Here is a 288358-nt window from a genome sequence, read left to right on the forward strand (position 1 = left end):
TCTTTTTCTTTTTTTTTTCCTGTACATGTCATATATCAGGTTAGAGATCGAGCCAGGAAAACAACTCAAGTCTCCCCATAGCTTGCTCTGGGTTCTTTCTGCTCTAACATTATGACAGTCTTTAGAATGGCTGTAAAATGGATTGCATAAGGAGCCCCAGTGGGCAGGTTTTCACTAAGTTCCTTGTGCATTCACAAAATGGTACTGTGTTTTTATAGTGTCAAAACTTGTGATGTGTAGACAGGCAGGAAAGCTTTCAGCCAAATATTAATATTATCCCTGAGGATACCAAAGGGGAAAGAAGACCCTGGTCAGAGACTGGAAAGGGCGGAGGCAGATAACCAAAGTCCCAGTTGGCTGAAATAAGCATGGGGCCAGTGTCAGAAGAGGACCCAGACGAGAAGCAGTATTTCAGAAAAAGTAAGTAAAAGTAACATAATCTAAGTGCATTTTGTGGACATGGTTGATGAAGACGCAGTAAGAAAAATAAGGAAGACTGTTCTAAAGATGTAGAAATAAAATTGCTCAAGATGCTCTTCCCAAGGCAGAGAGCCTCTTTAGAAGGTTCATTCTCTCAGACCTGGAATATTATTGTCTGTACTCATCAGAAAGGAACAGTGCTTTGAACACAGCCTTTGGTACTCCATTAGTTACGACTCTATGCATTTCAACAGAGGAAATTCAATACAATGAGTTAGTTTCCCATTAATAAAAGAGTTAAGAAGCCACACAGGGGATGAAGAGGCAACCCAAGGAATAATAACTACAAAAAGACTGGTCCCTGCAGTTGGGGACACAACAGGAGGGGTGGCATCGCCAGAATGCAGAAGCGCAAGCCACCCAGCAAGGGCTAGAGCCATAATGCAGTTGCCCAGAAGCTGAGACCATGGAAGAAGGGGCTGACTTATAGGAACTGGAGCCCCAGAAAAGATGTAGCTGTGACTAGAGACACTACCTGAGGTAGAGTATGAGGGAAAGAAATAGCCTCACTCCCCTCTCCCATTTCCCTCCAGTGTCTCCCATTGGCCAAAGCCAGCCAGAAACCAGAATACCCAGGACACAAGAAAACACAGCCTGCCCAGGTCCTCCCACGGCAATCCAGAGCCTACAAGGGGAGATCGAGGGATAAATGGGAGCACTGACCAGCATGGATAACCATGCTGAAATCTTCTGTACTCAGTGTTCTCTCTTCTCAACTATTTGGCTAATAAGACCAAAACACGTTTGTATTTCTATGTCAATACTGTCAAAGACGTAAGTATTCCCTACTTTGTGCCTCTATAAAAATGTTCTGTTGAAATACATCATCCCATTATATTTATCCCATTACATTATCCCATTGTGTAATCATTTGACTTGTTTTTCTTGTACTCAGTTTAAAGCAATTGGCAAAAATCATCTCCGTCTTACCTTTGTACACTGAGGGTCTAGCACAGTGCCTGCCACTTAGCATGTCTGGATGAGTGGATGAGTGGACTTAAGGAGGTAAGCTACTGTAACTTTTGTTCAAGTTACTATGAGTAAATTCAGGAATTTCGCTCAGAGCACCTCTAAGGAAACTTAGAGTAGAAATTATGAATAAGGTGAGGTCATCCAAAGATGAGAGATCCAGGAAAATCTCAACATTGAAATTAAAATTCAAAGTACATTTTAAAGACAGAAAAATAAGAAAAAATCAAATTTATCTAATTTCCCAAAAGTACCAAGTATCTTAGATTTTGCTTCCATTCCGGCTTTGTTCTTAACTGTCTTTTCCTCCCATTTCTGCTCCTTCAAATGTATCAGCGTTGAGCTGGGAGCAGAGGTGGGGAGTGAGAATAAAAAATAATTAGCTCAGTTAGAAGGACTATGAATATCCCCTTAGCACACAGGTCAACACTGGAAAGAGAAGCACTCTTTCTACTAATCCTTACTCTCTTCAGGGCAGCATGGCCACCAGCCATCCTTAATTAAGCAAGCCATTCAGGAGATAAGCAAGAGGAGACGATTGGAGAACATGACAAACATTCCACACCATACAATCTCTGAGACCTGCACACTATAACTTTCCTGAGGTGTGTGTGGAGAAGAGGAAGAGGATCCAGTCCATGAAATGTTTTTACAACACTGGTAAAATTAATGCATTGGGGTCCCTGGAGGTTTCTCCCTCTCTTCCAGATTCCTGTCTGTCTAATTATGGTCCCTGGTCCTTGGTACATATCCATTCTATACATACTAGCTAGCTTACTCTCTCAATCTTTATCATATGTGATACATTTGTCTTCTCCTACTACAATGTAAACTCCGTGAGAGCAAGGACATGATGTTTTGTTCACCTTGCAAATATGTGCTTAGGAACTATTGTTAAATAAATAAATGCATTAAAGAACAGTATACTACACTTTCAAGGTGAACCTACAGTTTTCCCTTTTTAGAAACTGGCAAAAATGTTTTGGTCTATCAACTACCTGCTCATCTAGTCTAGATTTCTCTTACGAGCCAACATCCCATAATATTCTTACCCCCTACTCTTCTGTACTAAAATATTGCTTTGTCCATCTAGGGTGCTTCTTTCTTTTTGTACAAAATCATTAATTTTTGTACCTGCAAATGTTTACATTTATTTTAAATACGGAAATAAACTGGGTTTTATGGACGCATCAGTATGCTTTGAAATACTCTGGCTGCCTGCTTGGCTGGCTGGCCGCAGGCAGCGCATATCCCTGGTTTAATCCCCCTGCAGTCTCATTGTTCAGGGTACTCATTGTGCACGTGTGTGTTCTCCGAGGACACCATTTTCTGCATGGTACTTTCTCTCTGTGCTTCTCAGAAGAGGATTCTGTCGAGTTTTCTATCAACCTCTCTTCCCCAAGCCGTGGTAAAACATGGAGCCATGACATTTCCTTGCGATTGAACATCCCTCCAAATTCATTGATAAAGACAGGGGCTCCAGTTTGAATATTTCACACTGAACGTCAGCAAGTCTTATACAGATTATGAAAGTATGCCATAGTAAATTAGTTTTAATATTCAGAATGACGTTTTGATGCAAACATAAGCCTATAGAACTTACACTGATTTGTTTAATACCACAATTAGTGACTCTAAATAGGTCTTTATTGCATTCAAAATTATCTATAAATAATTATTAAACATTTACAAAATGGGTAATTTTTAAACAAATTAAGTTATCCATTTAACTTCTTTTTGTAATAAACAACAAATAAGAAGATGACTTCCAAAAAAGCATGTACATATTCATGAAATTGAATTTTCTTATCATATTATGTAGAGGACTGTCACACATTATTGAATACTTAAAGGGTTCTCAGAGTTCAATACTGAAAAAAGGAAAAAATTAAATCTGTTTAAAGCAAGAGTTAAATAGTATAGGCAGTGTTAAACAGATATTCCAATGAGAACATCCACAAATATAAGCTAATTAGTTTTGATCCTTTAATTGGATGTTATTCACTCTGATGCATGAATAATCTGCAAACCATACTGAATAAGTAACATGAGCATTTTCCCCTCTTTGGTCTACAAGTGAAAAAGTTTGGAAGTCCGCCCCAAAATTTCTCCACACACAATCTAGAAAACACATCATCCAGCTGAAGTACTCGCTGCTAAGTACCAATGACTTTTGCTATTTGAGTCCTGTCTTCTCTTAATGCCAGCCTTGAAGAACTGACTGTTGCACCAGCAATGGCCCATGCTGCATTTGTGTTGCTAGAGCATTTGAAAGAGGACTGTCCGGTCGCGGGCAAGGTCAAAGAAAGCATGTGCATGTGGTGTCACCCCCAGGTTTCTGTTAGGCATGGACTTGCTGTTGCCTCCAAGTTAAGCACCAGGTTCACTTCAATTTGGAAGACAGCAGACAGGAAGCAGGAACCTGCATGTTTCATTTTTGTTGAGGATGACAGCAGAGGCATCTGGATTCAGGGGTATCAGAGACAGTAATTCTGGCTTTTGGAGCCCACCCTCAGTGTGTGGGCCCAGCCCCAAAAGCAAGCAGCAGAGGACTTCGCTACAGAAGCTCCTCAGTGTGGAAGGCCATTCCTTGGAGGAACAGTCTCCAAGCCTGACTCTGTCTCTCCTAGGGATTCTGGGAGGTCCTTAATGCCTAGTAAGCAAGTCCTTTTCTGCCTGATCCAGTAGGAGTAGGCTCTTCTAAAACAGGGGCACCTGGGTGATATACTTATCTTCTCAACTTTGCTTCTTAGCATGCCCTCTCTCCTGCTTCATAAAACACTACTTCTCCATTCAATCATTCCCAATAGCATACAAATTTCCTATAATACCTCTGTACTACAAAAAGAATAAAGAAAAAAAACACTTTCTTGACTTCAAACCTCTCCCAGCTAACAACCCTTCTCTGTTCCCCTTCAAGTAAAATTCTTGAAAGAAGTACTCTCACTTCTGAATATATTTTCAACCCACTCCCGCCTGGCTGCCATCTCCCCACATCACTGAAAGCCTTCTGTGCAAGGTTGCTTATGGACTCCATGCTGCTGAATTAAGTGGAGGCCCCTGTCATTCGACCTCTCACAGTTGGATTCAATTGGACATTTCTTTCTTTAAACTCTCTGCCCTCTGGGCTTCTGTGACCACCTCCTCCTGACTTCCTTCATCTTTTCTTTCCCTTGCCTTCTCACCCTATGTGATCTCATCCATTGCCATGGCATTAGATTCCATCTTTATGTAGACAATGTCCAGGTTCCCATATCCAGATCACAAAAACAATAGCGAGGCAATGCAAAATTGTTGTACCTAAAATAGTCTTAACTTTACCTCTCAGATTGTAAGTTACCTATCAAACCATTTAGACCAAGTTGCTCCTCTGCTTAAAAACACCCACTGAAGATAGAATAAAATCCAAACCTCTTGTATGACCCAGCACCTGCCTTCCTCTGATTTACCTGGTGCCTCTCCATACCACCGTTCCCAACCACAGCGAGCTCCTTTCAGCTCTCAGGGCACATTGAGATTTTTCCTACTTCCAACCTTTGCACAGACTGTTGTCTCTGCCTGATACACACTTTTCCTTCTCTTTAAATGGGTTCTTCTCTTTAAATGGCTTCTTCTCTTCTTTCTGGGCAGAATGGAAATATCACCTCTTCAGAAAGGTCATCCCTGATCACATACAATATTGTTTCACTGGAAACTGGGTTCCAAACAGCTCACTTCACTGCTTTGGTCCCCAGCCTCTTGGGAGTTGGAGACTATTCCTTAGTATACACAGCCCCACAAATAAACAAATGGGCTCTTTGCACCTCCTCCATTTCTTCTTCTCTCTTCCTTGGTCCTTTCCTCCCCCTGCCCACCTGAATTTTTCTTGCCGTCAAAATCTGCTCACAGAGCAAAACTTTATACTCAGTATTATGCCTTGCTTCTTCTTTAAGAAAAAAACTTTCTCTCTAATTGTATTATCAAATACGCCCTCCCACGTAAGAGGAAAACATTTGTATGAAGTGGAAGGAGTACCATTTGATCCCCAAGCTTTCCCAACACCCAGGAAATCATTCTGTTGGGATTCTAATTACTTCACTTCCCACTGTGCCACATGAAGTGTCAAGAGAAGATTTTTATAAAATACGTCATATCATTTTCACCATGTTACCATAGTTTTCCTGAACTGCTCAATGGAAATATCATATTTCTCAGACATACTTTCTAAATCCATCTGAGGGATGCAACAGGCTAGTGGATGTACCAAAAAAAAATATCTGCTCACAAACATGAGAACCAACATGCTCTTCCCTGCCCATACCCAAGGCCAGAGTACGGTCTAACAGTTGAGTGACATCTCACATTAGAAGCAGACAAGCAGTTTGCATAAACCAAAATAGCACTAAGGCGAGAGCAATACATCAGTGATGACATATGAAGAGATTTCACTGGTCTGACATTTGGATTTGTCATAAAAAGAACCATCAAAAAGTAGTAGGCAACAATATATTTCTAAGTTTGATTACATTTTTAATTGTAAATTTTATTAAATGCTGGAACCAATAATATTACTTGAAGACCAAGTACCCAAGCAATAACCCAAGATCATAAAACAAATCAATGTGGAAAAGATTTAATTTATATAAATTGAAGCAACTGCCAACTTTTCAGACACATGAATATGGGATGCCTGTTCTTAGCTATAGTGATATCTAAATAATTCCCATTGCCCTTAAAATGTGGGTTTTATACATAGCCCAAAAACCTGAAACTTCCATCTGAATCAATCAAAAGCTGCTGTTGTACGAATTCTTTCATATCACATGTTATTCCTGCATCCTCACAAGCAATTTGCACTGCCAGTTAGAACAAAGCAACAGTTCTACAATGCACTGGCATTGCATATTACATTAGCTTTAATTAAGCCAGAATTTACTTCAGGGCTACTTATATGCCATTTCTTGAGACCAGCTTTGCAGAGAAAATCTCATTGGCAAGTACAATTATTCTTTTGCTGAAAGAATGCAGAATTTTGTTTCCAAAGAGACACACTGGACAATCAGTCGTGTAATGGGCTTAGCCACTTGTCTACCCAGCTATTCTGAAGAAATTTCGTTCCTCCCCACCCCTATCTCCTCAAGGAGCCCATTTAAGGCTTGCTTACTACCACAGCGTAGCCACATGGCCATGATGGCAGCAGCCTGCCACAAGGGACTGCACACAGTAGGCACTAAGTCACATGGCTTCTGCCACCAAATTAAAGTAAACACTAGGAGTCACACAGCAGCAGAGATACAATTTTAGAGATGTCATTCCAACCAGAGCCATGTTAAGCTGTTGGATTCCAGGATGCTTGCAGTGAAATTGGTTGTCCCCTAAATTGTTTCTTCTAAAAATGTAATTGCTTTGTTCTGGGTTCAGAAAGGCACGGAAGGGAGAGCATGATTTCTATCCCCTACTGCTGCCACCAACTCTAACTGCAAGTATAAGGTCTGGTGAAACAATGCTGTCGTCGTCTTTTATCTCAATGCCAGACAGATTTTCTTTCCTTGGTTTCCAGACAAAATTCACTTATTATAATTATCTTCTGAGCTGCCAGTGGCCACTATCTAAAAGTTTATAAATGTTCCAGTGAAACCCTGTTGAGCTGCCGCTCATGTCAAGCTGGGCAGGTGACTCTCCCCTCGCCACCGCAGTGCCATTTCACTCACGCAGAGGCAAGTACACATGTGATGCATAAGCACAGTGGGAAAAGAACGGCAGTGGAAACTAGCATATTGCAAAGCGCACATGAAATTCCCTGTTGGTACATTTCACAAAATGCAAGTTGATATTTAAAACCAAAAGAAAGAGAGTTCTGTACTAAACCCTGTGTGAAGAAGAATGCTGGGTAGCTATCCACATGAGTGCTATTTGCAACGTGTAATTTAATTATTCTAAAGTATTATTAGCCACGTGAAATTCATGTAAACTTAAATATTTATTTTGAGAACCCTTTCAAAGTCTATAGTGCCATCTGTAACGATTTTATTGATGTTTTTGATAACATCTATTTCCTCCATGTTTCCTTCTTTAGTCTCTTTTAAAATCTTATTAAAGAAGTGGAATTTAATCATATGCCTAGACATATTGAAAACTATAGTTTTCAACATGATAATTTGATGACAAAATTTTAGGTGGAGAATATGGGAAAGATGAATTCATTTATACACACAATTTTTGAGTTCAGGCTATTAAAAATGGGCAAATTTTACACACATCTTTCAAACTGTGGAGTTTCTCTGTGTATACACTGCCTTGAGGAACTCTGGAAACCCACACTTTAAATGCTTTTGTTTTAATTTATGTTTCCCTACACACAATAGCTTTAAATTAAACAGGAAAAAGATCTTAAATATCACAGATTTACAGTTCACAAATCGATATCAAGTACATCTTTTAATTGTCCAAAGTCAAACAACCAGTAACTGGAGGATCCTGGACTTGTCTCAACGTCTCCTAGATGCAGTTAGTAATATGTTTTTTCCCCGCCAAGTGTCCTGCATTAGCACTGGTTCACCAACTGTTTTCCAGATACATTAGGAAAGGTAAACGAGTTTAACACCCTTCACACACACAATCTTCTGGATTTTCTAACTGATGAGCCAGGAGCTGAAATTGATGTAAAGATGGCTATGCTATGGAGTGATGGGCACAGGTAAAGAGATGGAGGAGAATGAAAAAGCATCTCTGTGACTGTATTCCTGAGGTCAGAACTCTCCAGTCCTCAGGTGGAGGTTATAAAGGCAGGAGCCAAACGCCCATCAGCTGCAACACACACAGCAACCCAACTATGCAGGCTAGGAAATAGCAGTGCCAGAATAGACACTGTGGTGAGCCACGGTCATGCAGAGCACAGCCAACCAGATCAGCGCCTACGAGATCTCTGAGTAGCATGGAAAAGTATCCAGATTTTCTACACTGATGAAAGATCACAGAAGTTAGCAGAAAGAGAGAGAGGCTTACAAACAAGCTGGCAGACCCACTGGGTCTTGTGGTTACAACGAGGGGATGCCATAGTAGGAAGCAGATAACAGTCTGTGTGAGTCAGAAACAGTGGAAACCATGACGTTTCCGTAGATGCGAGAGCATGGAAGGCTGGTGATGCCCCAGGCCCAAAAAGATAAATGTCCATGTTAAAAATACAACATGCACATATTCCAGGAACCAGATATCCTCCCTGATGCCATTTTTACACCGCAAAACTAATTCCAGTAAGGAGGGGAGAGAAAATTCTGAACTGATAGAATATGCCGGTAAGGGACATGGTTTTTTGTCATCAGGTAAAATAGAGGCACAAAATAGAGAATAAAATCATTACAGATGAATAAAGTTGCAAGAAGTAGCTCTAAGTACATGAAATTTTGTAACCTCTACACAAAGGAAAAAGTAGTTCGTTTCCAAAAAAAATAAATGAAAGGGCATTTTCTCCTCTGAATTTTAAATCAAAGGCATTCCATCTCAAATGTGAAGGATTAAAATGTTTAATTCTTAAAGGAACAATAACTCTTCTAGAGCATTTTGTAAAACAGATGATTTCCACATTCCTTGACCCAAGTCCTAATTTCTCACTGTTCGAAGAAACATCCAGGTTTCTAACTGAATTTCTTCTACGTACCAAGTTTCAGGTAGTAACTCATTTCAGACTTCTAAGGCATGTGAAACTCGTTCTTGTTCTTCAAGCTTTCCATGAAGAAGATCAATGTTCCAGTGTTGGCATGTGAAAGCAGAAAAGGATACGCCACCCCACTATTGCCACATGACTCCCTCAGCCTTACAAAATAATGTGTTTAAAAAACCCCATACATGGAGATGGAGGTTTGGGGAAATACAACTCAACCATAGATAATATAATACAAAATATGACAGTGAAACATAAGTCACGGTTCTTTATTTTTTCCTGCCAAAGTGTAAACTTTATAGATATTTTTATCAAGAGAAAACAAAAATTGGAATCAACCCAGCATTGCCATCTTGTGGAGAGATCCGACACTCTCATGCCAGAAATTTTGTCCCTCAGGTGTTTGAATAAAAATGCCTCTGGAGGTTCCTCAGGCACTCCTTCCATTATTTAATAATCTTTGCTGCAAATAAGTTCTGCCTCATAGCTGACCTAAATCCCCGGGGTTATCTCCCGCAGATTCAGCGAGGAGCTGCCACCATTCATCGGGCTGTAATGCTTTACATACTCAGTCAAGATATTAAATCATGCCTGTGACTTTACTTTTCCAAGTTAAAAAGTTACACATTTATCTGACATTTTCACCAAATTCCTAGTTCCATCTCTTATTAAGTTTCCAAACTTTTTAAAACTTGGTCTGTGTTCTTTGTCTCATCTATATTTGTTTACACTTTCCTATGCAGTTTTTAAAGCATTTGAAAGGCCCATCTCTGTCTTCTTTGGGGAACACCCCCGACACTTCCTGCAGGGATGGTACTGGGTCTGAGGGTTCTACAGCTTCAATTATTCCTGAAGGAATGCTCAGAGTTCTAGAAGAGCCCTTATCCTCCAGCACCTCAGGCCTCTTGTCAAAGAAACCGAATCGTAGCATGGACACTCCAGAAGCATGTGCACACAGACACACAGTTAAATCCACCAAATTCATCCACCATAAATGTATTATAAAATAATTTTTAAACTTCCAAATTATTGGGCAATTTCTCCTTTCTTGATCACCACATTCTATAATCTTGAGTTTCTGTTTTATGACAAGCGTTGTGAAAGATTCTCTCCCTTACGTACATCCTCCACAAATGGTCAGCCAGAAAGTCCTGTCAGCTCCACTTTCAGAATAAATCAAATATGGCCATTTCTCACCACTCCTACTACCCAGAACTAAGTCCAAGCCAACATCATCTCGCTTGGATTGTTGAGGTAGCCTTCTAGCCAATATCCTTGGTTCTACCCATTCCTCCTTGCAGTCTCTTCTCAACACAGAAGCCAGAGTGACCCAGCTAATACACAAGTCAGATTGCGGCACTCCTCCCTTGTTCAAAACCCCCTCACGACTCCTGACACACACAATCAACCAAGGCCTTTGCTATGACCTACATGGCTCTCAGAAAATGGCCCCCATTCTCTCTACCTCATCTCCATCACTGTTTCCTAAGTTCACTCTGCCTCAGCTATACTGGCGTCCCTGCCACTCCTCACACAGTCAAACCTGCTCCTGCCTCAGGGCCTTTGCTCTTACTGTTCCCTCTGCATGGAATGCTCTTCCCCCCAATATCCTCATGGCTCACTCCCTCAAGACCTTCAAGTCTTTTCTCAAAAGTCACCTTCTCAGTGAGGCCTTCCCTGGAAATCATCTATCATACACCACCCCTTCTCCCATTTAATATCTTCCTTTCTTGTGTTATTTTTACTCCTTAGCATTTATAACCTACTAGCAAATATTTTGCTTGTTTTTCCTGTCTATTGTTTGTACTAGTTTTCTTTTGCTGTTGTAACAAATTATCACCAATTTAGCAGCTTAAAACAACATAAATTTATCTCACGCTTCTGTAGATCACCAGTCCAGTGGGCTTCGTTGCTCCAGGTCTCACAAGCCTGAAATCAAGCTGTTGCCACTGGGTTCTTAGCAGTAGACTCTAGGAAAAACGACTGCTTCCAAAGTCGTTCAAGTTGTTGGTTGAATTCAGTTCCATGTGGTTGCAGAACTGAAGCCACAATTCCTTTTGGGTTGTCAGCTGGAGTCTTTCTCAGCTTCTGAAGGCCCCCTCCCTTCACATTCAAAGCTATCGGGGGAAGGTCCAGCCCTTCTCTTGATTCAAATCTCTTTAACTACCCCTTTGGCCTCCTCATCCTGCTGTCCTCCTCCACCATCTCTCTTTGAATCCAGCTGAAGATAATTCTCGGCTTCTCAATGCTCAAGTGATTAGATTGGACCCACCTGTATAATCCAGGCTAGTCTCCCTATTTGAAGATCCTTACCCTTAATTACATTGGCAAAATCCCTCCACAGCAGTGTCTAGATTAGGATTGATTGCATAACCAGGTGATGAGAATCTTGGGGGACGTTTTTGGAATTCTGCCTACCATGTTGTCAGAGTACTCTAGTAGAATATAAATCCCAGAAGGGCAGTTTTTTAGTTTTGTGCAGTGCTGTATCTCCAGCATCTAAAAACAGTACTTGGGACAAAGTGGACAAACAGCAAGTAAATGTTGGATGAATGCATCTGGTCCGAGGATTCTTAAAATAAAGATGGGAAATCTGCAAAGTAATGAATAACAAACATGTAGGGCCAGCCCGGTGGTGCAGTGGTTAAGTGCACATATTCCGCTTCCGCAGCCCAGGGTTCACAGGTTCAGATCCCGGGTACGGATATGGCACCGCGTGGCAAGCCGTGCTGTGGTAGGTGTCCCACATATAAAGTAGAGGAAGATGGGCACAGATGTTAGCTCAGGGCCAGTCTTCCTCAGCAAAAAGAGGAGGATTGGCAGATGTTAGCTCAGGGCTAATCTTCCTTGGGAAAAAAAAAAAACATGTAGTGTGCCTGCATGAACGCTTCTTTTTCTGAGAAATGGGTCCAGACTTTTCATCAAATTCTTAAAGTGGCTACACCTCCCAGTTCGCCTGGGATAATCCTCACTTAGGCACCTTCTCTCAGAATAAATATTTATTGGACCCCAGTAATCCTCTCAAAATGTTCAGATTTCTATGATAAATTTTATGATTTATAGGTTCTCAAAGGTGTGTATGATCCAACAAAAGTTGAAACTCTTCTGATCTCTTCAAGCTTTATATAAGACTGTATTTAAACTTAAACAGAAGTCTGTCTTTTTTCCTCATAAAATAAACATCTTGTCCCTTGAAAACACATGTGAAGGACTTTTTTACAATTAAGACAAAGACCAAGAAGTAGATCCCGACTCTAAAGACCCACCAGTTAACTATCTCACCAAAATACCATGCCACCCTGAGCTAACATCTGTGCCCGTCTTCCTCTAGTTTGTATGTGAGCTGCCTCCACAGCATGGCTGATGAGTGGAGTAGGTCCGCACCCAGGATCCAAACCAGTGAACCCTGGGCTGCCGAAATGGAGGGCACAGAACTTTAACCACTAGGCCACAGAGCTGGCCCCTAGAAGGTGTTTATAACAATAAGACCTCAATCATTTTAACTGTGTTCATACCTTGGTTATAGATGACTGATAAAAATATGGAATATTTAATAACTATAGTTTAACTGAACACATGGCAAATTACTTCAGTGGTCCCCAAGTCTTTCCTTTATTTCTAATACAGTTGTGTATTGGGGAAGATTAACTTTAGGATATCTGATGGCTATTTCTTTTTTACTCGTTTTTCTTGTCTCATTTTCTGCTTTTATAAAAATTTGGGGTTTTATCCACTTTCTCTTGGAGAAATTTGATTATGGCTTTACTGCCTGATTACCAACTCCATCTGCAAATTGAAGGGCAAAAGATGGCCTCTGTTGAGAAAATTGACTCTCTGTCTAAATGATTAAGGAGACTTTGTATGGCTTTATAAATCTTCCTTCCCTGCACCCTTGAAAAAAATATGCTTCATTTAGAGATTTTTTTTAAACTTCTGTTAAATGCAAATAGTTGCTAATCAGCCACTCAAAGCAAGGAATCTGTGTGTGTATTATGGTTTAGCTATAAAAAATTCATCTGCTGAGATTATAAATTCTATTTCAAGTTACATTAACAGAGCAAGATACCTCAGAAAGAATTCGGAATGAAATAAACATATGATGTCTCACTTCAAGCACATGATTCCTACAAGAGCCTCTTTACTTCTCGCTCTTCTTGCCCCTGTAATATAGTTTTTTTACCCCCTGTGCCTATAGACACCTTTTTTCCCTTCATGGTCAAAATCAATCCACATTCTATCTTAGGGACCCCAGATGAGCACTTACCCGTTTTTAGTGTCTAAGGACACAGCCCTGAATGCCTCTAGCTGTAACTGATCAATCCCTGGGATTAAGAAGATGAACCATTTTTGAGTAGGAAAAACAAAACAAAAAAAAAACGAAAACCTCTTCACAGTGTGAATCCCAAGATGTAGGATTCTGAACGGGTTAAGCCCACACGTGGCCAAGACAGCTCTGCAGTCCTCTGATACGTGGTAGTTAGTACCAGGTCTAGAGGTCTCTGAAGGCGACCTGAAGCAGCTTTAAAACGCAAAGAAACTAACAGAATAAGTCCGAAGGTTTTCATCTGTGCCTCAATACATCTTCTTCAAAAGCAACTGCTAAATGAATAATAACATCACAGGCAGAGGCAAATGCTGTCAGTCTCATAAACTATGGGTGGTGGCTCTGCTCCAAGATGAATTGCTGACCAAGAAGCTCATCAGGAATGCGTAACCCAATCCTGGACCAACCCAGTCTTTCTCTTCTTTTCTTTTCTCTTCCCCACATCTACCTTTTTTGATAATTGTGGTTAAATACACATAACATAAAATTTACCATTTTAACCTTTTTTTTTTTGAGGAAGATTAGCCCTGAGATAACTGCTGCCAATCCTCCTCTTTTTGCTGAGGAAGACTGGCCCTGAGCTAACATCCGTGCCCATCTTCCTCTACTTTATATGTGGGACTCCTTCCACAGCATGGCTTGCCAAGTGGTGCCATGTCCCCACCCGGGATCCATACTGGTGAACCCCGGGCCACTGAAGTGGAACATGCGAACTTAACTGCTGTGCCACAGGGCCGGCCCCATCTTAACCATTTTTAAGTGAGGCATTAAGTACATTCCCATTGTTGTGCTACCGTCACCACCATCCATCCACAGAACTCTTTTCATCTTGCAAAACTGAAACTCAGTACCCCTTAAACAATTGTTCCCCATTCCACCCCATCCACCCAAATTTACCTTCTTTATTAAATTAACTTCTTTATTCAAAACCTCTGCTTCTAAAATTGGGGGAAGTTTTGGTGGATAGAAAATATCTCTAGCATGTATGTCTTTTCCTATTGAAAATGCCCTTTTAAAATAAGTTTCATCTACCACAGTCTATTACCATATCAGTCAGGACTATTTGGTTTGCCAATGGCAGAACCTCAACTCAAATTTTTAGGGAGTAAAAATAGAAAATAAAATAAAATAAATTATGCCACTGCTTCATGTAGCTGTGGAAAGGGCAAGAATACAACTGAAGGTTAAAAAAAAATTCAAATATCTTTAAGACAATGTCTGTAAGACACTCTCTGCCATTTCTAATTTCTGCTTCTCTCCATGCATTGCCTTTGTGTTCCTCTGCTGTAATGGATGTCAATGGCGCGGGGGTGGGGGGAAGATCGTATTTCTCCCGAGGGAAAATGGCATGTCTGGAGACATTTTTGATTGTCACAACTGGGGAATGCTACTGGAATCTAATGGATAGATGCCAAGGAAGCTGCTAAATATCCTAGAATGCACAGGACAGTCCCCACAACAAAGAATTTTCTGGCCCCAAGTAACCATACTGCCAAAGTTGAGAAACCCTGATCTACTTCACACCTACTCCTTTCTTTTACTCAGTAACATGCTATCTTCTATCCCTAAGTCACCTGTCTAGTGGTCTCACCATCAAAGGAGGTCTGAAATTTCTCCCCAGTTTAAATTTTTAAGACTCTCCAGGCAGGACTCTAATTAGACTTATTTGCCAATCAACTACAACAAGGAAGGATGGGGTCATGGGGACAGGGCCCAGGATGGCCTCTCGAAGCCCCCTTCCTTGTATGGGCACTGTTCTCAGAGAGGGAACACCACAACAAGCTGGGTAGACATTCCACATAGTGTGTACCACAAAATAGAACTTTCATGGCGTAACTGTACTTTTTAAAAAAGGTCTTAGTGTTTACTCTTTCTGTAGCAAATTTTCCAAGATGGCAAAATCCATAACTGGAATAGTTACCATACTTAGGTGCTTTTTTGTAACCAGCTAAAGCATTTAATCATCTACTTTTAAGCAGAAATCATTTGCCTAAAACATAAATTAATTCAAGTAATGAGATATGCAAAACAGAGGAGAAAAGCGTAGATATTTATAAGGTTCACTTTTAAAATTGGCAAAAATAATGAATCTTTATGTCTGCAGTGATAAAGTTGGACTCCTCTCCTCTTAGTATCTCCATCTTCTGTTAGATTGCTTGCAGATCCACTGAAATTAGATGTCAGTGTAAATTATGGTGCAGGCTGACTTACTAGCCAAGGCTATGAAGGGTAGACGCATAAAAACAAGGTGCTATTGAGTGTAATTGCTTCTGATCTTAAAATTCGTAAGTGACAAAATTGATGCTGATGTGATATTTGCATCAGGTAGTCCCTTTAATTGACACTGACTCACTTGGAGACCTTTTTTTTCTGAGTGGTTTTATTTTTTTTCTTCCTAATTCTTAAGTTCCTGAACAGGAAAGTCAGCAACTTATAACTTGGATAGATCAGAGACGGAATGACAATATGTGACCGCAGATAGAAAAAAAACGGAGATCTCCAAACTCCTTCTACGGCCTGTGGCCCTGGAAAGTCTGAAGTGAGAAAATGAATCTGTGCAAAGAGCACTTGGAGATAATCCTTGAGAAGGAGTGAGCACTCTCTTGAACCTTGCTAAATTAGGAAGAAAGACCCATTTGCAAACATTTCCATTTTTGTCTACTTCAATAAGGAGAACGATGAAAAAGCACGACGCACAGGGCTCCCCGATGAAGGAGATGCATGGCTCTGTCTGCTCATTTAAATACTTAACAAGCCACAGGGAAAAAAGAAGACATCCCATTCCACTGCCCATAACATATGTCAGTAAGTCATAAAAATAAATCATACCGAGGACGGCTTGTGAACATCGCTCGGCCTCCTGCGAGACATTAGCGCTTGTTCTTGAGCCAAAAAAGCAAACAGTCCAACTGTCTATCTAATATTTGTTCTTCCCCTGCCATGAGAAACAGTTTCCAGAAAACAGAGAGGACAATTAGTTCGTTCTTCCCCTGCCTTTATGGCAAAGTTATAATGTTCCCTCCAAGTAATAACTTTGTTATCTTATAGAACTTCTTTGAATTAAAGGAGGATATGTCAGTAATATTTTTAGGTTTAGCAAAACTCTAACTTCGGAAGGAAACGATAAGACACTGCCTTTATACTTTGTACGTATCAAATTAATAAATATTGCCTAAGAGGAAGCTCTCTGGAATGTAATATTAAGTAGTAGGCCATTTGTTGGATGAAAACATAGTGAATGAGGGTTTTTTTCTGCTCTGTCATGGTTAAATTTGACTAAAACTGCAGAGCAATGTGTTTTCAAATAGTTCCTAAAATCTGTCTAACTGGCTACTTGGGGAAATATTTGTTTAGACTGGAGTTTAGTCCCAGAGGCAGAAAATGAGTCCTTTGTGAGAAATTGGAAACTTTGAAGCAGGGGTTTTGCTCCTGAATCTTCCAGAGGCTGTGGCTCAACTGCAAGGAATTTTGTGCCTGTTCCCACCCAAAATATGAGAAGTGCCTGCTCATCGATGTTGCACAGAATATATTTCTCTGGTTCTCTCCAGTCTGATGAAGGATAAGAGGGGCAGAAAGGAGATAGCCAGGGGTAAAATCAAGTTACATTAGGGGCCAGCCCAGTGGCATAGTGGTTAAGTTCTCGCAGCTCACTTTGCGCAGCCCGGGGTTCATGGTTCAGATTCTGGGTGCAGACCTACACACCCCTCATCAAGCAATGCTGCGGCAGCGTCCCACATACTAAATAGAGCAAGAGTGGCACAGATATTAGCTCAGGGCCAATCTTCCTCACACACACAAAAAAGAAAAAGAAATCAAGTTACACTAAAACAATACGATATTGTTTGGCTCTAGGACTCAGGCATTACTGTCTGCCAAGTAGCCCTCTAACCTCCATCTCACTCCACCCCACCCCCAATTATTGCTAGCACTCCTGAGGAAAGGTCCCATATATTTGGAAATAAGCCCTCTGGACCACCAAGGGGCGTTTGACCTTTCCTCCTCCCCTGCTCCCACTCTCTTGAGAATATGTTTAAGGTCTGTGTAGCCCCGTCTGCTGCCTAAGGTTTCTGACACGGAAGGCACTGAACAGCGTCCGAGCCCCACAAGGGACTAAGCCAACAACTTGACAGAATCTCTGAGGCATTGCTTTGCCCCGAGCCTTGTCTCAACTGCTGCTACCTCATGTAACTGCCATAGACAATGAGGGCTCTGAGTTCTGTGCAGGGGTGATGCTTTGTGCAACTTCCAGAGGTACCAGCAGCATCTCTTAAAGATGGTAGTGACTTTAGTGCTTGTTCTGCTGGGCCTAGAAACTGGCTGCTACTGTGGCCTGGTCATGCCAATATGGGACTGCATCACTTCCAGGAGGCTGGACTATTAATGTGCTGCAGCCATGCTGTGTTCTCAGGAGTGCCTGAATACACAGAACCGTGCTGGGTCTGCCCACCAGTGCAATGACGTCCTCTACCCCTACGTTGGTGCTGTGTTATGTCTCTACCAAAACAGAGTTGTTTCGTGTTTCCAATATTTTACTTGCCGAGAAGTGGTCAGGGAAGGCACAGAGCTAACATCTCATTACCCCTCACCACCAACCCCCGAGCATTGTTATTACAGCAAGCTCTGAGACACTGACACTCCACTGAGAAACAGGTTTTTCTGTTGAAAGTCCTTTATCCCCCATAGGACAAATGCAGGCTGACTCCTTTTGGTTCCTGTGCCAGAATACCATATCGGAAACCCCATGGGAAATGTAGCTTAGGCTTCATCCACAGACCTGAAGAAAATGCTCCATGATCCACTTTAAATTCAGTATTTTAAAATTTAAAAAAAAAGAATCCATATCCTCTTACTGTACACGTGCAGAAAAACACAAACAATGAAGGGCTCATAAGAAACTAACTAAAAAGAAAAAAACCTAGTTAAACAAAAAGGAAATCTGAAGAGCAAAGTTTCAACGCAGGAAGAATGGAATCCTGGGCTTCTTCAAACAAGTGTGTATAAACCAACAATATCCTCATAATCTCTCTCTATTACACACTATCACTCTCTCTATTACACACACACAAACATTTGGCTAAATTCACCCAAAACCATTTCTAAGCATGCCTGATATTTATTTCCGTGTTTTTTTCTTTTCCATTCAAGCCATTCCTTTTTTGTACTTCCAACAACAAGAAAAATCAACTACGGCTGTTTCTCATTTCCCACCCTCTCCCTTTTCCCATTCAAAATAACACCTTTTACTTCATTCGTCTGCTTGTAAGGTACAGATACTCTATTAAACGATCAGGAAGTAAAAGATAAAATGCTTCAAAGTAAGCTTCAAAGCGCTAAAAACATCACAACAAAGAAATGAAAATGTTAAACATCAAAGAATTCCATATGGTCACTAAAACTGAGGAAAGGGGCTGATTATATTGACATCTTTTGGGAGGGGAGGAGGCCTGGCAATGTGAAAATTGTTCTGCTTCAGGAATAACTGAAAATTAAGTAATTATGTTTTGAAAGACAGAGTTGTAAATAGGATGTGTTGTTCGCATTTGCTTCTTCGGGCTAGCTGGTTTTTTCCCATCATATATATGCATAACTAAAGTCTTAAGAGCTTGTGCACACCTCCGCTTGCTTTCTCTAAAAATGCCTGCCTCCATCTTAGTCATTTAAGTCAGGCATGCGTTTTGCCACACAGGATGGTTGAAGCACGAGTGAAAGACTGGGCATTCAGTGACCTGAGATGGGTGCCCTCTTTCTGCAGGGTATAATACAGTTTCTTCAAACTGATAATTGTTGCCAGAAGGAATCACACTAAAAACATAATCTTGCTCCAAAATTCTCTCGGTAAAAGCCTATAATTTGTGCAACCTGATGTATCCAACTGTCAGGAACAGATATATTAGCCTCACCTGCTCCTGTCACAGAGGACACTGGCCTATTCCATCGTTTTTGTCTCTTGCTTTAATGATTAGGACGATTTCCATCATCTCCTTCCACTCTTTGCTTCAAACATCCTACTGCTGTCATTTATCTAAAAGCTGAATACTAACAAAGAAATGTGATTCATGCTGAATTTGAGTTTCCTTTGGGATTTTGACCACCACAACTGAATCTTTCTGTCTTTCTCCCCTCCCTGTTTTCAATCTTACCACCTCGGTTATATTAAATTTTCCAGCAGAGCTTAGTGATCACAGTTATAAAACTGATACCAAAAGATAAATAGGCAGACAAAGCATTCCCAGGAGATCCCATGGCAGAGGACCCCCAAGCTCAATGCCAGTTTAATTCCAGTTGGAACAGTTGGAACAGTGGCCCCACTTTGGAAATTAGGAACAAGTCCATGGGGTCAAATCCACTCCCAGTTACCAACCAGTGACTAAACTAACATTTTTCATGGAGCAATTTATTGTCTGTCATGGACCTTTGCCAAAGGCCAGACTAAAAAGACCAAAAAAAAAAGGAAAACCTGAAAACATTCCCAGTGTTGTTTATATTCAAGTCGGTTTAGCCATCAGCAATGGATGTAATGTTGCAGAGGAACCGAGGAATACAGCTTCGAGAAGGGGAAGAGGAAAGAAAGGAGAAAGGCAGGTAAAGAAAGAAAAATTGCCCATTTAACCAGCACACTGGTTGTGCCACCGCGTGAAGAAGGAAGGAAGTCAGAGAAGTCCACGACAAAAAGGAAAGAAAAAAAGAGAAGAGATTCCTTGAGACAGGACTGAAAATAAAACTAAACCTAATAAAATCAGTATTTCAAGAGAATCAACCTGAGTTACTTAATTCTTTTAGAAGTTTTAATTCAATGTAAAAGCTACAATTCCATGTTCACAAATATGTTCTAGTGTATTTTTCTTTCGTTTACAGCTGCAAAAATTTTAGATCACTTACTCACTATCACATTCAATCCTTTCATAACCTTAGGAAGCAAGCAAGATAAATTTCTAATGAAAATTGACAATAAAAACGTATATTTGTTAAGTATCTGTTACAAAATATGACACAAAAGTGGCTCAACAAACACATTATTACACTGAACTTCAATAAAACTTTTCTATATTTAAGATTTAAAACACTATTGACGGCCGTGCTTTTTCTGGCAGCAAACGTAACTGGAAACGTTCGGTGACAAAATCAGCTGTAGAGAAGACTGAGTCTCCTCCTTGAAGAGATTAATTCTCCTCACATGGAAATACCTACAATATCTAAATGTCACTCAATGGTATATAAGCTTCAGTGGCCCATAAAAATATCACTTTCCTATGAAGGAAAAACAGGATTAAGATCAAAGAATAAAGGCCATATTTTTAGAACTTAGAGATAAATTATTTAAAAATATGTGAGTTGAATAAGCCAAGTGAAAAAAAGAAAGTTACTCATCTATTCTTGGCTTGGAATATGTATATGTTGTATTGTGCACTATATATTTGCTATTACATTTTTAAATATCAACTCAATTTCTACACTTTTAGCTATTTAGAATTTAATGACAATTAGATACTTTGATATAATCTCATTTTGTTGCTGATTCCCTAGGCTAGCAACCACATTTCTAAGAAGTAAAGTTAGGGCTTTAATAAATAATCTTTGGACTTCTGGTAAATGAATGAAGTAAAAAGGAATTTCAATTATGTAAGACATTCTCTGATAATGTGATCATAGATCATGAAGAAGTACAGCACTGCCTGACGAAAAGCAAAGCTTCTGAAGTCAGACCGGGTTCAGGTTCTCTGTGTGCCACTCACTAACTGCGTGGCAGGACCAAGTCAGGTCTCCTCTCTGAGACTGGTTTCCCTCATCTGTAAAACTGGAATAATAATTCCTACTTTGCAGGATATTTTAAGGATAAGGGATAATATGCCAAGTGGCCAACACTATGCCTGGCACTGAGGTAGATTCTTAAAGGATAAGAAAGAATATCCCTGATTATCACCATCGTCTTTTAAGATTATGTTCTACAAAAGTAAAGCCAAATTCTGATTGCTTGACTTGGTTGGTTAAATGCGAAATTAAACAGAAGGATGTTGCTTTTATTAACTCTTAGAAGAACAAAGCAATGTTTGGAACATTGTCATCACCACATCATCAATTCAGAACCATTAAAAATCAGCATTTTTCAGCACTTCAAACACAGGGGTAACACCCCCCAAATCTGTTTAATAGAGAAAGCCTCAAATAAGTCATAAAACTTGATAAGTCTCAAGATGCACCAGTTAATATTGCCATATGCTGGGCAAAAAGTAGACTTCATTAAATCTAGGAATTGTGAATTGTTTAGCTATATCCTCAGAATTTTGTACACTTTCCATCACATAGGAGGTGCTCAATAACAGTGTCTTGTTGAATTAACTAGGAGCAGGAATTCAAAACTACAGAATATCAGAAATATGTACGTCACTGGTTTAATAACTTCGTGTTAAACAATGATTTTATTTTTAGTATTTCATGGATTCAACAATCAACAAATATTTGCTGAAAGCCTGCTATGTGTAAGGCACTGCCCCAGGCACTGGGGATACAGAAGTGAACAAGAAAGACAAGGTCTTATATGAGACAACGACAGAGAAATAACACAGTGTCTAATACATAGTAAGCTCCCCGGAAATGAGAGAGCAGAGGAAGTCACAAAACAGGCATGGAGAGGACCATGGCAGCCTCTCTCTCTGTCTCTCTCTCTCTATATATATGGCACATATATACACATGGCACGTGTATAAATGGCGCACACACACCTAGAAATCTTTAATGTCTAACTCTATTACCCAGAAATTCACATGAAAAACATGAACATTTGTCAAAGTATCTTTTGTTGTATTTTTTCCTCAAACAATTGGCTATTCATAAAATAGCCTTTCAAATTAATTTTAAAAAAAGTAGTTGCTGCCATCAAAGAATCTCCAAGAATCTTCAAACTTTCTGTAAATTGACAGCATTCTGCTCAAGCTGTTTATTCTCACAGAAGCGAGTCTTCGACGTTGACAACATGTTCGTGGACAAAGCAATAGTTTGCTAAAAAAAACCATTACTTTTGTTTTACTCAAGACCGAGGTAAGCCTGATTTGGAAAGAACAAAGCTTCAGTTTCCAAAAACGTTGCCAGGTCACTGCAAGACAGGCTCCTCCCCACTGCATGACCTCCAGAGGCTCCCCACGCAGCTGCTGAAAGATACAGATCTCTGCCACTCTGTCCTGTCTTGGGTCGTTGAGGATAAGGCAAAGCTACTCTGTTGAAATATCACGAGCCAAGACAATGAACACACACTCCCCTCCCATGAGCATGCCTTGGGAAGCAATGCAAAGTTAAGTGTGTGAGCTCAGGAGGCATCAGACTTCAAGACTCCAAGACTGGGCATCAACTTTATATTGATAACAATATTAATAGCTACCATTTATTGTGTGCTTCTAAGTGCCAGACATTGTACCAAGTGCTTTATATTCATTATCTTACTGACATACTAGACAGAATGCCAGTGTATACCAATGACTGGATCTGCTTCACCGCTTAGCAGCTTGTCAGGGAAAACATTTGTTCTTGCCGTTTCCTTCCACCTGGAGGGATTTAATTAGCTTTATCCTCCGCGCTTCTCTCCATTGCCTCACTCAACCCTGGGAATGGATGGCATATCTGGTTGGTGAATTCAGTAGGGGAAAGTGAGATTTCAAGGCCAAACTCTTGCTCTTTTTCTCTTTCAGGAAGGGCCCGCCAACAGAGAGCACATCTTCTCTGCTCCATCATGCCCTACCTCTTACAGAACACCACCCCCATTTAGAGAGGCCTGCTTAGGCTAGCAAGGCTATGCCTGAGGTTTGTTCTTAGCAAGTTCTACTGCCCACAGAAATAAGCCACATTCCAATATGTTAGTCATAAACATGGTGGGGTTTTGATTTTCCAATAGCTGACATCTTGGCTTCCTTTTCAACTGGTTCAGAATTTGAGAAAGGAGAATCAGTGACACCTCAGAAGACATTCTCTGAAGTTATATAACCTTTCAGTGCCTTAATTTTCTTGTCTGTAAAATGAGAATAATAGTACGTATCTCATAGACTCATTGTGACAAATAATGAGATAATACCTATAGAGTACATAAAAGGCACATATGGTAAGCACATAATAAATATTAGCAATTATAATTACTGATATTGTTGTCATTATTATTTTTATTATTTGACTAAATGGTCTGCCAGATCTATTCCTCTTCTGATAATCTACAGATTTCTGTTAATATCACAGTTACTTTATGTTTAAGCAGGTCACTTTCTAAGACTCAAAAATAATAATAATAGTATCCGGATCACAGAGGGTACATGAGAATTATATATAAGAAAATACATGTTTTGTGCTTAGCACAGTGTCTGGTATATAAGTGCTCAATAAATTATTAGTATTATTACTATTGGTATTATTTTATTTTTATTATAGATCATCTCATTCTTCTCCCTCTCATTGCTGCTGTGTCTATTGTGTAACAGTATTTAATTAATCTGGTTTCTCATAAGTTACACGTGTATTTTTTCTTATACTGGTATGGTTATTATTTTCATTTAAATCCCCAAAATTTACTCTCCATTTGCCTAATTTTATTTTTTTGAGAAAGATTAGCCCTGAGCTAACATCTACTGCCAATCTTCCTCTTTTTGCTGAGGAAGTCTGGCCCTGAGCTAACATCTGTGGCCATCTTCCTCTATTTTATATGTAGGACACCTGCCACAGCATGGCTTGACAAGCGGTGCATAGGTCTGCACCTGGGATCCGAACCGGCGAACCCCAGGCCACCGAAGCAGAATGTGTGAACTTAACCGCCGCACCATGGGACCAGCCCCACCATATGTCTAATTTTAATAAAGCATAGCATTGCCCTTTTTTTCAGTAAAGAAATGTAGAATGTTTGCTTCAAAGAAAAGAAGACAATAACGAATTACATATACTTTACATTGACAGCATAGCTTCACATGCCAAGCAGATACTTTCTATTAGATTATGGCCACCAACACCCAACAGATAATAAAGAAAGAAAGAAAAAATATGTATGGACATCAAGTACGTAAAAGACAAAGTAATTCAGAAAGCCAAGTTTCCTCTCTCATTTCATCAGAATAATTTGTCTGAGGTCTTGACATTTTAAGCCTTTTTAAAGACATTTAAGCCTTTTCTAGCTTTCTAGTTTTGACTCAGTGCGAAAGGCAGCACAGCTTTTTATTTCTTGCTGATAAATAAAAAGGATGATGAATATTTTTGACACTCAGTATAGTCATTATGAGATATAGCACATACACAAATATACAGAAAAGGAAAGCATGTTCTCTTTGAATTGAATCAAACCAAAGGACATGTATATGTAGCAATTCTGTAGAAAGTACACTAAATCTTCAAAACACAGAAGAGGAGATAAATATCCTATCAATTCTGACTGAAAAAAGTTTGAACTCAAGCTAAAGGTTTTATTACGATTTCAACACTATAAACTCATGTTGGTCTTCAACGATACATGTTCAAATGGAAATCATAATCATCCAAGTTGACTTTTCCACTTTAAAAGAACAAAAATTTTAGGTAAATTGGAAAAACGTTATATTTTCAGTGTAAAAATATTTCCATGGCTAATCACAAACTAATCACAGTTTCCATTACTATGAATACTTTGTGAGGGTTTGCTTCAAAGAAGAGTTATTTTAAATATAGACTATTAACACATTTAACAAACTCAAACTCTGTGACAATATATATGTGAGGAATTCCCTCATCAGTGACTGGTAAATTGTGCCAGACTGTAATCACAGGATTAATTCATGTAATTCATGTAATTCATGCTATTCTAACGATAAGAAAGTCTTTCGAGACAAAGTAAAAAGTAACATAACACAAAACTTAATACCTCCATGTTCAGTCATTTTGAAAATAGATTGGTTAGCCACGTCACCTTTATGTGTTTACTCTTCCCAGTCATTGCTGTTCCCTCAAAGAAAACAACAGACACATCTCTATCAGTCTACAGACATAACTTTAGTTAAGAGACCCTTTTTGTAGACCAGAGGAAAACTATTTGGAAGTAAGCCAGGAATTTTTTCTTTTCCCTCAAATTGATTCTATCCATGAAATGATATGACAAAAGAAATTTTCTCCATATTAATTTAAAGAATAACCAATATTCCCTAAATATCTGGCTGGGATTTTTCTTTAATGTTACAAAATAATTCTAAAGTTTATCTGGGAGAATAAATAGATCATAAATATAGCTAAGAGATTTTACAATTTGAGTAATAATGACACACACGGCTTAACAGACATCAAATCTCTTACAGAGCTACAATAATTAAGACCATTAGATACAAGAGCAAAAAGGAGAATGATAATACAACATATTATATATTCCTCAAAACATATTATAGTATGTAAAAAGTTAAATACACAGTAAGTTAAACAGCAAAAATCAGTAAGAATATTGATATTTTTGTTTCGATAAATAAAGGAAGAAACGTTTAGATACCAGTCACAAAATAAATTGCACATGACAGAAATTCAACCACATAAAACTGAGCCAGCAAAAAAAATAAAAAGGAAACAAGGAGCAAAATGGATGTAAAGTTTTCTATGCCAGCTTCCACCCCTGGCTATGACAGAGTGATCAGTCTCAGACATGCTCTCCTACCATAAAGCGCTTAAAACTTGGCAAAATAGATGAGGTAAAGGTTTCTAGGCATTGGACAACAAGTAATACAAACCTACGATTCTGGAAGAAAGGGAACATATGGTCTGAGCCTCATAGTCGCCTCTGCTTTCCGCCTCGGGGCAGAATATGGAGGTGGAGTGAAGGCAGAAGGCAGCAGATCCTTTGAGAGAAGGAAGCAGAGATGACAGTTTGCAGATTCTGAAGAAGATATGATTCACAGGGCACATTACCAGAAGGGTAGTAGGTAGGCAAAGATGTCTCCCAAAATTCTGTTCAGGGTTCTTCAGAGATCCTTAGCTGAGGGCTGAGCTATAAAGGCCAGGGGCTCTGCAAAGCCTACACGTTGTGTGGGACTGAGAGCTGAGTGGGTACACCAGAGGCTACACGATCCTGGTAGTTATGGGAGGTCTGGCCCAGCCAGGTTGGAGAGGCCTTCCTGAGAAATCACAAATTCCTTGAGACTCCAGAAAGGCCATTTCTTGGAATAAGAATCATTTATAGAAAAAGGGAAATGTCACAGGATTTAGGACAAAACCAAACAACCCACTCTAACAAAGAAAAACTAAAATCTGACCAAATAGAAGGGATTCAACAGAGATTTCACTCCAAGCCAGAAGAAAATTGGGTACTCTTTAAAGGAAGACAACATAATTCCAGCTTCCCACAACTATCACCAAAAATGTCTAGCATATGATCCAAATTGACTAGATCTGCAGAGAAGCAGGAAAATGTGATCCCTAATCAAGGAAAACAAAAACACTCAATGGAGACAAAAAGAAGGAAGCCAAGATTGCCCAGGCGTTAGAATTAGCAACGAAGACTTTAAAACAACTCTTATTAATGTGTTCAAATATGTAAGATTGGCATAAAAAGTGAATAGATAAATAATCTCAAAAAAAATTTTTAAAGAACTAAATAAAAATTCTAGAACTGTAAAATACAATCTCTGAAATGAAAAATGCAATGGATGGGCCAAAAATTAGGTTGAAGGTTGTACAATAAGTGCTAGTGACCATGAAGAGTGATCTATAGAAATTACTCAATCTAAAAAAGAGAAGGAAAAATAGTGAAAAAAATAAAGAGCATAAGTGACCTGTTCATTATGCATCCTAACTCATATACCCAATTTTGACAGGTATGTGGTGATATTCATGGTTTTAATTTGTGTTTCTCTAATGGCTAATTATGGTGAAATCTTTTCATGTGGTTTTTTGGTATCTATATGTCATCTTTGATCACTTCATGTCTTTCACCTATTTTTTAATTAGATTGGTGTTTCACTGTTGACTATTGCGAGTTCTTGATATAGTCTAGATACTAGTCCTTTGTCAGATATGTGATTTGCAGACATTTTCTCCTAGTATACAGGTTGTCTTTTTATCATCTTACCAGAATCTTTTGCAGATCATAATATTTTTCATTGTGATGAAGCTCAATTTACCAATTTTGCCTTTTATGAATTGTTCTTTTAGCGTCAAGTCTAAGAACTCTTTGCTTGCCCCCAAATACTCATTTTCTCCTATGTTGTCTCTAAAAGTTTTATAACTTTACATTTTACATTTAAGCCCATGATCCATTTGAGATAATATTTGTATAAGGTGTGAGACTTAGGTCAGCTTTCACTTTTCTGCCTGTGGATATCCAATTGCTCCAGCAGCGTGTGTTCAAATGGCTATCTTTTCTTCATTGAATTGGTTAAGCATCTACATCAAACGGAAGTTGGGTATTTTTTGTGGATTGATTTCTGAGTTCTCTATTCTTTTCTCTTGATCTATCCCTTACCAATGTCACAGAGTCTTGATTACTATAACTACATAATGAGTCTTGAAGTCAGGCAGGGATTTTGATAAGAATTGCATTGAACCGGTACATCAATTTGGGAAGAATTGACTTCGTTACTATGTCGAGTCTTCCAATCAATCGATGAACAGTTTTCTTTCTATTTATTTAGGTCTTCCTTGATTTCCTACATCAGCATTTCATAATTTTCAGCATCTACGTCTTGTACATATTTTGCTAGATTAACACCTATTTCATTTTCTGTGGCATTTTGATGAAATAGAGCTATCATTGTTTAAAAATTTTCTGTCTTGATCAGCTGCCCTTTTCCTGGTCTTTCAGCTAGAGAGTGAGGTTTTGTTGTTTTTATTGTCTGTGCCCATGGGACTTTCTGGGTTTCTCATTTCTTCAGTTCCAAGTGTTGAACATATGTGGCCAAAATAAAATGCCTATGGACATCACCACAGTGTCATTCCTTGGCCTTGAGGTCCCTGGTTGGTATGCCTTCTTTTCTCCTCCTTTCAGAATCTTCTTGTATTTGTTTTTTTATTAAATGTTCAGGGTTGTTAGTTGTACTTAGTGGGAGGACTAGGGCAAATGGTATCAAGTCCATCTTCTCAGAAATGGAGTTCTCCAAAAATAATCTTTTAAAATGAGAGCAAAATTAGATGACACGCTACCCGATATCAGGACTTACTATAAAACTATAGTAATCAAGATGGTGTGGTATTGACAGAAAGGTATATAATGTATCAATGGAACAAATTAGGGAGTCTAGAAATAGACCCACACATACACCAAAAAATTGACTTTTGACAAAGACATCATGGGAATTCAGTGGAGAAAGAAAACTTTTTAACAATGGTGATGGAACACCCAGATACACACACGAAATATAATGAAACCTGATCCCTGCCTCAGGGCTTGCACAAGATTAATTTAAGATGGATCACAGATCTAAATGTGAAAGGTAAAACTAAAAAGCTTGTAGAAGAAAACATAAGAGAAAATTTTAATCACGTTGTGGAAGACAAAGATTTCCTTGAGACAGAAATAGCATAAATCCTTAAAGAAAAAAATAAATTGAACTTAATAAAAATTAAGAACTCCTCCTTTTCAAAAGTCACAATTAGGAAAATGAAAGGCAAGCCAGAGACAAAGAGATGCCGTTCACAAAACATATATCTGACAAATGACTCGAGTTCAGAATATTTTAATGTTTCCCATAAATTAAGAATAAACAACCCAATAAAAAGTGTGCAGGATATTTAAACATACACCTAACAAAACAAGGTAACTGGCGAATAACACATGAAAAGGTATTTAATGCCATTACACACCATGGAAATGCAAATTAATACTACAGTCGGAAGCCATTTTTCCTGCACTAGAATGACTATCATGGGGGAAAGAAAAGAAATCTAGTGTTCCAGGGTTGAGGCAAACAGAGCATTATATCTATCTCTTGAAAAGTCGTAAGTTATGAAAAATTCTGCTACAACAGAAACCCGTTTAATGTTGCCTAACCCACCTTAGCCCAAACTCAATTGACACAAAGAACACACAATAGGAAATAGTAGTATATTACATAAATATTAAGTTATTTTACAAAATTTTTTAATATGGAAAATGTGTTATAAAATACACACAAAATTGGAATTTAAAAGGCATCAGATAAAAATGTAAATAGAACTTCTAACATTTCTGTTCCAAGCCCCAGATTATTAATTTTCATATGCCCTGGAGTTTCCCCATTTCACCATGGAAACCATGGCTTTCCTGAAAAATGACCATTTAAAGTATGTAACCCCCACCACCACCATCAGTATAATGTAAACTTCATGAGAAAGGGCCATTGTCTATCTTATTTACAGCTGTATCTCTAATGCCTAGAAAAGTTCTTAGCTAATATTAAATACATTGTTGAACAAATGAGTGAACTTATGTATGAAAGATTAAATGAATGAACGAATGAGTTGCTAATATAATAGAGGTTTTGTTATTTCATAGGAAAGGTATATAACGGGGCAGTGAAATCTGCTTTGGGGAGATGTTTCTGGGCTAAGATTGAATAGTAAACAACCAGTAAATAGACAAAGGAGAAAACAGGTAGCTTCGAGGAAGGGGGAGCAGCCTGGGAGAGATTTGGAGTAATTGTGAGTTAAAGAGAAATCAATGTGAATAGAGAATGGGCTACTTGGTGAGGTCAGCAATAGCGAAATTGAAAGGACAAAGTTTAGATGAGAAAAGATCATACGTGCCATGATAAGGAGTTGAGATTTTTCAATTTAGAAAAATTCTCTTGGCAGCAAGGTCTAAAGTGAGAAACAAAACTGGAGGCAGGAAGGCCAATAATTTCACTGAACCATGTGAGAAATAAACGGAGAATGACTTAAGGCATTGGCTGTATGAATAGAAAGGAGGAGGTGCTTACAGATAGAATAAGGCAAAAATGAGGGACTTTCATCACATGTTGAATATAAAAGATTAAGAAAGGAAAGAAAATGTTATGTCCTAAAAATCTCAGTAGACGTTGGTGTTATACAATAAGAAGGGAATAATAACTACCACAAGTGAACATATGAATCTTGGCCTCTATTCCTTGAGTGCCTGTCACAGAAGCAAGTATGAGGCACGAGGACTGCCTCTTCCTCTTCTCATGCCCAGCTTGGACATCAAGACCAATCACAAATCCCTTTCCTGATAAGCTGGGACAGTGCTTCATAATCCTTCCCAGCAGAGCACTCCAATAATCACATCCATCAGAGTCAACCCGCCTTAGTCCATTATATTTCCAACACCCAAATGAAATCTTTGCATATATAACCTTTAGTAATCCTTGCAACATGGTTTATAAGTACTATTGGGTTCATTTTCAAATGATGAAACTGACGTTTAGTGTAGTAAGTATAGAAGCAAAGTATAACCTCAGGTCTCTCAGACTCTATTGCTTACACACACACACTCCTCCCCTTAAAATCCACTCTGTACAGTCGCACACCTGCTCTTGGAAAGCAGCAGGTGACAGTCTATATAATGAAGCTTTCCCAATATCTAGTACCTCTGGGACATCCGGTAAAGATTTCTCGTGGGCAGTTTCACACATATGGCTGTGGTTCAGGAATACTACAGGAACTCCAAAGGTAGACTTGAGAGTCATGAGCATGCAGGTGGTAGTTGAAGTTATAGGTCAGATGTGATCACCAAGGGTCAGCTATAGAGAGAGAAGACAGGACAGGAGAGCAGAAGAAAGCAGAGTGAGGAGTATGATGTGCACATGACCATTTAACTGGAGTTCAAGGACTTGTCTGGGAGCTTCTGGGAAGAGAGGCTCTTTTCCACTGAGTTTGGACCAGACGTCGGCATGTGGAGCCTGGGCTTGAGGCCACTGCCCTGGAAAGCAGGCCCAAGATATGAAGAGATCCAGTGCTGCATCCAGACCTACCCCTGGATTTTTCAAGTATGTGAGCCCATAACTTTTGCTTTTTTATCTAAGTCAACGAGAGTGGGGATTTCTGATACTTACGCCTGAAGATCCTGACCCTTTCTCACCAAGATGTTGAAAGTATCAGATGATAAAACCAATGAGAAAGAAACTATATGAATTTCTGTCATATGGGTTTTCCATCATCTTTAGTTAACACTTCTTCAATGACCCTTCAAGTTGTGAATTGCAGGCTTTCTGCCCACTGTAACACCATCTTAAACTGGCTATGCAAGAACCATTTGGGTACTATTTTTCTTTCCTATACAGATCATGTCCTGTGCAGCTGGAGGATGTTGAAGATTATCTTATGTTATCAGACCATAAACAGCTTGAGGGAAGGGCCCACAGTTTAAGCATTTTATTCATGTTATCACAGACTGAGTCTATTACTGACAGTATCCAGCACATTGCAGGAGCACCATACATGCTTGTAGAGTGAACATGACATCAGAAGTTGTTCCTTATGTGCTGCACACATTGTCTGTTTAAGATTAGATTTCCAGGCCCCAAAGGAAAGCCCTGATACTTTTGCAGACAGACTTCCTAGTGCTTCACATGGCTTGGACTGATGCCAATGTTTTCATACATTATACTTAGATTGTTTGACATAACTGCATAAATAAGCCATTATAGAAGCTAGAATTGAGGATTTGAAACATCCCTCAGATCTCAATGTCTTAAATGAAACTGTGATTCATCTTGCTTGGAAAGAAAGGGAAATTTTTTCTGAAAAATTTGTTTCACTATCCGTGATAGATGCCGTGGAGTTTCAATTTTCCAATCTCACCAAGCCTGGTGATTTCCTTTTGCTCTTTTACGTTGCTGCCAATATGTGTGCTAAAGTCTTTTATGATATACTGCTTGCCAGGTGCAGCTGAGTTAATTTTGTAAAAATTTCAGAATTGTTCTTTCTCTCATTGGCATTCATTATAATGAACACCTACAATCTGTGTTAATTTTCAGTTCCCTAGGTAGAATTTTTCACTGTTATAAGGTGAACCTAATTCCATAGGTGGCCATTAAACACCTGTGCTTAAATCATAGGCTCCTTCCCTCTTCCCTCTCCCAAATAAATTCTGGATTAGTGTTACCTTCTGAATATCCTGAATTTTATGTGATATCTAACCTCATGATCTCAACATTTACTAACCAAACAAGCAGCCTTTGGCATTAAGATTGAATGAAGCTGAGTGATAAGTAACAATGTCAACAGATTTCTTTCTTTTGGGCGACACAAAACTAAATGCATCCATGCTCACTAAGACGTACTGTTTGATCAGGAAGAAGGCAAAAAGCACTCTAATCTTTCATCACAATGCCCTTCAGAAACATCAGCGTGTGTGAATGCATATGCTGTTATCTTTTGAAACTAATAAAAATCAGTCAGTGAGGAAATGTAGTAACATCCATTAAAGGCAGAGCTGTGCACAGTCTGTGATGCTCCATGAGCAGAGATGCACCCGGAGGAAAAACTTACCAGGTGGAACCCATGGACTATAGAATCTGCTTCACGAAAGCTGAAAAAACCAGTTTTTGGACAATGTGACATTTCATAGAACACATTCAAGTTAGTACTCTCATGAGAGGAAAAGCCCATAAACCAAAAGTTGCAAGCAGAGCGTGACTGTGCAAAGAAGAGGGAATAGTAAACTTCATTCTATGGGATGCAGTAATGTCTCTTCCAACACGAAATTATAGGTCATATCGCTAAATGAACATCAATACAAGGGAGAGAGAAATTTTATTAGATTAAGAAAATGGAAATGACTTTGTACTTTTCCCAATAAAATATGAATTATTAAAAATCCTATGAATTTATTAATGTCTTTATCTGAATTTCAGATACTAAGAAAATTCAGAAGCAATATTTTAAAATTAAATTTCACACTTTCCTGGAAAATTCACTTGGTGCAAATGAAGTCTGGGTCTGTATCTTCTTGTGTGGGTTTCCTACGCTGACTAGCACACAATGGGCTGCATGTAGTAAATGTTACATACAGATGCAATGATAATTGATTGATTAAAAGACCCATTCCAAATGTCAACTCTGCCATGAAGTCCTCCCTCATTCCACTTTCTTCACTTCAAAGATTCTATAGCACAACCCTGGCTTCTCTCATTGGTCATGTTCTAGAACTGTGCTTGGACCAAGATTCTACCTTCTTCATCTTTGCATTAGCACAGCTACACGCCAGAGGTACAGACTCAGTACATGAAGGCAGAAATCACTGAATAAAAAACCATAATCCTCACCTATTTATATTTAAATTTTAATTTCCATTTTCTCATAAGTTGATACTCCCAATGCTTCTGAAAGTTATCTCTGGAAGAGGGAAATAGGAGGAAAAGGAACATACTAAAGAGAACACTAGAGGAAGGCTCTACCGCAGGCATCATTGCTAACCACTACCCAGCAGTATTATTTTACAGATAAATAAACTGAGGGCCAGAAAATTTAAGTAGCTTATCCCAAGCTACTCAACAGCAGCTCCAGAATGGGACCCAGTGCTCTGACTGCTATGTGGGGGCACTTTTCACTCTACTCTGCTGATGCTGAAAAATGTCAATCTTATTAGGACTTGGAATGTGTATTTTCTTTTATTTATTTTGTATCATTTGCTTGCCACCCGTATTTGGTTCCTTGGTATGTGACCGTTTCCCAAACTCTATACACAGAGCAACACATACACTGGAAACAGAAAAAAGTAAAACAAGAAAAGAATGAAAAAATGAGTGACATGGAAATGAATGCTGTTTTGTAAGTAAGTTCTTCTTGGTATTCCTTTAAAATGTTCTCTTATTTTTAAGCTTTTCACAAGACTGTATACACCTTGTCTCTCCAACTAGTGGAAAACGGGGGCAATGTCATATACTCGTTTCTATCACTGTATCAGCTGGCACTAACATGTCTCCAGGACTGTTCTAGGCACTGAGGGTCATAAATGAATTTCATAGAAGGCGAATTAATCACATATTGAATACATTAGCTAAGGGGGGAATTAAAAATAAGTAAACTTCAACTTTGAGGAAATTACTTATATTTTGGCCATCAGAAAAATCGGAAAACTAAAAAAAAGGAAACAATGAATTTCAGTATTTATGAAAGTTTTATGCCTTTGAGCTTAATTTACCCTTCTTCTTTAAAAAAAAAATGAATTACATATATTAAAGAGTAGGAGATGAAACACTGTAAACTTTCTCAGTGCCAAGGGCCTCTGGAGATTTTAATCCTGCTACGCGGAGGCATAAAAGAACAATGGTCAAGAAGACCACACAAGACATTACATGAATGTGCTGTGAATAACGTCTGGCACAAAGCAGTCTTTCAATACATGTTAACCATTATGAGAGACCAAGGGTGAACAAGACAAGCACAATCTTAGACCTCACAGAGCTCAAATGTTTCTGCATGTTTAACTAATTTTAACTTGGAAATTCAAGGTTAAATCAAATGTAGTATTACTCTTTACTTTATGTTTAAAACTAAAAGGCATAGAAAGGAAATAAATAAGAAAAACAAGGTAGGTGGATTATAATTTCATTTAAAAAGAAAAGAAACATATTTGGCATTATCATTTTCTGATCTCTGAGTAAATTTCCACTTTTTAAAAAATAGATTCAAAACTTTAACAACCTCTAAATTTCATCTAGGGGGAAAAATCAATCTTCTCACCAATGCAAAGCATAATATATTTTAAAATGTGAAATTCTTGCAATTATATACACCTAAGTTTTACCACACAGACACAAACACAATCACAAACACACACACACACACACACACGGGAATATGTAGATGATTCTGACTCAAGCTGTTTCTGTAAGATGTTGAAACAGTTAGTGATTTTGGTATGTTCATTGGCAAATATATAGTGAAGAAAGAGACTTATTTACTATAAAAGACTTTTAATTATAGAAACTGCTTTAAATTATAGAAAGTGTAGAAATTCCTTGTAAGCATTTGCTATCATAATTGGTTTTTTTCAAAATTGCATTCAACTTTCTTAAAACTTGTTATGGGCTAAGATAACGAAGAAATATGGGAAAATTGCACAGGTTTGGTGGTGCTCTGTGTGATTTTCTCTCTTTTCTTTATAAGACAGTTCTGCAATAACCAAAAGTGAGCAAATAAAAATGCCCCATGTGTCTTAACTCAGTTTGCAAATTCACTTTTTGAAAAACCAGAATTTGTAGCCAACTTTTTCTAAATCAGATCACTCATCTTTCAAAGCAAACCACTTCTCTAAACAATTTAAACCTAGCAATTTTGCCACTTTCACTGTCAGCAAATGCTTCTACAGAAATGCTGTGAACGTTTGTTGGGTGTGGGATTTTTTTTCCTTAAGTTTATGAAGTTGTTTAAACGACAAAGTATTCCAATTTATGCGTGAGTGTCCCATAGGGTTTAGCGTGTATAACCACAGCCAGAGATGTCCCTATTTAGTATTCTAAACCGCAACTTCCTCTTCCAGCACAAATGGACACGTTTTCCTCCCACATGAATGAATTTATAGGGTAGCAGTGTGGCCACTCCAGGTGGTGTGGTTGTCTGCAGATCACCACCCTCGGAGAATGCCTCCACCTCTCAGAGGGGATGATCACCAGATCTGTCATGCCTCCTGCTTCCGTACACGCTGATGGCAGCCACCAGAAACATTTGTGAAGCTTGAGCAGCATACAGAATTTACGTGCATTGCCCATTTGTTAATTACAAAAGCCACTAACACTATTGGCAAGGCTGTGTACACTTCTATACTGTCATCATAATTACAAAGTTTTAGTATGAGGTTTTGTGCTGTGACACCATCGATCAAAGTCCATTTCCTGACATGTGTAGCAGGGGCAATATGTTTCACATAGGTCGTTTCTGTACTTGTATTACTTACTGTATTAGAGTCCTGTCATATAGCACTATTGCACACACTTTACCAAGCCTGCTGCAGCTGCCTGGGCTGCGTCCACTTTTATACCCTCTCAAGCATGCGCAAAATAGGGCGATGGGGTGCAGAAGAGAATATTTTTTAGCAATTCTATTTTATTGACCAACAGGTACAAATCTAAATTTGGTTCCCTGGATAGAGTTTAAATATTAACACCTCAATCTTCTAAACCTCTTCATTCATTTAGAACACATGCCTGACATAACCAGCCTTCAGAAGACCAAAATAGTTTGTGCATTTCCTTTCATGATTTACTTCACAACAAAAAAAACCTCTGGGCAATATAAATTGTTTACTTTTTAAGAGAGATGCAATGTCTATTGTTCACTGCTCCTCAAAACATGCTTTGGGCAGGAGACAGTCCTCGTGGAAGCAGAAAAACGTCTTTAAAAAAGAAAGGACAGAAAGATGAAACGATTTCTTTTCTGCATTTAATTCCATATTGAATTTGGACAAGTATTTCAAAGTCAGAATGGGGGTTGAAACGGAAACTGATAAAAGGATAAAATAAGTTGGTTAGAATTTAACAAAAATTAGAGTACCCTTAAGTGATGCTAAAGAAAGCAATGTGTATTTTGCACATGAAGCATAACAAGGAGAGTTTTCTCTAATTGCAAGGAGAAAGAAATCCCAACTATTGCCAAATTTAATTTCTTTCCCAGAATTTAACTAGCTGTGTGAGATTTGACATGCTACATCAGTGCATTAGGAAAATCAGCTACAATTACTGTCAAATGCACAATGTTCTGCTCTAAAACGCTTTTGAATTAGACCTATTTCAAAATATAGCAAGGAAACTGACCTGGCACATATTTATATCATGGGATATGTTGTTTGAAAAAAATCTTTTGCTATCATAGTCTTCATATTTGGAAAGCTGAGGAATTGAATGTGTAAATTCATTCATTTCTAATCAGCTTCAACACAAAGGGAAATCCCAAAATTAGCAGAAAAGAGGCAGAGACAACAGGAATAACTTTAACGTGTACTTTCACCTTTTGTAAGATGGTTAAATTTATTATAGTTGTTATCCAACAGAAATGCAATAGAATATTGTCCTTTTAAGTGTTTTTAATATTAATTTTAACATAAGCTAATGGTGCATATATGTGTATAAATAGATTCAAAATTATCTATAAAAGAGGATAGACAGATTAGATAGATAGAGATGATAGATGATAGATAGATAGACAGACAGACAGACAGACTAACTATGTTTCTCAAGGCAAAAAGGCCCACAACATAATTGCAAATGACGGAATATGAGATCAAGTCAGCAGGCCAACTATTTATGTCGATGCATAAACTGTAGTTAAGTTTACACAGCATTTTATTCTAAAACTAAGTCAAATTTTCACTGATGTGTGTTCTTTTTCTAAGGTCTAACTGAAGCTATATAACTTTATTACATATATTCCCACTCTATTAACCCAAATTTTCTATCTTTAATTAAAAATTTCTAAAGATACTTGTTACTTCCTTGGGAAATAGGCCAGAGGTCCATTCTCTAACTACAATGTTTCATCTGTCAGGAGGAGAAGTGTGGAAAGATATAATCACTAAAAATATTATAACTAGAAATTAGAATACCTGTTATTCATCTTAATAGAATCACCAGCTCATAGATGACTTTCAGGTCCATTATCGTGGCATCTGAAGAGTTCATGATTCCGGAGAGGAAGCCAAATCGTAAAAATATGCATCCTAGAGAGTGCTTGACAGTACGACCTTTGTGAAATAACGGGAGAAAGAATTATAATCACTTTTGCAGAATGTCATGGCTCAAAAGAAAGATGTGACAGTGGGATAGATTGCTCCAGAGACTTGGAAGGTGACGTTAACTCTCTCACATGCATATCAGTTCATCAGAGAGCAAAAGGTATTCCTATCTGAAAGTAGCTGCACAGATCTTTGTGTAAATTAATGGTTTTAAACCATTTTCAGTGGTCTCCATCACATCATAACAATTTGCATTAATTAGGACCTTTATTTGTAGACTGGTCAGAGAACCTAAGGAATAAACAGACACACATACACACACACACATATCCCACACACCCAGAACTATCTACCTTCTATAGACACAACTCTCTGAGCCAAGTGCTACTGCCATAAACATATCTTACTTACACTTCATTTTAAGTCAGTATGTTTATGTTAATTTATGAGGACTTAGAGGACCAGAATCCCTTCTATATATGCCTGTCGGTAAAGCATCAACATAACGTCACAAATGTTAGGTATTTTGTAAGTGAATTTTTATGGTGGTGGTGATGGTGGTTCTTTTAAGATCTTCCCTAACCCACTCAGTTTGGTTGAGCTGCTCCTTCTCTGTGCTCCCACAATGGCCAGTGAATATATGAGTCACTGCTCTTACAAAAGTCTTTTATATTAATGTATCTGCCTCTTTTTCTGGATTCGGACCTCCTTGAAGACACAAATTATGTCTTACTCATTTCTGGATATCCAACATCTAGTGTGTAGCCACCATTTGTACTTAATGCATGTGGTTAATTGGTTGTTCACTCCATCGGCCCCTCCACGATGTTGCCTCCCATAATGCCCATCTACCTTCAGCCTTTACAAAGTGAAGTTAAGATGAATACACTTAAATGCTTGGCTTTTGTCAATCATTCTTTGTATTAGAAATATAACTTCAAATAGGGCTCTCTTGCAAGGCCAGGAGCAGTTGAAAGAAGCAATGGAAGGAGAAAGTCTTTGGATCACTCTCAAGGCATTAACTGTGTGGCTAAACCAGGAAGCTAGCACACGATTCAGAAAGGCCACACTTCAAATGTAAGCTCCTCAGCCAGCCACTATGACACACACAGAGTTACAGTGTCAAGCTCATTCTTCTTCTACCTCCTATTTTCCTTATCTTGAACTTTGGTCCATCTTCTGATCCCCTTATATTGACGGAATAGTAGGGCTGACGGTTACATCTGTATTTCAGATTCACTGCAGCTTTCTCCAGAGAACACAGATAAGGACTACTGGTAAGAGGAGAAGGAATAGCCACATATAATTTTGTACAGTCACTCACAAGGTTAGTGGCCTTGTTGCCTCTTTTCATTAAGGATCTTGGAAGAAAGGATTGTGGAGTAGATAGGAGTCTTATTTATAGTAAGGTACACAAATGTGCCCTGCATACACGGCTGAAGTTCTTCATTCTCCACCTGATTGGAATATAAAAATTATAGCCTCATAGAGTAAGACTAATTTTTTTGTCTTTATAATTTCCGGTACTCCTAATACACTACCTTATCTGCCATGTATCCTGAGTCCTGAATGTCTGTGCCAATAAACACTTCCAGATGTATTTATCATTACCTCACATCCCGCTGAGGCAGACACAGCAGTGTTGTTTGGAGTTTCGAAAACTTGGCATAGAAGTCTAAAAGGACGTCTCCCAGTTTAGGTGACCCCCATTTTTATGCTACCTAACTGCAAACCATAAAATACGTGGATGCTTGGAACGGAAAGTTTCTTTACCTAGATTGGCTTCAGGGGCTCCAGAAATGCACTGAAGTTTGTACAAAACCCTGCCCCTATGTGTAGTTCTCTTTTTTCTGGCTAAAAATCCTCATCAGATTTTGAAAAGGAACTATGCCCAAAAAGTTCAGAACCAAGAGAACCGATACATCATAAAGGAGATTTTTCATTCATTCCTCTAGTCAAATATTTTCTAAGCGTTGCTGTCGTAAAAATATCTCTCCTATGCCAAGGGGAATACATGGCAAATGTGACAGCTAAGACTCCCCCAGAGGTTTACAGCCTAGTAGGAAGAAAAGGAACATACAAAAATGGCCACAAACAAGGCAATAAATAGTTTTTATGTGAGTGGTCCAAAGGCCCTGTGAAATTTCAGAAAAGGGACATCCCTTTTGTTTGGGCACTTAAAGTGCAAAGTGGCAGTCAAGCCCAGCCTTGGTGCTATATAAGATTTCTATGGACATGGATAGGAGCGAGGAAGAGGGAGATGCATGGCATTCACACCCTAAGAAAGAAATAATCAAAGCAGGAAGGTGAGACAGAAATAACTTTGAACGTTGAAAAGACGTTGGAAGAAATTAATTTGACTCCAGCTTTTGTGGCATGGCAGTAGAAAATAAGTTTGGAAATATTGTGGTAGATTTGAAAATGAGGGAAAAAAATTGGACTATAATACACAAAACAAAAGAAGTCACGTAAAGTTCTCAGGGCCAGAAAGTTCATTATCAAAGCAATATTTTAGGAAGAATAACCCTGAATAAGTACGCGTACTGTATTGTTGAGGGGAGGAAGGTAGGTCTGGAGGAAAGATGACCAGTTCAAGATTGGGGTAATACCCATATAAACTACCACTGCTAATAGCATTGACAGAAGGGATGGATAAGGGCGAGTTTGTGACCAAGAAATCAAAGGACTGCATGATTGATTGGGTCTCTAACCATAAAGTGGGGATAACAATGAATAGCTACGTCACAGTTTAAGTATTTAAATGAGATAATTCATGTAAAAACTTAGAACACTTTCGGATATATAGTAATAGTAGAATAAGCATTAATTATCATTGTTATTCAATATATGAAAGATAGGGAGAAATCAAATTCTACTGAAATTGGAGCCCAGTTATCTGATATACTTGTAAGAGCATTAAAAAAATAGGAGGGTTAAAAGGAGGAGGAGATTTAGGCAAAGACAGGGATATATATGTGCAGACCATAAGATTGGCTACAGAAATATAGGGTTGAGGTGGAAACAATCAGCTGACAAATAAAAGCAAGGCACTGCATGATAGGTTCTGGGAGAGAGCCCAGATTCCAGAATCATCCAGCCAACAATCACAAACTATGGGAGTGGGTGGGATTTCTAAAGAGTGAGAGCGGGAAGTGAAGAGATACAATGAAAGGTTCAGGACCTTTCCGAGTACCAGAGTTTAGCAGACAAAAGGAGGAGGAGCCTGCAGACAGATAAAAAGAGAACTCAGAGAGAAAGGAAAAGAACCAGAAAAATGCTGCTCTCAGAAGGCCACAGAAATGGAATTCATTCGATCAAAGGTTAAGGTCCAAGCCTTCCAGGCAAATGAAGGAAAAAATCAATGAATATGATGATGCAGAGATGACTTAACATAATGCTTCTTCAGGATACGGGCATACAGGGCACCCCCAGAAGAAAGTGGAGGTCAGATTGGATCTGCAGGTGGTGTAAGGACTAGAAAATGTGAAGCCAAGTTTGAAATGAGACAGTGCTCAGGGGCAAAACAGAAAGTCATACAGACAGACCAGCCGGGACAGCAAGCCCAAGAGGGTCGTCAAAGGCAGAATCCAAAGAGATATTGTGTAGAAAAACTGAAGCGAAATGGAAGCAGTGCTGTTAGTGGTTTGATCACTTGTAACTAGAGTCAGACTGGATGCCTTATACTTGAGCTCTGCAGCCTCGAGGAAGTTCCATGCATCTGTGGGTCTAACGCTCATCGTGGGGAAAATAATAAGACCCACTGCAGTGTTATTGTGATGAGATAAACGAGATAAAGGAGATAATGATGGAAAGCGGCAAGTGCAATGACAGGCACATTATAAATGCTCAAAAACTGTTAGCAATTATTATTAACAATGGATAAGAGGTTCTCTGACAGGCTAGACACCGTAATTGCAGGTGCATTTTAGTAGAAACCCAAAGCTAAGACCAGGAGAGTCCACCTAGGGAATTAGATTCACCAGCCTGTTTGAGAAAGACCTTGCATATCAGTGTGACATGTAGCCATTGTTCTTTAGGAAATGGAAGGCCATTTATGTTGTTTTATCAATATAGCAACATGATTAAAATATACTTAAGAGTTAATCTTGAAGTTGTTTTCAGGAGGGTTTGGACAGAAGAACATCTTGTAAAATTCATTTCCCATTGCTAATTTTTAAAAAAGAGAGCAGTTTGGTTGTTTTAGTTGTCTGACATTTGCCCCTGAGTATTCACTCCCCATGGACAATCCCTCTGTTGTTATGTGTCATTGTGACCCCTTCCACTGGGTATATATCGAAGGGTTTTAAAAAATTATTTATCTTCATCTATATCTTCATTTGTTCTTTATCTTTTTCTATTTATTATTTATCTTAAACTCTACTAAGGGTTAAGATTTAAAATGGCTAAATTGTTGAATCATAGAAAAATGAGAGAATAACTGTACATGTTGCAATTGTCTCAGACACATCCGCTTTAACTCCATCATACTTAAAGCCAGTTTACTGTGCATAAACTGTTAGAACAGGACACATATAAAACATTAATGGTTTCCAGAAATGACAAGTATATTCTGCAAGTGAAAACTCAGTCTGTGACCCCCCTTTCCCTTCCCTGTGTGTCTAGAGGCTCACCACATGCCAGGAATACAGCAAGCAAGTCTCACATTTGCTAAAAAATAATTGCTATTCTTCTCTGTCTGTTCAGGCATGATGTTCTGAAATAAAGTACAACGCACAGCAGCTTCAATTAACAAATACAACTACAATATTCTTCAATTCTATGTAGATTCATTTTACCCCAAGGATATTAGAACACATCACAAAGTTGAATATTATTCCTATAACATCTGTCATCAAAACCAAAATCATATAGTTAGATCCACATGAATCAGAGCAAACGCGCCATCCCGCAGCAAGAGTCAAACATCGCCCTATGCTACAGCCTTCAAAATATTGAGATAATTGATGGCTAGTCTTCTTTTCTTGTCTCATCACCAAGGTTTCACTTCAGAACAATACCACATGATGAGTCCACTTTTTTGATGCTAACATGTGAATATTGTTTTCATAATTTAGTATGCAGCGTGCTGGTCTGAATCGACATATTTGTAAGGGATTCCATCACGTCAAACAGAGAAGGGAAAATCTGACAGCAGGCATTTGTCAGATATGGGCAAATCTCTGTTGGATCCTGCCTTCACTGCACAGTCCCTGAAGCATGTAAAACTTATTCCACTTTTATAAAGCCAGGCAGGCATGAACTGAGGGTGGAATTTCAAGCAGAAATTCATGACTTAGTAAAAATGTGTATAATTTCCCCATATAAAAGAGAAATGGAAGGCACACCAAGAAAACATTGTTCCTGTGCAAGGTGATTAAAAATTCAAGAGCCCTTTTTGAAGTCAAAACCTCACAGAGCTCATCAAATTTGTTTAAAGGTAGACATCTTCAATAAGGAAAATTGCACACGAGAATTAAGTGGCGGCATTTTGGAGGTGCTGTGGTTCTTCTGTTTGTCTGCATTTAATACAGGAAAAAAACACTAAAACAGAGTGGAAACAGGTAGATTTACTTGGTAGATTAGCAAATACGTGTGCTTTTCAAAGAAGGGCAATAGTTGCAACAATTTTATATGGAAATGCTGTCTTTAGAGACAAAGTCTTGGTTTTTTTATACCCCAAATTCAATGGCTGGATAACTAGATCTTCTGTGTTTTTGAAGTCACATTTCTTAATAAGCTGTTACTGGGACCCTGGAAAAATACTGATGTATTTATAACTGAACCTAGTGGAGAAAAATTTCAAACAAAGGAAATAAGATCAAATTACAATGGGATGAAGGCTCTTCATGATTTCACTAAAGAAAGTGGCTCACGTTAAGTATGATTTTAACTAGCTCAATAATTGAGTTACTTGTCAGTTCATACAATTTCATTGCTCTGAAATTGTGCTGTGTGGTTAAGAGCAAGGGCTGCGGAGTCAGTCTGCCTGGGCTCAAATCCCAGCTTTACCCCCTAGTAACTGTGCATGTCACTTATCAACCTGAGTCATGATTTCTTCATTTGTAAAATGCAGTCAATAACAGTGCCTACATCACATGGTTCTGATGAGGATTAAGTGACTTAATACATAAGGAAGGCTGGGTACATGGGAAGCATTACGTAACTTCAAATATAATACACCCTCAGTAAAACCCATATACTTGAAGGTTCTTGTCACCATCTCTGTCTCTCCTTTATCCATCTGTCTTTCCTGTGATTCTACATTCATTCCTACTCTTTTGATCAGACCTTATCTCCATTATCATAACCAGTTCTGTATTTTTAGAGAGCCACCCCTAATGGTGACTCATCTTGGAGCAAAGTGAGAGAAATAATTATTTTTATCCTAATATATCCTAAAGAAATGTCTTATAATTATGTATTTTTGCTTTCTCAGGTTAGTGTGTGGGAAAATATTTCATGAAACTGATACTGTGTATCATATTGATAAAGAACACCACTCTGGAGCAGACCATTGGAGACGGAGAGATGAATCGCAGCCCTTGTTCTCAAAATATTTATGGTATAATGGGAAAGGCAGACTAGCAAACCATTTCCACCCAAGCTGATTTGTGCCTATGATGTGGGGGAATTCTGAGTGGCAGCACCCATCAAAGACTGAGGCAGGGTTGGGGGAGGAAAAACTTCTTAGAGGAGCAAGAGAAAAACAGAATGATGACTTTCAAAGAAGGATGAACTTAGGGATAAGAAAAGTGGAGGAGGATGGGGACTTTGCAGAGAAAACTTAGAGATGTGACATAAGGACATTGGAGAACTGTGAGTTTTCTGGAATGGCTGAAACTTGGGTATCTGGGAGCATTAAAACTCAAAACTACTAGAGAGGAAAAGCCATAATAAGAGAAACAGGAGCGAAAGGATACTAGAGGAATAAGGTTCTCAAATAAATGAATGTAACTCAAAAATGAAATTACCCTTTCCCTAAGTCCATGGAAGGAAGGGTATTGGAGATTAATCTGGATGTAGCAACACTGGATGCATGTTTCAATGCAAGGTGACACACAGACAGTTCCTGCCTGATGATCTCTATTTTCTTGGTGAAGAAGGAATTGATGAGACCATCTATGAGAATAGGAGTGGGGATGGCAGACTGGGGATTGAAGAGAAAAGTGAGAGTTTGACACAGCTGTGGAGGAGAATGAAGGAGAGAGCTTCCTTGGTACATAAGAAGGATCAACTGGTAGTATTAGAGCCTAGAAGTAGTTGGAGAATATTTTTATGTGATGTGCACGTGGTGAAGTGATGTTTTTTCTGGTAGTATTCTATAGCCAAGATGCTTGAACCAGATGAAGTAGATGTTTGGCTTTCTCCAGTTTTAGGGTTTTTCTAGGTACAAGTAAGAGAAGCTGAAAGGGCCAATAAAGGAGGTAAGACAAGAGCAATTTATGTCATAAATAACGTGAGAATAATAAATAATCCAAGTGATTAAAAATATAAGTAAAGCCAAGAAAAGATGATTGAAAGAAAAAATGGTGTAGGTGTCAGGAGGAACAGTCAGGAGAAGAAAATAAAGAAATACTTCTGAATGCCTGCTATTTTCTTTTCTTTTCTTTTCTTTTTTTTATTGTGGTAAGAACACTTAACTTGAGAGGTACCCTTTTAACAAATTTGTAAGTGCACAATACACTATCGTTAACTATAGTACAATGTTGTACAACAGATCTCTACAACTTATTCATCTTGTATGACTGAAACTTTATTCCCATTGAATAGCATGTCATTTTCCTTTTTTTTAAATTGAGGTATAATCGGCATACAACATTATATTAGTTTCAGGTGTACAACATAATGATTTGATATTTGTGTATATTGCAAAATTATCACCACAATAAGTCTAGTTAACATCTATCACCATACATAGTTACAGAATTTTTTTTCCTTGTGGTGAGAACTTTTAAGATTTACTTTCTTAACAACTTCCAGTAAGCAATACAGTATTACTAGCAATAGTCACCATGCTGTACATTACATCCCCATGGCTTATTTATTTTATAACTGGAAGTTGGTACATTTTGACCACCTTCTCTGTTTCACCCGCCCTCCACTCCCCAGCCTCTGGCAACCACCAATCTGTTCTCTGTATCTATAAGCTTGTTTTTTTATTTTTTCAGGTTCCACATATAGTGAGATCATACTGCATTTGTCACTCTCTGACTGACTTAATTTCACTTAGCATAATGTCTTCAATATCCATCCATGTTATCACAAATGGCAAGATTTCATTCTTTCTTATGGTTGAGTAATATTCCATTGTATATATATATATATACATATATACCACATTTTCTTTATCCATTCATCCATCCATGGACACTTGGGTTGCCTCTATATCTTGGCTATTGTAAATAATGCTGCAGTCAACACGGGGATGCATATGTCTTTTTGAGTTAGTGTTTTCATTTTCTTCAGTTAAATACTGAGAAGTGGAATTGCCGGATCATCTGGCAGATCTATTTTTTATTTTTTGAGGAACCTCCATATTGTTTTCCATAGCAGCTGCATCAATTTACATTCCCACCAACAGTGCACAAGGGTTCCCTTTTCTCCACATCCTTGCCAGCATTTGTTATCTCTTGTCTTTTTGATAATAGCCATTCTAACAGGCATGGGGCTATATCTCATTGTGGTTTTTATTTGCATTTCCCTGATGATTAGTAACGTTGAGCATCTTTTCATGTGTCTGTTGCCCATCTGTATGTCTTCCTTGGAAAAATGTCTATTCAGATCTTCTGCCCATTTTTTAATCAGTTTATTTCTCTTTTTGCTACTGAGTTGTATGAGCTCTTTAAATCCATTTTCTTTTAAAAGCAAAAAGATGGCAGAAAATTCAGTAATTTGCCAATCACTTGATCATCTCAACTTTGGCTAATGGTAGAAGTTTCTATCAAGGCTAATAAAAACATTTAAGTAAGGTGGCCATAAACTAAGAGTGAAGGGAGCTGCTATTAGTAATTACAGCAGTATAATAGTCATAAACCCAAAGTGCTAGGTGGTTAGAGGGGTAGGGTCACTCTACTCTTAGTGGCTTACAAAAAACATTTTGAGGGGCAAGGGCAGGAGGACGTAATAGAGGGTCAGAAAGACAAGATAGAAAACTCCAGCATAACTTTAGCCTACTTCACAAGTTTGTTTCCAACCAATTCTATGAGCAATTGTCCCTCATTGCAATAACTTTTAACAAGTTAATATCTCTTGTGAATAAAAATATTTCACAATTACGTGAAAATTAAGTTTCTTAATTAGCCCTATTTTATACCTTCGTTAGGTATAGAATAGGTCGAACCAATTTGGATTCTTTGTTTTCAAGAAAAAGAAACAGACTCCACTTATCTTAAGAAAATTCTAAAAGGGTAAAAGACTGTTTCTCCTGTTTCAAGAAGGGGACGGGACGTATCAGGTTGCAGCTCCTGGGGCTTCTGTGGCAGGAATTCAGGGATATGTTACCATTAGTTGGTTTCCACCACCTTCCATCCTTTCTTACCATTCTGGAGCTCAATTCCTGTGTGAGCGAGATTCTGGTCATCTCAATTTGGATCAGCCATCTCCTGCTGTGGTCATGGGAGTGGGATCATGCATTGAAAGCCTACCAGAGCGAATGCTGAGCAAATGAACCCCTGAGGTCCATTACATATGATTTAAATAGTCCTTGTTAAATGAGTAACTCCTGTAAATGGAATGCTAATTTGAATTCCCATCCTACAACCACTGGCCAATACTATGTCTCTGATTCAACTTCTTGTGCTCCAAACCTCAAAATGGCTACACTTCAGTCAGGACCTCTTTAGTAGACAAGAATTTCATCAAAATACCACTAATACATTTGGAGATTTCTACTGTTAGCAACCAAAGAAGCCAGGATCAGAAAATCTTCATGTGCAACACAGGTGCTCTGGAAAGTATATTTCCAAATGATCTTTCAGATTGACATACTCCTCTTCGGATAAAAGATCCAACAGTTTTTAATGTCACCTAAATGAACTACAACTACCAGATGAATACAAGAAAGAAATGCTCGTGGCAGGAGCCAATGGGAGAACTTGATTCACCAGTTTTACATGAGTAAAACTCATCAGCTATTCATTGTTACAGTTAATATACAAATGCCTACTCTATTCCTGTGGTCAGTTGGAGATGACAGTCAAACACATCTTTTTCAATGCCTGAGAAGACCACTCAAGCTGTTCCTATACCATAAAGATTTCCATAAATCCATTTTTACTCTAAAATGATGATGTCTTGCCAGTAATTAAAAGTAAAATCTTCAAAATATGAAATTGCACCTCCACTTTAGTTATTAAATACATTTGAAACTCAATTATCCATAGCATCAATTTGTAATCAGCCATTTGCATCTTTAACAAATTAAGATAAGGTCTCTGCACCATTTATTTCAAAGTATGTGTATACACCTAATTCTTCTTGACTTATGACTTGCTTCTTGTAATATACTTTTACATGGAAAAGAAAAAGAATTCATACTCAGAGCATAAGTCAGTTGGAGGCCTGTTCAGGAAAGTGAAATAGTTTTAAAATGTACAATGCCCAGAAGCAGGGTTAAATAAGATTGGGCTGTGTGCTGGGAGATGTTAGTGTTATGACCCGAGGATTTCAGACTCCAGAGAAATACCCAGGTCCAATTTCTAGCTGGCTAAAGAGCAACATTAGCATTGATTGTAGCACTGGCCGCAAGCCTTCAGTCTTGCCTTGTGGCTAAAACTGGGTCCTTGGTGGTAACACCAACTATAAAGCAAAAAAAGAAATGCAGAAATAATACAGAATGTTGATTTAACCTTTTGAACAACTAAAAACACATCAAAGGCTTGAACATTTGTTTAGATGTGGAGCTTGAATAATTTTTAGAGCCTGCAAATCTGTCCTAAAAAAATGTCTTATAAGAACAGTATTTCTTATGTGATTTCTGGTGCTCAATTTACTGTTGTTCTAAAAATCACCAGAGTAGCTATCTTCCAGTAACAGGTTTTTCTGTTTGATAAAATAAGAAAATTGAGAAAAGCAAATTGGAAAAAAAAGAAAAAACAGGGTGAGGAAATTTTAGAACTCTGATAATTTTCAGTTAAAGACAATTTTGTGTTTGCAATTCAAACTTGAACACACGCATCCCTTAATATCCAAAATAATTCCCTTTGACTGACTGTCCTTTTTTTCTCTCATCTGTTCTCTTCTTCCTTCTCCCATCATCCTTTAAATGAAAACATCATTGTATAAAAGCATTCTCAGTTTCCCTTCTGTCCTTATACTCTGAGGTAGTACAGGCTTTTTCTCTGGAATGTTTTTCTCTAGACAACTAAGCAGTGTATAAAGCAAAGAGTTAGAGTTTTTCAACACCATAAAGAAAATAACTAAAATGCAGAGATCCAGAGATACCTGCAAGACACTTAACAAAGACCCAAAAGAACTGGGTTCAAATTCCTCGTTCATTACGTCCCATGTGTGTGACCTTGGCCAAGTCATTTTTCCTCTCTATTTCTCAGTGCTCTCATTTGTAGAAATGTGATCATAATATCTTCAAAAGTTTTGTTTGTTTGAGTGGAGTTGAATTTAAAAATGTATTGCTGGGGCTGGCCCCGTGGCCGAGTGGTTAAGTTCGCACGCTCCGCTGTAGGCGGCCCAGTGTTTTGTCGGTTCGAATCCTGGGCGCGGACATGGCACTGCTCGTCAGACCACGCTGAGGCAGCGTCCCACATGCCACAACTAGAGGAACCCACAACGAAGAATACACAACTATGTACCGGGGGGCTTTGGGGAGAAAAAGGAAAAAATAAAATCTTAAAAAAAAAAAATACTTTTATAAAAAAAAAATGTATTGCTAAGTATTATATAAAATTTCAGTGCTATAAAAATGGCAACTATAATTGGATTAGAATAATTATAATCAAAACCCCAGGGAAGCCCTATGAGTGGGCTAGACCAAAGCTAAGGCAAGTCAGAGGTGACATGGCAAGCTTTCACAGTCATGATCATCAAATATGCTGAGTGACAGTACACATATAAGATGCTGTACTTGAGATCTCTAGTTTAGTCCTTTGTGCAGTCAACATTTATGTGCCAGATATACTTCTAAACGCTGAATAAACAAGAGATATGGATGCAGCCCATCGAGCCAGGGTCTTAATATATAGTGGAAGAGTTCAATAGGTAACCTGACAACTACTGAACAGTTCAGTGGTGCTGTTATGGATGTCTGGACAAGCACAACAAGGACACCAAAGAGCGCCCCAAACTCAGTCTGGGGGAGAAGAGGCAGATCACAGAGACTCGTCGGGAGAGACAGCTCCTAGCTTGCCAGAAGGAGGGGTGGACCAAGCGGTCAAGCAAAATCCAAGAGGCGGTAAGAGTGCAGGGCATAGCTGGACACCTGCAAGTTTCAGCACTGCTGGAGACCAGAAAAGATGGGAAAAGCCAAAATCCTGTACTACCTCAGGGTATAAAGGTTAGCAGAAGTCAAATCAGAAAGGGTATTTTGTGTCATATTAAGACTTCAAGATGTCATTCTTGGAAGCAATAGGGAATTGTTAAGGAATTCTAAGCAAGGGAGAGGCATAACAAGATTTGCTTTTTGAAAAGATGTGGCAATAATGTAGAACACTAGAGGAAGGTATGCTAGATAAAGATTTAATGCAATCATCAAACGAAGAGACACAAGAAACTGATTCAGGGAACGTGGTGTTTGGGTTGGGAAAAAAGAGAAATTGGAGAGAGATTTATGAGCAAGGAGCATCCCAATCTGGCAAGGATTCAACATGGTAGAAGGGCAAGAAGAAAGATTCAAGAGTGATTCCCACAGAGCTGCTTTACCAACTTAATTGGTGGTGGCACCATCCATGGACCACGAAATGCAGGAGGAAGAATAGGATTGTTAGAGGGAGGGGTGGTTGAAGTAGGGATCCTAGTAAAGAGAGGCAGGAGATGATGAGGTTCAGTTTGGAATATCTTCAAGTTGCATTGGACATCTGAGCACAAATGACTATAAGGCAAGTCTGGAGCTCAGAAGGAAGATCTGGATTCAAGATACAGATTCAGAAGTCTCTATAAAAATAGTAGAAGAAATAGTAACAGATAGAGTAGCACAGTAGAGTGAGAAAGGGAAATGGGTTAGAGACACTGGATATAGTAAATCAGATAAAAGTAGAGGAAAGAAAGATGGTTATTGCTAGCAAGACAAAGTCTGAGATAATCTAAAGATCATATATTTATTGTACATTACATTCTTCTCAATTCAATGAAAATTTATATTAATAAGTTTGAACCAAGTTATAGAGGCCTCAATAAAATTATACTATCAGTAGCCAAAAAAATAGTCCAAAGCCTAGCAAGATGTATAGAAAGAATACTAGAATGAGACCCTCAGGCCCCTATAAATTAGAACTATCTCTGCTTCTAGCCGTATAATCTTGGACTAGTTTCCTAAACTTCCTGAGTTTTAAGTTCTCAATATTCAAAGTAAAGAAATTCAACTTGACCATTGAAGTTTGCTTTCAGCTGCAACAGTCTGTGATTCCACTACACCATGCTCTGCTTTCTCAGTAATTCACAATCCCTTGCCCCATCAACCATATAGTCATCCAATGCTATGTTTGTTCATTCATTCTTTAAACAAATATTTACTGAGCACCTATTATGTGATAAGCACTCTTCAAAGTGCACAGGATAGAGCAATGAACAAAACAGCAGAGGCATGCTTGGCGTCCTCAAAGCGTCTCAAGAGATCTGCTGTGGCTTGGGCAGGTGGAGAATGCGGGAGATTGGAGAGGTTGCATAAGTAGTAGGAAGTCAGGAACCCCCTTGAAGATGTCAAATAGGTGGCAGTTAAATACGTGAGTATGGACTAGATATATACATGTGGTTGCTGTTATGTACTGAAGGTTGATGTCTCCCCAAAATTCAAATGCTGAGGCCCTAACTTCCAATGTGAAGGTATTTGGAGATGGGGTCTTCCGGAGGTAATCAGGTTTAGATGAGGTCATGATTAGGAGCCACTGGTATGAGATTAGTGTCCTTACAAGAGTAATAAGAGAGATCAGAGCTTGCTCTCTCAGCCATGTGAGCACACAGCAAGAAGGCCGCCATCTCAAGCCAAGAAGAGGGCTTTCACCAAGAACCAAATATGCAAGCACCTTGATCTTGGGTTTCTCAGCCGCTATGACTGTGAGAAATAAATACCTGTTGTTCAAGCCACCCAGTCTATGGTATTTCCTTATAGCAGCCCAGGCAGACTAAGAGAGGAAGCATCAATCTGAATAAGGCACTAAGGGAGTGAGCATTGCTAGAAAAGACAAGAGGTCCAAGGACACAGCCTGAAGTGCTCTCACCAAGGTTGAGGAGAAAGTGACCCAGCATAGGAGATTGAGTAGGAGCAGTCATTCAGGACAGAGGAGGGCAGGAGAGAGCTGAATCCCAAAAATCTAGTGCTGAGAGTGTTTCAAGGAGGAAGGATGATCAATCGTGGAAAGTGCAGCTGGTAGACTGCATTAATGAGAATGCTACTTAGCAGTTAGCAGTAACCTTGACATGAGCTCTTTCAGGGGTGTGGTGTGGACAGAAACCTTATCTAAACACAAGAGAAATGAAATGGAGGCAGTGAGAGGAGACAGTGCTTTCTAGGAGTAAGGGTTTTGCTATTAATGGGGACAGAGATATGATTCAGTGGCTTGAGGAGAATGTGGAGAAAAAGGTCTTTCTTAATGGAAGATATTATATTTGTATTGATAAAGCTTCATACAGAGAGTAATATTGATGATACAAAGAGATAAATCATCTTTGGGGTAGAACCCTTGACACAAGGGGATGATCCAGTGCTCAAAATAGGTTAGAGCCTCAGACAGTCCATTGGTTACATAAAAAAGGAAATGCACAGTATATGGATACGGGCAATTTGGCATATTTTGTGAGGGGTATGTGGAAGTTTTCTTCTATGCTTCTATTTTCTCAGTGAAATAAAAAACTCATCAGCTGAGAGTGAAAGATAGTGGGGATATTAGAGGTTAAGAAAAGAAGTATAAAATCCTTTATTCAGTGAATTGCTGGGGAAAGGTGGTAGGATCCTTGAGCAAAACTAAAAACGTCCCTGAGATTTGCGGCCATAAACTGAATCCAATCATTATGGTTGTGTGTTTTTCTTCAGCTCTGTCCAGCTGCTTGGAGGCAGCCTTGGGGTAGGGTGAGATTAGGTACATATTGAGCACCCACTATATTAAAGGCCCAGGATTAGGGATAAAAAGTAAGTAGGACATCAAGGAATTCACAGTCTTTTGGAAACTGGAGTAAAATACATAATCAAAAAAAAAAGGCATTACAAAATACAGAATAATGATTAGAGAACATACAGAGAGAGGTGACTACATTCATGGCAGGGCAGCGTCAAAGAAGGCTGCCTGGAGAAGGCTGCCATAACCTCTCTCTCTAATTCGTGCACCAGGTGATTGCTCACCTTCTTGGGCTTTGTAACTAACTGAGAGAATGATTTGGTCATAGTAGTGACTTGTCGCAATGGCTATAATCCCAATTCAATCCACAAAGGTTGCCAACTGAGTGAACTCCTCTCTCTCCCAGTCCTAGACTACGTGCTTGTGGACATCCTGAGATAAAAGGAAGTGAAGCAACATGAATCTACTGATGTTTCTTCTTTTACACTGACCATCAGCAAATGAGAGGGAGAAATACCAGGTCTGCCACTTCCCAGATATGGTATATCCTGTTTAGGTATAAAAAATTAAGTAAATACCTTTTTCTTTGTTCCCTTTTTCAGCTCTACTGAGGTTTCGACTAAGAACCTCAATCTGGGATGGTCAGTGACAACTGCACACATCCCAGATTGCAGCCTACTGCACTCAGAGTGGGCAGGCACATCCATCTTAGTGGATTGCCACATCATTATAGTATGAGGAGTTTTTGATGTCCTGTGCTACCTCATTTTGAGTTTGTGAATTCCTCTATCAAAAACCTTGATGCTATTGATTTCCTCCCAAGGAAGTACAAATATTATGTTTTAGTGACCTAGATTCCTCAAGGAACCAGGATATTTGCTTCCCATCATATCTCCTTGACATTAGCTGATGTTCAATGACTCGTTTTTTCATTTCTCTCATACTCTTACCTGTGTTTGTATTGCAAGAATTTGTTTTTCAGATGGCAAAGACTATTTTTAAAACATTATTTAAACTTGAGTGTACCAACTTACGTCATTTTATTTCTCATCATTATGATCCCTTCGAAAGTAACATACAAAATGTGTATTGAAAGATGAAAAAATATTTTCCTAGCAAAAAATTGAGAATGGAATTTTCAGGCCAGAAGAGAAGCATATACAGAAGCAGTAGAGTAAGAGACGAGTAAATCCCACAAGAAAAGACACCATTCTCCACAAGATATGTGCAGCAAGAAAGGAGGGCTCTAGCCCCAGCTCCAGAGGAGGCGGTGTTTTCTGACTAGCCCAATCCAGTCATGATGATTTCCTTTTCCTTGCCAGTGATTAACTAGGCATGAACATGTGAAACAATTCTGGCCAATGACACATGAGGAGAACTCTGGAGGGGGAGGCCGTGCTATTGGTTTTCTTACTCATACGAAGAGACATACTGTCTCTCTTCTTTTGCTGGCCATAGTCATGTTTTCATATTTCCATGGAACTGTCACAGCTATCTTGCAAATAGAAGGGGCGCTAACCAAAAACAAGTCAATATGCTGAGGAAAGGAGAGTGAAAATTTGACAAGAATGTGAGTTCCAAATGATGTCATCATTGAATGGCTGAATCAACCAACCCAGAAGCTGCTCTCTCGGGACTTCTTTTTCTGTGATTTATTAAACCTAATTTTTAGAAGGGGAGGGAAGGAAAGAGGGAGGCAGCGGAGTAGGGAAGGAAGGAAGGAGAAGGAATAACTAAAATAACTATAGAATTTTGAAACTTTAAAAAACATTTTTAAGTGACAGGCAAGAGTGAGCTTTTAACAACAATCGTTAATATGTTTTTCTTATTCAGGTTATCCATTTCTCCTTGAATTAGTTTGTTCATATTTTTCCTAAAGATTTTTACATTTCTTCTGAGTTTTGAAATATATAGGCATAAAGTTTCTTAATGGACATTCTTATGATTATTGAATCTCTACTTACATCTTATAGTTGGGCTTATCCCCTTTTCTGCAGACAATATTTGGGCCTGTGCTGTTTATCTTTTTATATCAAATTTGACAGATGTTTATTTATTTCATTGTTCTTTTAAGGAAACTCTTTAATTTTGTTAATGATTTTTATTTTGTGGTCTTTTGTCTATTTCATTAACTTCTGTTTCCATCTCTTTAATTTGCTTCCATCTAAATTATTCCGTTTCTCTTTTTTTCATTTTATCCTGATTTTGACAATGACTTTATATTTTCAAATATTTATGTTGTCCTAATACAGAAATTTAGAATATCAATTGCTCCCTAGGATCCACATTAACTGTATCTTCTAAGTTTTGATACACAGTGCTTTAATATTTATTCCGTTCTAAATATTTTCTGATTTCTAATTAATTTCCTCTTTAACCCACAAATTGTTTGTAAGTATAATCTCCCCTTAAATCATCATGCAGGATAGGCAGGAAGAAAAGATTTTAAAATTTTTCCAATTTCTAAAATATGATTACACTGTGGTTGAGAATGTTGTTTTCATGATGTTGAGATTTTTTAAATTGGTTGTTTCCACTATAGCCTTCCACAAGTAAATTTTTTAAAATAATCTGTGTGTACTTGAAATAGTGTTCATTTCCTGTGTTGGCTACAAGCTTGTATAGATATTTAATCAATTGAGCTTTCAATGGGTTATTTAAATTTCCAATTCTTACTCTCTGCAGTTCTACTGGCTGTTTGTTCTGTGCTTCAGGAAGAAGTATATCAAACCTCTTTCTATGTTTGTAGGTGTGCCAGTCTCTCTTTGTTGATCTTCTTTACGTCTTTCTTTCAATCCTTTGTGGTTAGGAGCTTTGACCTGGGGAGATTAAAACATGAATCAGGAGTTCATGGACCAGCAGGAGAGACCAATGGGGATGCTTAGAACAGTGAAACCCAAGGCCTCATGCAAGTGATATAAGAGAAAGAAACAAAGTTCTATAAGTCTGACAAGAAATGGGCCCATTTATTTTTATGAATCATCTCTATCTAATTTTTAAACACCTCTGAAGGATGTGAACTCTCTTCTTTTAAATCTGTAAAATATTTTCAGGGGAAGCTGTGGAGAGAGAATCTTAGACTCCCTTTATTTGTGTTTCCTTTCCTCCCTTCCCTTACTAGCTCTGTCTCTTCATGGTCAAAGACTTCCTCTGTCTCTCTAACACTCCCTTTCAGATTAGCTTCTCATTTTCTCTATTGCCCTTTCTATCTTTTCCCTTAAATATTTCCATTTTTATTTTCTCTTTTCTGTCTCTGTTAATTGATCAGAAAGTGAAACTCTAGGATTCTTATTTGTTTCATTTATTGAATAATGCTATGTTTATGCTATTAAAAATAATATTCATTCCATTCAAACATACATAAATTTTTGAAGAAAAAAAGAAGTGTCAGGTTTTTCTCCTTAACTTTTAAGATAATCATTACAATGTTTTTTACATTTATAGTTTTACAATGGATTTTCCCCGCTTTGGTTCAGCAACTAATGGTGGTTGGTTTTTTTTTTTATTCTTTTTACAACCTCATATTCCTATTCCACCCATTTTTTAATGAGCAGCAGAATTTGCAATATCATCTCCTTTTACTAAAAGATTCTGTGAAATACGTATGATTTTTTGACCTTTGAGATTATGTTGTAATTGTAGAATAGTTAAAGGAGAGCATGTGTGGCTAAGTTTTTTCAAAGATTATAAAAAGTGTTTTCAATGACAACAGAAGATTGCGTCTGGAAAGGCAACTGGCCTAATTGGTGCAAGACCAGGCTGCTAAAATGCAACACTTAATTATCACAGAGCCACGATACAAAAGAAGGTTATCACTGAAATGTAAAATAGCATATTAAATTCAAATAGTATGAGCATCTCCGAGGTTGCCTTGTCTTTGTAGTAGCATGGCAATGATGGATGCTTTGTTAAAGCTATAAATAACTTTGGCATTTACAGCTTTATCAAAGAGTAATTATGACATAAATAAAAAGGAATATACCTGCCTCTAGAATTTCCATACTCTTCTTATGGAATTTTCAAGTTATATTGAGCATACATACACATTCACACACATACATATTGTCATTTTTTTCCCCACGATCAAGAGATTACATGAAAAGACTATAGTTGGACATCATAGTAATCCCTACAAGGCTGCTTAAGGGATAGTTTATACATTTTGTGCAGTTTTCTGTCAAGGTGATTTCTATGGTAACCTCTATTTACATTCATTCAAATGATGGTAAAATCTGACACATCCCATTAAATATTGATAGCAATGTTTCATCCCCTCTATCCACTCTTAAGCCCACTTGGGAATTCTCCATTTTATCTACTGACTGAAACCATTCTCCTATGTTATCAAGGCATCAAGCTTTTTACTGTTAAAATGTTAATTAGATTTTTATAACCATTTTTATAGTTCTGCTCTTCATCTCGATTGCTACAAACATATTTATTTACAATTCCATAATGTTCTCATTAATATGCTATGGAAATCTGCCACAGTGCACAGAAGTTAGCTTAATAACAAGCTGCAGAAATATATCCTTAAAGACATCTGTGAAACATCTGTAGAATTATAATGATGCAAAATAACTTTTCAGCAAATGAGATAATAAGCAGATAATACTTAAGGTCAGCATTTTTTATGACCATAGCCTGACTGCTAGTATGACTATTTCACGCATTTAATAGCACCGATACCACTACCTATTAATGGTTATTTGCTAAATTCCATGCCCATTAAAAGTGATACACATATAGCCCAGGAAATCCTGATGTCTAAAGTAATAGACACAATCATAGCATTTATTTGTAAACATTTTCCTCCAAGACATGACATGGAGTGTTACCCCTGTCTTGCTCATCCTTGGACTATCCACTTAAACATTTATTTCTCATTTCACAGAAAACATAGATGCTAAATGGCTTGCTTATATTCATATAACAGATAGGAAATGACAATGGAATTTCAAGTTACATCCGAACAGATATCCAACTGAATGTAATATGCCATCTTCTAAGAGTTTCTAGTGGAAATAGCCCTGAGTTTGTAGTGAGAAGATTATTTGTGTTACCTTGGGCAAGTCATTTATTTTATCAGAATATCACTACTTTTTTATTTGGAAATGGGAATAAAAGTAACCACCTCAAAGTGTCCAGTAAGGAATACATATTATTTTATGAACCTAATTTCCCCAAAGCCTAGAAAAGATCATAGTAAGCACGATTAAACAACATGTGGCTGAATGAATGTAGGTGGATGGATATATATGACCTCCTCCACACCAGCCCTATCGGATTAGGGCCCCACCTTATCTTTATCACCTCCTCACAAGCCCTTTCTCCAATATAGTCACATTGGGGCTTAAGGCCTCAATATATGAATTTGAGGGGATGCAAACATTCCGTCCATAACATCCAAAGTACTCACATAAAGACAGACATATAGACCAATGGAACAGAATAGAGAACTCAAAAATAAACCCACATGCATACAGTCAAGTGACCTCCAACAAGAGTGCCAAGTCTACACAATGGGGAAAGGAAAGGCTTTTCAATTAATTTTGGGAAAACTAGATATCCACATGCAAAAGAATGAAGTTGTACCCTTACCTTCCACTATATACAAAAATTAACTCAAAATGAATTAAAGGCAAAACATAAGACCTGAAACTGTAAAACTCCTAGAAGAAAACATAGGAGAAAACTTTATGACATAGAACTTTGCAATATTTTCTTGGATATGACCCCTAAAGCACAGGCAACAAAAAGCAAAAGTTGATAAAAGGGACTACATAAAACTTAAAAACTTATATGCAGCAAAAGAAACAATCAACAGAGTGAAAAGCAACCTATGGAATGGGAGAAAATATTTGCAAGCCATATCACTGCCCATGGGTCCTGTCCCCATGCCTACAGCTCTCACTGCCCATGGGTCCTGTCCCCGTGCTGCAGCTCTTCACTGGCCATGGGTCCTGTCCCCATGCCTACAGCACTTCGCTGCCCATGGGTCCTGTCCCCATGCTATTCTCTGAATAAAGGAGCACTACTACCAGACCTTAAGAGTCCAAGAAATCTTTCTTTCCACTCCTCGGCTTTCCGAGCCCACATCAATACTAGCAGCATTTCAAGAATTCAACAGTCACATACCTGTGACTGGTTGACTACTCTTATGGACAGCACAGATGTAGAATACTTTTGTCATCGCAGAAAGTTTTGTTGGTCTAAAGTAAAAAGCACATGGCACATATTATATGTATAACACGTATGTAAACACCATGCAAATTTATACTAATTACTTTATGTAATTACATTTAGTTCTTTGGTTCTCCTATTTTTTACATGCCACATTTCTCATGTTTAAATAGTATATTATATCTATTTATTCAGCTCATTTCAGGACTGTTTAATTTATCCATGATTGTGAACAGAAACAGGGATTAAGTCAAACTGTTGAGATATGGCAAATCAATTGACAGCATTTCTTTTGTTCTTTAAAAACTGAAAGGTAAAAAGTCTCTAGACGTGGTGATAATAGGAAATGAGGATAGCTCAGGGAGTTTTCAACACTTAGTTCCTTCACAAGAATTTTAAGATAGGCAACATAGCTATATCACCCACCAAGCTTCGAGAGACAATTTGACCCCATAAAAGGGTGGGAAAATCTTGGCTCTCCAGAATCTTGCCAAGAGGACAAGATAGAAACCAGGTATCTTGGGACCCTGCAGTCTGAATCGAAGTTGCTAAAATTAGGTTGGGAACTCACATACCTTCTTAGCAGCTCCAGATAGTCCTGGGAATAAGACAATTAATATTCCCTTCCTTCCATGTTCTGACCTTTCTTCACATACTTCTTCCTCTACTCAAGGGGATGATGCTTATATGGACAAGGACTCAATGGACCCATCAGGAGCATGTGATGGGGCCAACAGGGCAGTGCTTCTGTTTTCATATTCCACTTTTAATTTCTCCATTCTTCTATCTTAATCAGAGATTAAATTTCCAGTTACATAATATAGTATTTGATTTTCCTAGCTGATGAGTAGAATGCTATTGGAGTATTTACAGATAAACTCCATGCTCACTTCATGCAGTTCAGGCAGCATTTCTTTTATCAAAAGATATTGGTTCATTTTCAGTTCCCTTCTACTACAAAGGCTTCTGAATATTCCCTGAGGAGCTTGTCTGTCATCATTGGAAAGAAGAGAAAGAATAGAGATTATGCCAAAAGGAGTAAAATAGCATTACTTACATAATTCACCTTTATGTCATGTAACCACACTAGCACAAAAGAAGATACAGAGAACAAAGACCCGGATGACACTTCCACTAGTTGGTGAGAATTTAATCTCAGATTTCCGTAAAAGCCTTTTATCTTCTCCCACCCCTACCTTTTTTCCCCTAACTGACCCAATTTAATGCTACACAATCAGGTTAACTCAGCTGGAGATCCAGAAGGCAGAAAAACAGATTACTGTTCTTTCAAAAGGAGAGAGAAAGCCAGGAACCTAAGAGCTAAAGTTGAAAACTTGGGAGAAATGATTTTAAAGGTAGGGGAAAAAAATAAAGAATGCTAGAAATAAATTAAAGTCAGAATACTCATTTTTCTTTTGGGATCAAAGAAAAAAACATTTCTGTTATATTTTTTGTGGTATCTACATGCACAGCACTTGAATTAATTACAAGTTACCCTTGCCACATTAATAATAGCTAACATAAATTGAGGGCTTAGTATTTGCCAGCACCATATTTAGCATTTTCAATAAATTAAGGAACTAAATCCGCACGAAAATCCCTTATCCCCACCCTTCCTTGTAGAAATTAGAAAACTGAGTGTAAGCAACATGCCCACAGCTAGAGGACTTAGGATCACCAGCCCAGACTACTCAATTTCTCAGCCTATGCCCTTAACAGCTTTACCATCCTTCTTCCCATTGCTACAAACCATTGTTTTCAAAAAATCATCCATGGACCATGTCCATCAGAATTACTTAGAACTGTTGTTAAAAATAGCTTCCTGATACCCATCCCAGGCCAACCGAATCAGAACTCTTAGGAATGGGAACCAGAAATCCACATTATTACAAACTCTCCAAGTGTTTCTGAAACACTCATAAGTATATATTTAAAAGTTTAGAGCTCTTAACAGACAGTATTTAGTAGATTCAAAAGCAGAGGCACCTGGTTAAAAGCCAGGATACCTGGGTTCAAATCTCCCCTCTGCCATTCACTAGTTGTGTGACTTGAACAAGTTACTTACTCTCTCTGTGGCTCAGTTTCCACAGAGGCATTATCTAATGGGTTTAAGAGGCACCTGTCTCTTTACAGTGATAGTATTATTCAATGAATTCATTTTTCACATTTATAGGAGAAGCCAAAGGATGAATGTTCTAAAGGATACAGACAATACTAAAATAATTAATGTTACACTTTGGATGTACTACATTTGAATACTAATTTGATATTCTATTAACTTAGTCAAACAAACAATAACCAAAACAACAAATGGTGCCACATTGTGAAAAACTTGATTTTGAAAATGCAAGGAAATTATCTGGTTTCTTTTCCTTGATTCTATCTGATACATATTTCTTCCCCTGTCTTACCGCTCAGCTATTTCTCATAAAATACAATATGCTGGTATACTCTCCTCTCTCACACTGACACTCTTTAACTCTATCCCATTTCTGCTATAGAACTTCTGGGGAGATTGAGATGAAAGGTAGAGGAAGAGAAGGGAAAAAAGAGACAGATAAGAATTCAAAAGAAATATTTGGGTAGCAAATTACTTCAATGTATACAAAGAAGATCAAGTTTAAAGAGTCTATTAAACCAATGCTTATCTGAAATAGGTTTAGCTATAATACAATGGAAGGTAAGATTTGCCGCAAAATACGGATAATCAGCCCAGAGATAGGGTGGAATTTTGATTGTCAAATAACTCTGAATCTGATCCTTCTTAGTACTAGAAAACTCAGCCCGTTTGAGGCCCTGAATTGTGAAGGTTGTTGGGGGAAAAAAGCAAAGAGGATATTCAGTGCTTGAAAAATAATATTTACTATAAAATGCTAAAGAAGTATTTTCCCCAAATAACTTTTATCCTTGAAAAGAAAAGTCAAGTGTGGGCCGAAATTCAGTAGATGCACAAAGACCACACCTGGACACTTTCAAGAATCTTCCGATTGTCCGACAATACTATGTAGCTCTTCAATAGAGCTGCTCATTTCATAATAATCAAAAGAAAACAGCAAAGTCTTATAAGGATAGGAGGCCAAGCAATGAGCTCCGCTTCTGTATCTGCTAAATGAATCCCTCCACACAAGAGTCTTGCAAAGAGCTTAACTCAAATTCCTGCTTCATCGGAATGATGTGTCATTACTACGATGTTAAATTCCACAAGAACAGGAACCTCTTCTATTTTATTTACTCTTATATCCCCATCTTCCAGGGCAGCGGCTGGTGCAGAAAAGGAATTCAATAATTGTTAAATTGCTTGTTAAGTTGCTGAATTAATACCGTAGGTAGGTCATGGACTTCTGCAGTTGTCCTTAAATAGTCAAAGTTGCAAATGCTAACTCTTTAGGTGTCAGTATAAATAAATAACGTCTCCTCCTTTAACCAACTTCACACCTGCAAGCTTGTGAGGGAAATTAGAAATGATTAAGATTGAATTTATCACTTTCTCCAAAGAAGACATACAAGTAGCCAAGAGATATGCGTAAGGGTGATCGACAGCACTAATCATCAGGGAAATGAAAATCACCTCACACCTGTTAGGATGGCCACTATCCAAAAAAAAAAAAAACAAGTGTTGGCAAGGAGGTGGAGAAAAGGAAACCCTGGCATGCTGTTGAAGAGGATGTAAGTAGGTACAGCCGTTATGGAAAACAGTATGAAGGTTCCTCAAAAAGTTAAAAACAGAACTACTATATGATCCAGCAATTCTACTTCTGGGTATTGATACAAAGGAATTGCAAACAGGATCTCGAAGAGATATTTCCACTCTCATATCCATTGCAGCATTATTAACAATAACCAAGATATGGAAACAACCTAAATGCCCATTGACAGATGAATGGATAAAGAAAATGTGGTATATACTCACAATGGAATATTATTCAGCCTTAAAAAAAGAAAAAGAAAAAGAGATCTTGCCATTTGTGACAACATGGATGGACCTGGAGGATTTATGCTAAGTGAAATAAGTCAGAGACAGAAAGACAAATATTACATGATCTCACTTACATGTGGAATCTAAAATAGTCAAACTCATAGAAGCAGAGAGTAGAATGGTGGTTGCCAGGGGCTGGGAGGAAGGGGAAATGGATGGGTGATGGCCAAAGGGTACAAATTTTCAGTTATGCAAGCTAAATTAGATCTACTACAGAGCATAGTGCCTATAGCTAAGGATATTATATTATATTCTTAAAATTTGCTAAGAGGGTAGATCTTATGTTAAGTGTTCATACCACAAGTACATACACAGACACACACACAAATCATCATCATCATCATCATCATCATCATCATCATTATCAATGGGGCAGCAGGAATATTTGGGAGATAATGGATATGTCTATAGCCTTGATGGTGATGATGGTTTTATGGGTGTATACTTATCCCCAAACTCATCAAGTTATATACACTAAATATGTACAGCTTTTTATGTGTCGGTCATACTTCAATAAAGTCATTTTAAAAAAATGATTTTAATTAGTTTGATCACAAGTAAACATCCAAGTCTGTACTTCAATGTGCTAAGGAAGTAACTCAAAATTTCTCAAAACAGGAAAAAGACAGCTGTGGCTTTGCAATCAGTGGGCAAGCGGCAATCATTTGGGACCCCATTGCCTTTGGGGATAGTTCATTGCTCTCTGACTGTCTCCTTGCCCATCTGCAAACATTCTAAGTTTCCCTTTGAGCTATGTGACTAAGGCCTGTATGTCACTTTATTTTCTCTCATTTTGCCCACCCTGATTTTTTCTCAGCCCTTGGTTAATTTTTAACTCACTCTGAACAGGAAGGTCATCAAACAAGTGACCAAAGGAGCCTGAGGAATTGTACCCCTCAGACCCCTTCAGCCAGAGGTCCCTAAGACAAGATAAGCGATCCTTTGCAAGGAGCAACCTGAAATTGCAGACGTGCCTCTGGACCAGTTTCACCTCAGGACTGGATGCGACACTTCGCAGAGCACGTCTGTTTTATTATGCAGAAGCCACTTTCCCCTCCATTTACTCAGCGCTCCATCTAAACGGAATCACAAAACCAAACCGCATTGGGCCATCAGGAAGCGCTACATTTTTCCAGCGGAACATTAACAGTCTCAGGGAGCACATCTTTAACAAAGCACTATTATTATTTGCCTAAATTGCACGCTGATAATAAAGCACTTTGCGTCTGTGCTGAAAGATTTCATTTACGGTTTATTTATACCCGTGGACAGATAGAACCACTGTGTAGCATCCTTGTCAGACGGCTCAGGAATATAAATGAGAGCTGGTGGGGAAAGGGGAGCCTGCCTGAGCGTTCTTCCCTGGCCAGGGGCGCTGCTGACTTCTCCTCCTGGCGCTGAGCAAGAGCACAGCCTAAATCAATCAAGGAAGGGCCGCGAGGCATGGTGCGGAGCTAAACCTTATATTCTGATTTAATCCAAACAAAGTAATGCCAAAGCAAAGCTGAACCTGTGGAATTAGGAGACCACACGGTTTATGTGAGGCTGAAGCGCTGGGTTAGTCTCTTGAAAATTCCCTCCTGAAAGAGAACAAAGTAGAGGAAAGGGGGCTGGTCTTTACAACTACAGCAGGTACCTGTGCTCCACACCAAAAGCCCTCGGCTCCCTGAGGTCAGTTTCTAAACGATATTGTGGCTAAACTATGACTCCTGAGTTTGCCTATAGACATGTCTGATGGATATGTGAGAGGATTCAATGCTTGCAAATTTTTTTAAGAATAAAAAGCCACAGCAATCTAGGTTTTGTTAAAAACTACAAGCTGTTCTGTTTGGCCATTGGAGCACCTCCTGCTCAGGGTTTATCATCGCTGCTGAACAGGTACACAGACTGCAGCTGAATGAAGGCGAGTCTGAAGCTCGACCATTCACGACTGTGTTAGAAAGCTTTGCGATAGGACCCGGCCAGGAGCCGTTATCTTTATTGTGCAGAATGACTGAGTTCGACTTCTGGATCACTGGGTTTGGGTGATACTTTTGCAAAGAAGCAAACGGTGCTATTGGAAGTCCCAGCAGCTTAGGTGTTAGATTTGAAACAATAGAGGGGTTGGGGAAAGAGATGCTTGTCAAGTGATGCAGATAATGGAGAAAGGTAAGGCTAGATCATAAATCAGCTTGCAGCTACCACCTATGGCTTTGAAAGGGCACCATTGTTTCTTACTGTATCACCAGCTCATTAATAGGAGTCGGCAGTCATTACAGATGGTACAAGAGAGAGCTAAATTTACATTTTAAGTAGTTCATCGTGGATTCCTCAGCATTCCGATTTCAAGTGCATGCCTTTCTAAAACACTTCAAGGGCACAGTTCAGGTTCATGTCGATACATTAAAGTTTTCCTTCTGTCTATAAAAAGGATGCTTGTTAAAAGTTGTGATTTCAGTACAATTGCTCAGGCTGTTTCACTAAGTGAACCTGTGACCCTTTGTCTGAAAGTGGAGATGGGAACATTTCCAACAGGAATGATTATTCCCACTGACATTTGATGAAGTTAATGGACACAATTTACATGAAGGGCTGTATCTGAGAGTTCTCAGTAGGGGTGGCTGTGAATATTAAATTTGTAATGCAAAACCATAAGAATCAATTAAATTTATTATCACCATAAATAAAATTATATTAATAAAATCCTCTTATTTTGAAAATTTTATGGCTACCAGGATGGTTGGATGACTTTTCAAGGTCCACATCTTTCTACTCTTGATTGTCACGAATAACTGCACTGCCAGCAGGGTAAAAGGAGGACAGGTTCGGGGAAGAGTTTGTTGATAAACCAGAACAGGGCCTGTGGTTGCACAGTTGTAATTACGGTAGAGGTAGTTAGATCTGGTCTGTTAATAAATTCTTTCCTAAAAAAGCAAGTTCCAATAATAAACTTCTTGGCACATGGCAGAGCAGAATGATTGTGGAATAGCTAGTGGTTCTCTGCGGGAGGAACCAGTTCAACAGGTCCTCTCCTTTTCCAAAAACAGATTTATCCCACCATCTGTAAGACACTCAGTGGACTTCCCCATGGAGCAGAATGTATAGCTGAGAAAAATATGCCGTAAGAGTGACATTCAGGAGCCTTGATTAGGACGATACTAGAGGATTTTTAAATACATTTATTTTTCTCGTTATTAAAGTAACATTATTTTAAAGCAGTACATTATTCAGGATTGTGAAAATAGGAAAAATCCATATGAAACTAACACACAGCCACTGTTAACCTTTTGGTGCTTGCTTTAGAGGACTTTTTCCTACTTATCTTAGAATTATCTCTAACAGTTGTTTATTCTTTCAGGAACATTGAGGAAATGATGTATGCTATAGTACTCCATTTTTAATGGAAAATGTGGAGGATGGAACAATAGGTTTGTTTTAATAAACAACATCAAAGGATTTTGGGGTGTTTGGAGAATTCTTCATGTGTGTAACCAATATGTGTTAATCGCTATGATCACAAGATTAATGAATGCTAGATGATTATTTAGAGGTCATTAACTGCAAGCCCTGCATGAGGGAGAATTCTGCAAATATTTTCAACTAGGATCTGGAATCTTACCAGAGTCTATTTTTTTCCACACCCCTGAAAACATATACTTGCTTATTAGCCCAACATCAAAGTCTCCGTTTCTGCACCATTTGCAAAAGAAAAGCTGCCTATTCCTCTCTCGTGCTCTCCCTGTTTGCTGATGTTGGTATACTCCTACCCACACTGTTTCTGTTCTGTCTCCACATCCATTCGTTTAAACCACTGTGTACTGAAAGCTCAGTCAAGCCCTGTGCTAGGCACCAAGACTATCAACCTCAATAAGAATCAACAACTCCTTGCCTTTCCCTACATTTCAGAAGAGCTTCCAATTTGAATACGGTTGAAGAAACAAGATCTTAGGCTAGTTTTAAGGACTTCTTCATTTGATTTCAGGACTTTTTCTCAATTTTAATTGACTTGGTACATTGCTGAGGAGATGTGAAAAGCAAGTAACTCACACCTATAATCACAGTGTCCTTAGGATTTGAAAAAGTAATTTGAACTCTGAGATACTTGTGTGACCTGTAGGACACCCAGAAAGGAACTCGCCCTATTGCGGTTTGGTTTTGTGATGGAGGCTACTTATCTAGTCAGCTCTCTTGGAAGTCAAAGCTGATGGCATTCCCATTTGGGACCACCTAGACCAAACATCTATGTCAACACCTGGAGGAATGCTTCTACTTAAGACATTGCAAAGGAAACAGAGGGACTGATTTAGATTAGTTGGATCCATATGTAATGAAAGTTCTGCCTAATTAACTGTAAAATTGACTTCAGCTTTAAAATAAATATGTGACTGTAAAGTCCAACATCTCTTCTCTTGGGGGTCAAGGCCTTCCCGGCCACTTGGATGCTTCAGATGAGTAAAGTATTGGTTAACAATTTATTTATATTCTTAGTCCAATAAAAGAACTAAGGAGAAAATTAAATTCATGCCTAGGGACTTCTTAAACCCCATTCCCAAATATAAAGGAATATAGTATATACACTTATATGAAAGAATATGTGTATATATACTCGGCCCAGTAAAAAATCCTTGACAAAATAGCAATACTCTAAATTTTTTTTTCAGAAATTGGCAAGCCTCTTCAAAGTGATGGGAAAGACATTAATATTTGGTGAGGAATTCTACATAGTAGGGATAGTTAACGTGACCTTTATAAGGCTTACAGAGTTTAAAGCATTTTTCTGAAGTCACATGGCTGGTAATGGGTCCAAGTGAGTTTCAAAACCAGGTCTGGGGCCAGCCCAGGGGCACAGCGGTTATGTTCGCACGTTCCGCTTCTCGGAAGCCCGGGGTTCGCCGGTTCAGATCCCAGGTGCTGACATGGCACCACTTGTCAAGCCATGCTGTGGCAGGTGTCCCACGTATAAAGTAGAGGAAGATGGGCACGGATGTTAGCTCAGGGTCAGTCTTCCTCAGCAAAAAGAGGAGGATTGGCAGCAGATGTTATCTCATGGCTAATCTTCCTCAAAAAAAATAAAAAATAAATTAAAAAAAAAAAAAACAGGTCTGCATGACACTGAAATCCTTGCTCTTTCTACACATCAAACCGCCTTAGAAAAGGCAGTTCCCTGGCCTGAATCCCACACCATTCCCATCCTATGAAGATCTTTTTTTCTTCATTCACATCACAAACTTTTATTTAGCGCCTGTCACCCAAATGTTGTGATAAGTGTTGAAACCATTGTTTAACAATAATTGTAGGTAATTATCTTTATGGTGACCATTATTCAAAATTAAGATTTTAATAGTATTTTTATTTATGAAATATTCTGTCGTAATGAATTACATTAGCTAATTTAATAGACAATCTTATCATCCAGATTTAGCATGCAGAAATATCGTGCCACATCAATTTTCTCTTATTCGTTAAGAACTAGAATCTTGCGGCTCCCCCAACTTCCATCCCTTTTCCTTCCTCTTTCCTTAGAGTTAGCCACTACCTAGAAGTTGGTGTGTATGATTTGCATGCAGCATGTTTTTATACCTTTATTACATATGTATCTCTAAAGCTCCAGTTTTTTCTGTTCTTCGTAGTATAGACCTATGGAGGTCTAAGCCTTTCTAACCCTCTAACCCTTCATGCAAAACATTGGTCACCAGCTCCATTTTTGTGATGGAATAATGAGTGTCTGTTTAGCTGGTTCTACAGACACCATTGTCTCTCTATAGTGAGCACTGTGAAATCAGAGATTGCTATGAGACTGGATTTATACACTTGGTGCCTAGGGAGTAGGGAGAAAAGATTATAGAAGACTAACAGGCCCCTGGTTTGTTTTTTATGTTTTGTGATGCCATTGACTGAGACAGAATTGCTAAAATAGGACAGGTTTTGAGGGAGAGGAACCAGGCTTTGGTGACAAAGAGACTTGTAGATAGAAATAGTTGAATTGTGAAATATATTACAGAAGAGAAGTGTACAGTGTATCTGTGTATGTGTGTGTGTAAGAACCATAGATTTAATTCATATTCATATTACAACCTGAATGAACATATAAAATGCAGTTTCCTTATTTAGTCTAAATTTCAATAGGCCTTATTCACAAGTCCTATTTACTAAGGGGAGAGTGTGGGAGTAACTAAATGGCACCTCTGGTTTCGAGTTTTCTGATCACTAAACACTCCTTTAAAATTAATTCTCTAGGCTCTCTTATTTCCAGCTACCTCTCCCATAACCCCTTCACTATGTATCATGGGTGTGGGAGTGGAGTGTTCACCTGACTTCATGGCAGGAGAGTGAAGGGAGTCCTCAGATCCATATGGTATTCTCTGGACCTTAGTGGTCCTGATAGCAAAAGACCAGTTGGCTGTCCTCTGAAGTACAGTTGGTTAAGTTATGCACATTTATACCTTCTGTTGACATCTGTAATTTATAGAATCCATTTCTTGTCTGGTCCCTCTCTTGCTTTAGTCACAGCCTGACGGCCCCCTCTCTGCTGGCATCGTCTCTCCTTGTTACTTTATAGCTGTAGATGCCTTGGAGTCATGTTACTGTTCTCCACTTGGCCCTTCATGTCCAGAGTCATCCACTTCCAGTCTCTGCTATGAACCTACAACAGCATGCCCCAGGGCAGGTCCCAGCTCCAAACTCAGAGTCTGCACCAAGGTAGCTTTAGCAGAGCAAAGAAGTCTCTTCTCCCACTTGATCACGGGGCTCTGCCTGCCTATATTGAGACCACTAACATGTTGGTGAAGGGCCACCTTACGTAGCAGTCTTCTCCTAAAGTTTCCAACAGGGATGGGGTAAGCCTGTCTGCCCTGGTTGATCTCTTTCATTCGAGACCTGGGTGGGGAAACTAGAATACACATATGACAATCTTGCTTACTTCCTCTCTTTTGCTTTTCTTTGCTTAACAAGCTCTGAGGAGCAGAAGACATATTTAAAAAAAAAAAAAAGAGTCCTGTCTATTATCCTCCTTCCCGGCTCAGCCTCCTGCCTAAGCCTTAGGAATAGATGAGGTATGTTTGCAATACCAGAGGGAAAACTCAATGATTTGAATCCTTTAGGTTTAACCATTTATGTATTTAATGGAGAACTAAAGAAATTTAGCAAATCTACCCTTTCTACCTATATCTTGGCTTTTAAATCCATTTGCATGCAAATACGTCAAGTACCAGCCCCCTTTTTCCAATGGGCCACAGGAAAATAAGCTGCCACTCCATTCACAACTGGAAGTGTTTGAAAAAGATTGCTATATAAGAATGACTCTCCCTCATTATCAAAATGGCTTTGGCATCATCAGAATGGCAGAGCAAAGTTCATGACTGAATGGTGAAAATCAAAATGCCTTCGTTCAGTGTTGCAAAATAATATCTTTACTCCATGCAGATTTGGAATCCTGACTGAATAAGCAACAACTGATGGAATCTCTAAGAAAAGAGAGATGCAAGAGTTTAGAGGCAGAGAAAACCAAATAGTGAGGAACATCAACATTTGAGCCACAAATGGTAGAAGAGAGGCCAAATAAAAAGCAAAAGCTTTAGGGAAAAGAAAGAAGGAAAAGAATGAGAAGTGAATGATACCATGGAAAGTTTCTAAAAGTCAGCAGTGCTACATGCTACACAAGGTCAAGTAAGGTAATAAAATAAGTCCACTGCGTCTGAAAATTAAGTGGTCACTGGCAGGTTTAGCAAGAATGGTTCTGATGAAGTTGTGGGGTCAGAAAATATTTAATAGGGCTAAGGAATCAAAGAGAAGTGAAAAAGTTAAAGTAAATTACTTTCAAGAAAATTAGTTGTTATGCGAAGAATAAATGTAGTATAAGAGAATGTAAGCACAGTCTCAGAAAGGATACTTTTAAGAAGGAAATTGTGTCTGTCAGGATAGGTTAGGTACTACTGCAGTAATAAACAATCTCAAAACTTTGAAGCTATATTTCCTCTGCATGTGACATGCCCAATGCATGTCATCAAGGGCCTGCTATGTCCATCAGAGTCATTCGGGAGCCCAGAAGAGAAGAGGACTTATCACTTGTACTCTTCGGAGCTTCCAGCCATCAGTGAAGCTCATCACTTGTCATTAGCCAAAGCAAGTCACACGACCATATTTAACTTCAAGGAGAAGAGAGAAATGTAACCATATAGGGTGAATGGATAGAAAATAGCATTCTTTGTGAATAGACTTATTGGCTACTGTGGGCAAGAGTGACTTGCCCACACCAAAGCAAGTTAGTCAGCAGAGAGGGAGAAGGAGAGGTTGAAAACAGACCAGAAGCAGAGAATTATTGAAAGAACATGGTCCTAGAGAGAAGAGGGAGAGGAGAATGTAGAGCGTGAGTTGATGGGAGAGCTTGTGTGGAAGGGCTACTTGTTCTTAGAGACAGGCAGGAAGGAAGTGAGGATGGTCATGGATGAAGATGGGTCTGTCCAGTTCATTTTTGGTAGCATCTGGTTTTTTACATGAATTAGGAGGCAACATCAATGACTGGGTATGAGAATGTCAGGGTTAGAGTGAGAGCAGAGAAATTTGATGCAAGTTTAGAATTATTACTCTAGCAAATGGGAGACGAAGCTGCTCAAGAACTGCATGAGTAATTTCTGGTTCACAGCGTGAGTTCACATGTTTTCAGTAGGAATGTTTAAATTGCACCAATTTGAATGGTTGTCTAATTTTCTCCAGCAGTGAGAGGAAAGGAAGGTGATCTGAGATGGGTGGATCATTCAGTGTTTGGCACTTTGCAGGCCATGTGCAACAGACGGTTGAGAGAATGAGGATGTTAAGGGCATTGGCAAAAGAAGCTGAGGGCAAAAAACAGGAAAGTAGCTTATCAACTTGGAGGAAGAAGTGTTGACCAAGTTCTTTTTCCTAATGAAAATTATGACTTTTTAGACTCCCTGATAAAGCAAATCCCTTGGAAATATAATGGCAGCTGTTTATAGGAGTCCAATTAAATCAAGTAAGATTTGCGTGGTCTCCATGGTAAACTTCTCAGAAGAGATTTCTAACAGAACTACTCTGTCACTGGGAGTTACTGCTATGCAGGTGGCTAATAAATCTACCCCTTTTGATGAACACATGAATGTGTCATGGGAGCCTAATATATTTTATCCAGCAAGAAAAGATGGATTCTAGTAAACTTGGTTTGCAATTCTGAAGACATAAATCACCTTAAGAACGATCATTAGGACTAAAGACATCAACATAATAGAAAGCCTGGAACCACTTAAGGAAAACTTTTATTAGAACGAAGGAAGAAATATAAATTCAGAATTTATCTTTTTAGAATATACTTCTTTGAGATAAATACTAAACTGGGGGACATTACCTTTAGGAATATTTACTTCCCTAGTTTAAAATTTCCAGATAGAGCTAGCTATTGAAAAGCTATCAAATCTAGCATGCTGACATCCCACTGCTTTACATTTACATATCCAAGAATGTGAGGATTATTTCTGTCGGGAAAGTTGGAAAGCTGAAATGACTTTATGCTCTTCTTCCCATCATTTTTTTTTCCTTGGGTCACAGGTTATTTTCTTTGCTGCTTCAATTCCGAACTCAACTTGAATTAGACACACTTTTTATTATCTTGTATCTCTTAAATTAGGAGAAGCAGTATTATCTGGTGATAAAAATAGACCAGAAAAGGCATTATATAAAAAGGCCAGGTTGGTCTGATTCTGAAAACGTCAACCAAAAATGTAACCTGTGCTTTAGTTATTAGCAGTAAAGACTGGATCAAGTCCAGAAGAAGATAGTTTTAATCAATTGTTTTTAGGAGGAGAGTCTATAACCTACTGGCTCAAAAATCTTTGAACACTAAGTCTTGTAGAGATATAGCAGACTTGCCAAAATTGCATTACCGCTTCAAACCATCACAAATTACACTGCACTTTAAGTTTTATTACCAAGTAAGACAGCACACAAATTCATTTCCATGTCTGTTACCAATTTAAATGAATGGCTGGCTCCTGCCAGCTCAGGAAGACACCAGAGGAAATGTTGCACAGATCATCGGTGCATGGAATAAATGATAGAAGGCCCCTTGGTCATTTAATTTCACAGCAAAATTTATATTTTAAGTAGGCTTTAAAAATATAATGTGAATTATGCTCTATGAGGGTAATAACTCAAAAAAGCAACCATATTAAATGCCTACTATGTACTCAGAACCATTCTAGAAATGTGGATGATACGGAATTAAAAGATAAAAGCTCTCTTCTCAGAACTTCCTCCGTGATTAGCCAAAGTAAACTAACATACGGGAAGACACTTAAGACTCTACGTAATTAGGGTTAAATTGCTAGGTGCGTCCAATGCTGTGAGAAGTCAAAGAAATGGAAGATTGGTAGAAAACTAGAATAGTCATAGGAGACAAGTTCTTGAAGCTCTGAAAGAGAAAAGAAAAATGAATGTCCCAAGCAAAGAAACAATACGGACAACAGCAAGAACTTAGGAATTGGGTTTGCAAATGTATGGGAGTCATGGGATTCATTTGACTAAAGGAGGTTTGATTAATGGAGGACTGTTGGAGGTGTTGAACATGGCCAAAGCAGGGAAGAACTTAAAAACCCAGCAGAGGCACTAAATATTGAGCAGTGAGCAGTTGTAGTGTATTATTGTTGTTTCTTCCCCCAAGTCAGACCCCAAACAGTCCTGTTAACGTGGAGGGGTCATATATTCATTTGTGATCTACGTAGGCTAGGAGTACTATTTTCCAGATTGAGTTGGGTTAGAAATAAAACCATTCTGGAGGCTAAAAAGCAGCTCAAAAGAGAATGACTGGGAAATGGCCAAAAGAATTGGAAAGTAGTCCCAAAGTCCCTTGGGAAAGAGGAGGGATAAGACCAAGACAGAAGCTAAAATGTGGACGAGAGCAAAGGGAGGAAGACATTAACTTTTAAAAAAGATAAAATTAATGGTCATAGGATAAAGGCTAAAAGGATTAGGAAGCTTGTGAAATAAGAAATGAAGTCTATAAACTGATAAAAACCAAAAAGGGAAACACAGAGAAAGTGGAAGAGAAAATAAAATCAACTTTAGGGAGAAGGCAAAGGAATAAAGTGTGGAAATAATAAGAGAAGGAAAAAACAGCAGGAGCCTAAGGCAAATATATCATGAAGTGACAAGGAGAAATGACAGCAGGTGAAAGGGAAGAGGCTGTGAAAAAAAGAGAGAGGGGGTGAAAAGTAGATAAACGTGCTGAGAGAATATTAAGACATCATGGGTAAATATACTGGAGAAGATAGGGTGGGGGGAGAAGACAGAAAAATAACATCTGGGAAACAGAAGACATTCAACATTGCTTTTCCTGCCGTCTCCTTCCCCTGAACCAGCACTGCCGGTCGCAAAGCTCAAGTGAACGCCACCAGTACGACAGACTCCTGCCTAGCTCCCGCCCTCCTCCAGACTTCCTAGGGGTGTTAGATAATGTTAAGGCTTCACATTTAGACTCCAGAACCTCCCTTACAAGAGCTTGCCACTCAGTATTTTTTATTCATTTTTAACTTTCTATGAGCTTTCCCACAGTCCAACTCCTAAAATTTCTCTCCCCACAAGCCCTCAAAACTACCCCTTCTGCGGATCCTCTGACCTCCCTGCGCCTGTTTCCTCCACTTCTCTTCTCATGACTGTAAGATCTCACTGCATCTTCACTCAGTTTCTCAATTTCTTCTCTTACCCAGCCTTCTTTTGAGAAAAAGAAAGAGAGGACAGAAAGGAGACAAAGTAAGAAAAAAGGAAAGAAAGATTTCCCATTCTCTCTCGAAGGTTACTCCTTCCACGCACGCTCCCTTGCACCTCCTCACAGACCTTGTTTGATCTAGTACCCTGCCTCCCTAAATGTTCAAATTTTCTTTAGGTCTCTCTCCCACAAACTTCAGTCTTACTCAAAGTCTCTTTGCTTCAAAACATTTTGCTCTTCAAAACTTGGTTATCTGGCTTCTGCCTCCATAACAGTATGAACACTATTATCCATCGTGAACAAAAACTCAGAGGACTGCACCTCCTTCCTGAAACTCTCCCCTCTCTCTTCTACATCAGGATTCCTAGCTGCAAGCATTGAAAGTTAACTCTGGAGAATAAAGTAAAAAAGGGGTTTATTAAAAGGTTAGTGAGTGGCTGACAGAATCTTTGGAAGGGCTCAAAAATCAGGCTTGTGGGCAGAGCTTCCAGAAATAGGGCCCCAGACTAGCCTTTAAGAACAGCCTAAGACTGCTGCTCCTGCCATTGCCTCTACTGAGCAGTGTGCACTCCAGTTTAGATTCCTGCCAAGAACTCAACTCTCCTATGAGGACATTACTGCCAATGCCAACGCCATTTCTGACAAGAGACAAAGTCTTGCAGCCACTGCTGTCTGCAAAACCCCACTGTCTTTTTTCCCTCCTTTGCCACAAAAATGGATGCACACAAACTTCTTCCTCCATATTGCTCACTTCAGAACTGAAATCTCACACATGTGCAACTGATGAGCAGAGCCCAATGGTACTCAGTGCATATTAGTGTGTGAAAGAAGGAAAAATACAAATAATGGGAGATATAAATTAGAATCACAATCATTAACCCTTGACCAAAGAGTAAGTTACTCTGTCTTTGTCTCCATTTGAATTACAGACACACCCAGGGACCAACATGTCTGTGGCTCCATTACTGCTGTGCACTTCCAGGATGAGCAAAGAAAATTCTATCAGCTATCAACTGGCACACATCGATTAGAATTTTTTTTTTAAACTGATGCCCAAGTCAGCTTGCTCCATGCTACACCCATATGTTACCCCAGATGTTGTGCCTGTTTCGTTTGAGAGGCTATTATGCCTGCGTCATCTTTGCTTCTAGAACATCTACGCCTACACAGTAATAATTCCTGCAGTCAGAGACATTTGAAAAGTTCTATAACTGTGAAAGGATGGTTTTTAAAATTTTCATAAGTCATATCCATTCATGGCTGATGTTTTCCTTAAGAAACTTTCTACATTAGCATCAAACCAATGCAATAAAAACTCATTAATCCAAGCCCCACTCATTTTAAACTCAGTCCCCACTGATGACTCCTTGTTTCTGCTTCTGTTTCTTTCCTTTCACCTAGAATGCCTTTTTCATTCAACTCTTTTACGTCTATCAACTCCTTCCAAACTGAATTCAAGATTACCTACCTCAAAAGCCTTCTTCCATTAAATGCACCTGATTCGGATCTCTCCAGGGTGCTGCACCCTATCAGAACTTATGAACTCTGTTCTTCACTTTTGCAGTTGTGAAAAAGATAATTTTATTGGTTTTATGTCAATTTCCATGTATATATTCTCTTCCCAGCTAAGGGGATAGCTCCCAGGGAGAAGGGGCCACATCTTCTGCTTCCTGTATGTACCCCCCATCTCAGAGCCTACCTCTGAACTACCCCTGAAGCAGGTGTCTAGGGCATTCCCCCAGAGGAAAGGGATAGACTCAGGGTAAAGGCAGAAAGTACAAAATGTAATCCATTCACTTGATAATCATTTCAAACCTTAATCTCACCAACAGAAGTCTGCCATGAGGAGCTACCAATATCTCACAATGTCATCTTTAAAGATGATGAGAAATAATGGAGCCACATAGGCAGCAGGCAACAGCTGAATTATTTAAACAGAAAGAAACTGTGTGGAGGGATTTTGGCACCGAATCTCTGTTGTGATCTATGACAGGAAACGTACTGCACATCTTGATGAACTGTCATAACCCAAGTTACTAAGAGAATAAGATACAGAATATTTCATCCCACAAACACAAAGAAATAATGTGTTCACTTTGTGGGGCTGAAATTTTAAAAGAGCTAAGGATTTTGTAAATTATCTGTTTGGCAACTTTTCATTATATATAATTTGTAACTTCTTTTCAAAACAAACTGTAAAAATGACATTTTTAAGAGGCAATATGAAATTTGAACTCTGAGAAGATATTTGATGATTTTAAGAGCTTTTTGTGAATTTGGAGGACTGTAATAATGGTATTACAGCTGTATTTGAGTAAGAGTTCTTATCTTTTAGAAATATATACTGAAATACTTATGAATGAAATAATATCTGTGATTTATTTCAAGATCATAAAACAATACTTTACATACATTAGTTTAATTATCACAACACCTTGTAAAGTAGATGCTGTTCTGCTCATTTTACAGATGAGGAAATTTCCGCCTAATGTCACATAGTTAATAATTGACAAAGTCAGAATCCAAACTGAGAACTATTTGATACCAAATACCATGTTCATAAGCACAAAAACATGCTGCCTGTCTTAACACAACCCAAAAATAAGATATTCCTTTGTTGCAAAAGGAAATTTTTATTAAACAATCCACAGTTACAATTTGATGTCATGGCCCTTGCATTAAAGGCTATTCAAGGAAATGGAATTTATTTAAGAAGACAAAATATTCAGAAAATATACCAATCATCTGTGACTAATAAGATATTGCAAAAGGGAAAAAAGTTTATATTTATATCATTCATTACTAGTCATATCATATTATATGAAAGATTTCTGGCTAGGGTTCATCATCTCACTATTTCCCAGAACCATTCAGCTGGTGAATATACACTGCTTAGAAAAATGGTTAAAAAATCAATTTAATTAAGCAAATATTTATTTAATAACTTTTACATTTCCAGCCCTGTATGTGAATCTAAAAGTCTAGTATATGAGTTAGATATTGCCTTTTCCTACCTCTCATACCTCCTAAAGAGCTTAGTTACTTAGAAAGGCTATAAAAATGACCAGAAAACAAAGTGTAATAAGTGCTGTGAGAAAAGAGCAAATTTCTATTGGAGTTCAAAAGATAGAGATTACTTTGAGTTGGGAGAATGACAAAAGTTTCATGGACAAGATAATATTAGATATTAATAAGACCTCAGCATTGTATTAGTCAGGGTATAGACTGAGCTTCTATAACATAGAGCTCTCAAAATACAGGAGCTTAAACAAAATTGTTTATTTCTCCCTCCTAAGAGTCCATAGGTGAGGGTCCATGACTAACAGGGCAACTCCATCACCTTCATTCATGGATTCATGGTTGCTCCAGTCTTTGTCATTTTTCAGCCAGTGGGAAGGAGGAAGAAGAAGTCCACAGTAAAAAATTCTTTTCAAGTGGTAACCTTAAAGTTGTACTATCACTTCCACTCACATCCCATTGCCCAGAACTCAGTCACATGGCTGCCTCTAGCTGCAAGGGAGGCTAGGAAAAGTAGTCTCTCATTCTGTGCAACCACGTGCCCAGCAAAAACACAGTTGTTGAGAAAAGGAAAAAGTAGAGAATCAACACTGAGTGCTCTCAGTAGCCCCCTGGCCAACCAAGTATCCATGTTCACCATTCTTCTTACATATAGAATGCACTCACCCCCTGCTCAAAGGAGGCAACCCAAAGCCCATTCTGACATTGCAGGCAGATCAGAGTCAGGATCTTGGAGGACATGCTGTCCTTCTTGTAATATCTAGATATGGCTCCACAAAACCCAGTGACCTATGAAACAATTAACAGGTTATCTGCTCCTCAACAGGTAATAAGCAAATGGAAAGCAGAAATAGGATCACCACAATAGTCACTCCCACCTGGGAAGAGGAAGAATGTAGGGAATCACCAATCATGGCAACCATCAAATCCTCCTGGACAGGAACCACAAATACTCTCAGCAACAGCAGTGGAGCAGGTTCCTTGATTAGTTCATCTCAGTGCCCTTGTTTGCTCTTTAGGAGTAACTTGGTCATTTTCAAAGGGCTTTGCCCTCTGGGAGACAGGGTGTCAAAGATTTTTCTTAATAGGGCCATAAAACAACTTTTTGTGGTCTACATATGATATCTGTTGCATATTTTTCTTTTCTGTTATTGTTGGTGTTTTCTATTTTACAATTCCTTATAAATGTAAAACAGGTGGAAATGTAAACTGGTACAGCCATTATGGAAAACAGTATGGCATTTCCTCAAAAAATTAAAAATACAACTACCACATGATCCAGCAATTCCACTTCTGGGTATTTATACAAAGGAAATCAAATGACTATCTCAAAGTGGTATCAGCACTCCCATGTTTATTGCAGCATTATTCACAATAGCCAAGATATGAAAACAAACTAGGTGTCCATCAATGGGTGAATGGATAAAGAAAATGTGATTGAGAAACACACACACACACACACACACACACACTGGAATATTATTCAGCCTTTAAAAAGAAGAAAATCCTGCCATTTGTAGCAACATGGATGAATCTGGAGAGCATTATGCTGAGTGAAATAAGTCAGACATACCAAGACAAATACTGTCTGGTATCACTTATATGCAGAATCTTTAAAAAAAGAGTCAAACTCATAGAAACAGAGAGTAGAATGGTGGTTGCCAGAGGCTGTTGGGGTGGGGAGAATGAATGAGGAGATGTTGGTCAAAGGATAGAAGCTTTCAGTTACAAGATGAATAAGTTCTAAGGATCTAATATCCATCACGGTGACTATAGTTAATAATTCTGTATTGTATACCTGAAATCTGCTAAGAGAACAGATCTTAAGCCTTCTCATGCAAAAAAAGGTAATTATGTTGTGAAGTGATAGATAGTAAATTACCTTGACTGTGGTAATCATTTCACAGTGTATACATACATGAAATCATCATGTTGTACATTTTAAATATATTACAATTTGATTTATCAATTATACTTCAATAGAGCTGGAAAAATAAATTTGATTTAAAAAATAAAACTAAAAAAAAGAAAGCAGGACATGTAAAAAGTAATATTCTGTAAAACACAATTTAATTTTTTATTAAATAAATAAATAATAAAAATATAAAACAATTCTTAGCTCCTAGGCCATAGAAAATAGGTTATAGACTGAATTTAGCCTGAGCGTTGCAGTTGGCCAACCTCTGCTCTAGGAATTTTTGTTGGTCCATTTCCATCCATGTCTCCATCTGAATAGGGTGTTGGAGCATAAGCTCTGCTTGGGAGCCAGCCGCACAGCTCCTGCTGGTGTAGTTTAGGAAAGCCATGAGTCACGTTAGGTATTGAAACATTAAAGCATGTCCAGGCCCATCACTGGTTGCTTTGGCAACACAATTTCCCCGCAAATGTACTAGCTTTCTTATCTATTTGCCTCCAGTCAGTTCTATGTAAAAGTAACCACAGCCAGAGCTCTCTTCTGGTTATGAGTTTTCAGCTTGCCACTCTCCTCTGTTAGCCACTGGCTTCTGTGTTCATCTTCCTCAACTTCATGACAGCTGCCTCACTGTCATCTGACACGACATGCTGGGTGCACTCTTAACCTGATCTTCAGTGCTCGAAATCCCTGGGCAACGGTCTGCTTTCTTGCTGTTTGGTGGACAGAAGAAGTTGGTTTGTTCAGTCTCATGAGGCCCAAAACTGAGCTCCAACTCATTTTAGATTGTGGGCCATAGGCAAAGAGAGCCTCCCTTAGCAAACTTCTCTACCTCCCATGTCTACTTGCAAACTGGCCAATCCCTGCCTGAACTTGGCTTTCTCATGCAGTAATTTTTAAAAGGACCAAGGGAAGATTTTCAGTATAGGAGAAAGGTGTCCCATACTAGAAGACAAAGAAAACAGTCTTGAAGACTAAAGAAATGGGAAATGTAGATAAAGGAAGAGTTAATTAATGGATAAATTTGAAACAAAGGAAAAAGGAAACAAGATTAAGAGATTGGAGAGAAAGACTTGCCCATGAAAGAGGAAGAACATGTGTTAAGAAGAGATGAAAGTGAAGACAGATAGAGATCAAGCTCTTCAGGTAAACAGGAGGAAAGCTGAAAGAGCTCATATCAAATGGTCTCAATGATCTTATCAGAAGAAGCAAGGTCTTCCATTAAAAATAAGGAAGTGTGTCTGAGCAAGGGTCTGAAAGGAGTGGAGAAGAATGGAAACACTTGGTATAGGGATTTCCGTCAGAAATGATTCTCCAATTTCAATGTGCACACAAATCACCTTGGGTTCTTGTTAAAATGCAGATTGTGATTCAGTACTGGGCCTAACCTTCTACATTTCTATCAAGCTCCCTGGGAAAGCTGATAACCACACTTTGGTTAGCAAGGCCAAAGGAAACCTGTTAGCAATGAGCAAAAGAATTGTGGCATGGGAGTAGGGGTCCAGAGTTGGAGTAGTCACACAAATATATAGTAATCTCCCCACTACATGATAAACATCAAGAGTGCAGAAACTATTTGCTGCTATGTTCTGGCATCTGACACCATGATCAGCACATAGAAGGAACTGAATAAATATGTACTGGATGAACGAAAGAATAAGGAGTTCTCTCTCAGGGAAAGTGGGCAATGGCAATTAACCAGTGTTGGAGAATCAAAGGCAGAAACGACAGAAGAACAGAGGAAGGGAGGGATGTAAGAGTGAATGCATGGGAAATGGCTGCCCATGGAGTCCAGGTAGAGAGGAGAGGCAAGTGATGGCAATATAGGGAATCAACTGGGAGAAGTGAAAGAAGATGAAGCATTACAATAAAAGTAAAATGCTGAGTGAGGGGAAATGAAATAGACAAATATTTAGAAGATAGAATTTGTAGTCAGAAAGAGCTATATTTCTACATAAAAAGACCTTGACAACAAAGAAGTTTCAATTGAAGGCAATGTTACAGTTTCACTGAAAGATAGCTTACCATGAACGGATGAGATTGAGGAAAGTTTTAATAAATCTACTTATTTCACCATGTCAAAAAGTACATGAAGTTTCAGCATAGCAGTCAGTATCTTTAGTAACTAAACTCTTAGCCACAAATAATTGTTTCCACTCAACATAATTACAATGCAGAAATAGAATAATCTTATACCACCAGTATAAGCATTGAGTTGACTTAACTTGGGTAATATGTTCCCAGGTATAAACAAAACCAATATCTACTTAGGTAATAAGGACTTGTATAGAAAAAGATCTAATCATATTTCATGTCATCTTGAGGCAAATTTATATAGCGCCATTAAAAATCTTCAAGGTTAAAAATCAGAATGCATAATGAAAATGCTAAGATGAAGAATGGCTTATTGGCAAGAGCATTATGACAACGTGTCCTGTAAGAAAGGTCTATGTGGGGCAAATATTGAAAGAATTTAGATTTTCAAAATAATTTTTGATGGCCAAAAAAAACCATTTTGCATCCCAAACTGGTCTAAAAATTATTGATCTTTCCAAGAAGTTAGTTTAAATCATCTTCTAAATGTTATTGAAAGGATTCAAGATAGAAATAATCCCTATAACTGAGTATATGGAAAAAGGTCTCTCTATATAGATGTGTGTGTGCACATGCCCACAGGCAAGCACAGCAGACATGCACCTGCTCCTTATCCTTGCACAGAAACACTGATAAAAAAACATACAACCTCAAGGCCTTCTGAGGTTGGGAAGGGAGAGAGAAGGAAAGAGAAGTAAATGTCCAGTCAATGCTGGGAAATCCAGTGTTTCCCATCTGTTCTATCATTTCATTTCTACATTTCATTCCCATAATTTAAGTGTGCAGCAATTATTATCCTCATTTTGAATACATGGAAACTGACGCTCAGAGAAATCAAATGACTTCCCAGGTCACACAGCGACCAACATACGCAGCCAGTCTGTCTCATCCTTTCAAGGTTCTTTCTGCTCTGCCACATTGCCTCCCTATGGGATTATAATTATTCTCACCCATTCCATAAATATGCATACCTTTATTCAGACTAAAGGCACTGGAAATATAAATGTCTGCATTTGAATAACACATTCTCTGCTAATAACACATGGTTCACGCCCAAGGTCTTGTATGTAAATAATGACAGCACTGAGTGGAGAGGGCAGGTGGAAAGTGCTGTGGGAGCATGTGGGAGGAGTGCCCAGCTCCAGGCAGATGGGTTCCGGAAGCCTCCAGACAATATCAGGTATTTAAGTATACTTATAAAGAATTAGTTCACCTTGTGGGCAGTAGGAGGAAAAGACTGACAGGCAGAGGTAGCAGGCTGGGTCCATGTTCTGGAAGATGCACACAGTTGAGATAGGAAAGAGGGCCAGGAGACAATGAATATGTTGTGAGCACAAGGTGATTGCCAATATCCACTTCCCCGGGCCTGAAGTGTCCCAGGGTACATCTATTTCCCTAGATATGCCACCCATGAAGTTTTTTGACTTCTGGAATCTTTTACACAATAATGTGTATTATTCCAATGCTTGATTTTCAGAATTCACAACAGGATTCAGCACTGAGAGCTCTTGTTTCACAAGGTTTCTTGGTGGATGGCAAATTATGGTATCTCGTTAAACAGTATCTGAACCCAGTAACTCAGGAGAAACTGGCCATCTATTCCTCAACTTTTGGATTTCTGAAAGATCATAGAAATCTCACAACTGTAATGAAATATAAAATAAAACTGATATTTTATAACAGAAAAATTTAAAACTCAGGTATAAAACTAAGAAATAAAATTGGACACAAAATTTTAAGAAATGGTACATGATCTCCAGGAGTTTAGTTGTAAACTACAATGTACCTAGTGTACTTTGTTTCAAAAAGGTTTCTAAATTCTTTAAAACATGGGAGATGTAAAAATATTGCCTTTTTAAGATAATCCCTCTCTCAATTGTCTCTATTAATCTTTCAAATAAAAATTATCTTGCTCTAATTTGAAGTACTTTCATTTTTAGTGACTTTGAACATCTTTTTCATCTGTTTACTAATCACTGAATTCCCTCTTTTGTGGGATTTCATTTTCTGCCCTTTACCAATTTCAGCTTGGGAGTATTAATACATTTCTTATCAGTTTTTATTACCTATCTGTACTTAAATTGTATAATGTCTTTCTCAGATCATTTGGGGATATTTTGTGATATGTCTTTTCATTTTGCCATTGAAACTTTTTTGTAGGGTTTGGGGGATGGTGTAACAGGGAGGAATTAAGCAAGAAAAGGGAAAGTTGATATTAGCCTACCTAAGACCAACTAATTCATTTCACATCAGTTTAAACACTATGACTTTAGAGGCATCTTTTTCCCCCCTCCTTTTCTTGATTGAGGTAGAATATACATACAGTGAGGTACACAAACATTAAGTGAATTTTTAGATATGCACACATCATGTAGCCACCACTTGGATCAAGACACAGACCATTTCCAGCATCCCAGAAGGTTCGCCTGTGCCTCCTCCCAGTCCATTCCTTCTCCCAAAGAAAGGCACTATTCTGACCTCAACATCACAGTTTAGTTTTGCCATTATAAGGAAAACTTTAATAAGACCTCCTTTCAAAGTATAAACAGATTAATAAAAACTTTCAAGGCACGTAGTCCTCTTATCATTTTAAAATTAATTGGGGTATGTTAATAGATAATCACTTGTGGTCTAGTGGTTGAGATTCGGTGCTCTCACCACCCATGGCCCAGGTTCATTTCTCAGTCAGGGAACCACACCACCCACCTGTCTGTTATCATACTGTGGCGGCTGCGTGTTGCTGTGATGCTGAAAGCTGTGCTACTGGGAATTCAGATACCAAGAGTCACCCATGGTGGACAGGTGCTTCTAGACTAAGAATAGGAAGAAGGACTGGCCACCCACTTCCAAAAGAATTGGCCATGAAAACCCTATGAAGAGCAGCAGAGCATCATCTGACGTAGCACCAGAAGGTGAGAGGGTAGCGCGAAAACACTGGCAGGGTTCCACTCTACTGTACATAGGGTCGCAAGGAGTCAGAATCAGTTCAATGGCACTAAAAACAAAAAACAGATATCATAATAAAGTTTTTAAATAACCTGAAAACCTATATCTTGTTAACAAGTGGAAATTATGGAATGGCAAAGTTTTTATCTCATATGTCAAGATGAATATTTCTAAATACAAATCTTCTAAAATACTTACCTGTGAACAATACAGAATATCAGAATCACGTGTTATACACAAATCTAATCTTAAGATAATAATTGCTATCTGTTATTCCTATGACTCTTTTTTCTAATTGAATTCAAATTTCCCTTTTTATATTAAACTCTTACTCCTGTTATGGATGAGATGTGATTTTTCTGTTTCAGATAAAAAAATTATAAAGCAAATAATTGACTAAACCAAAGTTAAAACCAGGTTTTTTTTCCCCCAAATAGAAGTACTGTAACATATCCAAGAAAACAGTGGTTTTCATATACTAATCCATTACTCCTAAGAGTCCAGAAATAGATAAAAACTAAGGTTTTTCCCACCAGTTACTAAGAATCTTATATACTAAATCTCCATTTAGAAAATGTGTTTGTTCTTTGTTTGTTTCTCACCTCAATGGGGCTAACTTCCTTTGATAACATGTTTGGGGAAATAGAGGATACACATGTTGGGAGCGAGCATTATGTCCTAATATTTCAATTTGTAGCTATTAGCACTTAAAAATATTTAAACTTCATCTAACTTTCCCTTTTTTTCATTTTAGAATATTCTAGCAAGCAAGTGGCCCAGAAGGCCAAGTCCAATGCAGAGAATGAGAGAGAAAGAGAAAGCACAAAAGCAAGCAAATGAGCCAGTGCATTTACCAGAGGCCCAAACTGGCAGGAAATGAGGGTTCTGGAAGAGTGCATACTCGCCTGATCCTGAGAACAAACAAAAAACAACACATAGAATAAAACGTAGCGAGGCATAGAAAGGCATCTGACTACAAGGAGTTAGCTGTAAAAAATACCTATTGCTTTTTTATCTTACTGATTATTTCTAAAAAGCGTATTTCTCTAAACTCTTTAAAATGTGTGGAATATAAATGACATTGTCTTGTTCACATTAAAACGTAGACAATCCTGGTACTATGAGAGTTTCGATCTAAGGGTTAGCAGAAGGAGGTAGCAACTACGAATATGCTTTCTAGTCCAAGCCAGCCTCGGACCAGGGTGCTACATTCTTCCTGGCAGGGTGGAGAGAGAGGCAGGCCCAGCGAGGAGACAGGCTCCAGCCCAGGATGGCAGCACCTCCAGGAGACAGACGACCCCTGTGAGACACACCAACACTCTCAATGCTCCCCTAAAAAAATTGTCTACTGGTTTTCACCAGATTTAAGTTAGACTGTCAACTAAGCAGAGTAAACACAATAAAAATAATCTACAGATCTGAATAACTTGTAAAAGTTAGAGCCAGTAGAAAATCTAGGAAAAAGAGACCTGCCTTGGGCATAAGGAGACATTGCATCCTCAACAAGGTAATGATTTCCTACAGCACGATAGCTACTGATCTTTGCCTTTTATTATCTTTGCAAATATTGTTTTTACATAGTTTGCAATTTTAGTCAATCCACACGAGCTTCATTTTTATCAATGTCATCCTTTAGACACTCTAGACATTGTGGAAAACATTCTATGTTCCAGGGTCCACAAGGACTCTGGAAGACGTGATCGTTCCTCCACCCCAGCAAGGAGCCAGAGTTCCTCCCAGCCCTGTAAGATGCGGTCCAGATGTGGGAGTCCCTCAGATATCAACCCAGATGCAGGGAGGGAGGGATTTTGAATTCTCTTAGAGGAGACTTGAGAATTTAACCTAACATAACCTAATTTAAGTTGTGAGAATTAATTTTTGGAACAAGAGGGATATATACATATAAAATAACTTTTATTGGGCAGTTTTATTGCTTTGTGGAATGAATGCATTCCAGGAAGTTTGGCTCAAAAGAGATAACAGAACACAGTGGGAAATGCATGGAATTTAGTTTCCACTTTCTCCACTTCAGGGGTAAATAAATTAACCTCTCTGAGGCTTAACGTCTTCATTTGTGAGTGGAGGTACATATTTCTGTCACAAAGGAACGTTATCAGAATAAAATGAAGCTTACTTATATACGTAATGATGATGTATAAATTGAAAAGCATTGAATGGTAGTTATTGTTCTTATTTCTAAAAAGCACATCCCCTTCTTCATATTTTCCCTGCTGTGTCATGGGCATCTGAGCCATTCCCTTTTCTTCTGTAGCTCTTGTCTGGTTTCTGGATATCCTCTCAGTCATGGCCGACTTTTACTTCCACACTCTCCCCGCGGAGCTCAGGAATTTATTCTGTTCATGGTTTTCCCAACTGCATATGAGCAGAGCATATAACTTTGCTCCTGCTGCTTCTCCTTGGCTCCGAGGTTTGTACTATCTCCTAAAGTTGTGTTGCACATCACATTTCCCTAAAATAATCATCTAAAATATTGTGCACTGCCCCATAATCTCCTTAACTCCCAGCCTGCAAATTGTACCTTATTTTGTCATCTCTATAAGTTCTTTCCTACTTTTGGATTTACTCAGAATGAACACTGCTGCAACTTCGAAGAAGATAAATCCCTTTACCAGAATTTGAGAAAAGTTATACATAAAGAAACAGAGGCAAAGTTGCAGAATCCTCCTGCCACCCTCCCCCTCATCATCAGCATCATTCCAACCCTGCAAAGACCCCTAACCCATCAGCGGATGTAAATGAACTGAAAGCCAAAAATCAAAAACCCAGCTGTTAGATCTGAGAAGGAATTTAGAAATCATCAGCTCTACCTTCTTCAACTGGAAGATAAGGGAACAGGCCCCAGGTTGGGCAGGATACCACTGAGGGTCCTGAATGATGCCTATTTTCACTCTGTGCTCTGACCCAGATGCAGCAAGCTCCCTAGTTGCATGAAGCTTCTCCTACCTGCAAGTATCAAATGAGACCAGGCCAAATATTCCATTTTTTTAAAGCCATCATGCCTATTTTTGACATGGAATGGAAAAATAAATGTTTGAGGAGAGGAGGAAAGTACCTCTGTGTGCTGTCTTGCAGTCCCCAAAACACATCACATCATGATTTCATTTGATCCTCACACCTTCCAAATGGAGGGAAGAGCAGAGCATGTGTCACGTCCACTTTCAAATGAGGAACCTGGAGCTGCAAGATTTTCTCAGGGTCAAACAGGCAGTAAATAGAAGATGAATTTAAATCTGATGGTAAAGTTCATGCCCTCCATCATTTAATTTCTTTTTAAAAAGTTTTTACGTTACTATCCAATATTTTATAATAGAGTGGAGATTAACGACACAGGTTTTAAAGGTAAGCAACCAAAGTCTGATTCAGCCTTTACCATATTATTAACTGTGTGACCTCATGAAGTTATGTAATCATTGCTTTACACTTTGGTTTACTATCTATAATGGAAATAATAACTTAGATCTCTCACCAAGAACATGAGGAGGCAGCCCTGTGGCATACTGGTTGAGTTTGCCACGCTCCATTTTGGCGGCCCAGGTTCACAGGTTTGGGTCCTGTGTGTGGACCTACACCACTCATTGGCCATGCTGTGGTGGCGATCCACATAAAAGTGGAGGAAGATTGGCACAGATGTTAGATCAGGGCTAATCTTCCTCAGCAAAAAAAAAAAAGAATGTGAGAACTAAGTAACAAACTACACGTAAAGTCCTTAGCACAGTGCCTAGCATGAACTAAGTCATGAATTGTAGATGTTATTATTCATATAAAATATATATGTATAAATTATATAAAAATACTCAGTCGAGGGGCCGGCTCCATGGCCGAGTGGTTAAGTTCGCACGCTCCACTGCGGCAGCCCAGGGTTCAGATCCTGGGCACGGACATGGCACCGCTTGTCAGGCCACTTTGAGGCGGCGTCCCACATCCCACAACTAGAAGGACATGCAACTAAGATATACAACTGTGTACCAGGGGGGTTTGGGGAGATAAAGCAGAAAAATAAAAAAAAAGATTGGCAACAGTTGTTAGCCCAGGTGCCAATCTTTAAAAAAAAAAATACTCAGTCGATAAGTATTTCTATTTATATATTTATATAAAAATACTTAGGGGGCTGGCCCGGTGGCTTAGTGGTTAAGTTCATGCGCTCTGCTTCGGTGGCCCAGGGTTCACAGGTTCAGATCCCAGGCATGGACCCAGCTCTGCTTGTCAAGCCACACTGTGGCAGCATCTCATATAAACTAGAGGAAGATTGGCACACATGTTAGCTCATCTTCCTCACAAAAAAAAAGGGGGGGTAAACCTTCAATCAAAAAAGAATTAACCTAAATGCATCTCTTTATATGGGTATAGTACAGGTAAACGCATGCCACATTTTCCTTAAAAACATGTCGAGTCCTTACAAAGATATTTCAGGGACCAAAATTTCTACAGCCTTGCTACTCAAAAGGCGGACGTAGGGCTCAGCAGCATCAGCATTACTGGGAGCTCATTAGAAATACACAATCTCAAGTCCCACCTCAGCTTGATGAATCACATGTGCGTTTGAACAGGAATCCCAGGGGACTTGAATGCACATAAAAGTTGAGAAGAGCTGGTCTACAGCAGATGCTGGAGAGCTGAGTGAAGCTGTGGTGCACAGACACTGAGATCAGTCAACTTCAGAGCAAAAGGCGTGCATTTCATCAGCAACAGCCTCTGACATCATTCCCTTCAAACCTGGGAAGTCCTCCGTAGCTAGGATACTTTTTATGGTGCTTGGTCTTATTGATCTATCATTGATTTGTTACTCTTCCTCAACCCCACCATTCCACCCCCAACGCAGAAAAATACATTTATATATACTTATCAGATCTACACAGTCTGAAAGTGAAAGTTAAACCTTTTTTTCATATCTCTCCTTTTTCCTTCCCTACCCCAGCTCAGCCCAAAAGGGCAGCAGCTGCTGAGAGTAAATGTGGAGGCTTCTAAAATTAAATCAGGAAAAAAATTTATATTTATTACTGAGGTTGGAAGGGAAGTGACATTTTTAAAGGTTAAATTGGGTAAATTAATTGAAAACAAAACAAGTAAAAATCAATCCTCCTTGCTGAGAGTAAAAACAGGCTATTTTCCAGTTGTTTGATTTTTGTGTGTCCTTCTGTGGCTCTCCCCAGTTACAAGATCCCTTTGTGACTTATGGAGACAGGGACTTCATTCTTCTTTAATTCCCTCCAGCTCCATGACATGGGCAGAGCTCTAACGGTTAGAATAGACTGGAACAGTGAGAAGAAGAGTTAACTCAGGCAACCACCACACTTGAGCCAAAAGGACTTCAATATGGAGGACTTCGGACTAAGCAGCAAGCCTTCCAAAGCAAGAAAAGCCCATTTCTCGGCAACAATGAGAATGTTGTTATGAAAAAGGGATTTAAACATTTACAGGGTAGAATCATTCCTGGATTTCACTCGTGGGCTTTGGAAGCATAACTATCATGTTCGATACCCGGCTCCGCCATGTTCCAGGTGTGTGACCGTGAGCAAGTTCTTCCCTCCCTGAACTTCAATTTCCTCTACTTCGGAAATGGAGCTAATACTCATCCACTAGACCGATGCGAGGCTAACCTGAACTAAGATATGTGTAAAACACGTGGCTGTGTGCTACCGTTTAGCAGAAGCTTAATAACTCTAAGTACCTTTTACTACATGACATTTTATCCAGGGACAAAGATTTGATTATCACTAAACATGCTAGAAGAAAAGGTTTTGCTTGTAGATGCGGATTTCAGGGGACTGATGTCTGATTTCTGTGCACTGTGGTTAAAGCCAGAGGGAGAGGTCAGGAGTCAGTCAGCAGAGCTTCCTTATTCCAACACCCTCCTGGGGGAAAAATGGTTCTCTACCTCTGATCACTTCACCTGAGAGGCTCCTCTGATTAAATTATATACAAAGTTGCTCTATTTTCCTGAAATTTTGCTACAATAATTAGTTATCGTAAAAATACACAATCTTATGGGAAGGTGATACAAAATAGAAAATTCTACTACCACAATATACAATAATAATTTCCCTCTATTCGTTTCCCCAGCAGTAGCCAATGTGTCAGAGACCACGTGCAGCTCCACTACCACAAATGGCTGAGAAGTTTGAGCTGTTACACTTCCGATGTGAGGTGATAAAAGGCACAGATTTTCTTTTTTTTACTCCTGACCAAAAAGAGTTAAATTCCATTTGGGTAGTAGACACAAACATGTTTATCTTTTTGTCTCAAACACACATGCACACACATTCATGCACACACACACACACACACATAGAGTCCTGGAACAATGAGAGCGATATCTATATGCAAAAAATAAATCTCAGTCCATACTTCACATTTTATATAAAATATTAATTCAAAATATATCCTAGATCTAAATAGAAAATGTGTAACTACAGAGCATTTAGAAGAAAACATAGAAGAAACTCTTTGTGACAATGAGTTAGGCAAAGATTCCTTAGATTTGGCCCCAAAAGCATGAAGCAAAAGAGAAAATACAATAGCTTGAACTTTATAAAAATTTTAAATACTTTTCTCTGCAAAAGACACTGTTGAGAAACAAAAGGCTTGAACTGGGAGAAAATATTCGCAAATTACATACCTGACAAGAGACTTCTACCCAGAATATGTTAAACTCTCAGAACTCAAGAATAAGAAAATAAATTTTAAAACTGAGAACACCAAGTGCTAACGAAGAGGGAACATAACTGGAACTCTGGTGAGAATGCGAATGGTACAGACACTTTGGAAAAGACCTTGGTTGTTTCTTATAAAGTTAAACATACACTCATAGGCATTTTTCTAAGAGAAAGATAATTTGTATTCACATACATTGAGGTTCCATCTGTGTAACATTCTAGAAAAGGCAAAACTTAGGTATAAAGAACAGATCCATGGTTTCCAGTGTTTGTGGGAGAAGAAAGGAAATGACTACAGATCCTTGGCAAGGAGAAATTTTGAGAAGTGATGAAACTGTTCTTTATTTTGATTGTAATGATAAAGAGATGATTTTATGCATTTGCTCAAAGTCATTGAACTATGTACCACAAAGAGTAAATTTTATCATATGTAATTGAAAAATTGATTTAAAAGAAAAACATAAGCACCGAAGAGGAAGAAATAAAATTCTTATTCTTACAAGTTGTATGATCACATACATAAAATACCCAATAGACTCTGCAGAAAAAATATTAGAAATAATGAGTTTAACAAGTTAGATAGATAGAAGATCCATACACAAAAGTCTGTTGCATTTGTCTACACCAAGAGATGTTACTGCTAGAAAATGTAAATTTACAAACAGACTTGAATAGAGAAAATTAGTTTATGAAAAGGCATTAAATATGGAAAAATAAATATAAGGGAGATTATTCAAAATAATCTGTGTGGACCTGATTCAAACAATTGAAAGGCCTTTAGAGCAAAGCCAAGACTTTCCTGAAGAAGAAGAAATTCCATCTGTGGACAGCAGCTTCAGTGTGTCCCAAGGGTTCCTGTGTGCCCATCCTCACAGCCCGCCCTATGGATGTGGACTTGCCTATAGCCAGCCCCACAATGGTCTAAGTCTATTCTTTGCAATAAATCTCTCAAAAGATATTTCCTGCTGGTTCTGTTTCTCTGATTGAATCCTGACTGGTACAAAGAAGGCTGAATTTTACAAAGCATCAATTTTCCCCAAAGTTATTTTCGAATTGAGTACAGTGTTAATCAAATTCCAATCTTTTTTCAAGTTACTTGAAAAACTGATCCTAAAAATTTTACAGAGGAACGAAAGCTCCAGAATTGCCAAGATACTCCTGAGGAGTAGCAAAATGGGAGCTTTGCCCTACACGATATCAGCACTTATTATAAAGGACAATGACAACAATGTGGTATTGGAATAGGGAATTTCAAAAGAAAATTTGACCCAATGGAACAGAAGAGAGAGCCCGGAAACAGACTGGTAGAAACAGACTCCTAGATGCATGGAAATGTGATTTATGAAGTGGCATTGCAAAGAACTCTTGAGAAGAATGAGCTACTTCGCAGAACCCTAACAGTGAATCTTAGAAGTAGGACACTGAGTGAAAATAGCAAGTCACAGACAAATGTATATAGTATTATACTATTTTTATAAAACTCAGAGCAAGAAAACTAAATAATTCTTTAGAGATATATACATATTCATAAAAACTTTTTTAAATAGCAAAGAAATGATATACACACAACTCATGAGACTAGTTACCTCTGAACAGGAAATAAGACAGTTGGAATAAGAAGGGAACAAAAATATAGATTCAATGGTATTGATAACTCCTTTGTTAAAAGTTGGGTGGTGATAGTGGAGATATCCAAAATGCTTACCAAGTGGTAGGACATAATTCCAAATCAATTAGAATAGAAACAGCTAGAAGTGACCTGAACAGCCCCAAGGGTGCACACCCATTGACCATTAGCCCTAGTGTGTGTGTTCACAGTTCACTATGCTTCCTAATGTACATAACTGTTACATATTTTTATAGATCTTAGATAGTATACAATAAAAATTATGATGACCACCAGGTACATGAAAAGGTGCTCAAAAATCACTAATCATCAGGGAAATGCAAATCAAAACCACAATGAGATATCACCTCACACCTGTTAGAATGGCTATCATCAAGAAGACAAGAGATAAATGTTGGCAAAGATATGGAGAAAAGTGGAAATGTAAATTGGTACCACTATGGAAAAGAGTATGGACATCCCTCAGCAAATTAAAAATAGACCTACCCTATGATCCAGCAATTCCTCTTCTGGGTATATATCCCAAGGAAGTGAAAACAGGATATCGAAGAGATATCTGCACTCCTGTGTTCACTGCAGACTTATTCTCAATAGCCAAGATATGGAAACAACTTAAGTGTCTATAACAGATGAATGGATAAAGAAAATGTGACAGAGCTACATATATATATATATATACACACACACACACACACACACACACACACACACACATATACAATGGAATACTATTCAGCCATGGGAAAGAAGGAAATCCTGCCGTTTGAGACAACACGGATAGAACTTGAGGGCAATATATGAAGTGAAATGTCAGAGAAAGACAAGTACTGTATGATATCACTTATATATGGAATCTAAAAAAGCAGAGCTGTAGAAACAGAGTTGAATGGTAGTTACTGGAAGCAGGGGGTGGGGAGGGCAGGGGCTGTAGGTGGAGGAAATGAGGAAATGTTAGTCACAGAGTATAAACTTCCAGTTAGAGGATGAATAAGTTCTGGAGATCTAATACACAGCATTGTGATTATAGTTTATAACACTATATTTATTCTATACTTGAAAGTTGCTATGAAAGTAGATCTTAAATGTTCTCACCCCAAAAAGAAATGGTAATTATATGACACAATGGAGGTGTTAGCTAATGTTACAATGGTACACATACTGCAATCTATGTGTATCAAATTAACAGGTTGTACACCTTAAACTTTCATAATTGTGTATGGCAATTCTATCTCAATAAAGCTGAAAAAAATTATAAGTAGATAAATATATTAGTAAATGCACAGAGGAAAACTTTAAAAATCATTAAAATATGACGTTATAGTGGATTCTAAGTGCATCAAAAAATTCAAGGAAACGGTTTCTCTTTATCCACTGCCAGAAAACTTTTGTCATCATTGTTTGCAAACTTGCATGGCAATTAAAAATAATTTCTTCTCCCTAAAATAGAACAGAATAGAACAGAAATAATCTCCTATGTGATCCATATAACATACTAAAATTTCAAACTTCAGTATTTTTGGAAGTTCAGGATTCTGTGATTGAGTATGTGATCAAACAAGAAAAGAAAATGTATATTCATTCCCAAAATTGTGGGAATGGATAAAATATACTAAATGGGTATTTCCAGGACCTGTCAGAGTTTTGAATAAAAATGACCTCCTGCAATTAATTTTCCCATCATCTCCCTAACCCCCACGACCTACACCCAAAGGAACAAGAATAAGGATAGTCCTGTCAGATTGTAACCATGCCTCTCTTTTCATCACTGTATTCCTAGCACCTTGAACAGCGATTTATTTATAGTAAGTCTAACAATAAATATTTTTACGTTAATAAACAAATAGAAGAGGGGCCGGCCCAGTGGCGCAGCGGTTAAGTTTGCACGTTTCGCTTGTTGGTGGTCTGGGGTTCACCAGTTTGGATCCCGGGTGCTGACATGGCACCGCTTGGCAAAAGCCATGCTGTGGTAGGCGTCCCCGTATAAAGTAGAGGAAGATGGGCATGGATGTTAACTCAGGGCCAGTCTTCCTCAGCAAAAAGAGGAGGATTGGCAGTAGTTAGCTCAGGGCTAATCTTCCTCAAAAAAAAAGAAAAAAAAAATAGAAGAATACATGAAAGACTGTCCCCATAGCAGCTCTTCACAAATAAAAATACTAAGCTTAGTGAGGACAGCCACAAAGTTAGCAAAGAGCTGACATGTGGATAAATCTCTAATTTCCCTGTTGCTCCTTCCTGCCTCTCCTGCATGGGTCAGACAATAAACTCATCTCTAATTCCATTACAGAATAGATTGAAGACCAAGTCTAAATGAGGGGGATAGGCAATAAGTACTGAGTTTGCACCATAAGCAGAGTCACTGTGACTATTGACCATGAGTTACAAAAGAGCCAGAACCTCTAGATTTGCCTCTGACCTCTAGACCTTCCAGAATATCATAATTTCACTTTACTAAAAATCAGTTCTGTTCTTTGACCTCTAAAATGCATTTTGTTAAACCCATAATGTCTAATATAATTTTGAGATATTCAAATTCACCAAAACATAACCCCCTTGCCCAACTATATCTACACTCTTTAGTTGGATTTAATGGATATCCACAAAAGAAGTCCAAAGGCATAGCATATAATGATACCTTAAAGACAAAATTTTAAGATAAAACACGCCAATGTCAGTCAAAAGAGATTAAAAATCATCCTTAAGGTTCCTGATGACTATCCTTACTGATAAAGACGGCAAAGATCTACTAAGCAGTAGGATGTTTATAGAGAATGAATCCTCATAGCTTCAAAAGGTAAAAATAATGCAAGAGATAGGCGGCAAAGTGGATGAAAGGGAGTAAGAGGAAGAAAATATGGACATTGCAAAGAAGCATTATTACAGTGTGATCTTGGAATTGTGAGGGAAAAAGAATGATTAGAAATATATTCTGAACCTGAATCTAATTCAGACACATGTAATACCAATGAATTAAATGTATACATTTTAAATTTTAAAAACTTTTCCATGTATACTACTTTATCTTTATAGTGACTCTTTTCTGTTCCTACTCTACAAAGAGGAAACTTTAGGTATTGGAAATTTAGCCAAGCTCTCCCAGAAAACTAAAGAATGTGTCAGGAGCAGAACCCAAACGTTCAGCTTGATATTTCTTCCACTCTAGACCATTCTGACTCTTTCTAAAGAGACCCAGAAATTGAATAAAAATGATCCCAAATCAATCACTTCAAAAAATAACCATTGAATAGTCATTTAATCAGTAATTTGTACATGACCTCATCTCATCTATTTAACGGGTTTTTTTTTTTTTTTTACTGAATCAAATGATGGCTATTATTGTACCACCAGAGAATACAAAGCAGCCAAGTGATTCAGTCAATTGAAGTGAATTAAATAAAAAATAGCAATTCTTGGGGCTGGCCCAGTGGCACAGTAGTTAAGTTCACACATTCTGCTTTGGCAGCCCAGGGTTTGCCAGTTTAGATCCTGGGTGCAGACCTACAAACCACTTGTCAAGTCATGCTGTCGCAGGCGTCCCACATATAAAGTAGAAGAAGACAAGCAAGGACATTAGCTCAGGGCCAGTCTTCCTCAGCAAAATGAGGAGGATTGGTGGAAGATGTTAGCTCAGGACTAATCTTCCTTAAAAAAACAAAAAAGCAATTCTTTAAGTTGTTTAGTAGTAAAAGATTTCAGACTACTTAATCTCATTAAAAAGAAAAGAACATCAGGGCCAGCCCCATGGCCTAGTGATTAAGTTTGGCACACTCCACTTCGGCCACCCAGGTTTGGTTCCTAGGTGCAGACCTACACAACTCATCAGTGCCCACGCTGTGGTGGTTACCCACACACAAAACAGAGAAAGATTGGCATAGATGTTGGCTCAGGGTGAATCTTGTCAGCAAAAAAAAAAACATCTTGTAGATATTTTAAAAATATGACTGCTCTGATCCCTTAACATTTTAAAATATTTTAAAAATTATTCCACAGGGCCAGCCCCATGGCCGAGTGGTTAAGTTCACGTGCTCCGCTTCAGCAGCCCAGGGTTTCACCAGTTTGGACCCCGGGTGCAGACATGGCACCACTCATCAGGCCATGCTGAGGTGTCGGCCCACCTAGCACAACCAGAGGCATTCATATCTAGAATATACAACTATGTACTGGGGGGCTTTGGGGAGAAGAAGAAAGAAAGAAAAAAAAAAGATTGGCAATAGATGCTAGCTCAGTTGCCAATCTTTAAAAGAAAATTAAAAAAGTAGAAATTATTCCCGAATCCATTCACTCTATCTTCTCATAATAATGACCTTTCATTTTTATCCCTTTTAATATAACATACTTAATGCCCTAGGTGGCCTATAGTATCAATTAAGGATATGGTGTATGTTGTGGGAAGAACAATTCTCTCCCTCATGTATATAAAATTAAAGTTGTTTGTTAGTCACTTTAAATGAAAAAACGTAGAAGGCTGTTTTATTCTTTTTTTTTTTAATTCAATCAAGGAAAAAATTCTATAAATGAAGAAAAAACAAGGAAGGTCATTCTGGTCATATAACAGATGGGAAGGCTGAAGAGGGAATGCATCCTAGAATGATGTTTGACATTATTAACATAAATAGAAATTGAACCCACTCAAAAACTTTAAACATAGTCCATTATATCTCTTAGCCTTGATTTGAATTGTAAAAAGTAACATTAAAATTAGCACACACTGATAAGTGACATTTAATTTTGCATTTTATTTTCAAACTTTCAAGGTTTCCAGACTGTCATGAGAACAATTCATTCTACATTTCAGCCGGGGGTAGACGCCACGGGGCTTACTGGACCAGAGGAAATCACTCGGATTTCATCGCTTTGCATTTATGAATGATTTGGACCTCCTCTTTTTTCAGTGTGGGGTGGGGGAGCTTATTAATCATTTTCTAAAACGCTAATGGACAGAAAAGCACATTTCCAGCTGGCGAAAAATGGCAGCGGCAGCAGAATGTAGAGCATCCTTGACACGATTATGGAACACAGCCAGGGCTGGGAGCCATGCAGGAAAGAACGTACCTTCAATGACTTTGTCGATCAGTACGGTTAAAAGGTCGATGTGTATCAATAAAGAAAATCTAAAACTCATTTTTCTTTGCTCTGATGACAGCCTTCAGACTGTTTGATTAAGATTATCACTAATAACACCGGAACTTTTCACCCTTGAGCAATCTCAATGGATCAAATGCTGAACACCCATGATGAGCCATTGCTTGCAAATTTCATCAGAATCTTTTTCCAAGGTTTGTAACTACGAAACTTCACTTTTATTCAAACATTATCAAAGAAGCCTTGAAAAAATAAGATCAAAGTTGTCTTTTCATTTTATGTAAGAAAGCCCAGAAGGATTTAGCAGAAAGAACACCAGCCTAGATGAGGAGATCTGGCTTTTAGTCTTCACCCTAGGATAATCAGGGTGGGTAACCATCATCAACTAAATTAACCTATCTAAGACTAACATGTAAAATGAAGTTGACATGATATTTAAGGTCATTTCCAATTCTGTAATACTGGGGCCAAGATTTAAACTTCAGTATCACTAAACATTTATATTTGTTGACTGCACAATGTGTTGATCTCCAAAGAAACAAGTACAAAATTTTCGGAAAGAACTATGTCTCTGTCAGGTGGAAACCAATACAAACATTTTGCACTCCTGCCATCCCTCTTTGTTCCCTTGTCTTTACCCATTCTCTCCCCACCATGCCTCTCACCAAATTGTTCTCTTGTGTCTCCGCTCTTTCCAAATCTTGCTTATTTTGCAAACCCAAGCAAATCTTCATAGTCCCCAGGAAGCCCCCTCCAGCAAATCACACTGATATCCCTTCTCTTAAATTCAATTGTTCTTACAATCAATAACACACAGCTATATTTTGCTACTTTTAACTATTTAATGCCTGTTGTATTGGTCTTTAATTACATTGCAAACTCCTTCTATAACAGGGACTGCTAAGACTTTTCTGGATCCCATATAATACATGGCAAAGTACCTGTGTGTTAGGCTTCCATAAAGGTGCTATTGACTAATGAGTAGTCCAGCTTATGGATGTCAGAAACAATTACCATACATTTACCTCATAAAAATGTTATATCACTTAACAATTTCAATTCCCTTGACCATGTTCCAACCTTAACGATGAAATTCTTTTAAAAACTTTATCTTCTTTGCATAACTTTAAAAGCACAAGAAACAAGATGTAGCATCATATCCTAATAACTGTCTGGCTAATGTTGAGAATCTTTTTTCTGGTCTATCTTTTTCACATCTACTCTTAACATGACCTAGGAATATGCTGGCAATTTTCTTTCTGACAACAGCACCACAATGATGATTATAATTTGTACTTATATTCACAAATCTATTTAATTTTTTTGACTTAATAATCAGGTCAATCTAAAAGGAGTCAAACACATTTATATATCTCAATGTGTTTTTTTGTCAGCTATGACACCCAATTTGTTTTTTATAATGGTCATTCCTAGACAGGCATCCTGTATTTTTATTATGTATTTTTTTCCTTGAGTCTATTACCTTCTTCTTTTTTTTTTTAAGCAAATGTCCTTCAGTCTTTGTAGGGACATTTTTCCAATATCAACATCATTCGAAATGCTATTTCTTTCCTTCTTTCTTAACAAATCTTATTACAATCTCTTAGCCTGTTATCATTCACTTCATAACTGATGACTGATATGAGGGTTAAAAACTCTGCAACTGGCTTCAAGGAAATTTCTATATGAATATACCCAAATCTCAACTCCACTTGAGGAGTGATTTCTTTCAGGTTAAATTTCTTCTCCATGTAAGAATCTCATTCTCATCAATTTTGTATTTTGAACCTTCTTCTCCAAAAAGAGGAAAAAGCCTAATATGTTATATTTGTGATATATTTTCATAGTACTTTGCACAACAACTTCTCCATATTTCCTATTTAAATAGAAAGAATTGTCTGATCCATCACTTACATGCATCACATACACAAATAACACTTTAGTGAACTCAAAGCTATCCATCAAACTAGTAATTTATCACACTCTAGGCCAAGAAGAAGTGTGTCTGTCTGTTTTGTATTGAGTTGACATATATGGTCAAAGCTTAAAGAGTCTTTTTTCCCTTTCTTGTTCTACTTTTTAATTTTTAATAATTACATATGAAATAGAAGCTTATTTTCACAAAGGGAATGGACTCAGTGAAGCTACTTTGTATTATTACAATATGGTTCTCCATTTAAGGCTGTACCCACTTTTACATTATTTGTACATTTACTTTTCCTCTTCTATTCTCAGTCTTAGTTGTTATAATCTTTCCAAGCAAATGGAAGTGATTCGAGTATTATTTACGGTTTACATTCACAAGTGGGTCTCCAAATTCCGCTTGCATATCCTATAATGCATATCCATTCACACTTTTCTTGCAAGAAAGCTAACATCATCTACACAGAATTTCTCTGCTCCCAGCATAGGACATTTTTCCACCTAATGACAAAAGAAACTAATTTATCCTACTAGTTACAAATCCATCGAACGCAATGTCCTGACAACTATTAGCAGGATACAGGTATGATTATGGGAAAACAAATCATTTGCCAAAAACTGCTTATGAAGTAGCAGGGACTTTTTTCATTCAACAGTTATTCATTTAACAGATGTGCTATGAAATGTAAACTCTCTAATTATTCCAAAGACTTTTTTTTAATGTTTTGAAGGATTTAAAAATATTGTGTATATTATTTACATATAGTTCTCCTTCTGATAATTCCTCTACTTTAGACTCACAGACTAAAGCCCTCACTAACAATGTCTTAAAGAAGGTAAATTCAATCAGTCTAGAGATACTTAGCAGCATTTAGAAAAAGCTACAACGCAACTGGCAACTTTCTGACTATAGGTTTATATGAACCAAATTCAGCATTTTCCCAGAAGAAACTAAAAGTATAACAAAATACTGTACATACACTGGTTGAGTGACTGGCATAGGATAGCCTTCATGCCTATTTCTTCAGAAAAATTGTTAATCTTCATGTAGTCTACCTACACTAAAATTAGAGCATTATCATATTTGACTAATTATGCAAAATATACATTTTAAAAGGTTATAAATGCACATAAAATAGGAAAAATAAGCAGAAGTATAACTTCTTTCCCTGTGTGCCTTTTAAAGAACCTTGAACTAGACCATCTGTATGTACTGCACAATGAAACTCGACAGGCAGCCACAGAGCCTCTCCTCCATAGGTATGAAATGAGAAACTCAGAGAGCTATTGAACATTGCATTTTCTCAGTGGAACAGCACACACACATTTAGCACAAGGGCTTTTGCCACTGAGACACTGGGGAAATTCAGAGTGTTTGATGGCTTCCACTTCACACCCCACAGCACTGTGCTATGCAGGCTGCCACACTCAGCTTGGAGTGGTCCCTAAAACAAGGGGAAGCACTGTTAAAAACCAGCAAAATGATAATGAGTGGAGCTGAGTTGCTTCATTCTCACACAGACACGAAAGGACAAACACAACCCATCACTTTGAGATGCTTCTTTACATACTGTCTGTTCTTTGCTCCAAGTCTCCAAAACTAGAGGGAGAAACACAAAAACTATCCAAATATGTAATGTTAGTTGTGAATATGTTTGCTTTCCCATTGGTTGTCTTATAGCATTGAATATTTCTGTTGGCAGTTATCTTAAACATTCCCATTATTCCAGGTCACCATTTATTTTATCTGTTTATTTTAGCAAGAGCAATTTCAGGTCTACACAACAGCATGCTCAGCATTTTGGTTCTAAGTTATTTATGAACCAAAGTGCAAACCTGGTGGCTTAAGGCTGGACGTTCTGCACACTTGCAACTGTGCCTCATGAGAGCTATCATACTTCTGACATGATCTTATATTTGCCACTGGTCTCAGACTCTAAACAACAGGAGGTAAAAACCCAAGAAGCAGAAAAGAGAGACACATGCAAGAGAGACAACTTGGAAGTCATCTTGTTCCATCTTCACCTTGGGAGTTAATTGTAAAGAAACATTTTTCTAAAGGGTGCCATGAGTAGGCTTGTAACTACACCAACAAATTACACAGTAGAGTATTTTGCAAGCATTGTTTAGAAATAACTGTTCAGCATAGCAGCCATAATCATTAGCACATCATCTGACACTTATAAAAATGCATTGCCACAACATTTCTCTAGGTAGCAAATGTTCTCAAAAATGTTTCACACAGAAACCCAGCTATTCCACAACTAAAAGAAGAAAGCAATCCTAAATGAAAGAAAAAAGTCAAAGGTCACTGTAAACTCAAGTTCAATCAATATAATTAATATGTCTCTGTCTTGTTTGACACAACTCTGTTTTCTGTGGTACCTGGACTTTTTGCTCTGAAATTTCCATTATCCTTTATTACGTAGTATGTGTTTACACTTCTACATGTAACAATAACAAAACCCAAAGTCATATAATCCGTATGATTTCTATGGTCCGTTTTCTAACACCATTTGAATAACAGTCCAAATATGGACACTTTTGTGTATATGTTTGTGTTTATGTATTTGAGGGTCTACCCAAAATTTCTAAGCCCTAGCTGGCTGGAGCATGCTGTTTATGGGTCTGAATAACAATATCAAGATCATAGATCTGAACTCCAGGTAACCCACTTAGCTTGGAGCTTCTTCACAGCTACAGGATGTGTAACAAATGCTAGTTACTGATTAGATTATGCAAAACAGAGACTGCAAGCATATAAACTGCTCTCAGTAGTGGAAGAAGTATATGTGCTATCCATGGTGTGTTTGTGGTAAAGTGGTAAAAACCAGGCTTGCTATATTTCATAATATCTGCAATTTTATGCCTCTAAACACTGTCTTTGTAGCACTAAAAACCAACCATAAATTACTGAGATGCTCATCAAAGGAAGCATTCAAGTCTTAGCCTAAATTACTGTCGGTAAGGCTATTTTTGCCCTGTGTGGTGGGTAAAACTAAGTCACTTCTATGGTGCTGTCATCTGCTTCGAGTCTAGGGTTCTAGTGATTTCGTATTTTATACATATGTTTACATATTGATCAAATATTTATTATAACAGGCATCAATGTGATCAGGAAAAGTATAATGTGCTGTAAATTATTTATTGTACTTCAAGGACATTTTTTGGGAACCAAAGAAAGAATATTAAAAAAAAGAGTTACAGAATAAATCATTTTTTGTTTAGCTTTATATACTTTTAAAATCAGACTCACATACATTCTGCTATCTCTGAATTGCTCATGCCAATCTGTTTGGTCTCACTTATTTCTTTGCGTATTGGGAGTCAGAACTACAAGCTTCAGAAGTCAGTTCAGATGGTTATCTGCAATATCTCTTTGTAGTGCTCTTCAAGGTCAAATCCATTACAGCACATGTTCAGACTGACTTTGCACACTTAACTCCACTGGGCTTTCAGTGACACACTCAGTGTTTCACTTGAGAACCTGTTATCCATAGATACAGAGGATGTTAAAAATGATACACAGAAAAAGAAAGAAAGAAAAAAATCTAGTTCATGCCTACACAGTACATTTATGGCTGACTAATCTACAACTCCTAAAATCACCTAATAAAGACCATGCCACCGTTTTTAAAGATTAAAATCTTTTTTACCTCTAAATGGTGCTATTCTATTCCCAGGTCACCTGGGCTCCAGTCAGAGAGGCATGAAGTGTTGCCTCAAAAGACTTCCTGAGAAAGACAACAACATAATCTTGACATGGCATAATTTGCCACTCACTGAGGGGATGTGTGACAGTAGATAAAGTTCACCAAACATGGGCAACTGATTCAGAAATAGAAAACATAGAGCAATTTTCTTTTCCCATAAGGAATACAATACACTGAGCACTGTAGCTGTGCCCTCCAGGTTCCATTGACTTGGATTCTTCTTGGAGGATTTCTTCTTATTTTAAAAATACAACTTAAGGGTGACATCAGCATCATGGTAGAGTGAGTGCTTCCCTTAGACTCTCCCTTCTAAGATACAACAAAAAGAACATTCATATACCAAGAGAGGACATTCACACAACACAAAAGATGTCTGAGAGACCCACACAGCCATACTTCTGAAGGAGGAGGTGCTGGACACCAGGAAGTGGGAGGATGTAAGGGGATCTCCTCTCCCTCCAAAAAGGCAGTGACCCCAGGACTGCATGTGGCTCCGAGTGGAAAGGGAATAGGGACAGCCCACCACGGGAACGCCTTCACTCTCCAAGTTCCCTCACGGCCCAAGGGAAAGCCCCACACAGAAGCTAAGCTATTGTGGGGGTGTCTTCATCAAGCCAGCACCCCAGGAGAGCAGATAGTGAGGGCAGAGCGAGAAGCTTCCAGGATCACGCAGGCAAAAGAAAACACCCCTCCCATCACCCAGTGCTCCAGCTTAGCCCATCAGCCAGAATGCCCATGGAAATGACAGAAAAGCAGCAGCTGTGAGCAGATGAGTTGCGGATCACAGCGGGTTCAGAATCCACAGCTCTTGACACCCACCCAGTGGCAGCAGGTGGAAGCTGTGACCAATGCTATTACTATGCGAGGCACAAATCCATGCCATCAAACAATATGAAAAAATATTTTAATACTCCAGACCAAAAGGAAAATGACAAGTACCCAGAAAGAAACCCTGAAGGCACAGAAACGTATAATCTAAATGACAGACAATTCAAAATAGCTATCGTAAAAGAACACAACGAGTTATAAGAAAATACAGTTTGACAGTTCAATAAAATCAGAAACTTCTCCACAAAAGAGATTGCAACTATAAAGAAAAAATCAGAAATGTTAGAGATGAAAAACGCAGTGGATGAGAGAAAGAAAAATCTGGAATCCCTGAAAAACAGAGCTGATTTATGGAGGACAGAATTAGCAGCTTGGAGGACAGAAATATAGAAATGCTTCAGATGGAGGAGGAGAGAGAATTAACACTAAAAAAAAATGAAAAAATTCTCCAAGAAATATCTGACTCAATTAGGAAATACAGCATAAGGATTACGGGCATTCCAGAGAGAGAAGAGAAGCAGAATGGAGCAGAAAGCTTGTTCAAAGAAATAATAGCTGAGAACTTCCCAAACCTGGGAGAGGAGCTGGAAATACAAGTGAAAGAACCTAATAGATCTCCTAATTATATCAACATAAAAAGACCTTCTCCAAGGCACACAGTAGTGAAGCTGGCAAAAGTCAATTACAAAGAAAAAATATTAAGGGCAGCAGGCAGAAGAAAATAACTTACAAAGAAACGCCCATCAGGCTTTCAGCAGATTTCTCGAGAGAAACCTTACAGGATAGAAGAGAGTGGAACGATATATTCAAAATTCTGAAAGACAGAAACTTTCAGCCAAGAATACCCCATCCAGTGAAAATATCCTTCAGATGTGATGGAGAAATAAAAACTTTCCCAGATAAACAAAAGCCAAGGGAGTTCATCACCACACGACCTCTCCTACAAGAAATGTTCAAGACCCCCATACCCGATTAAAAAAAAAGAAAGGGGTTACAAAGCCTTGAGCAAGGAGATAAATAGGTAGACAAAATTAGAAAATTGTCTCTATCAGAACAGTTTGCCAATAATTATAACATTAAAGATAAAGGGAAGGAAAATATCAAAAATAATCTTGTCATTTTAACCACAAACTCACAACACAAGATGGAATAAGTTGTGACATTAACAACTTAGAAGGGGAAGAGGAGAGGGATGGAAGTGGCTTAGTCTAAGGAAATAAGAGGCTATCAGAAAATGGATGATCGCACCTACAAGATTTTTTATACAAACCTCACAGTAACCACTAAACAAATAATTAGAACAGATACACAAATGATAAATAAAGAGAAAACTAAGAAAATCATCATAGAGAACTATCAAAATGAATTGGTAGTCTGAAATACACAGGACAAGAAACAAGGGAAAGGCAGAAGAACCAGAAAATGAGTGATAAAATGGCAGCATTAAGCCCTCATAGATCAGTAGTCATTCGGAATGTAAATAGATTGAATTCTCTAATCAAAAGACAGAGTGGAAAGACAGACTAAAAAGACAAGACCCAACAATATGCTGCCTCCAGGAAACACATCTCAGCTCTAAAGACAAACACAGGCTCAGAGTGAAGGGATGGAAGACAATACCCCAAGTCAACAGCAAACAAAAGAAAGCAGGTGTTGCCACTTATATCAGACAGTGTAGACTTCAAGACAAAATAGTTAATGAGAGACAAAGAGGGGTAGTATATAATGATAAAAGGGACACTCCACCAAGAAGACATAACAGTTATAAATATATATGCACCCAACACAAGAGCACCAAAGTACATAAAGAACTATTAACAAACCTAAAAGGATATATTAACAACAATACAATAATAGCAGGGGACCTTAAACCCCACTTACATCAATGGATAGATCATCCAGACAGAAAGTCAACATGGAAATAGTGGATTTAAATGAAAACCTAGACCATACAGATATATGATAGGGCTTGATAGATATATAGAGAACGTTCCATCCAAAAACAGCAGAATGCACATTCTTCTTCTTCTTAAGTGTACATGGAACATTCTCAAAACTAGACCACACGTTGGGAAACAAGGCAAGCCTCAATAAATTTAAGAAGATTGAAATCATATTGAGCATCTTTTCTGACCATAATGCTATGAAACTAGAAATTAACTACAGGAAAAAGCCGGGAAAGTGACAAATATGTGGAAACTAAACAATCTGTGACTGAACAACCAATGGATCATTGAAGACATTAAAAGAGAAATCAAAAAATATCTGGAGACAAATGAGAATGAAAATACACCATGCCAATCCATATGGGATGCAGCAAAAACGGCCCTAACAGGGAAATTCATAGGCATACAGGCCCACCTTAACAAATAAGAAAAATCTCAAATAAGCAATCTTAAACTACACCTAACAGAACTAGAAAAAGAAGAACAAACAAAGCCCAAAGTCAGAAGAAGGAGGGAAATAAGAAAAATTAGAGCAGAAATAAATGAAACTGAAACAAAAAAAAAACAAAAGAAAGGATCAATGAAACACAGAGCTGGTTATTTGAGAAGATAAATAAAATTGACAAACCCACAGCCAGACTCACTAAGAAAAAAGAGAAGAGCCTCAAATAAATAAAATAGAAATGAAAGAGGAGAAATTACAACAGATACCACAGAAATACAAAGGATTATAAGAAAATACTATGAAAAACTATATGCCGACAAATTGGACAATCTAGAAGAAACGGATAAATTCTTAGACTCATACAGCCTCCCAAAACTGAACCAAGAAGAAACATAAAATCTGAATAGACCAAATGCAAGTAAAGAGATTGAAACAGTAATCAAACACTTCCAAAAAATAAAAGTCCAGGACCAGATTCTCTAGGCTTCTCAGGAGAATTCCACCAAACATTCAAAGAAGATTTAATATCTCTCCTTCTCAAACTATTCCAAAAAATTGAGGAAGATGGAACACTTCCTAACACATTCTATGAGGCCAACGTCACTCTGACACCAAAGCCAGACAAGGACAACACCAAGAAGGAAAATTACAGGCCAATATTGCTGATGAACATAGATGCAAAAATCCTCAACAAAATATTGGCAGACCGAATACAGCAATACATTAAAAAGATCATACACCATGATCAAGTGGGATTTATTCCAGGGACACAGGGATGGTTCAACATCCACAAATCAATCAATGTGATACATCACACATTAACAAAATGAGGAATAAAAGCCACATGATCATCTCAACAGATGCAGAGAAAACATTTGACAAGATCCAACATCCATTTATGATTAAAACCCTCAATAAAATGAGTATAGAAGGAAAGTATCTCAACATAATAAAGGCCATATATGACAAACCCACAGCAAACATCATACTCAATGGGGAAAGAATGAAAGCCATCCCTCTGAGAACAAGAATGAGACAAGTGTTCCCACTCTTGCCACTCTTATTCAACATAGTCTTGGAGGTTTTGGCCAGAGCAATTAGGCAATAAAAAGTAGTAAAAGGAGTCCAAATAGGTAATGAAGAAGTGAAATTCTGGCTGTTTGCTGATGACATGATTTTATATATAGAAAACCCTAAAGGATCCATTGGAAATCTATTAGAAATAATCAACAACTACAGAAAAGTTGCAGCTTACAAAATCAACTTACAGAAATCAGTTGCATCTCTATACTCTAATACTGAATTAACAGAAAGAGAATTCAAGAATACAATCCCATTTACAACTGCAACAAAAAGAATAAAATATCTAGGAATAAATTTAACCAAGGAGGCGAAAGACCTATACAATGAAAATTACAAGACATTATTGAAAGAAATCGATGACAAAATAAAGAAATGGAAAGATATTCCATGCACATGGATTGGAAGAATAAATATAGTTAAAATGTCAATACTACCTAAAGCAATCTACAGATTCATTGCAATCCCAATGACATTCTTTGTGGAAATAGAGCAAAGAATTTTAAAATTCATATGGGCATTACAAGACTCTGAATAGCTAAAGCAATCCTGAGAAAAAATAACAAAGCTGGAGGCATCACAATCCGACTTCAAAACATACTACAAAGCTATAGTAATCAAAACAGCATGGTACTGGTGCAAAAACAGACACACAAATCAGTGGAACAGGATTGAAAGCCCAGAAATAAAACCACACATCTATGGACAGCTAATCTTTGACAAAGGAGCTATTACATACAATGGAGAAAGGAAAGTCTCTTTAATAAGTGGCTTGGGAAAACTGGACAGCCACATGCAAAAGAATGAAAGTAAACAGTATTTTTCGCCATACACAAAAATTAACTTAAAATGGATCAAAGACTTGAAGGTAAGAAGTGAAACCGTAAAACTCCTAGAAGAAAATATAGGGAGTACGCTCTTTGACGTTGGTCTTAGAATGATCTTTTCAAATACCATGTCTATTTAGACAAGGGAAACAAAGAAAAAAAAACAAACAAGTGGGACTTCATCAGACTAAAAAGCTTCTACAAGGCAAAGGAAACCAGGATCAAAATGAAAAGACAACCCAGCAACTGGGAGAAAATATTTACAAATCATATATCCAACAAGGGGTTAATCTCCAAATATATAAGGAACTCATACAACTCAACAACAACAAAACTATCTAATCAAATAATGGGCAGAGGAGGAGCTGGCCCGGTGGTGTAGGTGTTAAGTTCATGTGCTCTGCCTCAGCGTCCCAGGGTTCACGGGTTCAGATCCTGGGGTGGACCTATGCACCACCCATCAAGCCATGCTAAGATGGCATCCCACATACAAAATAGAAGAAGATTGACATAGATGTTAGCTCAGCAACAATTGTCCTCGCCAAAAGAAATTTTAAAAGGGGTTGAGGATATGAACAGACAGTTTTCCAAAGATATATAGATGGCCAATAGGCACATGAAAAGATGTTCAACATCACTAATCATCAGGGAAATGCAAACCAAAACTACACTAAGATATCACCTTACCCCTGTTAGAATGGCTATAATCACCAAGACAAAAAATAGCAAATGTTGGATAGGATGTGGAGCAAAGGGAACCTTCATCCACTGCTGGTGGGAATACAAACTGGGGCAGCCACGATAGAAAATAGTATGGAGATTTCTGAAAAATTAAAAATAGAAATACCATATAAACTAGCTATCTCACTACTGGGTATTTATCCAAAAAACTTAAACAACAATTCAAAGAGACTTATGCACCCCTATGTTCATTGCAGCATTATTCACAATAGCCAAGATGTGGAAGCAACCCAAGTGCCCATTGACTGATGATTGGATAAAGAAAATGTGGTATATATATATACACTGGAATACTACTCAGCCATAAAAAAGACAAAATCGTCCCATTTGCAACAACATGGATGGACCTTGAGGGTATTATGTCAAGCAGAATAAGCCAGACAGAGAAAGACAAACACTGTATGATTTCACTCATACATGGAAGACAAACTAACACACAAAGAGAACAATTTAGTGGTTACCAGAGGGGAAGGGGGTTGGGGGTGGGCACAGGGAGTGAAGGGGCACATATATATGGTGACTGACAAATAATAATGCACAACTTAAATTTCACAATGTTATAAACTATTATGATCTCAATTAAAAAAATACACCTGATATGATTTTCTGAACTGACAGTTAAGGCAGAGGAGCTCAGGAGATAATAATATAAAAATAGATGGAGTTTATTTGCTGTTCCTTTCATTGTCTTTCATTGCTTCTTAGGAAACTCCAAAAATTATTATATGAGCAACAAAGGGAAAAAGTAGTTAAATCATTGCCACCATAAGTGACACTGCAGGAGCAGATGACATTTTGTGCTTTTATTATTAAAATGTCCATCGAAGAAAAGAGTAAGAGGGTAAAGCACATGTAACATCAATGGTGTTTATGTAAAACAGCAGTGTTTAGGAGCTGAGCTTTTCCTTAGGAGAGAGAGACAGCCTCCAGCCAGCCTGCAAATGTCTGAAATGGCCTCAAAAGCAACTGGACCATTGCTCCCACCACTTGCTCCTCTTCACCCCAACAACCTCACAACACAGATGCCAACAGTAAGCAACTACCTCTCAGGTCCTCTCAACAGCTCTACTCACCCAAATTTGTGAGGAGGGCAGGGGCGGGCAGATGTAGCTGATACGTTTTATGCATGCTTCCTCTGCTAGATCCTCCACAGAGAGTTTTTAAATGTCCAGCTCTTAACTTCAGAGAAGTCAAACTCTAAAAGCAGAAGACAAGTTGCCCTGGTCTCCCTAAGAACTAGTTGTGGTAACTCACTTTATTAATTTCTGCATTCACCTGCTGAAGCTCAGAATTTTAATACCTCTTTTGAGCTTTTATCTCTTCTGACCTCCTCTTGGTCCACGCTCCATCCTAAAATACTCTCTCCCAAACTTGTTCTTTCCTTTCTATTCCTAGCATCCATTTCTCCCTTTCAAACCACTCTTGTACAGGCCCTTATCACCTAATAATTAGTTGACTTCTAAAGCCTTCAAAGGTTGTTTCACTACTTACCAGATGTTTAGGTCAACACCTGTGAATGCTCTGAGAATTTCCCCTATTTGCAAGCTAACAAGTTAGTCTGCACAGTTTCATAGAAGCTGGAAGAAGACACCAAACTCCCAGGACAGAGATGAGTAAATTAAATAAATAAATAATTAATGTAATTACAAATAAATAAATTTAATTAAAAACAAGTTATTCAGAGCAATAGCACTAAGTAGCCAAAGTGTCACCATTCACTCCACTCCCCTGAGCCTCAGTTCCCACAGGGTAATGTGAAAGGATCAAGTGACTCCTACACATGCATGCCAGGAGAGGAGCCCTGAGCTTAGGGAACCCAAATGTTTTATAATGGGCAGTAAGCTCGCTCAAGCTTTGCTCTTGAAGGAGACATTGTTTTCATTGCGCCAGACAATAAGTAAATCTGCCCTTTGCTCTGGAAGGAGACACTAGCTCTCTTTCAAAGTTGTTATCTATGTAAATTTGCATGAAAATTTAGTCCAGAGCAGAGGTAGCCAGTGGCCCCGCTCTAAAGATATACAGAGATGCAAGAGACCCATGCAGAATTGTCTCCCAACACATTAGCATTGGAAAGACTACTTAACTTCCCTAAATTTAAGTTGCCTCATCTGCAAAATGTGAATAATAATACCTACCTCAATGGACTATTGTGAAGATTAAATTAAACAATGCACATTAAAAAACATTTTAGCTCATCGCCTGTCTCAAAGTACACAGAAAACAAACTTAATTATTGCTGTAGTATTCAACGTCTGTCCTTCCCTACCCAGTCGGAACCAAAATTGACTTCTCATTTATTTTTCATCCATACAATACATGTAGGTTTGGTCCGAATGGTCTGTTCACTTCCTACTAAAGAGGATAGTGTATTCCCATCTTTACAACTTTGCACATCTTCCCCCTGTCTGAAATCTCCCCCATTTCTCACCATAATCCCAACCACCTTTCATGGCCAGCTGAATCTCTGCCAATTCTTCAAAATTCCCCAACTCATCGCAGGCCCCAGAGAACTTGCCTTCTAGCAACTCATTGTATTTGCATATACCCCTCAATAAATGCCAGATTTCTTTCACCTTATTATATTTACACACTGATGGATTTAATTTCTCCCAGCTGGTCTCTCACTTGACTTCTTTTTAATATTTCTACATGGGCTTTCTTGCTTCTCAAGTAAAAGTCAATTATGTGTACAAAATAAATTATGTGATAATATATTACGTGATACAATTGTCAGCAAGAACCCTTTTTTTCCCAAGGCGATTAAGGAAAGCTTTTTTTTTAATTTATCAACTAAGTTTTATACATGCCATTCTCTCAGTAGTCCCTCTAAATTTTTTTAATCTTGAAAATAACCATTCCATGTGGGTAAAGGACCTGTGCTTATAACTTTAGCTAACTCCTTGAGCAAAACTAAAGTTAAGTAGGAACTGGAAGTTAATACATTCCTTCTGGGCAAGTGGCCTAAGTTGAAGTGAATTGAGAGTTCAGTGCAGGTGTCTACCTGTCACCAGAAATGGCCATCATCCCTGATGTTCTGGGCTACAAAACCTTGGTAAAGGGAACAGGATGAATTAAGCTGTTATTTGAAATGGCACGAGTCGCTCCTGTTGACAATGCCATAGAGAATACAGTTTAGATCCTGGGGTAAGTCCCCAGGGAAACTTGTGCCTCAGGTCCAGAGCAGTTTGCTTGTCGCTCTGGCCACTTCCACGAAAACTCATTATAATTCCAAGCCTAGAGGCAGGGCGGGCAGCGTGGCTGCAAGAGAGAGCTAGGGGCAGCAGCTACGTGTCAGCACAGGGCTGTGTGGGAGCTCTTGACTGACATCTCAGAGGAAAACCCAATCTTAATTTGAGCCCATTTCCAAGGTTTAATTTTAAGAAAAACTCTTTTATAATACAGCATAGCACATCCTATCAACACATTAACTGCATCAGTTAGGAGCCTGATGCTTCCAGGAAGGCAAAGGAAAGCTCTAGAGAGAAGCACTGCCCAATAGAATGCCCTGTGATGATGGAAATGCCCTATGTTAATGCTTTCCAATATGATAGCCACTAGCCACACACGGCTGTCGTGTTTTGAAAGTGGCTAGCGTGTCTCAAAAATAAATCCCTTTATTTTATTTAATTAAGTAGCCACATATGACTAGTGGCTCCTGTATTGAATAGCATAGCTTTAGAACCTACCATGCAGCCGCCCTTACTTTCATGAACATTGTCTCACTTAGCCCTCAAACTAACCCTGCATGTTTATTTTCATCAATGAGGAAAGAGACAGCTATTCCCAATCATTAGCACCAAAGTATATAACTAACAAGTCGCAGAGCCAGAATTTAATCTGATTTTTATGACTGCAAAGTTTATTTTTCTCTTTTTTTCATTTGCACCACCTTGCCTTTTCAGGATCAAGTCCAAATTCCCTAACTCGGCATGAAAGTACTTTTACAATCTCATCCTAATCTAAGCCTCCAGCCTCACCTGCATCACCATCCCCTCCTCTCCCTCTGCTTTGGGAATACTTTTGCTGTCTAAATCCTAATGCATTTTCCTAACTCCTTGCCTTTCAATTCGTGGCACCCACAGGCTGAAAGACCCTCCCTCTACTTCCTGTCTCCCTCAGTGCCTGGTGAGCTCCTGTATTATATTCTGATTTTCTGTTTACATGTCCATTTCCTTGTCTAGAACATGAGCTGAAGGAAGAATGCCACACCCACCTTGTGCTCCCAGATGTAGCACAGTACCTAGTAAATACTCCAGAAGTATTTACTGACACATAAATAAAGAGGAAAATGAAGATATGAAAGAATGAAATTCATCGCACATTCATAGAGCCTGATAGTGCATGGCCCTCCTTTGGCAGTGAGAATTGTCTGAACAATGAGTATACTAAGAAGGCAAGATCTCTTCCTGAGTATGTCAAAGGCCTACTTTCACATTTTGTGAGGAGGCAATGTATACGTGACCATGGTTGGCAGTGAACACCACCACTGCTCACAACGGGTTAAAGAAAAGCAGGACCACAGGCTACTGAGGACCAGCTGCTCCTGAGTGGCTGGCATTTGACATCCGAGCCCAAGGTGATTGGATAATGCACAGGCTGCCTAAATTCAGGCCTTAGGCATGCTTTCCCAGCCCTTAGACTAGCATGTGCTAAACCACTGGGGAGGAGTACTCAACCTGTAGTGGGCACTAAGTTGGGTGCAAGGTTGTTTCATTCATCCATGGGGAAATGTGGCCAGCACCACCACTTCCCAAAATGGAAGTTCACCTTAACAGGACCAAGTGTGTGTTCTTCTGAAAGAAGACCCCGGAACCGGCTCCTGATTTAGCTTCTGTGAGTATCTCATGTGGGTTGATTTATGAACAGGTTTTTTCGTGGGGAACAGGCAACCTTCTTCAAAGCTCTCCCTTCTCACCACCACACACGCACCCAGTCAAACATGTAGACATAACAAGACACCCTTGAGCTGGCACCATGATACAAAAGCCCTGCCTTTCCCAAGAATTGATGGGTTTGGGGAATTGACCAAATTTTTATATTCTCTTTGTGGTAGCTCAAATTCTCTTCGAGAATGTGGGCCACCTCTGAAAGTCTTGGAACAGCTCCAGATCAATGGCTCTCTACCTTGACTGGACATTAAGATCACCTGGGAGCTTCTAAAATATACTCTTGTCTGAGCCCCACTCTCAGAACTTCCAGTACAACTGTTCTGTGGTGAGGCGGAGGCACTGACAGTTTATAAAAGCTCCCCTAGGATTCTAGCGTGCATCTGTGGTTGACATCCAGACCACGCCTCTGAGATCAGTAGCTTAACCACCAGAGGTTCCCTAGAGAGGAGGATGGTGTCAGCTTCAGCATTGCAGCTGACTTTTTGGAAGCAACCATTAGAGGGAGGTAACAAAACTGCACAAAATGAAAAGAACAAGGGGCTTTAGCAGAAAAACATTAGCTTATACCCGAGAAGTATATGGGACATTCCTGTACCAACTTCTTTGCCCCAGAAGGTATCTGCAATCTGTGTTCCTTTTACAATATTGTGCAATCCCTGCTCCTGTGATTTGTTTGTTGTCATAATTCAATTCAACAAACAATCATGGAGCATTTATAATATGCATTCATTCCTCTGGTCCAGATACAGAGAAAAATGAGATTAAAAAATAACATTTATGGGCCAGCCCGGTGGCATAGCAGTTAAGTTTGTACGTTCCACTTCGGTGGCCTGGGGGTCACTGGTTCGGATCTTGGGTACGGACCTACGCACTGCTTGTCAAGCCACTCTGTGGCAGGTGCCCCACATATAAAGTAGAGGAAAATGGGCACAGTTGTTAGCTCAGGGCCAGTCTTCCTCAGCAAAATAGAAGAGGATTGGTAGCAGATGTTAGCTCGGGGCTAATCTTCCTCCAAAATTTAAAAAAATAATATTTAGAACCTGAGAGTCTAGCAAGGGAAAAAGACATAAATAGTCTAACAGGATGTGTTACTTTAATTAGATATAAGTACAAATGTGCGATGGGAGTTCCAAGCATAAAGGAGGGAGTGAATTAGATGAACTCTGTCACTCAGAGTAATAGTCAACGGCCTTACAACAGTCTACCTCACGCTTGATCAGGCATCAGTTACCTCTCCAATCATTTCCTACTACCCCCCATTGTTTATCCAGTGTCCTGCCTCAGTGTCTCCTCACTGTTACTGAAAAACTCCAGGCGTGCTCCCAACCTCGAGCCTTTGCTCAGGCAGTACCTATCCTGGAACGCTCTTCTCCTAAGAGCCACATAGTAACTCCTACATGAACTTCAAGTCTTTTCCCAAATGCTGTCATCTCTGTGAGGCCTACCCTGCTGACCCTATTTAAATCTGAGACCCAAACACACCTAGCCCCCATCCCTAGCGCTTCAACCCTGTTTACCCTGCTTCACTGTTTTCATTGCATGTGTCACATTCTAGCATAATACACAATTTACTTATTACACTTATAATTAATTGTTTGACTTCCTGCACCAGAATATAAACTCCACAATTGCACAGATTGTTTTGCCCATCAATAAATCTCAAGTGCCTAAACAGTGCTTGGCATGTGCTAGGCACTCAACAAATTATGTTGAAATAATCAATGAGGAACTTAGCAAAACTTTCCCCTAACAGTAGTTGGCTTCTTTTTTCTTTTACTAGAATTGAATTTGCTATTCTATAGCCACTGTGCTTCTGGGTTGGGACAGTTAATAATAGCCCACTGGACCTATGGTGGAGAGACTTTTCCCCCTAACTTCTGTGTGAGCACTGTCAATCATCCATCATTCAGTCCATCCATCAACAAACATTTATTCAGCAACTATTTTATGCTGCATGCTAGGATCTGTGAGCATTCAAAGTTCTGACCTCAAAGGACTTAACTCCTGGTAAAAGAGATGAGGTTGTAGGGGAGAAAGAAATACTCCTCTACTCTTTTAGGTTCTTCTGGCTGATCTAAGAATTAAATTGACATGAGACTGAATAACAGAAGAAAATCAAACAAATTTAATAATATATACATAGGAGAAACCCAGGAAAACTGAGTAACTCACCAAAATGGCCAAAGACACCACCTTAAATATCATCCTCAGCTAAAGGCAAAGGAGGATGTTGGTGTGGGGGACTGGCATTGGCCACCCCAAGATATGTCTCTTTGGCATGAGGATTATTTGGGGCTGGTTACTTTTAATAAACTGTAGATGGGAAGGAGGCTCTGAGGAGTGGAACTTGCTTGCCCTTTGTTAGGAGACATTTACATTGTAAAGGAAATCTCCATCTGTAAAGGTGTCTCCCTCTCTGTACCAGGAAGAAGGGGGGATGACCTTATCTCTAGAAACTCCTATCAATACAGAATGCAAGGACTTATATCTGCATTTGTTTATTGTGTTTGTCTGGTAACCTCCTGTAACTGACTCCCCTCACCCCCAACATCCTCCTTTGTCTTTAGCTGAATATGATATTTAAGGTGGGGTCTTCAGCCATTTTGGCAAGCTGCTCAGCTTGCCTGAGCCTCTCCCATGTATATATGTTAAAAAGCTTTGTTTAATTTTCTCCTGCTATTCTGTCTCATGTGAATTTAATTCATTCTCCAGCCAGAAGAACCCACATTGGGTAGAGGAAATGTCTTCCTCCCCTACATTGGCCATAGTGGTTTGGGACTTCAAAGGGGAGGAAGGCAATTCACATGGGAGATGGAAACGTAAATGTTTGGTAAACTAATGTTTGCCATACCTTGCAAAGACAACATGACATGGGGAGGACTTTGATCAAATGGGCCTTGCTGGGTTCCTCCCTGTCTACACCTAGTTCATATTATACTGTAGTTATCTAATGTGATAGCTCCTTCCTGCAACAGGGCTTCTTTCTTACATTCTTTTAGGTAGTTAGGGGCAGGGTCAAAGTTTCTTCCTGAGCCTTTTGTTCTTAGAAATAATCAGGCCAAAGAGACACACTTTGGGGTGGCAAATTCTAACTCCCTCAAGGTCAATACACAAATTAGTGCAGTAAGAGGCAGGATGTGCTGAGCCAGGAGAAGAGTACAGAGAGTCGTGTGACTTTGGAGTCCTTAGAAGGTGCTTGAAATATGACACCCAGGACAGAAACTCTAGCCATTCTAGCCGTGGGCAGCTTAGACACAGGATGACACTAATCAGTTCATTTACCAAAGATGGGGTTTCTAATTTTGGCCTCTAATAACCCGCTCCCCTTCGTGAGATGCCCGCCAAGGGAGCTGGGAGCTGTCATTAAGTTTTCTAAGCACACTTGAACTGACTTTTCTGATAACCTTTACCTACTAAATCAGGCATGAAAACCACTGAACAATGGTTAAGACACTTTTTATTTTCTTTTTTTTTCCTGACTTTAACCCATTTGATTACTTGTTCTAAGCCACACACAGTAAAGTAAGTTTCAGAAGAGGACTCCGGAGCAGAGCTCAACAACAGCTTAGCAACTGGGCTCCTCTTTCAAAGCTCGTGTATGTCCTCCCCGTAAATGTAAAATAGCTTGGCTCAAAATGCACTGTTGGTTCCACATGGAGGTGAGCGAATGATGTGTTCCTAGGAATAGAAGCCCTCAGACAAACAGTGTTAATCGGTCTCACCACAGAGCATTTGGTGACAATAACACAGTTAATTTTAAAGAAGGGGAAATTAAATACTGGTTGCAATAGTCCTAGCCATTCTTAATTATTATGGTGGCAAATTATGAACAATTTCCTGTCACTTTCCCTTCTAAAGCAATTATTGATGTTTGCCTTATGGCTGAACTGTGCTGAAAAACTCTCTAAGCAGGAGGCTGTCTGACTCAATGCTTTGTGGGCTCATATTCAGAAAGCCATTTGGCCTGCAAAGTTGCCGGATTATCTGTAAACACAGTGAAAGGAGACAGTGATTGCATGAAGCAGAGGGAATGCTCCTGAATGCCAATAAGGCAGATGTCATGACAGGAACACAAAGCCAACATTCCACATGACCTTTTAGATAGCAACCAATTTACTTTGGTACCATCTCAAACAGAAAATTACGGTGTAATTCCTCATGTCAATACATAATTTATTTTGTAATAAATAACTACCCGCATATTTATGGCGCGCCTCTCCCCTCATTTTTATGATGCTCTCAGGCACTCTCTCTCCAGCACACACTGCCACCTAATCATTGCAAAGCTTTGTTTTTAAGGCTGTTCTCTTCAGTAGCTTGGTGATAACAGAGGAAAACATTATAGGATTAAAAGCTACTTTCCATCTCTATAAAGAAACCTAAATTATTTATTTTCTTATTTTCAAATTACCTAACATCAGGTTGAAGGATTCATGAGACCAAGTTAAAAAAATCAACGAGCTGCAGCATCAAGCCCTAACTAAAGCATATTTCTTAATACAGAAAAGCCTGTGCCTTTAAAGCGGCATTAAAATCAGGCAGTGAATCAACAAAGAAGGAGAATTCTGTCTTGCCCTGGGCTCCCACGCCTTTAAATGCATCTGCTTCTTTGTGGGAGGTCTGGGGACAAGAGCTGCCTCCCAAAGTCACCTCCTTCTCTGTCTTTACAATGCAAATGGAGTGAGTTCCTGAGAAGCTCTGCCCTTTCCCCTCCAGGTCAGCACTTTGAATCTCCCCCAGGCTGCCATTGACAGCAGACTCTCCCCAGCTGACAGCTGGTCGCTGACCTAGCCGAAAGCAGTTGGTGGTCTTCTCTGAGCCTTGAGCCACAGATCGCCTCATCCTGCTGGCCGAGCTATAACAGCGCACAGTTAACGCTCTCCTTCCGTGGCCTCTGTCAAGGACGAATGAGGCAGCGCGGAGTGGGCAGTGGCCCACAGGCACTGCCACCACCCCCTCTCACTGATGAGTCTGAATCACATTCCTGGATAACTGAAGAGTGGCTAAGGTGCAGCATCCTTAACAAATTCCAAAAGAATGGAAAATGAGGGCAATTCACAAAATAGAAAATAAATAACAGAGTATATGCTGCTTTGAAACAGACTGCTTTTGTATTTTTGGCTTCTACATATCTGTTTTTAGACCATTTTGGTACTAAAGATTATGAACATTTGTTTACAATGTGGGGTCCCGACTAACTTCTGTAGCTTAATAACACAAAGAAGTGGAAAAGTTAATATGAGACAACACAATCACTCCTTTGCAAATGAGCCACCATGCCACACAATATACACACACACGTACACACACATTCCAAACCAAACGGAACAAACACATTCCTTTGGCTTCACAGGAGAGGCAATAACCCACAATGTGGAGAAAATAAGGGCTCCAATTCAAATACAACATATTGAGAAGCAGAAATCGATACTCAGAGGAGGTTTTACATAGCACTCATATTATTTTTAATGAGTTGCTGTATAGAACTACCACAAGTGACTGGAGTCCAGGATTCTTTGAGGGCTAATTGGCTTCATTCTTCCAGCATGCCAACAGAGTACTTTCTGCTCTGTTTGGAAAGCATAAGCTTGGACCTAGATCAATGAATCGATAAGAATACATTGGCCATCTAATGGGTGCCCAGCAGAAAGACCACTGCTGCATGTTTAGAGGAAATATTTTCTGACCACATGGTCATCCCTATGTCAAAAATGCCTTGTCCAAATAGATACTGAAAACATATTTCTGATATAATCTTCAGGATTCTCAATTTACCCAAGGTAAAAAGTCTGAGTCTTTGTGATTATTTTGTCAAAATAACAACCAATCATGACATTTACTTCTTTGAAATTAAAGCTTTCTAAAGCCCCTGTCAAATTATATGAACAAAATACATCTATGCATCTTTTCTTGCAGGATTTTATAAGGAATAAGATTTAGATGATACAGCACTTAACAGTATGTGCTGTTGTTTAAAGAAATAAGTAAATTTAGCATTAGAGAATACTAAGATAAAACCAAATCCTTAAAAATCAAAGGTTTCATATTATTATCACTCGTTGGATTGAAGGAAAGGCTACAGGCTTTCTTATAGTCTTAATATTTGAAGAGTTATTTTTAGAAGAATTATGGCTGACTATTCTTCATCACTATTGAACTTAGATTTAGATAGAAGTGGCTTATGCTAACACAAGAGGAATTCAAATAACAGCAATCTGTATGTATGTGACCTCAAAGATCACACTTGGTTCAATTGCTGAATAGATACAACTGAAGAATCTGTGGCCCAGAAAGGCTAGGACTAGCACAAAATTATGCTACTAAAACAAACAACAAACATTTATTATCTCATAGTTTCTGTGCGTGAGGAATAGGGTCACAGCTTGTCTGGGAACCTCTGGCTCAAGTTCTCTCATGAGGTTGCAGTCTAGCCAAGCTACCAGCCAGGGTTGCAATTTCACTTGAAAACTCAAGTGGGCAAGGGAGGTTGGAAGAGAGATTAGTGATAAACTTCCAAATTCACTCATGTGGTTGTTGGGAGACCTTGATTCCTTGCCACATGGGCTGCTGTCTCATAAAATGGGAGTTGGCTTGCCCCACAGGAAGTGATCCAAGAGAGAGCAAAGATTTCCCAAGGTGGGAGCCACAGTCTTTTTATAACCTAATATTGGAAGTGATATTCCTCCACTTGTGCTGTGTGCTTTTCATTAGAAGCAAGTCACTAGGTCCAGCCCACACTCAAGGGGAAAGGATTACACAAAGGCATGAATAAGAGAAAGTGAAGATTGTTGAGGACCATCTTAGAAGCTGCCTTTCACACCTACAACCATAATCCCTGTTTCATTTTAAACCCATTGTTCTTTCCACTGCCCTGTGCAATGGATAAGTTCCTGGCATTAAAAGTTACCAAACATTGGACAGGGTATTTTAGATTAGAGAATCTCCATCTCAGATTATCTTTTACAATAAGACATTCTGTCACCTAGTTGAGAAGGTTCAATTTTAATTTCTCTGGTAGATAAGAAGTACAGTGTATATGGTGTGGTATAGACTGGAGTTTGAGTAGCTATCCATCTGAGTAATTAACTAGATGAGGCAATTGATTTTGTTTTCTAGGTCTAGTTTCCTCATCACTAAAAGTTGGAAATGGGACTAAGTTTCTAAGTTCATTTCAAACCACAGCAAGTAATATGTCTCCGATTCTGTTACAGCTTTAAAACAAGGACTCTTATATCTGGTCGTCTTGAGGATTGATCTAAAGTAATCATTAAATTAAATGACTATCCCCAAGATTTGACATAGAGGCAAAATGTGTTGTGTACCAAAATATTGCTCTCTCTGGCTTGAATTTCTTCATTAGATACTGTTTTCTATTTGTTATTAAAAGCTTCTGCTAAAATGTAAATGTGTTATTTGGAATAACAAATTAAACTATAACCCCAAATTAATATTTAACTGAATTTGTTTCTCTTGTTAACACTCATATCACCTGATAAGGATCCAGAGAATGGGCTAAAGAAACAAGTAAGTTTTAATGAAAATGAATTTTTTTCCAAAAAGGTTTTGGGGTTTAGAAAGACTCAGATGAACCTGTGTATTAGGGAGTGGGGAGTGGCCAATATCTTTAACAATAGAACATACAGACAGGCACATGGAATGATGAAGACAAATTTAGAGGAAATAAAATGATCGATATAGGCAGACTTCTGAGGATACTACATCCTTTTAATCCCTCTAAGTGGAAGCTCTTTATTTTAAACACTCCCCCATATTCATAAACTCTCATTACCAAAAATCCTTCCTTCTCTCAGCCTCAGATACCATTCTCACAGTGACCCCTTGGATGGTGTCCTTACCTTTCCAGCTGCAGACCATCAACTCATTCTCCCCGCTGCTTCCTCTCTAGCCTTACAATCCCTCCCATCTACACTTCCATCCTTCTTCATGTGAAACCCTGACTAATACTCAAAAGTACTCCCTTGCACTTCTTTGTACTTCCCTCAACTCATCTCTCTCTTCACCATCACACTCACCAAAAAAAACCCCGAAAACCCAACTCTGAACCAACCAAACTGTCTAACTCCTCCATACCTACACCTGTGCAGCTGAATGATACTAGAGAAAACAAAAATTGGACATGTTGGCTTCACTATAAATTCATGATGACCAAAATGAACCATCAACCCTGCCAAGCCAGCCAGCTTGCTGTATCATTGGACGCTCCAAATCTACTTTTAGTATCAGGAACTTTGAATATGCAGGGCTCTCTGCCTAGAATTCACCCATCATTCACAACTTCTTTTCACCCTTCAAGTTTCAGTTTGAACATAATCATCTGAGAGAGGGTTTCTGTTACCCTGTGTATACACCACTTCCATCTCTCTATTCAGTTAAAACCTTTCACACTATCTGCTTATTTCCCTCATCATATTTACATCACAATTAGTAATTATATATTTCCTTGTTATCTACTTATCATTTGTCTTCCACTCTAGACTGTAAGCTCCTTGGGGACCTAGGACTATGATTTGTCAACCACTTATATCATGCACACCAGCTAGGACATAGTAAGTGTTCAATAACTACTTGTTGAATGAATGAAGGAATTAACATACAGTCTTTATGTTTTTGGCCAGGAGTGGCCCTATCTATATTTCTTCAGCATTCTTAAAGCTTCTCTCTTTCCATTTGTTTCTTTACTCAATCAGTTTCCTTTAAACACAGAGATTTCTAATGGAAACGCTGGCACAGACTTTACTTCAGCAGCATAAATGGCATCAGTAGCTGACATGGACCCTGCTGTTGCCACTGGCAACAATTAAATTAGCTATATAAAACCAACACAAGAGCTGCAGCATACATTCATTAAAATAACCATTCAGTCTTTCAGCAAACATAATACTGACCTGCGTGACTGTGCTTTTAGTATATGAGCAAGTGCTGAGCATTGTCCTGCCCAAGACAAAGCATTTACACAGCTCCTGACTTCTGTTTCAATTGTTGCTTAAAAGGGTTGCCTAATTAATTGATTTTATTGAATCTCTACCAGGCACATTTGTTCCTTGGGAAGCTAATGAAAAAAGCAGAGAAGCAACTTTCATAAAATACAAGAAAAGGGTTGTGGAGGTCCTGTTTTATGCTACATATCATTGTAAATAAAAGTGTAGTTGGCATGGTTATTGACTGTTTAATGCCAAGAGATAGACATGAGCACATTTGTAGATCTTTGTGCTCACAGAAAGGCATTTTATCTGAACCAGCAGACTATTCTCACCCCCTTACATCTGTATGTGCTCTCACTCTCTCCTGACCACACTGGCAGCATACACCTTGTAAAAGCAAAGAGCCAGTATAGTAAGTGCACTTCTAGAAAAGTAGATGAGTTTACAGAATAAAGCAACCAGCATTGATATAATCCTCCACAGCTAATGAAAGCTGCCTAATACTTTACCTCATCTGATGCTTACAAAAAAATCCTTATGTACACATTATTAGGCCTATTTTGCAGATGACAAATTGAGTCTCAAGGAGTGATGACCCACTCGATATTACACAGCTAGGAAGCCCAAGTCAACACTCTCTGAGGTCAAAATCTGCAGTACGGTTAAGTTACCCAGGCAAGAAAGTAAATAGGCCTGAATTAAACTAATAGACATAGAAATGGAAACAAAGACAAAGGGACAGACTTGAGAGGGATTTACAGAATTGCAGGAATTGTGACTGATATGAGGTAGGGTAAGGGAAAAGTGGTTTCTGACCCATGTAGACAGATAGAGTGCAATGCCATTCCCCAGAATAAAGAGGAAGGAAGGGCATATTTAGGTGCGTGGGGAGTAGAGAAGAGAGGGAGAGAGATAAAGTGACACATTTAGGTTGGAACAGTTGAACATGGGATGCCTCTGGTATGTGGTACGTGCAAGCAGAGTTAGATATAGGAGTCTAGCTCACAGGAAATGTGTCAAGAAGAAGGTCAACAATGTAAACTGCTGTCAAGGAGTGAAAGAAGATTTGGATTGAGAAGTTTTCATTGGAATTTGCAACTAAGAGATTACTGGTCACCTTGAAGAAAGAAGTTTCACTAACTTAGAGGTGCAATCCAGATTGTTGTAAAATAAAGAGGTGGGTACCAGGAGGGCAGACTAACTGCCCAAGAATTTTGGCTATAAAGAGAAAACATACTGAATGTGTAACATATAGAAGAAATATAGGGTTAAAATAATGGTGATTTGTTTTTCATCTTTTTATTACAAAATAAATTGACACCCAAAGAAGCTGTAAAAATAGTACAAAGTATCCCCATATACTGTTCACCTAGATTCTCCAAATGTTAACAACTTATTACATTTGCTTTATTGTGTATGTGTATTTAAGTTTTCTGAACCATATGAGAGTAAGTTGTAGACATGTCACCCCTTTAATGCTAATATTCTAAATATTTCAGTATGTGTTTACTCAAAAAACAGTAACATTCTATTACACCACAGTACAATTATCAAAATCAGGATATTAACACTAATACAGTTCTGACGAGAGTGACATCAGCAAAACGATGGCGTATGAATTTCTAGTGTTAGTTTTCCTCCAGAAACACCAATTTGAACAATTATTCATGCACAAAAATAGCTTCAAAATAGCCAAGAATTCCATGTGAGGGAATGCAGCACCTGAGTGAAGCACAGAAATAAGAAAAGATGTTTATCGAAGAGGGTATGAAATATAGACTCTCACTACTCCATCACCTTCCCCAAAGCCCAGGCAGGCAGTGCAGAGAGAGGTATCCTTCCTGTAGGAGGAGAATGAAGTGAGCACTCAACTCCAGCCTGGACCTCAGAGCCACCATACCCAGCACCAACCAGATTCCTGCAGAAACCTTGCAGGCCAGGAGACAGTGGGGTGATATACTCAAAGTGTTAAAAGAAAAAACTGCCAAACAAGACTACTGTTCCTGGAAAGTTGTCTTTCAGGAATGAAGGAGAGACAAAGACCGTCCCAAACAAACAAAAGCTGAGGGAGTTCATCACTACTAGACCTGCCTTACAAGAAGTGCTGACAGGAGTTCTTCAAGCTGAAATGAAAGGATGCTAAGTAGTAAAATGAAAACAATGAAAATATAAAACATACTAATGAAGGTAAGTATATAGTCAAATTTAGAGTACTCTAATACTGCAAAATAGTGGTGTGTTAATCACTTAATTCTAGTATAAAAGTTTAAAGGACAAGGGTCTTAAAAATAACTATAGCCACAATAATTTGTTAATGGATACACAATATAAAAAGAAGTAAATCATGACATCAAAACCATAAAATATGGGGAGGGGGAGTAAAAGGGTAGAGTTTTTGTATGCAATCAAAGTTAAGTTGTTATCAGCTTAAAATACACAGTTAAATCTACAAGATGTTTCATGTGAGCTTCATAGTAACCAAAAGGCAAAAACCTACAGTAGATACACTAAAGATAAAGAGAAGGGAATCAGAGCATACCACTACAAAAAATCATCAACTCACAAAGAAAGACAGCAAAAGAGGGAGAAAGGAACAAGGGGACTGAAAAACAGCCAGATAACAATAAGATGGCATTACCAATCAATAATTACTTTAAATGTAAATGGATTAAATTCTCCAATCAAAAAGCATAGAGTGGCTAAAGGAATTAAAAAATAATACGCAACTATACCCTGCCTACAAGAGACTCACTTCAGCTTTAAGGACACACATAGGCTCAAAGTGATGGGATAGAAAAAGGTATTACATGCAAGTGGAAATCAACAGAGAGCAGGAGTAGCTACACTTACATCAGAGAAAATAGGCTTTAAGTCAGAAGCTGTAAGGATAGACAAAGAAAGTCACTACATAATGATGAAGAGGTCAATTCATCAAGAGAATATAATAATTGTAAGTATACCAAAAGTTGGAGCACCTAAATATATTAAATAATTATTAACAGATATGCAGACAAAAATAAACAGTAATGCAATAATATTAGGGGATTTCAATACCCCACTTTCAACAATGGATAGATCATCCAGATAGAGACTCAATAAGGAAATAATGGACTTAAACTACACTTTACACTAACAGACATATACAGAATATTCCATCCAACAGCAGCAGAATACACAGTATTCTCAAGTGCACACAAAACATTCTCCAGGATAGATCATATGTTAGTTCACAAACTAAGTCTTAACAAATTTAAGAAGATTGAAATTATACCTCATTTCTTTTCTGACCAGAATGGTACAAAACTAGAAATCAATATTAGGAGAAAAACTGGAAAATTCACAAATATGCGGAAATTAAATAACACACTACTGAACAAACACACGGCCAAATAAGAAATGAAAAGGGAAATCAAAAAATATCTTCAAACAAAAATGGAAATACAATATACCAAAATTTAAAGGGATGCAGCAAAAGCAGTTTTAAGAGGAAAGTTCATAGTGATAAATGCCTACATTGAGAAAAAGACCACAAATAAACAACCTAACTTTACACCTCAAGGAACTAGAAAAACTAAGCTCAAAGTTAGTAGAAGTAAGGAAATACAAAGCAGAGCAGAAATAAATGAAATAGAGACTAAAAAGACAATAAAACAGATTAATGGAACTAAAAGCTGGTTATTTGAAAAGGTAAAATAGACAAGCCTCTAGCTAGAATTACCAAGGAAATAGGTAAAAAAAAAAAAAATTACCAAGGAAAAAAATGGATACCATATGAAGATAAAGGATCACAAAAGATTACTCCAAACAATTATATGCCAACAAATTGAACAACTTAGAAGAAATAGATAGATTTTTAGAAACATACAACCTATCAAGACTGAATCATAAAGAAACAGAAAATTTGAACTGGCCAATAACAAGTAAAGAGATTGAATCAGTAATCAAAAACCTCCCAACAAAGAAAAGCCTAAGAGTAGATGCAAGATTTCACTGGTGAATTCCACCAAGCATTTAAAGAAGAATTAACACAAATCCTTTTCAAAATCTTGCAGAAAATTAAACAGGAAGAAACACTCCCAAACTCATTTTATGAGATGAGCATTATCCTGATACCAAAGCCAGATAAGGACACTACAAGAAAACTACAGGCGAATATCCCTAATGAATATAGATGCAAAAAATCTTAGCAAAATTCTAGCAGATTGAATTCAGCAATACATTAAAAGGATCATACGCCATGATCAAGTGGGATTTATTCCAGGAATGCAAGATTGGTTCAACATATGCAAATCGATAAGCATGATATACCACATTAACAGAATGATCAAATTCATATGATCATCTCAATAGATGCAGAAGAAAACATTTGCCAAAATTCAACATCCATTCATGATAAAAACTCGCAACAGATTGGGTGTAGAAGGAACGTACCTCAACATAATAAAGGCAAAATATCAAAAGCCCACAGCTAACATCATACTCAACTGTGAAAGGTTGAAAGATTTCCCACTAAGATCAGGAAGAAAACAAGGATGCCCACTCTCACCACTCCTTTCAATATAGTACTGGAAGTCCCAGACAGAGCAAGTAGGCAATAAAAAGAAATTAAAAACATCCAAATCAGAAAGAGTGTAAAATTGTCTCTGCTTGCAGATGATATGATCTTATATACAGAAAACCCTAAAGATTTCACAAAAAAACTATTAGAACTAATTAATTAGTTTAGTAAAGTTGCAGGATACAACATCAACACACAAGAATTATTTGCTATACGCTAACAATGAACTATCTGAAAAAGAAATAAAGAAAACAATCCCATTTACAACAGCATCAAAAATAATAAAATATTTAGAAACAAATTTAACCAAGGAGGTAAAAGATCTCTACACCAAAACTATAAAGCACTGATGAAAGAAATTGACAAGGACACAAATAAATGGAAAGATATCCCTTGTCCATGATCAGAAGAATTAGTATTATTAAAATGTCCATATTGCCCAAAGCCATTTATAAATTCAATGTAATCCCTATCAAAATTTCAATGGCATTTTTTCACAGAAATAGAAAAAACAATCCTAAAATTTGTATATAATCACAAAAGACCCCGCTTAGCTAAAGCAATCTTAAGAAAGAAGAACAAAACTGGAGGCATCACACTTCCTGATTTCAAACTACAGTCCAAAGCCATAGTAATCAAAATAGTACGGTACCAGCATTAAAAAAGACACTTAGACCAAAGGAACAGAATCAAGAGGCGGAAATGAACCCATGCATATTCAGTCAACTAAAATTTGACAAGGGATCCAAGAATTCTCAATGAGGAAAGGTTAGTCTCTTCAATAAATGGTGTTGGGAAAACTGGATAGTCCCATGCAAATGAATGAAATTGGATCCCTATCTTATACCACTCCCATAAATTAACTCAAAATAGATTAAAGACTTAAATGTAAGACCTGACATTATAAAACTGATAGACTAAAACATGGAGAATCATAAAAGCTCCTTTAACAGGTCTTGGCAATAATCTTTTTAATATGACACTTAAAACACAAGTTACAAGAGCAAAAAAAAGCAGTTAGGACTATATCAAACTAAAAAGCTTCTGCACAGAAAAGAAACCATCCAAAAAATCAAAAGGCAACCTATGAAATGGGAGAAAATATTTGCAAACCATATATATATCAAGGGGTTAATATCCTAAGTATATATGGAACTCATACAACTCAATAGCAAAAACACAAATAATCCAATTTTTTAAATGGGCAAAGGACTTGAATAGACATTTCTCAAAAGAAGGCAGAAATTGCCAACATGCACATGAAGATATGCTCAATGTCACCAATCACCAGGGAAATGTAAATCAAAATCACAATGAGATATCACTTCACACCTGTTAGAATGGCCATCATCAAAAAACAAGCGATGACAAGTGCTGGTGAGGATGTGGAACAAAGGGAACTCTTGTACTCTGTTGGTGGGAATCCAAATTGGTACGGCATTACAGAAAACAGTATGGAGGTTCCTCAAAAAATTAAAAATAGAACTACCATATGATTCCAGCATCCCATTTCTGGGCATATATCCAAAGAAAATGAAATCACAGTCTTAAAGAGATATCTGCACTTCCATGTTCATTGCAGCACTATTCACAATAGCCAAGACACGGAAACAACTTAAGTATCCATCAACAGAAAAATGGATAAGGAAAATGTGGTGTATATATACAAATAATGGAATATTATTCAGCCTTTAAAAAGAAGGAAAGCCTGGGGCTGGCCCCGTGGCCGAGTGGTTAAGTCTGTGCGCTCCGCTGCAGGCGGCCCAGTGTTTCGTTGGTTCGAATCCTGGGCGCGGACATGGCACTGCTCATCAAACCACGCTGAGGCAGCATCCCACATGCTACAACTAGAAGGACCCACAACGAAGAATATACAACTATGTACTGGGGGGCTTTGGGGAGAAAAAGGAAAAAATAAAATCTTTAAAAAAAAAAAAAAAAAGAAGGAAAGCCTGTCATTTGGGGCAGCAACGGATGAACTTGAAGGGCCTTATGTTAACTGAAATAAGAGAGACAGAGAAAGACAAATACTCTGTTTTCACTTTCACGTGGACTCTAAAAAAGCTGAACTCATGGAAACAGAGCGTAGAATGGTGATTGTTGACAGAAGCTGGGGGTAGAGGGAAGGGGGGTGGAAAGCGAGAGATGTTGATGAAAGGGTCCAAATTTCCAGCTATAAGATTAATAAATTCTGGGGATATAATGTATAGCATGGTGACTATAAATAACAATACTACATTATACACTTGAAAGTTAAGAGAGTAAATCTTAAACATTATCACCACACACAAACAAAAAAAGAATCATAATTATATGAGGGGATGGAGGTGTTGACTAAACTTACTGTGCTAATCATTGCACAACATATACATGTATCAAATCATCATACTTTATACCTTAAACTTACATATATGTCAGTAATATCTCACTAAAGCTTGGGGAAAGAAACACTGATACAATATTACTATCTAATCAACAGACCTCATGCAAATTTTTTCCCAGTTGCCCACTAATGACCATTAAGCAAAATTTTAAGAAATTTTACTCGACTCTAATCTAGAATCACACAGTGCTTTTACTTAGTTGTCATGTCTTTTTATTCTCCTTTAATCTGGAAGCTCCACGTTATTTCTCTTTCATGACTTCGACATTTTTGAAGACTAGAGACCATTTATTTTTGCATATGATCCCTTAATTTAGATTTGACTACGGTTGTCTCATGATTAGATTCACATTATGCATTTTTTTTTTTTTTTTTTTTTTTTTTTTTTTTTTTATTTTTTCCTTTTCCTCCCCAAAGCCCCCGGGTACATAGTTGTGTATTCTTCGTTGTGAGTTCTTCTAGTTGTGGCACGTGGGACGCTGCCTCAGCGTGGTCTGATGAGCAGTGCCATGTCCGCGCCCAGGACTCGAACCAACGAAACACTGGGCCGCCTGCTGCGGAGTGCGCAAACTTAACCACTCGGCCACGGGGCCAGCCCCCACATTATGCATTTTTTAACAGAAAGACCACAAAAATGAGGTTGTCCCCTTCTCATTGCACCCTATTAGGAAGTGCAGACGTCTATTTGTCCCATTTCTGGAAATGTTAACTGTGATCATTTAATTAAGGTGGTGTCTGCCAGTTTTCTCCTCTGTAAAGTTACTAATGATCTCTTTCTAATTAATAAGAATCTTGTGGGAAAATTCTTTGAGACTATGTAAATACCCTGTCACTCCTAAAAACATTCACCTGCTAATTTTTGCACACAGAGATGATCCTTACCTGAAACAATTAATATATTGGCTACCAAATTGCGATTTTCTAATTCACTTTTGTCTTCTATTTGTTGGCATGTAAGAAAGAGCTTTTTCTCCACTATACATTCATTTTTTTCATGTATTTATTTAAATCAGTTTGGACTGATGGATCTCTTATTTTATTCTACAGGTTACTCTCATTATTTATTTTGATGCTCAAATTGATCCAGATTTGACCAGTGGGAGCCAAGAGAAAGAACTGTTTCCTAAGGTATCTAGTAGGGAGGAAGGCTTGATAAGAGAGGTGAGCGAGTACACCACTGATGGGCTGAGGTGCTGAAGAGAACAAAAGGAAATAGTATGAAGAACAAAAGTGGAAGGATAGTTTCAGGCAGGAGAAGACATAGCTCATCCACTGAACTCGTAGAAAAGAACTCATAGAAAAGAAGGAAAGAAAGAAAACAGATGAGTGATGGCAGTAGTCAAGAAGTTGAGAAGTTTGAGATAACCTCTACATTCTTGGAGAAGTAGGAGGTGAAATGTTTGCTAAGAGTGAAGAGGCTGTGGGAGGACATGATGCCAAATGAGAGTAGTGACAGTGTTACGGGGAATGGAGAGACAGATTACTAGCAACACATAAGGGAATCGCTGGTCCTTGCAGAGGTATTATTGTCCTTACTGTCCCTGACCTGTCGAGTTATCTAGATTTATTAGATCTGTTTCCTGTACCTCTGCCTCCCACCTCCATACTGTGCAACAGCCAAGTTGTAAAAACAACTGCATTGATACACTGTTGAAATATTTTAGGTCAGTGAAACAGAAGTATGGAGGGGTAAGTAAGACAGTAAAGTTTTAAAAATAACGTACTTAAGCAATGGGATCACGTCATCTGCTACGGCTGGAGAAAGAAGTAAAAACAAAAGAAGCTGATAATGAAAAATATTGAGGGGTCAGGGTCCTGGGAGTTCAAAGAAATTTGAGAAGAGAGAGAGGAGGAATGGAAGTGACATGGTTGAATGATGGACGTTGGGTTCAAAAAATGGGATACTGGAGTTTAAAATAGAGGTGTTGCATGGCAATGTCTTCCCATTTAGTACAAAGCATGTCAAGTCTCACACTTGGTCCAAACAAGAAAAGAAGATGTAACACTTCACTGACTCAGAGGCAGCATCTATCAAACCTCCATCACTCAGAACTCAGTCAATATCCAGAAGGCGAGCAAAAAAATGCTTGGAAAGTAGATGAGAATTTATGCACCAACCTCTTCCCCTTCACCAGATCTCAGCTCCTGCCTCCCAAACAGAGGAACAGCTCCCCCATGGCTGTAATATGTCTTAGACACGTTGTCTCACTCCTCTTCTCAGTCTCTGGTTTCCAATTATAATCCACATAAGAGAAAAAATAGAAAAATACTGCAAAGCAAAGCAAAGAAGCCAAAAAGTCCACCAGCAGAGCATGGCCTAGTGAAAAGGCAAAGATTCCTCATTGTGCAGTAATGCCTAAAAGATAATCTTACTAAAGCAAGGATGTTAGAACTTGTCTCCATTCTGTTGGTCCTGAGCTATCTAGAAATGGTTAAGCCATACTGGGTGGACTCAGGTCAGCAAATCTTGAAAATAAGCACTACATTTTAAAAGTTTTCCATATTAAAGTGTAAAACAGAAATGGTCTTTGCTTGAAAGATACATTTCAGTTATTTGCAGTACTAGTCACTTCTGGGGAATACTGTGACTCTCCTTGAGACCAAATACAAGGACAGAGTTCAACGTAATGTTTATTGGACATGGTCCGCCATACGGGCACTGAGCCAGGTCCTTAATGTGTTTTATTTCTTGTAAGTCTTGTAGCAGCACGATGAGTGCTATAGTTTTCCCAATTTCATGGCTGAGAAACTGCAGCTTTGAAGGGGTTAATCTGCTTGAAAATGGAAAATTCAGGATTCGAACCCAAGCTCTTATTCTAAAGGCTGCTTCCTCAATGACTACATTACTGTGACAAACTCTCTGGTCTGTATCCATCATAGGGAAATTCCAAAATCGACAACAACGTGCACATTTTTCTGTTAATATTTTTCACCCCAAATATATTAATAAGGTTAGTGTACACAAATTCAGCCTAAATATTTTACTCAGGGGAAACTGTATATGCAAGTTGACTAAAAAATATGATATTGTTTACAGTCCATATATTTTTGAAGTTGCAAATTGTCTATTTTATAATTCTTCAGGAAAACTGTATTAATAGATGATAAATCATAATCATCAGTGATATGAAAGTTATTAGATCAACAGACCTATTTCCTTGGCAAGAACAAGATTAAGTCCTTGACGCATTGATTCAAAGTTTGATTTTAGGCAAAGATACAGAATCAAAAATGATGTAAAGAGGATTTTTGCTATGTCTTTTGGAAAACAACCTACCAAAGCCTTTGTAAAAAATGGAATGGAAGCAAAATCATAATTCACTGTAGTTTAATTTTTTATATTTCTTCATATTAATTAAGAGATAAGAAACCATAAATGATTTGGACTCAAAGAGACAGTTACTGGTCAGTTTTTATGCTATATCCATGTTCTGTTTACCAGAAAACCATTTCTGTCCTGCTCTCCTTCACAGAATCTTAAAGCCCAGTAAAATGCAGAGCCACAGAAACTCCTGTGCCGAAACCAGATTATTCAGCATCTACCCTGAAGTTCTAGTTCACTCCATTTTTGCATTGCGATATTGCTAATATTCTAGTCCTGACTTCTGTAATGATCAATCTCAATTTTCCAAGCTAGAGCACAGCGTAGTTTTCAACGATGGAGAAACATCAACGAACCAAGAAAACTCATTTCTTGTGTGTGCCAAATGTCACAGAGTACCAGATGGGTTACTAGATTATCAGATGAGAGGGAGAGAGGGAGAGAACGAGGGAGAAAGAGAGAGAAGTGACAATGGATGTCACACTATCCACATCCAAAAGTCCTTTTAAGGAAGCTGCTTGATACAGTAAAAAACCTCCTTGGCTGAAACAAAGGTTTCATTCCCCTGATGCTAGAACAATCCCTCAGTTCAGAAATGTCAACAATTGGGGACTGCTTAAGTATACAAAAATGGTAGTTGTGTTTGTCACACCTAAACTGATTATTCTGGTATTAAATGAATACAACCATTCGTATTACATAGAATTTTATATTCGATTTTCATCTACAAGGCATTTCAGAGATGTGTTGTGGGAATATGCATGTAGGCACTACGTATTTTAATAGATGATCATGATACCATTTAAAGCTAATTTTCTAAGCCTCAGATTTTATCTTAGAATTTTTAAGAAAATTGTAATGACTGATGAAATCTCAAGACCATAGAACCGTTTACTTGTTTGTCTACAGGAAGCTGTGTTAGAGCAGCACCTAGTGGCTCCTGGGACTTCTCAAATCAACTCTCTAGGATCAGGAAGGAGCAGTTTAAAAAAAAAAAAAAAAAAAAAGCTTTCTTTTAAGAAATATTAAGATGTAGATATTTAAGATAATGTACACGTGCTGCTGCTTTGTGCCTGTTTAAAGTTGTGTGTAATTTCTGCTTGGTACAAGTTGGACTCAAAACACTGACTTCTATTAATCTGGTGATTCCATCGTATGGTTAAAAAGAGTCTGCTTGGTTGCAATAACCAAAGAAGGCATCGATATTTTGCACAGACATTATTCTATAACTAAAAATGACTCCGTGAAAAGCCTTTGGTAAAGAGAGGCTAACTAAAGATTTCGAATAACATATGTAACTGCCACAGAAAAATTTTGGAAGGTTTCTTTTAAATAGTTAGAAACCCTGAGGTTAATTTGAACCAAAATGCTATTCTATGAGGATCTTTGGAAATTATGGGGCTTGTTTTTTGTTTTGTTTGCAGGAGGATTCAGAAACAAGCCTTATAATTCTGTGAAAATCTGTTACTCCTCAGAATTTGCTGGTGATCTGAAAATTCCTTTTTGTCAGGTATAATATTGAAATCCTTTCACCTCTTCCAATAATACAATCACAAATGGGGAAATTCTACTGAAATCATTTGCAGTGTCTGTGGAGGTCTGCAAGACCACAATCTTCAAATTGATTAAAGAAATGTTGACATTTAGACCATTCCCTGGTCATGCTATAATCATTGTCAGCAGCCTGAATTTGTGAGGTTTTTATTTTATGCTCTTGTCAAAATCTCTGTCACAAAAACGAGACCGAAAAAGTTTAATGCTTTATGTGCTCACCAAAGGATGATAATAACCCTGGTGCCTCTGACCTCCTCAGTGTTTCAGAATTTAGTGGCCGGTTAGTTCTCCTCATTCTTTTTGCAGCCTCAGCAGCCTGAGAAGCCAAATCATCAACCAATCGAAATGCAGAGTATAAAAATTGTTCCAAGCGGTCTCTCCTGCTGGAAACCAGGCATCCAGCACATCTCTGATCTCTCCACAGTCAGGATGGTCAAGTTGGGCACATAATTTAAACCTTTCCTGATGACACTTTAAATATCATGGAGAGAAAACAACACGAGCACTTCTGTCAAAAACGTTAAAATGTTTCATGGGCTTTGCAATCAAGATATCTGATGTTAAAACCAGAGGTTTTTTAAAACAAGTACAGTCACAAATTGTGTGTCACTAAATTCACTACAAGGCCTTACCACGTGAGACCCAGCCAAAAGTGGCGTCCATCTCTCTTTGATTATCTCACAGTTGTTTTATTCAACTATTGCTTACCTAAAATATCAATGCCAGAAGCATGGAATTAGAATTTGGACAAACAGAGCAATTGTTTAGAGACTCAGCTTTATTTTAGCATTTGCTGGAGGGCACTGCCCACATCATTAAGGAATTCTTATTGGAATGTTTTATACTTCTATACTTCTGTCACTAATTGCCCCCAAGAACTCAAAGGAGGTTTTGGAAGCATTTGGCGGTTTCTCCAAATTGTTTTTTCTATTTTTGTTGAGAGATGCAATCACCAACCACCACGAACTAGTGCAAACCACATTGCAAGAGCGACACCTGCGAAGATGAGCCAAAAAGTGCCCAAGAGATGAACTTTGCCTCATTTTAATGCTAAGGTCTCCACCCCAGGAGGAGCTTAGGCTTATTACCATAACCAGCGATGTATGTGAAAGCACGTTTTCCAACTGAGCCTGCGCAAGTGAATACCCACCTCTCCCTTTTGAATATTCATTCCCCATCCAAAATAAAAGGCCCCTGCTTTCCTGTGCTCCGAGAGCCACAGCTTTGGGAAATGACTCTCTGTGGGCTCATTATTTGCGGCAAATAAACTGTGTGTGACAACTACTTCTGGTGAAGGCTCTGATTTCAACTCACCAAGAAGCAGACCCACTTTAGCTGTTAACTCTTCCCCACAACATTATCCTGTTCTCTATAAATACAGAAAAGGGAAGTTTCTTTACCAAGGCCATTCTCCCACCCTAGACTGTGGGTCGACGCCCTTTGCTGCCTACCTAAATCTATCTCATTCACTGACTCAGGGGCATCCTTTAAACACTAAAATAGCCCCATTTCCAGGCTAAGAACAGGTGAGTATATTCTGCATTAGTCCACAAAAAAGTCAATGAAAAACAGTTTCAGAAAGTATAATGAAAAAACTGAAAATTTTCCACAAATTCTTTTAAGTAAGATGAGTCATTATTTTAACTACATAAAGACAAAAATCAGGATTTTGTTTTCACAGTTGATTACACTACAGGTGTCATTTGTCCTGCAGCTGCCTATTTGCCTTCTACTTTCTGTCTAAGACACACTTGCTCTTATACCAATATATTTTTGGATGTAATTAGGTGTGACTCAAATATGAAAGCATTTTGATTGCACTATAAGTCTAAATGGTAAATAATGTGAGTTTCCATCCTACTTGCTATAGCCTGGAAATAGTACCTTTTACCCTAGCATTTTCATCGATGCATACCTCAGCATATAATTTATGAGTTTAAAAAACAGTGTCAATACAAGTGTAATGTTAATATCCTTATGCTACACAAACTACTTAAAATCAGTGTCAATACTTGATTACACTACAAGATGATGTTCTAAGATTAATTCCTTAGACTCTGGAACAATACGCATTTATTGAGAGAAGTAAGCCTGTTTAAGAGTTCCAAATGGGTTTAGTGTTCTGCGCTTCCAGAAGCTGTAGTGAAATAGCCAAAAGAAACACCAAATGGTCCTAAAAAATGTCTATTGAATGCACACTCTTCAGGCAATGCTTTCTAAAATGTAGAATTTCATCAGTTCTGAATTGAAAAGATTGATCTGCTTGTCATGTTGAATAGACTCTAAAAGTAGTTTAAGCAACAATTGACCCTGAGCACAGTACCAGTGAGTCTTCTGGGCATCGGGCTGAAGGCAGCTCCAGATTTCTAAGATAACTGAAATTGTCTCTGTTGTGAAAAACAGCAAAGCAGCTCACAACAGACTGAAATGCTCAAGAGGATTTTCATAATTATGGCTAAGAGAAATGAGATTTACTGGAAGCTGCATTTACATCAGTATGGCTGTTTCTTTCCTCACAATTCCTTATGCTTAAACAAAAATCAATTCCATCCACTTTTCATAATTCTATTTGCTTCCTTTTTTATCCTCTGAATACCAGCCCCTAATTTAAGCCATATCACAAAAGGCAACCATAAAATTTTTTTATTAGTGATTAATCTATTTCCACTACTGACTTGTAATTTTTCTCAGATATTTCATACTCCATTCATCAAAAAGACATAGGTATGTGCTAGAATTCACAGGCTTTAGCCACTGACAAAATGTAGAGGTGAGATTCAAAGGAGGACAATAGGTAAAACAATAATGAGCAAAAATGCATTCTCTAAATAAAGAAGAATGCTCCATCCACATGAGCTATGCAAGAGATGGGAGCTGAATACTAAATGCATGGTCCTGATGTCCATAAATGCTAAGAACACAAACAACACATTGTTATATTCCTGTATGTTAATAACCTCACATTCCTCTTTGTCTGGGCAGTTTCCTTATTCTGTTCTTTCAGCTTCTTGTGACAGTACTTACTTGTTCTCCAGTTGGGCAACTTGGGTGAATAAAGGCAGAGAAGGAACGATGCAGCCATTTTGTAGCTGACACAACGTGTTGCTGATCTGCTGACTCACCTGGTTGGTGTAAAGAAACATCTGGGCCTGCAATTGATTACCTTCCCTGGATCCTCCTTCAGGTTCTTTGCCTCCTAGGCCAGGTGTCTGGGTTTAACACTACGACAAAGGGCCCCAGCTTCTGCAGGACATATTCATCACTAAGGTCAGAGGCAACAAGAGCAAACAGGGTTTGAGTTCATCCTTGTGGGGTTCCAGCTTGCATTTGTAGGTTCCAGCCTGCTCACGATCTTCCCTTCCTCACCGCCCGCCCTCTGGACTTCAAGCCCCAGCATCAGATGCAGAGGCAACCACCTTACAGAGACTAACCAGCCCCCAAATTTCATAAGCCAGTTCCTTGTAACAAAAACAAAAACAAATTCTTAAAAATATATATACACATACAGAGTTTTGATATATAATATATATGTATATATATTGTACACATACATACAGATATATATATTCTGCTTCTGTGGTTCAACCCTGAGTGATACGGAGTTTGGTTTAAAAAAAAGAAAGTGTTTGAAAAACCTTGTCCAGATTATTAATAAGTATTTGTTGTTGAATGTCTTAGTGACATTTAACTCCTGGAATCATTTCTTCTGCAGACTGAATAGGGTTCCCAAGGTCTTCAAGACTGGCTCTTCTCGCATTAGCTGAGATCCCGGGAGTCATGTTAGAGTCATGATCTAAGAACCGGAGCGCTAATGTTTGAAAATATGTGATTTTTAAAAGGAAAAGAGGCTTTGGAGAATGCCCAAACACAAAATGCAAATTACACCTACAAGGACAGTGACTGATCAGGACTGAATGGTGGGCCACCCTAGATCAGTATAAGGAAGAAAAATGCAGTTGACCCAGTTGACTGAGTCTTCTATACTGATTCTTTCAGTGCCTTATATAGTAAGTAGGTTGTAAATATTAAGAAGATGAGGCAAACATGGCCATCTAGTAAAAAGTTACAAAAACATACAAGGAGATAAACTATATTTTCCACACACTGCTCTGGATATGAATAATTGTTATTTTTCCTTCAGAGCATAGCCGATTGGGTCATTTTTATAAGCATCAGTTAGGGATGTTGACTTGATTTCTACCAAAAGGCAATAACTTTCCACTAAATTACAATGATGTTTCAGATCTTACCAGCCACAACCATAGTCCTTTCCACACCTGTCCTTTTTCTAGGAGTTTATAATTTCGTGGTGATACTTCTGGTATTCTGCTTCTTAAACTAAGTAGCAACTGTTCTTCAATTGTTTTGTAATTTATTTTCAAAAACTAAATTTTCCAATTTTTAATTTTAAATAAGTTAAACAGAAAACAATTTTATGCAGTATGGCTCCAGCCTAGATAAAATCTGTGTAAACAATATTTTGAGAATTTTACTGTTCTGATTACACCATGCCATGAACTAAATTGAGACAGGCATATTTCAGAGAAAAAAATGCCTTCCTCCCCAAATTTAATTTTCCCTTTTTTGTTTGGAAGACATCTTATTGCATCATAGAAAAAATTCATCTTAGAATGCGTCTAATTCTTAGGTATGCAGCTAACTGTCTTCTCAAAGATCCTTCCATCTTATTCCTTATTAGATTATTATTCTATCACAAACTCTTCCGGTCATACACTACAAAATGACTTTCCTCCAATCCACAATGCTGCTGTTATTCTGATTAAAAAGAAAATACAAGGAATTAAAGTTTATTTTGACTCTAATGCACTAACAATCAATCAAGCTTGTCTCCTTTTTGACCATTTTTATTAGAATTTTATACCAACATGGCTACACTGAACCTGAGTTTATTTTATATTCCATTTTCTCCATTAGTCAATTACATTGTAAATATATCTTTCTGACATCTCTGTAATAAAGAATGCTCTACCTGGGGATGTAGTTTATCCGAATTCAAACTAGCCCATTGTTCGGTCTTCCATTGCTTGGCACAGCCTCTGCATTATTAAATTACAGTATCTTTTTTCTAACCTACTTAGCTTCTATGCTGCAAAGGTTCAGATTGTTCTTTTTAAGAAAAAGAAATTATTGTTCAATGTCAGCCAACAACAAAAGTAAAAATACAGAAGTCTATTAAAAGGAAAAAGAAAGAAGTAGTGATGTTATTAAAGATAAAGAGGAAATGTGAGTCATTATCTAGTCATTTTGATATAAGAGCATTGGGATCCAAATATCATAAAATAGGAAACACAGCAAGCATTTGTCTTCAACATTCTCAAGTTCCTTACCTCATACTTTATTTTTAATAATAGTGAAGAAACAATCTGCTGTCTTAAAAATCTAAGTTAGAAGAAGTCAACTTTTCTATTCATGTTTTAATGCCTATCTCCACCTGAGGGGGCAAAAAGTATGGATCTTCTCTTATTAAAAAATGGAATCTTTTTCTTGAGGATGGAGAGTGCCACATCTTCATTGTTTCTGAGCCAAGTAGGCTTTAGGTAAAATCCACCCAGAAGTCTGACCAGGAGATTGAATTCTGGGAATTTACAAGCCTGCCCCACAGAGGTGGTCTAAATGAACCTCTCTCTTAAATTTGAGAGGCAGCGCCTTCACTGATTTTGGACACCACAGCCTTAGGGTCATTGTGGACCCTTTTATTAACGTGTTCTGGGGGGCCAGCCCAGTGGCCAAGTGGTTAAGTTCACATGCTCCGCTTTGGCAGCCCAGGGTTTCACCAGTTCGGATCGTGGGCGCAGACCTAGCACTGCTCATCAAGCTATGTTAAGGCAGTGTCGCACATAGAAGAACTAGAAGGACCTACAACTAGAATATACAACTATGTACTGAGGGGCTTTGAGGAGAAGAAGGAAAAAAAGAAAAAGAAGATTGGCAACAGATTTAGCTCAGGGACAATCTTTGAAAAAAAAAAAGGTCTTCTATGTACTTGATTAAATTAGCACATTTATTCTAAAAAAAAAAAAAAAACAAATCCCAACTCTGAGAAATAAAACCAAAACAATATCAAATAATAATATCTTGCACACTAGGCAATTTGAAGACTACAGTAATATAGAAGACATAGTCATTGCCTTCACATGAACTTTAAGGAAACAGGATATATATGTTTTCCAACTTTGGCTCTACCAGCAATTGAAAACATAGTAGATTTTATTTCTGCAGTTGTTGCAAGAATAAAGAAAAGATAATTACTATAGAAGAGCCAAATAGCAATGTGGAAAATAAACAGTGAAGAAATTCAAAGATTGGAGAAAACAAATTGGTTTTGGATAATTAAGAAAGGCTTAATAGCAGCGAAGCTTGAATTGAATCTACGAATGTGTGAGAATAGTAGACAGGGATGAGCAGAATTTTCTAGGAAGATTAAAAGACATAGGAAAAGGCATGGTGATAGGGAGCCCCAAAATTTCAATGGTATAAAACCATCACATTTATTTTCTGCTCATGGTTCAGTGGAGAAATTTGTGGTTGGTGTATTTCTCTGACACATGATTCAGGTATCTAGGGTCATTCCATCTCAGAGTCCCACTGTCCCCCAAGGCCACAGAGTCTTGCCATCCCTCCAACAGAAGGAAAGAGAGAGTTTGGGGGAGATACACCCACTTCTCAAGCACCTTGACCTGAAACAGACACACACCATTTCTGTCCAAACTCCATCGGTAAGTACGAGATAATGGACATACCTGGATTTAAGCAGATAATGGAAAATGTAGCTCTTGCCTGGGCTGTCACTTTTCAGTGACAACTGTAGGCTTTAAAGGAGGACCGTGCATTTTGATGGACTGCTGTCTAACTCTGTCACACCAAGCCTGGCAAGAAGGTACAGAAGGTGAAGTGTTCATCTTTTGCAGTCACCCAAACATGAGAGTTTCTTAAAGGTGCTACCACAAGCCGGAATGTACAGAGCTGGGGAAGATTCTCAGCCAGAGAATGAAATAATCAAAGCAATATTTAAAAAAGGAAAACGGGCAGCAGTATCCAACAGGATTGCAAGTAGAATAAATATTTTCCAGAACAGACCAGAAAGCTGGCAGAGGGTACAGAAAACCCTTGTAAGAATTTGAGATATATTCCGAAGTAAGAAACAAAGTTGGTGCATGATTAGAATAGGGGTTGGACGATGAAAAGGAGGCAGACAAAGGAGAGAGGGAAGTGAAAGAAAATGCTGAACATTAAAGCTCATGTGATAGTACCCCTAAGGACAGGGAGGAAATAATTTTACAGAGGAGACGAGTCCAGGAACATGTTCAAATTATCCATGGGAGCATCTTCATGGAGCTGTCTAGCTGGTGGTCACACGGGGCAAGATGAAGATAAGGATCAGGAGAAGAGGCCTCGTTTCCTGACCCTCACCACTGTTCAATTTTTCCTAGGCTACTAGAGCATCCACAAGAGGCAAATGAACTATTCCGTGACATGGCAAATCTATTCTTTTTTGCCTGTCTACACAATCGATACCAATCGCTACAGCCAAATTGATCTGGCCGCAACTCGCATCAATTCTTAGAAGACTGAAAGGAATGGATCGGCGTGCCATAGGCTAGCCATTTCATATCCTCAAACATTCCCCATTCTGCCTCAAGAGTTATTAGGCCAAGGGAAGAGGAATTCAAGGTCCCCACCCTGTTCATTTTTTCAGGCTCTAATATCACATTTGTTTTTCAGGTTCCACAGCTACCTAAGTAATTTTGACGCAAAAATTAAGAATCAATTTGTTTCCATTTTTTTTTCAAAGTCAAACCAATAATATTTGAGCACCTTCTACACACAGGCAAAGCTCCATCTTGGATAAAGTAAAGTTTGTTAAATGGAGGATACTCTGATAAGAAGGGAAGAGACGCATAGCCACACACAATTACTCTGCAACTCTGTTCAAGCCCCTTCCAGTCCTATTAGAGAGAAGAAAGTAATGTAATGAGTATGTCCTCATTAGGTACCACTCTAGTGTAGTTGTTATAAGCATTATTTCTCCATTTTAAAGGAGCTTAGTAACTTATCCAAAGTGATATGCCTACTAAGTGACAGAGGTGGCAATTAGAGCTTTGGTGTGACCCAAAGCTGAGGGTGTTTTGACACTACAAAGCCTTTCCTGGGGATCTAATTAGGCCCATTAAAGCAGCCAGGTAAAGAGCCAATTCCTGCTGCTATATGACCAAAATCCACAAACCAGCATCCCGCACTCTTTTAGTTCTGACAGAGAGAATCAATTCAATAGTTAAGAACAACAAACGTCTCCCTTGAACATGAAATCATACTAAGGTGGAATTGAATGATTATTTTGAACCCTGAGTATAGTGAAGGAGAAGAAAGTAAACTCTAGTTTACTCCTGGTTCCTCAGTTCTGACTGTGAAGCAGCCTTGAATCTGACAAATGTAGTCAGGCGTGTCCTTAAAACAGCAGAAAAATATACAGCCATCTATGTAAGAAAGCAAATATGCTATGAGATCCAGATCAGTCTGTGACCCATAAGGACATTTCTTTATGCTCCTCCACAGACAAGCAGGACCCAGCAAGCACAGCAGACCCCAGCAGGGTGGTGTCTGAAGCCTGGACAGGATACTGCAATATCTCCAAGATTTTCTCCAGTAGGTGTGGTCTGTGTCCTCCAAATGCAATCACTTGAGGCAAGTGCCACGGCAGGGCTAGCTAGGCAGTTTGGAATCTGACTGCCCGTCCAAACAGGGTTAGGCAAAGAGGGTCCAGATCTAAAGTCAATGTAGACAGAGATTAAGGAAAAGCTGAAGCAAGACGGGGTATGAAGCAGAGCCAAAGGGCAACAAAGGCTATGTTGTTTTTATCTAGTGTCATAGTGGAGCCAGAGAGGATTTTAAAAGCTGGCCATGGAGCAAAAACATATTTTACCTTGCGAGCTGAAATAACTACAGGCTGTGAAAGATCAAGGAAAATAAAAAGAATATTGTTATTGCAAGGGCATCACAGAGAGAAGCATCATCTCAGGATCACCCCTGAAACAAATAATAGAATGAGCTCGATCGGCTTCTCTTTAAGCCTTTGCTGTGCTCCCTCCCCCAGCACACACTCCAGATCAAGTAGCCAATCATTTCTTTTCTAAAACTCACTAGAATGTGTGCCCTTTCTTTGTATTACATTTCCTCAACACCATAAAATAAACTGTACTATAGAGTGTTTTAATTTCCTATCGTCTTTGGAAAATCATGCTAATAAGACATTTAGTGAAAAGAGTGGTTGCCCAGTAAGAGGCAATAATCTTTTATAAGTGCCGCTGTGAATACTATGAACAAATATGTTGACCTTGAAAATTCTAGTCTTACCGTGAGTGAAAGAACAATGACACAAATATTCATTTAGATGAATGCTTACCATGCTTGGCCTTATCATTTTGAGCTACCCACATTTCAATTTTCCTAGTTATGCTCAGAAACTATGGTTTGTGATGGAAAGCAAGAGGATACTGTTGCCATGGTAGCAAAAACATTTTTTTCTCCCTCAAAAATAGTATGTCAGAGACCACTGGAAAAAACATAATGCTAACTGCCCTCGCAGAGAAAATTAAGTTTAAACACCAGTTCTTACAATTTTATTAAGTGCTGTTTATATATTTTTCCATCTTAATGCACAAGGATGCCTTTACAATAGACTTACGAGTCAAAGTACAGGTTACTTTTCTCTGCTTTGAGCCAGTTGTCTGACATGAAGAATACATCACGTAAAGTCCATGAATGAATGAAAGAGTCCAGATTTACAATTGTATAAAATGATATTCGAAATAAGTTTTTAAAAAGCTGCCTTAGCTTTATATAGCTAATAAAAAAATGACAAACAAGCAACTACAACAAAAACAACGACTGTTATCCTTTTGAATTCCTCTGCCTGTCATTCAAATGAGCTATTACCCTTTTCAAGACTGGCTGAATAACTCAAACTAATGTACCAACCTGTGCCGCTCACATTCCCTAATGTGTTTCATTTTGGTGATATTACTTTTGCAGCTACTACACTGGCTTCCTGCAAAAGAAAATCCCTAAAATTCTCCTGCATTCAATGAGCTGTTGACATTTTTTAATAAGAGAACACAACACTAATGCTGCTGTCTTAATTCTGCGAATTACTTTCCCGCCAAATTCCGTGGAGCACCGAATGTCACACACAAGCAATCCATTAGAATCACAGTCACCTCTCCAGCTGTTGTTATAGCTCATGCATTTCCCATCCTCAGCGTACTTTCTCTTTTATGTACTAAGATGAATGTCAGTGGCACGTCCTTAGAGGAGCGGGTGATCTTTTTACTGCATATTTGAAAACATGTTCTTACTTCTTGTTTCTGCTCCATGACAGAAATTCTAACTCAGGAGTGTTCGTTTTTCACACAGTTGCCCTTGAGAAAATCAGCCCAAGATGTGTTCTAATGTAATTATCCCTTGTAAATTATCATATGTAAATGTACTTATTTAAGGTATCCCTGTGTTATTTATTCCTCCTACAGTGTTCATTTTGTCAATGTATTTATTGAGATTTATTTAGACACTAATCCATTCCCAGTCTTTATCCCAATGCTAGTTTATTCTGTGAGACATATGCCCCAAATAAATATCTTCTGCTGAACAAAGAATGAACAAGCTGGTTGCTGTATTACAGGGACCAATTATATTACTCTTTCCTGGGAGAAATCAAAAGCACACTCATTATAGCTCAGTTTGGCTGTGGGGAGACTTTCTGCCTGGTCAATGTTTTTCTTCAGTGCCAACATAGTGCATCACTGTCTTTTCCTGTGTGATTATAATCAAGTGTGTTTAGAAGTATGGAGAAACCAAGATCTCTTTGGAGAATAGACTTATTAGGTTTACCCCAAACTCCTATACCCCTATAGGCAGCCCCCTCAGCAAAAAAATAAAGCAATATTTGGTTCTCTGAGGAATAGTCACAGTAAAAGGACGTCTGTGTACTTGAGCTAAGCTGGAACTAGATGCAATGAGGTGAAATCAAGGGTGGCAGCTTCCTGTAGCAGGGAGCTCTCCCAAGATGATACCATCAGGACTTCCTAGGAGTAGTATAGAGTGTATGTCTAAAGACCGCTGTGTCTTTTGAAAGTCATTTTCTGACTTCCTCCATCTTTATGATGTATAAATTCATTGTTGGAAATTGTACTTTGGAGTGTGATTTAAAGACTGTGCTTCAGCCAGGGCCTAAAAGCGGTGTAGGCTCCAAGCCCATTCCATCTTTGGCTTCATCTGTGAACGCTGTCAATAGACATGCCAAAAATGACGCAAATGGTTAGAAGCAATAGGTTAGAAACAAGATCCTTCTTCTGTTAGCCTCTACCCAGTACTCATTGATTATTTTTAATGTCTGATAGAGAATACATTAGACTAAACTAGCTACCAGTGGCTAAGATACATTAAATAGGAAGAACTATTTCTGCAGGAATTCAAGGGGATGAAAATAAATTATGAAGAATGAAAAGTGCCCAGAAAATCAGCCATACAATGTGTTCTGAAACCAAAAGAGTATTATCACAAAGACCAACTTGGCAGAACTCACCATAACCAAACTATACCTACTTCTATATTAAACTATGACAGTGGTGAATCAATTTAGCTTTGACAATAACCATTTTCTCAAGGGCTCATAGGGTGTTAGAAATTCATGTCATGAACAAACTAGATGGGACTGAAGCAGGACTCGGGGCTAAGAAGATTCATGTATCCAACCAGGTGCCTCTTTCCACAATGCCTTCACACATTTCATCTCATTGTTAGCTTTCAGTGAAATACGAAGATGATATGACACGAGTTAATCAGTTAACAGTCATGTAGAGAACAGCCAGTACATCAACAGGTGAAAGGGTGGCCATCTGTAACCAGCTCTCTTATAGAGAGCTAGTAATAACATTAATTTTCCTGGGCTGAACTGGGTACCTGTGGGTCTCATCCCCTCCTCAACTACTTGCGACAGGAGTTATCAAATACCTCTGCTCTCCTTTTCTTGTCTTCTCTTCTAGTTGCTTTTTCTTTGCCTAACTTTGCCTCTCCTCAAGAAAAATATCATATTTTCTTTCTTCCTTTGTCTACCTACATTTTTACTTGACTTCCCAGAAAATTATTTTTTTATCCCAACCCCATTTACTTACCTCCTAGGTACTCCTCAGATTTCTGAAATTGGCTTCTTCCTGTCTCCCAGTACTTCACAGAAACTGCTATCAATGTATCAATATCCAAATCCAATGACCTCTTTTTGAATGTCTTACTGGACCTTTACGTAGACTCTTATATTTCTTTTCTGGAAACTCTACTCTTTATTTTCTACGATATTCCAAACTTTGTCCTCCTACTTCTCTTAATATGTCTTTTCCATTTCGTTTCCAGGTAATTCTTTCTCTGCCAATTCCTTAAATATTGGTTTTCCATGGGTACCACCCTTGGCCCTCTTTTCTCCTCACTTTACAACATTTCCTAATGTAGTATCATCTGCTCCCGTGGCTTCAATCATTACTGATGACTTTCAGGTCAGTAAGTCTATCTACAGCCTGAGTTTCTAACATATATATATAAATTGCCGTATCTGTGGCAATAGCCACAAGAGTGTCATGCAGATACTTTGAACTTAGTACATCCCAACTAAACTCATTATTTTCCTACCCAAACTTGCATACTATATCTTGTAATTATCATCTATCCAGCTGCCAAAGCTAGAACTCTCAGAGTAATCCTTGACTCCTTCCTCCTTCAATTTATACATTCAATTAATCACCAGTTACAAAATCTGAGAGTAGGCATTTAGAAACTTACATAGCAATTTGACATTGCTGTAGCATCCAGCATTTTATTTTTCAAGTAATTCATTTTATCATATTTTTTTATATGGTGATCTACCTAGGTTACAAATTTTAAAAAATGAAAGAAAGAAACTGGCACTTCAGCATAGATCATTTGAAAAACACTGATGTAAACCATTTAGACTATCCTAACCTGATGTCCTTGAGAATGCCAATGGAAACAATGGGCAGTCTCTTCAGAAAATAATTTACATATACACTACAGTATAAAATTATGCGTATAATATAAATGGTTCATAGATTCTCTAAAACCCATTTATAGCTCCTCTAGAGTTTTAGGGGTTCCAAATTCAGAATCCTAAATCCAACTTGACAAAGTCTGGAACTGCCTTGTCAATAGCCTCCTCTGTTTACGTATTGTGATAAAGCTTCCAGATGAGCATTAAAATCCTGGAACTCATAGCAAGAATTCAGGACACATATAATTACTGAGCTCAGAACCAAAGACTGGGCCTATTGAGCAAGTGCTGCCAAGAGCTTACGTGATTTGTAATAGTTTCTTCAGGTGGAATAGAACAGTGATTAACAGAAAGTTGTGCCATAACCTAACTACTCCTTCTATGGATTATAAAGTTTTTAGGCCCAGACCCACAATTTATAGGAGAAGAGCTGGCACAGGGATGTGACGGTCTATAACGCTAGGGAACTAGAGAATTAGTCTCTGTAAACAGAAGTCATAGACTAGGGTCCATCCCATTGTGTAGCATATAAAACATTTGGCTGTTTGTCTTTATATACCTGACCTCACTTCAAATGGACTGTTATCATTAGTCCTCCAAAACTCAGTTTAGCACAGAGTACAAAGCCATATTTTCAGGAAGTGTCTGCAGAACACATATATTGTCAGTTTAGGGCAGATCTCTATGACTCGATGACAGCTGTATGGAAAGGTAGTTTTGATAACCTCTGCCTCGGCCGAACCACTGGATGTTTATCCTTTCACTCTACATAGTATACCCCCTGAATAAACTTGTAGTTTAAAAAGGCTCATATAGGTGGTTAACTCTCCCAATTAAATGTCTAGTCCACATTTCTCTCTTAGACTCCAAAATTAAACCCAAGTAACCAAAGGACCTGAAAATGTAGAATGAAAGACATTGCAGAGAAATGGAGTCCAACAGTCAGAGAAGAATGTAAACAGTCCTGACAAGAAGGACTTAGGGTGATTTATTAGAGGTGTCACTAGAGCTCCGTAATTTGCTAAACACAGGTTGAACTTCACAGAGTCAAGGTAAATACAAACAAAGCCTTAAATTGTCGATATTTTTATAACAGTCCACAATAGTCAGGGTAACACATAAACCCAAACATCGCAGCAGCTCAATGCAAGAGAAGTTACTTTCTTACCCACAGTCCAATACAGATGTTCCTGGTCAGTGAGCAGCTTTTCTCCGTGTAGTGACTTAGGGACCAGGATCTTTCCACAAGCACAGAGGTGCATACATGAGAGGTCCCCTGGGTGAGGACTGGAAATAGCCCACATCACTTGCATCCATGGCCACCTCTAACTGCAAAGGAGTCTAGGAAATGCAGTCTGGCTCTGAACCCAGACCCTAAAGAGTTAGTCAAGCTCTTCCATACCCGTTGTCAAAATGTGAAACCTAATTCAGATTTGTTCTGCTGATCTGAAAGATGCGAGCAATTTTCCAGGGATTAAATCAAGAAATATCTCTGGAAAGCATACAAATATCATTAGAATATGCAGGGATGCAGCTTCACTCGACTGACTCTAGACATTTCACCCAAAAATGTTGCCATGTGTATGTGGACCACATCTCCCAATGGGACAACTGAGAATATGCTCTTAGCTGTCCTCCTTCGTATTTTACACCTGGCATGATATTTAGCTGCAGAATTTCTCTCTTTTACCAAATTCTAGCAATGCTGCTAGATATACCACTAGTAAATCAAAGTGAAAAACTATAATCCCCAACAATTAAGCCCTGAGGTCACTACAACTATCTCGTTTCTGCTGTCCAAGACTTACAGACCCTGCCAGCTTAATAGAGATGCTGTTTGCTCTGGCTCTTGTGCTCTTCATCATCAATCGACATTTAATGCCTCAACAAGGTCCTAAGCTGATTACCGCAGTCTTATCTTGTAGTGTCAGGATATCTGTTTACTTCAGCTGAACAAAATTCTGAGACTCCTCTGATGGACCAGGGCCAGGTCTGCTGTAGCCCCAAAGATGCATTAGGAAACAGGACAGGAAAGTACATCACTGTGGCACAGCCAGGATTGCTTTATCTGGTGGTGGGTAGACCCTAGCACACTAACGGACACCTCCACCAGCCTAACAGTATAAAAACAGTAAGTACAGTGCTCTGGCCTTCTCTGACCTAGAAGATTTCTCTTTCCATGAGGACTCGATTGAACACTGAATTGTGGACTCACCTCCGAAAGGAAATGAGACATCTGGGACCTGAGTGCACTCATTCACTTATATCCTTATCTCATATATCCTTTGCACATTTGCTGCTTCCCCAAAAATCGAAGCAGAAACCATTTAAACTAAGTTCACTTTATCATTCTCACCAACCTTTCAACCCAGCCCAAACTTTTTGGGTTGGCTATAGCTCAGATCTCTGATATACTTAGCTCTAACTTCTCTCACAATCTTCTTACTCCTGTCACCACCAATCTGCTAGATTTTTCCACTGCGATGTCCCACAACACGTCACACTCAACTTCACAACTTCTGCCCCATGTTACTCCCTATCAGAACTTAATTTAATGATGCTATCGTGTTTCTAGTTACCTGGTCTTAGAATAAGAATCATGTTTTACTCTTCCCTATCCTTGGTCCCCTTACATTCTAGCGGCCACTAAGCTATATTAACCTTTTCCCCAGAATGCTAAATTGCAAACAGCTGAATTACCCCTGATTAATTTAAGTAGAATCAGAGTTCATTCAGTGATGCTGAGTATCTCATAGAATGCCCAGAAAAGCCAATGCATGAGACCAGAGAATGAGGAACAGTTCCCCAAACTGTGCTGTAGCACCTTTTAGCACAATGTGACTGCCACCACCTCAGGGTGCAGTAACAACAGCTCGCATCACAGACACCAAAATGCTGGGCCCTGGATGCTACTTGCAAGAACTGTGGCTTCTGCCTGATGTCTCTGGGAAATGGGCACAAACCACTCCACTACTGCTACTACTGCCACCACCACCCTTACCAGAACGGAGTCTGCACCATCCTCATCTCTTCATACCACTAATGTTCAGTTTCCTGTCTTGGGTGTGTGGATCTGATTGGTGGAGCTCAGGTTTCATGTCTGAGCCACCTCTGTAGAGCATTGGTCACATGTATGTCATTCACAGCCATTGCAATTCTGAATAACCCAGAATCTGGTACCGGGAAGTGAGAATTATGAACTTAGCTCACTGAGGACTGAGAAGCGGCTGACTTTGAAATGCACTGGTGAGACATCTGCTCACACTAGTCACCTGCTGGATGCAGAATGCAGAGCAGGCAGCACCCAAGGTAGTGTTAGAAGACACGGAGGGAAATTCTCCATAAAGTTGTCATCTACTGACTCCTTGCTATTTTCAGCCACGTCCTAAAAGAGAGCAATGAACCAGAGCAGAGCTACTGGTCTGCAAACAGAGATGGAAGGAAATACCACTTTGCTCAAGGAGGGGCTTTCTGCCTGAAGCCTGCAATCTAGTTTCATTGAGTCTCACAGTGCCGAGTCCCGCATGTTGGAAAAAGCCAAGTCTACCACACCTTGAACTGTAAGTATTATAAGCGATGGCTGGGAAGGGCAGGTCTTAGCAATAGACAGGTCTGTGGCCCCACAGCTTTCTCAAGCATTACAAAAGATGGAATAACCGAAAGTGAGAAGGACACTGGCTCCTTGATTGCATTGTTGAGGTTCTATGCCGCCTTGCACTCCAGGCTTCCAAGCTTCTTACTGCATAAGGTAAATAAGCCCTTATTTGGCTAAGGGTGCCCTTTTATAGTTGATAAACCAACTGATAAGGGCCAATAACAATGACAAATGTACATAAACCATCTTATGAACTATTCCTCACAGACTGCATTCCATTCTACTCCAGGTGCTTTGCCCTGGACTCCCGATCTCTCCAATAGGCTTAGGACTAACCCGTCAATTCCCCTGCCCTCTCCTCCAGCCCACAAACCACACTGTGTTTCTAGCTGTAGCAGACCCTCAGCCTCCTAGCGCGATGCCTGGCGCACAGTAGTTAATCTACACATGTTCGTTGCAGATGGGATGTGAATAAGTGCAAATCGCACTGGCCAAATAATTGGAAGATTATGCATCAACCCCCATCTGGCAAGTTCAACTGCATGAACTTAAACAACTCTGGTACTATTTCTGGAATTAGGGTTTTTCAGTCTGGAAGAATAATCTATTTTTTGCCTAGTGATAGGAGGTATGTGTGAAAGTCCTTTCAAAATTATAAAACATTATAAAGAGTATTATTTCGGTTATCCTTGTAAAATATTGCATAGAGCACCAAATTATGCTGACACATAAAATAACAGTAATTTAGAAAACATTACCAACTATATAACTCCACTAACAGGCAGACTATTTGGAAAGAATATTGAAAGATATTAGAAATGTAATCACCATTTAATTTTCAATGTTAGGACATGACCAGAAGATAGTAGTTCAGGAGGCAGAAATAACTATCTGCTACTTATTGTGTCATAACATAATATTTACTCTATAATTACATGTCAATATTTACTTGGTGATTACACAGCTTTTCACATGGTTGCTTGAACCCAATAAAATAAGCAAAAAGCAGTTATCTTGATATTCCCAGGTGATAGATTGGACAAAGATAAACTTTCTTGAAGGTCTTCCTTATTGGCTGATTTAACCTGGAAAATTGCTTTTATTTGGAGACCTTAAGTAGTTTTTTGTGGCATAAGCTTTCATCTGTGAACTTCAAATTTCAAAATCAATTCCCAGGAGAAAGGGGCTACCCTTTTATCTGAAATCCCCTTCTACCTGCCTGTACTCCCAATATGTAGGGCAGTATTTTTCAAGACAAATAATATTGCTTGCATTTTTGAACTTGTCACATAATGTGATTGAAGATAAAGACCAAAGTATTTGAGGCTGCCTCCAAATCCCAAATCCTAAATTCTGAGAAGACTACTAATCTACATTTGTGGTTCCCTAAAACTATCTGTCTTACAGATTGTGGGGGAAAAAAATGCTTTAAAATCTTCTGTTTCTATTTTTCTACTTTGCATTGTAAAACATCGCTTGTAGATTCACTGGAGGCTTATTAAGATATGTTGGGACCAACATTTACTTTCAGATGATGAAAGGGTCTTCTCAGTTAGAAAACCAAGTTGTTCAGAAAAGCACCTCAGGATCCAAAATATTTCCAATCTGAAATGTTCCACCATTCCTGACTTATGGCAGATTTATCGTTTTGCAGGTACAGTGAAATTTACCAGTCTAGTATTTAAGAAGCCATCTGCTCAACTTAAGTACTTAAAGAATTTTAGAACTGAGGCAACTCAATTTGGATAAACAAAACAATCTATTAGAAGAAAAGGAGTTCAGCCAAGAAGGGAAAAGAATATTATAAAGCTTCTATGCACATGAAAACCCAGCTTCCAGGCTCGGTAGACTTGAATATGGAGGGGGAAAAAAGATTTAATTGCTGGAGTTTAATTTGGAATACTACCGGATATTGCTATACTTAATATATCTTCATATTTCATGATCACCCTAATTGCTTCTGTTTATGATATGGGCAGGATAAAACAATTAAATATTGGTTGAGAAATACAACCTAATGGAACGTATGATGCCATTTTTATTGTTGAAATAAAATAACATATACACCACTCACGGCTAATAATAGCATTTCCTTCATATTAAAAAAAAAAGAGCAAATTAGTATTGGTTTCAGAGCTATTTCTATGTTTCAATGAAACTTCTTGAAGATACATACTTTAAAAGGCTGAAAAGTTATTCCTAAAGCAATCCCTTATCACAATAGAGCAGAATTATAGATACATGGCAGCAATGTACAACTTGAATCTCTCCAGTCCTTTGTTACTTATACTCCACATATTTCCAAAAGGGACATGAGGCCCAATAAGAAAAGCCGTGTGTGTGTGTGTGTGTGTGTGTGTGCACAGGCACGCACATACATGCGCACGTGTGTAGTGGAGGAGGAAAGAAGGAAGATGTTGGAAGATCGTATGTAGTTGTGCCTGGGAACCAAACAGGGAAACAATTATTTCTTTTGCAGAAAGGTGAAAAAAGGAAGCATAATGACTTTCAGAGCTTTTATTTTATTAGCTTTTAAAACACACAAGTTTGCTGTCAGAAGAATCAATAAGATTACGGGTCAATTCCCTAGCACAAACTCTGGCACAAAGTAGACTCAATATATATTAGTAGATTCACTCACTCATTCAACAAGTACTTATTTGGTACCTACTGGGGACCAAGTACTGTTCTGCTAAATGGGAATCTGAACAAAAATTTGTCACTTGAAATTTTTAGGGAAGAAAAAAGAAACTGTTAATTCTTAGACCTCAAATACAGATTTACAAAAGACCCAAAGGCTTCTAAGTGTTTTTCATGCCCGTCTTTGATAAAAGTCAAAGACTTAATGTTCAGTTTTGATTCTGTGAGGCATTTCTATGCAGAGCTAACATATTACAGCACAGATGTGGAGGTTTCTACAGCTCTCACTTGACCAAGTATTAGAATTGAATCTGTTCTGATGGAATGACATTTAGCATGAAGCCACTGAAGAGAATTCTCAAGATCCACATTCCTGGACTTTTCTTGAAGTTCAGGTACTTTGAATTGTTGATTAAAATATCAATTCACTTTAGGTAAAAGGAAACAGAAATAGAGGTGTGATTTGCAGCCCTCCTTAGGAGAAATCTCTTTCCCACCTAGTTATGAGGCACCTAAAGCCTGAAATTCTACTATAAGAGATTTATTGTGTTGGGATAAAAATGACATTCATCAAGCATCCTTTGTGATACTTCTAGTGCTTCCTCTACATGGTTTATTTGTCTCTCTTTAATAGATATGAACATCTTTTGCTTCCTACTCCATAACTCTAGCACCTAACACAGTGCCAAGCATATAGAAAGTACTCAAATGTTTATATAGTGAATGAATAAATATGCAGCTCCCAAGGGTACAACTCTTTACCAAATGACAAGGGTCTGCCCAGAGATTGCCAGCACAGAATGAATATGATTTAGCCTGACACATCGTGTCCTAATGGACAGCTATGAACGTCCCTGCCAACAGCACCAAACCGCCTTCAGGAAGGAGCATTAGATCTGTTCAGGCGCTCAAACAAATTTGTCATTAAAGTCCTAGGGTCTGACAATACAAAGCATGACAAATATCACCTTTTCCTGGAGAAGTGGAGGGCAGGTACCATCAATCATCCTCTTCCACTATAAAACAATCATCATACGACTTGCCGCGAACTTTCATGGGCCCGAGGAAGTTTAGCTACCAAATGCACCCTGACCACTAAATCAATTGAAAGAGTTTGTTCAGATGCCTTCATCTCAGACAAGACTAAGAAAGAAAGAGCTGAAGAGTCTAAAGCTCGTTGTCCATCTCCTTGTTTAGCGAAAATTAGGGCATCTAATTAAAAGGGAAGTTTTTCCTCTACATCCTAAAACCAACTTAAAATAATTTATTATTCAACCACATTTAACCAAAAAAAATTTGTGTGCCTACTAGGTGCCACAGAGATGAAACAGCTAAGAGTCTCCATTTTAAACGACCTAATATTATAAAAGAGATATTTTCCACTGTTGTGACAATTCAGTAAAACAAAAGTATGAGAACTTCTAGCCTCATAGAGAAAATAAAACAAAAATAAGACAGTTAAATGAGGTAAAAATATAATGTGTCATAAGAGAAGTATCAACCAAATATTCTATCAATTATATCTCTTTAGGATACTTCCTGACATTTTTAAAAGACATTTAAGGAGAGAGGTAAGAAATATTATTTTTCTTAAAAAGAAGTAACACACACCAATGGTAAAGGCTTAAAACAAAAGACAGTCCTGCCCTTGCTGCCCCACTGCCTGGTCTCACACCACAGGGCAGAAATTTTCAATTCTCCAGGTCACATTATAATACTGACCTCCCTATTTCTAAATAATAACGTTAAACTGTGTCCTGGTTTACCAATTTTAGAGAACATCCAGTAATTCCTTTTGTGGTAAATGAGGATTGAGCCCTTTACCCCACTATAACATTTTCCTTTCCAAATTTTCCCAGCATAGTCATTTCATAACATTTTGTTAAGTCAGTCATCAGTGTTCATTGCTGAACATTCTTAGATAGATGTATTGTTATTATATTTCCTTTCTTGTACAACTTTGTGTTCTTTCTAAACCATAAAATTGCCTTGTTTTTCATTTACTTAGTTTTCAATGTCTCTCTCTCTAATCCTTCCCAAATATTCCAGCTTATCTGTGAAAATGCTGCTTATTTGTTTTCCATATGGTTCTTTGTATAGTTCATTTGGTCTTTCATATTAGATTGCATACCCATTCTATCCTTCTCTCTCACCCTCTACTCAAATATTACCTTCCTGGACTCCTCCATCTTCCTGCTCCAGTAGGCTGTGGTTACTCTCAAGGACTGCTGTACAGCTGTCCTAAGACTTTCCTTGGCATATTTCCATGCTTTTCCACAGTTTTCCGGATCTCATGTCTTCTTTTTGGCTGTATGCTCTCATTTTGGTGAAGAACATCCTCCAGTAGCTTTCTGAGACAGGGTGCCTCAGAGGCACAGTTTCGGAATGCTGGTACACATGAGAATATCTTCTTCATTCTACCCTCACAAATAATGGATAGTTCGCTTCCACATAGCATTCAAGGTTGGAAATCATTTTTCCTTGTAATTTTGGTGGCATTCTCCCATTGCCTTCTAGCTTTCAGTGAGTAGGTAAGATGTCAAAGGCCACTCTAAGCCAAAACACACCTTTTCACTGCAAAACTCCACGCTACGGTTGTTCAAACCACTACTTCTATTTTTTCACCTTCTCTCCTCAACTCATTCCAATTGGACTTCCTCTGTCACCACTCCATTAAATCAGATGATTTATAATTATAATGATCAGAAAGACCCTTCCCTGGCCAAATCCAGTAATCAATTCTCTGTCCTCATTTTAATTAAGCTCTCAGTGGCATTTGACATTGTCGAATGCTCCAGCCTCCTCGGAACACTTTCTTCCCTGGACTTCTACAGCAAAGCTATCCCATGTTTACCTCCTACCTTACCCCACCTCCTTCTCAATCTCCTTTGCCAGCCCCTCCTCCTTTGACTTCTAATCATTGAATTAACCTGAAGTTTGGTCCTCAGCCTTCCTTTATTCTTTCTCCTCAGGTGATCAACCTCACTTCCATGGCTGAGAAACAACCTCCATATGTTGATTGCTCTGATCTCTCTCATGAGCTCAAAACTCATATATTCAGCACCCCCACTTGAGAGTCTAAAGAGCATCTCAAATTTAACATGTCTGAAAGAGAACTCTTGGTTTTCCGCCCCATGCCTCCTCTCCATCAGCCTTTCCCATCTCATTGAATGGCAACTCCATCCACCCAAATAAATACTCAGGCTCCAAACCTAAGGGTTGACTTTGACTTTGACTTCTCTCTCCCTTGCACTCCATATCTAATAAATTAGTAAGTCCTGATCGTTCTATTCACAAACTATATCCTAAATCTCTAGTCAAAGTTACCATCTCTCACCTGGATAATCTCACAGCCTCCAATATTTTGGGGCTGTCTTGCCCTTTGGCTTCAGGATAGGATTGGTCAAGGGCAAGCACTAGAAAAGACTGGAGGGCAGCCCTCCGGAGGTCCTCAGCTTCAAGCTGTGGAAACCCTACATCCTCACATTGTCCTTCCAGGCCTAGAGTGGTAACAGCTTCTTACTGTTGCTAATTTTGGGTTTCCTCCACATCCTGTTAAATTCCCTGTATTGGAAAGTGTTAGACTTCTTTCCATTTTCCAGGCTGGATTCCAGCTAAAACTGATTCTCTTTACTTATTATTTGCTTTCCACCACTAAAATGTAACCTACATGAAAGCAGAAAATTTGGTGCCAGGAAAACAGTCCAGCCTCTATTGGGTACTCAATAAATATATTTTAAATGAAGGAAGTATTGAAGCAATTATCCATAGGAATCAGTCATTTGAATTACACACAATTAAAAACATCAAAACTATGGTAAAACTTGGAATTTTATAAGACTCATCAGAATTTTTTAAAGTTTTATAGAGGATCCAGAATAACTAGGATAAAGTCATCAAAACCAAAGTAAGAAATCAAATTAAAAATAAAAACAGGCAAAAGGCTCAAATGACCTGAATATAAAGAAATTAATTTCTGAAGGTCATTTCATCCCATGAATTTGGGTACTAGCTTCAAGTTATTTTTTAAAGTTTATTTTATCTATAAAATACATGCTTTCATTAAATGCATCATTACTTTTATGATCCTTGTAATCAATCTCTTTTTTCCCCTTCTAAACGTGAGAAACAAATCAGACAGACACAAACATTTATATTGATGAGCTTTAAAGAATACGTGGGAGATGGCTTAAGGGGAAAGGAATTAAAGATAGCTTTACGATAAAATCTACATTCAGGGCAGAACTTAAATGACTAAAGATTCTGAGAGTATTTCACAGCTCAGAAAATACTCAATCCAGAGTAAAATGGACCCAGAACAGGGCTTATATAAAATAAGAACAGATGAGTAATTAAGGCCTACTTTAAGACACCAAACTCTTTTCACAAAGAAAATTGTGATCAGGGAGCTTTTCTTTCTCTTTAAGTATAGCGATTTTTTAAAGCAGTAAAACAAAGATTGCAATTCAAAGCTCAGCTGGTTGCACCTGCCTCATATGTTGCTTTTGTTTGACACACACACAGAGGTGTTTATTTCATTTTGTTCGGTTTTTTAATTTGAATTTTTCACCAATATTTAAAAATAAGGCAATTTCACATAAACATTTGGAATTCTGATATCTCTCAAAAATTCCTGCAGGGCCGTGATCAGCTCTGCCTGAGCAGTGGATGCCCCTTAGGCAGGCACAGACTCTCCAGGTAGCCCATCCCTTCTTCTCGGGCCTTATCTTCACCCACCTTCTCTAATTTAAATCTCCTGCTTGGCTCGCTAAGGGTTTGCATTCATGCACACTGCAGGAAAATACCTCATTTCACTTTCTGCTAATTTGAAATGGTTAGTGTTTGCAAGCTCAGGTTGAGGAGTCAGGTGAATATAGGAATTTTCCAGCTCCAGTTACCTCTTTCCTCAAACATAAGGCCTCCTCTGGCCACCTCGGCATGTGCGCAGGGGAACACGGCTGCAGCTCCGTGCCTCAGGCAGCAGTGTAAACCCTTACTTTACACCACCAACATGCATGCCCTGGATTATTGGGGTTTTAGCTCCCTGTTTACTGTAAGGAAGCACCTTAGCTTCTGCAGGGCACTAGCCAATTAGCTTCTAGGGAAGAATTGTTTTATCAATGGTATGGATTTCATCCAATTTTCAAAGCAAATATTGAAATATTAAGTGGTTCTAACTCTCTTTATCTCATACTAACTGCCTTTAAAAAAGAAGATCATGTGATTTTTCTCATATTCTGAAATTTCTGTTTCTGCTAGGAAACATTCACTAATTCCAGTCTTCATGAGGACAAATGCTTGACATTTGAAACAAATCTTCAAAGCTGAAGACTAATTCTCATAACAGCCCCATTTATTTTTGCACTAATTGGTAGATAGTTGACTCTAAAAACTGGCTTTAAAACCACATAGAAATTGAATGTTTTTAATGATTTAAGACATTAAAGCACGTAATTTACAATCCTAACAAGAGCTTTTGTCTCTTGTGGTCCCACTTTTACCTTCCTTGGTTCTACAGTTTTATAATGATAAGCATTATAAAAAGGCAGCTAAAGAGACACTTCCTGAATCCATATTTGGGTGCATGAAGGCAAAGATGCTGCCAATTAAAAATGCAGTAGAGCTCACTATTGTTGATTTATGGTTGTGGAGGACATAACTTTTTCTCATTTTGGTTATTTAATTTGGATAACAACCCAGTTCCTATGTGAAATAACTTGATTTTCCCCATTGATCTGCAATTCTTCTAACACCATCATTTGGCATACTGACTGACGATTGGATAAATTTGCTCAACTTTTACTGTGAATCATTTAAATTACTCCTTTGCATAAAGATTTAAATTTGCTTTGGAGCAGCCATTAGAGAATTATTTTAAGCATTGTTTTGTTTTCTTTTTCATGATATGTCTCACTTTCTGCCTTGGATTTTTTTCCGTCTGAAGGTTATTACTATTAATTGTCCTTCCCCTTTCACTGTACTAGAGTGCAACAAAAGACACCTTCCAAACTGAAGAGATGGAGGTTAGAGAAAGGGGAGAGGGTACAAATGGAACTCTCCCATCTACTTTCCCTGCAAACCTGAGCTATAATTTCTCTACCCCTGTGAAACCATCTCCCTCCAGGACCTGTACCGCCCTGTCATCTAGGTTTTGGTTGAACAGGCAGGATCAAGAATCAATTGAACTGTTTATAAAATTATAGCTCCAACAATACCCAAAGCCTAGAAATCCATATGCCAGGCACCAGAGGAAAGCATGACAGTCTGTTTCTAATTTACCAAGAGGAACTTGGGTCACAGTACTAGACCAGAAGGGGGAGAAGGCAAGGCCCACCCTCAGGAAGATCTAGAAAACCACCCTGCCAGATGCTCAGTAGATATATAGCTACAGCGGAAACCCTTCTCTGGATCCTGTCTGCCAGAAAGTCCTCACCAGGAGTCACTTCTTTTGGTTCAACAACAGTAGCACATGCATTATCTCCAGGACACTGCTACAGACAATCATATATTCCCTGGAAGGATAAGAAGAATGGCATCCTGGTAACTGCCTATGAATGGATCGGATGTTAAAGGGCTGTGCTGTCCAATACGGTGGCCACTGGCACATACGGTTATTAAGTACTTAAAATGGGGCTGGCCCAAATTGAGATGTCCTATAAGTGTAAAAAACACTTAGTACAAGAAAAATCTCATTAATAATATTTATATTGATAACATAGAAATCATATTTTGGATATATTGGGTTTAATAAAATACATTAAAATTCATTTCACTTATTTCTTTTTACTCTTTGAGTATGGCCTTTTTAAACACAAAAAAATCTTTAATTACATAATGTGGCATGCATTATATTTCTATTGGACAGTGTTATAATCAAATATGAGTAAACTATTGCCTTATTATGATGGCTGATTTTATGTGTCAACTTGACTGGGCTAAGGGAGGCTCAGATAGCTGGTAAAACATTGTTCCTGGATGTGTCTGTGAAGGTGTTTCTGGAAGAAATTAGCATTTGATTCAATAGACTGAGTAAAGTAGATCCATCCTCACCAATGCCGGTGGGCATCCTCCAATCCATTGGCGGCCCAAATGGAGCAAAAGAGGTGAAGGAAGAGTGAATTCTCTCTCTCTCTTCTGGAGTTGGGATGTCCATCTTTTCCTGCCCTTGGACACTGGAGCCCCTGGTTCTCAGGCCTTTGGCCTTAAATTGAATTATACAACTGGCTTCTGGTTCTCCAGCTTGCAGATGGCAGATTGTGGGACTTCTCAGCCTCCATAACCACATGAGCCAGTTATTAGACAAATTTCCCCTATACTTACATCTATTTGGTTCTGCTTCTCTGGAGAACCCTAACACTCTAATAATATGTAGAATCTCAGCCTGAGAGAAGATATTTTATAAGAGGAGAAGGGTGGAGAAGTGAGCTTGAGATGGTATGAGAGCAAGGAAAGGGGAGGTCCAGGGCCAAGGGCAGTCTGGATATGCCCGCTCAAAGATACATGTCCCTGTGCAACGAGAGCAGAGGTAGGGGAAGGGGGACAAACAGGAACTAAACAACCATTTTGCCGGCTTCCTCATTTTGCCTAAGACTGGACTGTAGGGCATGGGAGTAGCTACCAACTACACGTTCCAATGTGGTGTAATTAGAAATCCACATGGTCACTAAAAGCTCTACTTAAATGGGGTTATCAAGTAAGAGTGTATTTTTTTCCCCATTTCTGCCTGCTGCTTATATGATTTAGGTTGTGATATATTAGTTTCAGTCAGGATAAAGTGTGAAAACAAACTACTCTAAAATCTCAGTGGCTTGAAATAGCAAAAGTTTCTTTCTTCCTCTACCTGTCCTGCGGGTACAAGCAGCTGTGTTCCATCATGTCTTTACTCCTTCTGTCTGGGACTTTGCCAATCAAGCATGATGGCAAAGGGAGGAGAGGCATGGAGAACCCCAGGCTGGCTCTTAACTCTTCTGCTCAGAAGTGACACATGACACTTCTACTGACATTTTGTTGGCCAAAGCAAGTCACATGACTCTAACTGAGTTCAATAGGGCAGGGATGTATAATCCTCCTGTAGAAACAGTTGTGAGGAATAGAAATGCAACTACTGACAAATAGTAATACTACTGTCCACAATACTTAAGCAGCGGAGTCTTATGGAAAGATTGCTGTCTTGGAAAGTTCGGACATGCCCCTCTGTAGCAGACATCTTGTTGCCTCCCTAGTAAGGTACATTCTCTAAGAACTGCATCCTCCCTGATGTTCATATCTTCCATCTTCCCTTCAGATGACTGGACCAGGAATAGGCCCAGAGGCAAAGCTCAGACAGTGGTGAGTTCTTGAATTCTGGTGTAGAGTTTGGGTAGAGGTGACCATTTTAGTCCATATGCAACACAGAGAAAAGCTGGCAAGTGAAGCAGATGTAGGAAGAGATGCAGATATGAGACCATTAGAGAGACAGAAGGAGAAATGAGGTGTGGCCACCTTGGTCCCTGAGGGTGTTCACTTACCAGCCCCAGGTCCAGATACCTTAAAGCCTCTCTTTGCTTCATTACTCAGAGATGCCCCTTACCGTACACTTTCTATGGCCCACTTCATTTGATCTACTGTCTTTTTGGGTAGATTATAGCAACACAGCATCATGGTTACATACAGACTTTAGAACCAGACTGAGTGGGTTAGAAATTTGACTCTGAACAATTATGTGTAACTTTGGGCAAATCACCTTGTCTGGGTCTCCTCTACAAAATAGGGATAATATCCATAAGTAATCTCATTGAGTGTCCTGAGGATTAAATGAGTTAATATCTATCAAAGCAGTAATATAAAAATGTCAGCCATTATTATCATATTATTATTATACTCAAGAAGTTCAGAATCCTTTTTCTGAGACGTAGTTTCGTGATTATCAGCACCTACCTCATACAATGTCTCTTTTAGGAAAGTTAATTTTGATAAAGTTCTCTGAGGTCTGCAAATGATTAGGTTATGAGGGGCCCTCATTTTTCCAAATTGACTATCTACACATGATCCACATTCACCAGATACTGAATCTTACCTCAAATGTTCTCAGCACTGGTACATCTGGACAAAGGAAGAGGGGAGATATCCGCCAACAGAGTTTGGACAAAGTGTTCACAGGTTCAGCTGGCAGCTGAAAGAAGATTTAGATAAGCATTCCAAACTCAGAGAAGCATCCTTATTGATTAGCATTTTTCTAAATTAGCACTCTTGAGATTTGCCAATCATCCCTAAGAATTATTTGATTTTTCTGCCTTTTTAGAAAGGCCCCTACGTTGAAGTTATTCCAGGCATCCATATGCTCAAAACATATGGAAAAGAGAAAAAAGGAATGTTTTCCAAAAAGATTCTTAAATTTTATATCTAAACAAAATATTTTCTTGTTATAGGATGTTTTTCAATGTTTTCTCCTCTTGACTGAAGGAAAAATTAATTTATGGAATTTTTACTCTAGTGATATTAGTGGTGAAGATGTTGATTTTTACTATTAATTATAGAGGAAAAAACCCAATATTTCCTTCTTGGACATATGGACTTAAATACTAAGTCTCTGTCTTTGGAGAACTTAGGTTCTAAACAGAAAAATAGGACAGTGAAGAAATGTTTTAAGTAAGAATAACTAGTCATAGGTAATGCTACAGAGTTAGAGAAATTTCCCCCTAAGACTTTTACTTCTTCAGTTTGCTTTCTCCATCCCCAATTAATGCTTTCAAAAATCCTTTTCTCTTTTCCCCATTCCCCTTTCCAAAGTCTCAGAGATCTTCCTGGCCCAACTCTGTATGTATGACAGAAATGAAGGCTGACAAACTTCCTCCGAGAAGAAGGTCTAGAACCCTTATCCAAGAGAAACATTTTGGGAAAAGGTGTGTCAGGTAGAACCGTGAATACAAGCAGAGCCTTCTGGATACCTGCCCTCCCTCTCCAACTCTGTAATCATCCAATCTGTCTCCAGATGATGCTGACTCTATGAACACAAACACTCCAACAGGCAGTCATGGTTCCATCAGACCATGTTCATAAGGGCGCCCAACTACGAGCTCAATCACATTGCTAGAAAATAATGTGAGCGTTTATGAGTTTGGATTGAATAGTGTTTTAAAGTCAAAGACCTAAAGGACATCACCCCAAGAGTTGCTATACGTAATCATTTCAAGAAACCCTGGAATTTAAGTCTGCTTAGATAAGTTTGGAGGAATTCTATCATCTCTATTGAAAAACTTTATTCTATGCAGGATATAAAACCGCTGACTTCTGCTTTTGCCTAAATCTGAAGAAGTACCTATAATTGTCATAATGGGAGATGCTCATTCTGCCCTCAGGTAACTTGGGACTTAAATATGAGTATCTTTGCTACCCAATTGTACCCTTCCAAATGAGTTCATTTATTTATTTGTTGAGCAATTTCTTCAACATCCAAACATCTTGAAATGAAAAGCAGAAATGAAGACAGAATTTGAGTAGCATTCACAGCAAGTGGATAATTTAGGTTCATACATAAAACAGTCAAATGAACTTTTATACAGCTGAACCTGTGCACATTACAGGTCTCCTTAGAGTGGACACTTCTCAAATAGTGGACATTCATGGAGAACATTCTCTTTTTTTGCACGTACAAATGGAACCAAACAGTTTCAAATCCATTTAAGGGGCCCAATGTTACGGTAACGTATGCCTAAGCTACATAAGCCAAATGCTTCTGAAAAGAAATTCTGTGTTATTGGCATTATGAAGACCTGAATGATCCTAGAGTTACTTTCATAATTCTTTTACTGGCCAAAAACACCTTAAATATAAGGAAATCAATCAAGGAGAATATTCTAAACAAAACATTTTAGGTGCTACACAACCAGCAGAAAAGAGCAGTGAGGCAAAAAGAACTGATAAAGAAGAAGCAGCGGCAAGAGAAGAGCCTGGTTGGTCCAAGGGATACACTGAACCTCATATTACTTAGAAATTCGCCTGTTCTCTTTTGACTTCCAAGAACAGCAATAGTTAAGAGGTCTACTAGTGGTCTAGTTGAAAGGGCAAAACAGCCCTGACGCAATCCCAGATCATTAACTCTCACTAAGGAAAATCTCTCTGTCTCTCTCTTTCTCGCTCTCTCTCTGTCTCTCTCTCACTAAAGCTTCACAGAGGAAACAGATAAACATACACCCACATACATACTATGTCTATCAGGAAAGACATCTTCTCTCCTTCCTGTTTTTTTTCTTGCTGCACACCCTTAGTAGTATCACTTGCTTAGTTGTTTTAAGAAAGCTTTCATGCATTTTGTAAACGAAGGTCATATAACAGAAAGACTGGTATAATCACTCTTGAATCTGAAAAGGGTAAAATTCTAGGCCATTTTCCCACAGGACTGGTGTTTCTTAGGCATCGCTTCTCAGTTATTCAATTAAACCAGAAGTCAGACAGGCACCCCCTGCAGCACTTCGTCTCTCCTCCTCCTGCATCCCAGGAAGGCTGGATGTGCCAAGTTTCTGAGCAATTGATTCAGAACCAATTTGTGGCAAACAAATGCTTTCCCGCTACTCAGAGTGGAAAGATCTCTCCATGCACTTTTGTCTAGACAGTCTCGACTACAGGAATGTAATGTGTTTGCAGCCCTCCAGTGATTTATTAAATGCCAAATCCATACAGCACAGGCACTATAGCTTAAGAAATGGAAAAATAGCTTACCCAGTGGACTTGTAATGACTTATTAAGATTATGTTGGCAGCAAGACTTATACAGTATCAATAAATAATAGCAATCTATCAAATAACTTTGGCTGAAATGGTAATGTTTAGAAATATCCCATTAAGGTGGGTGAAATGCATCCACTGGGGACTAGTAGCATAGAAAATATTCCTGTCTGGTGACGTGACAGAATCTCAGGGCTACTACAGCAATTCTGCTCGGAATGTCAGATGCCCTTAAAAAATAAGAGTAAATTTAAACTCTCCTCTAAACTCAGTTTCAAAAAAGAAAGGTGCAGACCAAAATCTGCCCAAGAAAAAACAGCGGCTTTTTACTACGGCAAACTCAGTACATTTTCATTTTTATCTCACAAATAAAAAATCAGATGCTTACCAGTATTCATATTTTTTTATATTTTCCTTTGATAATCTTATTAAAAATAGACTATCATGAATTCCCTAACCAAATGTTAAATGTCGACAGACATTTACAAGAATTATGAGAGAAGAAGAAAAAGGAAGATGGAAAAAAAATGTCTCAGGCTGAAAAGGAAAATCTTGTTTGATAATAAAAATATCTTTTGACAGATGTTTCCTAAATAAAATTTTCCCATACCATTAGAGTCAAGATATTATGTCGCTAGATATTTATCAGTTAAGCTCAGCTATACAGCAATGAGAAATTTTTTGTTTCTTTGCAAACCATAAGATATACCTTAAAAAGGCATCATATATTTGAAACTGATCATTACAGTACTTTCACAATACAGATTATGCACGAAGGTATTAACTATTACTATTCTCTAATTTATAACGCTATGAAAAGTACTATTACTAAGAAAATAGATTTTTATTCACTTTCTTTGGGAAATGTTATTCAGAAATAATCTAAAAATCCATTAATCTTTAGGAAAAAAATATGTTCTCTTTTATCAACTTGGTGCAGCTAAAGCAATTTTCTCAAAAATAATGTATGATTGATTTTCTCAAATTGTTCTTTTTAATATTTAAACATTCATTATACCCAAAAATTATAATGAGATATTTGACAGCTATAAGATGTATACTTTATTTCTCTGAAGTTCTTCAGATTTTTCTCACAGAAGAAAAAGAACAAGTTGTTGCAAGTCTTTCCATATTGTCATTTCCGGAAGCCTCTTCTCCATCACAGCCACACCTCTTGTGAGCCCCCATAACTGGAAGAATTGGCCCCAACTGCTTTTAGTGAGGGTGTACTGGTTGGCAGGCACTGGCACTTTGAAAATTGTTATTTTAATTGCTATTCCTAAAAGAAACCATTTAAGAGGTAACACTCAATGAAGTTAAGTAGTTTTCTAAGTTCGCACTGATCATCAGAGGACCCAAAAATCTATCTAGCTTTCAGCCCTCCTTTTCCACAAAATTAAATTTCACCAAATTCAGAGCTTTGAAAACAGGAAAATTGTGTTGATGCAGGTATTTTAAATATAGGTGGTCATAACTCGTAGTTGGCTGTCTTTCTCTGCTTTTGACAAAAGCTACTAGGCAACAACCATTTTAATTTAACTTTTAGAACTTTAGATTTTAAATTTCAATTGGGTTTAAATTTCAAATGAGAGGTGATGTGTACTGTGGCAAGAAAAAACTGTAGCTTGTGTTCCAAAATATTTTGGGCTTTTATAGAAATGATTTCAGAACCATACTTTTAAAGTCTTCTGCATGGTGTTAAATAGTAAGAAAAACATGTAATTTGATAATTTTGAGGTAACAGTAGAAAAGTTGACATTCCTGGTGGAGACTGGTTCTGAATGTTATTTGTTCGTTGACTAAATTTGAACTTTTTTCCCTAAATTTGTCTGGAGGCTGGATATCCTCTAAGAGCCCAGAACAACTGAACATAGATCCATGCAGGGGCAAACACGTGGTTGCAAAATTTCAGAAAACCTGGGACAAAAAAGAAGCATATTTCAAGTCAACGTTTAGCTCTCAGCAGCAACATTCCCAGAAAGTCATAAAACAATGCTTTCAAAATAATTCCCAGCATAGAATCCTATTCTTAAAGGACAACAGGTGTGAGTGTAGAACGAACTCATTTCCACATGTGTAAATTCTCAATCCATCTACCTTCCAGGCAATCTTTCTCACAGAGTTCCCACAAAAATGAGAGAGTAAATAAGAGAGAGGAAGACAAGGGGCCCCCAAAACAGAAGATGCATCGCAGGAGAGCAGCAGGAGGGGTCCCAAGGACAAAGAGGAAGCCCAGTGTGCCAGCCGTGCAGCAGGTCCAGGGAACAATGTCCTGAGACTAGAGCAGAACAGAAGACTCCAGGAGAAATTTCTTCAAGAATTAAAAATTAATTGAATATATTGAGACAAGAATTACACAGCAAACGTAAAACCAATTTTCAATCCAAGGAAACAAACAAAAAATGGAACAGAAAATGAATGATATTCTATGTGCTCTGTAGCTCAGCTTTGATTAGTATTGTATACTCCTCAGAATGTAAACATTAAAAAGTGATGGAGCCAAAATGAAATATGTAATTTAATTCAAAGCTTGGGGCAGGAAGTATCCATGCATGTGGTTAGGGGTTAGGGTTACAAGATTTAGAAAATAAAAATACAGGACGCCCAGTTAAATTTGGATTTCAGATTTTTTGTGTACTTATGTCTCAAATATTGTATGGATGGGGTGGATGGGATGAAAAACAGCTATATCTTCATCTTCTATTAGTCAAAACTAAAAAATCAGTACATAGTATTATAAGCCAAATAAGTAAGTACCAAAATATTTGAAAGCACTCACCTGTGGAAAGCAAGAAATTATGAGACTAAAGGTGACTGGTGCTTTTTTCACACCAAGTATTTCTTTGAACAATTTTATTCTTTCTTTACACACAGAATTTGATTAAACTACAAACTAAATTGTTTAAATAGATATGAAGCAAACAGGAGGAAATGTTAACTTTTTTCGTGAGGAAGATTGGCCCTGAGCTAACATCTGTGCCAATCTTCCTCTATTTTGTACGTGGGACACCTCCACAGCATGGCTTGATGAGCAGCGTTCAGTCCATGCCCAGGATCCAAACCTGCAAACACCTGCTGCCAAAGTGGAGCACAAGAACTTAACCACTACGCCACCGGGCCAGCCCCAAAAATGCTATAATTTGAAAAAGGAGGGTACATAGGCATATGTTATATTATTCTTAATCCTTTTTTGCTTGGAAGGAATCAGAGGTATCCAAGGAAATTTCAACAAATATTTAAAGGATATGGTCTCCACATTATTGGACTATTTGAGACCACAATGTGGAAACTATGGAGGAGTTTGGAGTCACGTCTTTTTATTAACACATTCACTGAAAAAATATTTATTGTGCACCTATTATGTTGGGGAAGCAAACTAAGTTACAGAAAAATCTATTTACTAATCACAAAATAATAACAGAAGAAAGACCAAGTCAACAACCAATCATCAAAATTTCAGTCAACTGAAGGCAGTTGCCAAACAGGAAGTCACTCCTTCTGTCCTCAGAGACCGTTCAGGCTTATCCAGTCTTGAGTTGGGGACTGGCACGAGAACTCCCTGAGGGCAGGGATCCACGGTCAGGAATCTTTGAGAAATCCTTCCTAGTCAAACAGAGTGTCTAGAACAACCTGAGGAGGAGGTCAGGAGATATTTGTCAAAGGAGTAAATAAAATGAATCAATGAATAAACGCCTGGGATTAAACAATATTTTATAAGCTCTCTCAGTAATAAAAGGCTTTACTGAAAGGGGGAAAAATAGGGTTAGACCAAGGGGCTACTGAATTAATCTTTTTTTGTGTAATTGCCACTTAAATGATACAGGGGTGATGGTAGCGAGAACGACAAGAAATAGGAGATCCAGAAGACAGTCTGAAGGAACAAACCACAGGACTTGGTAGGATGCGGGAAAGGAAGACGGAGGACTCAAAGACGTAATTCAGAAGTCAGCCCAGGAGCCTGGACGACAGGAGGTCCCAGTCAGAGAAACAGCAATGTAGAAGAGCCAGCTTTGGAGGAAGTTGAGAATCCAGTTTTGTGCATACTAATTTATCTACCACACCTGTGGCCCAGTGACAGTCCTGCCTGTGGCATCTCAAATTGTTTTAAATGTAAATTTGAAAAGCAGACAGGCAGTTCCTGTTTTTTGTCGCCTGAAATATCATCGATTTGATTTCTTGAAAGTCTCTTTCACACAACTCCATGTCACCTTCTGCCTCCTTCATCAGCTCATTTAGCAGGCAGCCCTCCTTGAGGGGTTGGGAAGATCAGTCGAGCCCAGCCCCATCCTTGGGAAATCAGTTCGGCTCTCCTAGGCAGGAGTGCCATCTAGTGGTCAGAGAATGTCACTTCAGTCTAGACTGTACACAGGGATAAAGAGGGTGGAGGCCACTGAAGAGGGGGTGACATTCTGCTTTCAGCTCCAATTTCCAGGTGTGCCGTGGCAAAAACCTGAGCTTCTCATTGTCTAAATATGACTTAATGAGAGCATACTCAGTCACAGTACTAAGAAATGAAGGCCAATGTCTGTTTTTTAAAGTATTCTTAACAAATGATACCCATGTGGTCTAATGGGGAGAACAGTGAAGTCAGTATAGCTCTATTTTGGTTTTCATATTTGGTGAAGAAACAGTATTTGTAGCCATAAATACAATTTGGCTACTTTCATATCCCTAAGACAGAGGTTTACAAATGTCTGACTTGTAAATGTCTCACCCTTTCCTTCACTGCCTCAAAGTCGCTCCTTCCTTTGCTCTTCTGCATAGCCCCGATTCACTCTGAAAAAACATTAAGCTGGCTTTGATGCCCACCGCCCAAAGTCATCTCTTTTTCTCAGAATGGCCAGAACATTTTGTCAAACCTTTGCAGCTATTTATATGCACGTCTTATCTCCCTGGCTAGGCTGTAAGCTTCCTGAAGCAGAATCCATTTCTGACTTATGCATTAAAAGTTCCAAACAGCTGATTACCAAACAGTGTTTCTAACATCAGGGAGTCAAAGCATCCTTTCCGAATCCCAGGCAAACAGTGGACTTCCTGGCCAGAAATGATGTGATCGGCACATACACGCAGAATTTTGCTCATACACTGAGGGATTTCAGTGGTCCCTAGAAGCCCATTAACAAGCTGGTCCAGTTCAGAAATCCTGATCTAAGATGAACTTCTGGAACACAGCCTCTTCATAAGTTGGAGCATCCTGCAAGGGCAAAATAGGCACATGCAGAGATACAGAGTAAAGCTTGTAAAAACTGACTTCCCCTGCATTGTCAAATATCCACCAGAAAAATAGATCTGCTTCTGTTTATTGAGATCAGTAAAGGGCACAGCTGAAATTTCTCAAACGTGGGAGAATGAATGAAATGCAGAAATGGTCGTCCAAGAGTCCAGACATGACCAAGACCCCTTATTTTGCCAGGAACCTGAGGAGGACTTGCCCACCACCCCCAACCCCAGCTTTAGGGGCACCCTGGCATCCTAGGTTTTTGACCTAAGTGTAAAAAGAAAATCTTTCCCTGTGTACTTAGCACTATTAGAATTTTTTTGTAGTTAACACTTTCTCTCACAGACACATACTCTTAAGTGGGAAAAACATCCAAAACACAATAATAGATTTCTTATCCTAAATCTGCCCATGGGTTGGTTTGGATGGCAAATCTGGGATCTTTCGTTTCCACCTTAACCTTCCTCCAAACCCCCTTCTCCATCTAAGAGCTTTGATGACCTATTCCCAGCTTTGGACCTTTCCTTCCTTCCAAGAAAAGAACTAGACCAGAGAGTTCAGTGTTATCTTGACTGCAAGCACAGGAGATGGCTGTGGATTGACAGGTCCCTGCCCAGGGAGGTGAGGAAAGCTATTCTGGCACTTCACCAAGTCCACATGAGCACGTCGATAGCCACAGACCCCGTGCTCCCTACTCTGTGTGGGGCTTCCTCCCGGGCTGGTGAAAATAGAAGTGTCTTCTCTCCACAGGAAATCTTGATCTTCCACAGTGATTTTCAATAAGGCATTTAAAATACATACCTGTTTTCACAGCACGGTCCAAGCACAAACATTTCATCAGAAGTTAGGCACATAAAGTTTGAAGAGTTTGCAGCAAGAACAAATTAGCTACAAACTTTACCCAGCAGTTCTTGCATGTGGAGGAGAGAGCAGATACTGAGGAAACGTGGAATGCAGAGCCCCATGCCTCAGTGTAGTTCTGAAATAACTGAAGCCTGTTACCCGAGAGATGATTCGACCTTGGGCAAGTATGGTGCAAAGGGACCTCAATTTCCACAACTGATGAGGGGGCTGGACCAGATCACTGTTAGCGCTGATGCTGTCAGGTAAATGATCATCTCAGAAACAGGTAAAGAAAAGATCTGAAGATTATTAAGGTGGCCGAGAGTCAGTGGCCAGTTGATGAGGGCAGGACAGGTCAGACATGAACCAGTAAACCATAGCAAACTGAGGCACTCCCAATGTCACCTTGAGCAGGGATGATAGCCAAGATCATCTCTGGCCAGCGTGACACTGGCACGAACATCCTGGAACAATGTCCAACCCAGCCTAGCAGCCACAGGCCCATGTGAGGAACTGAATCATACCGCCAAAGTTCAATCCGGAAAGGAATGCGCAGCAAGAGCCCTCAAAGAAGACGAGGTATAAGAAATGCAGATTCTTCCACCTTGATAGAACTACAGGACCGTGTATGGAGTCCTTAAGACAGAGAGTCTCAACTCGGGACTACTGACACTTTGAGTTGGAAAATTCTTTGTTGAGGGGGCTGTCCAGTGCATTTTAGGATATTTAGCAGCATCCCTGGCCTCTACGCACTAGATGCCAGTTGCACTCCCCCCACCCTCAGTTGTGACAACCAAAAATGTTTCCCAACATTGCCAAATGTCCCTGGAGGCAAAATTGCCCCTGCTGAAAACCACTACTTTCAGAACACTTTTCACGGCCACAGGATCAACTGAAACAACTCTGATTTTTCCTGACATCTTTATATCTTTCCCTATGCTCCCTCCTGAACTTGATCACAGGGGCAGCTCCCTGTTCTCTTAACCTTGATCTCAATTTGCTCTCTGCCTGATGCTTTGGCCTTGGCATTTCAAACCATCCTTTGCCTCCAGCTTCACCTTTATACAGGATTTAATGCTCTGTAGGCAAGCTCTAAAACAACAGCTTCAGACCCTTCCTTGCCTTCCCCCAAAGCCCCACAGGGGAGATCTAGACATTCCTTCTCTGGTGCACAGCACTGTCTCCTGAGACCCCCAGCGGTCCAGAGCCCAGAGCCCCTCCCCACAACTGGGAATCTGACAAGAGCCACTTTAAGGGATAAAGCTGTTCTCTCCTTATTTGGGGGGGATCTCAGAGGCTAAGAAAATTGTTTTTGCCTTTCCTATACCATCTGTTAAGGAGATGGGGCAATAAGGCAGCCCCTCCCCTCTCACCTGGGCAAGGTGCTAGAGCAAGCCCCCAGGGAGAGGACACAAGAGTTCCCCTCCACTCCCAAACACCCAAAGGCCCAACTCGCCTCATCCTCTCTGCTCAACGGGCCTCTGTCCAGCTCTAAATCTGAAGTTTTCCTGTTTGTGGGTTGACTTTGCCAATCACACCCTCAGAAACCTCTCTGGGCCACAGGGACAAGGTCCCTGACCTCAAAGGAGTTCCAACTATACAGCATTTTGTTCTTTTTAAGAATTTTGACCAGTGATGCAAGTTTTAAATAACTTCAAAGAGTTTTTTCCTTTTTTTTTCTTTTTTGCTAAGGCAGATTAGCCCTGAGCTAACATTTGTTGCCAATCTTCCTCACTTTATATGTGGGTCACCACCACAGCATGGCTGATGAGTGGTATATGTCCACACCCCAGAACTGACGCCACAAACTTAACCAACATGCCACAGGGTCAGCCCCTCAAAAGGCCTTTCTAATGAGGCATTTTTTCTAATGTTTCAAGTAAACATATTCCACATTACCAAATTTCAGCCAGACCATGATTTACTTAGCCAGATTCTTGAAGACAAGCTTTCTTAATCTCACTTCTTAACCCCCACTCCACTGAAAAGATTCTCTCCCACCTTCTCCCAACTGTGCCATTGGTTGTGAGATACTGAGAAAGTTACTTAACTTCTTTTGCTTCAGTTTCTAGATCAATTGAAAAGATGCTAATAATTTTTGCTTCCTTTCCAGATAGATCTTCAGGTGTTAATAAGGTAGCATATTGAAAATGCAATCAATTCTACCAAAATGCCCAATAAAATTCCTAAAAAATATTTTCCGCCTCTGGCTGCCTAACAAACAAGGCCTTCAATTCAATAATGCATTATATTTTATTCCATACAAAAAATATACAGGATGTAATACTGTAGCGGAACTTTAATAGAACAACCCTCTTCTTAGCAACCAGAGGTGTCAACAATGAAAAAGACTCTCAAATGTGTGAGGAGGTCTCCATCAGTGAAGCTATTCAAGAAGAGAGTAGATGTCAACTGTTGGTATGGTATGGCCAGGATTCTGGTGTGGGGTAGAATGTGGAAGTAACTGAACTCTGAAGTGTCCTTTCTGGGTTTACGATTCTAATAGGACTTCTCTTTGGCCACCAATGATGTTTGTCATAATCTAGGATGGACAATTCATTTACAATGGAAGGCTTTTCCCTAAATGGGATATTTTTATTATTATGTTAAGATATCCTCTTTATCAGTGGAAGTGAGAGTCTTGGAACTGATTTTTTGCCCTACACGTAGAAGGCTAAAGAAAAGGCTAGTGTTAATATTTAAATAAAGGGAATAAGTCTTCTGTACTTTGAATCCTTTCCAAGAACAAGTGTTAGAGATTTTTTTGTTCCATGGTCATCACTGTCCTTCTGGGAGCCAAGGAACTCATTCTCTGTGTCAGGATTATTCTGAGACCCCATCGACGTTAATAAAGAGGTGTCTACAAGGGCAGCTCGCCTAGAGCTCAGTGAATCTCAGGGCACCAGAGAACATCAATTCCGTCTCAGGATTTTCAATTTTCAAGATCCTTTTTTTTCCCAACAAAATCTCGAGCAAATCAAAAGACTTGGCTTTCAAAAGTATTATTTCTGATATAAATCTCCTCTTTGCATCTCTGCAGTAAATCTATTTCTCCTCAGGGCAATGGGAATACCCACAACAGAATAAAGGAAGGGTCATGTACAAGAAAGCACAAAGATTAAGCTTGCAAGATATCTGGCTACGTGTAATTACCTTGTATAAGACAATTCTCAAAATGGTGGGCAATTTTCATTCATGGAGCTGTTTGGTACTTTAGGGGTGGCACAAGCGTGTCTTTAAATAACTTTGTGAAAAGACTCAGCAAAGAGAAAGAGCGAACTGATGTAATATCCACCGTTAGTACGAGTGGCTCCTCTTAACAATGTAGGTCAGGTCGGAAACACCAGAACAGCAGCAGGTGGCTGACTTCCAAGTGTTAGAAATTATTGGTGCATTTTCTAAAAGCATGAACTATATTTTGAAAATAAAAGAGCTACTTCCATAATTAATAAGATGTTTATTCAGTTACAGGCAGTCTTTCACCAGACCTTTAAGTACTAGACTTATTTTTCATTTTATTATCAGACTACAGAGAGAATAGTGGTAAGCTGATAAAATGCTCTGTGGGATTTAGTATTCTTTTATCTGTCCTTCCCTGGCCTTCAATTTACTCAAAAATTTTTTGTCTCTCAATAGTTTAATTACATGTGAAAAGATTGCAATAACACACTTGTGTTATAGCATATTAGAATTAAATGAGGGGAAAAACTTTTCATTATGTGGTTTTATTGTTATTCATTTGTTCATTCATTTGACAATAGTGACTCAAGCTGCTGTGTGTTCTCTTAAGCTCCAAATATTTTATATGCCAGAGCTCCATCCAAGAAGCTACACAATTAAAAGAAAAGAGTAGCTTGTTTTTCTAATACTATATAGAGATAGTAGAATTTCAACAGGTTCTATTTTCATCCACTATGAAGCTGTCTTCTATAAAAGCTACACTTTTGTTTGTGAATGAACCAATTCCTGCCTTTCCAGTACCCAATCTAACATCTATGTTAACAAACATCGAAATTAAAAGAAAATCGTTGTTCAGATGAATCTATTACATATGCAGTTAACCATTATAAATGAAAACAAAACTCAACCTAACCAATGGTTTAAGAAATTATTCTCAGTTTATTAAAACACACATACACCAGTTAAATTCAGGGAAGAGTTTAACTAAAAATATAATGCATTTCAAGCAACCGTTTTCCTCACCATAAACTGAAACCTTATCCTGAGTAAGATTATAAGAGGAACTAAGTCTTAAAGGCAGAACATCAGAAAGTTCCTTTGATACTGGAAATAGTCCATCCTTTTCTGAAATAGTTTTGCCCTTATGACTCTGCTCCCAAGGTAGGCTTTTCTGGCGTAAGTAAATTTAGCTTTATTTCTGGAACAAGTAGTCTTTCTTCATAAGTGTCACACTGAGCTGGGCTGATTTAGCTTTCTGTCTTCTTTATACCAGCCTTAGCAAGTTTCAAAATATATGACCATTCAAAGCAAGTTGTATTGCAAGCTTTCTCATTTGTTTTCACTTATCAGAAAGTTAGAAGAACTACGTGTGAAGCCAGAGTTCTTCAGGCAAGACCAAGCCAAGGTCAGAACTCACTGGGTAACGGCTGTCTTTTACAAAGAACATGTACAAATTTCCAATCAAGGATTTAGGCCAGAACTCATAAATTGGGAAATTTTCACTAAAACTGAAAACAGATGAACCTCAAAGCTCTCTGAGCAAGGACTTAAGGGGATAAAAACCACATAGACCCCAAGTGTCCAAATCACTGAATTCCTCGAAGATTTTAAATATGCTATTTTCGCAAGGAGACTCCAATTTATTCTGGCAATATCTACTCATAAAGAAAATAGGTTAATATTAAGGTCACTACAAAGCAAATGCTTTTATTTCATGAGTACTTTAAGTTTTTCTTCCTGACATGATTGTTACATATCGCTGTGTCTAGATCTTTGTCTGCCTTTGTATATCTGTGTGATGCCAAGTTCTTTTTCACAAAGGCTCTGGCTGATGTTGCTCATGACAGTCTGTGGTAGAGATTTATTCCTTGACCTTATACTTTGGAAAGGACAGCCTGAAATACTCAAGAAATTGTGGACTTTAGTAGATTATACCATGAGTTATTTCTCTTCCCCAGAGGAAGTATTACCAACCGAAAGCAGAGGCCAAAAGAGGGTCCCTCCTAATTGCCAATATGCTTGCAGAAGGGCCATTTGAGCAGGATGCTGGTTTAGAATTCAATTTGAGGCTAAGATGGTGGTCAGGTTACAGAGATTGTCCTTTGGCAACTTTTCATTCATTTTTGAAAACTCGTGATACATCAGAAGAGACTGAATCTAAAAAGGCATCAAACAATGGGTGCCAAATATCAAAGTATATCTTGTTTGATTTTTTAAAATATCACAAGCAAAGGAAATCAAAAAAATTTTTTTCCAAATTATATTCAAAGGGAAATTTTAGACCTATTTCACATTTAAAATGTTTTGACATTCTGATTACATGTTTATATATGTATATAAATGTGTGTGTGTGTGTATATCTCCTGTTATTTACATACAACATGATTGGATTAAAGAAAAGAGGTCACACTTAGCACTGGCTAATTGACTAAGGCTAATAAGAATTGTATTTATTTTTAATTATTTGCCTATGGACTGCTTCGTGATGATTTTTTAACATCAACATAAAAATTGCACCATTTAATTTTTCTGGTGCTGTGTCTCCTATAACATTAATCCAACAACCAGTTATTAAGCACCATGTACTGGCTAACAGTCCAGGTCCTGGAGGCACTGGGCTTTGCAAAGTAGGGATCTTCCAACTTGCTGGCAAACGTAATCAGTGCTTGGGGTTAAAATGGATAATCCAAACTGTAAATTCAACCCTAAATCAGTATGACGTTATGTCATTCTACTCCCATTCCTTCACTTTCCACAATGCTCTACGTTTTCATGCTGTGAAGAGGACATCACAAGGGAAACTCGTCAACCACTCCTTTGCACTGAGTGCCCATCAGCTCTCTTCACACTGCTCTAGATGCCCTCATCCACCTGGAGCAAAATGCAGCTTTCACTGCTCCCTAACCTGCTGAAAATATCCAAAACTGTCTCTGTGTCAGTCCCTCTCTGAGCTTCAGACCCACACATCCAATGGCCTCCTGCTGCTCTACAGAAAGCTCACCCTACATGGTCTAAAACTGGACTGACTGTTTGCCAACACACCTCGTTCCTCTCCAAAAGAGCTCAGCTCGTTGAATAGTGACACCAGCAGCACAGCTGTCTCCAGAATGGTGTCATCCTCCATACCGTTCTTCTCTCTCTCTCCCTTTCTCTCTCTCTCTCCTGATCTCTGTCTCACACACACACACACACACACACACACACTCACACACTCAGTTACCATGTCATCAGTTCTAATGAGGAGAGCTTTAATTGTAAACAGAGGAGCTGTTATTCTGGATTCATCATTTGAGTGGTGGGAGTCTAGAGTCAAAGCAGTTGGGGTTAATGTCTTTCTTTAATTCTATGATACCATCAAATCTAAGAGCCATGTCCAATGTCCATTCCATTTCAGCCATTTTTTCTCCTCCATCCAGCTTTCTCTCTTTTACTTGCTCATCCCCACCAATAGCTACAGCATCAGCACCACTAAATTTCTGTTATTGCGAACCCTACGCATCTTAGTTATTCCTTTTTTTGTTGACTTCCAACCCATGCCTTTAAGATTTCACATTACTGAGCCAGCCTTGGTGGCCTAGCAGTTGAGGTTCAGCGCACTCTGCTTCTGCCACCTGGGTTCAGTTCCCGGGCACAGAACCACACAATTCGTCTGTCAGTAGCCATGCTGTGGTGGCGGCTCACATAGAAGAACTTACAATTATACACAATGATGTACTGGGGCTCTGCGGGGAGAGTGAAGAAGGAAGGAAGGAAGGAAGAAAGAAGGAGGAAGATTGACAGCAGATGGGCAAAAGCTATTAGGGCAAAATTCCCCTGAAAAAAAAAAAATGATTGCACATTCCACTCAAATGGAATTTCCCCAAACAAAGACCTTATAGTGGGTTTCCCTCACTATTAGGAATTCTTATCAGTTCTGGCCAGAAAATAAGTGTTTAGATCTCACTGTAAATGAATGGTGGAGACTGGCAGATATGTGTGATTGAGCAGTGCCAGAGAAAGTGACTGTCACCAGTGAAGGCAGAGTCCAGGGGGACTGAATCCTACCAGGTGTCAAGAAAACAGAACAGGAACTTTCAAAACTTCAGTAAATGTTGTAATATTCAAAAAAAAAAAAAAGGAGAGAGAGAGAATGTGAAGCAAACTGGAGAAGAAAGACAGCTTGCAGAACAAGAGGGGTGCAGGAGAATCCAACTGTATTCCTAGGGCAGGTGCAGTGGTACAACCAGAAAGACCATCTGCCTCTTCCTTGACCAAGTCCTCCACTTGATCCAAAAGGTGAAATAAATTGGAAAATTTTGTGTTATGAACACAACTATAAAATTTTATGTTGTAGACACAGCTGAAGTATGTCTTTAAGTCAGATGAGAGAGAGAAAGAAATAAGTAATTGGGGGGTGGGGGGGGGCCAGGAAGATATATTTAAAGTGTTTACATTACAAACTATATTTATCTACACAATTAGACCAAGAACAACCTTGATGTCCATCTTTTCCTTTCAGTTCTATCTTCTGTGAGCTCCTTTTAAACATCCTTGGGTTTCTTCATTCTCTTCATGATCTCATTCACAATATAAGAATAATAAGGGCTTAGTGTAGTTACAAGAATAATGGAATGTTTTCCAGCGTTTTAATGTTACACACAATGGTAACCCAATGCAGCTCTATTGCTCTCATTGGAAACAAGTTTTCAAATATGGATATGTATATCATTGTACCAACCATCTTATTTTTGCCATCCTTGGCTTTCATAGTAAAAGGAGTATAACACTTTATTTTTTTCAACTTTAAAATAAACATTTTTTTTCCCCTGGTAATCTTCTTAAAAATGTAAGTCAATATATTCTTACAGAAGGAATAACAGCTATGATTCAGGGCCATGGAAGAAGCTTCCCGTAATAAATTACAATGATTAGTGTGACTAGACAAAGTGCTTCAGCTCCTGTAGCAAATTCTTCCTGGCTCCTTTCATTAATCAGCCTGGTTACCTGGCTTTATCATTAGTGCCAGGCCTTTCAACTTGGTGCCTGAACCAATTAATACGTAATTTAAATCAGAAACATGTTTACAATTCTATCAGAGTACTCTGTAGTGACGGGGGTATGAGAACATCATCCTGCATTAATTCCATAAGTTTGTTTGTAACAGTAATTGATTATTGCTGACAATAATAAGCTTCCTGAAGCAAAAGCTACCTTTTTTCTTATTCAATATTCCTTTCTGCATGCAACAGATAGTATTATCTGCCAAGTTTAATGACAAGTATCTGTGGGATGAAAAATATCTTACTAAACTCACATCCACACTTCCTGAAAGATGATTCTTGAGGTTTTCAATCTATCACATCAACCTCTCAATTTTGGTGGTAAAGGAGAATAAAACTTGCAAAGATCCCAAAACTTACAAAGATCCCAAAATAAGAAGTTAAACTAGATGAACTTTTATTAACAGCTTATTCACTGATTTCATGACAGGAGAGGCGAATGAAAATACCTCCACTCATCATTTTTCCCCATGACCCACAGGTAGATGTGTCTAGAAGATCATCCACATAGACTCCAAGGATAAGCCATCTGCCAGGAATGAAAGTGAAAACAAAGGACTTTGTTAAAATGTGTCAGGCACTGTCAACTGCTGATAACAAAATCTTTGATCATCCTTATTCTGGTTCTCATTGTAACCAAATGGCCACTAACAACTATTTAGAACCACACAGCCATATGAACATGGTTGCCTCAGACTGAGTATTACACTTCAATATATGTGACCATCTTCTCTTACAACAAAATCTTCACTTGATTCTTCCTGCCACCAGAAAATTCTTTCAGGCATTACTTGTCGTTGCCCAAGAGCCATATACATCCCAACTCCCAATACATGCACACACGCACAAACACACACACACACACACACACACACACACACAGAGGTCTTCTTTGTGAAGAATCCTGGTTTTGTTCACTTTCTGTCTGTGTGCCTTGGGAGAGCTTAGCTCCTTTCCAGCCCTGGAGGGTGATCGTGAGCCGGGTAAAGCTTAATTAATATAAACTAGTCATGATAATGGTCATATGATACAATTCTAGAAAAAGTGACATGAAAAGAATATGCTGGGAGACTTCTGGGAAAATTTTTCCTTACTTTAAAAATAAGATATATCAGAGAAAACAAATTCTTCTTTCTGCCTTTGGAGTTATGCTGGGAGCTACTGCAGGCATCTTGAAACAATGAGGGACAAGTCTGAGAACAAGTACCAACACATTGAGGATGACAGAGCAGAAAGATGGAAAAATCTGGATTCTCGATGACATTATTGAGCTGTTCAGTTGTCTGACCTTGGAACCACTTTACCACTTCCACTTATGTGCAATAATAAATATATTTATTCGTTAAGTCATTTTGTTATAACAAATGTTTATTTGCAGTTGAAAGTATCTCATCTGATACAACAGTCAAGGTTCTTTGTTCAGTATATTTCCAGAAAAAACTGAGCTATACAAATGGAAATAAAAATAAATCAAAGTACAAATTGAACCAAACAATAAGACCAGTCTCACACCCTTACTTTTTAGCTAAATGTAGTAATTCTAATTGTCCATGTAATTTTATGTCAAGACACTAAAATCCTCTCCTGTGCCTACATAGTAAGTAACTACCAGAATTCACTCCCAGTACACAGTACAACATGGAGATTAAGACCTCAGGCTGTAGATTCAGGTACACAGCGATTTGGTCCCAGATCTGCCGCTCCCTAGCTATGTAAATTTGGTGAGCAACATGACCTCCCTAAGCCTCAGTTCTGTCACCAGCAGAGTGGGAATAATGATAGTGCTTACCTCTCTGCATTAATGTTGACGTGATGAACTAATTCATGGACCCAACTCAGCACTTAGCATATAATAATGATTCTATAAATGTTGGCCTCCAACAAAGACAGTAATTATGCAAACACACACCAATACTACAAAGAAATAAGAGTTTAGGTCTTCAGCAGATTAAAAATATCAACCTACAAAGCACAACTATGTAATTTTATACTGGTAATGCTATCTAGAAGTACGAAAAACCAAAGAAACTCCAGGAGGACTTATGAAAAAATTTAAATCTCAGTTTTCCTCTCAAGAGAGTAAGATCAGACTTAGTTAAACAAGGATTGTTCAGATAAGGGTACGCTAGCTTTATTGACAGGTAATGTGCTCCATCATAGAAAAAATAACATTGTATCGTATCTAAAACCTATTGTGTTAGATAATTTAGTACATACGGAAAAAAGGCAAACTCTGCAGCTTTAAATATAGGAATCAAAGGGGTTGAGTATTAGAAATACTCAGAGTTCCAGGGCTGGCCCCGTGGCCGAGTGGTTAAGTTCGCGCGCTCTGCTGCAGGTGGCTCAGTGTTTCGTCGGTTCGAATCCTGGGCGCGGACATGGCACTGCTCTTCAGACCACGCTGAGGCAGCGTCCCACATGCCACAACTAGAGGAACCCACAACGAAGAATACACAACTATGTACCGGGGGGCTTTGGGGAGAAAAAGGAAAAAATAAAATCTTTAAAAAAAAAAAAAAGAAAGAAATACTCAGAGGTTCAAAGGAGGGCTTTCTTTTTAACTCTGGCAGTAACCTTTGGCTGCCTATTAGAACAAAGGTGAAAATTATGATGACATAAACTAATTTTGAAGACAAAAGGAGAAGAAGAAGAAATACACTTCTAATAATCAAGGCAATATACTTGACAAAAGCTACTCAACTGTAGAGTGGGGGGAGGGGGAAGCAGTCTTTTCAATCGTTAAAAACTCTGCACAATGATTATGGGTTGTTGACAATAGATATGTACATGTTAGCTGATATCTAAGCAGAAAAAAGCAATTAACAAGTTTTTTAATTGGAATTTGATTTAGACAGATTGTTAAGACTATTTGTTTACTTTTAAGAACAATTTGCTCTGATAATACTTTAAATAATTCAAAAATATTTATTGAACACCTATGAGATGCCAAGCAATGGACTAGGCATCCAGGCACCATGGATGAATGAAACATGACCCTATCTCAGTGCATCACAGTCCACCGAGGAGGACAGCCAGTGTGTGCTCTAACACAGATACGGCCACAGTGCTGTAGAAGATAATTATGGCAATGAAGTTTGAAGACTTAAAGATTATTTCATTTTCACCGATAATGATGCCTACAATTAAGACTAAAATAATTGTTCTAACTAATGATTATATCAGCAAACAGAAATGAACACTAACGGATGAACTAAGCAATTAGCTCCTGGGCCATTAACTAGCATCCAAGGTCTGTGTACATGCCTCCTTCATCAAACCCCCAAGGCTGGTTCCACGCATCTATTTAATTCTCCCAGGGACTAATTTGGTGTCTTACTTGCAAGAGGCACTCAGTGTCCCTTGAATGAATTCCACATAATATTCTAAAAGCTCATTTGCTTCTTTATCTAGGTGGTAAACAGCAGCCCTGCCATCACAGTACCCCCTCCCTTAATAAGTAACAACATTGTTATGTAACTCATTGACTCTGAATTTCTTCATTTTTAAAATATGATGACTCCACTAACCTCCTAGGGTGGTTGTGAAGATGAAATAAGATGACACACATGAATTTTGCTGGCAAATAGTGAGCATCAATAAATGTTATTGCCTTTTTCCCTTTCTTCACTCCTCTCTCCTCCTCCATTCTATAGAAGCAAACGTGACAAAGATTTTTTTTCAGGTAATATATACAAAGGACAATTAACAATAACTAAGTACTTTTGAGCCAGCTTTGATTACTTTTAATATTTTTACATCAAACATATTAAATGTAGGTAGAATTATTTTATATCTTATATGTACTTTATTAAATTACGGATTGCAAATTACTTTATAAATAAGGCAAAACTATTTTGTTGAAGGAAATTATTGTACATGCAAATAGTACTAACATTCTGCTAAAAGAATAAATATTTTTTATAGGACTTAAGCTAGTTTTTCCATGACCCTGAACCCAAGGATGAATATTAATGACAGAAACTCTTTTTTTTTTCTTTTTTTTTTTTTTAAAGATTTTATCTTTTCCTTTTTCTCCCCAAAGCCCCCCGGTACATAGTTGTGTATTCTTCGTTGTGGGTTCCTCTAGTTGTGGCATGTGGGACGCTGCCTCAGCGTGGTCTGATGAGCAGTGCCATGTCCGCGCCCAGGATTCGAACTGACGAAACACTGGGCCGCCTGCAGCAGAGCGCGCGAACTTAACCACTCGGCCACGGGGCCAGCCCCTGACAGAAACTCTTTTTAAGGGATTGACATGCCTCTATGACTAAGGAATTCTGAGTTAGAAGCCATTTTATCCCAGTCATAGAAAACAGATGCAGGCTGAGGGCCTAAGAGAAATGAGTGTTTGCCTACACCTGGCAAGTCGCCTGTTTGGGGTCTATTTCAGTTGACAGCGTTTGGACTCAGTGTCAGCACGCAATACCTGCTCTGCGAAGCTCACTGCAAACTCCCAGGGAGAGTTAACCGTAATCATATCAATGACTTCACAGAGGGGGAAAAACACGCTGGATGAGTGCTCTTGGTCAATACTAGGCTTTGAGATCCATGAACATTTTCTTACGTAATTCTCACGCAAATTTATAAAGTAGGCACTAATTGCCTCATTTACGGAGTAGAAAACTGAGGCTTTGAGGTTAAGTAACTTTCTCAAGGTTGCAAACCTGAGTCTGTCTGATGGCAAAGGCTGTATTTCTAACCAAATCTCATTTTCCCCCCGTGTTTATCTTCTAGGGTTTTCTAGAACTATACCACTGTATTGTCTGTCAGCAAACTGCTTATTACCCACATACCCAGAGTAACGGAACTTGCGCCTGAATGTATATTGGCTACATCACCATACACACTGCTGAAGTCCATTGACGCTTTTTGTGGCAAGACTTTCTAGATGGAAGAAATGCTGCATTGATTTACGATCTAGTAAGCTCCTCATTGTCGAGCACTGCGTTGAGTAGCTGCTCTAGAATTTGGCCCATCACTCTTCCTTCCTCCCTGTCTTGGCACTTGTCTTCTATAACTGTTTACTGTCTGTCTCTGCAGCTAGGCTATGCACTCCTTGTGCACAGGGATTTGAGCTTATGCACTGTGTTCCCTTGGTATCAGTACCATTCAGTTGGAATTGGCATGTGGGATGAAACCTACTTACCATCCTCACCATGAGGCTTTCCCAAGGGCTTTGTCCAAAGAGCAGACAGTGAGTGAGTACAATGGGATTAACAGACACCAGCACTTTGGAGAGTCCCACAGCTACACACCCTCAGGGGTCTTTGGCACGTGGCCCCAAGAAAAGTGTTTAAAGTTAAGAATGCTTCCTCTGGATGCCACTGAAAGTCACAAGGCAGCAGCTCACAAGGAAATACTTAACCAGGTAGCATTCAGGTTCTGCACCCACCTTCCCTGAAGTCTCTAGGGGAAAAGCACCAAGTATTCTAGGGAGGAACTTTTCTTTTTTAACCAGAGCTAATAACATTTTCTCAACTGACCAACCAATTGCCTGGTCCTTATACATTAGCCCTCTGTAACATGTGTGCATGTGTGTGTATGTGTGCATGTGGCCAGCATATGACCCACGCTGCCCCAACAGTTGAATTTCACCAGCAGCTGCTGAACATGCTGATCCACTCTGCAGCTGCTCCCCTTGAGGATCCTGGGACCACTCAGTTAATTCCAACACAACAAACATGAATTGCTTGCCTTCTTTTGGCCAGGAACGCTGCTAGGAACTGAGAAATCTATGACAATAATGTGTGGTTCCTGCTGTTTGGGACATTTCTGTCTAGTGGATGAATAGGTCATTTTAACATAACATGAAAACTGCTGCAAGAAAATTATGCACAGAGGCAAGGAGAAAGCCACCTGTAAGACATGAGGTCTAAGTGGAGTTCTGAAGCATAAGTGAGAGTGAGTCACACAAAGAAGAAGGACAGGGAATTCCAGAAGAATTCCAGGAGCGAGAAGAGCATGAGCAAAGCCACAGTCACTAAAGAGCATGGAGGGTGCAAAAGAACAAGACTTTCATATTGATAGAACGCAAGATAGGGGATGGTGAGACATGAAACTGGAGACTCCTAGGCAGGAGCAGAGAGAAATGGGCTTTATCAACCTAAGGAGGTCAGGCTTTAATTCATCCTGACGATGAAGACCAGCCTTTGGAACATATTTAAGCAAGAGAGGGGCAAGGTCATATTTGCATTTTCAGTAGGCCACCCTGGCAGCCAGAAGACCATTAGGAGGCTATAAAGCAATCACAGAGACGGATGTTAAGCAGAAATTGAGGTTGGACAGAGGGCAGAATCAAGAGATATTTAGGAGGACCAAGAAGGATCTAGTGACTCTTTGGAGGAGGGGTGAGCAAGATCACAATGTCCAAATGGCCCACAGTCATGTCATTGACTGAAGAGAGCACTCGGGGTGGTGGGGGGTGGGATATATAAGATATATATATAAGATATTTTACATGAAAATCCAAATTTATGACCCCTCTTGAAAAACTTGGAGATCTGGCAACATTGAGCCCACATTCCACTGCAGCACAAGTTGTCGATCTGAGCAGCCCCCGTGCTCTTTCTTGGCCTTGACTGTCCTCTGCCCTTTGCTAAGATCAGGATCAGATACTACTTTTCACATACTTGTACTGCTGTTTGTCTCAGAGCAGAAGAGGAAAGTGAAATATTTGTTGCATTGCTATTACTGTAAGACATTAGAATTAATACACTTACATTATCTCCTCGGTTCCTAAAGCATGTACATTTGCAATTCCTGTTTTAGACTTTTGCTTAAGAAAATAAATGCTTAGAATAATGCATTCCATTTTTTTAATGAACTAACACTACCTCCCTGTCTGTCGCCTCTGAGTGTCACTATGTACAATTACCAGTTGCTATTCTCATAGGGTTAGTGGATGTTTGGGGATGGACAGGCATAAGTGACTTCCTGAAAGTGTGTACAGCTGGAACTTGAAACCTACCAAAGCCCTTTATTCATATATATTTACTACCTTTATCAAACTATTTGGGGGTTACTCTAAATATACAGATAAGATATTTTCGTCAAATAATGCAAATTCAAATACCAAACTTTATCCTACAGAATGTAACAACAGATGAAAAAAACACAACATGAGCTAGTGATTGATATCAATGGCAACATATTTAGATTTTGGAATATCTGATGTATTCAATATTTTCTTTCCATTTCACCTTGGAAAAATGGAAGCGTGAATGTAATTTGATGAAATTTATTTTTATGTTTAACTAGGGGAGTAATCTCACAGCTCAAGCCCAACAGTGTACCATTAGAATCTCATTATCTACTACTTGAGACAAAAGAATATCTGGACACAATATAATCCACGTTGTTTTAAAACCCCATTTTAGTCAAACAGACCAACATGCATTTTCACTTTCATTATTTTCTCTTTACTTCATCCCCAGAGTGGTATAAATGATATGTGAAGGGGATCGAAAGACAATCCACAGGAATGGAAAGGCAAAAGGGACAGACATTCTGCCACTTCTTGCCATGGCTGTCTAAAATTCCAGTTTCCAAACCTGGCAGTGGTGAAATGACTCAAGTAGTTCTCAAAAAACAAGCAGGCTTTTCCCGTTATAGCAAAATTTTAATCAAGCTCTCTCTTCAATGGAGACATCCTGGAATGTTTTGACCTCACTTTTTCTCTTCATATTAATACAGTGTAGCAATTTATAACACTTTTCCATAGTTGTCAACATAGGAAGGAATATATCTGCAAAGCTTTTTAAAGATAAATTTGTGGTGTTTAAATTACACATTTAATTTTTTTCCCAATAAGAAAGAAAATCAAAGGGTAATCTTGTTATTTGCCATGTTTGGGATGAAGTTATTGAAAGAAAACAGGTTATGATTTATAAATAAGACGAATATATAATACATACATAATACATAATCCATATAAGAAGATTAACTTCTCGAACTTTCTCCAAGAAATTCCTAGAACATTGCCACGTGATCATACCTAGCATTTCCAGTCATGTAAGAGATGCTGGACAAGATCTCCTATATGTTGCTACACTGAAATGTCTAATTAATAGAAAATAGTATACAGCACATACACCCAACAGTTAGAGGATAGATCATATAGAGAGATCCAGAAATAATTAAAGAATTTAGCCCGAAAATTCATTCAACTCACCTACAAATGCTCATGCTTTTATAGCTTCTTTCAAGTAAGGCTCACAGGGTACAATTGCCCTTCACTCCAAGATCAACTCTCCACCTTTTCCAGATACACAATTTTATTCCTGCTTTCTGCCCCCCAACACTTCTGGTTGCTTTGGGATTGGTTCACTTCTCCTTTCTAGGAAACCACTAGCCCCACCATAGCTATTGATAGTTGAGTCTCCTCTCCTCCTGAGATAAACTACCCATCAAAGGATTGGTAAGGTCCTGGTTCCTATGGTTAAGGCGGAAGGACCCTAGCCTCTCCTTCAGTCAGTTGCCTTCTTTATTTCTCCTACAAATTTTTTTTTACTGTCCTGTCCAAACTCACTTTCTGTCCCCACCTGAACAGCCTCTGTGCATCTCTGTCTTCCAACATCTATACATTCTAAACAGTCCATTCCTCTTCCATAATTTATTGCACACAAATATAATGGGAGACCATTTCAGGAGATGATAAACATCCTCAACACTAAACAGAGATGTCAAAACATCTTTGACAACCTAGGTACCTCCTTCACTATCAGTTTGAATTGAAAAAGAAAATTCAAATAATGCTGAAATAAAAGATAGCTTGAATGCCCCTGCTGAGGTCTCAGAACATTGATTTCAACATTCACTATTAACTTCAATTAGACTAACCTGTGACTTTCTTAAAAAATCACTGATCCCAAATCTCTATTAGCACAATCAGCTTCATCCTTGCTTCAGTTTCTTGTGCATAGAAGGAAAACACTTTTAATGGCATTTGACAGAGATGCTGTAAGCCATGCATGTCACTGCAGATGGGGTAGTGACAATGAGAAGACAACAACCACGCATTAGCGAATCAATTGGAGTTGTCCAAAGAATGAAGAATCGTATCACAATATAAGAAATAGATGTTGTGATTCATCTGGAATTCTTCCCAAGAAAACAGCTTCCTATTCCCACACTAGTCTCTACTTTTCTGTGAGAAGGAATAATGAAATATAAATCATGTTATACAGTTACCCATTCTAATAAAACTAAGAGGCATCTGATGCATTTTAGAACACTTTGGAGCGCTTAGTCTGTTGTGCCTTTCCTTCTAAAACATATTGGCAATCGTGATGCTAGCAATCTTGTCACTCAAATTCATAATAATAAGGAAGCAAATACCTTAAAAGATAAATTGTCACTGCATTAGCCATCACATTTACATGTCTGTTCAATCCAGTAATTGCCATAAAAGCCAATCCTATTTTTAAAGGCCAAAATGTAAAGTAATTAAATTGTCAACTGTTTTGAAATAAGCAGCTTCATTTTAACGCAAATTTTTTTTAAAAATCCACTCTACACCATCCAGTCTTGAATGACAGCCTGTTAACAAGGCAGAGGAGGAACAGGTGAGTGTTTAGTTCAAAGATTTCTGTAACTGCAATGAGCATCCTGCCAACCAGATTGGGCAACCACAAGGAATGGCATCTGAGAAAAGAATCTAAAGCTGCCCGTGTGTGATTCAACTGCCCTGGCTTATTTTGGGAAGGAAAAACTCCTGCTTTATTTTTCCTTAACTCAAAAATGAGATCCTGCCTTTGAAAAGAACTGAATTTATAAACTAGGACAGGCTAGTTCAACTGCAACAATAACTCTTCCAACTCGCCGCAAATTCAAAGTAAGCCTACTTATTCACCTTAAATTCCACGGATTTCATAACTTTCTTTCTGGCCGTCTTTGAAATAAGAGAAAATAAAAGATCATGAAACTCATTCTCTTCTCAATTCTAAAATTCATTCCCTGACTTGAGGCTGAATACGGGCTTGTAGAATTCTGCAGTGGCTCAGCGGCCACATGGAGATGCCCTGTGGACAGGCAAACCCTTCCTCACACTCACCTGGCTCTGCCCTAAGGAGTTACAGAGACCGAATGAGACTGTTTTCTCCTGAAATCCCTTCGCCAGCGTTTCCTTCCACCGTTGAGTTCATATTCAAATAACACTTAAGAGGACCACATAAACCAGTTGAGACTTACATTGATGCCAAAGACAATAGTCAAACAAATATCACACCAAGAGAATAAGAAAACAAGCCACAGACTGGGAGAAAGTATTTGCACAAGAGACGTCTGATAAAGGACTATTATTCAAAATACTCAAAGAATTCTTAAAACTTAACAAAAAGAAAACAACCCAATTAAAAAGTGGGCCAAAGACCTTAATAGACATATTATCAAAGAAGGTGTCAGATGGCAAATAAGCATATGAAAAGATGCTCCATATTATACATCATCAGGGAAATGGAAATTTAAAAAACAATGAGATACCAGTACACACTAATTAGAATGGCGAAGATCCAGAACACTGACAAGACTAAATGCTGATGAGGGTGTGGAGCAACAGAAATTCTCACTCATTGCTGGTGGGAATGTAAAATGGTACAGCCACTTCGGAAGAGAGATTGGCAGTTTCTCACAAAACTAAACAGACTTTTACCATACAATACAGCAGTCGCACTCCCTGGTATTCTCCCAAATGAATTGAAAACCTACATCCACACAAAAACCCGCACATGGATGTTTATAGAAACTTAATCTATAATTGCCAAAACTTGGAAGCAATCTAATATGCCCTTCAGCAGGCGAATGGATAAACAAAGTACAGTACATCCAGACAATGGAATATTATTCAGCACTAAAAATAAATGAGCTATCAAGCCATGAAAAGACATGGAGTGGGGCCCAGCCCCATGGCATAATGGTTAAGTTCTGTGCACTCCATTCCAGCAGCCGGGGTTCAAGGATACAGATCCTGGGTGTGGACCTACACCACTCATCAGCCATGCCATGGTGGCAACCCACATATGAAGTGGAGGAGGACTGGCATGGTGTTAGCTCAGGGCTAATCTTCCTCAAGCAAAAAAACAAGAGGAATATCAGCAACAGATGTTAGCTCAGGGCTGATCTTCCTCAGCAAAAAAATAAATAAATAAAAAGACATGGAGAAATGTTAAATGTATATTACTAAGAGAAAGAAGCCAATCTGAAAAGCCTGTATACTGTATCATTCAAACTATATGACATTCTGGAAAAGGCACAACTATGACAGTCAACAGATCACTGGTTGCCAGGACCTGCAAGGGGTGGGGAGGGGGAGGAAGGGAAGAATAGGAAGAACACAGAAGATTTTTAAGGCCAAGAAAATACTCCGTAGGATACTGTAATTATGGGTATATGTCACTATACATTTGTCCAAACCCATAGAATGTACAACAGCAGAAGTGAATCCTAATGTAAACTATGGGCTTTGAGTGATTATGATGTGTCAATGTAGGTTCATCAGCTGTAACACACATACCACTCTCTTGGTGGATGTTGATATTGGGGGAGGCTATGCATGTTTAGCGACAGGGGGTATGTTGGAAATCTCTGTACCTTCCTCTCAATTTTGCATCTAAAACAGCTCCCCCAAAAACCAGTCTTTTAAAAACTCATACTAAAGTAAAGAAAATCTGCAACTCTATTTTTGAGGCTATTATTGCTGTGAATAATTATAGCATAGAAAATATCTATCTAACAGTCTGTTTTGATCGTTTTCCTCCCTGCATTAAATTATTTAAATGAACATTGTCTCTGGCATAATTTTTTCAACTTTGACTCAAAGAGCAATGCAGTTGACAGCTCTTAACTTTGGTATGCCATCACTGCACAATCGAGACCTTAGATGGCCAAGATACCTTCTGTTTACTTATTTTCTTTATTGTGATCATTCTGCTACTCTGGAGGAAATTGTCACCTTCCGTTGTATTAGCACAGTAATAACCTTTTCTTGCATCTCAAGTGAAGGTAAGTCACGATAAATAATGTCAACCTTAATTTTCTGGTATTTTACACTAAATCACAGGGAAACCAAGTGTAAAATGCTTTGCCTCACTTTCTTCCATTCTCATTAATAGGCACAAAAATTTTGAGAGCTAGTGAAAATTTTCCAACCATCTGGGGGCCACCCCTTCAATTTTACAGAAATAGTAACTGAGGCACGACGAGAACAAAAGACTTGTCCTAAGTTGCTCATGTCTTTAGTGACACAAGCCAGCAGAGATCCTAACTCCAAGCTGCTAGAGAAGAGCCGTTACCTCCCACCACTCTTATTCACTTGGCTTATGATCTACTGGGATGAATGACCTTATGGTTGAAGGAAGCCCAGAGTGTAACTAGTAACTTTAGATCCTCAAAACCTTCAGTGTTGAAAGAGACACTAAAGAATCCATGTAGGAGGAGGCCATCAGTCCAGCCCAAGGACTGATGCCAAACAGACCTGTATTCCAGTGCAAGAAGGCTCTAACCATGTGCCATCTCTTTACTCCAGGACACTTTGCTCACTCCAAGGAACCTTAGTGGCAAGTGAGTGATGGAAAACTCACTCAAGGTGATTAACAAATGAAAGGGGAATTTATTGGCTTTTGCACCTGAAAAGACCAAGGTTATGTTCAGGCATGGTTGAAACTAGGGGTTAAAATAATGTCATCAGGTACTTCTCTTTATTCCTCCCACTAGAGTACAGCTAAAAACCCTGGTCATTGTATATTAAACAAAAATAAGATGACTCTGAAAGAGGAAAGGAGAAGGCAGATTGGCTAAGGATCTTGAGACCCAGGGAATGACACAGTGGTGAATTCCCTGGGTTTTCTTTTTGCTTTGTATATTTCAGACTTGGAACTGGAAAAGTCAGAAACTCAGAAACACCAATGGTGCAGACAAAAAGAGTTCCCCCAGAAAACTGCCCTCAGCCAAAGGACCAGGAAAAGAAAGCCTAGCAAGGTAGTTTAGACAACAGCAGCCCTACTCCAGCCAAAGAGCACGGCAAAAATGGCAACCCCACCCACAGCCCTGTCAGCAAGACTAAATGGGGTGTCTCGCCTTCTACCATTACCAGACTGTAATGACGTCCCCAACACCCCCAACTGGGAGGTGACACTTCGGTGGTGTCAGAGAAAGCTGAGTAGGGAGCTGGGATTTTCATCCCCAGTGGGCAGTAACAAGGTACTTCCCCCATGATGTCAAAGGGGGCCACATGGGGAGCCTGGACTTCCATCCCTACCTAATGGTAAGGAGGTGACTCTCCAGCAGGAGTAAAGCCCTATCTCACAGTGTCAATGGAGGCCAAGTGGATAGAAGTAATGAGGCACCCCTCCTCCTCCCAGCTAGGGCGATGTCAGTGTTGGTCTCTGTGGAATCTGAACTCCCATACCCACCTGACAGTAACAAGGAACCCCTAATTCCTCCCCCTCCCCAGCGTGTCAAGGAAAACCAAAGGGAGAACCTACGCTTCCACCTCACCTGGCAGTAATGGACAAGCGACCCCTTCCCCCACTGGCACAATGCCCAAGGAGGCCTTCTAAAATACTTCTAAAATAATAGGAATTAAAAAAGATCTAGAGTCTTATAACATAATACCCCAATGTCCAGGATGCAATAAAAAATCACTCATTATACCAAAAACCAGGAAAACCTCAACTGGAATGAGAAAAGACAATCAACAGATGCCAACACTTAAATGGCACAGGTGGGGGACTGGCCCTGTGGCTGAGTGGTTAAGTTCGCACACTCTGCTTTGGTAGCCCAGGGTTTCACCGTTTCAGATTCTGGGTGTGGACGTGGCACCACTCATCAAGCCATGCTGACGCGGCATCCCACATAGCAGAACTAAAAGCACCTACAACTAGATATACAACCACGTACTGGGGGACTTTGGGGAGAAGAAGAAAAAAAGAAGAAGATTAGCAACAGATGTTAGCTCAGGTACTAATCTTTCTTTAAAAATAAATAAATAAATAAATGGCACAGGTGTTGGAATTCTTTCACAAGGATTTTGAAATAACCATCATAAAAATGTTTCAATGAGCAATTACAAACACACTTGAAACAAATAAAAAAATAGAAACTCTCAGTGAAGAAATAAAAATTATCAACAAAGAAATAGGATATATAGGGGCCAGCCCCGTGGCAGAGTGGTTAAGTTCGCGCGCTCCGCTGCAGGCGGCCCAGTGTTTCGTCAGTTCGAATCCTGGGCGCGGACATGGCACCATTCATTGAGCCACGCTGAGGCGGCATCCCACATACCACAACTAGAAGGACCCACAACTAAGAATATACAACTATGTACCGGGGGGCTTTGGGGAGAAAAAGGAAACAAATAAAATCTTTAAAAAAAAGAAATAGGATATATAAAGAAGAACCAAATAGAAATTTTAGAGCTGAAAAATACAGTAACCAAAGTGAAAAAGCTCAATGGATAGGCTCAACAACAGAATGGAAATAACAGAGAAAAGAATAAGTGAACTTGAAGATGAAACAATAGACATTACTCATTCTAAACAATAGAGAGAAAATAGACTGAAAAATATGAGCAGAACCTCCGGGGACTCTGGGATTATAGCAAAAAAATCTAGTATTCGTGTCATTGGAGTTCCAGAAGGAGAGGAGAAAGAGATCCCCATGATCAGATTAGACCTCTGATCTGGGATTGCCTCTTCATCTGTCTTTCTGTTTTCCAGACTCTAAACTCTAAGAGAACACAGATTCAGATTTCCATCTCTGCATTCCCAGTCCCCTCTACAGTGCTGTGTACATGGTGAGCAATAAATCTTTCTGTGTTTTCCTACGTTTTATGTACAATATTTATGAGGCTCAAAATCAAGATTCAAATTTTGAAAATGTTTACTTTATTTTTACAGATAAAGTCAGAGTAGCAATTTCTTTTGAAAATACACCCACAACCAAATAAACTTTTGAAAAGTGGAAAAACTGTTTTGTTCCCATGAAAATCTTTTACCTGAATCGAATTTAATATTAAGAATGATACCTCCAAATGAATACTTCAATTGCCGAGCTCTGAGGGTCTCCTGAACTTTTTAATACACAGTGATGTCATTAAAACAGAGTACGAGGTTATGAAAGCATTTTTATGAAGAAATGGGCTCTTCATTCAATTTCTCATTTAGAGTGAAGTAATAAAAGTCAATTCATATTCTGAATTTTTGGAGACACAGTGGAAAATCTATGAAGTAATTTCATGTTTTATGGATTCAGGAAACTATAGTTCAAAAATACATCATTTATTATCTTTGCTTTTCTGCACTTGCTTTATTAAGCATCTAGACCAGAGAATACTAAAAATTCCCAAACAGAACTAAGTTCAGTGTAAGATATTTTGAAGAGAAATACGAAACAAGTTCTACCAAGTTGATCCTTTTGCCTTTTGGAAGGGGTCCATGTTAAGATTTGAGTGTACCCAACAGAAGACGTGACGACCACTTTTCCTGAGAGCTCAGAAGCCTTAGTAAATTGACTGTGATCTGACCTCAGCTTTATCAGATCTATGGAACTGACAGATTCATCCAAATGACTCATGCTTCTCAAACTCATAAGTAAATTATACCACCTACTTACAGGTATTCAGAGGAGACATGTCTTTCAATTTCCGAATGCTCCTGTCTTCTGCCTAACATTCTGTTCCTGGTATCAGCAAAACTGAGAGAGAAAACAGTTTTAAAAATTGCATGTCTGTGCATAGAATCACAATACTGCGATTCTGCTAAATATGTTCCATTTTCCCCTTTGCCCTCCTGATATAAGCTAGACCTCTATGGATTATATCATTGTATCCTGGACCTCTGACTTCCGGTTCGAAACCCCTAGCAGGAAATCAGAGGGAGGGAGGGAAGGAGCAGATTGAGGTTAGGGTATTTATTGCCCTTCTCCCTCTCCTGAGGTTGCCTCTTTCTAATGAGGACCCTCAACAGAAGGTCACTGCATCTCTCAAGCAACCAGATCCACATAACTCTCTCCTTCCAGGTTCTGACAAACTCTTCCTCCCTCTATCCTGCAAACTTAGGGGAGGTGAAAATTTCACTGCTAACCCTGGGCACTTGCACCATCTCTTGAAATTCCCTGACATGATACTCACACCTTCATAATAGTCTCTTAGAAAACACAGCCTCCTAGAATCATCCAGATTTGAGTGGGCTCTCTTTTTTCTGTTGGGACCCTGACTGACAGACACAACAAAAGAAGATGGCTAATCTCAAAAGACTTAAAACCATTCTAAGACTTCAGAAATGATCACAGCCCCATAACACAGCACCTCTCTCATAGGTGTGCCCACCCTGTTCTCTGTCCCTCTGTCTCTGCCCCTCTTTAGGATATTGCTGAACAGACACTGCCAACTTCTGGCTCTCAGGATCTCCCTTTTCTGTGAGCTTTGCCGACCTTCCTCTCTCAACCTAGAGTTGTTCACAACGTCTTCCTCCAGAAAGGGTGCAATCATTACCTCTCTGACACTGAATTATAATCATGTTCCCCAGGCTTGCTTCTCTGACATTTCCTATGTTATCATATGGAATGTGAGGTGTTTTGAAACTCTTCAGTCAAACAATTAAACTTCTTGGTTTACTATGATAGGCAACTAATTATTCTAAATTTTTTTTCATTTTATAGTTTAACATTAAAATATTAATCTTAATTTCCTTATTTTAAAATTTAAAGGAAGGATACTGTTACCTCATATACTACAAACAAGAACTTAAAACCTGAAAATTTCATATTCTAATTAAAATCCAATGAAATAAATCTTTTCCTAATGGAGAAAAGATTAAAGCCAAAAAGAATATCGAGGGGCCACCCCAGCGGTGCAACAGTCAAGTTCACACGTTCCGCTTCAGCAGCCCAGGGTTCACTGGTTGGGATCCTGGGTGCGGACCTATGCACCGCTTGGCAAGCCATGCATTTAGAATTCATATAGTTGAGTTTTTCCTACAAAGATATAATCCCTTGTTAAGAAAGTAACACACATATTTCTAATTATAAATCATATAATTCAGATCAAGGGCCAAATGAAATACTGAATTCTAACTACAAATCAAGAACTCAACCCCTTAGTAAATTCTGCTTATTTAATATTTACTTTTCTTCATACAGTGAGAAGGACCATTCTTTTTTCATCCTGAGACTTTTCTGGGTTATAACTGAAAGCTTTTCTTGCAGAGCTTCAGAGGAACCAGGCCCTCGATGTTTCCCAGTAAATCATGACTTCAAGATGCTCCTCAGTTTCCTTCAACCTTGACTTTCCTCCAAGAATGCTGAGCCTTTTTCTGGTCTGTCCCTTGTACCTGCTTAGTTCTAAACTTCCTCTTTAACATGTAGAAACATAACAGCCAAATATTAATTAGCAATCTAGCAATTAAGTGACTTAAATATGCAGAATTGATCTTACACATTTAGCCTGACTCATTTATATACCATAATTGCAAAATAAGTTAATAATCTGCAAAAACAAAAATAGAAAAGCTTATGTCCGTAAGTCATTTTTCAATACTAGAAATATTTACCGCTTCAACAAAATGGAACAGGTATTTCTATTTCTTTTCTTTTTTTTTTTTTTTTAGCCACAGCAAGATATTAGTGACATTTAGGGGAAAAATGATCCCTACTGAACAAGGCAGTTTTCTTACCATACAGTTTACAACATTAAGATTTATTTTTGCTTGAGGAGGACTTAAGATTAAAGAGATGATGTCGCTAACGCCACACAGGCTCATAAAACACTAAACCATTACTATGACCTTAATATGGAACTTAGGATTCAAGACATCAATATTGCTTTATAATAGTCTCATATCCATTTAAAATTCAGTTGTAGTTTGTCATAGTTCTATTTCCCATTTTCATCTAAACTACCTTGAACTTTTGGTTGCACAAAATAATTTTTTATTTCTTTACTAACTGTGTACTTTAAAAAAATTCACAGGATCCAAAGGTGAAAGACAATAAAGTATGTAAAATATCAAAAACCATTCACTTCATTTTCTAGTTTGCGATCTTGTTCACTGCCTTTGCAGTGAGTGAAGGGCCTGCTCTGTGCACATATATCAGACAATTTGATAACATGAGGATATCATGGAAAATTACTTTCTAATTTTTTAATTATATTATTTTTTCTCAAAGTTTCCTAACTGCACATGTTACCTATCTATCCAAAAATCACAGCTCTGCCATAACTTGTGCAGTCTGAGGATAATTTCTAAACCACTCAAAGGTTCAGTTTCTCCTCTGAAAAATGGGTCTTTGTAATGACTAAGTAAATGAAATAACATATGCAAAACGCTTAACATATAGTTTGGCTCACTTTTACTCTCCTCATTCCATTCTACATGGGGATCTCTAGACACTGAGCCAAGATTGAATGATAAAGACTTAAAACACTATAATGGGAAAAAGAATATTGTCACATCTACTTTGTACCAGTATAAACATCACAAAAGAAACTATCGTTTTATCCTTCATAGATGAAGACATTTTGCGTATTCCTATGCATTAACATATAGAGAGAATTGTTTTCCATATTAATGATATTTTATTAATCTGAAAAAATTTTGTGTGCTTGGGCAAGTTATTTACTATCTCTAGAACTCAATAACTTATCTATAAAATGAGTGAGGTTGAACTAGATCATCTCTAAAATGTGTTTCTATTCAAAGTTATAGTCAGATTATCTAAGTTTCTGAACAAGCTATGAGGGAGAGAGCCTGTAGTCCTGGATATAAACCATTTAGAGTATTCCTGAATTTTAGTTAAGGGGAAGGATGCTGTGACAGAGACCCTAAAATAAAATGGCTTAAATAAGACTCAAGTTCCCTTCCCTGTCAGGTAACTGTCCAGCCGCTCTAGGCTGCAAGGCAGCTTTCTCTCTGAGATCATTCGAGAGCGCTGGCTATTTGTTCCTCCACCATCCTCTAGGCTGGTGCTTCCGAGGGGAATTGCTTCTTAGCATTTCTTGGAGAATATGTACATTTCTCCAAATCCTGAATTCCAAGAAAAGTCAGTTGAGAAGTCAGGAAAATAGGAAAAAGTACCATAATTTCCCACAAGAATTAAAACTTTTCAACCTACAGAATCATTGGTTTGAAGGACCTCAAAGGAAAGTGGTCGCTGTTGGTCAGTCTTGTTGGTAGTTGCTGTCTTGCTCTAAGTGTGTGTTCCTGGCCCTGTCTGAGGCTGGTGGTGAGTCATTCCCACAAATAAAGTAAATATTAATTAGTTTATATACATATTACACTTTATACAAATCTTATGAACTGTCTTACAAGAGCTAACAAGTTTAGGAAGTGAAATAAGTCCTTCAATTGGCAATTTCAACACATGATTTAGCATAGAGCTGTTATCCTTGTTGGGAGATCTGAATGTTACACTATTCAAATACCACTCAAATAATGTTTGCTGGCATTTTCCAGTGTTTGAATATTCCCCATAGGCTAAAGTTCTCCGAAAATATACTAACACAAGAAACGCAAAGAGAAGAAGACATGAATGTTGGTGTGGAATATGCCAACAGTAAGTCAGAAACTGATCTAAAATCTGAATTGAAAAGGAATTTGATTTCAAAGAAAACCAAAATCAGGGCAAGCAAACCAAATATTTTCATCACCAAAAAAAAGAAATGAGCTTATATGAAGAAACGTGTACCCTAACAACCAACTTGAAGATACTTTTGGACGCACTTTTAACAATCCAAGCAATGTCAACATAAAACGAAAGAAAATTTTTTACTGCTGCATTATTTGTAACAAAACAAAGAGCATGACTATCAGATAGGTCAATTATTGCTTTGCGTGTTTTAAAATACCATTGTGAGAATGACAGTTTTCAAATATTAAATATTTGTGGTTCTCTATTTTATTTTTTAAATGATTATCATTTTGAGTTTATATTGTGTTAATGTTCTGGTAATGCTTTCTGTTTTCAAATGTCAATATCAGGTAAAGTTACTTCTACATGTTACTGAAGTATATAATCTTGCCACAATATATTGGTTCATAGTAATAATAAATAATGTATTTATCAATATATCTTTTTTAACAGAAAATCTCTGAAACTTTAGTATAATCCTGTTACAGAAAAAATATTCATTATTATGGTCACTTATATTTAAAAACACAAAGTGTAATAAAAAATACAGAATAACCTGAGATTTACGGAATTCTGGAGAATTTCTAGGAAATTGACTTCTCATCCTGAATCCCAAAGATTAATCTCCACAGGAAATTTGAAAACATTATCCATTATCTTCATTTGCAAATTGAAGGTGGGAAACAGCTACATCCAGATTCCAACTTGCATGAATGACAAAGAGTGGAAACCAGGGAAAAGCAATTCCTTTTTAAACAAGTGGGACAGAAACCACTTTAATCACCATTAGGTGAGAATTTATTCTGTGGCCACTCCCAGCCCCAAGGAGAGCTGGGAAATGTCTCCAGCTAGGCTGCTGTGAGCCCAAGAGAGCAGGGAGCAGATTTGTGGACATACAGTAGTCTGCCATACACCCAAATGTTTTCTGTTTAGATCCTTTATCATGTTTTCAAAAGTCAAGGTAAGTGCTAGAATATTATATTTTTATATATACAGTAGGACAGACATTGTTTTCTTTTTTCTTTGATTATACTTAATTAGGGGAGAGAAGGTATTTCAAGAGTGACATGATGCATATTTAAAAATACATGGAATATTTAAGGACAATCCAGAATCAAGACCATAACTGTAACAGCCATAATGAGAAATAGTGTAAATATGGATGTGAAGATGAAAATAACAAAGATTGAGGGAATGTGAGGCAATATTAAGAGATTAAAGATATCCCTCCAGTGTAATGAAAAGGATAAAAGGCTGTTGTATCTTTTCCCTCGTCCAGAAATTTTTAACTATTTTTAGATAAAATTTTGTGTTTAAAATGTGTAGCACGCTCAGATAGATACAAATTGTGTTCAGTCATTATCAACCTCAGGGTGCCACTGTAGACACCAGAATCTTTACCTGAAAAATCAAGTAGGGGTCAAGACAGATGTCTACCTCTTACCTTTCCTGTAGGAACTCTGACCATGTCGACAGCCAAAAGCCTTGTAGAGGAAGGTTAAAGCCAGAGTAAGAAACAAGAATTATATTCACCCATATCTTATTTTACCTAAGTACTAGATAACAACAACAAAAAGAAAAAGAAAGAAAAACTTTGTAGAGTGTATCTGATATCAATTTCCTGCTCATCTTAGCCAAAGAACTGGTGAAAAGCATTCTTTAAGTATGGTTGCAAGAAAAATCTCTGTACAAATTGGGAATGAATGGACTTCTTCTGTCTTTGTCTTTGCCAATCCTCCTCTGTGTGTCATGCACTGTGTTTGTCCCTTGCTGGTCTAGGCTGACATTGACTTCTCTGTGTGCATTGCAAGTTACCTTGAAGGCCAGGTCTCTGCCACAGCATTGCTAAGAATCAGAGAGCTCATTCAGATGCTGCCTGCTTCACTTTTTCACCCAGGGATGGCCCGGGATGACCATAATGACATGCCACCTGACCCTGTCCTAGGTTCTCTATATACTCGGCTACTGGCAGAAGGTTTTCTTAATTAGAGTTAAAGCAAAGTGCCGCTATAGGACAGAAAAACGATAATAGTGATACTTGCTAGGGTTTACTAATAAATATCCTCCTTTGTGATCTGTCTCAAAGTTCCTGCAGTAACTCTGTCTTCAAAGCATTCTTTAGTGATAGCATTTTACCAACAGCATCATCCAATATAAAAAGACATTAAGCCAGTGCCTACACAAAATATTACTTGAAATCCTTGCTCAACGTTTTTTGTTTTTGCGTCTCTGTACACGTATAGCACGCAGCTTCTCTATACACGTATAGCACGCAGCTGAGAAAGCAGCCTAAAGTAATGACAGTGAATGCCTGCATGTGTACAGTACTTCCTGTAGCTATATAGATGTTAATTCCCTTTACCCAGCCCTGCTTCAGTGGGCCAGCCACTCTTGTCAATAAGCATCATTCAGTGGTTGCTTGATTCAGAAGCAAGTGCTAAAGCCTTAATGGGGAGCAGTCCCGACATTTGAAACACCTCAAAACTAATCCCTTACCATGTCTTCAAAATTCAGTGAAAATATTGTACATATTTTCTGATGTTGATGATTTCCCCACACTTTCCTCCCTTTGGAGGCTGCTGCGGAGACCCCACCCTGAGACTGACTGCCCAGCCTCGGGCTGCATGTTGAATCTATCCCTCTGTGAATGGAATGCAGGATTGGGGCATGCTGACCCCATTTGACAGTCCTCACATAACACTTGTAGCTACTAAATTTTACATTGATTCATTATTTCAAGGAAAAATGATTAATCTAAGCATTGCATTATTCCCAACCAATTTAAAGGCAGCAGTAAAACAGTGTAGAGCAGGAGACACCAAGACAGGAAATGAGGAAACCTCAGTTGCTTTCTGAGAGCTGTCTCCAGGTGACATTTGGCCAGTCATTTAACCTCTCCAGACTGCTATTTTTTCATCCATTACATGAAGGGCTCAGACTAGAGGATGACTCAGCTGCCATTGTACGATTCCAGACAGAAAGAACCTTTAGAAAACAAATCAAGTGAAACGACAGCTATGATGGAAGGCAATCTATCCTCGTACTGAGAGTGTGAATCTGAAGTTGGAGAAGTTTCAGGACCCAGCTGGAGAGACTCTCTCGTCTTCAACTCACAGATTGGTAGGGAGGATTCAATCGATGATTTATGTCAAGCACTTAGCGCCATGCATGGTACATGTAACTAAATCAATGATAACAGTTATTCATATTTTTCATTTATAGCATGCAGTTTCGAATCTGAACAGTATACCAGATTCTTATATGCTAATGTTATCATAATTTAAGAGGTGTTGACATGTCCCACAGTTTATCCAAATCCTAGGGGAGGGAGAGGAGAGGAGAGGTCCAAAGACTGAGGCCTAGAGTATTGCTTTAAACAGCAGCTGAGAGGATTGGAAATGATGTATACAAAGCCCTCATATATAGACACTCATTAAATGCTGGCTCTTAGTCCATTGGTGGATACTGGAAAATGTTAAATAATCAAAAGCCCATTGTCTTGGTTCACTGTAAATAATTATATTTACAATGCATACCCTACCGTGCTCTAAGATTTTCGTTCTGGGTTTAGAGTTTATACTCAGTCACTTGGCTAAAAAGAAATTCAATATTAAAAAGGGATAATACAAAACTATCAGAGGGCAAAATAGTACATTGCCAAAAAACAGTTATATTTGATTCCTTTGTTCAAATCATCCCCCAGAGAAACCTAATTCACATACTTTTGGATTTATGCATGAATTGAAAACTTGCTAAGGAAAGTAGAAGTGAAAAAATATCTTAAAGAGAAGTTAGAGCAAAGATTTATTAAGATTGGAAAAAAAGTAAAGAAACAGTTATATTTTTCATTACAAATTTTGAAAGATAGCCAATTTCTGTTTCCTGGATTTAATACTTGTGGTTTCCCCAACACAGCCATTTCACATTTGTTGTGGAAGCAATTTTTTCAGCTTCTGGTAATATACCAGGATTGAAATAATAAGCTAACTTTGCAATACAGGTTAATGTTGTCCTAACATATAAGAAACATACTTTCTAGGATGATAATCACGCTCTCTTCTCACTTTTCAAAATCAGTTCCAAATATTACCTACAAAGCAATCCCCTGCTGTAATGATTTTACATATCTAAAGCTCTCCTTTGATTGTATTACCTTCAAAATCAAAATTAAATTTCTTGCCTAGATGGTCAACATCATCTATCATAATGCTTCTAGAAATTCCTCTTTCATTGCTTCCCCTACATAAGGTCCCACTAAGATTCAGCCTTCTTTCCCACTTCCCTCTTCCACTTCCACTCTCCAGGAATTTCCTCCTCCTTACACTCTTCCTTTCTGCTCTATATATCTGAATGTGGGGTGTCTATTCATCTCAAAAATTGCTTCCTTCCAAATCTTTGTACTTCTCATCTTTCATCTAATACAAAAATTTCCAAGCTCCATACTTGCCTTTTGTAAAGATATTTCATGAAAAATAATCTTTTCCAAAAACTTTCTTAAGTGTACTCCCATAGTTCACCATGATTTTTTTTTTAACAGAGCATAAGTGGATGGTTTTTAAGTTAAAACTGTGCTTATATCTGTATTATGAGTAATGCCTACCTCACTCTAGTATTGAGTCAAAATACATAACCACCCCTAATAGCAATCAGTCAATAAATATTTCTTGAACTAGGCCCTGTTTTAGGCACTGGTGATCCAGCAGTAGACGAAAGCTTCTGCTCTCTTGGAATTTACATTCTAATGAAGAGAAAGAGACAAACACATAAGCAATAACATCAAAAGCAACAACAGAAAGGACCATTTTAGAGAGTGATGTGTACTGTATGTGCTTCACAAACGCTTGTAAAAATGGTTTTGACCATTACCATTTCCCTAAGATTCTTGAAATATTCTGAAAAAAAATCCCGAATGTGCTGATTCCAGATACTTTACACACAGTACATTCAGACATGTTACCGAATACCGTAACCAGCTGCAAATTCGTATTCAATTATAGAATTTGGGTAGCAACACAAATCCTATGAAGGATATGGAGCGTGATGCTATTTCACTGCCACCTGGTTAATTAATTAATTAATATTAATTCCGGTTTTTTTTCTTTTGCCCTGCACTCAACCAAGATCCACGTTTTCTCTTGCTTGAAACCTAAAAGTTAACAGTGACGCCTCAGCCACTGTCATTGACCTTGAGTTGCAGCCAAGTCAAGTGAAGCCTCACATGCCGTCAGAGATGACATTTTAGGAGGGTCTACCACGGAGGATCCTCAGAACTTCTGTAATTACCTTCATTCCTTGGCTTTGATCTCTGTCAAAAGGAAACTAAAGCTTGAGAGAAGAGCGCCCCCTATGGGTTTACATTCATTTTCTTGGACTATTGTACTTTGGTGGAAAAATTTGAGAACTATTTCAGGAATATCAACAACACTACAAATAAAAGAAGTATTTCTTTTTTGAAGATTGGCACCTGAGCCAACAACTCTTGCCAATCTTCTTCATTTTTTTTTTCTGCTTTTTCTCCCAAAATCCTCCCAGTACGTAGTTGCATATTTTAGTTGTGGGTCCTTCTAGTTGTGGCCTGTGGGATGCCGCCTCAGCATGGCCTGACAAGCGGTGCCATGTCCACGCCCAGGATCCGAACCGGCGAAACCCTGGGTCGCCGAAGCAGAGTGCACGAACTTTTCTACTCAGCCACGGAGCCGGCCCCAAAAGAAGTATATTCTTTTAAAAACCTTAAATGTAAACTTAAGCCTTATAGATCTTATGTAAGTAATTTTATGTGAAGAGGTTTTTACTAGATATATATAAGAAAAAGCTCAGTATTTAAAAGTAATAGAGCTTTGCATTTTCTCCACTACAAAATGAAAGAAGGGATATGGTACAGATATAAAAAAGATAACTCAGCAGTTAAAATTTGCCAATTATATAATAATTGAATAAAATGTTGTCTTCCATTAATAGTCAAATAAACTAAATTCAACAAAAAAGTCATTTTCATCAAATTTATATAACATTAATGAAAACAAAGGCAATAAACATTTTAAATTAAATATTTAGAGCTTCTAGTTCCTATTCTACCTATCTTAATTAATTTCCTAAGATTCCAGAAAGAAATTCATTTCTAAAAGACCAACATTCCAGCAGGGTCCTCTGGCAAAATTTAATTTTAATTATGATTCATAATTATTAATAAAATTATTTATTTTTTTAAGAGAGCAGATAGAGTCTTCTAATCTAGGCAAAACCATTTGTGCCTTAGGGATCTATAATTTATTTCCTCTCAGCAAGATAATTAACCTATAAGGATGCCCTTATTTTCCTTAAAACCACAGGAAATTACCGTATTTTTTTTCAATAGTAAATGCATGTCCCACGTGAGGATTTTACACAGCACATTTTTTTTAAAGATTTTTTATTTTCCCTTCTTCTCCCCAGAGCCCCCCAGTACACAGTTGTATATTTTAGTTGTGGGTCCTTCTAGTTGTGGCATGTGGGACACTACCTCAGCATGGCCTGATGAGCAGTGCTAGGTCCATGCCCAGGTCCGAACCACCAAAAACCCTGGGCCGCTGAAGCAGAGCACTCGAACTTAAGCACTCGGCCACGGGGCTGGCCCCTAGACAGTACATTTTGGTGTGAGACTCCACCCCACCTTTTTTGGGTTTTATGTCAGTTATATCATTACACCCTGCAGCAATCATGTGAAATAGTTATTACACCCAATTTTAAGATAAGAAAACTGAAGAACGAGGTCAGGTGACATACCCAAGGTCACAAAGTTTTCAAATAGGCATAGGACCTCAATTTCTTGCCTCAGCCCCGGGTTCTTTCCACTCTGATTCTGAGAAAATCTTAGGTGGTATCAGCTGAGGTGGAGAAGGCAGCCATGGAAATGATATAAAGCAGGGAAATAACATCAGTACACGAGAAGAAGGAAAATGAATGAGGATTCTTCAGAGAATTTCCAGTGGTCAACCCAAGTCACAGTCAATAGCCAAGACCCACATAGAAGCCTATGGTCACAGGCCAAGGAAGAGATCAAAGGCCAGAAGCTTCACCATCTGGGACTCTTGCTGCAATCAGCAGGCCCCCTGGTCAAGAGCAAAGTCACAGAGCATGGTCTGTTTGGGGGAAGTTAGAGAAGCGCTAGAACAAAGGGGTTTCTATCTGCCTCCTACGGGTAGGCCATGGGGAAACCTAATGGGGGCAATATACCCCCAACAGGAGATTTATACTCTTCTGCCTCCATGAAGTACAATTTCTCAGGTTTTTTATTCCCTTATTCATGTTATTTTTAATATAAGAGAGAAGTTGAAAAGTACCAATCGCTTTCTTTTTTGACACACTTTAAGACATCAATTTAAGAAAGGTACAGTTTTGTCAGCTAGTTCAACTTGAAAAGATATGTACGAGAATAACGTTTAACACAAAGTCACTTTTGTCAAAATTTTAAAATATTTGAAAACAATATTATTTTCCAGAAATTTGATAGTCATAAGATTTTAAGAAAAGTTCTGACCACAGAATCCTTAGGAACAATTACCGCTAAATGGAAAAAACACTGAATTGTTTTGAATAGGTCTTTCTATTTTTCCTTTCTTTTTTTTACTTGTATGTTTATTTTTTATTATAGAAAGTTTATGAAAAACATACACCGAAGAGGAAAGAATACTGTAATGAACTTCCACGTAGGCACCACTCTTCTGCACCAATTATTAACTCCTGGTTTTATGTATGACACACTCAGCGCTCCAAACTCCACATTATTAACATTTATTTATAAATATCGCAGTCTAAACTTCTAAAAATTTTTTCCTCAATATTATTATCACCTTAAAAATCCACAGTAATTATTTAATATTCTGAAATATTTGGTTGCTCTTCAAATACTGAAGGGAGGCGCTCATAAGCTAGAACTGTGCTCACAACGAATGCAGAGTGTTGAGCAAAATTTCCCTTTAGAAATACAAGATAAAATAATTTAATTTTCTAGCAGTGGTTGAGTTGCCTTAACAAGGTGAGGAAAGTGAGGTTTAGAGAGGTTCCATGATTTGCCCAAAGTTATATTACAAGTCAGTGGTGGGACAGAGGTTTGAACCTGGACTGTCTGGCTTTTGTGCCTATATATTTAACCATTAGGTAAAAATACCCTGCCAGGCCCTTGCTAACTGTCGGCCCCAGACTCTCAGTGATAGAAAAAGTGAGCAATTCTCTGGCTAATTAGTAAGTCTTCTCAGGCTGTTTCTTCTCATGCAATCCCGTGAATCAATTTAACTGTCATGAGTGGTGACCAACAACATGCTTATGCACAGACCTGGAATAAGGTTTGCTTCCAGGACAGGAACCATCAGGAGCACAGGCTTTGTAATCGTACTAGACTGGTTTGAATCTTATGATTCAATAATATGATACATTTCACTGTAAGATTTTTGGCTCCCAGTATTCCTTTTCTTAACTCTATCTCCTCCTCTCCGGAAACCATATTCTTAAAAGCCAAAGCTTTCAATTTGCATAAGCCAAGTATTTGGGATTCAAAAGTTAAGGCCAAAGGAAGCCACAAATACTAGATTCTAGCAAGAATGGGTGGAGAGCCAAGTTACTCTGTGCTTAGGGGGTGTGGGGCCCCAGGTAAATATTTTTTGCAGTGCCTCTGCCTATATAAAAGTTTCATTTAAAAATATACTATAAAATTCATAGACCCATGTAAGGTCTAGTGATTTATCAATGAAGATTTACAATAATGGATAGAGAAGAGGGACTTTTGTATTTGTTTATTGTCTAATCAATATATGTAAAGATTCTTCTTCCTGTGTTTGACATGAAAGTTCGACAAAGTTAGCCTGCCAGCATTATCCTGGCAGCTCCATCAAAAAAATGCCATGCCAGCCAGCAGGAGCCATCTGACCACTAGGCTGCCCTTCAAGGACCAGCCCAGTCATGTGACCAACTTCATAGGCTGGAGTTCTAGAGTTCCCTAGCTGAACCCACATACAACAGAGAAGATCAAAGAGTGCCCCACAAATGGAAAATGGGGCTAGAGCACACATGGGTTCCAGTCTAGCTCCATGGTGCCCATCCAGATGGCATTGAGGAGGCTGGCTGGGCCCAGACACCAGAGGGGAACATAGAAACTTAGTAGAATGTACCCAAATCATGGTGGGCCAACTGAGGCACAGATGCTGGAGCAGGCGCCCTACTTGGCCCATCTAAGGGCAGTACTGGCAAAGTGTCATCGAGTCTGGAGGAAGGCAAGAAACAAAAGAGGCTTGACCAGAGAATGAGGTCACTTGGGGCCCAAAACTCTGCAGACTCCTATCCTAATTAGCCCTTTCTCACATGGGATGGTGATTCTGTGGAGGTGAAATCATCTATACTTGACAAGAACTGAAGAAAACCAATTCGGGATCTTCTCCCAAAGATGACACACACCAAATTGCATCAGATATAAGACCTTAAGCAATTACTTCACTACTCTGAATTTCAATGTCCTCATCTATAAAATAGAGATTATAATATCTGCCTCCAAGAATTGCTACAAGGATTTAATGAGCTAATATAGGATACATGTCTTGCTTATATGCGGCACTGAATAAATGCTAAAAGTTATTATAAATTTTTTCTTATTATTATTTAAAACCACAAATTGGGCACTAAAAATAAGAAGCAGCAAAAGAAATAGAAGAAAAGCAATTTCTCCAATACCCAAGAATTTGTCATTTAACTGGAGCAATAACAACTTGTAGATATGGGAAACCATTAAAAACCACTTAAGTATGAATCTATTAAGAAGGGTGAATGGAAATGCATTAAAGAGGCAGTTTTGGTAATTCTTTCCTATTGTAGTGATTGTCAGAAGCAACCTAGAAAACATGTCAGCACACTGAAGACTGTTTCATACGTTGCAAATAAACATAGCGAGAACCTTCTAACACTGATGGTTTGAAAATAAAGCCTTACTGGCTTTTAAACTTGACAAAGGAAAGCAAGTGAATTTCCTAACTCGATCAGGATACAAATATATCCGCACTAAGTTTATAAAAGGTTGGAGCCCCAGGCAAAAATGATGACAAGACAACTAACAGAGATGTGAATATCAGCTAAATCAGTTGCTTGGCACCATGAAGACTGTTAAGCTCTTTCAGGCTATAAACACACATAGATATTTGGGCTACCTTAAATGGAGGATTACAGCTTGCAAGTAAGGAAGATAATGCCCACACAGCCAGCAGTTCACTGTTCACACAGTTCACACATTTCACACAGATTAGTATGCCTGTAAGCACACAGTAGTAGATATGACAACCCAACAGGAGCTCCGGTAGTCATTCCCTCCTAAGGGGCATCCGTCAGTGCTACTCAAGTGCTCTACACAGTGGTGTGCTGGTAAATGTTTAACAACAGGTTCTATATGAGGAGCCTTGATCTGAAGCTTTTGTCAGTTTCTTTTGTGTAAAAATTCCCTTCAAGGCCAACTTCAAGCTACCAGTGTGCCATCACTGAATACAGAGATGAGGGAGACAAGCTCTGTGGGCTTTTGGGGAACCACTGCCAGTAACTCAAAAACTCTGACTCAGCTTCTCAACTCACCTACTCAACAGACTAACTTCTTGCTGCCATACTCTCCTCTCTCTACTCCCTACTTTCTTCGTACAGCTTTATCTTTGTGAACCTTCTCGCCACCAGCTGTATGTCTCATCGTTCAAACTCTCTAAGAAAGGGGGTCTCATTGAATTAGCCATTCCCCAACTAGTAGGGTGAGCTCCACATGGTTAGAGTTCTCTGGCCAGGCTACCTCCATCTCTAATCCAATCAGCTATGATTGTGTCAGCGGCTGATGCCTGCTACCAAGAGGAGTTTGTCCTGGAAGGTGCAAGAACTTTTTAGAAGGGAGTGGTCTAATATGGCAAGCAGCTTGAATGGGCTATCCAGTACTTTGCAACATAAGCAATGAAGCACCTGATTTGTGTTTGTGTTAGACCAATTGCTTTGCTATCATTTGGAAACCCCTTCAATCAGACTCCATCTCTGATGGCTTGCCCAGTTTCACACTGATCAGCATCACTCTACAGGTGGAGGTAGTGCGATGAGCTGCCAAGAGCTCTGAATGGGAGATAGAACTGGACCTAGCTCCAGCCAACAATTACTTCCTGTTTTTCTGTGACCTTGGACAATCTCACTTAAACTTTCTGAATCTAAGTTTCCTCATTTATAAATGAGAAAATTGCTCCTGCCCTACCAAATTTTAGAGGATGTTTTACTGGAGTAAAAAGGAAGAGAAGGAGGAGAAAAAGAACTGTCCTCATAAAAGGGAATTTAAATTTTTTGTAAGCAAAGTTAACCTTTTTTCAAACATGTGGGTCTTAAGTGTGAAATTGGAGCTACTCTGCTTGTAAGAGATGGCAGCAAGGAGAAGGGGCTGGGGCCCAAACTGTGTGGCCTCCTTCCTGGGTGCTCTGCCCTCCCCTTACCCATGAAACCCTGGAGGGCCTCAGAATGCCACTGGAAAACAACTCGCCTGTACTAAGGTAAGAAATTTTGATGTCCATAACTTTTCCTTTTTTGTTGACTTGGAACCAAAAAAGGTATTTCCACACAAAAACGTTTGGTAATCCTAAGAAACAAAAAAGTATCTCTGAAAAATTTTATTGTGAGAAAAATAAATTCAGAAGTATTTTAAGAAGTAAGTTTAGAGGCTACTGGAATCATGATTTTTAATCTCCTACTGGAAGCTAAGTCATGAAGGGCCCCTACTTCTACAAAAGATAGAATAAAATGTGGTATTGTTGCTGAAAGGAGGACTGGAGAAATAAGTTCATTTTATCCTAATCCTCTTTCCTATTTTCCTCCTATATTTCTATTTACTGTGCCTCACACGCAATCTGATCTGAATTAGAATGAACAGAAAAAAGCCACATATGCAAAAGTGCTTATATTATTGTTATTAGTAGTAATTTTATTATATATTAGCCTCCAAAACCATTTGATTGACCTTATTGATGAAAGGAGGCTTTAAATGTTTAAAAAACATTTGAGTTGTTAGTTTTCTGTACGTCAAAATGTCAGTTTCAAATCTTTCTATTTCTATAGAGGGTACAAGTCTGATCAAAGTGAAGGTTGGGGAAAGAGGCAAACATAATAACGATAACAACAATCAATAAAAGTACTTTCACACTGTAACCTTTTAGTCATTTAAAATCAGATGAAAGTAGATCAACAATGTCCCGTTATCAATAATTTCTATAGTCAAAAGAGGAGGTCACAGATAATTTGATCATCTACCAGCCTATGTCAGATAGTCATTGTATCAGTCAGGGTCCCAAAAGGAAACAGAATTATTAGGAAAAATTTCAGGAAGGAGTATTCACAAAAATACTAATTACAAAATTAGTTTAGTAGGTAGGGTATGAGGGAACTGCCAGGGATAATGCAGAAAGCCAGAACTAGCAGCAGGAGAGCTGTCAGCACACCCAGGCCTGAAGTGATGAGGGAAGAATGAGATTTCAAGTCTCCAGGAGGAGAAAGAATTGCATAGAGCAGTGCTGTTCAATAGTAATAGAATGAGACCCACAAGTGTAATTTAATTTTTCTAGTAGTCACATTTTTAAAAATTAGACAAGTGAAAATAATTTTAATAATCCATTTTATTTAATCCAATATGTCATTTCAACATTTAATCAATAGAAAAATTATTAATGAAGTATTTTACATTTTTTATAAGTCTTCAAAATCCAGTGTATATTTTGTACATACAGTACATCTCAATTTGGACTTGCCACATTTCAAGTGCTCGATAGCCACATGCGGTTAGTGGCTACTGTGCTGGATCACACAGGTACCGAACACAGACTGCCTTGATCTCCTGCTGGGATGGGGGTGAGAGAAGGAGGGACACCGGCCAAACTTAGCCAGAAGCCAGAGGCAGAAGAGTGCATTGATACAGTCCACATAGGTCAGGAAGTCTGAATGGAATACAATTTTCATTATCTCTAACCATCATATTGACTGATATTCCCAAGATCAGAAATGTACCAGCATGGATGTAGAGAGGTTTGTTAATTGACTACATGAAGTATTGTGTTAATTGCACCTATCTCATATGACAAGCACTCCTGCAAGTGCTAGGAATGAGGAGATAGGGATGTGAATATGCCAACCAGGCAAAATACCATGAAACTAATTAGTTGGGATGATCTGAGCAAGAATATGCTGATACCAGAATTCACTCAAAATATTAAGCATCCTCCATGGATGGATGGGCCAGGCACTGTGCCTAGTTAATGATGCTCTTCAATATTAAACTAAAAGGAAAATACTTTAGCCAATTAAAATATGTTGTCTAAAAAAAATGTAAAATAAAGGAGAAAGCCCAAAAAGGTTATTTGCTAAGCAAAGTTCTTATTTTATTAAATCAGATCAGTGCTGTGGTCATATGAAATATTTATTAGCCTCTAATTTACAAAAAAGCTATCACTTTAGCATTGAAGGTAGTACATAGGTAAATGGAAAGGATGGACTTGGGTTCAAAATATCTGAATCTCCTCTACTAATAATACACTGTGTAGAGCTGAAGATAGTTTCTGTGAGTCTCTGTCCCCTCATCTATAAATTGAAAGTATAGGAATCCATATTCCCATATATATTATATATCCAAGACATCCATGTGTTCAATAATTTCATAAGCATCTACAATGTGCCAGATACCATGCTAGGTACTGGGTATACCCAAATGAGCAAGATATGGTCTCTGTCCTGAGTTTAGCAGGAAATACAGACATATTAACCCTAAGTCTGCTCATAAGCCTGGGTCACTTGCTAAACATTCTTACTTATTTTATTAGTCTGCCTATAGATTCCTTTCAATTTTCTTGTCTTTAATCTCGGTTTTATCTTTTTCTTTTTCATCTTTATACCTCTAATTGCTTTGTCTTGTCTTACTTCATTGTCTAAGACCTTCAGTATGAGCTGAATAGAAGTAATGATAGCAGAATTCTTTCTCTTGATCCCAACCTAGATAGAAATAATTCTAAAATCTCACTATTAAGTATGCCTATTGTAGGTATTTGATACGTATGATTTATCAGGTTAAGGTAGTTCCTTTTGATTCCTAGTTTGCTAAAAATTTTTGAATTTTGCCAAATGCTATTTCTGCAGCTATCGTTAAGAACTGTGAAGGACGTGAAATTTTACCCTGCTTGCAGGTTAAGTGAGCCTGCCACAATTTCATGGATGCTGGCAGAAGATGTAAGACTCCAGGGCCAGAGTCAAACGAAATTTTTACCCATGGCACAGCAAGCAGCATGAATATCAGCATATTCGTGTCAAGTCCCCTTGCCCCCAAGTCCCATGGGAAAAACCCAGAAGGGTCCACGTGGATGCCTACCCAGGCAGTAGGTTGCCTTACAAGAGAGCAATCCTGAGCTTAGGGAACCCAAATCTTAAGATGCCTGCCCACTGCTCTGGAAGGAGACATTATTTTTATTATACTGGAGAGTAAGCATGCCTGCCATTTGTTCCAGAGAGAAACACTATCTCTATTTCCCAAGGCTGTTTACTATACAAACACTTAAAAGATAGTCCAGAACAAAAGCGTCTCTGCTTGCAAGACATGCAAACAGGGGAATTGCGTCCCAGCTGTTCTTCTACTGTGGTGCATGATAACATCAACACCTTTTCTAGAGTTGAAAATCCTGCATTCCTTGGATAAATTCTACTTTATCATGGTGCAATTTTTATACATTTCTGGATAGCGATTTTCTAGTTTTTTATTTTTGTGTTTTGCATCTATGATTTAAAAAGAATTGTATCTATAATTTACATTTCTTTTATTGTCTTTGTCCAGTTTGCTTTCAAAGATATACTAGCCTTATGAAAATGAGTTAGGTAAATTTTTCCCTTCTTCTAGTCTCTGAATGGGTGTATATAAAATAAGAATTTCTACTATCTGAAGATTAGGTAAAATTAGCCAAGAAAACCATCTGGACTTTGTGTCTTTGAGGAAAAGGGAACTGGATTATTAATTCCATTTCTTTAGTAGTTATCCACTTAATTCTTCTTATGTTAATTTTGGTAATATATTTTTTCTCAAAATTTATCCATTTCCTTTAATTTTTCAGACATATCTGCATAAAGTTGTCCATAGCATAATTTTTTAAATCTTCACTCTATTTGTACTTATATCCTCTCTTTAATGTGGATATATTATATATGGATTTCTTATATATTTTCTCTCAAAAAAATCCCAAAGGTTTCTGTCTTTTTTCTTTTTTTTTTGATCTGTCTTACTAGGAGTTTTTCTATTGAATTAATTCTTTCAAATTACTAGTTTTGGATTATAACGATTTTCTCTGTGTTTTTTACTTCACTAATTTTTCTCTCATTTTTATTATTTCTTTTTTCTAGTTCTTATATTCATTTATTCTTCTAGTTTCTGGAACATGACATGAATCATTTATTTGCAGAATTTATTCTTTTTAATAAAGTTACCTCTAAACACTGCTTTAGCCACATCCCACAAGTTTTGATATATAGTAGTTTTATTTTTGCACAGTTTTTGCATTGTGTTCTTTTGCTTAGCCCATAAGTTATTTAGAAATACATTCTAATATTTCCAAATACACGGAAATTTTTCAACCAGCTTTTTCATTGATTTGTAGTCAGAGAACTAAAAAAAATATATATTCTCCATTATTGGTTCTTGGGGATGATATAGACATAGAAATAGATACAGAGGCGCACACAGTACACAGAGAGAGTTAGAAATAGATATATAGAGATTATTAACTTTACTTTTCAATGCTTCCACAACCTTACTTGTTTTTACATTCTTGATCTATCAGTTCCATTATGACTGAGGATTTGTTGGTTATTCCTTTTAGTTCTTGCTTTATATATTTTGAGAGTGTTTTGTTATATACACATATATATATAGATTGTTGTGACATCTTGTAAGATTATTTCTTTTTAGAATTATTTGGTAGTGTTTCTCTTTACCCCTTTTTTTTTTTTTTACTTCAAATTCTGTTTCATTTGAGGACCTGAGCTTTCTTTAATTTGTATTTGCACATTACCTTTCAACATCATTTTGTCTTTAGTATTTCTCTTGGATGCAGAGTAAAGCTGATAAGTTATACAACCAAACTGATAATCCAACTTCTAACAGATGAGTTTAATCAACATACATTTATTGTGATAATGGCATTACTTGTGTATTTGGACTTATTTCCACTACCTGAATTTTTTCTTTTTGCTTTCTTTTTACCATAGTGTTTCATAGTCTTTTCTCCACCGACTTGCTTCCTGTTGGATTGATTATTTTTATACCCACAATTTTTTCCTTCTCTTAATTTAAAAGCTGTAGATTGCCTTGCTATTATTTTGGTGATTCACATTAGCATATTAAGATTCAAACTTAGCCAAAAAAATTTCTAACAAGATCTTGAATTACATAGTACTTCTATCCTATCCATAATTAAAGCAATGAGTCAGCACACTGGGAACCCTTGAACAGCTCCATATCTTGTTACTTTTATCTCTACTTTTATAGAGAGCTTCTCTTTTAACTCTTTTAAACAAAGAAGGCATTTTTTGTATTCAATAGTTAAATTTGCCAACATATTTCATTAATTTCTGTGTTCATTCTTGTTTCCCATGCTCCACATCTTCCCTCTGTGTTCACTTTTTTCTTGCCAAAGAAAAATTCTTTTATTGAATGTGAATGAGAAATTCTTACTCTCTCTGTGTCTCAAATCCTCTTTATTTTGCCCTCATTCTTGCAGGATTTTTGTGTACACACTTCTAAGTTTACTTACATCTTCTCTCAGCACTTCTGGGATGATACTCCACCCTCTCTGGCATCAATTGTCACAGAGTAAAAGGTAGCTGTTTGCCTAATTATTGTTAATTGGTAGATAATTTGTGTATTTTGGCTGATAACTTTTAAGATTTCCCCTTACTCTTAATGAACTGATTCCATGATAGCGTGTCTAAAAGTGAATTTATTTGGATTTATATAGTTTAATACTCAGAGTGTGTGATAATATTAATTCTGGAGATTTTATTAACAATTATATTTCACATAGTGATTATCTAATATTTCTTCCATTCTCTCCCTGTCTTTTTTTGTAACTTGTATTAGATAAATATAGGAGCCTCTCAATTAATCTTTCATGTTTCTTAACTGCGCTTCCATCTTTTTTCTTTGTCCGTCTATATTGAATGATGGATGAGCACGTCAGTACTGTCTTCAAGTTTACTATTCTCTTTTTGACTGTGTCCCTTCTAGAGTCTGTCCAATATATTGCATTTTGATTTCATTGACTACATTTTTATTTCTAAAACATTTCATTGGATCATTTTCACATTTAACAGTACATTATTTTTTTTCCTCACTGGTTTTGCCTTATACTTTTCTGTTCTTTTAATAATCATTTCAAAGTTTTCTCAGGCTTCTCTAAAATTAATTAATCCGAGCATGAGTTCATGTTCTGATCATCTACTCATTTGTTTTCTATTCATTTTTATTTTGCTGTCTTCCTTAGCATCAGATTTTTTTTCACGAGTTTTAGAAATTTGGCCCATAGGCTACATTTTAGTGGAATATCTTTTTTTACTTTATTTCCCTTTCTTCCTTCTATGCTTATTCCCACATGTTTAATGGATTGAACTGCAATAGCGTCCACCAAACCGATACAGAACTAATTCTTCCGATGACAGTGACTGCCATGTGTGGTATCAGTAGATAGCGCCCTTCCTTCAGAGCACTTCTTATGAGGTCCAAATCTAGATTAGGTGCTAGTTTAATGCTCTTCCTCTTGGATACTATAATACAACTGCTATTTATTCTTGATTTCTCCCCCGAACAAGACTGTATACTCTGTGAAGGTAAGGACCCTGGCCATCTGATTCACTGTTATGGAATCCAGCACCAAGAGCAATGCCTGGAACAAAATAACATTCATTATAAATATAAACAGTTGCTGAATGAAATAAACAAATGTTTGCATCACTGAATAATGTGTCTGATGGTATTGCCATCAGACCATTTTCTCAGGACCCATGTGGTTAATTTTGGAGCTCTATGGGTCATGACTTTCCTACATGGCAGATGCTTACTCCTGAATAGTGACTTAGTAAGCACTTGACTTCTAGTTCAATCATTACTTCTTTCTGAGTTATTTTCACATTGGGTGGATCTGATGAGCCAGCAGCTATGAAACCTGGCAGGAGAAGAGGGTAATATCTCCTACTCTGCATTTTGTTCCATTGGTGTAATTACTATGAAGATTGTAGATTAAATTTGCTCCTAGCTATTATAATTCCCTCTTTGAAACCAAAAGATGAGGGATTTCATTCCACACAAATATCTTTTCACATCTTTCTGAACAGAAACCAACTAAAATTAGCTCCAAGTCATTCCAGGGCTGTTAAAATGGAAGTGCCTTCAATATACTCACTTCCTGTCAATACTACCTGACAATCTTAGAATAATTTAAGGCTTCTCACAAGTGGCTGTTGGGAAGCACTTGTTTCACTGTACCTCTATAGGTACTGAGATCATATGCTGAAGATCATATTGAGATAGGTTGTAAAAACATGGGACAATGTCCCTTGACGTTTACAAAGTATTCCAATTTTACTTACATATATTGTTTGGTTTTCAAGATCCCAGGTAATTACTATACTGACAAATAAATACATACACGTTTCCTTTTCACCCAAAGGAAAGCTGTTGTTGTTTTGTTTTGTTTCCTGTCAAGTTTAGTAGTAATTTTTGTCCCAATGTTTATACTAAGATTGTTTTTTAAAGAAAGCTTAATTTTTATCAAATACGCTTTTTTAATGGAGTCATCATTTAAATTTTTTAAATCCTTTAGAATAGGTATAGAAACACTATCATTAATAGGCCATAAAATCTATATGCTTTCAAGATACCACTGAAAAAAATTCACCCTATTTCTGCTTTTCTTTATACAATGAGGAAAATATGGATTTTTTTTCTCTGAGGTATTCGATTACTTCTCTAAATTTATCATATTTCTGGCCTCTTAATTATGCACAGAAAGTTCACAACAATTGTTTCTTCCAAATATTACAGCCATCTTTACAGTATATCCTTCATTGCAGGTAAAAAATACTTAGTATATAACTTGTCTTCTCAAACTCTCTGAAAGCTTCAGGTAAATTAAGGTTTGAGACCATAAGTTATATCCTAAGCTGGTCTCTACCTGCATTGAAGGATGTACTGTAAAAATAGGTGGATGGATGGATAGATAGATAGACAGACAGAGAGATAGGTAAAGAGAGAGATCCCATGGTTCCAATTTCTGTATGAGTTTTTTTTTTTTGCCAATTGTACAATTTTCATTACAAAAGGCAGTTAGAGTCCTCACTGGGTTACAGAGTAGATTGGAGAAAACTACAGTCAGGGAAAGAAAGTCAATATACTTACTAACTTCTCTCAGAAGCTGCTCATTTAAGCAGGTGTACATGGGGAGTCATTAAAGTTCACATATTCAGTACAATCACATAAAAAGTTATAATGACAACATGAATAACGTTTACAGCAACCACAGACTATGAAAACATACAAAATTCTTGAAAGTTGTAAATTTAGACCTGAAGACTATCAGAAATAAAGTATATTTAAGTATATAATATTATTGATTAAAGTATATTTAATGCTAAAATGTTGAAGGAAATGAAAAAGGAAGAGTCAGATATGAAAAAAACATAAATTCATGTCTCATAATGATAGCAACAACAGACCGGCTACAAACTACATGAGGAATTTGTGTCAATTCTTAGAGACTCCTAAGTGTGATTCTATGATGATAAATACATCATTATAACTAAAAGTAATTCGTTTCTACACAAACTATTGAATGCCTACTATGTGCACAGTGAAAAAGACAGTATTATTTGCCTAAGGGAATTCAGACTAATGGGAAATAAAGACAAATTCCAAGGGTAGATACATTTTTATGAATAAATCCTCAATTCTGCACATTAATAAAAGACACGTGCTTCCATAGTTTATAATAACAAACAAGTGATCTTTGTATGTTAATAAATAAAAGCTTCCATTCCAATTAGGCACTAATGTAAAACAGTCACTCACTTCCCATCGGCCATTAAATTTGCCAGTGTGTATAGGAAGAGGAAAATTAACTGTTGAGTGCCACAAATTGGATATTATGTTTTGCAAAATAAGTGATATGAAATGCTTATAAAATTTTTTGGTGAGAAAAAATGGCCAGGTTATGCGCCTTCATTTACTCCAGATTAACACAACAAAAATTAACTGCTTCATAATTGATGAATTATAGATGATGAAGTATATTTAAGTATATAATATTATTGATTAAAGTATATTTAATGCTAAAATGTTGAAGGAAATGAAAAAGGAAGAGTCAGATATGAAAAAAACATAAATTCATGTCTCATAATGATAGCAACAACAGACCGGCTACAAACTACGTGAGGAATTTGTGTCAATTCTTAGAGACTCCTAAGAATCTTCTTTGCCCGGTATTATCCCATCCCAAGCAGTTCTCCCAAATTATGTCTCCCATGTTTCAAAAATTTAAACAATGAATCATCACTCACTCCAAAAAAGGTCACATAAGATAGTAACATTAATGACTCCCACTATCCTCTTATGCAGGAAACATTAGCTAACACTCCCAAAATAGAATGGATGTGTACCATGGTCTTCCCTCAAAGGAAGTCTATACCAGATAGCAAGAGAGAAGACTGAAGTAGGCAAAAGCATTGTTTGCCCAGATGCCCATTGCCACGCCAGAGAAAGGCTTAGCAGAGCTTCTCTGCCCTCTTAGTAATTCACAGCAACTAGTCTGCCTTCTTCATAGGCAAACTTCCCCACGGACTCTCTAGCTCAGTCGAAATGGCTTGATTTACTTTCTGCTGATTTACCTGGCACAAGGAACCTTCATCTTGCATCTAAAGCTTAAAAGAGTCCAACCCCCACCATCTAATCCAAACACCATATGCACAATCTCAAATATTCCCCAAGAAGATAGCAACCTAATGTCAAGTTTAGCAACTACATCCAAAGACAAATTTGCCAGGTCATTTCAGAAACTGCCTGCCAGTCTTAGAAACCTTTTCTCCTCTACATCTCTTGTGAAATTATCCACACCTATTGATTGTCAATCTGCAACCTATAGACTAAACGGTCACCTAACCACCATCACTTGCAATTGTGAAAGAACATTAATGAGCTGGCCACAGCAACTTCTATTAGAAAAGGGAAAAAGAAAAGGCAGGAAATGGCCAGAATGGGCAGGAATGGGGAGGTGGTGATTTTTTAGTTTCCAGATACCTATGCAGTGAAAAAGGAAAAGAAATTGAAGGGGAGAGGAAGTTCCCTCTTTCATCTCTGCAATTGAACACAAGGCTGGGGCTAGAACTTGGGTCTTTCCTCTTCTGTACCCTGCTCTGTGCTCCTCCTGCCTTCAGCCAGCACCTCACAGGACCATGGCCTGCTGGGATAAGCCAAGTTTCTTTTCCAATGGAATGGAGCCCTCAGTGGGTCATTTAAGGTTGCAGTACTTTTTTGTTTGTTTTTCACAAACACAGAAAGCACTGTTTCTCCTTGCTAAGATTAAATAAACTGGCCAACAACACAGTCCTTATCACTATATAGTTCCCTAAGGGCACAAGGAGCCCCTGAATATCCAGGTAGCCATCCCAGGGTGAAGTTTAGTGAGATCGTTATAAAATTCTGATGGGGCTTACAGTGTGCACCCTGAGCTGGCTGGTCCAGGATGTGTAAGAGGAAAACCTTCTCATCCTCTGGTCTAGATTCATACAACTAATTAGATATAGAAAAATACTTGTCCTCTTATAAACAAGTCCTGCCAATGATACCTCTTCACTCTCTCTCTCAAATCCATCCCCTCCTCCCACCTCCACTGCCACAACTTTCGTTCAGCTCTCCATCACTTCTCGCCAGAGCTATCATAACAGCCTCAACTATGCACTTATAGCACAGCCCTGTGACTGGTGTTTTACCTGTATTTCTATGATGCAATATTTTATGTTTCATGAGGACAGTCATCATGTCTTACCTGATTTTTCTACCAGCATGTTATAAACTGCTTAGCACATTAGTCAAAAAATTTTTGTAGAATGAATGCATCTCTCTGCTTTTCTCCCTCTGACCAGCCTCTCCCCTCTCATCTACTCTCCACAATGCTCCCAAAATAATCTTCTTAAAATATAAATCTGATCATGTAGGTGCCTGGCTAAAAAAAGCTTTCAGGACAACATTCAAGTGATCATGCCTACCACTTGTCTTGTCTCTGCCACTCTCCCTCCCTGAGGGAAATATCATTTGCTCCATTCTTACCAGAGCAGTTCTCTATGCACCATGCTTTCTCACACACACCTCCAAGCCTTCATTCAAGTAGTTCTCTTCCCACGATGCGCTCACTACCTTGATTCCTTGAATTAACGTCTTCATCCTTCAGAGTTCAGATCAAGGTCAATCTCTCCAGGAAGGATGCCCTCACTCTTCAGTCTGGATTAGATGCTTCTCTAAGCTTTCAAAACATCCCAGGCATACTTTAGCCCAGCATTTATCACACTGAATGGAAATTTTCTATGGATGTATACACCTCCCCACTTAGACTGAAAACTCTTTGAAGGCTTAGGTATATCTTATTCATGCTTGAATTTCCATTGCCTGGTACAGTATTTGGATATATCAGTTGTGCAATAAATTGACAAATAAATATAGGAATGACTGAATCATGCTTTGCATGTTTCAAATCCCTTGTTACTTTTGATTCTCACTTTAGTCTCATGAAATTAAATGTACAGATACCAGAGTCCCTATTATGCTGAAAAGAAGACAGAAAGCGTATCTTCCACAAGATTATACCACTGGTTAATCAAGAATCTAAGTTTCAAATCCACTCCTTCTGGCTTCAAATGCAGTGCTTGTAATGTCAATATTCAAGGATATCTTAGCACCTCATCAGCACAGAAATTTAGCCATCTCATGAACCAAAATTGTCTGAAACTCGCTCCATTCTCTATGAAGTACTTGACGATGAACCTCAGCCTACCTGAATTACTATGAATTTCTTCTTCACTCATGCCTAGTCAGCCTTATGTTGGTCCGTCTGTAAGTGGTTTGCTCAGATGGTTACAGCACAATGCCGAGGAGAACAGTATTATAAGGTTAGGACACGTCTATGAAGCTAGGTTGGCTTGACTCATCCAACACTATGCACACCTTCTTAACTCACACCAACTTCCTAGCAAGCAAAGAATCCTTGGCCGAGAGACTGGTTGAGATGATGTGAAGTGATCCTGGCAGATCCAGAATTTTGTTGAAATTTGTTCACTGAACCCTGCATTCTAAAGCAAATAAGAAAATGAAGCAATTCTAAAAGCCAATTATTCTGTAGTTCCAGGAAGAGAGTGTCTTACCAAAGCAAAAGAAAAAGAGAGGGAGAGAGAGTGACAGAGAATGTCCTCCACATTTTGAAAATATTTGCTCGTTGAACTTCTAACATCTGTTTATTACTGTTGCAAAGAAAATTAATAATAGCATCATGCCTTGAAGTCCTCAACACTGCCTATCAACACCACTTTTTTCTGTCTTTCTTTGCTTAACTTTTTATAAACTGGTGGGAGTTTAGATACTGCATTTACTGACTGATTCAAAGAAAATTCTAGAACGTTTTCAAAATAAAAACTATAGCAATGATACCTCCTATTTACAGATCATCTAGTCAGTACTGGGCACTGTGGTAGGGTCTAACCACATGTTGACTCATCTACAAAAACCACAGAGTATTATTTACCGCCTTTTACAGATAGGACAACTAACATGCGAGAGGTTACGGGGCTTTCCCAATATCCCAAGTCTGCTAAAGAAAAGAACTCGACTTTGAACAAATGCGTCTAATTCCAAAGACCATGCGTTATGCACTGCTTCACTAAGACGCATAGTAAGTGCTCAATAAATATTTCTGTGTAAATGAGCCAGCTGTGGCCGAACTTGTTTTTGCCTTAACATGTTGAAGCTGCTCATAAAAATTAAGCTTACTGACACCAGATCCAACTGTCTAAAATATTTTGTTAAGGAATGTACTTCAGGGTTTAATCACATTACTTTCACCTCAGTGGCCAGTGCAACCCTGAATGTTTAATTATGTTACTAGTTTTATACCTAATCAATCTTTTTCATTAAAATCCAGTGAAGCAGACAACTGAGATAATTACTGCAGAATCATCTTAATTAAAAATTTTAGCTTCTAATTGAGAGCCATTGTTTATCTCATGAGGAAACAGTTAGGATTCATGACAGGGTTGCCCTGTTCATTAATTTTTTAGCCTTTTTTGAGGTTGGACATAGAATACGATACTCCTACCTATGTGAGCATTTGTGTTTACATGTGCACATATGCTTGAATATATTTAGGAGTGTTCTAATTGTATCAGAGAAAAAAATTAATAAAAAGCATGAAATCTGATGGAAACTCTCTCAGTGAAACGCTTGATCCAGTATTATGTCTCAGCTAATTACAAAATGTTCAAAAGTGAATTATTTATACCTCAATTGCTAGTTGAATACATAATTGTATTCACAACTGAATAAAAGCTGCCTTAAAACTTTTTCTCACAAGTTATGAATTTAAACAAAGACTGCTGAACAGCCACTGAAGTCTGGACAACATAAAGAAATAATTATTACTTCCCTAGCCTCCCATTTCAGGAACATTTCTTTTCACCATGAGAATCATGCATACAGGACTCAGAAGTAAGTCACAGTCTCCTTGGAGTGCAGAAGACTCCATCCATTCAGATGGTAAATACAGCCATGATGCATCGTCCCTCAGGAAACTCAGTTTCATTACTCACTGCAGTTGCACTGCAGCCTCCAAGTGTACGTGTGTTGTCGTATAATTCATAACCAAACATCGGCAAATGCTTTAAGTCACTATCCTTTACCTTGACAGTAAGAGACCATTCCTTAAATCTCCCAATCGTAGTGCTTGAATCCATTACTCTATTAAACTCGATCACAGACTTAAAGGAAATGAAAAAGTAGCCAATGGGTAGTGTGAGACCGAAGAGCCGATCATGTCCCTAAAGAAAACCGAGATGAAAGTAACATGTCTGACTGGCTGTTTCTGCGTATGTATGTTAGAAAACCTGGAAGATGGGTGGGGCCAGTGGTGGGGGAGGGAGAAGGGAGTAAGAATACTGGAAAGATGAAATTAATCATTGGAATTGGCTTAAGGATAATTTAAATGTTATGCATATAAACCACACTGAAAAGTTTCTATGGGGAAATATTTGGAAGCCAAATGGCTTCCATCAGTTATGACAATGACCAGTATGGCCCCTCACAAAATCACAGTTGATGCAGGCAGTTCAAATATTTTGAGTTTAAGGGGGAAAATCCCACTCAATTTTTCCATGCTAACAGCTGACATGAAAGGTATGGGGGGCGGAGGGGGGGGCAACAAATAAAATTCAATTCATCATCTGTAACAGAAGTTTTAAACCATCCTCTGAAGAAGGAAGATATAGGAATTTGGGGAAGTGACAACCTGTCCCCACCCCAACAACAAAGTGCTTTCTTTCTCTCCCTACAATTTCCATTGCCCTCCACCCCAAAAACAGAGGACACTATAGCTTTCTAATGAAGCCAGCAAATGTTTGCTTTGCACTTACTCTTGGATGATGGACACAGGGTGATCTTTAAGTGTTCAGCGTCTTTCTAAAGGACTTCAAAGAATCCTTTTAAATTGGAAAGTGGACTAGAGTTGGGGGATAAAAATTAAACATTTCCTTGAGTACATCTTGAAAGTAATTGCTGCTCTCGGCATGAAAAAAAAAAGACGGAGGTAGAAGAGAGTTATATAGCCTAGGGTGTCTTGAGTTTTTTTCCCCAAAGTTACTAAACACGCCTGATTATACCAGGCTCCCTTTCTGTGAAGCATCATTCCTCAGACATAAAACAAACAACAAGTATAGGTGTTAATATGCCTACAAGTCAGACTTCCAAATGAACACCAGCACTCTAATTTTCACACAAATTCAAAGGTACGTTTTCTTCTGGGAACAATTTGTACATAGTTCCAGATGTTTTCCCTTCTAGAAAATAGCAAACTCTGTTTAGCGTCCATTTTGCCGGTGTAAGTGATGGGTACTTTAAATCCCGTCTGCTGCATTGTGGCTCACTGTTATTATAGCCAGTGCCTCAAATGGACCTGTACTGTATATTGATGCTGAAAGAATCCGTTCAGTTAAGTTATTGACTGGCAGCAGATGAGCTGATAAGGAGAGCATCATTATTTTGCAAATGGTCAATGCAGGGTGCTGTAAAATGAAAATATAACCAAGGGATGCTGCGCAGAAGTAACACATTTTATGGCAAAGGGGCTGATGAATAACGTGTCTCTGGAGGCCATGCACGCATCTCTCCCTGAACCAACTGTGACACACAGGACAATGTTATGCTGCTAGAAGTGTCCGGCCACCAGGGTTAATTGGCTTATAAATTCCTTTGGCAGCAGAATACTGATGGCTTGATAAATAGATTATTAAAATAAAGGAGCACAAGGAGCATAAACGGAAAGACTCTCAGATAGGTGTTGATGCTTCTAATTCCTAACTCAGCTCCTATGGAAGGATAAGCATAACTATCATTAGAGCCACCGTTTCTTGAGTACTTACTATGTTCCAGGCACTGGGCCTACTTACTGTGGTGGTTCATTTCATGTGTCAACTTGACTGGATCACAGGGTGCCTAGATATTTGCCTAAACATTCCATCTGGGTGTGTCTGTGAGGGTGTTTCCGGATGAAATTAGCATTTGAATGAGTGGACTCAGTAAAGCAGATGGCCCTCCCCAATGTGGGTGGGCATCACTCAATCCACTGAGGGCCTGAATAGAACAAAAAGGTGGAAGAAGGAAGAATTCGGCCCTTCCTGCCTTGTTGCTTGAGCTGGAACATCTATCTTCTCCTGCTCTCAATGTTCCTAGTTCTCAGGCCTTCAGACCTCTAGCTTTCCTGGATCTCCAGCTTGTAGGTGGCATATCACAGGACTTCTCAGCCTCCATAATTGCGTGAGTCAATCCCTTATAATAAATCTCCTTCTAGATATATCCTATTGGTTCCATCTTTCTAGAAAACTCTGACTAATACAAATACATTCCCTTAGTTAATCTATGAGGAATACTCCTATGAGGAAGATATTATTATTCCCATTTTATAGACAAAGGAACTGAGCCTTAGAGCAGAGAAGTAACTTGCCCAAATTAGCACATGGCCAAAATAAAGAATTAAAATTAGTACTGCTTGATTCCAAAACCCATGCTTTAACCACTTTGCTCCATTGAGTCTGGTATTCAGAATATCTTGGAATATAAGAATTCCAGTTTTCTTAGAAGGCAAGGAATTGCAATTGCCAAAACAGATGCTTTTAAAAAAAAAAACTATTAAAAAGAAAAACAGGAGGAACTTAATTCCATTTTTTAAAATCACCCAGCAGCAAAAAAAAGAAAAAAAACCTATTCATAGAATAAGTCTCACTAATACAAGCTGAAATACAAAGCAAAATAAGTTTTGTGAATTTCACATTATAATTGTAGCATCATTAACGTTACAAGTATGAGTGAACTCATGTCTTTCAAAGCAGTCCCCGTACATATATAGGTAATGTAAAAACACCACAAAGCACATCTAATGGAAACACAAACTGAGTTATTAAAATTTCTCTTTGTTTATAGATATTATATTTATACACTTGCACCCTCAATTGTAAAATGATTTATTTAAAAGGGAGAGGAGACCTTCAACCAATAAGGTCTAAGTCTCATGTTCACAAAATGGTGAAACTATTCTAGAGAACTGGCCATTTGTAAGAATTATGTAACTTCTTTTTATTCACCAGATAGAAGATGGATGGATAGAGGAAAATTGAAAGGAATTTTCACTTACAAGCAAACATCAATATTTTAGATCCTTAAAAATTACCTATTCCTAATTCTCCAACACACAATTTAAGCCCCTCCAGGGCAAAGTAGACTATATTTAGCTTAATAGTTTCCTCTTGCTGCTGTAATAAATGACCACATTACAACATCACAGATTTATTACCTTATGGGTCTGGAGATCTGAAGTCCAAAATGGGTTTTATGGGCTAAATTCAAGGTGTTGGCAGAGCTGCATCTCTTCTGCAGTTTCCAGGGGAGAATCCGTTTCCTCGTCTTCGCCAGTTTATAGAGGCTGCCTGCATTCCTTGCCTTGCAGGCCCGTCCTCCATCTTTAAAGAACATCACTTCCACCTCTGCTTCCACCGTCACATCTCCTTCTCTGCCTCTGACCTTCTCACCTTCTTCTTATAAAAACCCTTATGATTACATTGGACCCGCCTGTATAAATCCAAGATACTCTTCCCATCTCAAGATCCTTAACTTAACCACATCTCCAGAGCTCCTTTTGCCATGTAAGGTAACATATTCATAGATTCTGGGGATCAGAATGTGGATATCTCTGGAGCACCATTACTCTGTCTACTACAAACTCTCTGTAAGACAACCACTGTAGTTTGCTGGGGGAAGGAGGGGAGCCAGGATCTTCCCTTACTAAGGAGATGACATTACTAACCATAAAAGTGGCCAAAGAAAGCTAGACCTCAAGGATCATCCCCAGAACTTCTCTTATATATTCACTGCATTTGGTGATCTCATCCAGTTTCACAGTCTTAAACACCACGTATATGCCAAGGATTCCAAAAATATCTCTCCTGATCAAACTCTATATCCAACTGCCTACTCAACACACCCACTTGGATGCCTCGTAGGCACCTCTGACTCAACATGTCTAAAATTGAGCTCCTGACTCCCCCTCACCCAAACCCTAAAATTGGGCTCCTGACTCTTCCTTACCCAAACCTGCTTCTCTCACAGTCTTCTCTAACCCCTTTAATAGCAAATATCTCCTTCTAATTCTTAGGCCGAAAATCTCGGAATTATCCTTGACTCCTTTCTTACTTTCTCAACCTACATCCAATCCATGAGCAAATCCTGTCAGCATTCCATTCAAAATGTATCTAGAATTCCGTATCTTCTCATCTCCTCCACTGCTATCGCCCTGATCCAAGCCGCCATCATCCGTCTTCTGGGTTTCTGCAGTAGCCTGCTACCTGGTCATCTTCCTTTCACCCTTTCCCCTTATAGCATATTCTCAACATAGCAGCCAGCATAGTCTTGATAAAACCTAAGAGTAGTGGATGCTATGGGGCACAACCCCGAACCCGCCTGCAGGGTTGAAGCACTCGGTACTCCAGCAGCTGGGAGCATTGGCTGCCAAAGGCTTTTACTTGAGTCCCTTCTTGGAATTGTCCTAATCCAATGGAAGCCACCTTGCTGAAGTTTAGGCCCTTCTCAAGGTATAAACAATGACTGATCAATGTGGGGGTACAAAAGCTCCACTCTTTTTCCTCACAACTCCGAAGGGCCATGCCAGTTCCAAGACTCCCTGTGGATCATCTGAGGCCTCGGTTGCAACTGTGTTGCTTTTCAGCTTCTCTTTCTGCCCACTCCTGCTCCCCAAGTCTCAGAGAAGTGTTGTTCTGAGATCAGTCTACTGCACACGACTGTACAGCTCAGAGCCTGTTTCTAGGAGGAAACTTAAGATGCTAAATCAGATTATGTCACTCCTCTGGTCAAAACCCTCCAATTACTCTCCATTTCATACAAAAGTCAATGTCCTCACAATGGCCTAAAGGTCCTAAGTGAAATGGCCCCTGTTGCCTCATCTCCTACTACTCTTGTCCCCACCACACTGGCCAAGCACATGCCCAGCACATTCTTTCCATTGGCTGTTCTTCCCTGAGGTATCCACACAGTTCACTCACTCACCTCCACTTTGCTCAAATGTCACTTCCCCAAAGAAGCCTTTCCTGACCTTTCTTTGGCACTAGAATTCCTCTGCACTCCCATACTCCATACCTTACTTTGTTTTTCTCCATAGCACTTACCCTGTCTAACATATGCTACAATACACTGTTTACCATGTGTATTGTCTTTCTCATCTCACTATAAGCATTTTGTGTGTGTGTCTCTTTCATTTAATGTTGTATCCTCCATGCTTCAAACAGTGCCTGGTTCATAATGGGTCCTCAAAATACTTGTTGAATGAATGAATGAGTGCTGACTGTGTGTCAGGCACCTCCCTGGGCATATTTGCATATAGCATCTCATTTAATACTTACAACAACCCTGAGAATGAAGCATTATGAAATCCATTTCTCAAGTGAGCAAACAGAGACTCAGATAATCACACCAGAATATCACGGACATAAGAAGTAATAGAGCCGAGATGTGAACCCCTGTTGGTCCAAACTTAAAGCCATACTCTTTCCACTATACTAGGTATTTGGGTACAGAAATTGAGCACATAAGGGTGACTGACTTGCTCAGACAGCCTGCAGCTACCCACTCTCTTCCCAAACAAATCTAATCTCAACCTAAAAGATAATTCTAAAACAGAGGTAGAGAGATTGAGACAGAAATCATGAGCATGCATTTTATAAAATGCCCATGTGTTCACTGTACTGTAGACACTCTATACAACATTTAAAATTTCTAGCTTTGTAGTAATTGCTGATGTATATGCCCACAAGGAACTAATTAACATGCAGGTAACTGTTTGCACACACAAACCTTTCCGAAGCTAACTACATTGTTAGTAGTATTTGGACCAGTAGGGGGCAGGCAAGGGGTGTGTCTGTTGATAGAAAACAAAAGTCTGGGTTTTATATCTGAGTTAATGAAAAAAAATAACTCACTCTCTGTCTTCCACTTAACAAAAGAAAGCTTTATAAAGGAAGTAGGATTATAAGAGCTTTCTGAACTCCAGAGAGGAGGAAGTTTGGCAAGTTGACGCTATGGTCTTATTCAGCGTTCAACACCCATTAACTTCAGAGAAAGCTTCTAGCCCAGATCAGCTGGGCAGGATGCAATGCAAATGGGAAATGAGCCTGACCCCACCACAAAAACCTTTAGCTCCACACACATGTGGGTCTGATGGAATCCACTGACATAAAAGGAAGGTGAGAAAGCTCTAAATTGGCTTTTACCATCTAAGGATGTTCACACACAAAGCGTGCATTGTACCCACTAATGAAAGACATGTGCTAGAGTGGTTACACATTGCAACTGAATGAAAACTAATGACATGAAACAGCCACAGTGCCTCTAGACTGACCCCTGTAAAACCTCAGGCCTGACTTGTAACAGGCAGAGCTAAACCAATTTATCACTGAATTATGCATCATTTAATAAAGACTGGTGTGACTCAACCTGCCACGAATGCTAAAAGCTTGAGGAAATGGCCTCCAAGTCCTCTCTTCCTTTTTCCAAGCTCATCTTTAACCCTTCAGTAACTGATGGACCGGTTGAAGTAAAAATTTAAACTTTATAAACTATACTAAATAACCTTAGGGTAGTCTAACCTTGTGGTTCCTGGGGTCACTTACTTGAAAATTACTACTCTGGCACAGTTAACTCCGGTTTCTGCAATTCAGTGGAGTGTGAATTAAGTGAAAAGGGAGGCGTTCTCTTTTTGAACCACCAATGGCATCTTGAAACTGTAGTTCAAAGTATGTTTCCATATGCAAAAGCAAGTGTTGATTTCACTAGCTTCTTTTACTGAGTCATTACCAAAACATATTTTAATTTAAATAAAAATGAATCCTATAGGCTTTTTGGCTCTGCCCATAGTTTTACATATTCAAGGAAAAAAAAAGTCCTGCTAACTTCATCATTGTCATAGAAACAGAAAAATTAACACATTATAGGAAGATGTTTCAACAGGAGTCAATCGTGCAGGGTTGAGAATAGGGACATCCACCTCAATTTATAGACCACTAGAGATAAATGATTTAGCAAAAATTCAGCTGAAGTCAAGGAAATCATAGCAATTTCTACCATCAGTCAAATACAAAAGCTTTTTAGTAATAGCCAAAGAACATAGTTAGATATGCTCTAGAAAGTTAAGAAACTTCCCAAAATCTTTCCTTATTTTATTTCTCTTTTCAGGATACAACCATTTTTTATGAGAAAAAATTTGTTCTGCTGTAGAAACGTTTAGGTCCCTTGAAATTTTATAAAGCTTTTTTTTTTCTTGACACTGCAGCAAGGATCATGTTTCTCTTTAACTGAACAAAAAAGTGGATGAAGCCAAAATGCATTTACTATTAATTCCAGCAACCACAGCTTATGTCGAAGAGCACAGCACTTGTGATTTTCCTTCATCTGGGAAGACACTCTATTAAAAATCTTCCTATTGTGCTTTTGCATTTCATTCCTTCTTTTTCTTCCACCACGGTCACGAAAGCATCAAGAGTCTCCGAAATTTTGGATAAATGATATCGAAAGGAACATTCACAGCCCAGAAAAGTGTCACTAATCATTAAAGGTTTGTCACCATCTTTTTATTAACCTTTATTTTTTTTTGAACTACTTTATTATTCAAGAAGTTTTAGACTCGGAAAAATATCTGGGATGAGAGACAAAGATTGATCTAAGCACTTTATGTGTATTAACTCAATTTGTACTCAACAATGACATAATGATAAAGATCCCATTATTACCCACATCTTACAGCTGGAGAAACCAAGGCACAAGGAGATGACAGAATTTACCCAAGGTCAATAGCTATAAGTGGTGGAGACCAAATTCAATTCAAGGCAGTCATACTCCAGAACCCATGTATTTCTTCATGCCATACTGTCTCCAGAAAGGAAAACCTGAAGCTTTTATTTTAACAATAAACCAAGAAGAAATTCTTCAGTCTCTGTGCACTCTATGATGGTCCCAAAAGGTGAGATTATACATTTCAGTGCATTTCTCTCAAGTGAAATAATGTGGATCCTAAATTCATTTCAGAATTTTGTACAAAATATGAAGTATTCTTTTTCTAGGGTAAAGGTGGTTTATGTCTATTAAGAAGACAAAAAATATCATAATGAGAAGAGCCAGGATAAGAAGTTCAATCTTTCAGCTTCATTATTTTCAGGGTTTAGTATCATGGTTCAAAATTACCACATCAGAGAGTCTCAAAGCAGATGGACCCAGAGCAGGTTTTGACTATCTCCATCCCAATCATATTTGGGAAGTAAGCAAGATACAAATTAGAAGGAAACCAGAAAAGAAAAACAAGGCATGTTCTTTTGCAAAAATTGAGTGAAACCCAAGCTAATCATTTTAAAATTCAAATGTCTACCTTCAAAACAAACAGCAAAAAGGAAACAGAAAATAAATCTGGCAGCAATATGCATCCTTTCTCTCTACTCGGCCCTACTCCATATGATTCATCCCAACTTTTCCCCTCCCATTTCTGGATGCTTGACCACCCAGCAGCTTTGATTTCCATTTGCCATTATTTGAAAGGACTTTACACATCTTTTAGACATTTTGATTGTCTAAATGGAAAATTTGAAATCACTATCTCCAGAGACTCATGAGAAATCTGAAGGAAAAAAAGTCTAAAATCAACTTCTAAAAATGAGTATTTATAGGAAATTCTAGAGTGGAATAACTAGTCAAGTCTACCAAAAAGTTGAAGTTGATTACCCTTTATAGTAAATATTATTTTCTTTGAACTTTTTGCCCTCTATTATTACAAAGAATGAAAACAAATGCACGTGCATGCGTGTCCACACATGCGCACACACACTTTTCTCTTTTGAAAGGATTTGGCTTTGGCAGAAAAGAGTAAGAATCCTACTGAAGGCCTTGGATCATGGGGGAAGTAGGTAGGTGACACCCTCTCTCTGCTTCTCTTTGGCGTCTGCAGATGACCCAGAAGCAACATTCGCGAGAACAATCTCTCTCCAAGGTGCTGGAGGCCGGCAGCGGTCTGTTCTCTATTTTACCTTCCTCAGATCAAGCATGGCGCTCTGCACTTTGCAGGAGATTGATTACTGTTGACTGGTTTATATTGTCTGGCAGACTTAGAGGGAAATTTGAAAGTTAATGAACAATTTAATTCTCCAGAGGATGTCTGAATCATCTGGAGAATTTTGGTAGTATAGACATGACAGCCTTTGAATACAACCGTGATAAAAGTAATTTCAAATAACATTAGAGGTAGTTTAGAGCCGTTTCTTATCACCCAAATTGCTTTAGAACAAATCTTGACAATGATCAGCAATGATACATTATAGGTGGCATGCCAATAGAAGCCAAAATATGAGACATCAATCGTGAGCTAATGTTTCTCTGATAGGTGTGATTTAAAGATAGACCATTATGGCCTTCCACTACCCATAAAGAACCATTTTATAAAATATTATTATTATTATTTAATTATGAGTGTGGCAGTAAGCTCCAGGTTTTTATGTATGCCCTGAAGTTATCGTTAAAATATTTCAGATATTGTAAAAGCATGTACCTGTGTAAGCACTAATAATAATAATACCATGGCAGAGCAGAGCAGAAAGTTAAAAAAAAATAGATAAAGCCGAACTGTGCGTGGGGGCTTCTGGTAATTGGAAGAGTCAATGGCTATATGATTCAAGAAAATAGTCTCCCTCGAGAAGGAGACTCATCGTCCTGCATTTATACAGCAGCTAACCAACACTAAGCAGACTTTCCTTTGCATATTATTGGTGCCAGCCCGATGAGGCAGAAAATTGCATCGTGTCATTTAATTTCCCAATCTTTGTTTTTATTGTATTAATCTTTTGGCTTTGCTTCACTTTATAATTTGAAGGCTCAGCAAGAAGCAAACCAAATGGAAATTCAGCTTACTTTCATGTCTAGCAGAATGTGTTTGGTGCAGTTTCCAAAAGTTTAATTCTACGTAATACTGTCCATGAATAATAATAGGCTGCTTCTGCATGCAGACTTATTACTGTTTATTAAGGGTTGCCTTAAAGTTTCTGGGAAATGTGCCCAAAAGCCAGTCACCAAAACATGATTAACAAATTGGTTACAGAAGGAGAACAGATAAATTTTTAAAACAGAAGTATATCATCCTGTCAAGAAATAAGAACTAAAACCCTCAAGAACTGGTTTAACTTCAAGTGAGCTTGTCTTTCTTTCTTTATTTATTTATCTGCCTTCCTTTCTTCTTTCTTTTCAGTTGTTCCAATAAAGAAAAGGAAATAAACATGAAACAATGTAGAAGATTCAGATTGTAATGAGTAGACAAGAAGTTAGTATATTGGGATATAAATAAGTAACATTAACAGTTTTTAGGGGCGTGGCAGTGCAGCACAGAGCTTTCAATTGTTTGGACTTTGGGATCAGACCAACTTCGCTTCACATCCTGCCATCTCTACTTTCCAGCGATGTGTTTTTGGTGAGTTATTTAACCTCTCTGAGCTTCCCTGTCTCACCTGTAAAAGAGAGAATCTGTAAGGAGTGTCTGGCAGGATTGTTAGGAGTAAATGTGAAATGCATGTAAATACCCAGCCCTGTGCCTGGCACCTACACCCTCAACAAGGGGCACAGGACATTGCTGTGCGAGCTATTCACTGTTGTTGCCACTGTCATCAAGATGTACTCAACGATAAGTAAATGAAGGAGTATAAAAATCAGCCGAGTCCCTTACCTCTGCCACAGTACTCTGGTGTCACAAAGATTGAATTTGAGAATGCTGGGCTTTGGACATGTTTTCTTTTCCTCCTGACTTGTGTATTTGTAATGATTGCAAGCTTGGACTATATAACTGACCTCAAGACTGGAATATACGTACTACATAACTTTTTCATTGCTACTAATGTTACATCAACATATCCACTTCACCAAAGATATTGAACTGTTAATTCTTCTATGTTGGTGGGTCCATCTAAAACATGGTTTATAATGAGGCATAAATAACAAAGAAATACCCAAGAACCAAGGAGGAATGTGTGAAATCACATCTAGAGTAAACAGCAGGGTCACCTAGTTTCTTGGATCTCACAATCACTAAGACTCTCTTCAAGGCAACATTTTCAGATGTCCAGGAGGTCTTACAAACATAGGTAAAAAGAAAAGAAATGTAGAGAGAAATTCACTATACTTCCTCAAAGGAAAATAAGGTTCAGCTGAAACTCCCTTTCTGGTTAAAATTGTCTAGTTCTTCACTGATAACCACTTCCTTTGATAGATCTTGATTCATGATCACCAATTCCTTGGATAGCTCTCAACTCACATGACACCCTGGCATTGTGGAATAAGTAAGGGAGGTATTATTGACTCCATTTTAAAGACAAGAAAAACTGAGGGTAGGGAAGGTTATATGACACGTCCAAAGCTATATAACTATTAAGTGGCAGATTTGATGCTTGAATCGAGGTCATTTTAACTCAAAATCCAGTGTTCACACCTTCACGTTGGCACTCAACACTTAGCAACTTAAAACTCCTGCCATCTCCATTCACAGGAAAATACAGTGACTCAAGAAACAGCCTTAGTATCCATAGAAATGGACCAGGAAAGTCTATTTTTTTAAGAACATTAACTTTGACTTAATTGTTTGTGTTTAAAGAATATTTCACTCTGAGACATGATATGGGTAGAATTTTGCTGTGCTTACATTTGTTAACTTTCCTTAAAAAAAAATTGCAGCATCATAATTTTCTTTTTAGTGTAAAAGATAGGAAACTCTTTCTTTTCATTTTCCTCAGGTTCCTATCATGCTGTTTGTGCCAACCAACCCATTACAACCCATTACATGTAGAAATGGCATTCCTCCCTCATCTGAGCTCCCCAGGCATCCACAGGTAGCAACTGAAAGTCCCGAGGCTTCCTGTGACTTAGACTTCACTTTTCCAAGAGTCCCTGGAAACAATGTCAAACTACAAGAATTTGCACTCCTAGTGAGCTCAAAATATCTAAGTTTGTTACTATACATCCTTCTCAGAGTGAGTCATCACTGTTATAAAATGAATTGGTCTTATATAAATGTCAATTCTAGGTTATATTTGTCAAGAAACTCAATCTGTTTCTAATACCTTGTTTGAAATCAGAGGATGGATGAGCTTCTGTCACACGGTATGACATGGTATAAATTTATCGAGCCTATTTTTTGCCCAACAGTCGAGGTGCCTTAGCAAGTTAATTACCAGCACTTTGTGCTAACTGACAAGTAACTTCTTAGCTCCATGAATGCTATCCCAAATAGTTAATCATGAAGCTAATATAGATAAGGTGGAAGTATGCATGAATCATCAGGACAAGCAAATTATACAGCAAATCATAAAAAAAAAGATCATTACGAGCTCCATAGCTAATGTTTAAGGTTGTTCTTTAATGCTGTTGCCAATTGCCTTTTCATATTTTTTCCCCAAGATTTTTTAATTGTTAAGGTATCATTTTATTAGCTCAATTCATTTCCTATTAGTCTTGGAATTTAACAAGGCTTCATGGGAAAGCAAGTCTGGAAGAGATCTTATTAACTTTCCCTCAGGATAATAAGTTCCATATGGAACAAAGAAGGAAATCCAACTCCCAAAAGACAGAAGTCATTAGAGTCAATGGAGGGTTAACGTGATTTTTAATAGGAGGCCCATTACAATTCTCAGGACCCATAAACTTGGTACCACACTGGGCATCTATTTAAATATAATCAGAGTGGTTCCTTTATTATCCTCCTCTAAAGAAAAAGTAATGTCTTTCTCCCTATAGTCTCAGATTTTTCTCAGGGAATTATATAAGGCCTGTTATCCCTTTTCTTGTAAACAAACAAGACAATCATGCTTGTTTCTCACTAGTTAAAAAAAAAAACTTCATTCAGTTGCTCATTAAAAAATGAATTTGAATTTGGAATTAAGATACGTGCCTCTAGTGTGAAAAGTGGTAACATAAAATTGACATTTTATATAATTTTATATCAGGTATACATGCATGTAATACATTAAAATATATTTTCCACTATATGTATTGCTGAATATCCATACTTCATCTTAGCCCCCTGAAAAGCTCCAAATCTAGAAAGAAAAAAATAACATAATTCAAATAATTCAGGAAACTAAGAATGACCTCCAATTTCCATTACTGAAATTGCATGAGAAAACAAAGATCGTCATTTGGAAGGGCCTTTGGAGGGTAAAAGTATAGGGAAAGAAAAGTTGTATCAGGGATGATAGGACAAATGCTAGTTTGGGATTCAGAAGACCTGGGCTTGAACCCCAGCTCTGTCTCTAACCAGGAGAGTGACTTTGGCCAAATCATTTCACTTCTAAGATCTTTCATTTTCTTGCCTGTAAAATGAGATGCTAGACATGATCAGGGACAGCAAATAGATTTCACCTGCCGTCCCATTAATAGTAAACTAGTGGTGGCAGCCTGGAGGACAGTGCTTCAATTCTCAGAATGAATCCAGGCTCAGCAGGAAAGAGTGTTGTGTTCAATTAGTAATGTCTGCCATGGAAGGGGAAGGAGGGGAGCATGTGTAGCACAAATTTACCATTAAATTACCATTAGACTAAATGATTCCTAAAGTTCTCTTTCAACTCTAGCATTCTGTGATTCTATTAACTATAACATAGAAGAGTATTTTTTTTCTTTTCCAGGATTTTTACTTGTCACAAATGATTAATTGCCCATCTCAACTCATAGCAAAATAATCCAATCCATTAACTTTGGATATATTGAACAGGATGCTTCCCAACTTGATGTAAGAGAGACTCAAAGTAAAGAAAATACATAAGGGAAGTTGGACACAGTAGGTCTGAAGACACCAAATGAGTCAGAGAAGTTTCTAGATAGAAAAGATCACCATTACTCCTACTTGCCTACCCTCACAGACTAACAGGCAAACACCTAATTAACTCTGTAGAACAAGAACATTATTAAAGTTGGTGAAGATTTCCCTGGAAATGCTCCATTTTCCCCCAGTCCAATAACACAGCAATATTCATTGCTTATAATGAAGTATGAAGACTGGATAATGCAGATTAAATTATCACCAACTTCAAGGTTTTACCAATAAGCTGATTTGCAAGACAACAACATTTCATATCATGTGCTGTAATATTATTTATCAATGTTTAATAAGCACTTCATAAGTTTGGCAAGCAAATGAGAAATGGATTACTATAGAGAGGTGATGAAATATTTATAATGCACAATAGCTACCATTGCACTGTAGCTATTCAAGAAATCTTAATAGTAAATTGAATGGAAATATAATACTGTAATGGATGTGGAAGTGTTCAATCGGCCATTTGTAATGAAATATGGAAGTGTTTAAAGAGAGTAAATACATTTGCAATGGTTTTTGATTAGCTATACTATATATGATTCAACCATCCATTATGAACAGTGCGTGAATATTATGATGGTTTATAACATTTATAATAAAGTGGCAATCTTGAAGAAATTTTTTAGGAATCCTCACATGTATTACTAACTTTCAAGAATTCAATCTGCATCATTACTCTGGAAAAAAAATTCTTTTACTCACATACTTTCCTAAAATTTTTAAATTGTGTTTCCTTAGTAAGTGGACCTTATTTGTGATTAGTGGTACTGTTTTTTATTTTTTATAAACCATAAATTTGACATCTCTTTTCTGCTCATATAAGAGTTTCTATCTATGGCAAATGGGACCCAAAAAAACAAAGAATGGTATTCATACTGGGTGTACAGAGCATGAGAAAGCTCTGGCCCACTCCTGCAGCCTCATACCTCACCCCTCCATTCTGGCTCTCCAAGCTTCAGCTGCACCTGCCTTCTTTAAAGGCCTCAAAATAAATCCATCTAGTTGTTGTCTCAGGCGCTTCACGTGCATTTCCTTGGCCTGAAACACCTCTCCTGCTCAACCAGCCCTGCTCCGCTCCACCAGCCCCACTCTCTTTAGAGCTCAGCTCACCATCACTTCCCACAGGCCAGCTCTCCTGCCACAGGCTCTCACAGCACTCTCTACTTCTTTAAGCACTTGCCACAATCGTAACTAAATAATTAACAGTGTCTCTAAATTGTCTCCCATCTAAGTCTTCTACTAGAATGTAAACTCCATGAGGGAAGAGACTAATTATGTCCCAATTATCTCCAACTTGGGACAGTGTCTTGCATATAACAATGCTCAAAGAATAAATTAATAGACATATAAACAAAAAGCCCACTCACATTGTATCAGTTACCAATAAGAGAAGAACAAGGTAAAGCCCAAAATTACTTCATTAAATCTGAATTTGGTTTGACAGAGGCCAACTTGTACAGCATAATCAGAATATTATTCACAAGTTCGACTGTTTGATTTTTAGGTTTGCAAAGTGTTCCTGCTAGCAAACTGTAACTTGGAACGCGTGACGTTTTCACCTAACTCAACCATTTGCTAATCATCCTGCTCTCCACTCTGCTATTGATACGAGAGCCTGGCTCAAGATCTGGCCTCGTTTCTCTATCCGTGTCTCTATCAATAACTAGAATTTCACTCTCTAAAGGTAAGTACTCCTAATACAAAAGAAATATTCTTGTACATCTTATCTCTGCTTTATACTGGGCAAAGTAACAAAAAAAAAACAGCACAACAAGAATAATAGGACCATATCGGTCAGGGATCTCCAGGGAAACAGGACCAACAGATCAATATATCTATCTATTTACCTACCTAGAGCGAGAGAGACAGAGAGAGACTGAGTGATTGATTGATTTTAAGGAATTGGTTCATTTATTTTGAAGAGGTCAGTTGGCCCCTCAGTTGAGGGGGTTGGCCAGTCTGAAATTCACAGGGCAGCCTGGCAGGCTGGAAACTCAGGCAGGATTTCTACATTACAGTCTCGAGACAAAATCTCCCCTTCTCCAGAAAACCTCAATTTTTGCTCTTAATGCTTTCAACTGATTGGATGTAGCCCACTCCTATTATTGAGAGTAATCTCCCTTACTTAAAGTCAACTGATTATAAGTGAAAATCACATGTAAATCTACAAAATACCTTCTGAGCAACACCTAGACTAGGGTTTGACCGAACAACTGGTAGCTCTAGGAATCGACTACATGACTTGCTTGGGCAAACTGGACATAAGCTAATTCTAACATGAATTCTTCAGTGTGATTTTTGCAGTTTGATTTAGCTCAGTTGGCTTGTTCCCCACTGTCATGAGAATGGATTTCATCCATATAGGGGCTTCTCCATTATTTTAGACCCCAAAATTAAGATAGTGTGTGGTGGTGCAGACCAAAATCTAACCACCAATGTGGATCAGAGCTGAAGCATGAAGCAAAGCCACTGTTATTGACCCACAACCGTTGTAACATGAGGAAAAATAAACCTTCCTCAGGAACCACTGAGATTTGAGGATTGTTTGTTACACGGAAAAATTATTAGCAAAAGCTGACTAATACAAGACACTGTTGTGCAGCCTGCCACATTTTGACAGTATATGGCACTGTATCCCATCCATTTACAGTACCAAGGGTAAACACACATTCACTGTAGTGCGACTGATTCTTACCTAGATAGTTACACAGCGTGGTCTCTGTCATAGAGATTTTATATTTTACAAAACATCATATAAGTATAGCTACTTAAAATTTATTTAGGACAATATGTTTCAGACAATCTTCTGAGCGCAGCCTATACAAAGGTGAATGTGACATAGTTTCTCCCTTTGGAAGCCAATAGACTAGTGGGGAAAGCTGTACCTGTCAATGTACAGAATAATGGGAGTTTGACATTAAATTCTACCTCCAAAATTCTGGCTATGCCTCTCTGCTAACCAAAGCCTTCCTCCCATCCTCAAGACTGGACTTGTGACTACTACATCCTTCTATTGGCTCCTGAGAAAGATCCATTCCCTTAAAACCAACACCCACATACCCATTCATTCACCTAAAAAGAAAAATGGCTTTGTTAAGAGAATACAACTGAATGAGTGTAGTATAATCATTACTTAGAATCCCATCTTTCCTCCTAGTCTTTAAGTCCTTTATGAAATTCAAGTCTAAATGGCTCTTCCAACATTCAAAGTTGTCTATCAGCCATCCCAGTCAACCTCTACAGCCTTATCTCCTACCACAACCAACATGAGCATTCCACTCCGGTCAAGTTCCTCACTGCTGCCCTACTGTGCTGACTGTGCTGCTCATAAAGAAGCTTTTGTCTCTCAGCTTCACACTCACCCTTCTCAACTTGGGCTCCTGATGCTGGAACTGAGCTGTGCAAATCACACTTCTGTTTTGCCAGCTGAGCCCTGGCAATAAGAGGCACTGGGGGAAAGGACTGGGAAAGGAAAAGGATCTTCTCCTTCCTGTCAGCTCTCTGCTTCTGTCAGCATCAGGAAGAGTCCTTTTCCCCGGAAGGGGCAGTTCGTTGGTTCTAGCTGCAGTAGCAATTCTACTTTGCTTTTTTTTCAGACTCCCGGAGCCAATCTTAGCACATCCCCTCAGAGATACCAGCACCAGTCCCTCTTCTTAGGATCACTCCTCCAAACTTCCAAATTCTAATAATCTCAGCTTCTCTTTGTTCCTCCAACCCTAGAGATGATGGCTGCTCCCTGAAGCTACTGCCTCTATGACACCTCTTCATCCCCTTTTGCCTTTTCAATTCTCTAACACACGGTTAATAATTCTTTCTAGTAAATCCTCCCTGCTAAATAAGTGGTATGGTTTCTGTCACCTGACTGGATCCCAACTGACACCCTAATATAGCGTACTTACTCTTAACTGTTGATTTGGTTTTCATTTTGCTCTTATCCTATGTTTTCCTCTCAAGCCAAATGAATGGTTGCCCCTCCTCTCATCCTCTAGGCTTTGACTCTAGTCATGTATCCTTGCTGAAGACTTTTGCCCCAACCGTTCTCTCCCTCTGAACTCCAACTGTATCACTGTCACAAGAAGATACATTATCTATGGGATGCAACAAGGAGAACTGGAAAGAGACCTTCACTAGGGCTCAGAAAGCCTGGTTCAAGAACCAGCTCTGCTACCCACTAATCCTGTGAATGTGGGTCTCTCTGGGATTCAGATCTCTCACCTAGAAAAAGAGAGAGTTGGATTAACTACCTCTCAACCCCCTTACAACTCCACTCTTTCAGAACTCTGTATTCTAAGTTTCTCATTGGTAAATCCTGTCTTTCCAAGAAGATTATAATTCCCTCACAGCCAAAAGCTTTGCCTGAAACTGCTTTTAGTATGCCCCCTATCTTTAGCATGCCTGGCACAGTTTTGCAGGCTGAGCACACAGTGAGGGCTCTCTAAATCCTTTTTAACTAAAATCTCAGAATTACATTAAAAATCTATGTGAACCAGAGATTGCAAATTGGTAGTCTGGGAACCAAATTCTGCCCACAAACATGATTTGTGTGGCTCACGGTGAATTTTTGTTAACTAGTTGCCATGATTTCTAAACTGGGAAATTTTATATACAAATCCAAAATGTATCCTTCTGATTTCACAGATGAGAAAATCTGCAATGAGGAGGTAAAGGAAATTGTCCAATGTCAAGGACTCTATCACAAGTAAAATGATCACTCAAATATGAATGCCTCTTTTGATTTTTGAGTTCCTGAACCTCCTTGCTTCTGTAAATTGATACCATGACATGGGGGTGGGGGAAAGAGTGCTATAACAAAGGAAAGTTTCAATCTTAAACTATATTCACCTTTTTCATTTGCCAAATCCTCTCATTTATCATCGACGTACAGCAGGTTTTAATACTCGACATGATAAGACTGCCCTAAAACTTTTTCAATGCAATGTTATTTTCAAGTAATTATAAATGATCGACATTTCATTTCATTTGTATTGGCATTCATAATTCACAGAATTCACTGTGATTGATTTTGAAGAAAACTGATACCAAAGTAGTTGCTCTCTGTAATGTAAAATTAATAGCAGATGCATGTCTGAGGGAAATTTTTTCCTGCTGTTTTCCTAGTTATCAAAACTCTTGGACTCTATTCTGTGTTTCTATCCCACATGCTATGCTGTCCCCCTTACTAATTTAATTCACTGCAGCATTTAAAAGTGGTGGTTATGCTCTCTTAAAACTCTCTCTTTTGTTGCTTTCTGCTTTAATGTAATAACAGCGGGCTCATTTACTGAGCACTTACTGTGTGCCACAGCAGATTAAGCGCTTGATAAATGCTATCTTGATTAATACATGAGAGCAGCTTTGAAAGTAACATTATCCCCATTTTACAGAGAAAAGCAAATGAGGCTCAGAGACGATAGATTGCTATCAATGACACTGCTTGTGTCTGGTGGCACCAGTGTTCCTGACATGATACCATCGCTCTCGGTGTTCTTCCTTCCTGTTTCCTCCACTTCTTAGCCTCCTTCACATGCCCTCTTCTTCTGCTGGACTCCAATATGTTGGTATTTCCCAGGCTTCTATCTTCATCCATGTCATCGACAAATATAATATGCCAACTGTACATGTCCATCCTAGACCTCTCTCCTAACTCAAGTCAGTACCCAGTTGTAGTTAAAAGTAGGATTTGGAGCCCAATGACACTGGCTCCACCCCTTCCTGACTATATGATCTTAGACGAGGTACCTAATCTTTCCAGGCTTCATTTTCTCATCTAGAAATACAATAATAGAGCTCCTCCAAGGGTTAGATGAGATATTGCACTTAAGGCAACCGGTACTTAATACATATTCAATAAATATTAGCTCTTATTTATATTATTATTATTTCAGACTGCCTGCGTCAACCCAACATAAGTATCCCAATCGCCCTTCAAACTCAACCTGTCTACAACAGAGACTTCCTTTCCTCTCACAAGCCTGCTCCTCCTCTGCGTTCTCTCGTTCACGGTGAACGGCACTGCCACTCTTCACCGATTCGCTCGAATTAGAAATCTAGGTACCTCCAGCTCCTAATAGATGCTCTCTCCAGGGGTTAGAAGAAAAATTGCCCCAGTTTTTTAGCTAACCTCTAGAATCTATCCTCCATACTTGTACAAGAGGCATCTCTTTCTAAATTTCAAACCTGTTCACGTCTGCCCACCTCTTTTAAACTTCCTCAGTGGATCACCATGATCTTCAGAATGAGGTCCAAATGTCTCCGCAGAGCACACACAACCCTCCAATATCCAGGCTCACCTCCCACCCTCTCCATTCCCCAAGGTCCAAAGTTACAACTGCTGCCCTAAACAGAAACTAGGCTTTTGTGCCTTGGTATGCCGGCAAATGCAAATACAGTTTCCAGAAGTCAGAAGTGCCCTCCTGGCTAACTCTGTCCTGCCCTTTTAAACGCTCTACTCAGCCCCTTCTTTCCACATCTTCCATAGCTCCTGAAGTCTGTGGAGCCCCCTGGGCGGCCCTCACCGCCTGCCCTTGTCTCTCCCTCAGCCCCTTCACAGAGGACCCTCACTGCTGGCCTGCTGCTCCGTCTCACGCACCAGGCTCAAAGATTCCCGAGCTGAATCTACCAACTCTGCAACCCAGCATCAGGGACCGCACCCGAGAGGCACTCAACCAGTGGAACTGCTGGGAAGCCAAGTTGGTTCTAAGACGAAAAATAGGCATGTTGATAGCATGATTACAAATCTGTTTGTACAAACACAAAATTCTAGTGCCGCAGACAACTTTGCAAGTCGAATCTAAACCTTCTAATTTGCATATGAGAACAAGAGAATGGAGGAAGATTGAGTGACTTATTCAAGTTCATACAGCTGTTCGCACAGACCGGGCTCATCCTAGAATACCAGTTTGGGAAAGATAAGTGAAATGAACCTAAGACTCAAACTAGAACACAATCACCCTCTCAGGTTGCACAAATAATTTATTTATTTACTTATAATCTGTCATGACATACAAAGGGTTTTGGACCCTTTGGAGAAATACTTAAAAAGAAGTCTGGAGAAATACTTTAAAGGAAATAAGACTTTCATTTTCTTACAGCCAATGAAGGGATCCTACAATGTTGGAAGATGGAGATTGTGAAGTCAGGCACGAGAGTGAAAGCCAAAAGGAGAAAGGCTAAAATCCCTAGTGAGATTAGTATTTAATGCCCTGCTATAAGATCAGGTGCATTTTCTGAGAGTGTATTACAAATTTGCCAGCCAACTACTTGCTAGCCAACACAAACAGGTACATAGAATCTATTCTTAAATTCTTAAATCACAGTGTAAGATAAAGACAAACCAGTGGTTCCAGAGAAACATTCTTTTTCTTTTTCTTTTTCTTTTTTTTTTTTTTGCTGAGGAAGATTTGCCCTGAGCTAACATCTGTGCCAATCCTCCTCCATTTTTCTGTGTGTGGGACACATCCACAGCATGGCTGGTGAGTGGAGTAGGTCCAGGCCCAGGACCCAAACCCAAACCTGCAAACCTTGGGCTACCAAAGCAAAGCACGTAGAACTTTAATCACTGAGCCATGGGGCCTGGCCCAGAGAAACATTCTTGATGCTGAAGTCTAAAAGGAATTTCTCCCACGGGTCTTGGTGAAGAAAAAAAAAATGTGAAATGATGTCTTTAAAATAACCCTGAATTGGGACCAGCCTGGTGGCTTAGTGGTTAAGTTCCTGCACTCTGCTTTGGAAGCCCAGCGTTCACAGGTTCAGATCCCAGGCACAGACCTAGCACCACTCATCAAGCCATGGTGTCTCAGCATCCCACATAAAATGGAGGAAAATTGGCACAGATGTTAGCTCAGCAACAATCTTCCTCAAGCAAAAAGAGGAAGACTGGCAACTGATGTTAACTCAGGGCCAATCTTCCTCACACACAAAAAAATAATAATAATCCTGAGTTTCATCGTGTCACTTTGTATAATATTATTCAATGAAGGCCCAAAACCTAAAACATTGCAGTTCAGGAAAATTGGGGGGATTGGGTGGAGGGCAAAATGATATGGGCAATACATACATTTCTCTACACAAAACAAGGTCCGCACTCCATGAGGGCAAGCAGGCCCCATTTTGTTCATTGTTGTGTTCCTTAGCACACTGTCTACCCTAGCAGAGAGGCTCGATGGCTCAAATGTTCAACCAAAAACCAAATGAGCAAGTCTGCATAAACAGTTCCTACCTCAGTCATTCAAGTGAGAAGAGTGAAATGTGAGAAGTTCCCACTTTTCAAGGCAGAAGCAGGTTATTGACTGGAATCCCAGCAGACACCAGTTCCAAGCCCTACATTGGTATGCAAAGAATTTGAACAACAGTTTCAGAAGAAACATTTCAAGTTTGCAGTTAATACTAAATTGGAAGAGACAGCAAATAATGAGAAACAAAGCAGGCAGATAAAAGGGTTTTAGATATTTCAAGTACCTACCCAGCTAATAAATGCAAATGAAGTTCAGTGCAGATAAGCACAGAATTATGAGTCTGGAAGCAAAGAAGAAAAAGGAGGACTATCTGCTTAATGGAAATGAGCTGCACGGTGCTGACCAGGAATGAGATCTGGGGAATTACTGCAGGAGAAATCCCTCAAGCTTTCAACCCACTTTGCTGCAACGGAAAAGAAACATGATGATGAGCTGTATTAAACCGCAATACACGACAATCAAGTCACGCTCCACATTGGGTGAAAATGAAACCAAAGCAAGGAAAGAATAAGATTTTTTTTTTAATTTAAACTGTCATTCTGTTCAAGGCAAGACCATCCTCAGTAATTTTTTTTTATCTCGACCTTAAGCAATTGTCTCCTACAGATTTATTGGAATGTGTTCTCTTTTGATTTGCATGTATTCTCTGTCATTTTCCATGCTGACCTACAATTATTTAAGGTTCCCAGAGTACAGTCATCACATCTGATAGCAGGAGCCATCACCGTAAAAATCAGAAGACACTTGGATTACGAAGGTCGAGTGGCTCTTTCTGCCAAAGCCTCACATTTTCTTTTCCTGTTGGTCAGAAAAAGAGTCACAGATTCATAGCTTTCAAAGCTAGAAGCTTAGAAGCTTTTAAAGCTTTTCAGCACACCTTTACGAGCCTCCTAGCTACAGCAACTATTACTGTACCGTGTTACAGCTGAACTTCTCAGACTCAGAGGTCCAGTAATGTCAGCAGACCACGGTACAGTCCACTCTGGAACAATTTGCATCAAACAAACTCAACATACAGTTGAAGGGGACAGGTGTGACGGAAGGAGCAGCTAAAGGCTTCCCTGGCCAAAAATAGCTCTCCCTCTTCCTGCTTTGGTTCCTGAAATCCCACATTCGTTCGTTCAACAAATATTTCTTGAGTCCCTACTATGGGCTAGGTACTGTTCTGAGCATTGATGATACTACAGTAAACAAAAGAGACAATATCCTTGCCCTCACTGAGCTTAAATTCTGGTAAGAGGAAAGAGACAACAGACAAATAAACACAGAAATGAGGTGGACACTCTCAAGTGGTGGGAAGTACTAGTAAGGTGAAGAACTGGATGATGTGGAGAAACACAGGAGAGGAGTGTAGGCACTATTTGAGGAGGATGGTCAAGAAAGACCGTTCGAAGGAGGTGACATTTAAGGACTTGAAGAATGAGGAGCCCATAGGGAAATTTCACAACAAAATACAATTATGAGCTGGATAGGTTAAGGCATTAAAAAAATAATCATTTACTAGAATCTCATTCCGAATTAACTTCTCAGATGTTTTTCATCCAATCACCTTGTAGAAGAGCATTTAAGAAAAAAAGAACAGAAGATAGATTATATTTAATATGGGGGAAGGACACAGTGAGTTAGGAACCCAGGATTCAGCCTAATGGGGAGGTCCTTGACCTTGGTGAAGGAGAAAACAAGGGAAAATGTTTCCTGAAAGGGATAGAAAGATTCCAGACACAGTTATCAGAGCATGCTCCAAGAGATGTAGCCACGTTCTCCCCAGTAAGAACTTTACTTCAGAGATGGCATTTTCTCCACCTAATCACGACTAATACATAGACAACTCATATAACTAATAGTGGTTCAATTTTCCTTTGAAATAGGAAAAGCTGCAGTATCCTATGGTGGCAGCCTCTCAGATGACCCTCAACGACTCCGCCCCCTGGTGCTCATGCCCTTATGTAATTCTTCCTCCTGAGTGCAGGTTGGACCTAGACACCCACTTCTGTAAATAGAATGCAGAAAAAGTGAAAAGATGTCACTTCCCAGATTAAGTTACAAAGAGACCATGGCTTCCATCTTGCTCGCCCTCTCTCACTCACTCACTCACTCTGATAGAAGTCAGATCCCATGCTGTGAGCTGCCTTGTGGAGAGGCCCAGGGGGCAAGAAACTGAGGGAAGATTGACTCCTGCCCACAGCCGCATGAGTGAGTTGGGAAGCAGATCCTCTCCCAGCTGAGTCTTCAAATGAGACTGCATTCTCAGCCAGCACTTCAGGTGCAGCCTTGTGAGAGAAACAGAGGCAGAGGCTTCCAGCTAAGCCATGTCTGGACTCCTGACACGCAGAAAGGATGAGATAATAGATGTTCATTGTTTTAGGGTGCTAAGTTTTCCAGTAGTGTTACACAGCAATAGGCAACTAATATATACACCAAGACAATACTTTCAAATTGTGCGCTGCTTCCCTTTGACATTTTCTACTTTCACCCAACCCTGTCTCCCCAAAGCCTCCTTGAGCATCTTCTGAAAGTTGGGACTGGGATGAGGCTGCATGCAAAGGTGAAAAGTTAAACGGCAATAATAATAGTTGGCCATTAAATTCCATTTCATTCTTAATATAACCCCATAACAATATCACATGGAATATTAACAAACCCGAGCAAAGCGTCCGTTGTCTAATTTTAAATATTTGCTCAACCAGTCAGGATTTGATGATTTTCTTTCCCCGGTTAGTTTGGGGCATCACTAAGCTCAGGTAAACAAGGGATACCATCTGCACCTAAAGAAGAGAAGCACATCCCCAGCCCCCTACAACTGGGGATATAACAGCAAATCTCTCCTTTAGCAACTCTATCCTGGTAGCCCCCTGAAGTTCCCAGCTTGACTCCACCACTCACAGAATCAAATAAAATGCAATAAACTCCTAACTACAACAGCAAAGAAAATTAAATCAATTAAGATCATTAAGAGTTTGTAATCCAAATTGAATTACTTTTGGATTAAACACCATCATTTCTCTAAGATAAACTCAAGTTTATTTAGGTGAGCCAAAGAGGAGCTTTTACTATATCTAAATGAATAATACACTCCCTGTTTACTTTGAAAACCTAAAGAATTTCTCCAGAACATTATACAAGGTTGCTCCTCTAATCCTACAATAAATACAATACTAATCAAAAGAGACAGCCCCAATATAGCACTGCCACTGGCTATTAGCAACAAGGCACTCCACAGTAGGTCTTCTTGACCACAGCAACCACAGTGGATATCAGACTCTGCAAATTCAAAGGCAGTTCTGGACTACGAAGAATTTCCAATGCAAAGACAAAAACGACCTTTAAAAGACCTTGGAAAGCATTCCTCCCTTGCCCCTTGGCCTCACCATGAGGGGAACCGGTCCAACAGGGATAATCCAAAGGAAAGCCTATGAGATCTCCTCTACTTCCACCTCTTTGTTTTAATCTTTCTACAACACTACCTACATAAAAATCAATACATATGCCAACGTTTTATCATCAACAGTTCTTTTCAATAGGCTTCTGTTCCGGGAATAGCCATAGATTCAAGGCCAAACTCTCTATTGCTCTGTGGTAGCACCACTGAATGCCAAGTAGAAATACCCAAATTAGAATTTGGCTCTAACAACACTAATCCTCCCTGCCACCATTTAAAATTTACCTTTGTAAATGGAACTTGATGGGAAGCAATGGGAAGACATCCTTTTCCTGTAAACCTCTCCTTGGGATATCTCATCTACAAAGGAAGAAATCTAATTTCAATTTTAAGGTTTCGTTTCCAGATTCAATAAAAGCTCAGGCACATACTTTTTAATCTACGCCCCTTACATTTACACTCATAACCCTCCCTTTCACCTTCATGAAAATCCTTTCCAGCATTCACATTTTAAATTTCCCTTTTCTTGAAAATCACAACATATCTCCTAGGGTTAAAGTCTGGAAAGTATTTCAAATACATATATATAAATGAATTTAAATTTCACTTTAATATCGACATTGCTAGATAGTATTTGCTTTGTTGAGAAAAGATAAAAGCAAAGCCTCAAATCCTATGGGGAGACCCAGAGACTATACCTTCTCCAACTCTCTAGTGTATTGAGTCATTAAAAGCTTTTTAAAGTTAGAAATTCTGTAGGAGTGCAAACTGGTACAGCCACTATGGAAAACAGCTTGGAGTTTCCTCAGAAAATTAAGAATAGATCTACCATATGATCCAGCTATTCCACTGCTGGGTATTTATGCAAAGAACTTGAAAACACAAATGCATAAAGATACACACACCTCTATGTTCATTGCAGCATTATTTACAATAGCCAAGACTTGGAAGCAACCTAGGTACCCATCAAGGGACGAATGAATAAAGAAGATGTGGTATATACACAATGGTATACTACTCAGCCATAAGAAATGATGAAATCTGGCCAATTGTGACAACATGGATGTATCTTGAGGGTATTATGCTAAGTGAAATAAGTCAGAGGGAGAAAGTCAACTACTCACGTATGATCTCACTCACAAGTAGAAGATAACAACAAGAAAAAAACGCATAGCAACAGAGATCGGATTAGTGGTTACCAGAGGGGAAGGGGGGAGGGAGGAGGGTGAAAGGGGTGATTAGGCACATGTGTGTGGTGATGGACTGTAATTAGTTTTTGGGTGGTAAAGATGATGTAATCTACACAGAATTCAAAAGATATAACGATGTACACCTGAAAGTTATATAATGTTATAAACCAATGTTACTGCAATTAAAAAATAATTTTTTAATAAAAAATGAAATTTATGAATTGTTACAAAATAAGGTTAGAAATTCATTTTTCCTTTTTTGTTTGAATGCTGCACATAATTGCTTTCTGTTCTGTTGAGCCTGGTGCTCAGGCATTTATGAAAACAAAACTTTTGAAAAGTCACTGAGCCAAGCTATCAGGCCTCCGCCAAGCCCCAGGAGCACAAAACAGCAAAGCAGCACAAAGACAATGGTCTTTTATTCTTTTTTTTAAAGATCTTTTTTTTTTTTTCCTTTTTCTTCCCAAAGCCCCCCAGTACATAGTTGTGTATTTTTAGTTGTGGGTCCTTCTAGTTGTGACAATGGTCTATTTAAGTGTATTAATGCTGCTAAAGTCATCGAATACAATGAAAAAATGGGAAGGTTGATGTAACATCTTTTTATGGAGAAAACAAAATTAATTACGATCTTTTCCCACACGTTTGTATTTAACTTTTCATTATCAGATTGTTAGTTGTGCTTTTTCTGCCCTCTTTAAAAATAAAAATTATTCTAGCTTTCATCAAAACTGGAAGTATTTTCCATAATGTGCCAAATTCATTATGCTTACAGAAAAAAGCTTGTGAGCCAGTCACTGAATTTAAAGATTGCAGCATGAAAGGAAAGGTTGTTACAGAAATTTCCTTATATTAGCACTCCTGACTTTTAAGAAAAGCAAAACTACATTCCTTTGAAAGAACTATCCACACAAATAATACACTATTCATTAGACCAAATAATGAATATACTGGTCAGAACAATCAATTCTGTACACCAAAATTAAGATTATGAATGTTTTAATGTTTTCATCTTATAAAATTATTTAATATTCTTCATTAACTTTTCCTGGGAAGATGCCAAAAATATATCTACATTAGACGGTCCAATCCCTTCCAGGCATAATTTTATTAAGCTTTTTTAGTAAAATGATTCTGAACTCTATAAATAAAAATGATTTAAAACTCTATCCTTCACGGAAGGGAAAACTTGTGAAATCCAAATAATGTCTGTAGTTTAATAGTACTGGACCAAACTTAATTTCTTAGTTGGACAAATGTACCATGGTTACGTAAGATGCTACCATTAGAGGAAGCAGGGTGAAGGACATACAGAGATTCTCTTTATCTCTGCAAGTCTTCTGTAAATTTAAAAATAAAAGTTTCTTTTTAAAAAAATTATCCTTTGAATTTCAATTTAAAATAGGCAACAGGAGAAGAAAAACTTCTAACATTTTATTTGGAACCCATCCATAAACATGCAATTAAGAGAGAACATGTGTTCTCAATTGACTTCTGACATTAAGCTTACTTTATAGTTCTGGAGACCACACTAAGGCAAAGGACTTATAACTCCAACATGAACACAATGTATTTGTAATCTCACTCCGACCACAGCCTTTCAAAGTCTCTGTAAATCAACTATTTTTAATCACAGAAAAGTAGGGGAAGCAGTTATTTCTAAAACAAAATTCTCCAAACCAGTAAAGCATTTTTAAAAGCACATACATATTATGAAAAATCTGTAGTCACGGGACAAAGCAGAATATAAAATGTAGCTGTCTATGTTCATTATTTACATGGAAATATTAGATACAGAACTAATATCTACCTTGACTCATGAGAATTTTGAAGGCTTTGAAACTGGCAGAGATGTTATGTAACCCCTTAATAAATAGTGAAATCCCATTATACTGGAGTATAATGGTGTCTACATGTCTGCCCAATGAAGAAAACCATTGTCAGCTCAAACCCAATGCGGAAATTACTCTTCCTAGCAAAAAGCCTAAGGAACACATAACCCCCTTCTCCACTTCACCACAGATGTAAACAAGAGAATGACTCAGATGGAAATAAAAAATGCATAACTGGGAAAATAGGCAGAAAACTGATAATCAAATCATAACGAGTACAAACATTTTGCAGTATATCAGAGGAAGCAACCCACAGAAGCAAGACAGATGATGGAGGCACAAGAGACCAAACTTTACTTAGAGTAACTGCAAATAGAATGAAAATTCTCTGCAATTAATAAAAAGAGTTCTGATAACAGGAGGGTTCTGATTCCACCACAAATGAATGAGACAAGACAGAATAGCACAGAGAGAAGAGAGCGTGGAGAACCCGAACAACTAACAACAGGAGAGATGGGAACCAGACCAGAGCAGAAACAGTTCCCATGGTGATTAGAGATACAAAATTACAAGTCATCAATTCCTAGTCAGGAGGGGCCAGAAATGAATAGCTGAGCACCCCGGTATACCATTTGGTATTTTTGCTTAATATAATTGCACTTAAACCAATAATATAATAAAGTACATGTAACTTGCATTCCACAGGATGGGTTTAATCATTCTCAACACCTTTATTGTCTTAAACCTAAGTTAAAGAAACTCTCCAGGTCTTCACAATCCTGCCTGGTCACTGGGCGGAGTGACCACACTGACAATGGGGTTCACTCTGTGCCTGGAGGGGCCCAGGAGGGCAGGGGGTAACAGGCTGACCGGCCACCCACCCTCCAATGCAGAATTCTAGTCTACCAAGCCCTCTTTCTGGGTGCTACAAACTAAACGTCATTCACTTGGTATGTTTTACATTTTACATTTAAAATGAAGTAGCAATTGCCACCTGGCTCATAGGAGCATAAAGTAATGTTCATTTTTTTAAAAAGAACTTTCTAAGATTTATCCATGTTAAGGACTGCTTGTTTATTATTACGCTTAATAACATAGAATATATGTTACAGATGTTATTTTGTATAAATATTTCATAATTTAATAAAGGACTCTGCTGAAAGTTCTAAAACAACATTTATATACATATTTGTGTGTATATATGTACATATGTATATATACACATATATATACACAAACAAAACATATATATTAGGCTTTATATTTGCTCTTCCAAAACTGTTTTTCAGAAAATGTTTCATTTTCACTCTGGTTTTCCGAAGAGGCAGCTAAAACTGCTGCATATTATTTTAGTTTTAAATACTCACATGTAAAAATCACAAAGCTCTCTGTGGTATCACACGCTGAGTCAGTGAAAGAATAAGGAACAACTTTCAAAACATTACAGTAATTCCACAGTTCAAAAAACTGTATACTTTATTAAGATTTCAACATAAATTAAATAATTTAATATTAGTAAAGATAATTATTTTCTAAATCCATTAAATCATAAATGTACCACATTTATAGACCACAGGCCATTACACAGGCCCCCAGAAGTTCTGAGCGTGCACTGAAAAAAATGAAAATTTGTATCACTTTCTTCTCACTTTGATGACTTGAGGTCAATTGTAAGCTTCTAAAAACAATCTAGGCTTCACTTGAATCAGCTTCAAATGAGAGGTCAGCAATGAAACAAGCAAGTGTTTTTAGCTGGAAGTCTGGTTTCAATGAAGAAGTATAAAAACACTCAAATCTTTAATTCCTTGAAGCATTTTTTAAAACCAAATGATTTAATAAAGGCATTTGGCCTGATTTCCTAAAAGGAATGTAGGTGCTAAGAAAATCAAACCGTAATGGAACTGGGGGATATTTTAGTGAAATGTAAATCATTAGACTATTCCAGACTAAAACTCACACTTGCCCAAAATATCTCCACATCTTCACAGTCCCCAGGAGGGCAGCCCTTACCAGAAAGAGGAAGTGGAAGAACGAAAGAGGTCCAAGCAGTGGACTCATGAACTTTCTGAGCACTCTTCACTGTTCCTCAACAAATACTCACTGAATGCCTCAGATGTGCTTGGCATTGAGCTACAAAGAAACCGTGATGAGCCCAACGATATAGCACCCTCCCTCCTGGAGTTGACACCTAGAAGGAGGGGCAGTCAACAAACCAAATATTTGAGTTACCCTTCTGATAATGTCTAGGAAGAAGAATTTGAGAAGGCAGAGCCAGCCTAGACAGGAGGCTCAAATACATTTAGGAGACGGGGCAAGAAAGGAAGGAACATCCATCTCCTTAAAAAAACCAACAATAACAATAACAAAAACAGTGTTAGAAAGTACTTCTGTGTTAGAAAGTATTTCACATGCATTATCCCATTTAACTTTCACAGCCCTGTAGGGGATGCGGAGAGCAGGTTTTATTATCCCAATTATTCAGACTAGGAAACTGAGGATCAGAGAGTAAAGGGACTCACTTAAGGTGCCACCACCTAGGTCATTGACCCTTCTGTGGATAGTCTCCACTCTGGTGAACCCATGGGGTTCATACTCGAGTCCTCACTACACGATGGGAAGAATTTGCTGGGCTGCCTGAACAACAAGGGTGCATTCCCAGGAGACTTTCCCCGAATCAGGACTTTCCTCCTTCAATAACCTGGAAAGTACAAATGAAGCATCTCTTCCCTCAGGGGTCCAAACAGGAAATAAATACCCCACTCACAGTCCTACAGACTTAAGCAAAGCAAAAAAAAAATCTCTTCCAAATGTACTTTGTCAAAAAGAGACCAGGTAAAATTATTTCAAAATATGATAATATTTCATAATAAAATAAAAAGTTGAGAGAGAGAGAGAGTAGGGCAACTAGCACATTTGCTCTCTTTTGTTGAATATTTTCTTCAAGGAAAATTAACCAAAGTCATCGGGACAAAACAGCTTCCCGTATCTACCGCCACATATCGAAAGGAGAACTTCTCTTTCTCTCACTTCTTCCTCCAAAACTGCAGCCTTGGATAAGACTGGCAGGTAACTGAATAACCTTTGGGTTTTTCTTTTCTTCTCATAAAACTGTCGTGCTGCACACATCTCAGCAACGTGTCTGTCTTCTCTCTACCGAAAGCAGCTCTATAAAATCGAAATACAACGTAAAAGATGACCTCAAGCGAGGCTCTGTGGTTTGGCTATAAAAGAGGTGGCGGTGCACGGGCATGCAGTTCCACCCCCAGCCCGTGGTTCCGGCTGCTGGAGAGCTTTGCAGGACTGCAATGCAGTCGAGGGTCTCAGTAAATGAAAGGAGGCGGGAGAGGGAGACAGCGAGGCTGCAATTTCCTGTGTGCACCGAGCCTGAGCATTTTCTATTTCAACTGAATATGAAGAATCATGGTCTTGTTTTAAGGCTGTAAGAAAAAGAGGACAGTTTAAAACCAAACGGCTGCTCTCTGCCATGGCAGTTCTATTGGCAGGCTGTAATTTGTCAGGGATAGATAATGGAAAGGCAGTTATGTTTGTATAATCCACGGGCTGTTTATCAGCTAGGGAAAGCCCAAAGATACAGGTAGCAGCAAATCTTTCAGTCTGGGTGAAAAAAAAAATTCAACTCTGTAAAAGAAAAAACAAAGAAATTCCCACCACTTTAATATAAAATACAGTTCCATTTCATAGTTTTATAGGTAATTCTGAAGCAAAGGGAAGAGGTTAATGGAGGAAAAGAAAGAATCCGGGGACAATAGGCATGTTTCAAATCACATATGGAACATGAATGTGCACTTCTCAAAAAGAGAGATTTCCATTCATGTGCTGACATATCTCCAGCCCGTAATTTGGAGGCAAATACCACAAATGACAGCTCTGAACAAATCACTCCTTTGATGCTAGGATTGCACCAGAAACCTTCTTTTAGGGGAAAAAGGTATTGTAATAAAGGCAGGCAATAATTTGTTACATTTTGGGTTTGTTTCCTTGTTATTCTTGGCTTTTCTGGAAGAATAAAGTCCTCAGGAAAACCTCACCCTTATCTGAAAATACTACACAAGCATTTGCTAGTTTCGCAATGAGAAATAACGTACACAGATACAAACATGATAGGCTCCTTAAGAAGCATGTAAAGCAAACTCTGAAAATTGCTTCTTTATTCACAGATATCGATATTTACTTCTGAGTTTCCATTTTCTAGGCTGCATGTTTTACTCGGCGATATGATCTTGCCTCATCTTTTCAATGTCAGTATGTCAGCCTTCAGTTGAATCAACAACGATGAATATTGAGCTTATTTAGTAATAAACAGAAGGTACATGCATAGACTACAAAAACACCATGTAAATGCATCTCAGAATACAGTGGCACTAAAATTCCATTTCAGCATATCTTGCAACCACACTGCATAACACTAAAGAGACTGGAGAGAAATGACATTTCAGACCAGGGTTTCCCTGTGTGGTTTCCATCCTGATCAGTGTCTGCAGCGTTTAAGGGAAGAGAGGAAAACACATAAATCATAAGCTTTTTCTCCTGCTTAAACATCCCTTACTGGTCTTTTGTTCTCTGTACTCTCAAGTGAGCTTCAAAAGTGAATCCAGCCATCAGCATCCAGCCACATGAACAGCAGACCATTCTAGCTTTTTATCTTCTGATTCTTTGGGGTAACACTCGCTCCCTGGACTCACATGGTCCAATTTTACCAAGCTCCTAAAGGTACTGAGGTGCTTCTCCTTCACAGGATCCTTGCAGGATTCAGTGCAGCAACCCCCAAAAAGAACATCATGCAGCACCTCACACATAGCAAGTACTCATTAAATCATGCGTTATTTTTGGTATTATCATAATTAGGCATTTTCTAGGGACTTTCTCTAGACCAGAATTTCTCATTCAATATGTTGTTACACACCCAGAGGCAACAAAGGAAACTGTATGCTTTTTAGAGGACCTGCATTCAAATTTTGGCTTTACCACTTAACAAGCTCATGACCTTGGGTAAGTTACTTTAATTCACTGAGCTTCAGTTCACTCATGTGTACAGTGGAGATGGTAATTTAGTTCAAAGGTTTGGTGTCACGATTAAATAATAAAACTCCTCACCCCAAGAGGCAGAATAGCAGACAGGTATTGAGCATGGAAACTCGGTACAAATGCTGCTGCTGCCAACCACTACGTAACCGTGAGCATTCTTTATCTCTATGTCCCAGTTTCCACATCTGTAAAATGGGCATAATGATAGTGAATATGCCTATTACGGCGGTTGGAGGATTGAATGAGTTATAAATAACCTCCAGAAGAGCGTCTGGAAGGCAGCAAGTGTTAGTTATGATGATAGTTGCTATTTCTTCCTTTAGTAATGAGATATTTATTGAGCAACTGCTGTATATGTCACTGTGCTAGTCACTGAGGATACAAAAACAGACATGATCCTGCACTCAAGAAATTAGTCTGACAGGGAGGTAAACATTAATCCAATAATCACATAGATAAATGTGTACTTACAAACTGAGATATGTGCTTTGAAGAAGGGAACAGTTTTATGAAAGCGTAATTAAACAGGGCAGTCTTCACTGAGGAAGAGGCATTTCAGCGGAGGGCTGAAGGATGAGAAGTTAACTCGCCAAAGAGGACTGGGGAGATCAATCTAGGGACAAGGAGCTGTAGGTGCAAAGGCCTTGTGGGGAGGGAGCACGTTGGACCAGAGGAAATGATGGGAGACTGGAGAAAGGGGGAGCACAGTAGGAGTTGAAGCTGGCAAGGTACACAGGTGTCACACCATGCAGGGCTTAGGAGGCAGGGTGAGGATTTGAGATTTTATCATAAGAGGTTAGGAAACTTTGCAGGAATCTAAGCATTGGAAGCCAAGGGGTGTTGGCAGTGACATAACCCGATTTGCACCTTGAGAAGATCTTCTGGACTGATATGATTTGGATATAGGCTTAAGTATACTCAGCAGTCCAGTTAGGAGGTTGGTGGATGGGACTAGATCTGGTGGTGGAGACAGAATCAAATGGAAAAATTTGAGTGAATTTGGTTTTTGGTCTCTTAGAGTGCACTATAACAGTTAATTCCCTTTCCTTTGCCTGTCATTGCCTAGCACAAGTTTTCTATACCTAAACCAAGGACACAGCTAGACAGACATGTGTTATCATGTCACAGAGTGGGATGTGACCTAAAGATGGTCTGGGTCAGAAAGAAAGCGTAGAATGACAGGAGCGAGCTGAGGCTAGCACTCCTGAGGGCGAGTTTTTTCACATGGGCTCCCCAGACCAACCCCAGCCCAGCCAGAGCAGAGAGCCACCCTGTCACCCAGGAGTTCTGGGGGCTCATGGAATGCTAGATATGGGACAAGGCCACAAGTGCTTTCTACTCCCACCGCTGCCTCTTTGCTAACTGGAGAAAGAAATCAGCCCTGATTTACCTACGATCCACTCCTAGATGAACGTGAGTGATCAGCTGAAACAGCATCCAACAATCTTTTATGTGATATATACCTACTTTTTGTCAAAAACACTGCATAACATAACTTGTGGACCTTATCTGGTAGGGCTTCTCAGTCATAGAGAATAGATCAAGTGTCAGTTTCTGTCCCTGTCATTGCTGGCATGCCCCTGTGGAACACTGCTTCTAAGCCTGACTCTCTGTAATAAGGTTGGTTTTCTTTTAAGGTGATGCTGGCTGGTAGCAATCATCTATTACTTTACACTGACTTTTAGAAACACAGATTTTCACTCAACAAGAATCAAAAATATATCAAGAACGTGCTACATCCCATGCCTATGTCAGGTGCAGGGGACATTGGACATCCCCAATGTCAAGGGTCAGCAGTCCAGTGGGGACAGTTATAAACCGATTAATTACAACACAATATGCAAGTGCTAAAATGAGGGCATGAATAAAGTGTGGAAATTCAGAGCTGGATATAATTAATTTCTGTCTGGGATGGTACATAAAATCTCCATGGAATTTGTGGCAAAACACAATAAAAATTAGATAGGCTTTAGATTAACAACTTCCTTCTGGCATTTTGTGCTTACCCTTTAACCTCATTGCAATTGCCTCGTAGTTCCTGCACTATATTATTAATGGAAATGTTTCCCCTCATTATCCAGCAACTTTGTTACAAAGATAATTCTGTTCTGGAAGATGCTTGAGAACTTCTTGAGTTGATAAAAGAATTAACCTTTTAGACTAAGGCAGCCGCTTACTGCTGGGCACAACTCTCAGCGATTCTGATTACTTGGGAAATATAGAGAAGGTGTTTTGCATGTGTATGTAGTACAGCCTAGCAAATAACTATTCATAAGAGTAAAATGTTATTACAGTTAAGGGATTAAAGAACGATAATCCTCATAATCATTCTTCTAAAACAGTCAAATCTCAATTTTTGGAGCTCCAAAAGAATAGAAATGTTAAAAAGTCTTTGGGGCCCAAGGCCAACACTACAGGAACAGAAGAGGCAGCCATCTGCATATGATGACTCGAGGATTGTGGAAGAACTATCTGCCCAAAAAATATCTTCCTCAATGACTAGGCTACTTGGTTATTAGTGGGAGTATGAAAATGATGCACTGTTATATTCTCCAACTGAGAAAGAAATGAATCAAATTTAAGAACACAAGAATTGGGGGATTTGCGGTATAAACACGTTGATGACTCATTCTCTGGGTTCTTCGGAAAGATGTCCTTCTTTCATCTAATCACTCTCCATAACCTACAGAACAGAATCCAGCAGGTTTACTCAAGCATTCAAGGCCCTCTGCGATCTAGTGCCAACCTACGTCTGCCAACGTGTATCCCACCTTCCCCCATAACAAGCCCTTTACTCCAACCAGACTAGCATAATCATGGTCCTCAGTGCCTGCCTTTCTCCTTCCCTCCAAGTGGAGACTGGGGCAGGCAGTTCTGCTGGAGGTAGCTACAGAGTCAGCTCCCTTACTTGAGGGATGTCTCAGCACCATTCAGTGAGTTCCAAAGTCCCAAATTATATTATCGGTAATCACATTAGCAACGGAACCAAAGAGTAATCTCAGAAACAAACATCTAGAAATAGACACCCGACACTGGGTAAAGAGCTAAGATCTTCCTGGGAGATCTAGATTCTGTGCCCTCAAAGGCGTTACAATGGATCAGGCTTTACTCTGAAAATGGCATGTTAACCAACCAGCTGGTTAACAGAGTCTTTGTTACCAAATGAAAGATAAGGGCATAATGAGAACAATAATAATAGCTGACAGTATCGAGCACGTGCAGTATATCAGGCACCATTCTAAATGCTTCACAGGTATTGATTCACTTAATCCTCACAGGAGCCCTCCGAGGTAGGTAATGTTTATTATGCCCACATTTTAGGTGAGAAAAATGAGGTCAAAGGTTAAGTAACTTGCTCAAATTCACACAATGCCCAAGTAGTAGAAACAGAATTTGACCTCAGGCTATATAATTCTAGAATCTATGCTCTTAACTCGAGAGCCAGGTAAGGAAATGTCAGACTATAGGTAGAACTATATATATAAAGTGGATCTTAATACTTCAGGGTTTCTGGGATAAAATATTTACTGATTAAAAGTCAAGAAAAGGGATATGCTTATTATTTTCTGTAATCACTGAATTATTTCCTTTATCCTACAAAAATTCAAAGAATAAAGAGCCTCCCTACCAAATATATCTTCAGATACAGGAAAGACGAGCAATGCCTTGTCCCAAATTACAGTTTAAAGTTACAAATAAAGTTTAAAGCATTGGATCAAAATTTTCTCCAAAAGTCCAAATGAAAGATGCACAGCCTGACCTATGAGGTTTACTGTGAATTTACCCCATTTGGCAAATGTCTTAATCTGAAACAAGTTAATTATTTTTTAGGAGAATTTTCATTGAAAAAAATATTTAATCTTATTTCACTTTTTATAATTCTCTTAATAGTTCTAAACATGTCATAATAATTGATTTATAAAGTAAATATTTTACTTGCTTGTTTCTAAGCTGCACAATGGAATAATATGCATCTATTAAAAATTAGCTTTATGAATAGTTTTTAGTAAGGATAAAAAGTCTTAAACTATACTGTTAAGTGAAAAGTGATGCAAAATTTTGTATTTAGTATGAATACATAGCTGGGAATATATATTCATAGGAAATAAGCTAGCATAAAATGTTAATGTTAATAAAATGGTTTTCTTTGGGTTGTGGTATGTTGGGATTTTTTTCTTTATGCTCTTATGTATCTCTATTTTTCTAGAATAAACATCTTTACATTTCTATTGAAAGAAAGCAAAACTTTAAAGTAAATCTGAGCAAGAAAGTCGTTAGCAATCCAAGTTCTGTTTCTACACCAGCTCTTTCAAGGAATATTTTACCGTCTAGTTAAGATAATTCTCTTTGAACCACACACCAGATGTATGTTTACCTTTATGAGACCTTTCAGCATTTTATAGACAACCACTAATCCAGAACAATAAAGAAAATCAGGCATTCTTTCTCTGGGGGGGAAAGTTTTTTTTCGTTAATTTAGAAGAAATATAATGGGCTTTGGACTGTGTTTGAATCCTGGTTCAAATACTTTAGCAAATCAGTTAAGCTCTCTGAGCCTTAGTTTTCCCACATGTAAAAAAAGTGCTGTTAGAATTAAATTCAGCAGCATGAGTCAGGTGGCTCGCTAAGATGACTGCAGCCCCAGCCGCCATCTGACTACACTGAAACGCTAGCTTCCTTTTCTCTCTCTTGGCCTTTAAACCTGGTACAGCATCCACAATTGCAAGGAAACACAAGTGAATTTCACAAAAGAACTGCATTATATTCACCTAAAATATCATTGGCTCCAAACTGAAGGATAGAGAAAATTCAATTCTAACGTGTTTATTGTTCTTGTCAATATAGAATGATTCTAGTTCTTAATGAGCATTCAACTTTCTGAAGGAGAATGAAAAATGATGTCACTTGATTTTTAACACATTTTTCATAAAATAACTTGTGTTAAATTTATCTACCTTGCTTCTTTTCTTTCTGTCTGTGTGACTTTCCTTCTTTCTGTCTGTCTTTCTTGTTTACATTATTTTGGACATATGGAGCACGCAATAGTTACTTTATTAAACACCCAAAATGCTAAGTATTTTCTCATAGCTGGATAATATATCAGGTACAATTCGATCTATACTGCTAAAATATGTTGTAATCCACATATGTCAGGAAATATACAAGGGGAAGATTTTCTTCTATTTAGTGTAAATGATTAATAGAATGGGTTAGAACTCTCACGTGATGTTCATACCGAGCATTTTCTCCCTGCAAACACTTACAACCTGTCTCATCTCCTGACCTTCAAAGTTTCCTTAATAGCAATTCTAGTTCTTCATAATATAGTTATTTTAACCAGGTTTTGCAGAACATATAGTCCTTCTTACCTAGTATCAGTGACAGGACAAATATAAAATATGATTAGATGAACACAGTTAAGATTTTTGTCATAAGTATGCAATTTCTTTTTTTTCTGCTTTTTCTCCCCAAATTCCCCCAGTACGTAGTTGCATACTTTAGTTGTGGGTCCTTCTACTTGTGGCATGTGGGACACCACCTCAGCATAGCCTGACGAGCAGTGCCATGTCCGAGCCCAGGATTCGAACTGGGGAAACCCTGGGCCGCGAACTTAACCACTCAGCCACGGGGCCGGCGCAGTATGTAATTTCCATAAGCATTCATTATTCTTATATTTGTGGAGTTGGTAACTCTTCTCTCTCTCTTGCTACTTGCCACTTATTTTTTCAGAACTTCTATTAAATAATACCCATTCTGGGAAGGCTTTTCTGAACACTCCCCAATCCCACTCCTCCCCCCAACTCACCCCCTCAGATGAGATTGGGGCCTCTGATTATATTCTCTCATCATCCTCTAGATTTTTACTTTATATTGCTATCACAACAGTAACTACATTATTACTGGTATAATCCTCTGCTTAATGTCTATCTGAATAAACTATAACTTCCATGGGACAAAGATACACTCATCTTGTTCATCTTTGTCCTCCTGTGGTATCTGACCTATACAAAATGCTCAATAAGTAATTATTGAATAAATGAATGAATGAAGCCTTAACTTGTTGCCAGTAGAAATATCCAGGCTTATGCTTTCTGGTCTGAGTAAAACAGCCTGAATTGCAAGGGCCCATTTACAATCAAACTCTATTCACTGTATAGTTTAGTAAAATATGCCAAGGAACCATTTTTCAGCTCCCAGTAAATATCTACACCAAAATAAGCAAAATTTGGCTGCCATTCACACAAGGTATTTGTGTTACCAAAGAATATTTACAACTGCAGAGTTGACAGCAAAAGATGCTTTCTAAATCCAGATATGTATAGGCTACTGCTTTATCAAGTATTTTTTTTTTCTTGAAGATTTACTATGAGAATTGGTGGAATTTCACACACAACAGGGGCTATTTCTGATGGTTATCAAAAAGTTCATATCCAATGAAGAGAGAGTACACCATGGGGCATGAACAAAATTAAAATGAGAAGAATTTAAGTTAGAGTGCTTGGAAGGAATATAAAGTAGAAATTCCTCTCGTGCACTAGGGTCAGACCCTCAAAGTTGCCCTAAACCCCATAACAATAAACAAGCCCAGAAAGCCAACCAGATCAGTTTTATGGGGCACACTGAGTTTTTTGCGCTGAGAGAGCGTTCACTGTGGAGTAGCCTCTAGGATTAATCATTGCTTTAACAACAGGGTAACTCAGGTTACTCTACCAGCCTTCTGAAGTCATGATAAACAGCTTCATTCTGGGACAGGAACCAGGCATGGTGTCAACTGGGCAGCTTAAACTCCAGCCATGAGTTAAAAAGGAAATAATGGGAACACAAGAGTGAAAAGGGGAGTTTCAAACCCTCGTTCTAGCAGGCACCAAAGAATTAAAAAAAAGGAACACCAAAGGTTTAAGACAATAATACAGACTTTTTCCTAACTTTGTCCAACAAATATTATAGACTTTTCTATGCCAGGCACTGAGCACGATTTCAGTGACTAAGACAGGTACAGTGCATGCCTTCACCGAATTTGCAAAAGGTCTTCTGCAAAACAAAATATCAGCACTAGTTTCTAAAGGGTATTGGTAAATGTTCTTTACTGATTTACCATTAATGAAATGCTATAAATGACATGTCTGTGTGCCTGTCACTTGGAAAGCTTTCCAAGAGTTGAACTAGACTTTGTGATCACAAATGACTACAATACAAGTGGCAAATGAGTGACCCAAATGATAAAGGCTATGAGAGTCCAAAAAGGAGGGCACGCAGGTTGGCAGGATGGGGAGGTTCCTGTGTGAGAGGTGGAACGTGAGCTGAACTTTGAAAGAATGGAGACCTGGAGAAGAGGGAAGAGGACCTTGAGGACATGAGGACAGGCACAAAGAAGACGTGGCAGCAGGAGTGCTGACGGCATCCAAGGAGGAGTCAGTAGGTGGGTCTGACTGAAGCAGAGGGTACCAGTAAGGAAGCAATGAATGATGGAGTTGCAAAGGTAGGCAGGCTCCTTAAATGCCTTATACCTTATACTGTAAATCCTAAGCATTCAGAAGAGAAGGTTGAAGAAATCCTCACATTAGAAAGACTAATCTGGTAGTAGTTACTAAAATCTTGTTTGAAAAATGGTGCCAGCTGGCTTAATTAGAATCACCTGCAGCACTTTATGAATAACACAAATCCTAGGTCCCTTATTCCTAGAAATTTAGAGTACATCTAAGAGAATGGATATATATATTATATGTATATATATTATATGTATATATATATTATATGTCCATTATATGTAATATATATATTTTTTTTTAACTCGTGGCTTCAGCGATTTCCTATGTGATCCTGAGGCACAGCCAGGTTTGGGAAGCATTGCTATAGAAGATGAAAGGAAAGCCTCTGACTGCGTTGGCTTAGGGAAAGTGACAAGGGCCAGGCCTAGGGAGAGTTTGGACAGGCCTGACCTAAAAGACAGGCTGACTATTCAGTCTAACTCAAAACTATAAGGTCTAATTGACATCTGGAAATATTTGTAGGAAATTTTGACCCCTAAGAGTACATTACTCTCACGTTGCTGTGCTCAATGTTTAGAATAAAAGGTTTATTATGCAAGGACTCTAAATGAATCCAAAAACTATATCTGCACATCTTGACTCCATCTGTTCTCTCCTACCCCTATCCCATGAGGAGAAGGCAGAGAACTTACTCCCTGCTCTAGCCCAACCCCTGCAATGGCGTTCGCACAGACTAGGTGAGCAATCATTTTTTCTAATGAATGCACAAATGAGTGAAATAAAACAGTCTTTTCAATCACTGGAAAAAGCAGCTAACATTCACAGATCTTTGGGAATCATGTCTAAAATACCCATTCTCCAAGTGAAAACTGGAAAAATTCAATTACATCCACCAGAGATATTGAATGCTTTTGTATACTCTGGAGGGTTCCAAAATAGGCGAGAGACCTGGGAGAAACTTCAAAGAAAACGAGAGGTGAGGCACAGAGGCAGCAGGAGCAGCAAAATCCTCACAGTGGGCTCATTTCAGCCAGATTAGAAAGCAGCTGCCATCTGTGGACATCACGCCTTTCTGAGGATTTTTTACCTCCTAAAGTCTGCAAGAGACTTTCTGGGTCATGAAGGAATTCCTTCTCTTCCCATTTAAGAGTTCTAGAAATCTGAGAGACCATCTTTAAACGCAGAGTTTAGCATTTTAGAGTTGGCAGACTTTCCATATTTATTTTTCTGAAAATGAACAAGGCTGTGATGTTTATATAATCAATTATAATTCCTTTAATCCAGATTTTTAAAAATCATGTTAATTTGGCATAATTAGTTGAAATAACCATGTTGTTAAGTAACCTGCCTAGTTCCTTCATTAATGACCTTTAAGAACATCAGCCTGACTTTAAAAGAGGGAAATTGAGGCCAGAGAGTTGATGCCACGCCTGAGGTCTCAATAGTTAATCTGTTTCAGAGCCACCACTACAACCGAGGTCTTTGCGTTCAAGAGTAAATTCTAGAGTATGATGCTGCCTCTTTTAAAACAAAGAAATCCTAGGATCTAATGTATTTTAAGCCTAGTGCTTTTTATTACACAAGCGTTTTTTCTTCAGCAATCCAATAAGAAGCAATCCAATAAGAAACCAGTTTTAAACTTTTGTGAATAAGATTCCTAACTTTAAATAATTTCACTTTACCAAATAAGAGAAATTAAATTGTTCTTGAGACAGATTAGGAGGGGAAAGCATAAAAGATAAAAATAAAGTATCCTTCGTTTCCCCAACACAAGTTTTTACTAGACTATTGGTAGGGGTACCTCTGCCCCCACAGGTAGGAGTATTTTTATTACTGGCATTGTTTAAAATCGCTGGAGCATGATAACAATAGAAAGCAGACCCACCTGGTTTTGTTATGGGTTCTACCGCCTCTCCAGATAAGGCACCCCCTGACTGACTGTACCCGAGGCCACCAGCTCCCACCGCTGCCCTGCCTAGGCCACTGCAGAGGGCCAAGTGGGAGGTGTGCTTAGAAATAACCCAACGACACAAATCACTGCCACAAATATTATCACCAGGGGTAGAAATAATATTGGAGAAACATTGGACAACATTTAAGATCTTAGTAAAGGGTATAAAAATGGGTAGCAATGAACTAAAAGCAGTTCAAAGTGTATGTAGGTGACTAGTCGGATGAGAGGACTCTGAGTATAGTGCATGGAAGTTCCACAGACTGAATGGAAGGCTGTTCTGAGGCAGCTCTTCAACCTCCTCAGACGAAAGGAACTGCCTCTCAGTGTCTTCATTAGGATCAGGCCCTGGTTTGCCTTCCTCATTCACCCATTGATGTGTTTAATCATTAATTGATAGGTTACTGTAAAAAAAGAAAAACAGTGAATGTAAACACTGCAGAATAAATTCTATGAAGCTGTCAGAACAGCTCCAAGTGTGACATGAAGGAAGGGTCCCCACGCACCTCACCCAGCCTCTTCCATTCCTGACTTTGGGCTGTTCAGGATGCTGTCTGGATCACGCATTCCTTCCAAAGCCCATCCAGTGCGGTAGGGAAAACATTTTAGACTCGTGGGTAGGGGTCCCATGACCTGGCCTACTAGGCAGGTGTCACTTTCTTCACTCATAATTCAGGTTCTAACCCTCATCTGAGATATACAATGACCTTCACAAATAGGAAAACTGACTTTGGGCAATACATTTCTCCATCCCACAGTAAAGGATTCCGCCATCCAGGGTTTCAAGGTCAAAACACTAAGGTCAATGCCAAGTATTATATCCTCCTCTCCAAGAGTCTGCATGCACTTTAGTCATATCATAGGCTCTAAGAAGTCACATGTTGAAGAAACGTGTTTAACTTTATTTTACCAGGTGTTTCTGCAAAATCAGTAGAGCACAGAACCCTTTTTCCATAGAGCACATATTAGTATGTCTATCTGTGGACCAGCATTCTGCATTCAGAACCAAGCGGAGTTGAGGAATTCAACCTTCCTCCTAAGCATATTTTCTGAAACACAACAGTCCTATGCAAAAGCACGTACTTACAATTGGTTGTATGACTAAAGGAATGACTTGAATTAAAGAATTCCAAAATATAGAGACCAGGCTAAATGATGGCCAAACATGAAAGTAGAAACCCTTTGTTGCATTACTGGCGTTCATGTATATGTTAAATTTAATAATAGTAGAACAATGTTGAATATTTTATTGATTGTATGTGCTCCACATGTACATGGATATACAAAGCCCATAAGCATTCAGTTGTTTACCTCAACTTTCCCCCGCCAAGAATTCTCTTTCTTTTTCCAATTACGAAGTATCAAAAGGTTAAAAAACAAGTTCTACTCTTTTTTTATTCTCAATTTAAGTCAACGACGGTTTTCTATTGTATTTGGATTAAGAGTATCTCCACTGTACGAAAACAGCCACACATTTCTTCATATATATGCAATCATTTAACAGGAAGTTTTAAAGCTTTGAAAATGCATGAGTATCAATTTAATTAATGTGCTATTTAACACATTTCTAACCACCTGTTATTCTGACACTACATTTAGCAGATGTTATCTTCAAGGCCAATTATATTTTTTCATCTGAGAAGGGTGTGGGAGGTGATAGATTATTGTTGCCATGTAAGAGGAATACTTCACATTCATTATTATCAATTTACAGCCTATTTTTTCGGGCACTTCTAATTTTTTTTGTCATATTCTTTCCTTTACCCTTTACAACAACCTCCATTAGTGGACTTTCTCTCCTTGGGGGCTGTTAGTCACAAGATGCTCTGAATCAGATGTCATTAGCTGATAATGACATTCATCTTCTTTCAGAATTAGAAAAATCACCAAATAATGATTAAAGACAGAGGGTTTTAAAATATCCTAACCATATATCTCAATTCATTATTGATTTAAGTGATTAATTTTTTCATGATGAAACAGCATCCTGACCAATCAAATAGAATGTTTACAAGGTGCATTAATCATAGTTTACAGTTCTTTTATAGGTATGATAGATAGTGAACGTTTTGTGAATCAATAAACTGGCAAAAAAGTATTCAGGATGAGAAATATGGAAGCAGACCCACAATTTTTGTATGTTTTTAAAATTCCAGCAGTCTCTTAATTACAAACTCCATTTTGGGTTATATTTAAGGGTTTCTTTTATCGGTTCGTTTTTATCATTATGGAGCAACAGAAAATAAGTTCAAAACATGGAGCTATTTCTGTACTTTAATACTATGTCAAACTGCAAATAATGGCTAGCAGTGTGATTTATCCAGAGAAACAATATTTTAAGTAAAAACGTATAAAATGATCTGTATGTTTCATTTCCTTGGAGAAGAATCAAGATTTAAAGATTAACCCTAAAGTATGGTTGAAAGAAGCGGATGAAGATTTTGCTAAGCACAACAAGGATGTGACAATAAAGATTTCCTCTCACAATTCTGAATTATCACAGTATTTCTTTCTGTTGTTTCTTACTCTTTAGACTAATACACATGTTCATACCATTAACTTAAGGACAATTGATTGATTTTTTATTTAATTTTACGTAATTTTGTTTGTTGTCACTTTCATCTTGTCTACTTTAGTTCCATTTTTTATCCTTCTTGTTGGATCACAATAATTGCATACATTCAGTTTCAGAGGACGGTCCAGACTCTCAGCTTAGCCCTGTTTCCAGCACGAGGAAATTGCCTACGTTGCTCCAATGGCTGCTCCTTCCCTGGAGCAAGTTTTCCAAAGGCAGAATTTTGAGCAGCAGTCCTTTCATCTTGACATGTACTGGAATGGAGCTTCCCAATATGCAGAGCTGGAAAGGGGCTCTCAAGGCAAGCACAGGATCACATCATTTGTTTTCCCGCAGCCCCTGGACAGAGTGGCTACAAAGAGGATAATTATGTGGGATTGAATATCAGGACAAAAGGTGATATATGACCAGTCTCATATTTGTGACACATGTAGCTCCTGAGCCCTCGGAGGACGGGCTGATCCGCCATGTGGGCAAGGTGGGAAACGCTGTCCACTGCCTGTCCACAGACAGTACCCAAGGACTGACCCCTAGACAGTGTGCTTGATCACAGGAAGTAGACTCTTGAAAATTTATCTGAATTCAAAATGTTACTTCTCTGAGTTTTGCATTTATTTGATTTCTTCTGAGAGTTTTAACCAAGAGATGCTTCAGTTTACTCAGAAAATAGCCCAGTGCTTGAGAATGAAGAATCTGAAAATTTTCTGATGCCCCCAATGACATCCCAAATATGGGATTCATTTATGAAAGCATCCTTTTGTGGTACAAGATTAATATTAGAGAAGGGAGCTTGAAAACACTATTTTATGACATGAGCTTTTCACTGTGTTTTATTCAACAGACACTTATCCAGGACCTACTATGTGACAGGTATTTGCCTTACACTGAGCACTGAGAAAAGAAGGATAAAGTAGTCCTTGCTCTGAAGGAGCCTAGAGGGTAGTGGGGGAAGCTGACAAGAAAACAAATACTTTGGAATAGAAGCAATAGTGCCTTGACTCAAAAACAGATAAAGAACTGTAAATGTGTAAGGTCTGAGCACCTATTCCACCTGAGGAAGTCCGAGCAGACCCCAGAGACAAAGTGAATTTGAACTGAGTGTTGAAGAATTCGTAAAAGTTTTCCAGAAGAAGGGGAAATGTGTTCCAAGAAGGAGGAAGAGTGTATGCAAAAGCACAGTCACGCAAGAATTTGGTATATTCTAGGAACGATAAAAAGGTCCCTATAGTGTAGGGCGTTTGAGGATTAAAACACTGGCAGGAGATGAAAGTGAAGAAGACAGATGCAAAGCCCCTTACAGAAAACATATGTCGTCTGCCTGGACTGCTGCGTCTTTTGTGGAAGTGCTTCCCTACTCTTCCTAGTTGGGGAGGCTGACAACACTCTGCTTTGGGCCTCAGCTGTGGACAAGTGAGCCAGGCCTGGCCAGTTGGAGTGCTCTAAACACTGGACTGAATGACAGGTTGAAGGATAGATGCATGATCCAAACTGGGCCAATCAGAATTCTCATCAGAGCTCTCAGCAGGTTCAGCTTCCTGTATGTGACCTATTCAGTCACAAAGGCCCTGTGCTCAGAAGGGTCCTGTGCTTGGTTCAAGGCTCTGCTGTTGTCATTTTGAAATTCTTAATAATTTTATCTTTGAACTTGTGTTTTGTAAGTGAAGTCCAATGGGACAATGGGGCATGCACGTGAGCAGAGGAAATACACTCTCCATCTGCAGGATAGCATTTACGATGCCCCAGGAGCACAGCATTCCAGTGGACCCATGATGTGTGGCAGTTCTGTGAGGTTCAACATGAGTACAAGGTCCTAAGTATGTCACACTTAAAACTGAATAAATAAGGGTGCTGACAGCTCCCCCCCATTTGAACAAGAACTGGTTTCCAATGCAGAGAGAAGGCAATGGCATTTTAAGAAACAAGACCAAATAACTTCATCACATCCTTTCTTATTTGTGTTACTTCCCTTTACTAGACAAACTCACTGAAAATGACGACATGGAGGGAAAGGAAAGATAGGGCAACCCAAACTTCCTTTTCTTTCAGTTCTTCCTTACCCATCAGTAAGCTGAAGAGCATTGGTAGAATGTGAGTGTATCGACAAGGAAATAAAAACAGTTTGGTTCGTTTCGTACATTTCCCCAGGTCTAGTAAGAATGAAATACATATGCATGTATGAAATATAAATTGTGCAATTTTGGTGCTTTCATGTATGAGTGAAATGCTCTTTTATTTGCATTGAAAACTGGCATCGCACAGTATAAAGATAAATGGTAAGATTCATGCTCAAAATTTAAAATTTTAGTTTTTCCTTACCTAGAAAGACATTAGATAAGAAATTTTAAAAATCATGACAAGTCAAAAGAGAAAATACAGAAGAAAGGAAAACACTCTATATTTTAATACCTTTAATGACACTTTTTTCCTGATTTTTGAACACCAGGCCCCACAAATTATGTAGCCAGCCCTGGCTATCAGGAAAGATGCTTATTTTCTTCTGAGATTCTGAGTTAGAAGGGCAACGCAAGCTGGAGTTGCCTTTGACTATCTTCCCTGGCCAGGTAGATGAAGTCATTTGTAGTAAGAGAAACCGAAGCCAAAATGCAAAGAGAAGCATAGCTGAGAACCCACACTATAGTTTGAGCTCCTGGGTATGGCCAGACCAAAGTTAAGGGCAGCCTGTCTTTCTTTGTTACATAAGTCAAGAAATTCTTTTTCCTTTTTGAAGGGAGAGGGGCTTAAATAATTTGAATTGGATTTCTGTCACTTGCAACCAGAGTATTGACTAATACAGCCTGTATGCTAAGCATGGATGGAGTTCTTAAACACATACTCCTAGAAGCTGATGAACAGATGCTTCAGAGAGCCAAGAAGAAAGGTGATCTGGATTCTTTTTTAAATTAGTTTTATAATTTCAAATGATGAAATATTTATATAAATAATATTTGTGAAAGGTAGGGAAAATACCAATAAAAATGAATATGCATGTACTTACCGCTCAATTTAAAAGTATCTACCAGTGCCTTTGACGGCACCGTGAGACCTTTCCCAATTCCAGCCCTGACCATTCTCACCCACCCACCCCAAGGTAACCACTATGAACATTGTAATTAGCCTTCTCTTGCTTTGCCATATAATTCAGGAGCTTTTCCTGGTGAAGAGGAATTAGAGGAGGCAAGACTGGAGGCCAGGAGACCAGGTGAGAGACAGCCTAAGTCTGAGCTTGACTGGTCTTCGTTCATGAGCGCTTTGTGTAGCCACCAAATCATGTTTTGTCAATTAAAATTTTGGCAACAGATAAATTTACAAAATTATATTTTTTTCACAGGTAAAAATGCATTTTTGTCTTTTTTTTTAAAATCATGGGCAACTATTCAATCAGGGCAAGAGGAAAAGCCTCACTATACCATGACCCAGTTCCTCCAGCACAGAAAGGAGCTTTGGGCTTGGGCGAGGGGCACAGAGGGTAGTGGATTTGCTACCTGCCTCGCCTCACCTGACAGCCAGAAAGGGAAGCAGAAAAGAACAGGAGGAAGTAAGAGAAGAAAAGGTCAAACAGTTCCATGTCTTCTGCTACATTATCCTCTTCCAACATGTGAAAAAGCCACCTGACCCACAGTATGGTGCTTCCCATGACTGCATAGGACTGGCCTTCTCCCTCTTTCAAATTCATTTTAAAGGTATCACAGGAATAAAAGAAGAGATAGTTAGCCAGAGAGATAATCCCTAATTGTAAAACGTTGTGCAGTGTGGCACTTAACTGGAGGTACATGGGAGTGGAGTCTCCTAGTGTAAGTGGAACCATCCTTTCATGTCCTCATGTTCTTGCTGGCTCACAAAACAAGAACCGCTCTAGCTGTGGAAACTATAGCAATCTGGATCCTACACACTGGCTTATAGTTAGAAGAGCAATTTTTCTGTGCTTTGTGCTAAGAGCCTGACATCCATTAGTCTACTTTGCACTGTTCAGTGGGTCAATAAGTTCAAGGCTGCTATACATGAGTAGCCTCTCACCCAGGTTCTCTGAGCCCAATGGGTGTGAGGTGGGCCATAGTCCTTCAAGAAGATGGCAAGGGAAATATCACTCTGCAGGCCCAACCTATCCCCCATGAAGGTCCATCAGCTAAACTTGTGGAGGGGGTGGGTGGCGGGAAGAGTAGGAAGCCCATCTTGGCCCCACATCCTAGCCACATTCTCCAGTTTTATCCATAATAAAATTGCTATGCTTATTTCTGTGTTTTATTCTCAGTGTCCATTTCTTGTGTCTATTTCTCAGTTGGTCCAGAACTCAGAGGGGAAAAGGAATGGACTAATTTTTCCCTTCCAACGCCAACACCCAACATCCCTCAAATTCTATAATTTAGTTAACTATTTATGAAACTGCCTTATAAATCACAGAAAATTTTCCCTCCTCGTGAAGAAAATTAAATGGTACAAACAGTTATGTAACACGATTCTGAGGAGTAAAAATAAAAAAGGATAGCTATGTAAACTCTTACTACGAAAATTAATTTTCTCCATAACTCATAAAGTCTTCAATAAAACAAGATTTTTTACCCTCCTGTTTTTCTACAAGCCATAGCCTCCTTGAATACAGTCTCAGGATTTGTAATGCTCTCCAGATTCCATGCAACAATCTCCAAATACTTAAATCAGCAAAACAAGTTTATCCATGAGCAACCTAGGAGCTGCCAGCATCAATTAAAAATAAGTGGTGTAAAACAAAGTGATGAAGGATAATTTTGATGCAACACCATTTCAGCTTATATAATGCCTTCCGTCTCTAAAAACAAACAGACCCGACTAACAAAAAAATTTCCCTAAGAAACAAACATTTGTTCCATTCAATAAAAACAAATTGCTTTTATGTTATCTGAGAGGGTTCAGTCAGACAGAAATATTAGTGTCGAACTACGATATTTGAATATTTTGGCAGAAGTACTTTTAAACCATTCTTTTACATGATTTGATAAAAATGCCTGTACCATTGAAAAAATAACGGAACAGAACACTTTGCAACAGACAATCGAGTTACCATAAAATGTAAACATTATAAAAGTAGTTAAGCTTTATTATGCTGCTAATAGTTTAATTGGGACTTATTCCTTAATACCCTTGATATCATATCATCTTTAAAACCCAAAAGATGGGTTTTAAAATAACATAAGATGACTCCAAATGCTACAAAATATAATTTTCTATTTTAAAACTATTGTCTCCAAATAAATAAAGAAAAGTTGTTTCTAATTAAGTCTTCAGAAATCCTATGTACTCAGTACTTTTCAGGGCCAGTTTCCCACCCCCACCTCCCCCTCCCCCAGAGTTTAAGTTTGTTTTCATTAGTTCCTATTATGATTATTCCAAATCTCTTCCATATTGCTCAGACCCCAGTGCTGTGTCCTCCACCTTTGATGAGCTCCATGCTGAGTGTAATAGCCTCTCATCTTCCTTCCCCTCCTACCCCAAATCTCTATCTTCACGCATCCTCCTTTCCCTCCCCACTTCTGTGCCCTTCCCATTCCAGACTACCACCAGAGGCTTCCCCTTTATTCCACCTTCCCCTCTATCTGCTCCAATTCCCTGTCCCCCACAACAGCTTCAACAGACACTTCTCCCTCTTCTACAACGGTGCTCAGAGCTCCTCCTTTCCCTTTCTCTGACAACTACCTAACAGACACTAGCAACAAATCCAAGTTCCAAATTCACTCACCTTTCAGAAGCCACGGAGGTCATGCCAGTGAGAGAAATGAGCTTGGTGGAAAGGATGACCCTCGGGGACAGGGACTGTGTGGTGAACCAGGAGAAAGTATGTTACTTCTAAGGTGGCCCACCAATTGTTGCCAAGAGGGAGTGAAAGCCCAGTGTTGTCAGATCTCCCAGTTTTCTCAAGAGAAATCAAAAATTATATTTTATATAAAACCTCCCAATTTTTAAATGTTGAAAACTTTTTCTTTTTATTCTTTGAACGCTATGGAGAACAACCATGTATAGGTCCATCAAAGCACATGTGTGAGGCACGTGAGCAGTCAGTCCACTGCCTCTGTCTACACTTGCTGCCTTCATGTCCTCGGGGTCCTACTCCTTCCCTGTTTTGCAGTCTGGCTTCCAACCACATCACTCTACTGAAACGCAATGCAACACTCTCTGGCTTCTTCTCAGTCATCACCATCCCTAAATTGCCACCACATTTGACATCAGTGACTGATGCTGATGACTGACTCGCCCTCCTGGAAATCCCTTCTCTTGGTGTCCATTACATGGTGTTTTCCTAGTTCTGTTTTTGCCTCTCCGGTCCTTGTCCAGTCCCTCTTCCTCCTCCTCACCTCCTGCACCCTGCTATACTACCTCATAGCATAGTGCAGGTAGGTTCACATGGAGAGAATGCCCGGACAACAAATTCCACAAGGGCAGTTTTCTAGAGGACAATATCATTTAAGGTAAGCATTAACTGTGCTTCTGATGCAAAGGGGGATTTTGGGCAGTGTTTTTGATTCTTAGACGCACGCTGAATCACCTTGGATGCTATACTCATTAAGGTGGGGACATTTAACTGGCCTGGGTTGTAACCTGGCCTCAGAATTCTTTAAAAGCTCCTCAGGTGATTCTAATGTGCAGCAAAGTTGAGCGCCACTGGTATACATGGTGACTAAGTAAGTGGGTGACTTCCCAAAATTGATGGGTTTCACCTAGTGCAAATTGCTGCTTCCCGGGTCTGCCAACCAGTGCAGCTCCACATATTCACTCAACAAGGACTGCTGAGTGCTAAGGCGTGCCCTACAGCATGGGTCTAAAGGAAGGCGATGGAACTGGCTGAGCCAGCACAGGTTGCTACACATGCTCTCTCAGGTTAGATCTTGTATAATCTGAATAAACTTTTCTGTGAAAGTAAATGTCTGTTTTGTTGGAGTATAATTTGTGCAATCTTCTGTTACACCAGAGTTTTTCCTTGGACTTATAAATGGAAATCTTCCAAATCTGTTCTCTATCTCTCCAATTCTGAACACTCTTATAAACTTTACTTCTGCATTTCCAACTGCCTGGTGACATTACCACTTTTCTTCTCCCTACTACCCAAATCTTCTCCTCCTCCCAATTTTCCATTACGATGTTTCTGTCCTTCCACCCATTGGAGTATGAAATCTTGACACAATCCTTGAATCCTCCCTCTGACTTTTCTTTTACATCTAATATTGATTCTTCTCTCATGCTATTTCTGCCATCCGGCTGTGCCTCCCCATTCCACTACACCTTCCTACTTAAGACATTGCTACTTCATGCTTGGCCTATGGCAACAATCCTCAATGCTCTCCCTGCTCCCAGCCTCTTCTTCAATCAGTTCTTTATGCTCTATGACTGTGTTTCCTCCTTCTTACAAACCCTTGTTGCACCCTTCCTGGAATAGACTCAGACAGACCTACAGCCTGGGTCTGCTGAGCTGTGTCACTCCACCACCCAGTCTCTTGAGTAAGGACTCACAGACGTGCTGAGCTTGTTCTTGCACGTGGTAAACAGGCAGACCCAAGCCAGAGTCTCCTTCACAGTCAGGCAGGTGGCCAGGAGGCTACAGTATCCCCCAAGAATGCAAAGATGAGCTCTTGCTCCTGGCCAAATCCTCACTCACAGAAGTAGATTCAGCAGCAGCAGAACTCCCACTAGGAAGTTTGGGAGACCCACACCTCCACTTCGGAACATGCCAAATAGTCTCCTGCTTTACGTAGTTACTTCCAAATGGGTATGCTTCTGGATCCTTTGCCACTGAAGACCTTTTCATCCTCTTGTCATGTCTATTGGCATCTTTCTATATTCCACATCACCCTTTGAAAGTGACAGCCCCACAGATCTCCAATACCCAACAACTAAGATCCATTCTCCTTGAGGCTGGCATTCCAGGCTCTTCCCAATCTGGCTTTATTAGTCCTTCTGGTCGTGTCTTCCACTACACCCATATTCCCTCCCTGGGTTCTGGTCCCAAAGGGCTGCTTGGAACATTCATTAAAGTCAAGAAGAATCTGAATCACTGAGATGCCCCATCCAAAAAAGAGGATGGCCTTTCATATTTTCCATTTATCGAACTACAAAAACAACATTTCTGAAGCTAACACTCCAGCATAATGTGCAATGTTGGAAATTGTAATGAAAATTATTCTTGTTGATTTTAATAATTCCTGTCCATTTCTCACTTTAACATTATGATTATAATTTTACATAACACTTGATAGCACTCAGCAAAGTGCTTTGCTTATATTATCTCTTTAATCCACATAACAATCCTGTGAACACTTACAGATGAGAAAAGAGACACTCAGAATATTATTTTGATTTTCCCAAGGTCACACAGTTTATAGGAGGCACAGACGGTTCGCAACCCCACATCTCCTGATTTTAAAATCTCATTAACATTCTACTACCCAGCTTTCCTTTATTTACTAATGTAAATCTCATTGTTCACCAAAACTCACAATGAAAATTAATAAACTATCTATCTTTGAGAATTTAAATGCCAAAGCTGTACTTTCTTGATACTGTTCTGACTCTTTTAAAGCTGTAATAAGGGGTATATGCCTCTCTGTAGATCAGTGTCATTAGAAACCTCATATACCCAACCAAGACTGTCCACAGATGGACAAATGAAAGATGTAAAAGGCACTGGAATTGAACAAAAATGATAATAATGAAAAGGTAGGAAGACAAACAGCATTTCAGCAATTACATTGTTCTGCACAGAAAGCTGTCCGTCGTTAAACACTGGTCTCTTTATGTTGTCATGCAAAAATCTAATTGCACCATTTACTTTCTATAGTGCTGAAGAGAGACCAAAAGAGCCAAGTATCATTTCTTTCTTATTGTCATTTGCCATGGAGTCCAACACTAGAAGGCAGGAGTAGAGATGATATAAAACTATAAGAATCTACTTTGTTCTAATACTGGTGAAGATAAATGTGTGCCCCTGGAGAAACCCTTGGCATCCAGATAGAATGTGGGGTTGGGAACAGCTGAAGTGAGTGAAGGAGGCATGGGATGAACTCTCAGGGCCTGTCTCCTGGCACACTGCTGGCAGGGCTCAACTGGCTCCCTTTAAAAGTAGTCAAATAATATTTTTCATGGAAAAAGATTTGACTCACTTTTAAAATGAAATGTCTCCCAAATGCCTCAGCTATCTCATTTCTAGGAATTTGCTTAAGAAGAAACATACACACACACACACTCAATCACTCATGTGTGATAAGAGAAGTTGAGACTGAGGGAGGTGGCACAGGGAAGACAAGGAGGGGTTGAAAGAGATTAGTTTTTATCGTATCCTTTTGTACCTTTGGACCTTGGTAACTTTGGACTGTACAAAGAACACCTATTACATACACATGAAATTAGCTAACTTAACAGGATCTTTTTAAATCCATGCTTCAAATACACATACTCTGTAACCCAGAAATTTCTCTTTCAAAAATACTTACAAATAACCACCAGGAAGTCTGTACAAGGATATTTGGTGCAGTAACGTTTGTAATACAGAAGGTCAAATTGAATCTAACTGCCTGTCAATAGGAGAAAGGTTCAATAAATTCTAGCACATCCATTCAACGTAAAACTCTGCACCCGTGAAAAAGAATAATATGTCCACATGCAAAATACTCTGCAAAATAAATTACTTTTTTAAAAGCAAAGTGAAGAACAACATATATAGCTCATCACCATTTTTTTAAAAAAGTAGAAAATATAAACAGATATAGATATTCCTATATCTACTTAGAGACTTAGTTGTAGGAACTACTAACAGTAGTTAAAAGGTGGAAGAGTTTCTGAGATTTTGATGGCTTATGACGTGTACTCTTTTTTGCTTTTAATTTTTAGTCTTGCTACGCATTAATTTTTCAATTAAAAAAGGATTTTTTAAAAATTACCATAACGACACAAAGAAAACCTCCATCAGCTACCTATATTATCAACCTTGTTCTTTATTTATACATCTGAGCAGACAATCAAGCATTAACAGTATCTGAGGAACAGCAACAATCCAAAAGAGAAGGACCAAGATGAGCAAAGCAAACAACTGACCTGATACGAAAGAAAGCGACTCAGTATTCCCAGGGACACTTGAGACGACCTTACAACTTCCTCCCACACCAAAAAATAAGGAAATAGAAAAGAAATTGTTCTTGGAAATTAAAATATGATGGATAAATATAAAAAGATCACACATAACATACAATCAAAACAAAAAAAGAAAATATGAGAGAAAAGTTGGTACATAGAAGATAAATCCTCAAGAAGACACCTTTATTTAATAAAAGTTCCAGAAAGTCAGGACATAAAAAGAAATAGAGACAAAATAGTAAAACAAATGATTAAAGAAAATCTCCCAGAGCCGAAGAAAAACATGAGTCTTCATATTTCAAACCTGAGATCCCAATGAGAGCCAAGCAGAAGACATGAACAAATCTTTGTGAAACGTAAGAGCCCCAAAAGTAAAGAGAAGGTTCCAAAAGTCCTTCCTGAGGATGAAGCAAACCAACAAAAAGCTTTCTTACATAAGCATGAGAAACAGAATGGCATCGGATTTTTCATCAGTTACAGTAAATGCTAGAAGATAGCCAAAAAATGGCCTCAAATTCAGAGGAAATAATTTTGAATTTTAAATTCAATACCCAGGAATCCTATCAAATATGGTAAGATAGATACATTTTCAGACACAAAGAAACTGAGAATGGTTATTTCCCCTGTGCCCTAAAATGGTATCCCTGTGCCTAGGATGGTTAATCCACATTGAAGAAATATTATGATTAAGCAGCTGGACAGTCTGAAGATATGATGCTTTTCTTATATAAAAAAGAAAAAATAAAAACAATTAGAAGCGTGAGGAGAAACAAACAGATATAGAAGAAAATGTGGTTCAAAGAAACAGCAGCATGATTTTGAACAATTGATAGAGTGTTGAAAAAAATTAAAATCCATTTGTGCTTAGAACAGTCTTTTATGAACAATACAAGTTTTGTGACATTCAGATTATATCTTCCCCACAGGGCCAATCATACTATTCATTCCACAAAGAAAATATTTACATAGTCATAATATTATAAAAACTCTCCATTGATTTTCAATTTTCAGAATCAACCTACAGACCAACATGGAAGATATAAATATAAAATTACCAAACAGAACATAAATGTGATACATCTTGACAATATAAAAGTAACAACATATCTGATCACAGTTTGGAGTTGGTTATGCAGGAAGGGCAACTGGAAAGAAAGATAGGAGTGCCAATTTTCTCATGTTGACAGTGGGGAGCCAGGATTTCCTCTAAATGTTGACAGACCAAGAAATAGGGCTGATGTACATAATTTAAAGTTATAAAAGTAATCAACAGAAAAACTAAAATATAATTAACCCAAATGGGGTTAATGGGACGGAGATAGAAAGAAAATTTGAAAATAGACTACATTCACTAATTTTTATGGTGTGGAGTCAATTGACACTGTTCCAAGTTGATAAATCATCTTAATGAGTGGGAGATATTTTACATAAAAATGAATTTTAAAACATTTCTCAGTGGCTTCTTCTGGGAAGTAAGGTTAGGTTGTAGGTCAACAAAATCTTTTCATTTTGGCTTTATTCACATTTATGCTATTTGAATTTTTATTTCAATGTTCTTATGCTTTTTTAAATAATTTTTTTAAATGTGCTTCTTGTATAAATGAGCTGCCTCATAAATTCTAATCAAGGCACTTATATAAGTACTGTTATTAATTATAACAGTAAAATGAATAATAGCTTAAGTTTACTGAGGGCTTTTTACATTCTAAAGGCTTAATGAGCACTTTCATTGAATTAACCCAACAATTATGATACAGATATTATCTCCTACATTTTATGCATGAGGAAACTAATTAGAGGTTAAGTAATTTCCCAAGGTAACACAGCAAATAAGAAGTAAGGAGAGCTAGGGCTCAAACCCAGGTCTGTCTGATGCCAGAGTAGATCCTTATAATGGCTAAACTCCACCACCTCTACTTATCCTGTGACTTTTGAACTTGCAGCCTATTGTCTCCATTGGCTATATCAGCTCGACAGATCTTTTTTTTTAATCAGATTTATTGATCTTTAATTTTTATTGCCCCTGAATTTTTTTGTTTGTTTGCTTTTTTACTTGGAAAGATTTGCCCTGCGCTAACATCTGTTGCCAATCTTCCTCTCTCTTTTTTTTTTCCTCCCCAAAGCCCCAGTACATAGTTGTATATTCTAGTTGTACGTCCTTCTAGTTCTTCTACGTGAGCTGCCACCACAGCATGGCTACTGACAGACAGGTGGTGTGGTTCCACACCCAGGAACCGAACCCAGGCTGATGAAGTGGAGCATGCCAAACTTGAACCACTAGGTCATCAGGGCTGGCTCTCTCATAAGATCTTTATTTGAATTCTAGGGTGGCTCCTTTGCCTGAAGACAATTTCCTAGACCAACATTTTATACATCAGTTGCACTAAATGCTAGAGGATAGCAAAACAATACCCACAGATTGACAGAGGAGATAATTTTGACTAAAATTCAATACCGAGGGATCCTATCAAATGTAAGGGAGAGAGAGAGCTTTTCAGACATGAAAAGGACTGGAAAATTTTATTTCCTTGGTACCTTTTCACAAAAAATTACGTGAAGATTTATGCCAGAAAGGCAGAATACATGGGTCTCTGCACAATTGGCCTTTCAAGTTGAAAAAAAAAAATCCTGTCATTCCTCTTCCTAAAAGATTTATAATTAGGAAAACAAACAAAAAGCACTCATTACTTCATGAGACAAGTTACTCAGTTTCTACTTTTGGCAAACAGCAATGGATTCTGGTAATTCTATCATTCTACAAGCGTTTAGAATCACACTGCTTGGTGCTGGGGAGGTGGTGCTGAACTATAGACAGAGTTTTAAGGAGCTCTCCATAAGCCAAGGAGTGGTTTGAGCCATGCTTCCGGCCCCATCACCTCTACCAGCCCCGTGTGTCTACCTCACTACCATTCTTATGATTTTTTATGGCTATTTTAGTACTGGAAAAACAAAACTTCAAGGCCTCCACACATTCCTCACCTTCAGGGAGATTGCTGTCCAAACCCATCCTACATAAAAATTCAGACACCATCATAAGAACTTAGTCTAGTGGGATTGACAAGCAATTAACCAAAATTGTATAATTCATTACACATACATGGGTGGGGAAGTAAAGAATTCTAAGTTTTTCACTATTTATAAGATTTTATTATTGTATTAATTGGAAGAGCAACAAGTTATGGGCTAAGCCATGCACCATAGTTCAAAGTAAAGGATAAGAATATCAATCACCTTTCTTGTCTTTTATATACTTTGGTAAGTTATCAATTGTATTTTTACATTTCAGAAGTATTTAAAATTTTCACATTTCTCATATAGGTATGTGCACCAAAATCTCTTTTGGAAGTACATATTTCTATTTACCAGCTTCAAACAAGCCTCAGGATAGCAGTACATACTATTAAGATAACACAAAATGCATCCCTTTTTCTGAATCCTTTTGATAAACTCCATGGCCAGATATTTCGCAGAAGGCTCTTCAGCTTAAAATAGAAGTTCTCTTCTAGAGACAGCTGAAGAATGAGATGAAGAAGGTTAACTGGTCTTTTGTGGCTCACAGCACCGATGTGCTTCAGCCCTCAGAGCACAGCTGAACTCTCATCATTGACAGGAGTTAGTTCCCATTTCTTTGTTTCCCTCAACGTCTTTAAGCTGAGTTCATTTTGGCACACTGGCTTATTAAACCATGGACCCAGATACACCAAATTCATTTGATAGTTCTTCCCAACCCCTTCATACTAAATACTGAAGTTTGATGAGAGATGGAAAAATGATATTACCCATAGCAGAAGAAAAAAAATCCAGCTATCTCGTCCCCTTTGCCTGTGTGATTTGGACGTCTCCTCTATTCCATATATCCTGGTGCTCAGGAGGGGGAGAGGGGCCCATTCCACATCCCCTAGTTTCCTGTTCCCATTGCCAAAGATTAGTTTGGACATGGCCATGTGATATAATTCTGGGTACCATAATGTGTAGGAAATCTGGGGAAAACTCTCCTTATTAACGGTAAAAAAGATAATGGGGGATAAACATCCCCTGGTGCTGGACGGCATTGTGTTCATGATGATTCCTGGAGTTGCGGCAGCCATCTTGCAGCCTTGTGGGGTACTACGTCAACAGGTCCGGGAGGGCAGAACAGAAAGATGCAAAGAACGTTGGTTCCTGCTCTTGTTGAGCAATTGAATCAACCAATCTGGAGCTGCCCCACGGTCGGACTTCCTGTTCCATGAGATCGTAAGTGTTCCTAACTGTTTAAGCCGTTTTCCGTCGGGGATTTCTGTTACTTAGCAGATAAACACATCCAACCTGGTACCTATGGATTATTTCTCTGTTATCCCTGTCTTCCTCCACTCAACCAATATTTTAAATATTCTTAACACAATTTAATCAGTATTAATTTTTTTACATAGATAGACATTAGCTTTCTTCGGTGATAAATTTAAACTTATCCTCATGTTTTATACTTTACCTTGGCAAGCTACCTTCAGAAAATGAATCTTATCAAAGATGTCTGGTTATCATACTCATTGGACACTAATTATATTCTTAAGGTCATGGAAATAGCAGTATGAGACTACAGTGTTTTTTGATAGCCCAACATATCCATTTTGACCAAAGACCCTTTTCCCCTTTTTAAAAAAAAAAAGAAGAAAGAAAAGAAAAAACTGAGTTATATGTGGAAGCTTTCTAATTCTTATCCCCAATTTTTTTTGATAGACTTTCATTACAGCAACTCCTTGAAGCCTGACTATTTGGCTTTCACAGTTTAATTTCTTAGCTTTGAGTTAATATTATTCCCTTAATCTTACTAATCCCCTAAAGAAGATGAACATAATGGTGAACTTCATATAAAAAATATTCTATTAAGTTTTGAAATGATTAAATTGTATACATAAAAATAAAATATGAATTCACGTTGAATTTATATAACTTCCTGCCCAAATTCTTGAATTTTAATCCATCTTTTCACCAATACCCCTTCCAAATGTCTATGTGAGCTTTATCAAGACAAGTGTCGGAATTCATAAAATCAACCAGAGCAATTGAAAGGCCTATGTTAATTATAAATCATAACACAAGTCAAGGTTAATTACAATTAGATTTTAAATGTTTTGCTTGAGGATGCTAAACTTATTTAGTCTGGAACATATTTTTAAAACTGAAATGCTTATGTATGAAATATATAACAGTATAGTACAGCTGCAGGGCGGGGGGGGTGCTGTGCAGAGTACTACCCAGCGCTATTTAAACATCACATATTCATCTCAAAAGTAACAAAAATTTAAGCAGTTTGAATGTAAATTATTCTCAGGACTTTTTAGCTCTTAAAAGGAAAGGCAAAGGCCGTAATCTCTTCAGAGCTTCTGGGCAATAACAATTTTAAAAAATTCTAACTGGGATGAAGCTAAGATGCCAACATTTATTTCTGAGTTTGCAGCCAATTCTGTGCTTTCATAATATTTTTTCACTCCTGTGTTCTGTTCTAACAGGAGTTCTTCCAAACAAAGTCTTGAGTTTAAATCAAAGGGAAATTATTCAGAATTCACCCTACCATAGTGTTAGTGGCTCTCTAGCTCCTTATAAGGAAAGATATTGGAGATGGGATTAGAACTTTTAGAAGTAACTATGAGGATGTGACAGACAGCAGTCTTACCCAAGTCCAAGAACAGTGGGCAGTCTCGTACGAAACTGAATGGAGATATTTCTTAAGTAAAAAAACAAGCCCTTTTCCCTAAGCGGCATTTGAAGGAATTTTGAGAATTGTGCTTTACCTATGCAAGATATAAACATCTGGGGGATCTGGATGGAGGGCATACAGAGTCATTTTTGTAATTTTTTGAAAAGTCCAAAATTATGGTAAAATGAAGTTTAAAGATGTTTAAAAATTATTACTATTTTGGCATATGAAGTTAATTCAATCACCTAAAAGGTTTTACTTTCTAACCAGATCCATCCTAGTTAAGGAAATTATCGTGCTGGAAAAAGCTTCAATAAATGGTCCATGGCCTCAATTCTCATCTTGGTTCTCAGTGGTATTTAAAGACATCCATCTCCACAGATAGATAGATTTTTATTTTCACAGAGCTGAGTTCTATATAGAAGAAATATTTTAAAACTCCATGTGATATATGTCAATTATTTTTCAATAAAACTGGGAGGGAAAAAAACTCCATGGACATATGAGTTTGGCTGGTATTTGAAATCTGACTTAAATACACTGCTCTTTTATTGGAGGGGTTTATCTGCTCCCATAAAATTACTTCATAACATTTCTACTTTTATGGTTACTTCAAAACAAATCACAAAATTATAGACCTAAAATGGCCTATTGGGCTGGCCCGGTGGCGCAGCGGTTAAGTGCACACCTTCCACTTCAGCGGCCCAGGGTTCTCCGGTTCAGATCCTGGGTGCGAACATGGCACCGCTTGGCAAGCCATGCTGTGTCAGGCATCCCACATATAAAGTAGAGGAAGATGGGCACGGATGTTAGCTCAGGGCCAGTCTTCCTCAGCAAAAAGAGGAGGATTGGTGGCAGATGTTAGCTCAGGGCTAATCTTCCTCAAAAAAAAAAAAATGGCCTATAATTATAGACTCAGACTGCCAGCACTCAAAACGATATTATAGATCATCCTATACTTCCAGGGATGTGAAGGGACCTACCCAAGTCCACATAGTACAATCGAACACATCACGTCACATCACACCATAACACACCAGCAAACTGCAATATGGGAACCTAGACTGGCTCATATAAAAGACATTCTTGTAACAACAGGGAAATTTAAATATGGAATGGCTACTAAATAATGTTATACAATTACTGTTAATTTCCCTAAGTATAATAAAGTATTTCCATCGTCTTTATTCTTAGATAACACATGTTGAAGTCTTTATGACTTTAGAACTTATTACTAATTTGCAAATGGTACAGCATATGTATGTGGTGTGTTAATATGTGTGTGTATATATATTGAAAGGGCAAGACAAAGATATTATGGCAAAATGTTAACAATTATTTTGTTTAGGTGGAGGGCACATGGAATTCAAATTTTCTGTATGTTTGAAAGTACACAGTAGCACTGTACTTCACCAAAAGCCACAATAGCTCTCACAAAGATTGTACCAAGGACTTTGGTTAGAGCTTTATTGACTCTTTTTAAGCAGACAGTTCTTAACGGAGTCTATTTTTCTGTTTTTCTAGAATACAAAAGATTATAAGCAGAAAGTCAAAAGAGAGAGAAATGGATGTTAAAGACAGTCACAATCCATCTGACAAATATTTATAAAGAGTTTACTAGACTTGGGAGACAACAATGGCCGAGATAAGATCCTGGCCCTGAAGGAGCCCACGATCCAG

At 38.5% G+C, this 288358-nt stretch overlaps 1 long non-coding RNA gene across 2 annotated transcripts; it reads right to left on the reverse strand.

The window, feature by feature from the left end:
• Nucleotides 1-28383: 28383 nt before the first annotated feature.
• LOC138915804 (uncharacterized) lies at nt 28384-230115 on the reverse strand. 2 transcript variants are annotated; one of them, XR_011422114.1, is made up of 4 exons: nt 228611-229150; nt 55890-56032; nt 37864-38001; nt 28384-31060 (listed from the first exon to the last, which is right to left on the reverse strand). It is a non-coding gene; the product is annotated as an uncharacterized lncRNA (long non-coding RNA). The 2 variants fall into 2 exon arrangements; XR_011422113.1 differs by lacking the exon at nt 55890-56032 and having other exon boundaries at nt 228611-230115.
• Nucleotides 230116-288358: the final 58243 nt, after the last annotated feature.

Source organism: Equus caballus, chromosome 10, assembly GCF_041296265.1.
Source record: "Equus caballus isolate H_3958 breed thoroughbred chromosome 10, TB-T2T, whole genome shotgun sequence".
Taxonomy (NCBI): Eukaryota; Metazoa; Chordata; class Mammalia; order Perissodactyla; family Equidae; genus Equus; species Equus caballus.